Here is a 258,504-nt window from a genome sequence, read left to right as displayed (position 1 = left end):
ATATTTGTGTGGTTTTCTCAGTAATGGGGACGCGTCTGAATTTGTTTTCCTGTCATGCCCCGTACCTTCTTGCCGAGCAGCTTCCCGTTACGGCAGGTGAGCGGGGGCTTGCGGTGGTTTTCTGGGCAGCGCGTGCCGCTGACTCACGGCATCCAGTCGGCGGCCTCTCTCACAGCTGGGTGTCCCGCAGCAAACCGGGTCTCATCTGGAATTCAAATCGAGATCCGCCCCCATGTTCCTCTACAATTATTAATAAGCTGAGCCGCCATATGCAGAATCTACCCAGTGCGTCGCCAGGTTGACCATTTAATTGACGGTATCACATGGGAAAACATTGTGGAGAACAATTACATTTCATTTAACACAGTGCTTCTCAAACTATGGGTCACCAATTATAATTGCATATCCATGAAGTGTAGCATCTGCTATTAGATCAGTGGGTCAGAAACAGTGGGGTTGACCAATGCTTTTTGTGGAGGTCTCTAGGCAAAATGTTTCAGAACCTGTAATTTAGCAGACACTTTTATTCAAAGCAACATACAGTTCAATACAGGGTCCAATTGTCCCAGGATAAATTGGGGGTTAAGGACCTTGCTCAAGGGCCTAACAGTGAAATCAACCTGCCAACTCTATGACACGAATCAGCAACCTTCCATTCAGAGGCACAGCATCAAGGTAAGGAACCTTTGAACAGAACAAGTGTGCCCGCTGTTTAATTTCCACCATGTCTCCGCCTATCCAGCTCTTCCACTCTTCTGTTGGCCTGAAATATTGATTTTATTAACTTTACGAATTTATGTCACTTGCAGTTCAAGTGTTCCAGCCTTTCCCTGGGAATTGTGGAGGCGGAACCCGTGACCTGTCAAGGAGATGGATCCTTTTTCCATGTTGATGAGAACGCAAGAAAGGAATTGTAGGCCTGAACGGATGTTGTGGGAAATTATCATCAGCGTTCGATAAGGAATCAAAGGGCTTTAATGTCTGCCCTAGAATTTTTCACACGAATTTCCTTAATATCAGGCTTTGGCATCACAGTTGGAAATGCGTGTTTTCTGACATTGAAGTCAAATATTTGGTTATAGTCGCTCAATATTTAAATATATTTATGATGAGATATGTGTTCTATCTCCAGAGGATAGATAACTCATTTCCCCACAAGCCACTGTGTTTTATCCTTGGGTACTATTTAAGGTCATGGACCCACATCCGCTGCACCAATGTTATTAAATGTTATTCCTCATCCACCCCGTTATTGGAACAGCACTACAAGGGTCTACGGCGTGTATAGAGCAGCTGAGCTCCTCTACCACGCTCCAGCCTTCCATCACCGCTGCTCCCCTTCCTCTGTCCATAATCATTTATTGTGAGCAGTTTGATAATTCTTCCTCATTCCCCTTTTAGCCAGAAGCTGCCTCGTTCATCTTCAGCGATCGATGAATCTGCTGCTGGTTTCGGGTACGTGTTGTGGAAATGCTGGGTGTAATCAGAACAGTCATTCCAAATGGGGGCGGGGGAAAAGAGGCCTCGCTGCCCCCGTCTCAGTCTGACCGTCAGCCTGTAGTGTGGTCTGGCGTGATAAGTACTGTGCTCTCACACTGCTCTTAGAATCAAACCACGGATATCTGTTCCTGCTATTTAAATGAATGTGTCATGAATTGGTGAGTGACACCCCGAAGAAGGGAAGACTGAGGTAACAAGATGAGGAAATTATGTGTGAGAAAATTCAACAAGCGTGAACGGAAAATTAGCTGGAATGATTAGAATATGGTGACACACTCAGAAGCCTCTTATGGGTAAAAAATGCTTATAAAACCGATGAACGATAATTTTATTTATGCTATATTACTGATTTTCAAAGAGAAGTGTAATGTATTTCTGCATATATAAATTTAGCTTCAGGTATATGTCTACAATAAGTTCAGTGACCCATATTCAGATTTATATAGACTAGACATTAAGAATTTAACACACCATTTAGTCAAAATCGTGGAGAAATTTCTTCCCAGCTACGCTTCCTTCTGTGGTCCTGTATTAGATGTTCATTTAAAGCAAATCAGTTGCATTTACAGTTTATGCAAATGCCGTTTGTGTTTGTTTACAGCTGCCATAATTTACCCTGATCATCTTCTCGCTGTTGTGTGACATAATTTACTTGCAGTTCTCTACCATTCCCCTCTCAAACAACTTATTCTGTCACCTCAGACGAGCCCAGCTGTAACTTTACCAGGTCAAGAGCATCGCTCTTTCTGCCATGTTCTCGGGTGAAATGTGAGTTTGCAGGTGTGCTTTCTCTGGTAGATGGCAGAATACGAGACGCACAAAGAGAGGCTCATCTGCTAGAAAGGGCCTGGGAAATACAGGCCTGACATACTCATGGAAGCTGTTGCTTTCTGTTTCTCCCCAAACTAGAATTCCCTGTGCTCGATAAACTGCCATTTCACTTGCTCCCGTGGCCCTGGAGTGACTGTCACATGAGGACAGCACATCAACTTCGGCTGTCATTCTCTGAAACCCGAGCAGTGAGAATTTCCTCTTTGGTTGGATCCATAAAGCGAGCGGCCTGTCTGATCCCTTGCAGTTTGCTCGGAGAAGACAGATGGAGGTGCATGATGGGAACATCCCTCCAGTGACGGCTGAAGCCCATGTGATACCGTAGGAAAACTTCATGCCACCCAATTTTATCCTGCATGGGCTGGTCGTAGGGTGACTACTCAATTAGATTTCCCTCCAGACTGCTGTTGGTTATCCTCCTTCTAGCCCCATTGTCTTGCTTTCTCCCTCCCTGTTTGCAGTTATTTTTTATACCGTTCTGTTGAGATAATTATCGCGATAGTTATATCGTACCCCCTCCTTTTTTGGACACTGGTGTCCTCCTTTTTAGAGTCATGCGGCCGGTCACTCTAGCAGGGGAGGATGGTAAAAGTCATCGATCAGGGAGGCAGAGTTTTGGCGGTCAGTGGCCCCTTCAAAAGATGCCTTCCTGGGCAATTGCTTGTCTTATCTTGCATCCATCCATCCTGCAGCAGTTTATCTAGTGCAGGGTCATGTAGGCCAGTGTGGGGGAACTGGAGCCTAATCCTACGCAGTATGGGATATGAACCAGGGGCCATTTAGAGATGCCAATTCACATGCAGCACAAAAAGAGTGAAAGAAGAAGCATGCACTGCGTGTCTGTGTGCGCGTGCACTAATGCACGAGTGCATCTGCCCTCCAATGCAGCCTGTAACGAGCATGACTCTGACATAGAATACAGCACCGTCTCGAATTCCATCGACACTCCACGTTGCTCTCACGACCGGGGGCAGGCAGGGGGGCACGTCATCATCATGTCGATATATATGCAAAGCCGAACCTCCAAACCCTGTCGTGCCACTTAATCACATGCTGAGCAGAGTATACAAAAAACATTGCGCCTCCCCCCCCCCCCCCCCCAATGACTAATACACAAACCTGGAAAATCGATGCAAAGCCAACGTCAGAAAACGTACAGAGCCGGACACACTTGTGAAGGGCCAGGTGTCCACAGACTGAGCAGTAAGACCTGCACTTCTCTATCACAAGTTTTTAGAATATTTGGGAATGTTTTTTTTGCATTATGTAAATTATTCCAAAGCTCCGTCATTAGCACTGTAATGTCTGCCCTGGCGTAAATGTTGCACTGTTTGTTCTGGAGGGAAGTTGCAGTTTCACTGTATAATGTACATGGCTAACATCACTGTAAAGCTTTACTTGACTTGATGACCTGACTTTTAAACCAATAATGCAGTGATCACAGTGAAACAAAGCAGTGTTCCCAATGTCCCGTTAACAACATTTACAAATGGATGAATGACTTCTGTTTACATAGCATATGCTGTTACGCAAAGAGACAGAATGCAGCATCAGCCTGTCCCTGGAGCAACTGGAGGTCGAGGGCTCAGTGGTGGCATCATACCACCGGCCACAGTATCTGCTCCAGGGTTCGGCAAATCACGGGCACAGAATCCTAATCCAGTGAGTCACACACTGACTTGGAAATATCACTGCCATTTGTTTTGTTTTTACATGTTAATTTTCCTAACTAGTGTGGGTCACTGGAGTACCACCCATCCATCCATCCATCCATCCTTTATACTCACTTGCCCTGTGCAGGGTCACGAGGAACTGCTGCCTATCCTGGAGACTATGGGTGCAAGATAGGGAACAGCCCAGGATGGGGCGTCAACCTATAGACAACATTCACACAGCGTTGCCTGGGTATGTCTCAGGCAACACTGTGTGAATAGGTATGTCTCTGGAGGGCAGTTGAAAGCAAAAACAAAAGATAAATATAGGCAATATGTTTAAATCCCTCTTCTGACCTGGATTTGAACCGTGGTGGTGTAGAATGCAGTCAAAATGAGGACAGTCAGCATCTTCCATCGCCAGTGTCCTCTACACGGGAAATGATGAGACAAGAGTCAGTGTTTGCTCACCGTTTTGATCACAGCGCTGCAGACAATCCCGACACCTACTCCGGCGGCAGAAAGCGAGCAGGTCGTCTGCCCTTCTCAGCCACTCCTGGCTGAGGGACTCCTTCCCACATCCTTTTATCTCCCCATTACCTTTTGGCAGCACTACAGCGTTCTGCATTATTATCAGCAACTCCGGATAGTTAGGTCCCAATTTTTGTCTCGCCAAGCGTGAGTCACTCCCAGCCGGAATGGAAGGTATCACGCTGTAAATCGGCGAAACCCAGCAAATTGAATTTCATGGGTATTTCATTATTTCAGCCAGTGATTTTGTCCTATCAGTTAAAAAATGGTAGCAAATGCTGAGTATATGTGTTTTGTGTCTGTCTGTGTGTGTGTGGGGGGGGGGGGGAGGTACATTGTATTGTTCAGTCATACTGAAGATGGACTCTATCTGCCAAAATGCTCCACTCGGTGTCGTATTTCTCTAAAAAGTTTTTCAAGTCAATTTCACAGGAGGACAACATCGCTTCCACTTTATTTAATTTGAAAGGGAAGCTGAACTTAAGATCTGTTTGTTTGATGATGGGAAGCCTGGCTTTTTACAGAGAGTGCAGAGGGACGACCTACAGAATAAAGAAACGGAATAAAAAGAATCCGTTTATAAGGGACTACGCATGCAGAGATGCTGCGCTCCCAGGATTTTGCAGGGTTCTTCAGAATATTCCACTGTTTTTCATGTAAGTCCATCTTGGTTCATCTCATGAATCATTTATTTACCAGTCTATTGAGGACCGATTCCCACAATGCACGCAAACGCAGGGAGGAAGGAAAGATGAGCTGGGGAAATTCCATTGGCTCATTATTCGAATCCTTAGTCTCGATAGCTTTTACAAGAGTTGTGATTGGCTAACATCTCTGCAATTGCCTCTGTGATTGGCCTGCGAGTTTATTGCCTTTGAATGCAAACAAGTAGGACAAGAGGGTGGGCTCAGTGTTGGGGAGTTTCCTTTGGGCTTTGACCAGGTAGAGGTGAGAGTATGCAGGGGCTATTGTTTATACTTGAATTGTATCTGTAATATAGGGGTGTGGGGCAGCATGGTTGTGCAGTGGTTAGCACTGTTGCCTCACACCTCTGGGACCCGGGTTCGAGTCTCCGCCTGGGTCACATGTGTGCGGAGTTTGCATGTTCTCCCCATGTAGTCGTGGGGTTTCCTCCGGGTACTCCGGTTTCCCCCCACAGTCCAAAAACATACTGAGGCTAATTGGAGTTGCTAAATTGCCCGTAGGTGTGTATGTGTGAGTGAATGGTGTGTAAATGTGCCCTGTGATGGGCTGGCCCCCCATCCTGGGTTGTTCCCTGCCTCGTGCCCATTGCTTCCGAGATAGGCTCCGGACCCCCCGCGACCCAGTAGGATAAGCAGTTTGGAGGATGGATGGATATAGGGGTGTAACAATACACAAAAATCACGGTTCAGAACATATTTCAGGCTTGAAGTCACGGTTCAGGTTGTTTTCAGTACAGCGGGAGTAAAAGAAACAAAACATAAATGACTTCTTTTTTCGTTATTAAATAGTGGTTTGCTGTCTTAAATAGAAAATCTCTGTTGATACTGCTGCGACCCATAATAAAAAAAGTATAATTACTTAAAAGTAAATTAAAATGTTATCGGCGTGGCTTCATCTGCCCCTTTCCGAATGCTGCTTGAGGGAAACACACGAACACACAAAGGTTCTATATTTGCTGCATTCGTTCGGTACATATGCAAACCAAACTGAAAGACCTGTACTGAAAAAATTTTCGTACGAATACATGTACCATTACGCTCCATCCGTAATGCTACATGAAACTTTGCAGATCAGTCTATTAGAATAATAGCATTGAAATTATGATGTATGCAATACACATAAATTACATAGTGAAACAGTTGCACTATAACTTCTAGCACAACAACCGAGCAGTGAAGATAACAATAACGGGTCAGTAACTTCAGTTTACTTCAATTTGATTGGCAGGATCTGTGGGTGGGGGCTGATAAGCCTCCGGGCCGCTCCCTCATCTGGAAAATAATCCCACACCAGATCTGGATCCATGGAAATTATTTGCCTCCTTCTCCACTGTCGTGTCAAAAGACCACATCGCCCAGGAAGCTATATGTACACACAGCTTTGCATGTCTATCCCAATACAGTATAATGGCCACACAGCACACTTATTTCTGAACCCCAATGCATTTACAATGATATTACAGTTATTTTATTTAAGAAATTGAGCAATGATAAATATTTTCTGTCTGACCATATTCCAGTAACCGCCCATCCAGTGTGGCATTCTGGGAAATATACAGCTTATTGCAGCTCACGAGAGTCAGCCTAGATGGGACGGCAGTGCAGCAGGGCACACACTCATACCTGTATAGCTACTGCCCAGTAAATCCAGGCGTCTCCTTAAGTCCATTATTTCAAGAGTGTGAAAAAACACATTTTCTCAAAAACCACTTCACAAAATAAACCCAAAGAATGTAATGAGACACCCTTAGCACCACAAATAGAAACATATTTTTACACAGCCATCAGCGAACGACTTAATGTTCTAAACGGACTTATCGGCTAGGCCAATATTTCATTGTTACCAAGAAACAAATGAATCTTACTTTATATTCCCAGTTAACAAGGATGTTAGTTAGCTTGTTAGTTGTTAATGTCAAGCTGTTAAATGTTTAATCTGGGTTTCCTCCGGGTACTCCGGTTTCCCCCCACAGTCCAAAAACATGCTGAGGCTAATTGGAGTGGCTAAATTGCCCATAGGTGTGCATGTGTGAGTGAATGGTGTGTGAGTGTGCCCTGCGATGGGCTGGCCCCCCATCCTGGGTTGTTCCCTGCCTCGTGCCCATTGCTTCCGGGATAGGCTCTGGACCCCCCGCGACCCAGTAGGATAAGCGGTTTGGAAAATGGATGGATGGATGGATGTTTAATCTGCAAAAAAAGTAAACCGTACAAATGACCGTCATGAATACAAAAGTTCACTGGCACAAACTGGTACAAACCAGTGAAAAAAACACCTCAGGTTGTCTAGGCAATGAATAAAGCCAGAATCAAAGGCTTTATGGAACAAAACTCTGGGTGGGAGATAGCAGGTAGAAATGGTGGATAACAATGAGCGTTCAATGCTTGATTTTGAGAAGCAGGAATATATGAAATATGTGTGCATGGATAGCAGATCCAGAAAATAATGTAAACTCCTTAGCATAAAAGCATCTAGAAAGTAGGTTTGTATGGACGGGCTAGAACTTTGCAGTTCAGGGTTTCTGCTCTCAAAGCAGTGGCTTGAACCTTTTAACTTGGGCTTTTAATGGCCCAATTCTAGCAGGTTTTACATCACTAGGATGCTTAAATGCAAGACACTTTAGAATGGTTCACTCTCACGAGAAACACCCATATATTACAGCGCGAGACCCCGTCTTTTATAACATAATAATATCCAAAATTACCATAGCAATTTCTCAAATTCATTTTTCATTAATGGGAAAATGTGCCGTGCGCTAGACAAATTTCCGACTTATTCAACATTACGACTCAAAGTTATCATGCATAAGTCATGAGTTTGCTGTCAATGTAGGAAGTTACGGTGAATTTACCGCTAGGCAGAAGTTGTGCAAGAATGATATGAGCGTGTGGGCGCAGCAGAGTGTGTACGTGGGTAAATGGCGTCCTGCTCTGTGAATGAGCCGTCCCTTTATGCCGTGTTGCCGGGCACACGTCTGCAGGAAGTGTGTCAGGATCAGAAAGATTGATTTGGACAGACGCTGCACTATTTGTCATCTGTATTCTCTTAGCTTTGAGGGGCTGGACAGCAACAGTCCACAAATATATCCATTCTCATGCAAAAAAACCTGCCTCTGAGTGGGAGCTCTATGGCCATTTCTAGAAGATGCTTTTGTTTCTATGGAGACACAACAATGCCCCCTGTGATACGCTGTCAGATTCCAGGCAGCCTCCCCAGTAGGGGTGGATTAATGCACAGGCAATCCTAGGCTACATCCTAGGGCCCCAGCGAGCATCAGGAGGCCTGATTGGCAAAACCGGGCTTCTATCAGGAAAATTACAACAGTTAAAGCTGGCAATACCGATAGCCCTGCTTGGCAAAATTTACCGCCAGCGCCCCCCCTTCACCCCTGCCTACTTGAACAACACCCCCTCCCTATCCGCGTCGTGGGGGCCCCCAGATAAGTTCATCTGCCACTGAAGTCACATCCTGATTCTAAAGACACTCGTCCACTGGCAGTAAGAATCTTTTTGATTTTTACTGTGTGCTAATTTCCGCTAGCACACCTGTGAGAATCGCTGTATTACGCTGGTATCGAACGCTAGCGGAATTAGCTTTCTTTCGCGTAAATTTGCACTATGCATGGAATATGCCCTTTTTCCGTCAGATAATCTGTGCTTAAGGATGCAGATCACTGGTTTGTCCGTGCTCTCAGCTAATCAGATACGCAACTAGTTTTGTCCCGCTTTCGGCCCTCTTAGTAAGCAGGACCAGATCAGCGCGGGTACGGCTCAGGTCTTGGTGGCCATAATACTTATGACACCTTGTACTTCACACCTGGTTATTAAAACCTCACTGATAAACAGTAGGACTGTCTTCTCCGTTGGCACCACTAAGGTTAGGATGATCTCACTGGTATGCTTCCAACCGGTGGGATCACATCCATCCTGGACCTTCAGCAGAGTCCAGTCCCCAGGGTAGGATCAGCCAACTGTGCACGGAGTGCGCTCTTGTTTACTCACTACACGCTACACGTCAACCTGTCAGCGCGTCGAAAATGGGGGTTCTGGTGCCGGGGGCGTCTCGAATCCGCGGTGGCCGCTCACCTATCCTTCCCGCCCCATCTCCAAACATCTGCCGCCGCATCTGCTCCTCCCGCAGAGCAGCTCGATGGCGGCGGGATGCCGCGCTGGCAGGGCGCGCGGCGCTGACACGCTCTCGCCGCGCGAGGGGAATTCCCTGGCAGCAGCCTGACGGCGTTCGCCGCTTATTTCTGTCCTCCGTCCTCCGTGGCGGGAAGGAGACTTCAGCCTTAATGTGGCGTCAGCTCTGACGGGAACCTCCAGCGGGCCACAGGTGTGTCTCCGGGGGCTTCCGCATCGCCCGCATAGCGTGGACGACTCTGCAATGTGTCGAATAAATATATTCGGAAAATGAGAAGCCCGTATAGGAAGTTGCCCAGACTACTGTATTTATCTCACTGCACCACTTGAATTTGCACCAACTACTGTACTTATTATACCTTGCACTTACCTCTCACTGTTGTGTATATTGTATTTATTCTCTGTCCGCACTATTCCCCTAATTGTCAGCTGTCTGTTGTCATGGTGTATCCAAGCATGACAAGCTGTGCAGACGAAAATTTCCGCGGGCCTCAGTCGTGTTGTAATAAGGTTTCTGATTCTTATTATTATACAGTCTGGTGTCTGCAGCACGTATTGGGAAATTTCTCATACGCTAGTATATGAGAGGTAGACACATTAGCTGTACAGTTCCCTCTAATATACATGACTGCAGAAAAACATTGCATATAGAAAAACTTCTACTGTATTGTACTTTATTCTAACTCTATTCTACTGTAATTTTATCGTAACATTCTGCTCATATTCTGCTAGCATACCCCCCCTCCCCACCACCACCTCCTACTAGAAGGATAGTCCAGAGGGGGGGCGGGGGGGTTTAGCCAATAAGATTATATGCTGCACGCAAGTACAACAGCTCTTTGTTTAGCAGCCATTCGCAAATATAACAGTAACAATTTTTTTTTTACTAATCAATGCAGGTATTTATGACTAAATTTCGTGTCCCTGAAAACAGTGCACGGCGGAGTGGGGGGAATCTTGTTTAGTAGAATGACCAAACAACATGTTTTTAGAACAAAATGTTGTTAAAAATGTGTCCTTGGATAAAAGAAACTGAGTATGGAAGATTGAAGTAAAGTAGTATGACGCTTGGCTACCGGGATTTTCACTTAACGACCAGGTCATTGGAACGGAAGTCCGTCACTAAACGAGGAGTGGTTGTAGTACAATTAATCAATGGTACATTCAGACACACAGACAAATGTTCAAACTGGAGAAAACTAATTATTCCCTGGTATGCCTGCATGCCATAACACAGAGTGCACCTCCGTGGTTTTTATGGAAGAAACGGAAAGACGGATCTGCATTTTTCAACCTTGTGGTGTTGTTTTGAAGTCTTCTAGTTCAACAGAAGTTTTAAAATTTTATGTCACAAAAAATGCTTGTTCCATTAATCGTATTTATTTTTTCTTTGGCTTGGTGTCACCAGAGGAACAAACCATGACCCTCTATCTGATGTATAGTACAATAGTGGAGCCAGGAATCGTTGCGCGCAGGTACGCCGGCAGAAAATCACGAGGGTCACTTGGTGACAAAATCGCACTAAAGACTCAACTACATGTTTTTTTAGCCTTTTTAAAAGACCGGTGGCATTACTAAGACCAAATGAACAAAGAGAAAGAGAAATGTATTTGCCTGTCAACACCTTATTTCCCCCGACTTATCTAACCACGCACACACATTCAGTACAAGGCAGACGCGATCGTTTTATGTAAGCGGACCACCGAATTCCAGCCATGCTGCCGTGATAAGTATATACGAGGTAGGACATCCAAAAAGAGAAACAACTAGATGTGCAGACGTGGAGGAATGTGAGTCTGCCGTGCGTGATGTATGTGTCCTTTATGGGCGTGTGTTATTTAATGGTGTGATGATCCTTCATGGACTCCACTTGACTGGTGCAGCCACATGCAAATATTCCCTTGACCTCCAGAAAAAATGTTCTTCATTAGAATACAGTTAATTCTGTGATTTGTTTCTACCCTGTGGAATATCGCACTGACATTTCTTCCATTATGAAAGAAAAAGATTATACCTCCTGTGTGGTTTTTTTAGGTATTACCACTCTCCGGTTAAGTGTCCTTCCTACTCAATTTGTACTCTCATTAGCAAAGTCAGCTAATTTTTTTGTAATTACTGTTTTATTGCCTCTACAAAATGCCCTCATTAGCCTGAGAATTTCACTTCAGCATTTTACGCTGCCTATAGAGGGGGGAAACATTTTTTTTCTATTTGAATATGTAAGTTGGGGTTAGAAAGAAACTGGGCTTGAAGTTTGACAGTAATATTCTCTTGTACACACATTCATCTGTGGGGGAAAAACCTTAATGGCTGTATAATTGTTCAGAATATTTAACACTGAATACCAATTAAGTGTAATTATTGTGACTATAAAAACAAAAAAAAAAGCGTGTTTACTGAGATTTTCTGAGGAATCAGCACCCAATCATCACTGCATTTTCAAACTAAAGGGAATGTATTATTATTATTATTAATATTATTATTATTATTATTATTGTCATTATTATTGCAAAGGACTGTCATCCTGCACACGGTGTCCCCTTCCTCGTGTCCTCTGGTGCCTATGAATGTTTCAGCCCCACTACGACTTGTGTTGGAAGATTGATGAGCGGATGTTATGTTGATGATTAGTTTTCTTGTCGTTACTTTTATGGCAGTCAGATCCTACCCAGAATCCTCCAGGTTTGCAGGTACAGCACAGCGTGTTACTTGCGCTGCGAGATGAAACAGATGCAGTAATTTCCGCTTCTCGGACTTATTTGTTATTGCAATGTTTTCCCGTATAACTATACTTCATATACCCTCTAAAAGATTCATGTTGATGCATCTTTTTGAATTTTGTATCTTAAACCAAATTCCTTACTATTTCCTCAAAACAACCATGATAACATAACAACATCCAGAATAATAGCTTTTCCTGCAATTAATAATGAATGATGAGATGTAAATTATACATGCGCATATTTTACATCATTAAAAATAAACAAATCTTAATAGTTCATAATATACTTGCAGGCTGTGTGTCGACTGAATCGCCGTATTTTACATGCATCTGCTACTTGATTCTTTCCGATCATTTTGCTCTGCTTGCTTTTGATTCCCGCATCGCGCTAATGTGCCACAATACTTTTGTCTGCAGGGAAGTTTGATGAATGTGAAAGCTTTCTGGGGGAAAACCGGTAGAATTGCAGTGTTCCTGAGCCGATTTGCGAGTAATTGGAATCTTATTAGTATTGTTGTTGTTGTCGTTGTTATTTCATCGTGAAATCAGTATTTTGATATATGTATATTGAGTTTCCTGTGATGAATAGCTTCACCCCCCACCCATTTTCTGGGCAGAATTAAGTCATTTCTGTCGTCAGTGCCCTTGCAAATGAGTTATTTGAGTCGACAGCTCTGAATTGTCCAGAGAGCTTAAATGTACTTCTGGAGGCGTGTTTGATAACGTGCAGCATGACTGCAATCCGAACGCCAGACACGAGGCAGACTGGGGGCAGATGTTGCGATGGTAACGTGAGTGGTTTTAATTTGAGAAAGCCCAAAGAGTATGCAGTGAAGAAACATTCTACATTATCTGTACGGCCTATTATGTAACACAGTCATAAAAAGTTATTCAAGAGTAGCCTGCTGTGGTAATATACTGTGTGTGTGTTTGGGGAGTTGGGGGGGGGGGGTGTTGATTATATATGTATTACACTGTGGGGACCAGATTTCTACACAGTGTGATAAAAACCAGTAACTTTTTTAATTTTTGGATAACCTAAAATTTATTTAAAAAAAAAAAATATATATATATATATATATATATATATGTGTGTGTGTGTGTGTGTGTGTGTGTGTGTGTGTGTGTGTGTGTGTGTGTGTGTGACCGCAATCAAAAAAGTAAAAATGCCAAAAGTCTGATATTGTACTTGGTTAGTTATGGTTAAGGGTGCTGTGTCTGAGATGCTGGAAGCACCAAGTGATTCCACATTCCAACTTGCTTAGATCAGCCAGCTTGACCACCCGAATGCTTATCCACCCAGGAATAGATCCTCCTGACCCAGTCTGTGTGCTGTATGTATTCAGCTGTGGCGACATGGTTCACTGGTTCGGGGAGTTTTTGTTAACAAACAGGTCTTCCAAAGAAACTGGCCACTGAGTATGTGTGTGACACCGTGGGGTCAGTAAGAAGTAAATTTGTTTCCCAGTGACAGCGTTGCCATGACTTGCTGAGATAACTCTGAGAAATTAGGTGTGTGCCGCATAGGGACTGGCCTCTGTGCCTGTGATCGGAAGGTCACCGGTTTGAATCCCATGCACGGTAGAACAGCCACATCTCTTTTGGGTCTTTGAGCAGGGCCCTTGACCTCTGAAAACTGCACCGCAGGTCCTGGAGAAATGGCAGAGCCTGTGCTGTGAAGTGTGTGTGCGCCTCAAAGGAGAGAAGCCCAGATATGTGAAAAGAAGCGTTCCAGTGTACCTGGTAGGTGAAGCATTATCGTCATTACATGATGTGACAGCAACCTGTCAGAAATACAGGAATACTGCAGGGTGCATCTGTCCATGGTCAGACTTGTTGATTTCAGCAGGGGAGGGGGGGGCTCTTTACATCAGCGTGCTTTCTTTGCATTTCACTACCTTCTATAGGAGACTTCGATTTCTCCTGAGCCCATTCATGCCTGAAGCGGGAATCTGGACTCTGGTTCCCGATTACAGGGGTTTCCATGGTGACCCATCGCTGCAGGTCACATGCTGACTGTTGTTCTGATTAGGCTAAAGGGATACAGCACTGATGGCCGTGTGTGGGAGAGGTGAAGGTTTTGACACTGCAGGGGAACTTTGTTATTTCAAAGTCCACCGAGGCCTTAGTCTCCATGCTGGAAATGCAGAAACTGTGCCCTTATTGTCAATTTCCCCCTTTAAAATAAGCTTGTTATTTCCAGTACAGATCGGACATGTTCTCCCCTTAGACCGGATGTATTTGTCAGTTTGTGGTCTAAACTTTGAATTGAGTTTTTTCTTTCCTTTTAGCTGCAAGCCTCAAAACTTTGTACACGAGAGACACCCAGATCCTTTATGCTATAGAATTTTTTCCAGGTTTTTCTGGAATTTACCTAATTACAGTTATTATAATAATATTTAAGATTATTAAATATATTAGTGCAAAGCAAGCTAATCTGCGAAGTTCATACCAGATCTATAATCATTCATGTTGTTATATCATTAATTATTAAAACAATTAAATATTCACAGCCACTAGGTCAGAATAATTGAGGAACTTAAGGAAACAGTTTAATGAACTTATACGCTGCACAAACATTCTCCACGAATATCTGTGTAATTTTAATATTTCCATCTAAAGTGCTGTAGACCAGTGTTCAGTGTTTTCCAGTCCGGTCCTCGGGGACCCCCAGACAGGTCATGTTTTTGCTCCTTCCCAGCTCCCTGACAGACAGTCCACAGACCTGGGAGGGAGCAAAAACGTGGACTGTCTGGGTCCTAGAGGACCGGATTGGGTAACACTGCAGTAAACTGTGATGGAAGCATTTTACCATTTACTGAGCTGCTGGTTTGAATCTTGGACAAAAGAAATGCCAGCACACCTGTGCTCCCACGGCATTTATGATTATTAGTTGAAATAGGCTCTTCAAAGACGTAGAAACATGAAATAATTTGAACTACAGATAAATGCAAATGTTTCATCTGAGACCTGTAATCGTTGGACACGGGCGACTGCAAAGCTTGCTCTTTATACATGACATCTTTTGCACACTGATCTATGAGCAAAAGAAGTCGATTAATGCGGATCTTTTTTGAATCTTAAATTACCGTGGTCGCGGGGATCGATCGATTTCTGAAGGCAGGGCGAAATGTGTCATTCTGTGTGACATTATTGCTGAGGAGAAGGATAATGAAGATGAGCTTACAAAGAGCCTATGGACCTGCAGATTTTAAGAAGTCGCTCACATCTTGTACAAATAGAGGAATTAGCATCAGAAGGAGGCAGCAAACTCTCGGAAGATTATGCTGTCTGTCAGTGCAGGCTGACGAGTTGAGTTTTTGATCCTAGGACTTTAATGTCTGCATTACCGAGAATCTCCAGAAATACAACAGTAAGTTATTTTGAACGGCCTTAATTGTATCATTCAGTATCATTTCGTAATTCTTTACCGTTCATAACCAAAAGTACAAGAGGTAATCCAGAAGGAGCACTATGACTGACGCAAACAAACACACAAATTTGTACCCTTAGAATGACAGTAAGAAAAGTCAGCATGTTGTCACTAAGAAACATCCATCCATCCAGCCATTTTCCAAACCACTTATCCTACTGGGTCACGGGTGGTCCAGAGCCTATCCCGGAAGCAATGGGCACGAGGCAGGGAACAACGCAGGATGGGGGGCCAGCCCATCGCAGGGCACACTCACACACCATTCACTCACACATGCACACCTACGGGCAATTTAGCAACTCCAATCAGCCTCAGCATGTTTTTGGACTGTGGGGGGAAACCGGAGTGCCCGGAGGAGACCCCACTATGACATGGGGAGAACATGCAAACTCCACACACATGTGACCCAGGCGGAGACTCGAACCCAGGTCCCAGACATGTGAGGGAACAGTGCTGACCACTGCACCACCATGCTAACCACTGCTTTACCATGCTAACCACTGCACCACCATGCCGCCCTTCACTGAAAAGCATCAGATGAAAATTGTTTCAGATGGCATATTGTGTTGTTGCAGTGCCTGGAGAAAGTGCTTTCAAAGCTAGGAATGTCTAGGCGCCTGATTTAGGAGTGAGGAAGTATTACCTCAATTCTCCCAACAGAACGTAAACTACCCAAACTCATATCACACCTTTATTCTGGAAGTACATTTTCACAAAATGGGAGAGTTCAAATCAAGTATGTGATTCAGATAACTTTTTGCTGGAGTTTGGGATTAAATTTTAAAGAACCAGTCGAGAAGGTATTTTCCACTTGTCCACGTTGCTCAACAGAACATTTCGGGCTTTTAAACCGGAATCTTTGGTGTGTCATACCACAAAGACTATTCAGGCGAGCTGAAGAATACCTGTCATCTTTTCCTGTCACATTGCCGCATCTTAGAAACACAGCCGACTCATTCAATGTGTCAGTCACTTGGGTGAAAGTGACCCAGGGAAATTTCCGGAAACTGATATGGAAATATGTTGATTTTCCCGGGACCGATCCCACTGCAATCAGAATCAAGGCATCAGAGCTATTTCTTGTTAACCTTGTGGTGTGACGTTTAGCTCAGAGGTACAGAGAGATTCCCACTGGTGGCTGAATTGCCCTGGAAAAAAATCGATAATGTGGCATGTAAAAATGGACAGTTTTGTGTTTCTCTGTGATTTTGCAGGAAAATCTGTGGGAACTTTAACTCCTATTTGACACCTACAAGCACACAAAACACTGCACTTTCATCATGCAATCAGCGGGGAGCTTTACTGTTCAAAAACGGCATGTCAGCGTATGCTCTTTGAAAACTTTCCCGACATTTTCCTGTCTTTGTGAATCGTTACTTTTGAGCGGCCTTTGTGAAAATCGTACATCCTCACTCCGCACCCTTCACATATGCACTTTGTAAATTCTTTAGCCTCATCGAAATACAGTATTACCCTTCCAGGCCAAGATGCTAAACTATACCATGAATTTTCCAGAGGGCCTCAAAACTGTTTTTAATGTTTCTAATCAGGTTCTGCTAAGCAAATGAACAATGCTTAATTGTGCCCATTAAAGTGATAATGTACATTTTCAGATTCTTCATTTAAATGCCTGTTGTTAAATACTGAAGTGTTAGCTGAATTAGTAATACATTTCCTTTGCATTTTCTTTTTTTCTAATATCAGTATTAGGGCGCTGACAATGTACTGTCCTTTCATAACTCTTATAACACTCAGGGCCCCTGCATGGTTCAGGTCAGGAAAAAGCCTTTCCCCCTAGCAACCTGACATGTTGTATTTAGAAGTTTAATTGCCCACAAAGCGACTTAATATGTAATCACCTTTACATTTATTATATGCTTAAATTGAAATAGCGGTGGAAGGATTGAACATTTACTGAAGCTGTAAGAGGTAGCGAGTTATAACTTACTTTTGTACTGTGGAAATGTTTTGATATAATAATATTATAATTAATATAATAATATTTGTGTAGGGGTCTTCTGTCTAGGGTGTTCTCTGCATCCTGGAATAGGTGCCAAGCTTTCTAGGGCCTTATAGTGGATAAGCAGTGATGGATGGACGGATGGATGGACGAATAAACTCCTGGGCAGAGCACTTGGTATGATTTGTGTTTAAATACCCCGCATATGATTTTACGATGACCTTGATAAAAGCATCAGTAGAGCCTTCTTGTGAATGATTTCCACTGCAGCCCTCTGTAGACCTGCTTGCCGAGCTTTCAGTGTGTCTGCATTTTATGCATTCCAGTGCCGATGGACCTTCCGGTGGAAAAAAAACGCAGGTTCCAAATTGGTTTTCAGTATTATATTTTCCTCTGTGGCGCTTGTAACGTTCCACAGAGCTGCAGCTGATTTCACCAGTGTGTGAGGAGCTCACCGTTCTGATCTAATCACGGGAGAACTTCGGATTCCTTTTGCGATTTTCATGTTTTTACCACAAGATGTTATAAACAATATGTGAATGGAAAGACACGTGGGCTATGAAAATGAGCAGCAGCTGGTCCGTGCAAGAAGACAGCCGATATGAAGGCAGCAGAGTGCAGAGCTTATGAGTAGAACTTAAGGCTTCAGCTAGCAGAAACCGACAGGGTCCTTTGAGGGTTGGCTTAGCTTTGAACGGAATGTTGAGGGATAGGGTAGAGGGTACCACTCTTTTTTTGGGTCAGCTTCTGAACTTTGGATCGGACGTGTCCTGAGTTTCTTCGGTGGCTTTCGAAAGGGCGTAGGTAGATATGAAGTGACATTGACTTCGTCATCTGGGAGCAGGACGAGCGGCCATTTGCGGCTAAGCCTAATTGAGATGGTGCTGGAATACAAAGGTAAAAAAACGATTCCCTTCCATCTGCAGGAGCTCCAGGGCCCTGCTGTCCATGAAGGAGCTGCCTGCAGGCTCTTCCACAGCTTTCTGTATCGACCGTGTCTCTGTGGGCTCTGGAGAGTGGATATCCGAGGGGCACATCGCGTGTTAGTGTCAGGTGGCGTACAGAAGTTCTTACATGGGAGAAGGAGGCTAACAGTGTCCTTTGCAATAGAACAATAGAGCTAACTGAGCATTCGGCACAATTAAAGTATTTTTCTCTATGTGAAGAATTTTCATCAGTGTTTTTTGATGCTTACATATGATTTTGCTTTACCATCCATACAGCTCTGGAAAAAATGAAGAGACCACAACATATATATATATATTTTTTAAATCTGCATTTTTAAATCTTGGTTTAATCCTGGTTCTGCTGGCAGAAGGATGCACTGCAGCAGGTTGCCTCCATGCTCAAAATTTCAATGACAGCAGTAAACAAGAAAGTGAATCAGGAGACAATGACTAGAAATCAGAGAGGTAAAGGGCGGAAACTACATTCTAATTGCAGAGATGACCCTTAATTTATCTGACGGTTTCTCATGAATCGTAGGATGATATCTAATGACAAAAGGGGAATTTTTTAGTGCAGGTGAGAAGTGCACTGCTAGGACAGTTCATACCAGGCTCCTAGAAGCAGGACTGAAGTCCCATAAAGCAAAGGAGAAGCCCTTCATTAGAGGAATCATGGAGAAACAGAGAAGAACCAGTCTGCAGTTTGCAAAAAATATGTGCAGATATATATTATTCACAGACACACACCAATAAATTGAGAAATGAGTGAAACAAAAAATTGTGCTGTGGTCTCTTAATTTTTTCCAGAGCTGTAGTCGTCTCACAATGTAACTCCATAATTCAGGTGAGAAATTCGTCTCTTTATGGTGTTATAATGGGTATCAAGGACATGTGTATTGACACCTAAGGGCTTTGGAAAGGATAAAATTCAAACTATTCAGTTGCTGACAAAACTGTGCATTCTCAAAGCAGACGAACGCTCTGTCCGTCAAACTTCCCTCTTCTCCCACATCTCGTACATCAGGGGAAAAAAATCTCCGGAATCAAACTCCCTTTGATTTCAAGTCTATAACCTCCACATTTGCGTCACGTCACAGCGGATAACGTGAATTGCTGTCTGCCTGCTCCACTTGAGAACACTCATGTCCAGATTTAAACTCTCTCCTCCTCATAAACAAATCTGCACACTTTTTCTTGGAGTGTTTCTCTCCATGGGGAGATGTAAATTAATTCTACTGTAACAACATTTCTCCAGCGTGTTACAGTTCACACATGATCTCCCACGTTCCTCGTGAAAAATAAAATGAGTCAACAAGGGTCCCCAAATACAGAAGATTCTACGCATATTTTTTTTTCATATTTCATCATTGTTTGAACTAGATTACTGCCTCAAATATAAACAGCATTTTGCAGGTGCGATGCCGCTAGGCACCAAACAAACACTACGCAAGGTTTATTTTGGCTTGGTAAATTGTTAACATCGCAGTGATCAGTTTGTCATAATAACCACCAAATCAAAAGACAGCACCTGCACTGACAGGATAAAAGATCTACACATATCTTCAGTCGAGATAAACCATACTGAATTACTACCATGTTGTTCGAAAACTGTTTCTTGACAAAAACTGATGTATCACTGAGCTGTTACGTGCAGGGCAGCAAAATGGATAATATATTGCTGATTCAAAACTTGTGTTAGGAAGTTTTTCAGGGTCAGATACTATGGTGCACATATGCTTTGAATGTATAGATGGGTGCCAGTTTTATTATGTTTGTCGTTAAACAGTGATTGCCCGGCATGATACCACATCCAGCTATGACATCATGACAGTGTTATCGAGCTAAACAATATGTACAATGAAGAATTACACCCAGAGAAAATCCAGCGGGAGATATGCCAACATGGGTTTTCTTATCGATAAGGGTTTTAAGATGTAAAAGCAGTTGCTGATTAGGGAAAGCGGGGCACCGGGGATTATCTCACGTGTATCTTGATTTGGCTTTTGGTTGCCCGTGTCCTTGTATAATTATTTTTTTCCCTAAAGGAAGTGGGACCGAAAGCAGTACATAAATAAAAGCAAGGAAAGGTTGGGAGCGAGAGGTTTGATTAATAATTCAAGATTTATGAGTGGGAAGAGCTATACAAGGAATATGTAATGGTTTGAAATGAAATTCTGACTTCCGTTGAGAAGCATTTACAAGCTGGGATGCCCAAAAGCGCAGAGTGAGCGGTCCTGTTGGAGAAATCGTCGACCGCATCTCGATTCAGGACGGTCCATTCTCGACTCATCTGTTGGCCAAAAATGGACGCTTTCCAAAAACAAACGCAAAAAACAGCATTCCTTTTGCTAACACCATCCCAAGAAGTGGTTCTTCATTTTCCCCATATATTTGTATTGTGTGTTATTATTTCAGGTTGGTTGGCTTCTGTGCAGCTTCTCATTTTCCCCAGCTGTGCTGGATTGTACATTTTTTCCAGTAATGGCCCTTTGAAAATTCAAGTCTTGAACGTTACATATGATGTGTAACAATTTGTCTCTTATCCATCCATGCATCCACCCCCTAATAATCCCTGTACAGCACATTTATATTTATAAGCATAAGTACCACTTAGTAGTAAACACAAAGCAATTACAGTGTATGCTGTGACATTACAATTATTATATTAAAGAAATGAAGCCGAACAATCAGGATACTTTTTAATTGATTGTGTTCCATAACTGCTTATCCAGTACAGCGTTGTTTTCCCATTCTGTTCCTCGGTGGCCCACACAGTCCACGTTTGCGCTCCCTCCAAGTTCCCCGGTTACGTTTTACGCGAGTGATGTCAGTGAACGCAGTTAGCAGAACTGCCCATTAAATGGGTAAAATCGCTAAAGTTTCGCCTGATTACATCCGCTATCGCAACATAACACGTTCTCGTCTCCACCCCGGCTCTACGCGTGTGGAGTTTGCATGTTCACCTTGCGCTATCCAGGGGTTTCCTACAAGTACTCCAGTTCCCCCCTAGAGTTGCCAAATTAAGCATAACTGTAAACAGTTATTCCTTACCTTGTGCCCACAGCTTCCAGTATAGGGTCCAGACCCTGCACAGGAATGTATATAAGTGCGTACGGCAAATAGATGGGTAGATGTAAATAATGAACCAAATTTGTTGTTTACCAATGAAAATGCTGGATAATGGAGTCTCCATGTTTCATACAGGTGGCAGGCATGTTGGGTGCGCATCGGCACAGGCGATAATGCTTCCGTGAGAGTCGTTTCCACTTCAGTGTCTCAGTCCTTTTAAAATTCAGCCACATGAAAAGAGGACAGGCACTCATACGGCAGCAAAGAACATGCAGAGGGCTTAGAGCAGCCGAGAAAGTGGATTTGAAAGGGTGCAGAAGGCAAGGCCAATGAATCAATATCATACACTGATAAATTATAAATGGAGACGGGAGAAAGTGGAACCCAATGAAGACGAGACTGGTCCCAAAAAAAGGGGAGGTTCAAGACTTTATGAAAAAAAAATAAGAGAAACGAAAAAGGAGATACAAACAATAGTGGATACAGAGTAAAAAGTGAGGGAAGATCATAGAGGGAGAGAGGAGAAAAAAAATGGACAAGGAAGTAGTCAGAGAATTGGACGGTGAGGATGTGGGCAGTGGATGGTCTGTATTCCGGAGCAGGGACAGAAGAGGCAGCTGAGAGTAAGGAGAGACAGGCAGGCATCTGAATAGCCGACTCGGAAGGTGTAAACATGGCTTTGAAGTGGAAGCCTTTATGAAGCGAGTAGCAGAGGAGGACATAAAGGCCCAGCGGCCCGAGAGGCACATGCTGGGGAGGGCGGCTGGTGAGATTAAAGGGGTGGGGCTGAGAGAAGAGGCATTAGAGGAACACTTCCGAGAAGGCGTCGGACGATGCTGTTTTATCAGCTGACGTGTTGTTTTTATGGACGCACCGTAGTAACGTTTCTGCAGTCTCACGGCAATGTTATTGATTGTAAGAGCAGACATTTGCTTTTAACTGAAGAGCAAACTTCCGAAGCTCAGTCGGTAAATGGGGTACGATCTTGAAAAAATTTCTCTTGGCAACTTCGTAAATTAAAAAAAATTGAACAAATGTTTTTCGTTGGATTACATGAGGACTGAGTGACTTTCAGTTCCCAGTCCGGTAGCATGAGGAAGCCTGACTTTAGCTCACCGGTGGTCTCGTCTCAAAAACATAAAAATGCTCATAAATTTGCTTTGCAATTGAATTTCATGTGGAATTAGTTACATTTATGTAGCATATGCTTTTATCCAAAGTGGGTTGCTTTTTGAAAAAGCACTCTCATGTTACTGACCTTGGGATTTGAACCAACAACCTTCTAAATATTTACACAGTAGCCTAACCGCCTGAGCCACACACTGTCCCAACCTGCTTGTCCAGTGGCGCCATAAAGAAGGGAAAGTTAGAATGATTCCGAGGGTCCCTGAGTGACAGGGGCCCTAAAAAATTTGGAACATTGGATTGATCTGGGGAGAAGATCCAATATAACATGCTTTCCTGGGCCTCAAAATCTCTAGCGGTGCCCCTGTGCTTATTTATCCATTTATATAGCCCGATCTTTTTCTAGGTTATGACAGAACTACCCTTCAGATCTGAACCAGCGAGCGCCGTTCCCATAACCACTGTGACACCGGCTCAGCGTCCGCTCCCGTGGCGCTCATCTCATGTCCTTTTCTCCGTCAGCAGTGGCTAATAACCCGCTGCTTAGAAGGCAGAGGCGCCGGGGGCTGACGAGGCCCTCTGGGGGCCGAAGGCGGGAAGAGCGGCGGCAAAGTTTCGACTTCAAAAGGAGCTGGATCCCATAAACAACATCTGGTCCCACACGTGCCCCCCCACAGCGTGTCAGCGGAGGCGTGCTCCGGGGGGCGCTGTACTGAACGTAACACGTTTCAGCGGAGATTGTTAGCGGATGTACCACTCTGAGAAGGGTGGGGGGGGGGATAGTACATCACGTACGCTACTTTGATTCTGTTTTCCCGAATCTGAAGGCAGTGTCATCCAGGTTTTACGGCAGTGGGAGAGGACAAGTGATACTACTCACGGTGCTCCTGCTTTATCTCCCCCCATTCCATTTCATCTTCTAGGCAGAAATGCTCTCCACGATGATCTGTGACACAGAGGTGGATGGCAGCCAGGCCCCCCCTTGTGTTCTGGCCCATGTCCAGCTCTGACGCATGGGTGCTTCGCTGTCAATGGCCATTAGCTTAGTACACCGAAGGCCTCGCATTGCCAAAGTGCAGGTCAGCTCTCTGGTCAGCAAAAACTGGGCAAAATTTATCGCAGAGGGCACTCCGCCAACCCCCTCCCCCAACATGACAAAATATCGTTGTTCAATGCCCCTATAGATGGTTGTGACTCTAAAATTGTCGTCGCATGCACGCAGTGCAAGGTCCAGTTAGCTGAAGACTTAGTGCCAACCAGTGAGGATAACCAGAATGGCACAGATGAATTGTAAAACTCATTGAGACACGACAATCAGGCCCAACACGCAAAATTCTTGGTCCAGGGCCAAAATGACTTCATCTGGGCCCTCATGACATACAACCCTTCCCACCTGGGTCCAAACTGGAACAAATTCCCCTGGTATCCATCCACGATGGTGGGCCTGATGATGATGACCTCGATGTGAGATTTGGGGCAGACAGAAGTAACATATCTCCATCATATTTGTGTACATGAATCAATTTTCTTGTTGCCAGCTACCAGGCAACACCTGGTCTCTACAAATTAGCTTCCATCTGCCGAGATACTTATTTGTGCTTCTTAATCACAGCTTGCGTGTGTGGTGTTCATGTCGACGACGTGTGGGACCAGAATCGTGACCGTTTGGGTAGCGTGTCTCAAAGGCGCTGAGGGATTGATGGATTCGAGGTGGGCTTTACCAGCCTTGTCGAGTAACACTCCCATGTCACATTTCACGCTGATCCTCAGTGCCGTCGCGAGTCCCTCCCACCAACTCAGCACCATTTCCACATCTCTCTCCAAATCTCACATGCTGTGAGAGTGTGAATGGATTCACAGGGGCAGGAGATCCACCATAAGCATTTTCTCTTTCTTTTTCTGCCATAAGTTTGGGGGGGGGGGTTTAATGACTCACCACCATTTCCTCGTCTTTTCCACCAATCGGAATTCTGGGAATTCCATATTACACTGGTTCAAGACAAAACCCGCTGAGCTCGGCAACCTTTATGATTTTCTGTTGTCTTTTCTAATAATCCTTCTTGTTTTTGCTTCCTGCTGCCTGTACCTCCTTGCTACGGTGTTCAGCTACCAAGCGGTACTTGAGCTTGGATCTTAAAGGGCTTAAGGTCGTCATGTTGGGATTAGAGTTTTCCACATAGAAATAAATGGAGAATCCCCACAAAGATATAATTACAAACCTGTGTGTGTGTGCAGTGTATAGTATAGCGTAGTACAGTTTACTGGTATAGTCAGTACCACATTCACGAATGTCTGCCATTTTTCTGAAGATCAAATGTAAAACTAATCTTTGATTAGCATAAGAATTTTCTTGTCCAAGATATTACCCATAAAGAGATGTGCGAGCAAGGAGTGTGTCGGATTTTGAGAATGACAGTTTTTATCTTACATTAGGCATTAATTTTTTATCTGAGCAGGAACCGTAGTTTGATCTAATCCATTTCAATATATTTCGCAGCCGGAATTTTTGGTAGCATTTTCACACAGCCACTTAGGTTGTTCCTCGTTTTAGCCTAAGCTAAAGTGCCACACTGGTTAGGGTTAGGCTGCCTCTTTGATTCCTGCTGAGCCGCATCTGTAGTCTGACTCTGTTTTGTTTGAAAGACGGCCCCGTTTTTTTTTTTTTTTTTTAAGAGAGCAACCGAGGTTGTGATTTTCCACTAAGCCCAGAGAAAACAGTGCGCTGATGTAGACGTGACCTTCCTGAAAGGGCCAGACAGGGAAGCAGCTGCGCGTTTCCAGGAGCATCCACGACGAGCCCCAAGTGAGGGTGGTCTGAGGCGGTAGCTGCATCTTGCACTCGAGGACGGCGTGCTGATAGACCAGACAGCTGCCTGCCTCTGAAATAAACCACATCTGACTACAAAGTTGTACCTGCGCGAGGTACCTTCTCTTCGGGGACATTATCTGGAACCAGGTGCTGTGGAAAACATCCCGGTTACAAACGTGTCAGCATTCTAGTAATGTAAAACTTTGCCCGGAAATATGTTCAGACATACAGAGGGCATAAAAAAAAGAGAAGAATGTGGTGAGGATCAGGTTAGATCAGCCAGACAAACCAGACAAAGGACCAGAGATAGAATTACACACACACACACACACACACACACACAGAGGTTTGTAATTATATCTTTGTGGGGATTCTCCATTTATTTCTATGTGGAAAACTGTAATCCCCACATGGCGACCTTAACTCCTACCCATCCGTAACCTTAACCATAAGTAACCAAACAAAATATGAGACTTTGGGCATTTTTGCGTTTTTTTAATTACATTCACAGATCTTTGTGGGGACCTGAAAAATGGTGGCCACAATGTAAAAAAAAACCAGGTTGTTATCAAATTGTGGGGGACATTTGCCCCCCAGAATGTAATATAAATATAATATGAACATGCGCACACAAATTTATATACACATACACATATATATATGAAAGCTATAAAGAGTGATGCTTATCCACACTAGCTGGTCATGTTTAATGTGATGGAGACCCCTGCACTCCAATCTCACACCACAGACAAAATCCCTGCTTATTAGGAACAAATCTCCAGGTTCAGGATGACATACAGTGATCCATCTACGACACAAGAGGTCAGTTAAGTGGAGCCTTCGGCATGCTGAAATAGCTCAGCTTTTTTGGCAATTCGATCCATCTTCTATAGCTGCCTGTATTAAGCAGGGTCATAGGTGTGCAGACCCTGTGGGTGTGGGATGGGAAATGGCCCAGGGTGGGGGGGAGCATGCACATACTTTGCAGTTTGGCAATTCCAATTTGCCTTAACATGTTCTTTTTTGGGGGGGGGGGGGGGGGGGTGGCGGAGGCCCCATGAAGATACAGGGAGAGCATGCAAACTCCACTCATGTAGAACTGAGACTCGAACCTGAGTCCCAGAGGTGTGAGACGAGAGCACTAACCACTACAGCACTGTGCCACCCCCAACCCTGTGCATTAATATAGAAAGACATGCATGTATTATTAAGGGAAAGTAATTCTATACCATGAGTCTTATTTTCTCATAGATATTTCAGAAGGATATTACTACAACCCCAGACATTCCTTTTCTTTTTCACATAGAAAGACATCCATATGCTATTAAGGGACAGTCATCATATTTTGGACAGAACTTCACAGAATGGATGGGTTCGGATCTAACATTTCATGAAGAAGTCTGAGTGACCATGTGTGGTTTTTCAGGATGAGGTACTTTGATGTGTGTGTGTGTGTGTGTGTGTGTGTGTGTGTGTGTGTTGCCAGTTATCCAGCAGGTTTATAAAGCAAATTGAAAAATGTAGCCACTTTTACTCTCTGCGGGCCGCCATTAGCATCCTCTGTACCCGTCGTACAGTTACACTTGCAGCCCTCAACGCCCCACTTTGCCTTCTAATAAAAGCCCTGGCAGGAGCGGGTGACAGACAGGTCCCTTGAGCTGTCTCCGAATGGCCGGGTGACATACCTGCCGCTCCAACATGCTGTTGCCTGGCAACCAATTGTCTTGCAGCAGCTGCCTGCTTCTCCCAGCTGCACTAATCAGCATGTGAGCTCGGGACCATTTTAACCACGGTTGCCCCAAAATCGCAGTTCGACCCCTTTTTCCTGCATCAAAGGAACCACGGAGAGCAGTTCAAAATCCGCATGGGCTTTTGGTATGTTCTTTGTGCAGAACGTCGGGCTCCTGGAGGCTCTTTGTAAGAGGGTAGTTCAGTGATCCTTGGAATGACCATAAATGTTATGCAAAACTTGCAGGTTGGTGGGCCAGTCAGATGCAAAACTCACAGGTGATGGGTCAAACACAAGCAAAACTTACAGGCTGGTAGGCAAGTCAGACACAAAATCCGCAGGCTGGTGGGTCAATCAGACACAAAACTTGCAGGTTTTTGGGCCAATCAGAGAAAAAATTCGCAGGTTGGTGGGCCAATGAGACACCAGACTCGCAGGTTGGTGGACCAATGAGCCAAAACTCACAGGTTGGTGGACCAATCAGACACAAAACTCGCAGGCTACTGGGTCAATCAGAGACAAAACTCACAGGTTGCTGAGCCAATCAGATTCAAAACTTGTAGATTGGTGGGCCAATCAGATGTCCCTCCTTCTGAGGTTCTTTAAGGATAAAATTGGCCCAATGCTTCAAAGAACAAAACGGAACCTTTTTTTATTACTTTCAGCCATCAGACTGAGCTAGGGCAGATTAGCAGCAATTTCTTTTGAAGAGAAGGACGTTTACATTTATTTACAGTCCAATATGTCAGTCAGGCAAGTGCTGTGAGATCCGCAGTCGGAGAATAAGGAATCTTGACTAACAGAGTCAAATCTATTAGTTATTTAATCTAGAAACATGTGTTTCATAAGGATATTGGTGCAATCTCCCCAGTCACCCCCAGAATAGCATCATGCTTTTCGACAGTGGAGGTACCCCCACCCCAGAGAGTCCAACACATTTATCTTCCTAGGCCACGACACAAAGCCAAACTTACGAGGGTCTTCGGACCCCAACAGGACATGTTTTTTATTCGTTCATCCACTGCTCCTGCTAAATAAATCCCAGATGCTGTGTAATAGGATTTTTTTTTTCTTTATTCCTTCCATCTGCTTCATCTATGCGGTGACTCATTGAAAGTTACAGAAGGGAGAAGACCCAAAACTTCCTTTGAAATGTAATCCTGGCAGATTTTAATTACGCGTCATGAACTGGCGAATTACCGAAAGCCTGTCTGTTTACTTTCAACTTTCCAAGGCAGTTTAACGCCGATCTTGCCTGAATAACAACGACATCCATCTTTAAAGAAGTTTGAGTGAATTTGAAACTTTGGAAATTTGGACAGTCCCTGTCACTCTCCAGTGGTTCACCAAAGTCACAAACTTCACCAAACACCAATATATAAAACTAAACGTCCAAGGCTCAGGAGGGTAAGGTTAATGCAGTGAGGTATTCTAATAACATACCAAAAAGCAGTTTTTGCTGTCCAGTGCATTGTGAACATAAGAAGCAAGTGTTCGGTGGCCAGATTGGTGCCCTCAGAGATGTAATAACAGAGGCGGAAAAGACTCCCAAGAAAGGGAGGAGTCTCAAAAGGAAATTTCTAAGGAAAACACCACCTGGATGTAACAGCTGAGAGTAGCATACACACTCCTCGCAGCACCATTTGGGTCTCCTGCGTGAGGCAGTTAATTTGGTTTTCTGAGTAATGACCCATTGGCCAAAGGACCGGAGACACCCCTAGTGCTTCTACCTCAAATCACAGGCTCCACCGCTGCCAGAAATGAGTCTGTCAGTGAATGTATCTTAAAATGACATCCGACGTAAGTGATTTTAGATGGGAGCAGGGTTAGGAAAAAAGTGCATATCTAATTACAGAACGTGTATGTCCATTATCATGTATATGTGCATTGGACACAGCGGCCTAGTCCTGGCGTGCCGAAGTGTTGGTGTTGGTCCGGCCTACCTGCCCTCATTCCTCTTCCTGAAACAGCACAAATGAGCTCACCCTGCCACTTGTGTGGTGTCAGGTCCGGCCAATTTTACGTAATCGCGTCCTGGCATCCGAAAAAAAGAAACAGCAACAAAGGTGTGTGCGGCACGTGGTGAGGAATATCATTCACCATCTTTCAGGATTTTCCGCGGATAGACGAGATGGCCACGGAAATTTGTTGCATCTCTTGAGGCTCTGAAAAGCAAAAACTTCCTGCATCATTTATAATTTCAGTTTTGGTTTGTTGCCCTACTGTAGGCTTGTCTTTCAGATTTGACCTGCGATACTCAAAATGACAAATTGTTGATTCATTTGCTTATTGGGAAAAAAAACAAATAGGTCAGAGCCTAGGAATAGATGGAAAATAAAATGCCCAGAATATCCACCTTTGTCATTTATCGTGAAACCAAAGCCTCTATTGCGCAATGTAGAAAACTGGTACCAGGAATTTGTGCAGGAAGCGCGAAAGATCTGGGTGATGCATGATTTAAGTAGCATGTTGATTTTTTTCAGGTGTTCCCTTTTCACCAGCTACGGAAGGAGGGTGGGGAATGAGATGACAGAAGACCTTCAGGGCAGGAAAATGTAAAATTGTTATTGTGACAGGAAAAAAAAACATTGCATTCCTCAGCACATCCTTGGCTGACTGAAGCCAAAGCAATTTTCGAACATGGTACATGTGCGAAAAAAAAACAAAACTCCAGAGACAAGGGACAGTTGGAGAAAATTGATACGAATAATTCAGGTCAACGGAGTCCCCCACCTGAAATGGACCGCCCCATCCCCTCTACTCATAGACTAGGGAGATGTATGGGATGGATGAGTCCATGAACACAGATTTAGGGGTGCATGGCTATGTGGTTGTTTTACCGCGGGACACTGCTGGCTCAGCAGAAGGATCTGTAAAAGAAGTGGCACTTGTCCTACTTATCGGGGGGGGGGGGGAGATGGGCAGCCACTTCCACTGATCCCCTCCAGCCTGTAATTGATGAGTGGGGTGCATTGGAGGAAGGCAGTAAGGAAATATACAGGGAGGTTGGAGGGGGGCAGGGGGGCGGGCGGGTAGGGATTCCTGCCAGGAATGCGGCTACTGGACAGTTCTAGAGGTGCGGGTGGAGTATAATGGGGGGGGGGGGGGAGTTGGGACACTGCAGTGGAACATAGGAACAAGCTGAAAGTATCTGCAGCCAATACCTAGAGGCCAGTCAGTATTCAGACTCCTACACACCGAGGAAACAGGCTGTTCTGAGGGTGGTGCTTCCTCACACCGAGACCTGAAGCCTTCTCCTAACAGTTGGCCTATTTATCAAGATGGGAACATTAGAGTAATTGGACACACTCTATTAGGTTATTAAAAACACCCATTTTTCCCAGGCTGGGTGTCATTTATCAAGTTCTCAATAAGACTCAGCTGAAAGTCATCAACCAATACAGGCATGTGCTAAGTTAGCATGCAGCTAAAATTTGTTTCTATTATATAGCAACAACCATCTAGCCCCCGCCACACACACACACACACACACACACACACACAAAGGACAGCAGCTGTGGAAAGTTGTTTATTCCACTACCAGCCTTCACAAAGCCCCAAGCACTACCCAGCAAGTACACTACCTGTGGCTAACAGCCCTTCACCTTTCGAGGAGATAGGAGAGTAAACATATCTGCAAATCTTGTCAGATCTCACACAGGATATGACCTGTAAGCCCGAGGAGTCGACTTGGCGTGTTCTGTTTGCTGAAGGTACCGGGGAACCTTGGTCAGCGGTATCAGATTCTGAAAAGTAACCTCTGGTGTCAGCGACGCACGTGACAGGAGAAAAACAAAAGCAAACAACAGACAAAACAACAGACAAACAACAGACAAAAGATGAGACAGCATGACAAGGCAGACAGCCGATCACTGCTGATCAAGTGCAGGAGGATGTGTTTTGCTAAGAAAAGCGGTACACTCTCTCATCATACAATAATGCGTGTTTACATCATGTCTGCACTCCATGCCTGTGGTTACATTTCTACCAAAAGAGGCGACAAGTCAACAGTCAACATTTTGTACTGTTGGAGCTTCGTGCTTTTTGTTGTTGATGCTGTGCTTCTTGTTCTTGTTGTGCTTTGCTTGGAGTTTTCTCAGCACCTTGAGCACAAGTGAGAGTAAAATACCAGCAGCTCCTACCAGGGGTGCCAACTTTGGTCAGCTGGCTGGCGTGAGATTTTACATTCAAGACAATTCAGCTCACACATGCACACACATTTATATGTAGGTGACTTTTATTGCCTCGTAAATAGTCTGTAGGGATTGCAAACTACTCCAAAGCTGTTGATGTAGCTGATTTTAGGTTCATGATGGAATAATATAAATTTGCCATGAGATTGCTTGTGTGAGCAGGAGGGTCTGAAAGCGGAGTGTCATGCCAGATGCGTGAGAGTTCCCAACCATGTCCTACTAGGCCGCAGAAAGAAAGCAAATTCACATGGGCATTATCTTGGTGTTGGTGGTGGTAAATTAGCAGAACTCTTAGCTGGACAAGTAATGAGCTGGTTCTCCTGCTGACCCTCAGTGTCCCAGGACGTCTTTGTCTGAGCCTGGAAGCTGTCAGGTACACCACCAATAGCCTTCGGATGGTTTTTCCAGTGGAAACCTTTGATCGTGTGGTCCAGATAATCAAGAGCTCCTGAAGGGCTTATCAAGTGGGGTTTCAGATCTCAAGTGGCAGAAGTCCTTATTGGCCAGTTTACAAAGGCCCAACTACAAGGTCTGAACAGGTCAAAATGGAGGCATTAGTCACATTGATGGTCCTGTTGCCTAGGAACACCTAAATATATTTCTTATTCTCATTATCTACTAATCCTGTACGATTATTATTCAGGATTGACTACAATGCATATAACTGTACCCATGGTGTTGTGAGTGACAGTTATTTACACCTCTTGGAGTCTCCGGATTTCCCTTTTGTGGGAGATTTCTTGCAGAGAGGCAGTGTCACAGATAACAGGTGTTTCCGCCCTCTGCTGGGCAGCTCAGATTCACCGGATTCATGACACCATCCGCCACTGGAATTCAAAATGCGCCGCCTGACAACAGGCCGGAGGTCTCCGTCGGGAACGCAGCGTCCACCGAGCCGAAGAAACAAAAACAGACATTCAGTCAGAACCCGGGGTCAGCAGTCTCCCTCCCCTAGTCCAAGAGGGAAGGAGGTACACTGATGTTTCGTACGTCTTGTTGTACGTGGTGTTGTAAGGGGAGCATTCATGTTAGCACTGTTAAGCACAATCACATGTTGCTGATGTGTGCCTAAGTCATCAATGTGTTTGTAGATGCTTGAATAGATCTTTTAACCAACAGACACACCACTGCAAGATACCACATACCAGAAACAACAATGAAGGTTACATAACAGTCACTTCCATGTGGATGATTCGACTTCTGAATCACCCTGTATTGTTAACCTCTGGCATTGACTGATGATTATACAGTGCTCTTCTCTGCATGGCATTGTTTTAAGCACGCTCTTCATGGCAGGAATTAAGGGACAACTTTAAGGTCTATAATTAAATATCTGCCAGGCTTACAGCTCCAGGGCCCTCAGGTTCTCTGCTGAGACATGGGAAAATGAGTTAGCTAGCCGTTATGGGGAATTAATTGCCTTATCATGGCATTTCTGTCCTGTGGTGCAATGGAGAATTCTCAGAGACATGCTCCACTTAGTGCATGCCAGTGATTTAATTATCTGTCGGGACTCCCCGAGTCCCGGGTGGTTTTGCAACCTGAAAAGGCCCACTGGTTTACTAATAAATGGAATTCAGAATGTGTCTTGATCCTCTGGTCTTTGACTCGTCTCTGCTACATCAGACTTGGGGTTTTCCAGAGCAAAAAATGAATATGCTAATGGGTGATTTGTGAGTACAGTGTGATATTCTGTATTGTAGCTAAGAATAGTATGCATACCTTTCCACTTCATTAAGCACTTCCATTGATAAATATTTCCCCTCCAATTAATAAAAGCTTTTTTTCTGATTTGCCTGTTGCATAAAGTTTTTTTTTTATGTGATCTTGGCACACAGGGGATTAAGTGGAACTTCAAACCACGAAAAATGTTTTTCAAGTGAAATCATTTTCTTTTCACTTGCAGAATGCTTTTCCCATTCATTCACGTAGCATCAAACTTCATTCCTCTGGGGTGTATTTACATTATTTACATTGTGTCATGAGAAAATGGAAGTTGGTGGCTGGTTATTCTGTCCCATCTATGGGATTCTTTACATGTTTGTCAGTCATGCGGTGAAGCAAAAGCACTAAGAAATAAGAAAATGATTTCCTGCGCTGATGAGTCGACTCCTATTAAGTCTCTCTTTATCTTCTTTCCTCTCCTTTGCTCTCTCTCAGCCTCCCCCTGCCTCAGGTGTTTGTCTGTTCTGCAGGGGATGTTCGCTGAAAATGAATTATATTGCTTTATCATTTCATCCATCATTTTCCCAGTAATGAAATGAAAGATGCTACCCTTTGTTATGGGGCTGCGGAGGAACGATTTCTCATTGCTGGGAATCGCAGGCCTGATGTTTTAACACAAACATGGCCGGTCGTTTCAAAAGCAGCCTGATCAAATAGCTTTCAAAGTTTACAAGAAAGATGTTGAGCCTCCTTGCCTGGAATCAGCTTAAAATTTAAATATTATTACAGGCACAACAGCACAAGGTACATGCTCAAAAATGTACTTCCTTGATTAAACAATAAAATGTATTTTCCGGGGCCTGGCTACAGATCATCCTGTCCCTCCCACCCTCGGTCAACCAACTTTTCCTGTTACCAGGCATCGCCCCTCTGGTCAACAACTTTTACCCAATGGGTTAGCCCCCAAAACATAAGGAACTTTGGCGCCCACCTGACATACCCAAATGGCCACCACAGGATGACATCCGGGTAACGTCACTGGTCAAGAGTAAGTCTCTGAGAAATTGCAGTACCCGGAACATTGGGGTCCAACAGACGGACCTGTTTTCTGAACGGTGCATGCAGCTCCTCCGTAAAATCTCACCTTCACCGATGACGAATGAGCATAATCAGTTTCATCTCCAAAAGAATGCAAGAAAACACCAAGTAAGGCGAGGCAGCATTCGGTATTCCCATCGAACCCTTCTGGGTTTAGCTGCGAAGAGTTTGACATCGTCGATTTGAATAACAAATATGGTGTCACGCTGGAGGGAGTCGTGACATCAGATCATCGGAGATCAAGCTGCCAGAATCTCGCATTTCCCGGCAAGGGCTCCCCACCTCGCAGTCTGTGGGCCGCCTCGTGGTCTCCCCCCACGTTTAAAACACCAAATCTTCAAATTCCGAATGTGTTTTGCTAAAAATACTTTGTTTCCACTAGACAGGCAAGGTGGAGTCAGAGGCGTAATCTTGTACCTGCTTCCTCAATTCACACACGTACCTCTCTGTGTTTCTTTTTTGGATGAACGGGTTATAAAAATCCATTCTCCCTAACATTTATCATTATTTCCAAGAATCTTTATGCAAATATCATGTTAATCGGTGTCAAGATTAATCATACACTTAATTATATACGGGTCACGTTTTATCGTACAAAATATCTCTCTCATGTGCTAAATAGTCCCATTACTAATGCTCTGAGTTTATTATACTTTGCCACGAGGGATAAGAGTCTCTGCCAAAGACAGAATTGTAAATTAGTTGTAATTAACTGGACATTGGCGAGCAAATAGATCAGTTGTCAGATGTATGTAGTTATTAGGCGCATCCTTTGACTTTATGGAATGGTCAAATTTTATTAATTACTCTCTCTTATCTATTACTTCCTGTAAACACAGTATTTCACATGCCCTTGTAAACAGTAGCTCGCTGGTTTGCACTGATTCCTTTCACCTGCAGGGTTGGAGGGGGGGGTTGAATCCCACCCGCTGCTGGCATGTGCAGTTGGCATGTTCTTCCTGTGTCGCGTGGTACTTTGATCTCCCCCCTGGTGTCATACTGTGTGCCCACATACAGCCCCACGATAGGCAGGCATCAGGTTCACTGTGTTCCACTGCCTTGGGCTCCTAGAATAGATCCCGGGCTTCCTATGATCCTGTATTGCAATGTTTCCCAATCCAGTCCTTGGGGACCCACAGATAGTCCACATTTTTGGTCCCTCCCAGCTCCAGTAGGGAGCAAAAATGCGGACTGTCTGGTAGGGAGCTCAGAATGGGCAAAAACGTGGACCGGCTGTGGGTCCCTGAGGATCGGATTGGGAGGCACTGTTGAACGGAATAGATGTTTGGGATATGGAGGTATAACACTTTGCTGATGTCCCCATATCATGCTATTCATTAAACATTTATTTATTATCATGTCTTTTTATTTCTCATATTGTCTTGTCTTGTATTGCACTGCGATTTGTCCTATCACTATCCTGTAGGCATGAGAATTTCACTACATTTTTTGAATACATGCGACGATGAAACTTGCGGATGAAATATGTGGAGCTAAAATCGGCAGAATGCTTTTCTGTATTTAAAAATGAATATGGGCTCCGAACCCAGACACACCGATATAGGCCTAGTGCTGAAACGTTGTATTAAATTCCTGGTGGGGATCTGATGAAATGAATACAGACAATCAGAGCTTGGACCCAATCTTAATTATTTTGATTGCAGTGTCTACAAACTGATGGTATCAGTCACCTGAGTTCATTTACATTTCTTTTTTAGTTTGTCAGATACTTCAATCCAATGGCCTTGCTCAGGGGCCCAATGGTAAAATCACCCGGCCGACCCCGGGATTTGAACCAACAACCTTCCGACTGGTTCAAGGTTCAGGGTACTTTATTGTCATCAGCAGCTTTGTACACATACATAGTGTGATGAGACAACATTAATCCGTAATTGTAAGCACAACATCTGAACCCACGAAGCCACACACTGCTGCAACATTTGTACATTTTTTCCCTGTACAGCATATTTCCAATCACAGCTGTTTGGTGGCTACAGGGCAGCATACAGACACTGGTGACTTAAAAACCCATACCTGTGCCCCCCCCCCGGCCATTGTGCCCATCTCTGCCAGCCCCGGGATATGGCCGCCTGATGTAAACCGGGCCGTAACCACAGAGCGTCCACCATGAGACGTGTCTCTGGGAGTCACTGACATCAGCAGCAACTACTAGAAAACAGCCTCATCAGAGCATGAGTAATGTGTTTTGCGGTGTACTTGACATTTAGTGTTTAGTATTGGTACTGGGGGGGGGGGGGGTCGCTGGAGGGCACAGACATCGGTACACAATGTCTCACCTGCTGTCTGATGCGACGTTCCCAGGATGACATCCTCACTCACAGAAACTCTGCTGCGTTTTGCTTGGACTTCTTCACCTGCCGCGTAGCTATTGGCCACTTAGGCAAACTGCGTGTTATTCTTGCAAATCTTCCCGGACTTCGTTTTTTTTTCGCTTTATTTAAACCTTTTTAACAACCGAGAAATGTTAATATCCCTGTCCCTGCCTGCAGATATACTTATATGTAGTTTTTAAGGTCTTCACTGAATTCTTGATAAGAGGGATAAAAAGCGACATACCGGGGCCCTTAGGCTCTGGTGTGGAACAGGGAGCCACAGAGCACATTTCTATTACGGGTCTTGCTCGGTCAGAAGACACACATGGTGGCAGCAATGTCAGCTCGTGTTTGAATCCCATTTATTTAACAGACACGTTCATCCAAAGCGACATACATTTGGGAAAGGAGGGTCAGCCAGCGCCGGGCAGCATGGCGGTGCTGTTATCTCACCCCTCTGGGACCAGGGTTCGAGTCCCCACCATGGTTCCAGGTGTGTGAAGTTTACATGTTGTTCCTAGGTTGTCGTGGGGTTTCCCCCGCAGTCTGTGAACATGCTGAGGTTGACTGGAGTCTCCAAAAGGCCAGTAGGAGTGAGTGTGCAATGCAATGGGTTGGCACCCCATCCTGGGTTGTCCCTTAACTTGTGTCCAAGGCTGTGGACCCTGATTAGGACAACTGGTTCCAGAAAATGGATGGATCAGTCAATCCTTGGAGCATTTCGCGGTTAAGATTCCTATGGTGAAATCTCTCTGCCAACCCTAAGATTTTAACCAACAACCTACTGATTATAGCTGCAGTGTCTTACTACAATCTTTCATTTGAAGCACCGATGCAGTGCTTGGCATCTTCGATCGTGCCTTTGCTCTCAGTGCATGGAGACATCCCTGCGTCATGCGGGTTTTCCTCCAAGCACTCCAGTTCCAGTGAGTTGTGCAATTGGGATATTAGGCATCTCTGAGCTGCCCGTAGTATGTGGCTGTGTGGGCGCCCTAAGCCCCCTGGAAGACACCCCCCTGGGGAGATAGATAGGTGATACAAGTATGTAGAATATAATGCATTTTGTGTATATCCTGGGAAATAATCCTGTGAAATGTTCTGGTTAGAGCAGCGGTCCACTGGGCCTTTAGCAGTGCTGCTGGTCCACACTGTGACCAGGCCTGGCTCCTGTTTGCGCCACAGCTTGGACAAATGGATGCGTGTGAGATGAAAGCCCTTTAGAGATATCGATTTTTCCTTTTTGCTCATGTTGCAGGATTTTACCCAAGAGCTTTATTAAAGCCCGAGAGGGAGAATTTGCAACTATGTACAAGTGTCACAATTTCTTGACGCACATTCCAGGTCTGCTGTGTGTTCCTACTCAGACTGGATGCTAGAATTTGCTAGGTTAGGTTAATGGCAGAAACAGCTATCATCATTTGGCCCGTATTTCATTCATTCTAATCAATACCTAATTAATAGCATACCTTCAGTGCTGGTGAGAAAGATCTGACAAGTACCCTTGTAATTTATTTAGCAATGTATTATAATCATCAAGGTTTTTAATGAAATGAATAACGGTTATGTCATATTTTAGTTTTATTGACTTATTGACTTTATAGAATTCTCTCACCAACACTAGCCAAATCAGTGTTCTGTTCACTAGTATAATATGTAATAAATTTCTCAGACGATCCTTCTCGGTTTCCACTGGACCATGTTCCATGACAGTAGCCGGGGCGTGGATTGGTCTGGTCGGCGAGTCAGCAGATGCAGGAAATGCTATGTGTGATTAACCTAATGCGGCACTCCTACAAAAAGCCTCCCAGAATGCAATGGGACCTGAGGTCTACCCTGCCATGAATAAAAAAAAAGCATAACCCTCAGCTAATGGCTTTCACCCCATGCTCAATCCCGATATGACTTTGCAGCAGAATCCAAATTGTGATTGCAGACTCCTATATCTGCCTGCCCACCGGGTTTCCCAATGTCCCTTCTTGGGGCATTTTAATAATTGACTTGGACCAGAATCCTCTGTGGCAAACTGGAATTCTTAAAGTTATGCTGAAGCACTGCTTGACTTCCATTCATACTGGGTACGGCAACACGAATGGGTCATTGAAGTATTCACTACGCTTTTACTTTGTGATCACGGTGCGGTAGAAGCATTTAGGAGAACCTATTTTGACTGAGAATTTGTTTTTCTGCAATTACACTTTTGCGCGCACACCCTGACAAAACGCATATGTGCCGGGTATCTAGAAAACAGGCACATAGCCAGGTCCTAAGAGTAGTGGCTTCCCCCCCCCCCCCCCCCCCAGTCAGCAAAATGTATCGAGGGGACCAGCCTCCCTGGCCGACAAAATCTATTGAGGGGATCCTCTCTCCCAAGCTGGGAAATCGTAATTAGGGAAATCTATCTGCCAGACACCCTATGAAATGCATTTCAGGCTATGGGCCTGTTGGCAAAGAGGCATCACAGTGGTACCCCCCCCCCACCCCCCACACACACACACACACACAAACTGGACAGCTCAGGAGGACATTACCTCAACCGGCCTAAATGGCACGCTAGAAAGAGTGAGAGCGTTCTCCTCACATGGACGATCAATTATGAGGCTAAGAGCATATATGGGCAAAGCAATTAATCAAGCTCACGCTGCAGTACGTGAATGGATGGTATTAAGCAATCTGGTGCTGTTTGTCTTACAGACGCAGAGAAGTCCAATTACCAGAGTTTGTTCTCCTGTTTTAGTACCGACGATGTAATTAGATCATCACTATTACTGCAGGACAAAAGCCTGTCTGGTGCTCTCTTTTCAAAAGCAATCATCTAAAAATTGCTCTACCAGACAGAAAATATTAAATTACTCCGCACAAGACCGATCACGCATCAGCATTGCACGTGCCCTTATTCACGTTCTCCTATCACCTTGCTTGCCAGGAGATGCATCATCTTGATCACTGCGAGCCAGAAGCATATGGCTTAAGACAGGGGTAGGGAACCTCATCCATGGAGAGCCGGTGCGGGTTTTTGGGATGGCCTCTCAATCAGCCAATAATAAAGCAGCGATTCTCAACTCTAGTCCTTGGAATCCACTGTTATTGGCTGATTGAGAGGTCATCCCAAAAACCCGCACCCACACCGGCTCTCCATGGATCAGGTTCCCTACCCCTGGCTTAAGCCAATGTTTCCCGTCCTCGGAGACCCCCAGATGGTCCACGTTTTTGCTCCCTCCTAGCTTCTGGTAGGGTCTTGGGGTCCCTGAGGACTGGATTGGAAAGCAGTGGCTTAAGCAACCATATTGTCATGATTAACATTATTAGGGAAACACACCATGCTGGGCTCACATTTTATTCTTGTGCATTAAGCTCACAATGCAAGCTCCTGGTTACACTGGTCAACAAATTTTTACTTTTTTTTGCTACATAAATCAAAGTAGGTGAATCCTACAGTTTTGTTTGTGCTGAATTCAAATATATAATTAGAATATAATTATATAATTGAGGGACATGAAATCTAACCTTACGCTATACGTTTGTTTACAGCATAAGGACATGGTGAAAGCGGCTCATCTTAAAAGTCAGGTAGAAATGCACGAGTTTTGGCTGTACTTGGCCTCAGGACCGTCTGGGGCCCGGGGCCATCCCTCCTAAGGGCCCAGCAGAAGTCAACCAGCATACTGGGACTCCACTCAGCTTGATCATTTTCCATACTGGAAAGAGAGCAGGACCCAGTCTAAATATGTCCAAACTTGTCACAGCCTGTATACTCTGGCAAAACAAACTTGCAGTACTTTTTGTCCTTTAGTAAAGTCATACAAATGCTCAGAAATTTTTCCAAAATCACTCTTAAATATGCCCATACATTCTTAATAAGGAATTATATGACATCAGTACTCCTCCAAGGCTCCGTGTGTGTGGAGATTGCATGTTCTCCCTGTGTTCTCCCTGTGTTGTCATGGGGTTTCCTCCAGGTACTCCGGTGTCCTCCCATAGTCCAAAGACATCCATCCATCCATCCATCCATCCATTTTCCAAACCGCTTATCCTACTGGGTCGCGGGGGTTCCGGAGCCTATCCCGGAAGCAGATTGGCACGAGGCAGGGAACAACCAAGGATGGGGGGGCCAGCCCATCGCAGGGAGTCCAAAGACATGCTGAGGTTAGTTGCCAAATTGCCTGTAGAAGTGAACTGCGTGTGAGTGCGCCCTGCCATGGGTCGGCGCCCCATCCTGGGGGTCTTCTCTGCCTTGTGCCCATAGCCTCCAGGATAGGCTCCAGGACCTGGAACTTGATGAGCAGTTACAGAAAATGGATGGATGGATGGATACTATTAATATAGCCTGAAAATGACCACACTCAAAAACTAAAATTTCTAAATTAGACTACCGGTGTTTTACTCATTTTACAATAATTATAACAAAAGTTGGTTTCTCAAAAACCTTATGCGAGGTAAAAAAAAATAATTAAAAAATTGAAGGTTTTGTGATCAAGGAAATCTAGTTATAACACAAAGCTCATAATAAGCGTCTTTAAAAATCACTTTGTTTTTAATTGTAGATGAGTTTGGGAAAGACTCCACAAAGAATTGCCATAGCATAGCAGCTCAGCAATATCTCTAATTAGTGGCCTAAGTTAGCGGCACCGACTCCAGGCTAAGTCGATTCATGCTACAAAAGTGAAAGCTGTAGTTAACGACAAAGAACAGCACGCTGACCTACAGGTCCAGCATTGCCGGCCGACATGTATCATAAAATGATGCCCACTACATTACTACTACATTTTGTATGAACGTTTCTGATATTGTTTTCATTGGTCATTGTGCAAATATAAACTCATGAAATAAGGCGCATGCCTGGACCGTGTTTTTCATTCAAAAATATTTAACTGATGTAGCTAATTAATGCCGATTGACGTAGATCTCCAGCAAATGAAATGAACACTTTGGTATGAGGGTGGTTCCGTATGCTCTGCTATGGAATACTGAGGTATGAAAGCAGCAGTCATCCGGATTCTGAAGGAGAGGTGACTCCGACAGACTGTTGAGAACTTCCACTTTCTGACATGGGAGAGCAGATCCAAAAGAAATAAGAGGAACACAAAGGCCGTACATTTCCTTCATGGAACCAGAACAAAACATCAACCAGTCCAGACAAAAATTGAGGCAACGATCCAACGACGTATCTGCCAAACCTACAATTCATGAAAATATGTCAGGATTTAAATGTTACACCCAGGGGCGTCACAGAGACATGGATACCCTAACAGATTCAGGGGCCCCAGCACTTTACAGGGGTCACAGTAGGGGCATGGATACCCTGGCAGATTCAGGGGGCCAAGCACTTTACAGGGGCCACAGTAGGGGCATAGATACCCTGGCAGATTCAGGGGGGCAGCACTTTACAGGGGCCACAGTAGGGGCATGGATACCCTGGCAGATTCAGGGGGCCCAGCACTTTACAGGGGCCACAGTAGGGGCATGGATACCCTGGCAGATTCAGGGGGCCCAGCACTTTCTAGCTACGGCCCCAATTACATTACATGCTAAGGTCGCAGAAAGTGCTTCCTCTGTGTTACACCGGTGAAGCAGGAAGAATTGTATTTCACCAAGAAAAACACCACACAATAGACATCTGTAAGCTGAACATTATGTCCTACAGTCTTCAGTACTGTCTTTGTCAACTTCTTATCTGAAACATCCGTGGTTCATTTCATCGACCCGCGATCCCTTTCTCTTGCCATTATTGTTTCTTTTTAATGGACCCTGACTGTGGTTCTCATTACTTGCCATATTTCTAAGCAAGGATGTTACATATCCTGTTTTATTCTTCCGCTGGAGATAACAGAAGCATTAAAACAAAGAAGAGGCTGGACAGAGCAGGTTCATACATACCATAGCTTCTTGCTGAAGGAAGTGTATTCCTGTGTATTACTCTGATAAATGTAATTGAGCAGTCACCCATATTACGCTTTTGTTATTTACCATTTCTTTGAATCAGGTTGTCTTCTGTCAACTGACTTCATGAAACCAAGGTCCCTCGGGCAATAATGGCTTAGTTTCCAAATAATTGAAGGAGGAAGTGCTCTGAAATTTTATTTAAAATCGCCCATGTTTGTCATTTTCCCAAGGCAACACATCTAAATATTTGTAGAATGTTTATCTTCCGCTTCTGAGAAGCTGATCGTGATGGGAACCGCCCCTGTTCATTAGAATACACCTAACTAAGCGCTGGAGAGGTACGGAATATCGAGAAAAAAAAAAAGGCAAATTAGCTCTGATTTTTAATCTGTTATTCTTGGCTCTCTTTGCCTCCTGCCAGCCAATTTCAAACGGTAACTAACCATGGCGATAAAACGGCAGAAGCTATTGATTGCAAGATGAATATCATGTTGAGGCTGCATAGCAGCCAGCTTACTCTGGAGGGGGTCATAATGTATTAAAATGATAAGACAGGTTAAAAAATAACAAAATTTTGTCAATAAAACATAGATCATTTGAAGGTAATATGAGCTGAGAACAAGGACAAGTGGGGGGAGGGGGGACGTGTAACCCCCTCCAGTATTTAATTTGGCTTCATTCATCCCTTTAGTAAATTAAGTTGTGCCCCCCCCCCCCCCACCCAGGTATCACAATCTTACCTGTGCCTTTGGCTGCAAATGCAAAACCAGGCCGATATCTCCAGAACATGAGAATTACCAATGTGTCTCTCACCTCTGCTAATGTATTTTCATCTACCGAATACAAACTGCACTTCACTCGAGAGTCATGTCGGGTTTTTTTTTTTTTTTTTTCCTTTTGCAGCTTTTTGTAACTCTCTGGATTTCAGTTATATTAGTCGTTACATCACTCTGCTGTCCTTGCACTTTATATGCCAGAGAAATGACTTTGAAATCTTGCGTCGTGACTCTGTTGATAAGCCATGGGACCCCTCGCACGGTATCGCGTGGCATTGAGAGCTTTACTAACCATGTATCTTTCAACTACTTATCCAGCGCAGGACCAAAGTGAGCCCAGAGATTTAACACAGAGGGACACAAGGCAGCGGAAACCCTGGATGATTCCCCCCCTCTATCTCAGGGATGTAGAACCAATAACCCCGAATAATAAAAAACTAAAATGCAGGCCATTTTGGTTTATTTCTCACAGAAACACCTGGTGACAAGTGGCTGATCTTTTATTCAGCTCAGCAGGATCCCTTGAACCCAGTGGTAGAATCACAGTTGTATGGCATAACATCTCCCAAGGTCTCAGTTGTACGCAACAGCAGGAAATGTCTTGCGAGGTCGTTTTGTCCATGTGAACAAGGGTCTGAAGAGACGCAGCCTCTCTGCAGCCCACGGCATACAGCCGACCGCACCAGCAAACGCACACTCAACAAGAAATAAATTGTAAAATACGGGGCAGACCAATAAACGCCCAACACTTCCACTCATCACAGAAGCATTGGAGAAGGACAGAAGATATGAGAGATGTACAATAAATCAGGTGAGGGCAATACTGCAAGAGGGTGGCCCATTCTCAGACTAATTTCCTGCAGGTCTGATTTCGCCGCGTTCTCGTCTCTCGGCAGTAATCAGCACCTGTTTTTGTTGCAAAACAGGAGGTCAGGAGCTGAGAATACTGAAATACAATATGTATTTTTCCATATCGTCAACAAATGCAACAAAGCTCGAACCTGAAAATATTACGGTAAGGAGGATGTGCAAATTATAGTGCGTTGCTGCACCCACCACAAGACAAACCACCTAAGGGATGAGGTCATACAGCGGGTGATACCTCAGCACCACACTAGACCAAATGGACCAGTGTGAGGTTTTCTCCCCCAGTGGCTGGAGTGCCAATCCTACCACCAACCCTGTAATTTCCCTGTAAATTGGAGGACCTGCTTGCAGGGCCGGATGTAGATTAACATTATATCCAGGATCAAACAATTGCAACTGAAGGACCCAAGGAAGTAAAATCACTCCTGGCTTTCACAGGATGCGAACCAGCAACCTTCCACAGATCCGGAGCCACCACTCTGCCTGAAATATTAAGGTCACTGCTTTAGTAGCTTTTGCCTGGAATTTAATTTCTTCTCACATTTGTTTGGCGACACTCAATAGGTTTAGATTGTGAATTTTTCTCCCATCCTCACACCGCTGCCCCAGACCTCTATAACAGAGACTTCCAGAGCTTGTCTAAAGTGGCGTTTGTGGTGATTAACTCATAAAAAAAAACCTCAGAATCTAAACGTTTATACCCTCACTGCGTGCATACATACACACACACACACAGACACACAAATTCTGCGATGCAAAGCCTGGCGGTCATTGAGCAGGCCATTGTGAGAAAATACCCAAAAATCTGCCCTGAAAACCAATGAGCTCAAAGTGAGACAAAGTAAAGAGACACGTAAATCCCCCCCCCCCCCCCCCCCGCTCTTCGCCGGACTGCAAACGAGCCAAGATTTACTTTGGAATGCATGGGTTTAGACGTGCGATTTGCATCTGTGGGGCTTTAAGGCAGAGAGGGTCAGGGGAGCTATTGCATTCTAAATACACTCCACTGTGGTGCATCTCTGTGGGCCTTGGGTTAACGCAGACTCATCCCTCAACAGGTGTCAGGAACAGGCAACGTCTATCAATTATTCATGATTGTTATTTATTTGCCTGCATTAGATGCCCTTCTCCAAGGCGACTCCCAAAATGTTCTTTTTCATGATAACCATCCCACAGCAGTATATATGATTACTGGCTATGTAACACATGTTATAACCCAAGTCCCATCCTACTACATTGCTTAGCTGAAACTCATCCGTTTTCTGTAACTGAAGTTTGCTGTAACTGCTTGTCCTATTCAGGGTAATTGGGGGTCCAGAGCCTATGCACACATGGCAGGAAACAACAGGATAGGGCACCAACCCATCACAGGACACGCTCACACCATTCATCCATCCATCCATCCATTTTCCAAACCGCTTATCCTACTGGGTCGCGGGGGGTCCGGAGCCTATCCCGGAAGCAATGGGCACGAGGCAGGGAACAACCCAGGATGGGGGGCCAGCCCATCACAGGACACGCTCACACCATTCATATGTAAGGCAATTTGGTAATTCTGATTAACCTCAGCATGAATTTGGAGGGTGGAGGGAACCCAGAGGACCTTGAGGAACCCGCATGACGACGCTGGGAGAACATTTTGTGTGGCGCAAACTCCACACCCATGGAGCTAGGGTGGAGACTTGAACCCAGGTCCCAGAGGTGTGAGGTAACAGTGCTAACCACCGCACCACCATGCCACCCCCTGACACAGTCATTCATCTTATATACTGCTTTTCTTATGACTGGAATCGATGAATGCATTCCAGAATGGCCCCAACCGTGCAAGACAGCAAATAACCCAGGACAGGGTGCCAACCCAGCCACAGGGCACACGCACACCATTTACACTTACAGACAATTCTAATTCAGCTTAGCGTGTTTTTGGGACTTCAGGGAAACTCCACGACTGCATTAGGAGAAAATGCTCTACACACATAAAGCTGGGGCAGAGGCTCACACACATGCCCCAGTGGTATGTGGGCACTGTGCCACCCACACAGCACCACCGTGTTACCACACTCTTACAGTTTAGGTCAGTGGTGGACAATCTTACCCGGAAAGAACCGGTGTGTATACTGGTTTTCGCTGTAACTCCCTATTAGGTCACTAATTAGAGGACTGATTGGCTGAAGAGTCCTTACACTTGGGTGTAAACAGCTGACCTAAAGGCTTCCCCAAAACCCTGCACACACACCGTCCCTTTGAGGATAAGATTGCCCAGCCATGGTTTAGGCATAATACTCACGCAAAGCCCCAACAAGAACTTGAACCACTTCACCAGATGAAATCTGCACCGCAAACAGTCCTGCCGAGCCCCCCATTGACTAACAGGCCTCCCCTGCATACATGTCTCATGCAGAGGATCTTTTGATCTAAGTGTGCAACCACAATGGAGATCCACTCATGGACCCATGGTGTGAATATCATGTAGTGCAAGCTCATCACAGATGAATAGCTGAAATAAGCAAACAGTTCTTCCATCAAATAACCACCCCATACCCCCAGTGAGAGGTTTTCTAATCTTTTATAATTAAAAATGCTTGTTTCATCGTGGCCTCAGATAGATGCTGAGCTCTGTGCTTTTATCTGATCAGAATGATGTACTGTCATCCTGGCCATATGGAAGTGGTTTAATTAAAACGTCAAGCCCAAAATGTCTATCTTGTTTGGTCTGTACCAAATCACTGTAAAGTAGCAATAAAGAGAAAGAACAAATGAATTAAACAAAAAAAAATTAAATCCAGCATCCAGGGAAAGCTGACCACCCCTTCTCAAGTTGTAAATGTAGTAGTTTTCTTAAACTTGGCAGAAAAGACTAGTCTCTGAGTAACATGTCTGAAGTTGTGAATCAACAATTTGAATCATTTGTCAGTTTACAGACATAAAGTAATTCCCGTTTACATACCACGCTATTCATATGTTTGCAAAATAACCAGACGAGGTTGGGCTATCATTCTCATTGCCCCTCTTTTCCTTCTGCACTTCGGGAACAGTGGAGGAACTGCAGGTGAGTTTTTGCAAAACGGGAACACTTGGTGATCTGTGCTGCAGCTTTCCTTCCAGATTATTCAACTGCCTTTCAGACAATACCTGCTGTCAGGCCAATGGGAAAAGCTCCCTTTTCAAAAGCCACAGCATAACAACAGCCTGAGAGACACAGGATCAGCTCGGCTGACGGTTTTTGGTGGGCAAGCATTGCAGTACTTTTAGCGTCGGACACCGAGGCGCGGGTGGCATCGGTGACTTAAGAGGATTACCTACTGTGTGAGGCTGAAAGCCTGCGAGCTCAGCCACAAATGCCTGTACTGTGTGACTGCCGGGCTTGGTCTGCGATTTAAGAAATTATACCCCCCCTGAAGAATGCCTTTCTGAAAGTAATACCGAATCAAATCGGGGTCTTGTCTGACGTTCATCCCCCGAAAATCTATTTCGTGCATCTCCAGCGAGGAAGATCTCTCGTCAACAGTGGGATGCAAGAGTAATAATACACAAGTTCTACTTTAGTAAGCAAGTAAATTCTATAGTCCTCCGCAATGTTTTACAGTCATTAGGTGACACTCAGATCTTCCTTGTGTATCTACTCCCTGCCATTTGGTGTAGCTAGTTAGACGAAGAGATACTGAAAGCTGGTGTACTAGTATTCTGCTTGGTAAGATGCACAGGAAGTCAGTCTCAAGCTTATGATTCAGAGAGAATTTAATTATCATTCTGAAAAGCTGCTGGAATATCCCTCTAAAAATAAATTTAAAACAGTCCAATACAATTTCGTTCTGGTCACTTCAGTAATTGCAGAGCAGTGGGTGAAGACAGAAAAAAAAGTGAATTACATTGCATTAGCTAAATTATACATCAGTGAAATTACCGGAGGGGGATCTGTCTCTGAAAAGAACGAATCAAGCATTTATTCTCTCCTGCTACTTGGGTTGCAACCTTGTTTATTGTTTTTCCTGACTTCGTTTGAAGACCTCGGGGCTTTTGTGCTAAAAAGCACAGATTCATGCCACAACAGGAACCTTAATTACACACTTTTCGTGCTCATTACGGGATTTTTAAATCTTTTGTATACTTGTGGTCCGTAGCATTTGTGACTGCTTTTTAAAACCTTTTATAAGTGCGGTATCTTTTATTATAATATTCAGTTCATCTCACCTATTCCCCCCTCCCCGACCCCCGTACATGCTAGTACCAAAGACAAGCAAAACGACTACATATTTAGTAACTGCAGGAGAGACCCGTTGTTTCGAAGTTTGAAATCGGGCCCTGGGTATTTTGACTGGACTGTGAAGGATACTATCTTATTAAACCGGAGATCAAACCAAAGCAAATGTGTTTAAACTATATGTGAAGCACTTTCAGTGTTCTCTCTGTACCATAACGCCAAGGCACATGTTGCAAAGGAGTCTCCACTGTTATGATATATACTTCTGTAGCTATAGCAGCACGTTAAATCATATTTACGATGGGTCTTTTTGGTGGTTTAACCTGCCTGTGTCTACCTCTGGCTTCCCGATGCAAATTAACCTCTAATAAGCTTTTCTGTTTGGTTGCACATACATATATGTTGATCAGGGCAATATAATATAATTAAATTAAGAATTTAGGTAAATATGGTGCGCAGATGTTAAATGTAAATCAAGCTCCAACATTATTTCACTATCCATGCAATGCACGCCCGCTAAATGTCTATATTTAAAGTCTTTAGCCTGCTCCTTTTTCCGTCTTAAATTGAATAACAAAAACTTAGTCCTCGATATTGGTATCGCTATACGTCAATCCGAAAATACTTGCGGTATAATACAGAGGCGAAAAAGTAACTGCCAATATGAAGTAAATTCCCATACTGCCACCATTACATGGGGGGGGGGGGTTGGATTACAGAACAGAACCAGCTCGGATATGCTGAACTGATACAAAAATCCATCCAGCTATATTGTGCAGAGAAAGGGGGGGAGCTTTTATCTCAGATGGGAGCCCCGTTCATTTGCTTTCCGTATATCAACGTCACGACTTTTGCTTATATCGAAAACGCACTTCTACGTAATCCAGCGCTTTGTGCTTCTATTTAAATCATTCAAATGACTTAATTATACTTTCTGAGTACTGAAAAGTTCTGAAGGCAATTTTGCCTATTCTGGTTTTGTCGTTTTGTAACGGGTATGACGGACACTATAAAGCATTTTGACCTACCTACTATGATTAAAAAATGTGACAATCTAATATGCTATTGCAGAATTTACAGGTATATGCCTTAGTAACATCAAGGGGTAGCACACATTTTATTCATATTTTAAACGGATGCACTATGTAGGGTAAGCCATACAGTAACAAACCTTGAATGAGATGTAATGTGAATAGAGTGTAAACGCAGATCACAACGTCGCTTCAATATTTACCACGTGTGACTAGGTTTCTCGATCTATTTCATTCCCACTGAAATAAGATCGTTTGGTTGACAGATTTTGGTAAACTAATACACACTGCTGCGGAAAGAAACCACTTTAAAAGTGATGTAAATGTATCTATGCTTTGTTGTTTTTTGGTTATGATTAATAATGGGTTCTAGAATAGATCTTGTGACACAATTGTCCCAACAATTTTATAGCATGACTTAGTCCGGATTGGAAGGGATTGATTGTCACTGCAGGTTTTACATCCCATGTCTAAAGTTTTTTTTCTCTCTCTCTCTCTATCGGAGTGGTTATTTGTTACTCGCTTCTCCGGGAAAAATGTCTTCATATGCTGGCGGTAGTTCGTTTGGAAGAGGGTAAGAAAATGGATAGGACTGGTTTAGTTCTGGATCCATGGGCGAGTATCCCGGGAGTTCGATTGAGGGGTGACCTCCGCATTGTACTTCCACACCCGCCTCGTCGAACACGTGAAATACCCCCAGGTTAATGTAAGAAACCGGCTGTATTTCCGACACGGTGAAGTCTTGCTCCTCATTGAAAAGGATGGCCCCCACGCTCTGCCGCTGCGTTAATCTCCTTCTGTAAAACTGCGCCGCCTGATACCTCTTAATGATCACCAGGTTCAGGAGACCTAGTAGACACTCCAAAGTGTTAAGGATAGTTGATATAACCAGACCTCTCTGATAATCCTTCAGCTGCGCGCAGATGGGATTTAATTCCAGCGACTCCAGGCAATAGTGGGAATATTTGCGATCCACCAGCGACACGGTGTCGCCGTCCACCACGGCACCGGAGAAGGCAGTAAGAACTCCCAGCATGAACACCAGGATACCCACAAGGAAGAAATTCCGAATCCCGGGCTTTCCTTTGCAACAAACCAGGGCGAACCCGAGCAGTACCTGCCCCAGCCCGACAAGTATCCCCGAATAAAAAGCCCCGGCCGCCGTACCCAGGTGGAAATGCACTTTTACTTTGGAGCCCAGCGAGAAGCATTTGAATCCGACGGCAACCGAGCTCATGGCACAGATGAAGAGGAGGCTGTTGGAGACGATGGTACACAGTCCTTTCCCACTCAACTTCATTATATTCCTCCTCTACCTCTCCCGTTCCCTCTCCCTCCTTCATCCTCCTTTGTCCTCCTCATCAGCCCTTCTCGAAGTGCTGTCAGGTTGTGACATGATTCGCCGATGATCGCTCTTCAAAACGAGGATCTCATGAGCCGCACGCTCTCTCCCCCTTTCCCGCTGCTCCAGAACTGGATTAATTATTGATAGGAAAAGCGTGCTCTTTTTGCAGCACCAACTCCCGAAATCAAACCTAAAGGTAACGATTACCCTCATGACCTCCACTCCCCCATCCACGCTGTTATATAAGCATGCATATCGGCGGTTGCAAACGACTTAAGGAAAATTGTCTATTCTCTGAATAAGAGGGTTAATTTGCAATGAAGTAACATAGGATGCAAACTGCGTGGTGCAGAAAAGGGCCTGACTGCTCGTAAAATAACTTATAAAACGCGCATTTAAACTTGTCGAATTCTGCACCAGCGCTAAAGCACTGATCCTGCGTGCAAGTCGCGGATTCAAACTAACTTCTAATTCTTTTCTTTCTCAGGTAAAGTCAGTTAAACTTTAAGATTGTGAAACAACCGTTACGTTTTAATTTCAGAAATATGCAAGGCAGGCAAAAACACAAATTAATGCCCCCCCCCACACACACACACACACACGCACACACACACAAAGCATGAGAAAATTGGTCTACTTGTCATCTGAATGATTCAAATTCAAATATATTTATTAATATATTACAATATCTAAAATATTCTCGTGCACTATTCGGTCTGGTGGAGAAAAATGTTTAAGATTGAATTGCATTTATGTAATATTTAGGAAAACATTATGACATTTATTGAGAATTATTGTCAGACAAAGGCGATTGGGCTAATTACATTAATATCATCTGTGTTGTGTACTTTATATTAAATATATATTTTTTCAGTTTAAATGTATGGCCACGGCATGTGAAAAAGTTGTCTTTTGGTCTAGTTTTTACTTTTTCTGTATTTCCTACGTATATGCTAACTTGGGTCTTACCTATTTTTTATAGGCTTGTGAATCGATAGTTACTTAAAATAGACAAGCGTGATTACATAATGCAAATTACTCTGAGCATAGCTCTTCAGCACTTAAAGGTATTTGTAATCAGTATATTCTATATACCTTTTAAGGTAATCAATAAGGATTTTCATAATTTATGCCGCCCGGATGCCAGGCGTCAGATGGTATTTTAGTGGACGCCCCTGTTATAAACAGTGAATTGAGTGAATCTCTTCAGCTCTTAATGGAATGAAGCTACGTTACTGGTCCATTCGTGAGGGTGGAGCAGAATGAAGACCAGGCTGTACGGACTCGCAGTTTATATGGTCAATGAAATGCAGAGATTCCCAGTTAGTGTACTCTAAATATTTTTAACTACCATAGTTTTACAGGCTCACAAATGTCTGTCGCAAATAGATCACCCCCATGGTTGCAGTTTTGGAATTTGATATATTGCTAGATGTAATTGTATTAAAATACGTATGAATATTTGACTACACCAAATATGTGAGGTCAGTAATTAAAATAAGTTCGTCTTTTATACACATCAATTCAGACAGGCACCGTTTGATAATAGACATTAAGTTTTGTAATCAAGTGTGATACGGGTGTGTGTTTTCTATGCGAACAACCGTTTTGAACAAATAAGTCCGGTTCATATTGTCTGAGCCATTTCTAAGTTTTCCGTCAAAGGTGAAACCTGGGGCAAAATACCACTGTGCCTCGTTAACTCCCACCCCCCTGCAACCCAAACCGGGATCAAGCGGATAGAAGATCGATGGGTTCCTTAAATTACAAGAGTACAAAGATCGAAAGAATGGCGCTGCATTTTTGGAGATCGCTGTTGCCGGTGATCTGAGTGTGGGGTCGAAGCCCCTCGGTCGGCTGCCGTAAGTCCGCTTTATATCGTGCGAGCGAATGTGCGTCTGGTGGCCGCGTTCACCTCGCAGCGCAGAGGCGTCCGCGTGCTGTGTATCTCCGTTCGCGCTCCTCGTGCGTGGATGATTCATCTTGTGCTACCGCTTTCTGAAATGAACGAGTATCCTATTTTGGGGGTCGCTTTTGTGCCTAGCGAAGAGTGATGCCCATGGGTTTGTTGGAAGCAGATCAGGAGCATTTCACAGTCCGGAGCTTAGGCTTTTGCTTAGATGCCTGGACTTGATTTGTACCAAAGATTGTCTTCATTGCACTTCTAAGTGCCAGTGCCTTCCGGTGTCGGCTGATGAAAAACGGTGCATTAGGGCTTATGAGTGTAGCTTCTTTATCTCAGGTGTGTTTTATTGTTTTACAACTACTTGGGCTTCATGCTTGTGAGAAGTGTACAGACGCTCACATCCAGAGGAGTGACATTTTACACATGGTGCTCCCTGTTTAAGTCTGTATATAAGAATAATAATATCTAAAACTCCGATTGTATCAGAATGTCTAATAAAGGGTTTTATCCTATAGGTACAGGTGAGCAAAGTGGCATATTGTTGAAAGTGATTGTCTTTCGTTAATGGACCAAGTAATCCATCCATCTTTTAACCAAGAGGGCAGTCATGGAGCCTATTTCAGAAAGCACTAGGTTGGGTTAGACCCTGGATAGGATACCTAGTCCCTTAAACACAATCACACCTTATTGGTCACATGCATGCATGGGGAGAATATGCATACACCACACGTAGAGCTAAGGTGGGATTCAAACCGCGCGCCCTAGTGGTGGAAAGCAACAGTGCAACCCACAGAGTCACTGTGCCACTGGGTATTAGCCACCGCACTATAAATGTGTCGGTTCCTGTAAGCAAATGGAAAAGCACCATAACAGTGTGATACATAAAACAGTTACAGTCAGTACCACTGGTGTGAAAGAACCATGGAAAGTCTGGCTTCCCATACAGAATTTTAGGTTCCAAGACCCCCTATGACCCTAATCTCAATAAGTGGCTATTAGAAGATGAATGAATGGATGAGTTTTGTCCGACAAACCTCAAGGCATAATGATGGAGCCCATCGTGGTGTAAAAAGGAGGACAGAATAGGAATTGTAGAGTAACAGGTCTAGATGCACCAGAGTGCTCTGGTTCTAGCACTGAGCAGAGTGCTTCACCTGTAGAATACTCCTTGCAGAGCTGTACTTGTTGAGTGCAAATTGAATCGGAACCTGAAATAATCCAGATGTGCAAACGAGTACAAGTTCACACACGGCACACAGCGACCCAGGCTTTGTTCCTGTGTCCAACAAGCAGCTGGCAGCCTGCGTGCATTTTAAATTGCGACACATGACGCAGTGATTTTCACATCAGCCGCGCCTGGGACTGTGCTGTCATGTTAGTGCAGCCCCTGGTGTTCCTCAAAACTTAGAAGTACTCAAGCCAAGAGCTACATGCATGACCCAAATTTCCTTATGCATGATCGACAGTTTTACCATAATGACACTGGGTCATCTACAGTCTCTGCCAGATGATGTAAGCAGATCATTTAAGCAGACAAATGGTCCAGATTGATAGTAGCTGTGGCTAAGCTACTCATGAGAAGGAAGAACATTTCCTTTCTGGAGACAGATGTATGACGACAAATTGAGGCATTTCGTTTCAATAAAACCCCCCTGAATGCATGAAGCACAGAGTTTCCGCAAGTGGAACTAACAATTATCCCCACTGAGCAAATAATCGCAGCAATTAGCTGCTGATCCTCATGTCAGATTGACTTGTTAGTGCCTGCAGTGTGACGTCTCAATTGCCCTGCAGTCAAATCGTCTCTTGCAGACCTTCTTTGATCCTTATCCAACGATACGAACCACATTCTGAGGACATTTCTCGCACTGTTGTTATACCGACCTCTGTCACTGGGATATCGAGAGGGTTGGGGTGGGTTGTAAATGAGAATTTTGTGTGTGTGTGTGTGTGTGTGTTTGTGTTATATATGTATTACATCATGGGGACCAAATGTCCCCTTAATGTGATAAAAAAACGGCCATTTTGAAGTTGAGGGGAAACTCAATTAAAAAATCTTAATGCAATCAAAAAATTAAGAATGCCAAATAATGTCGTGTTTTGTTTGGTTACTTATGGTTAAGGTTAGGGCTGGGTAGGGGTTAAGGTTAGGGCTGGGTAGGGGTTAAGGTCATCATTGTTGGCATTAGAGTTTTTCCCTTAGAAATGATTGGATGGTCCAGACAAAGATATGAATACAAATGTGTGTGTGTGTCTTATCCCAGCCCTTGGGTTTGATCAACTTGAATAACCAAGTTCAGTCTTTCATTGTTCCACAACGTTCCAGGCAGATCAGTCTGTTCCCAGAGACAGCTGGTAAAGAGGAAGTCGTGAGCAGGCTAGAGATCAGAGATGTTCCTCCATCTGCTTTCAAAATGCAAAGACCTCATGCAGGATATGACACAGGTCCAGCAGGAGCCATCAGCATTGGGGCGCTGTGTACAGTTGCTAGATTCCCGCTGCAAAGCCCCAAACTTCAGATCAAAAGCTATCAGCAACAGACCCAACCGAGCTGCTTTAGAATGGCAGGGTATTGTCCTTTGTCTGACCCACAGCTTTTCCATGTGACTCTCTGAAATGGGATTCTGTGCTTTGCCCACGCTGGCATTTTTCTCTTGCTGTTTGTGAGTTTTTTTAAATCTTCTGCCTTACTCATTCCACGATCCCACGCACACTTACATCGTCCAGATCTTTTCAATACTTTGACCATGTGGTCATTTCTTATTATGTTCTCCAGCGGTTTTCTCCAGACTGTTCAGACCAAAAATATCCTCCGTCTTCCATTATATCCTGCATTTTTTTTATCCAGATCTATATTGTCTGATAGACGAAGCTAATGGAACCACGATGGCTGACTTGATAACATCGTGCCTCCTCATCTTCATGGTTGAGGATGTGGGTTGTATGCATCTGCCTTTGGTTACTTACATTCCCTTCACAGACTGTCAGATGGTACCACTTAGTTGCCTTTATTGTACATGTGCCCTGTGATAGACTGACATCCATAGTTTGTCTTGGGATAAACGCCAAGCCTGCTGTCTTTCTGCTTTGGATAAGCAATCATAGCAAATAAATTGATGGATGGATGTTCGGCTGAGAGAACAGTGACAGTTCCCGTTAATGTTTCCTGCAAGGCTTTCTGTAAATTGAACTCAGGCAAAAAAACTTATGTCACATTAATTATATTGCCACTTAAGCTGCCAGCATCTGCGGCCTTGTGGTCTAGCCTGAGCCGTCTGCGACCTCAGAACGTAGACTGCAAATTGCCTCCGACTCGACACAATGTGTGTCGGTGGTAAGGGTAGGAACAATAAAGAGGAACGAGATATGAAGATGTCTGTATTTTTTTCTTTCTTTTTTTTTGAATCCAAGATGGGTTGCCATGGTGGCAGAGTGCAAAAGCAACTTTCTTCCTGTTAAGAGCACAGCTAAAGTCTGTCATATTGCTCGGTGCATATATAAATCACGGCGCCAGCGTGCTCCCAAAATAGGATTCTACCCCAGCATAGAGGAACAGGGATACACCAAGCAGTCAACAACATGGATCCCCTCGCGCAAGGAGCGACTACATTAACAATACAAGACTGTCCACATTTCTGAGGTCTGACAGCATCTCGCCGGCTCCCTCTGTTGCTTTGCTGGTGCTGATTACATGTTCTTCTGGTAACAGTGGACTCTACTCTGTCACTGGCCTGTATGTTCAGTCCCCAATGTTGGAAAGCAAAGGAAGTCGACTGGTGTGTGATCTACAAATACACCTTTAACATGAGTCTCTTTGCAAAGACAAACACATTGCTGTGTTTCTCATAGGCAGCCATAGGATTCGAGAGCAAAGTTAGATCTAGCGCTTCTGGGGAGAGCTGCTAATCCGTTTCTGATTATTTTCCTTCACACTAACCCCCTCTGTCATAATTGTCTTCACCTTGCAGCAATAGATTTATCAGACCGCTCAATAAGAAAAAAAGCAAGGTTAATATTCGTTTAATTGCCTTTGATATTACGGATAATACGCATAAGGTCATTTAACCATGCTGGATATTAAGAGCTCGAGTGGTCTTCTTCGCAGAAATGTGTTCCACATTGTGTTGAGGTGAGCAGGGAGACTCAGAAGGACAATTCGTGGTGATTTCTGGCATCTTCCAGGACGTGCCGCGTCCATGCAGCGCTCTGTCGGGCGACCGTGACCATAAACGCGTGGGGTCAGCGGGTGGGAAATTTGCAGCAGAGCTGGTGTTTAAAATGCAAAGCTGGCATCGCGGAGCAAAAAAAGCACGGTCCGATCCGAGTCAGAACCGCGGTCACCAGCTGGTCATGATCAGAGGTTCCGTAACCATTTTTGGTCACCGGCTGCTCACGATCAGGAGTTCTGTAAACATTTCAGATCACCAGCTGGTCGCGATCAGGTGTTCCGTACCCAGAAGGGCTCATCAGCTGGACAAGATCAGGAGCTTCGCAGCTTCTTGTGAGATGTCGGTTCCCTGGATTTACAAACAAACCCTGTAACCTTCACCCCGTATCCCAGCGTCGCCTGGCTGACAGCTGGACACGCGCACACGGAGGAACATGATCTCTGCCCTCATCTCTGCCTTCAAACAGGCAGTCGCTCCACTAGGATGAGCAGAAGAATTAAGAGATGTTCAAATTAGCATGAGGGCAAAAATACACGTCCTCGCATGCCGGCCGATGGCGCGGTGGTTATTTAACGGTAGATGCACATAGACATCTGAGCAGGTGGCAAAGGAGATACGAGAGTACAAATTAGCTCATAGCCATATACAGGTTCATCATTGGTTAGAAGTTTTTTTTTTTTTTTTTTAAATGAGCCACCCATCTTACGTACGGACAGACTGCTGGGCAAGTCCAGACAGGTTCAGAACCTCAACATAAGTGGATATTTCTGTGTTAATTCTCTATTTTACTCCAGTCAGTCAACAACAGAAGCAGGCTGATATCAGTGAAGACCACCAGTGTGCTCCTTAATTCTAATTTATTTACTGGACCAACAAACCAATTTGCAGAGCGAACGGTACTCTCAAACCTCGGGTGAGAGAGCAGGTTGTGTATCTCGATAAGAGCTGCACAGGAGGAGCCTACACTCTTAGATACAGACGTTGCTGGCTGGAATTGGGCTGTTGAGTTTTTCATAGTAAGTCCGCAGTCAGTAGAGGACATCATAAAAGCGCGTGTGATCACTTTAGCTCCGTTTAGGCAGGGCAGCATCCGGGGATAACAGCGCTGTAATTTATTCCCTTTTAATTATTCAAATAATTCCTGTTTAGTGATTGGGTTGGCTGCTTGCTTTGAGAAGCTTGCTATGCGGCATTTCCTGTTAGCGGTGCAGCCTTCAGAAGATGCTTGTTTACGGCTACGTCTCCATTGTTTCGCGACTTTAATTGGTGGAGAGCAGGTTGTTTTCAGTATACTTAATACCCAGAGGTGTAAAAACTAAATTACTTCTAACGCTGCCTGCCGTTGGAGGTGTCTCGCATCCCGGTGGTGGGTGGACTTCCTGTCGATGTTTAGCTCTGCGACGTAGCGCAGCTATGAAGCCCCGATTATCCATCCGCCAGGCACGAGTGCTGCGATCCCACCGGCCCGGCCGGATCTGGCCTGGGTGCCGATAGATGCCAGCGATGCGACACACTGGTCAGTGACAAAGAGGAGCCTTTGAAAGCGATGACGGCAGCTGGAATCTTCCTGCCCTCCTTCCCCGCATGGTTTAACTCGGTGAGAACCATGAGAGAACTTAACGGCAAAGTAGGCTAAACCCGTCAGCGACTGACAGTGTTAAATAATCCCACCCTCTGTGGGGTTTGGAATTCAGAGGTAATGATTGTTCGTGCTGGTGTCATCTGCAGTACAGTAAGGAAAGGCAGGAAAATACCGCAATGTTGGGGAGCATGTATCAATAACTCTCTTTCTTTTATCCCCGTAGGGAAATTCTCATTTTGTCATCGTGCTCCCAGGTGAGAACAAGCTTGGCAGCAAAAAGCAGCCCCCCATAGCAGCACACAGGGGTTAAGAGCCTTGCTCAAGGACCCACAGACATACCGAGGGGGGGCTTGAACCAGCAACCTTCCGATCACAGGAACGGAGGCTTAGCCCCCCGAACCACACGTTCAGTAACGTAAACAAACCATTGGGCCCGGGTCATATTTGTGATTAATACGGGGCTGTTATGGTCAGTAAAAGATTTTCTTTTCACCATACACCATAATACATAACAGCATACATGGATTTGGCCTGTATTTCAATAGCACCAGTCACTTCTAGACACACATACACCCTTTGCTTTTCTAATCCTTCGGCAATCGCACACCGTAAGAGCACTTACATCCCGAAATGGCGAATGCAGAGTTTAATAAGGCGAGAAGGCATCTCATCTCGGGGCCCCTCGGCCGAGTCCGCCGTTTGATGAAGGTTTACCTGTGTCATGACAAGGTGAAGAGCCAGACGAAAAGTCATTCCGCGGCACTGTCACGCAACACTAATGAGGGACGCGTCAAGTGAGCCTCGCTTCGGGGTCGCTAAGCAACCGTCATCTCACTGAAGTTTAAAGAAGCTGCAAGAGGCTGCCTTTGTGAAGTTTATGAGAATAACAGGGGCTGGTTTCAAACACCTCGCTCTTTCCTCTCCGGTATTACCTTACACTCAGGTAAATAAAACCAAAAGATTAATTACGTGGCTTTATTTGGAAATAACGGCATGAGAATACATGCGGCTCTCATTTTACGTAAAAACCAGCGTATGTAATTCTGACTGATACAAACAAAAAATACCTGAGAGTAAGAATTTCTTCTGCACTCCAGAAAGTTGCCATCATCTAGTTGGATGGCTAGATGGACACAGCTTCAGTTCCCAAACCTCTCCTCAGGGCCACCCCAGCCATTTTGCTAAATCTCACCACCAGCTCACTTAATCAATTAATTTAATTAGTCAAAAAAAAGTCAATGACACATTGATTGGCTGTATGAGGTGTACTAGTGGTCGAGCCAAGAAGCTTGTTGAACGTTTGCTGCAAATATTGGGGTGGGTTTAGCAGAAGTGGCTAAGCTGACAAACCTTGACAGACATAATATCATAGTTTTACGTCTGCATGAAGATTGTTTAAACTTCATTTTCTTTGGCTGCCTAATACTCTACTTTTGCACATTACTATACATAGACTTCACAGGAATAATAATGCAAAAGACGTGCTATAAATATATTTAGGTTTTTTAGTCTTCAGTTATTTAGTGCATGCGCTTTAGTATGCATTGCTAGTAAACTTTTGCCGTGTGTTTTATGTGCTATATGGTGCCCTCAATGGCGTGAGGTAAATTTGACTTACTGTCGTACTAGGCAGAATAGGTGCGCAGAAAAAAAAAGATTGATGTTGTGGACAGGAAACGGGAGCCCAGTGAACACAATTTGGACTTACAGTCCTCTTCGTTCGTATGTCTGAAAGTTCGTAAGTTGAAAGTTCGTAAGTAGAGGAGCGTCTACATTGTTTTTTATAACAATGATGCTTTAATTACATACGCTTCCCACCATATTTTTATTCATTGCTTGGAAAGCTAAGTTTGCAGTCAGGGTGTAAGGGAGGGTTGTGGTATTTCATCTGCTTACGTCCTGACAGCACGGTTCACAGCCCGACCCTCAGCTGAGATATGAGCAGCAGTCACTGCGATATGGACTGATTGGAAAATGCCAAAGGTGCGACTCAGACCGGTAGGACTTTCCGGAAGCTGCTGGGTGGGCTTCTGCCCTCCTCCAGCTCTGTGTCGCGGCTGATTGACACGCAGAATAGACCACGACCACACGACAGAGATTTCCTGAAATGCGCTCGATCACATGACCTGTCGTTCTCACTCCATTACTGGGCAGAGATTGCTCTGGAGCTGGACCCTGATACTCTCATCGCAGCGACAGAAAAGATATCTGTTCCCCTCTCACAGCGGCTTACCGTGACTCAGAGCGCTGCCCGAGGTGGAGGGAACGCCGGCTGACCGGAAAGTGACGCAGCCTGTGCCACCCGTGTCCCACGGGAAGGCTTTTATCATCTCCGTCCCTACGGTTGTCACCGTCCCCAAACACACCATATCTAACATGACACCCTGCTACATCCAGATTAAAGACAAGAACACCAACAAATGCATTTGCTGTCACAGAGTACATACTCACATCTGTTATTACAGTGAGACAAGTGTCATGTTCCATCCATCTTCCAGTCTCCAGAGCACTTGTAGTCTGTCCAGAAGTGAATCAAAACCATGAATTAGCGGCTAGGTTTGTGGGCAGCGCGCCCCGGGGAAAACAGGGACGAGATGTTCAGACAGCAGGTCATGGATGTGACAAGTTAGCTTCAGGTAACTGGAGGTGGAGATGGCCGTGGTTGAAGTACTGGAATACTAGTCAAGCTGCACTGTATCACATCATGATTTGTTCACGACTATTCACCCCATGCGCAATAATCACCAGGGAATCAGATGACGGGCGAAACATTTGGTCTGACGCTGGCTTTTCGGTACTATATGAACATTTACTTACGTCCACAATTTAGCAAGCAGATTAGTAGCATGCTTAAAATGCTAGTATTTTTGTATACATTCCGGTTTGCCTTCTGTTTAATAAACGTGTGGGACTTTAAACAGCGAAAAGTAGCGCCACACCATCTTCTTACCTTGTTCACCCACGATATCTCCTCTTTCAAAAGATGTTGTGGCTGCTGAGCTGCTCCTTTCTTCACCGCCACTTCAGTGCATATCGCTTCCATGATTTACCGAAACAGTAGCATGTGGCGCGCTTAACTAACCGAAGCAGAAGTATACGGCGAATTTATACATATTACTAACTATTGGGCCTCCTAATATGGCTCTCATTAATATTTTACGCATACTACTAATCTGCTTACTAAATCGAGGGTGTATAGTACCGAAAAGCTGGCGTGCGGTTTTCGCCCGGCATCTTAAGCCCTGGCGATTACTGCACATGTGCCGTGTAATCGCGAGGAAATCGCAGTCTGATATCGTGCGACCCTAAATTCTAGTGGAGAGAACGGCATTGTTTCGGTTATAGACCCATGTCTATTCAGTGAGGCAAAGCTTTTTTGTCCCATTAGGGCATTAACATTATAAAACAGACTAGACTAAATAACTGTATAACAGCTGGCACATTACAGAAATGGCATCACCGTGGGTTTTACGCCCTTCGCTATGTCTGACTAGTTTCCTAAGGGACGTTTAAGTATCAGTCACCCAGTGCTGTAACTCACTTCCCACTGGTTATTTTATTGTCCCTAATTGTAAATCCCCAGACACCATGGCTTTCAAAGCCTAATTTTTCCCCCAACTAAATTAAGTTCTGTGTGGCGCCCTCTTGTGGCTGCAGAGCCTGGCACCTCTGCCATCATCAAGCAGCACTGCTACAGTGTCAGGCTTCCCCTCACTCATTTTTGCAGGCCAAGCACCAGCACATAGGTGTCACCTGGAGGACACTGAAGAATAGAAATAAACTCTCTCTATAGTGGAGATACACCAAGGGGGCATGTTCTGCTTCTTGGAAAGCCACACATCATCTCGAAGACATTAAAGAAAGGTAACAGACGAAAACCGTCCCAGTGGTAATGGAAATGCATCTGCATTGCTTGGATCATAAATCGATCCGTATACTCACGGTCAGTAATTCTTGGAACCTATCACTGTTAAAACTATCAGGCCTTGATTTATTTCAGCTCATAAAAAGAAGCTTAGACATTTTGAAATGCTGTGACTTTTAATCTTCATCTCACGTTAAAATATTTAAATGTGTTTTCTTTCAGTTACAAAATGCTTTGCAGTTGTACTCATGCATCGATCTTCCCGTAACCGCTTGTCCTGTTCAGGGTCATGTGGGGTCTGGAGCCTATGGGCACAAGGCATGATGGGATACCAACCCATCGCAGGGAACATTCCCACCTACGGCAATTTGATAACGCCAATTAACCTCAGCATGTTTTCGAACGGGGTGGGGGGAGAACCGGAGTACCCAGAGGAAACCCCATGATGACACTGGGAGAAACTCCACACATACAGAACCACGGCAGAGATTTAAACCCTGGTTCCAGGGGTGTGTGGCGGCACTGCTAACCACTGCACCACCAAACTGCAACTTCAAAATTAGGACCCGCAAGAGCATCGGGACCAACTTCTTCCTACTTCTTATAGCAAAAATATTCAGTTAAGCTGGCACCTGACCCATACCTTCTGTGTTGATTTTACATTGTTTGCCTTTACAAAGTCTTAAACAAGCCTCTGGTTAATTATGAGCAGACTGCGGCATCTGAGTGGAAGCATGCCGAGGGAGGGGCCCTGCAGTCCTGTTACGTGTGTCGCTGGTATTTCCCTCTCTGCTCGGCAGTGCAGTTCTTGGCGGGATCTGACACCTGACAGATCCACTTATATGGCGTGATTTTTGAGCCAAAGATAAAACATACTTCTTTTTTTTTTTTACATGGAAAGGACCAAACTGCCCGGCAGGAAAGCCTATTTTAATCAATAGCGTGCCTTTGAATTTCTCTGGCTTGAAGAGAACCATTTTAATGTCACAGAGTAGAAGATCCTGGAGCTTTCTAGTGCTCTGCCACGGCCAGGAACAATCCAATTAGCTGGTTACAGATTTATGCACCTGAGAACGCTTGAGTTAATGAGACCACGCTCAGGTGCACAGGATCCATGAGACGTTAAAACTCTTTTTTTCTCCCATTTTTTCCCCCCACTCTTTTCATTTAGAAGAATTGATCTACCACATAGCTTCCGGTTAGTGCTAAATAATGGTATAATTATAGAACCAGAAAGGTTTTGTTTGAGGTGAGTAGTCGCTGTCTGAATATGCTCTGCAAAACATTTTGTAGTTTAAAGTCTTCTCTTGTTCTGGGGATTCATGGACGAGCAGAAGCCCTACTGGCCTGTTACTCTTCAGGGGCTGCTCCAACCAATCAGTGTGGACGACTCACGAATACCACATTACGTATAGCTATGCATCATCTCTCTGCAAGAGTGTACCCCTGGGCTTATTTTAAGAATTCCACTTACTAGTATTCCCAGTGACACACCTGGAGCTGCCTGCTTTATTGCCTTACTAAGGGCGTGGGTGGGGGTGGGTATGAGTTCTCAGTTTTGTTTCATTAAAAATACATGCAGTGAGTGGCTGTGAGAGTCTGGCCCTTTCTGATGCTGATTCTAGTGCATCAGCTCCGGCTCCCGTCGGGATGTTGATGCTTTAAGCCAAACCTTTACATCTGCACTCGTCTCCCATTTGTGGGTGTAGAAATCTGCAAACCACATCTTTTTATCTGTACGTATTTCAGGATTGGAGGGCAGATGATGACCCCCCCCCCCCTGCTGCACCCCACCCCCCACTCTGTATTGAATTTCTGCCACGGGCCAGCCATCCACTCCAGGCCGTGGAAACTCGATAACGCGTATGGAGAGAGGCATCCCAAGCGAGGCAGACACCAGACGGACTTCCCGGACATGCTGAGTATCAGACGACTCGGAGTGGCGTCTAGGCCCGTTACACCAGAATGACACGTCTTCTAATGGAGAGCTGGGCTGAATCGCTAAGATCAACCCGTGGCCGTCACTGCCGCCCTTTAACACGAAGGGCCGCTATGCTAAGCTATAACCTGTGCTGAGTAGAGCTCCAGCACACAGACTGACTTACTTTGAGCCCCAGCTAGAGCCTTGTAGTCGTAAGATAATTTTCCTGAAAATTCAGCTGGGAAATACTGCAAGGTTGCGGTTGAAGCTGAGCTACTGTCCTGTTATGACTCTGTCAGCCTTACTGAGCACCCATAGGGGCTCCTCAGCCATTTCATTTCAGCCCTGATACACATGTACTCTACATGTATGTTTGGATAACGCTTTACTTATAGAGGCACATGTAACTTAGGAGCTGAGTCGCTACTCAATTACTAATCATGAACGAATGTAGTACCTGCATGAAATACATGAATAGTAATGATTAATGTTGAACAAACATGGGATCAGTATGTAACTAACACTTATATTCTGGTTAATTGACTTTTAGGGTTTACTACAGTATTATTTGTGACCCCTCGAGTTAAGTGTTACTGTATGTTTATATATAATGTGTGTGTGTGTGTGTGTGTGTGTGTGTGTGTGCCCTGTGAAGGGTTAGCATCCCATCCTAGGTCATTCCCTGCCTTGTGCCTGTAACTTCCTGGATAGACTTTAGACCCCCACGATCCTGCATAGTACCAGCAAGTATACAAAATGGATGGTCCTGTTCCTGTTCTGTTCTGTTGTCTAACACTGTTACTACGTTTCAAGCAGCACAGGGCACAGAGCAGGCGTATACCCTGGACAGGAGGCCAGTCAAATAAAATACCGCTGACTCCAACATGATCTCTATAGATAGTATATAGATAGCATAATTTCACTCTGCGCAGGTATCTGAGAGCCAGTTCCCTCTCTTTCTGTGCTCCTCTGTGAATGACGCGGTTACTTGTCTCTTAGCAGTAGTCGCTATGGAAGGAAGCTCTTAATTAGCCTGGGTGATGCATCCTAAATGGGTGCCACAGCAACTGCATTTCTTTCCATTTGCAGTTGAAAATATTAACTGCAAAAAAAAACCTTTGATGCAAAAAAAAAGAGCCCATTCACTATCTTTAATTCATTACGTAACCCAAGCCTACCTGGCTGAAATTACAGTAATAAAACCCTTAAAATGAGAAGATGGAATGTCTACAATAATCTCCAGGCCATTCAGCATGATGCTTTCCCATCTAGATTAATATTGATCTTGACAGGAAGACCATAAAGCCCTAATCTAAAATCTGTAGACTGACTCTGAGTAGCACATTACAGAACATCCACAGATTTTATGTCCTTCATCAAATGAGAAAAGGAAACATTTAAGTTACATACTATTACCAGGTTTTTTATAGAATTTTCATGTGGGTGCAGAATTTAATAACAGGCTGAGGTGATTTTCCCAAAACGTCTGTGTAGTATGCAACGAACTTTAATGTTGATTTTCATTACCGGTCTCCATGGTATAACAGTAATTGGGTAGACCTGCCACCCTTTGTGACTGACAGATGGGCTGACGCTCTAAGGCTTCGCAACTGGTGCCGAAGGGGACTGCTGTGGTCGATTTGGTGCATAAAAGCAGGCAGTCCATTAGCACTGCACCAGCCAACATCCCTTACCCACACCCTGCCTATTTAGCGCACGACCAGCTAACCATGCACACGAGCAAAACATCATGGCAGATTTCAACATCTCCTAGGAAACCGGAGCAACAGGGAATCACCCTTCTCTGGGGCCACGTGTCTCTAAGGGAACAAACCACATAAAGTCCTACGCAGTATCACTAAGAAGTAGCTGAAAATTAACACGTTCAATCTTCATGTTCATCATCTATCCTAAAACAGGGAAGCATTTTGCAACTTGCAAAATGATTTGTGTGTTTGTTTTGGACTGTGTCAAGGTAATATGGAGGGTCATAAATAAGCACTGGGAAAGTCTTGCTAGTTTAATGGTGTAGATAGAGCTGAGATGCAACAAGATGGTTAATAATGTTCTTCTTGACTGAATCAAGAGCAGCTAAAACCATTAGCATCTGAGACCTGTTTCAAAAAGCAGGGCTTCCTGCTTTGCTGGAAAACTCGTCAGATTTAAGGTAGCCTGGGCTAAATGTTAGTGGATGAAGATAAAGTCTATTTAAACTGGGGTACCTTAAACCCAACAAGTTATCTGCCTAACAAATCCTGCTTTCTGAAATGGACCACCCACAGGGGAGGATTCTGGATAAGATCTTGAGTGAATTCTAAAACCACAAAGTAAAAAAAAAACAGAGGAAGACGGGACTGTAAGTGGAGGTGCTTTTGGACCTGGGGGAGGGGTCAATTTCAAACATCCCACCCTGCTAAAATAGGTGAATTGCTGCAGTCATTTGAGGAGATGAGGAGACACAACGCAGTAAATCCACCCCTGCAGACGTACAGAAGCAGATGCGAACGGACAGCGCTGGAGTGCCTGGCCCCACCCACTAACCCCCATGCAGAGGAGCGGAGGTTGTGTTTTGGAGTGTGAAGTGTTGACTCACCACTTATTCCAACACTGGCATCTTCCCAACAGTTTTCTGTAGCCTGATCCTCCGTTTTCCGCTAGTATAATGAATCCAGAGAATCGGAAAAAAAAGACGAATGCTGTAACCCTTAAGGCTTCTAATGAAATTACTGTAATCAGCTCTGTTGAGATGCTTCACATGATCCTTCTGCAATAACTGCATAAGGAGGTTATTTACACTGGATCGTGATCCTTTAAACCTACTCAAGTTAAAGGAATCAGGTATTCCTGTAATAGTGTTCAAAACAGGGACTTCTAGCATTTGAAAAGCTTCTTGCTATAAAGCTTTTAACCTCACAAGTTAATTTCCTAGATTCAGAGTGGGGCTTGAAATCGGATTGGGAGTCCCCGTGTGTGTGTGTGTGTGTGTGTACACTTGTATGCATGTGATATGATTTAATCTTTTTGAAATCAGACAATGTTTTGCTTTTAAAAACAATAAAATGTGTCATCTAGTACAGCTACCAAAAGCTGTACACCTCCATGGCACTGTATGCGACACAGGGCTGAACTGGCACTCTGGCATGATGCAAGAGCATGATTTTGGCTTGAGCACGGGGGGGGGGGGGGGGGGTTTGAGGGCTGCATCCATTTAAGGGGTCCAGGGGGGGTGCATTGGCTGGTTTGATTACACCCATGGCATAGCGAGCATTTTCCCAGTGGGCCAATGGGTAAGGGGGACCACTAAATTTACCCTGGTTCACCCCTAAGTGCTGGGCCAATTTTTAACCACGATTCAGGCCATTATGAAAATCATAATGCGATTGACACCCCCCTAATTAGATGTATCTGAGATGGTTCTATATGTCGATAAAGAATGAAGCCCCAAAAGCGACAAAAGGGCAGAAAAAAAATACAAGATTAGCTTTGTTTTGTTTGGAACAATTATAATTATTTCTAGCGTACAAAAGACATCACGGTCTAAGCAATGCAGTTCGGTTATACAATGTTTTGGCTCATTTCAGTCAACTGTTAGAGCCACTGTTCCCCTTCCTTGAACAAGACGTTCTCAGATGCCCTCACAACAGGAATTCTCCGCTTCAAGGTTAAGTGCTGTAATCAACCTGACGTCGGGTTGCCAGATCACACACGAGAGCATGTGGACCCTTCCCTGAACTGCACGCAACTTCAGACTTCGACTTACGGTTTTTGTTACTTCTGATAAGCAGATAAGTCAAATTATGGATGCGTTCAACACCCCAGCCTAAAGACATAAGAAGCTTCTTTGACTTAAGTATTTTCATTACACCCCCCCCCCCCGCCCCCACTTCTTCAGGATAGGTAGTATTACCAATGTGGTAACTAGACTGCTGCCAGTTTAAAATCTTTAGCCTCACTGAAGGTCCTCGTTCATTTCCCACTGTGACAGTGGGGCAGGTGACCTGGGGGTTTGGGGGGGGGGGGCTATACCACCCCCCCCTTAGTCATCTTCGGCCTTCTCCTTGGGTTCGGCTGGGGACGGCTCCCCCGCCTCCTCTCTGGCGCCATACTTGCTCTGCAGGGAACAGCCAACGTAACGCCAGTACTCTCTGCGGATGGTGTCCTCCTTTGTGGCCAGGAGCTCGCAGAGCTGTTGGGGGATGGGTAGGAGGGAAGGAGAGAACGAGAGAGAGAGTGAGTAAGGAGGAGGAAAGAGAGAGTGAAAGAGAGAGGAGGAGAGAGAGAGAGAGAGGAAAGAGAGAGCGCGGACAGAATGGGACCAATCAAATCCTGAGGAATCCTATAGCATAGACCATAATTTAAAGGGACAAGCAAAGCACATTAAATTCAACAGACTGTGGACTTCAGTGAGAAAAATCATGTCGATAAGTGACAGACCGTAAATTCAAACTCCAGTCTTAAAACAAGTCAGTTTTCCATAGACGTGTGCTTTATAAAGATGATATTCTCAAAATAAGCGTGTTTGTTTTAACGACGAACTGAAATAACCCCCACAGCCTGAGTTATACACAACTTGTCTGCTGCCTTGATACATTTCTGAGGTTCGGACCTGCCGTCTGACCCACGCTGACAATTACAAGTGCAGACAGGCCCGAGGACGGCGCCGTGACGGAGGAGTCCTCCCACGGAAGCCAATCAAGCCCGGCGCACGCGGCATTCGCCAGGCTTTGCTCTGCCGTTCGAGGAGACGGCCAGCCGACTGCTGCCGGGGAGATATTCAAAACACGCAGGAATGCATGTTTCAGTAAGTGGATGTGAAAGTTCCTTCGAATTCTGGATCTCTTACCAGCATCCTTGGCATTCGGTTTTTGTCAAGGATGCCTCAGAGCTGTGCACACATTATTTCCCTGTTGATAACCTTTTATATATATATTTTTTTTATTTTATTTTTTTTTTAGGTATACATACTTTGTTTTTCCAGTACAAGATTTTTAACCCAGTGGCTGGGAATATTGGTAGACATGCACATTCCTTCACAAATTTTGGGGATCCCACTGTCCTCTTCTAAAAGAATCTTCACTAAATAAGTCTCCAAATAACTGTATGTGACGCAACTGGACCCTAAACTGGGTCACCGTGCAAGAACCACCCCCCCCCCCAGCCCTAACCCCCAAAGCAGCAACGGCACCTCCAGATAAACCAGAGGTCAGAAAAACATCAACGCGTTCTCAGCTGGGCAGTTATTGATGACATTCCTGAGCAGCCGGGCAGGTGATTAATGCAGCTGTTCTCACTGAGGCTCAAATTAGCCCAGCAGAGCTCGACAGAAACCTCCGGTAGAACACAAGATAGCAGGGCCCTCATCTCGACCTTCTACCCCATGGAGGACAAGGCTCGTTAGGGCTTTTCTTTAATAGAACGTGTAGCTAACTGCTTTGTACTTTATGATGACTGGGCCCAGATCTGTCATGATCCTGACCATGACAACCTGTTAGAAGATGGATGGATGGATGGATGGATGATCCCAAATAAACACAAAGACAAAAACATTTCTGCAACATTTTTGTTACGCTGTATTAACAGCTGCACCTGGTTGGATAAATTGTATATTATCCCCTCTAAGGTATCTCCCCCCAGAAAACCATTAACCCTTCCCACCCCCACGAGATTCATCAGCCTCCCCCGCACCTCCAAGGCCTTCTTGAGTGTGTCCTCTTGGCTACCGCTGGCGCTCTCCAGCAAGTCCTCGTAGATGTCCACCAGGAAGGCCGTCATGTAGGGTGAACTGAAGCTACTCTGCATCTCCAGCAGCTGTTCCAGCAGCCCGTTGTACGTGGACAGGCCCCGGTCCTGTAGGATCCTATGCAGGGGGTGGGAAAACCAATCAGCAGGCCGCGCCTTCCAGCACATTTGCATAAAAAAGCCAGCCTCTTTCTGGGTAAGAAATCATATGGTATACTGCCATGCGCACAAACCAAAACACTAAATCACATATAACCCATCACCAAACAACCCTGAATTACACCCGCCACAGGAAATGATTTAAAAGGTTACGTTATACAGAAAACCATGCATTTTTACACGGAGTCTAGACCAGCTAGTAGATCCGAATGCCTTGTACCACTTGCAAAAAACCTGCACTAATGGACAAGTAATGTCTCAATTGTGAATTTCACTTTGATCCCTTACAGAAGCTCTTCAGAAAGGAAAAGTCCCCTAACACGTGCGTTCATCTCTTCAAAAATGCATCCTGACCAAACTGTTCAATCTTCAAAGTATATAAAGACACTAATTCACAAAAGAGGTCATTAAAGCTGAATTTAATTCAGTTCTCTCTGCAATACAAATGAGTCACTGCGTTTAAAATGCTGATTATCAGTCTTCTCTGGGGTATAATTTCGTCCCTCTTAGCAGACTCGCTCGGTGCAGAGCAGATCTTACTTGCGTATGTATGTATTTATTTATTTATTTTAAGCACATGAGGCACCCCATCTTAAAGCTTTGACTGAGATGTATTACATGACATACGTCTGTAAGCAGCTGCCAACGATCGTGATCACTCCACGCAGGTAATCTTGTATTTTTACAGTATATTAAACTATTATCTATATATCTGCCTGTCCGTCAGTCTAAAATAAAATACACACACACCACATACCATGCTCTCCAAAAACACTTTTAATGTTTACTAAAACCTAAACATCGTTGTATAGTAAAGGTTGTGTAGTAGAGAGTAGTAAAATGCTATGCTGTCCAGTTACACTGCGTATTCAGGGTGTGTGAAAAGCGTCACAAGCCTCCAAAGCAATTCCATTTTCAACAAGGCAATTCCATTTTCATATTGAATTTACTGAGTAAGATGAGAACCGAAGGTACCTCCAGCTTACAACAGCAAAGGTGTTCACTTGCAATAAGTTATTGCAGTTTTGGAGATTAAAATATCAAAGAGGTGTTTCTGCCTCATCATACATACTTATATGGTAAAATAAAGTCATTCCGAAATATCGGTAGTTAGCCGTATCAGAGCCGCATATTTAGGCTTACTGAAGCATATTTTACTTGAGGCGCTTCCAAGCAACGATTTCAGCAAAGACGCGGCAATAAGGACAATTGCGACATCTACTGTTCACATATGGAACTACATTACATCTTTGCTCGATTTCTAACATTTCTTTGGTATCATTCATTTATTATTGTTATGAAAAAGTCATTGTCACATACCCTTTTAAGTAGTTCCAGGCACTTTCATTGTGTGGAGCCTTTTTGATCTGTTCTAGGCTGTACCTGCAAAGACATGCAAATTCTGGAACTATTTCCCCCCCAAAAACAAGACAGTAAAACAAGCTTCGTTTGAAAAAGGGCCCTGATGATCTTAGATAAAAACTTAAGTAAGTAAATGCCTCTAAAGAGTCAGTGAAGAGCAAAGCAGACCATGGTCATGCAGCTTATGTATAGTATGATCACTGAGAATGATACAGGAGGCTGGCCACAGCCATTAAAGGCTCATTAATCTACACATAATATCAGAGAGGATGTCAGAACCATACTAGACTAGACACTTGCATTTCTCTTTCATCTGCAGTAGAAACTGGGGAATTCTGGGACATAACCACACTGCTGGGCTTCTTCTCAACATAGTCAAAAATGTGAATTATATCTCGGGACAGAATGTTCTCGCGGAAATCTCTCTCATTTTCTTTTTACATTCATGCCAAATGTGAACGAAATGACTAGCTGCACAGACCCCAATCCAGATTACAGCAGCAACCGGAGCGCTAAGTGGGAATCGCATCAGCCCTGGGCCCCCAAGCCGGGACTCACTGCACTTCTCGGTCCAGCACGGCCGGGTCCGAGTAGCCCGTGGTGTGGGAGATGACAAAATGCCTCTGGTTCCAGGCCGAGTTATTCCTCACGTCCTCTGCCAGCAGCTGCTCCACGTATTCCAACTCGCCGTCCCACAGCTTGTATTCCTGGCCAAACAGAGTGGCGATGAGCCCAGCCCAGCCCCCTAGTAACCAGGCCCGACCACAATACATCGGACTCCCCTCCCACAGGCCGTACTCTCACAAACGCCTGGTTCACAAAAGCCGGCATTCCGACAACCTGCCGTATCAAAACGAATGTCACTGTCAAAAGTGTGGACCTGGCTTAAAGTATTTATCAACTGCTACCCGAACCTCTTACATTTAAACCCCACTGCATCTGTCAGCATACAGCCAGAGGAGATTAAATTTCTAAGCTCATTTACGAAAGACGTGAGAGCGACCTTCTGGAAGAATCCACTGGGCAACTCTGACACAGCTCAGTTATCTGATTGGTCTTCTAAATATTTAAATATCTTTATCATACACTCATTTATTTTTAAACCAAATAACAAAAATACTACAGGGGCAAATTGTAGGTCCACTGAATTATATAATGATGTATACCCATTTATTGAGGGATAATTCCATTTGTATTGGTTTACGGTTTGAACTTCAAACCAAGACACTCAAGCCCAATTGTTCAAGGCACTGGATGGCCGTATTTTATTCATTGTATGACTCTTTGGACGTGGGTCACCATCGTAGTCCAGAGACAAGACTCCTACCTGGATAACCCACTGTCGGTGCTGCCAAGCATGGTAGTTCTTCGCATCTTGGCTGAGGATGTCCGCAATGAAGTTCAGCTCCTTTGAGGGCTCCTGGAGCCACTCGACCACCATGCGTCTGTGGTGCCTGATGCAGGGAGAGACTACAGCTCACATCACATACAAATCTGTTTGCCAGCTACGGTCAAATCGCCAAGGTCAGTCCAGGTTCAACGATGCACCCTTGGGGAGCCTTGTTTCTACTGCCGTATACAATTGATTTTCTGCTCACTGCCACAGAATTTACCAATTCAGTGACCTTTAAATATTGTTCATGTGGAAGAGATGTCTTGTTCATTGAAATGACCTTCGATAAAGGGAGCCCTGTATACCTCTGCGAAGACCCAGGAGTCACAGATATTCAGAGACAAATAAGTCACTTTTGTTCTTCACGAAGGTAAGGAGATGGCGTTTACCAGACTTGGTAGTTCTTGGGCTGGTCTTCAATGATGGCGGTGATGTACCTCAACTCTTCCTGCAGGTCTTTTTTCAGAGCCTGCAGCAAGACTCTGCGGTAATGCCTAAGAGGACCACAGAAGCAAAAATGCATATATAAAGACGAAGTACAACAACTTGTCATGCATTAAATTGTGTAGAAATATATATATATATGTATGTATATACACATACATATTATATATATATTACATACACATATATATATACATATATACATATATATATAAAACTTGGCCTTCGTCTTGCTGTCCCAGTCAACATTAGAATTAGAGTCAGAATGCATTTTACTGTCATTGCAGAAACGTACCACGCAATTAGGCGTGTTCCCTGAAGCAGATTCAACACACCTCCAGCATAGCTCTGCATAATAAGCAATATGAGGTTTCATATACAAGGTGGGAGTATATAAATAGTATTGGGGGGGGGGGGTCTATTTACAATAACTGCAATGAGCCCCCAGGATATTGCACTTTTGTCCCATTGATTCCTTGGCTGATAGTGAAAGACACGACAGCGGGGAGAGGAAGAGAGGGGACACTTAATACTTAGATGTAATTAACAGTTATTTAACGGAGTTCAATGATAAAACAGCAGCAATATGCCTTCAGTAATATGTAGTCAAACATGTATAGAGTGGGGTTTGATTATACTGCCTCAAGTGTGACCATTGAGCCTCAATAGTAAAATTATCTCAGTCTCTCTGGGTATGGGTTGCAATCATACAATTTTAGCCCAATCATGGTACCCTTTCCTAGTCCAGATTTTTGGTTAACCAGCAACGTGCCGGGGAAATAATTCCTTGTACCTTGAGTGCGTTTTTCCATATGTCATTTTTAAAAAAATGAATATTTAGATATCAACTCTACTGCTTTGGTAGAAAACAAACCATGTGTCAACATCAGCCGTAGACTTCAAAGTGAACAGCTGCTCATTGAAACACCTCGTACCCTTGTCATTCTGCTTCAAAAGCAATTTGTGATGCCGCAGCAAATGAATACTGCTACCTACGAAGCTCCGCTGCCTGCACCCTAAACATCAGAGCGTGAAACATTACATCCACTATAAGCTCAGCACCTGTCTACTGTGTACAGTACAAACTTACCATACTGTGTAATTTGCAGCATTCAGATCTATTGCATCAGCGGTCAGTTCAAGAGCCCTTTCGCTTTTCTCGTCATTCTTCAGCAGAGCTCGGAAGTAGTCATACACATCCGAAACTGCAAGGAAAGTTATGCTAGATAAATGAAACTTCAAACCATATCATTAAATGGCATGCAATTAAAAACGTCATTTTCAGTGCCTTTTCCTGTAATTTTTATATTACACAAGTATACCTTATTAAAAATTATTCTGTATGCCTTCCCATTGTGGTGGCCAAATCAAAACTCAAATAATTGTGACGGAAGGAAATTTTATTTAGACACCCCGATATAGTGACTATATGTGTCCGGCTAGGGGCCACCATACATCGGGGCGGGGGGGGGGGGGGGGGCGTTACAAAAACACGTGGTTGCTGTGGGGGTAAAAACACCACCGCCATTACTGTAATACTACAGTGATGGCCGATCGTTCTCAGTAGTCAACATTTGTGCTTAACACTTCGCAAGACCAAGCGAATTAGCTTAAATTATTAAACTTCGGTTTAAAAGAAACACGTTTAGTGTCATAGTATGCGACCTTTATTAGTATAGAATCTCTTACACTTCTCTGAGTATGCAATCTTCACCACAGGATTTGGGCCATCGTCTTGCGGTACTGGTTCAAGATCAGCCCATTCCTTCCGATCTCTGAAATGACATTAGCAGCCACATTCAACGCGTCATCAAGCGCATCCCGTAGTCTAATATTTACAAACGTTACTGCACGAGTATTTCTCAATATGCACACTTGACTGTACTTGTGTTCTGGCGTACCCGTTTTACGTCATCTTCCATTAACGAAAACCAGTTCCAATACTCAAGAACATTAAGTACAGAGGACGGTAAACATCCCCGGATGTTATTCTTGCCCCTACGCAGATATCTAAGATGCATCAGTTGCATCCTCGCCGAACGAGACCAAGCTCGATCTCAGGAGAAAATTAGCAAGACCAGTCTTGCCAAGATCACAAGTACGACCTTAGCGTTCTTGGTATTTAGAAATACCCCATGTTTCAAATGCCACACAGCAGGTACTCAGCTAATTATTTAAAGTCGTTCTTAAGGATTCTTAGGGACCTCTTTGAAACAGTAAAAATCAACACTTCACTTTATGTCGAACTTAAGCTGCTTAGGTGGACGCATTCGATTACCCCATGAATAAGTCACGTAAAACTCCATATTTAAAACTTTATCCACAAAAGTAATTCAGACTATAAACGCTTCACCAGGGTTGTCAGCCTTAGTCAGCGATCTGGCGTGTTTCATTTCGAGACAAGTCTGCACACACATGCTCACGCATTTACAAGCATCACCTTGTAAATAGTCTGTAGTGCTTGCAAACTACCCCAACGCTTTTGATGTAGCTAATTTTAGGTTTATAATGGAATAATGTAGATTTGCTGTAACATTTCCGACGTGAGCGTAGGAGTCTGAAAACGTGTAACGCCAGATGCGTGGGACTTGGCAACCCTGCTTCACCATTAACAATTCATGCAAAACTACTTTTGACTGATCGTTTCTTTTTCATTGCCTCTTTTGAAACGGAAGGGAAATCAAGTCAAAGCCCTTTTACTGAACACGAGTACAGCGTTAATATCAGCAAAAATGACGAGATGTCTCTAAATCGACGTGCACCGCAGAAGATGCCAAGAATGGAGACGGCAACGTCAAACCTGTAAAACACATATCCGCCCTTCGACTGGATGTCTCCGTAATACTCCGTTTCTGGCTCTCCCTCGCTTTCTTCCCTGTCTTGCTCCTGTTCCTGAAATTGAGGAATGTCTTTAACCATCTCTTCCACCGACATCCTGTGCTTTGCTTATTGTATTTTTAACCGATTTGTCTAGTTCTGTTTGTACCGGGATACGGGACTATTATTCTGGCGCAACGAAAGCGTCACTTCCTTCGCTCTCCTCCAATGGAATTAAGGCGGCGTTACACACTTAATGGTCGTATTAGAAACATGCACCAAGAAGCCGTTAGTAATAAAGAATAGTACCAGTTAAATTAATATTTATTCCTAATATTTTGATTTGAAAGTAGTGTTTCATCACAAAATGTAAAATTCCCTTGACTACATTTTAACTACCAAAAAGTCATATTTCCTTGGGAAAAGTTGGCTGTAGTTTCACACTTTATTTCCTTTTTAAACAAGCTTTATAATGATGACCAGTCTGGAGATTATCGGTTGCTCATGTTTATTTATGTATTAGTTTATTTTTCTGGAACTTTACGTGATAGTCTCATTTTTGCCATTAAGTATCATTTTAATGAAATGGAATGTTCTGGTTTGCAATACATGTACACTACTTTTCATGGGAAATGTAGTTGAAAGCTTTGAGACTGTAAGATGTGCTTCTTTAAATAATGTTCTGAATAACCTAAGACTGGGAATCTCCATAGCCACAATGAAAGGATCAATGCATGTATAGTAGTCTGCTAAATGCAATTCAGTTTATTAAGACAGCTATTGCCGGTACAGATTCTCATATCAGGAATGCATAAAGGTGCACAGAGGAAGCAGGTTAATTGCAAAGACACAGTAGCCAATTAAGTGCACTAGACAAAAAAAACAACAATGTATCACTGCTTCCCATTGCCATTGATTGGAAGTTTCTTGTAGTCATCAGAGTCAAGGAAGGCCTTGATATTCGGACGAGCAGCCATCATCGCTGCAAAACGTTTCAAGGCAGGAAAAGAATCCAGACAGGAGGGAGACAGGACCTGGTGATTGAGCAGGACTTCAAAGAGACTGTAATCTGCAAAGGAAATCTAAACAGAAAATGGTAATTAAAAGCTGGGAATGTGTCAGTTGACAAAGTTATAACAAACCTTGATAAGGAAGGAGGAAGCTTATATGACTATATTTGATTAAAATCTCTCCCTCATCACATTACTGATTTACAAATTCACTCAAATTTTACTTCAAATACTTTTAAATTATTTTCAAAACAATTCTTGGCCCTTAGATTCACTTGTACTCAGGGTATTAAACCAATTTCAGTATTAAAACGTAAATGTGGGCAATCGTGCAGAATCAGAAGACTAATCTACTTCATTTAAAGTTGTTTCAAGGGCCGTTTTTAAAGAACCTCTGATGCTTTGCAAGAATGATGTTTAAGACTAACAAGATCATTTACCTTGTCACCGACAAGAAAGCCACTTTTGTTGTTAGCTAGGACAGCATCAAACTTTGACAAGTGTCCAGGCAGGTCTTTGATATACTGGTCTTTACCAGTGTCCTAAACATGGTAAAAAAAATATATATATATTTTTAGCAGATTGAGAAAATTGAATATTCAACATTGTAAAAAAATTAATATTCCTCTACCTGGCTTTTGGCATAGTTACAGCCAAGTTGCTTGACTATAACTATATACTTACATAGTCTTGGTAAATCATTTTAAGGTATTTCAGACGAATGTCTTCAACACCATCATTCATCATGTCGATAAGGGCAGCCTCCTTGTCATTACTGCCATAAGCCCCTGTAGGACAGATACAGTTTCCCTTCCGGAAATATGCCGAGCAATAACAGAGACCACAGAGCTATTGAGAAATTTCTGCAAATGGCCATGCTGTGATTTAAGACAACATGGCACCTAAAAAAAGTGTCATTATTTTATGGGACAGTAGGTGGCGCAGCTGAGTAGAATATGAACAAAGGTAATATAAGGGGTACTGCAAGAATGCCCCTTAGCAAGGAACTTAATCTGAATTGTTCCAGTGAATCATACAGCTGCAAGTAAACATATAAACTAAAAAACATGCGATAAAACTTGTACAACTTTTGACAAAAGCATCTGATATATAAACAAATGTAAAGCCATCAGTTAAATGATAATTAAAATCCGAAATGTTTTGTCAAAATACTTCACTAACTTTGAGCAACTTGTGGTTAAAATTAAATATTGAAATATATAAAGAAATTCTGAAAGGCTCTGAATATGATCGTGCAAGCAACCCAGTAAGGAAGCATTGGGCTTTTCTGCTTCATCAGAATGACAAAGCAACATACCATGTTTGCGGCCCAGGTGACGCAAAACAGCATTGGACTGGAACAGGACAAGATCACCATCTTCGAACTTTGGAAGCTGTCCAAATACCTGAAGAAATCAGAAGTTGAACTATGATGCCCATGGATAAAATGGGACGAATTTCTGAAACAGCCATTGCCACTAATGCATGGCTTTCTAAACGGACGATTTTGAATATGTAAATTTAGACCCAGTGGATATGGGTAATGCTACTACGGTTATCAAAGTCTACAGTTTGCATGGGGTGGAAAAAAGGCCTTCCAAATGTGTAATTACTCCAGAATTTCAGCACAGAATACTTTCATATATTTAGTTGAAACCAGGTTCTTGTTCGTGCGTGCCACTGCACCTCATACTGCGCCATTTCTGCTGATCGTCACCAAACCTCCACTTACACAGGTGGCTTTGAGGTCGCCCTTCATCCACTCGTCAAAGGTCACCGCGTTTTCCTTCCACTTCTGGCCCTGGTCTGCCATCATGATCCTTGTGGCACCACAACGGCCTGCACACACAGGATTATCACAGCCAGGGAGTCTTGGATCCCACAAGTAACAGTACACTGTGAAGTGCACGACGGCCATGTCCAATCATGTCCGTTTTAGAGTTTTCGTTTAGCTCCCTTCCTTTCCAGTAAAATGTTACAGCGATATCTTTCGTATAGCTCATGACCATTTGTATATGTAATATAGGCTACAAATACAAAAACTCTGATTATAAATATAATGACTTTACTAATGGATTGTTGCTAGGATCTTGGGATAACATCTGGGATTTGGTGCCGGTTCTCTAACGGAAAGTACGATTGTAATAACATCTGAACTAAACAAACCATTCGGGGCTCGTTAGGATTCATTTGGGGCTTCAGCCCCCAATGCCCCAGCCTAGAGAGGCCTGAACAGGGCCCCTCACACAATCCACGTGAGCACTTTATTACAAACAACTACAATTAATAATACCAAAGATAAAATATTAATTATTTCGACAAGTTTATACATAGAGATAATCAGTCACTATGTGAGAATATGTATTTTATTAAACACAAAGTCGGGGAAAAAAATGTTAAAGAAAGCGGGGAGATCAAATTTTTTAAAAGGGGGGGCATTGACACATTTTCTTTATCTTGAACATACCTCGGACAGCGAAGTAGGTAATCGTGTAAGGAGGCACTGAAATGAAAAGGAATGAGGGGTTACTGGTGTATCCGGTATTAATGACTCAGCGCAATTCGTCCCAAACAGCCTAATCTTCCCGTCGTTTCCTTTATAACCTAATCGTTTTATCTCCCTCTCCACTGAGATTCAGTATACAATCTGGATGCCTTCTCTGCAAGATAAATGCACCCATTTGAAATTCCATTTCGTGGTCGTATGAAAAACATCTGATATACAAATCATTAATGCAAATTTTTTTAAAAAAAGTTCCAGGTCTAGTCTTCAGCTGACACCGACCAACCTAAGTTAAGCGTGTTGGTACATAGTCCGCGAACACGGACTTTGTGTTTTATCATAGTCTTAAATTCCCCTTCGACTATTTAAAGTGCAGAATCACTTGCACTTTAAAAGAAAAATACTGATATGCTACTTTAAATTAATGATGAATTTTGCAAATCTCGCCGTTCTTGTTAATATTGTGCTGTTACGTAACTCATAAAAATTGTTCGAGTTTCAGCAAAAAAGTTTCAAAAGTGCACGTTTGTTCTACATAAATGAAAAAATAACGGCATGAGACGTACATGAAATAAAACGTACATGTAACACCTGCGTTTAAACATTATTTACTCAGTGCAGCTCCTGCCAATATGGTAAGCTACAGAAGTCGATGCATAGATAAAAACCGCCAAGCCACCCAAAGATTGCATGGATGGTGCAATTTAAGTGTTTGTAAATGTACGTCAAGTCGAATTACTTCAAAAATATGCATTTTTATTATTACTTACAGGAGCAAATGTACTTACTTTCGAAAGCGTGCAGCTACCAGAAGTGTTTGGACACGAAACACGATCGAACGCTTTAAGAGTCAGTGGGCGGCGGTACCGTGATTGTCACGCGCCAGACACGCCCCCCGCCCCCCGCGCGCTCTGTAGGAGGTGCAACCCGAGCTGCGTCTCATGCCTAAGTGCACCCTCACTTCACCATATCACGTTTCATATGGCTTGCTGGACAGGATCGTTTGGAGTAAAACGCCCTGTTTACACCGAACAGTTCATGTAGTTTATGAGTCCCCTTAAAGTTGTGCAATTGATTTATCAGTAGTGACTTTCTCCATATTGTCTAAGTGGAAAACTTGGAAACTGCGGAACAATTGCACAGTCATCAACTTAAGTCAAAAACATAAGTTCAACTGAACAGTTTATTTTAGTAATTAAAATGAAAGATAAAGGAACAGGAACTGATACTTCTCTATGGATATATTGTATAGGACTGCACAAGAGTATAAATGCAGATACTTTTTTTAATGACAAATAACGTTAACGTTCAACTTTTTTTTCTGTCGTGTTTCATTTGCTAAGCTACCGATGTAGCGTGTTGGCAGGAGATCTTGTTTGTCACGACACCAGAGCACGAAAGCTTGACTGCTTTCAGTATGCAAGTCAGCCAGACGAAGGCTGAAAATTAGAACAAAGGGGATCAGGTTGCGTCGGTCTTTTGAGACAGGTGTTTGGGCTATTTTGCGTTACGAACACAAAACGATATACGTTTTATACATTCCATACATCGATTTAGATTACATGAATAAACGTTATCGGTAAGAGTGTTTGGGTAGCTAAGACTTAAAGCTCAGTCAAAATAGATCAAATTGCACTACTTCTTCATGCGAAACTAAGAGAATGAACTCCTCACAGAGAACGGGGAATATACAAAGTAAATAATATTGGAGTGTAAGCAATATTAGGAAGCAAAAACCGGGCTCGTCCGGGATTTGAACCCGGGACCTCTCGCACCCAAAGCGAGAATCATACCCCTAGACCAACGAGCCAGCTTCTAGAAGGTTCCATCTATTGCTTCATAAGCCACCTTAGAATCTTCGTCACTACATTGCATTTCGAACATTCTACAGGTCACTGTGACACTGCCCTCTATAGGCTATACTTTTTCGGAAATTTGGTCTTTATTTGTAATTTCTGCATGGTAATTGTATGAGGGAGGAGTACGTTTGGAAAGAGACACTGAGAAAGATAAGCGGTTGAATGATGGATGAATGGTATTTGGTTGCGGTTTCCCGACATTTGTACCGCATTTTGCATCACAATATTTATATCCGCATTTTTGGCAGTCTTTTTGACCAAAACTTTAAAAATTAATTAGTTGTAAATTAAAAAGTACTTTATGTCAGATTTGCTGTATGAATGCTGCTGCTCTGAACATAATAAATTATTACATCAGATTTCCAGAAACTTACTACAAGTTTACTCAATTTTTAAAGGTATCCTATTGTTTGTCAAAGTATGTTTAATTACCATTAATATCTTACAAAGGACTGTCAAAATGATCCAATGTGAGACATGTGAGTGGAAAACATTGCAAATTAATTGCAACTGTAGATTTTAAATTAGATTTTGTGGTTTATACCAAATGTATTGGATGAATGCTGCTACTTTAAACATAGTAAATTACTACACTGTACTGGCAGTAAATCACTAGAAGTGTACTGATTCTCAGGTATTCCCGTGTTTGTAAAAGTTTGTTATTATCATTAATATTGTATGTGAAAGTTTAGCAGAGGACTTGAGAGGAAAATAGAGAGAAAAAATATTGATGTCTCCCCGTCGGGGAATCGAACCCCGGTCTCCCGCGTGACAGGCGGGGATACTAACCACTATACTAACGAGGAGATGGATATTTCATGCTCTGCAATTTTGTTTCTTCTTACTTTAATTAAACAACAAAGTGCAGCCATGGCTGCAGGGTTGTCCACTATGGGGCTGGAAATGAAATGTTATAAGAAAAAAAAATTCCACGGATTGAGAGAGATCTATTTTTGTTGTAGTAGCAAAACATATTGTGTACAATCTATCATGCAATTTCCTTCATATCAGATGCCAGTAAGATCTAGGCAAAGCTTTACTTAAAAGCTCCCCCCCCCCCCCCCGTTTTTTCTTATACTTCTTTCCTTGTGTCTGAAAGAATGAGCATTAAAACACCTTATTGTCACAATACAACCCTAATTCCTGTACTTGTTTTTGTTAAAACCGAAACAGCTTTTTCCAAGCCAATTGAACAACTCCTCGTTAGTATAGTGGTTAGTATCCCCGCCTGTCACGCGGGAGACCGGGGTTCGATTCCCCGACGGGGAGTTTCCAGTGTTTTTACTGCCCTCTTTACAGCGATTTCTATTTTCCTCTCATTTCTCCTGCTAAACTCTACAACAAGTTCCACTGGAAAACCCGCTTCATCCACCAATGTCAGGAAACAAATATAGTGATCTGAAAGCACAGACATAGGAGACAGTTTGACATGGGGGGGGGGGGGGATGCAACGTAACAATTGAAATACAAGAGTCTGTTTATTTTGGAGAGGAAACATGTTTCTTGTCTTCCCTGGTCCCTAACCCTCCTGTCTAAAAGTTAAACACAATGTGATCAGACACTATAAACTTATTTGCAAGTACATTTAATCAGTCCCTCCCCTTTCCCTTTGACACTGTCAGAATATCAAGCTGACCTGCAAAATGGCAAAATAAGACGCAGCTCTCAAAAATGCCGAGACAAATGATTGCAGTGCACAAAAAATCTACGGCTAAGAGAAGCTTTCCAAGACACTTCAAGATCCAAGACAGGCGCCGCCCCTACCTACACATTTGAACACGTGCTGTGCGTAGGGCCTCAGGATCCATAGGGGGCCCCATTTCCTGCAAGGGGACACATTCTCTGCAAATGCACAAAGGATGCATCATACACAAGCATAAAATGAACAGTACAGCAGAAAACCTACCTGAGCATGAAAGAAAGGGCAAAATTTCACCCGGGGGAATCAGACATCAATCATCATCATCATCATCATGTCTGATATAGCAGATGATACGTATATAAGACACCACCTCCAGTATCGGGATTCTACTAAAGGCCATTCTGGAGAAGAAAGCGATACTTTCGGTGCATAAATTAAAGCTTGGTGATCATTTATCTATCCAGCAAGACAATAATCCCAAGCAAGAGCATTTGGGGGGGCAGAGAGACTTGGCGGATTCAGCGGGCCAAGCACTTTATACCTCGCTCAGCAAAACCTGCTGAGGGGCACAGGGTGACGTTTTGTCAAGGCGCCTAGACTTTCTTGCTGTGCCCCTGAAACCAAGCATACCACTAAGTCAACCACAGCTTGGTTCAAGGATGGGTCCAGGAATATCCTCGAGTGTCCATCTCAGTCCCCCAATCAGAAGTTAAAATTGTCAGTTACTTAGAATAGACTTTATTGGACAACTGCATGTACAAGGAATTTGTTTTGGCAGTTCTGCCGCTTGCATTCACAGATAACACAGAAGAACAAATAAGATGAATTAAGAAAAACGAATAAGTAGAAACAAATTGATAAATTTAAATCCCATTCAAAATTTGGTTCCTGAGATTGCAGTTAAAGTGTCTTTCATTGCAGTAGCTCCCATATTAGGTTCCTGCTGTTGGTAATGTGTTATATATCTAATTCTTGCTACAGTGCAAACTTACTCTTGTTACTACTGATGATTGAGTAGAACTTCAACCTCGCTCACTGATAACAGAACTCGCGTAATGTGCCTTGCGTGTACGTCGGTTTGGACAAAGTGTCCTCCCAAATAAATGTGCAAATGTTAAAAAAATAAAGATCATAGGTGACTATTTTTTGTCTTATGTCCACAAGTTCAACTGTCACTGTATCCTGAAGAAGCCGCGTGAGCTGCATAGCATTAGCATGACATGTACCATCATTAAAAGTTTGTTCAGTTTTTTTACTGTTTCCAATCCATGACAAAAACTGTAACGCTAAACAAAGCTAAAACAGTCTGCTAAGTTTGTAAACAAGAAACCGAGCACCCCAAAGCACCCTATGTCATAGAAGGGGACATTAATCACTGCAACCGAACAGTTTATGAAATGTTAGTAAAATAAAATAAAGGCTACATGCAATAACTGACAAGAAAATGTAGACTTATGGATATCTCTGCTTTGCTACTGGACAAGCTAAAAAACGTTTGTGCTCTGTGTGAAACTCAGGCCAAAATCAGTGGTAAAAGAGGAGTTCACATCAGATGAAGCCGGCGCAGACCTAAGTGTATGCTGACAACTTGTCCCTGCCTTTGTGTCTATTAAAAAAACTGCAAACGTGCCTTCGGGCGAAGAAACATCCTTCCACTTGCCCAGTGACTTCTGTTGTTTTATCGTCCACTATAATGAAGTATCTGGAAAGATTAAGACGGCCAAAAAAGGAAAAGATGCATTGGCCGGGAATCGTACCCCGGCCCCCCGCATCATTTTCTATAGTAGTGCTAAACCACTACGGATGTAATATACTTTTGGCCGCAACTGTGTTCGTGGCGCAACAGCCCGCTTCTGCCAAACCCCCACAAGCGGAAAATTCCCAAGTCCACGTGGTTATTGAGCGGTATTGCGTACATACTATAGAGTGTAGGCCAGGCCTGGTCAACCCTGCCCGGGAGATGCGGAAATGCGAGTCTGCACGCGCATTTACACCCATTTAACAGTTTTATTATCTTGTAAACAGTCTAGGGTTGGAAAAGTACCACAACGCTTCCAATACAGCCAATTTTCGGTTTATAATGGAACAATATAGATTTTCCTTAAGATTTGAGAGTCTGAAAGCGTGAGTTTCATGTAGGATGCGTGAGTTGGCAACCCTGATTTAACACACTCGATAGAAATAATCAAGAATGGTCTTATTGTCTCTATCAGTTCTGTTAAAGCAGGGCTGCATTTAAGCTCTGCATAGTACAACCTACGCTTCTGCATTGCGCCTTCTCCCAACGCGGTTTCTATAAATGGCGTGGTCGGCATAAGAAATTAAATGGGATTTTGCTTCTATTACGTTTATGGAAGTTGTATGAAAAATCATAGACTACACTCGAAGGCCAGCAGGCAGACATACAAAAAGTTTAGATTCCTAAATGCATAAGATACATACAGCGCTGGTTCGGCGCACGCCGAGCGTCTTTATGGCTGCAGCCTGTCACGTGATTCTCACTGATCTTGCATCTCGCGTTTCTCGCGTCTTTTCGGTTCGTTGTTCTTGTCTTTTCTGTTAGTTTCTCTCCACTCACAAGGACAGCACATTTCCTCGGTTTTAAGGTGCTGGGGCCCGTGCACCTCCTAACCCCTGCGATATGGAAGGACCAACCGTAGATCTTCAGGAGCAGGGCTGGCCGATCCGATTGTAGACAATTGTTTGCACTTCTAATTTGAATTTTTGTTGTAGGTTTTTCTATTACTTGCCATTTTTATTCACGTATTTGGAGTGCGAGTCCAGCATTCCAACAAAGCTGAAGTAAGACTCTCTTTTCTGGGGTAAGTGGGTGGATGTCAACCATTGTTTGTTGATGCACCAGTTTATAGATTATTTGATGAACTTGGGGTTAATGTAATCGTAAGTAAACGGCATTAACGTTAATTTGTCAATTCAGGTTCCTGTATTTTGTAAATTCCTCGTGTTTTAACATGTTTTAATACACTTTTTTCTAGATATATATTTTAAAATCTAGGTTGTTCATTTAGAATGGGAATGACAAACAGAATATTGGTTTCAAATAGTATCATTTTTATATTCACGAATGAAACATCACCATAAAGTATCCAAATCCATAGTTGGGAAGGCATTTGAGATACACATGGATCAAGGAATTTACATTCTTGTATTTTCTTACATTTAATATATTTGAAACGCAACAAACGAAGAACTGAGGAGGCGTACTAAGTAGGTCTGCTCTCTTCGGTATGCATTTTCTTACATATTTCAAAGTCCAAAGTCCAGTCAATCAAAATTTGTTAGTTAAAAAAAAAAAAAATCCCTCCCGCCCGACCCACCCCCTCCAAAAAAAAAGGACGAGAACCAATTTTTTTTTAAAGTGGCCTTATCACCAAGACCGGTGTTTGTGTGTTTGCAAGAGCGATCTGTTAATTGCAGCTCGAATTTCATTTTAAGGTTTTTTTTCCTTCATGTTGTGGCTCATTTATACGGTTGTCATGTACCAAACTGACAAGGTTTTTCTTCTCAAAGCAACGGACGATGATGAACTAGAATCAAATGCTAAATGCCTCCTACAGAATTCATAGCTCATCCCAGTGAATTATTGCCGTTATGAATGATTTATACATTCAAATCATCCAAATCAACCACTAAGTCCTTTTGTAGTTCCTAAACATAACTGATCCATAATGGAATGATTTTGTCTGATATAGGACTAGTCTGTGTGTGTGTGTCCTTTGTCCCCACACTATGTGCAGCGAATTGGCCAAAGTAATATATGGATTCATAATGAAAGACAAGATGAAGAATTAAAAGCACATTCCTTATCTGTTGCATATGACAAATATGTTAAATAGCAAAAGGTGCCATTATGAGTGGTGATGGCGAGACCCCAAATACTACAGTTTAATCTTTCTGATAGGGACCAGCCCTAAATAGATTTGTTCATCTATTTCCAATTACCCTGGATGCAGCAGTTTTAAGAAAGTGGGGGCCAGGAGCCGAGTGAAGAGCTACGCTTCTTGTTTTCAAACGCCTCCAGTGTCTCCTCTTAAAGGTCAGTGTGCAATGTGAATGAGTTAACATTTAAATTAGGCAGGAGGTCCATTCCACATGAAATGGTCCTGAATTGAAAAATATAAAATGATTCCTTTTGGGTCGAGAAGTTTTTTTTCTGTTAGCCCTGATGCTCAAAGCTTCAGAAAAAATAGAGTATCACTGTCTGCAGCCTCACTGTGCAGCCTCACTGGCTGCTGAAACTGATTAGCTCTATCATGACGGTTAACTTAAAAAAAACAAAACAAAACAATGAATCTCAATTGAAGTCAATTTATTTTGGCAAAACTTTATCATTTACAGTTATTCTGATAGATGCATGTATAAACTAAAAAAAAAAAACATTTTGAAAGTTTCAAGATTCTGATCTATCAGGAAAATGGAGGGAAAAAAATGTACAAATGTGGTGTGACACACGTAACAAATCTTTTTTTCTGACAGGAGACCACTGAAACCACTCAGTTTGTTCATATCTAGTTTTTAAAGTTAGAATATAGTTAAACAAAGTTTCAAAGAAGCTGATGCCAAAAGCTTCCATCATTCCAAGAAACATCCTTCCACTTGCCCAGTGACTTCTGTTGTTTTATCGTCCACTATAATGAAGTATCTGGAAAGATTAAGACGGCCAAAAAAGGAAAAGATGCATTGGCCGGGAATCGTACCCCGGCCCCCCGCATCATTTTCTATAGTAGCGCTAAACCACTACGGATGTAATATACTTTTGCCCGCAACTGTGTTCGTGGCGCAACAGCCCGCTTCTGCCAAACCCCCACAAGCGGAAAATTCCGAAGTCCACGTGGTTATTGAGCGGTATTGCGTACATACTATAGAGTGTAGGCCAGGCCTGGTCAACCCTGCCCGGGAGATGCGGAAATGCGAGTCTGCACGCGCATTTACACCCATTTAACAGTTTTATTATCTTGTAAACAGTCTAGGGTTGGAAAAGTACCACAACGCTTCCAATACAGCCAATTTTCGGTTTATAATGGAACAATATAGATTTTCCTTAAGATTTAAGAGTCTGAAAGCGTGAGTTTCATGTAGGATGCGTAAGTTGGCAACCCTGATTTAACACACTCGATAGAAATAATCAAGAATGGTCTTATTGTCTCTATCAGTTCTGTTAAAGCAGGGCTGCATTTAAGCTCTGCATAGTACAACCTACGCTTCTGCATTGCGCCTTCTCCCAACGCGGTTTCTATATATGGCGCGGTCGGCATAAGAAATTAAATGGGATTTTGCTTCTATTACGTTTATGGAAGTTGTACGAAAAATCATAGACTACACTCGAAGGCCAGCAGGCTGACATACAAAAAGTTTAGATTCCTAAATGCATAAGATACATACAGCGCTGGTTCGGGGCACGCCGAGCGTCTTTATGGCTGCAGCCTGTCACGTGATTCTCACTGATCTTGCATCTCGCGTTTCTCGCGTCTTTTCGGTTCGTTGCTCTTGTCTTTTCTGTTAGTTTCTCTCCACTCACAAGGACAGCACATTTCCTCGGTTTTAAGGTGCTGGGGCCCGTGCACCTCCTAACCCCTGCGATATGGAAGGACCAACCGTAGATCTTCAGGAGCAGGGCTGGCCGATCCGATTGTAGACAATTGTTTGCACTTCTAATTTGAATTTTTGTTGTAGGTTTTTCTATTACTTGCCATTTTTATTCACGTATTTGGAGTGCGAGTCCAGCATTCCAACAAAGCTGAAGTAAGACTCTCTTTTCTGGGGTAAGTGGGTGGATGTCAACCATTGTTTGTTGATGCACCAGTTTATAGATTATTTGATTAACTTGGGGTTAATATAATCGTAAGTAAACGGCATTAACGTTAATTTGTCAATTCAGGTTCCTGTATTTTGTAAATTCCTCGTGTTTTAACATGTTTTAATACACTTTTTTCTAGATATATATTTTAAAATCTAGGTTGTTCATTTAGAATGGGAATGACAAACAGAATATTGGTTTCAAATAGTATCATTTTTATATTCACGAATGAAACATCACCATAAAGTATCCAAATCCATAGTTGGGAAGGCATTTGAGATACACATGGATCAAGGAATTTACATTCTTGTATTTTCTTACATTTAATATATTTGAAACGCAACAAACGAAGAACTGAGGAGGCGTACTAAGTAGGTCTGCTCTCTTCGGTATGCATTTTCTTACATATTTCAAAGTCCAAACAGTCAATCAAAATTTGTAAAAAAAAAAAAAAAAAAAAAATCCCTCCCGCCCGACCCACCCCCTCCAAATAAAAAGGACGAGAACCAATTTTTTTTTTAAGTGGCCTTATCACCAAGACCGGTGTTTGTGTGTTTGCAAGAGCGATCTGTTAATTGCAGCTCGAATTTCATTTTAAGGTTTTTTTTCCTTCATGTTGTGGCTCATTTATACGGTTGTCATGTACCAAACTGACAAGGTTTTTCTTCTCAAAGCAACGGACGATGATGAACTAGAATCAAATGCTAAATGCCGCCTACAGAATTCATAGCTCATCCCAATGAATTATTGCTGTTATGAATGATTTATACATTCAAATCATCCAAATCAACCACTAAGTCCTTTTGTAGTTCCTAAACATAACTGATCCATAATGGAATGATTTTGTCTGATATAGGACTAGTCTGTGTGTGTGTGTGTCCTTTGTCCCCACACTATGTGCAGCGAATTGGCCGAAGTAATATATGGATTCATAATGAAAGACAAGATGAAGAATTAAAAGCACATTCCTTATCTGTTGCATATGACAAATATGTTAAATAGCAAAAGGTGCCATTATGAGTGGTGATGGCGAGACCCCAAATACTGCAGTTTAATCTTTCTGATAGGGACCAGCCCTAAATAGATTTGTTCATCTTTTTCCAATTACCCTGGATGCAGCAGTTTTAAGAAAGTGGGGGCCAGGAGCCGAGTGAAGAGCTACGCTTCTTGTTTCCTACTACGCCTCCAGTGTCTCCTCTTAAAGGTCAGTGTGCAATGTGAATGAGTTAACATTTAAATTAGGCAGGAGGTCCATTCCACATGAAATGGTCCTGAATTGAAAAATATAAAATGATTCCTTTTGGGTCGAGAAGTTTTTTTTCTGTTAGCCCTGATGCTCAAAGCTTCAGAAAAAATAGAGTATCGCTGTCTGCAGCCTCACCGTGCAGCCTCACTGGCTGCTGAAACTGATTAGCTCTATCATGACGGTTAACTTAAAAAAAACAAAACAAAACAATGAATCTCAATTGAAGTCAATTTATTTTGGCAAAACTTTGTCATTTACAGTTATTCTGATAGATGCATGTATAAACTAAAAAAAAAAACATTTTGAAAGTTTCAAGATTCTGATCTATCAGGAAAATGGAGGGAAAAAAATGTACAAATGTGGTGTGACACACGTAACAAATCTTTTTTTCTGACAGGAGACCACTGAAACCACTCAGTTTGTTCATATCTAGTTTTTAAAGTTAGAATATAGTTAAACAAAGTTTCAAAGAAGCTGATGCCAAAAGCTTCCATCATTCCTAGTATTACATCATTTGAAAACAGACACACGGAACGTTACGTACATCACAGCAAATTGTTTGGGGTGAAAAAGCTGCAAAAGCTTATTTTTTATGGATTCCTTTCATAATTAGATGTAACCTGGGCCACATGACAGATTTGGAATGGTTAACCTAAGCATTTGCCTCACAAATTTGGTGACTTAATGAATTCTGAAACCAAAGTCATACAGAACATTCTCTCCAGCACCAATATGACCAATGGGGCTGTAGCTTGGCTCACCTCCCACGCGTAACCTTAACATTCCCACCTCAGCCAGAGCTGACACTTTTGATCTTCCATCTGTAAAGCACTTCCAGCTTAATCAATTTTTCCTTTGGAAACCTGAGAATGACGACTTAATGGGGAGACTGAAGCAGTGATCTTCTGCCATGTACGCGGAGCTGTGCTCAGCCTCCAGTTTCTTCTGCTGCAGGTGTGGGTAGGCCTCATCTGATTCACGACTGCGCTACAGCGTGTGGAAAACGCTGGTATGCTGACAACCCACAGTGGTTAGAGAAAGGTCAGTCATGGATAGTTGGTATGGATGAACAGCCAATAGAAATGCTTCCTTCACGTTTCACTAACATATTTCCAGCCTTTATCGTGTACAAAAAAAAGCCATCTGCAAAGGAGTAATGGCTGAATTGAGAAGGACTGGGAAGTCACCAAATGATATGGCCAACCAGCTTACAGAAATGCTGCACTTTAAATACGAACGAGCCAACTTTGCGTATCTTCTCAGTGTTCAGAACATCAAGGATGGTGAGGCAGGGCTGTATGGGCAGAGAACAATTACTGGATTTGCCAAGAAATCTGAATTGCCTGCTGCCTTTGGGAAGTATGAAGACACGGATGGCTGGTGTGGTGTCTCTGTCAGTGCACATTACCAGGTGGACAGCCTTATCCAGGAGTGCAGACGTCAAGAATCAGTTCTCAATCAACTGCTGCAGGGGCACATTTGGTCAGGTCATCAGATGTGACCACAGAAGGCAGGCGACCAGGGAAGTGACATTCAGTTCTGGCACCATGTCATCATATGCAGTCATGAATGAGAACTGGATGATTTTGTCCTGGGTGATGTTGCAGTCAGAGTGAGAGTTTTCTCTGGAACCATTATATGAGAGTCTTGCTCGCTGCTACAGTGCTGCTGGTGTCCAGAAAGCAAAGTACCAGTGGGTGGACAGGTATGACTTAAATCTGGGTACTGAAAGTATTAACACATTAAAATGCTGTGATATGTTTTAATACTTATGGTTTGTTTGCTTTCAGTAGATTTAGCACCATTTTTCTGTTTCTAGATTTGGTTAAGTTGGATTTGATTTGCTAAGAAAGTCTGTTCATCCAAATTACATTTTCACTGAAATAATCTTGTAATATCTTCATAGGGATTGCTGTGCTGCCTTAAGTCCTTGATCCTGCTCCACAAGAACATTTGCAGTGTGTTTCATGGAAAACCACAGAGGATATAGTGGAAGAGGTGATTTCTGGGAACGTGGCTAACGTGCTGTTGTTAAACTTCATTTGTTCCACTGCATGAGGCGATTTCTTCGTGAATGTGTTTCGGAGCCTCATCCACTCATTCATTTTCCTTGCCACTGTCGCCTTTGGCTTGCTCACTGGGGGCTTTGGGTGCGGATGCTGTAAAGCGCTTTGAGACAATGTAATGTTGTGATAATGCGCTATATAAAAATAAATTTGTTGTCGTTATGCAGCATGTTCAGCCAGTTTCTCTCTGCAGCTTTCTCTGTGGTTGATCAAGGTGGCTTGGAGAAGTTGAGAGAAGCATACGGATTCTGTGGAATTTTTCCACCTAACCCAACAAAACAGTACATCGGGGAGCACTGTAGGATAAAAATCCCACATCCTTTGGAGCTGTTGCAGAGAATGGAAGATGTCCTGCACCACTTCCACTTGGCCACAGATCCTAACGGTCTGCATCTTTTCAAGCCTTCAATGTTAAAGATATGGAGAATCCAGCGCATCCATATCCTGAGAAGCTGCTTGAGTGATCCTGAGGTGGAGGAGGGTAGTCTCGAGTCGCGAGTCTCTCCTGAGCTGTTCCAGGCACAAGGCATGACCGGAGTGGTGCGCTGGAACTTTCAGAGGCTGGTTGACCTGAAGTTACCAGTTGTGGCTTTACCGTCAGTGTTCGACCCCCTGTTAATAGTGGAATTGAACAAGGCGTCTGTGAAGGTGACTGTAGAGGCCAAATGTCCAGTCCTTCAGACATCTAGCCGAGATACCGGGGAGAGGTTCGGGCTTCAGTATGTAGAGCCAGGCTGCCGTCCAGCCCCTCTCAACTGGAAGAAGCACAAGACTCAAAAAACAGTCCAGACCCCAAAAGCTGTAGAATCCAAGGGGCACTCTCTTTGTCTCGCAGCCCTCAGCCCTGAAGATGTTCCACTATCACGTTTCTTCAGAATAGCCCGTGATGGAGGACACTGAAGCCGGACCATTTGAAGCCAGCCCATTTAGATTTAGATGCCCCAGTGCCACTTGGCCAGCTTCCTCGTAGGGGGGGGTCGCCCACGCTGTTCAGTTCCTGCACTAGTCCCAGTTGTGCCTGCTCCTGTGGGTGATACCGTGAGCAGGTCAGGGTGGGTGATCAGACCTCCTAAGATGTGGGGTTCCCTGCCTCTGTAATTCTGGGGGGGGGGCTGTGTAGTGGTTCCTTAGCTATCAGAATTCTCAGGGAAGATGTGCTCTTGATGTGAAGGCTTGTTTGGCTTCCGGTCAGAGTTTTTGGTATCTGGGCGGCAACCAGATCTACCTCTCCCTCTTGCTGTTGACTAATAAAGTGGTTTCACCCATTTCACGGGCTAAGCAACGGTCTCCTGTCTCTTCTCTCTTGCCACAGTTTAATATAAAAACAAAGGCCTTAAACAGACAAAAATATAAACCACAAAAAAATTAGACTATAACAGTGCTCTCATATAAGCTGCATTATTATTCAAAATGCCTGTATAATAAAAGCTGTTTAACACGAGACCGTTCACAACGACTGACCAAATCCACAAGTCCACTAACTTGATATCTCGGGTGTCGCGGGCACACAGTCGAACCCCGGCGATCGGCAGCTGCTAACTCAATGGATCCGAGTCACGGCACCAGTTTATGTAGCGGAGGTCAGACGGTTGTGAAGGAATCACGGCGACATCAGCTTCGTCTCGGCAAGTGTGGTTTACTGTGACATAAAGCACAGTGAGCGCCCTCCAACACGACGCGTGTGCTCTCCCTCAGCTCAATTCCCAAGCAGCTTCTCTAACATACATATTTTTAAAAAGACAATAAAAAATATATATAAACAGCGCCCAGAATATATTAAAGACAAAATTGTTTAGTATTATATTAACAAAAACACTGGAAAAACACACATTTACCAACTTACTCTTTTACGATAAAACATATGAATCAGGAGCTAAACGTTACAAAAATTACATCCTTATAAAATAAAGCGAAAACACAGTTGTATTTACGAATTAATTTTAAAGCCGAGAGAGCAAAAAAAACACCACACCTCACCAGCTCAGTTCCCACGCAGCTTCTGCCTGGGAATTGGCGCGGTGGTTTAAGGTGTGCTGCTCACTAACGTGCCCCTCCCACAACAATATACAAAAGGAACCTTTCACAATTTGGCAATGAAACAAATGCCCCACAATAAGTAATACTACATATAATAATATAGAAACAAATTATATGCACAAACAGAATTGTTAACTAAAATAATGATAAATGAAAAGGTTTTACAGAAATTCAATAAAATAAAATATTAATTAACTCAGCTGCACTTGCAGTGATCCTGGTGTGTGGCATTTTGATGGCAACACTATTCCGGTATTTTGAAAACCCCGGTGATAAAATTTGGGGGACACACGATATAATCCGCTAAACGGCCGAATCTAGGTTCGTATGTTTTCCTCTGCTTACTTCCGGTTTTCTTTAACCATTCTAATTTTATCCTGATTTTGCCCCAAATCGAAATCCAAAATGTCGTTGTGTCTTTTCTGCGGACGGGTTGCCGCGTCAATACAATCGTGATTCCTGTACTTGTTTTTGTTAAAATCGAAAGAGCTTTTTCCGAACCTCTTGAACAATTCCTCGTTAGTATAGTGGTTAGTATCCCCGCCTGTCACGCGGGAGACCGGGGTTCGATTCCCCGACGGGGAGAGACTACATGTTTTCTTGTGTTTTTCCAAAGTTCCACCGTTTTCTTTAAGCATTCTCTAAACTACGGTCAAAGTTTACATGCAACATTCTGCATTGTCCATGCTGTGGACGGGTTGAGGGGCACAGAGAAAAATGTACCAAGCCTTATAGAAAACATCTTCTCTGATCTTCTCTGTCATCAAAGAACAAACTAAGATATTTATTACTTTGACGTTTACACAACAACATATGCACCACAAGGACAGCACATACCCTTGATTTTAATAGAAAACATCTTCTCTGATCTTCTCTGTCATCAAAGAACAAACTAAGATATTTATTACTTTGACGTTTACACAACAACATATGCAAGTTTACCCATACTCATTGTATGTGTTATTTTCTTTTGTGAATAGTCAAGCTGAACATTTTTGTTGAACACGAATCAAATAACGTAACCTTGAAATAGATTTATTATCCGATCCCATGATTCGTTGAATCATATGGTCAGGCACAAAAAAATACGAAAAAAGTGAATCATAAAATCAGTTTTAGAATCTATTCATTACAACGGACAGTTGCAGTGTTGCAATCACAATCGAATCAGTTAATTGAGCCGAACTTCCCATCACTGCTGAACACACACTCCAATTACGTGAATACAAAAGGCAAGTAACAGAAAAACCTACAGCAAAATTTCAAATTAAAAGTGCAGACAATTGTGTACAATTGTATCGCCCAGCCTTGCTCCTGAAGATCTACGGCGGGCCCGTCGACATCGCAGGGGTTAGGAGGTGCACGGGCCCCGCCACCTTAAAATCAAGGGAATGTGCTGTCCTTGTGAGCGGAGAGTAACGAACCGAAAAGACGCGAGATGCAAGATCAGTGAGAATCACGTGAGAGGCTGCAGCCATAAAGACGCTCGGCGTGCGCCGAACCAGCGCTGTATGTATTTTATGCATTTGGGAATCTAAACTTTTTGTATGTCGGCCTGCTGGCCTTCGAGTGTCGTTTATGATGTTTCGTACAACTTCCATAAACGTAATAGAAACAAAATCCCATTTAATTTCTTATGCCGACCACGCCATATATGGAAACCGCGATGGGAGAAGGCGCAATGCAGAAGCGTAGGTTGTACTATGCAGAGCAGTATGTCAGTATTAGAAATAACCACAGTATATTAAAACTAAGATGGCCGTAATACTGAAATTCCACTGAAAGGCCTGATTATTTCTATCAGGTGTGTTAAATCAAGGTGGGCAACTCACGCATCATACGTGAAACTCACGCTTTCAGACCCATGCAATAAACCTTAAGGCAAATCTATATTGTTCCATTATAAACCTAAAATTGGCTGTATCAGAAGCGTTGGGGTAGTTTGCAAACCCTAGAATATTTACAAGGTAATAAATTACATGCGTGTGCAGACTCGAATTGAAAATGTCAGGCCAGTCAGCTGAGCAAAGTTGGATAGCCTGGTTAAATTAAAGCTGCCTGGCCTACACTCTATAGTATGTACGCAATACCGCTCAATAACCACGTGGACTTCGGAATTTTCCGCTTGTGGGGGTTTGGCAGAAGCGGGCTGTTGCGCCACGAAAAAAGTTGCGGCCGAAAGTATATTACATCCGTAGTGGTTTAGCACTACTATAGAAAATGATGGGGAAACAGTACAGGAATGTTTAGCTAAAAGAATCCCCGATAGGGTTTAGTCCAAGTGAAGTTGTGAGTTATGTTCTTGAAAAGGAGTTTCATTCATTCATTCATTCATCCATCCATCCATCTATCTATCTATCTATGTTCCGTACCTACTTGTCCACATTTTTGGGATTTTTCAGCACTCCCAGTAAATGAAACGTCACTCGGAAAGAAAGAAGTGGGGTTTCTGTCTAAGCATTGGTGGTTCAGTGGTAGAATTCTCGCCTGCCACGCGGGAGGCCCGGGTTCGATTCCCGGCCAATGCATCTTTTCCTTTTTTGGCCGTCTTAATCTTTCCAGATACTTCATTATAGTGGACGATAAAACAACAGAAGTCATTGGGCAAATGGAAGGATGTTTCTTTGCCCGAGGCACGTTTACAGTTGTCTTAAAAGACACAAAGGCAGGGACAAGTTGTCAGCATACACTTAGGTCTGTGCCGACTTCATCAGATGTTAACTCCTCCTTTACCACTGATTTTGGCCTGAGTTTCACACAGTGCACAAACGATTTTTGAGCTCGTCCAGTAGCAAAGCAGATATATCCATAAGTCTACATTTTCTTGTCAGTTATTGCATGTAGCCTTTATTTTATTTTACTAACATTTCACAAACCGTTCGGTTGCAGTGATTAATGTCCCCTTCTATGACATAGGGTGCTTCGGGGTGCTCGGTTTCTTGTTTACAAACTTAGCAGACTGTTTTAACTTTGTTTAGCGTTACAGTTTTTGTCATGGATTGGAAACAGTAAAAAAACTGAACAAGCTTTTAGTGATGGTACATGTCATACTAATGCTATGCAGCTCACGCGGCTTCTTCAGGATACAGTGACAGTTGATCTTGTGGACATAAGACAAAAAATAGTCACCTATGATCTTTATTTTTTGTAACATTTACACATTTATTTGGGAGGACACTTTGTCCTACCAACATACAAGCAAGGCACATTACGCGAGTTCTGCTATCAGTGAGCGAGGTTGAAGTTCTACTCAATCATCAGTAGTAACAAGAGTAAGTTTGCACTGTAGCAAGAGTTAGATATATAACACATTACCAACAGCAGGAACCTAATATGGGAGCTACTCCAATGAAAGACACTTTAACTGCAATCTCAGGAACCAATTTTTGAATGGGATTTAAATTTATAAATTTGTTTCTACTTATCCGTTTTCCTTAATTCATCTTATTTGTTCTTCTGTGTTACCTGTGAATTCAAGCGGCAGAACTGCCAAAACAAATTCCTTGTACATGGAGTTGTCCAATAAAGTGTATTCTAAGTAACGAATAATTTTAACTTCTAATCGGGGGACTGAGATGGACACTTGAGGATATTCCTGGAAATCGAGGAAAATTGAGAGTGCTGAAAAGAGGGTTAAAAATATTGAAATCTCCCCGTCGGGGAATCGAACCCCGGTCTCCCGCGCGGGCGGCGAGAATAGTTTAGCTTAACTTCCCTTAACTTTTCCCATTCATTTTCAATGGTAGTGCTTAACAGTACGGATGTAATATTCTTTCGGCCGCTGGTTGATGTTTTGTCGCTGTTTCGACGCCTCCAATGACGTTTTACCCTTATCGGTACCGACAGTCGACACAACTGGATTTTGGAAAAGAGCAGCTACTGGGAGTAGTATTACAGCAAATTTGGTGATTCACCTAAAAGAGAAACCGCCCGGTCGAACGGAAAGGACGACTTTCCAAGGTAAACTGAACAGCAATCTTATATTTTCTTAAATATTCCGATGTATTTCACATTCCAAAATCGAACTGGATGCTGTAAGTTTTACGGAGCCCCTCGCGAAGCTCTCTGTGTAATGCTGAATTAGTTATTCACTCGCTCCATAGGTAGCATTGCTTTTGAAATATTTAATAATTTTGTAAATAAAATATTTAAATAAAAACATGTTTGACTTTGGAAATTAAGGTGGGTACAATTTATAAGAATTCCACTCATCGTGAGGAATCCAAAAGTATCTTTTTTTAGTATCCCGGTAAATCAGTACATTTATTAAGCTAGATAGTGTCCATTTATGGAAAACGAGTAATTTGCAGTAAAACGAGCATACACTGGTCAAGTAGAATGAGTCTAAGCGGATGAGACAGAATAAACTGGATTACCGTTTATAAACTAACCTTATACTAATGCTGTATGTTCTTATATGCAAGGTACTGTGACGGTAACTTTCCTGTAAGTCATTGATATTTAACTACAACTTTTTTTATGCATATTGTTTGCTGGCATTGCCGTTAACTTAGATATTAAAGAATTCCTCACATAATCGTTAAGTATTAAACCTACTAAAGTTGTTCAAACAAACCTTGTTTCAGTTGTTTTAGGTTAAAGCAAGTCAGTTAGAAGCTATTAGGCTTACTTTGCTACCAAATAGCAAAGGTGTCAGATCACAGAATTCTTGTTTATAATTCCATGCCCTTCTTTGTTTCTTTATGCTAATCACTGAAGATGACAAAGGTTAAGGTCTCCTTCAGAAGAGGACCATCAGGACATCTAAGGCAGGATCCTTCAGATGAAGCTAGGAGGATCAAAGACAACCCCTCCCTACGGGACAAGTCGGCACCTCAGAGAGAGCAGGTGGTGAAAGAGAATGCCTCCTCCATTGTTTTTATGAGAGGGGGGGATATATCTGACAAACAAGAGGTGTTGGGAGAATATGTGCTCCAGTTTGGAAAATACAAAGGCAAATCTTTTCGGTGGCTCCTGGAAAATGATGTTGGCTACACCTTATACCTGATCAGGAAGGTTGAGGATGAGAAGGCTGGACAGTTTAATCCAGAGGGACCCAAGAAGGACAATCTACTGTCTTTTTTAGAGTATGTGAGGGGCTTCCAAGAAATTGTGGACCTCATACACTACCTGGCAGGAAGATCAACACCACCACCTGTCAAAAGTGAGGATGAGAATTTGGTTGGGTTTGGAGTCCGTGCTGGCAAGACCTGGAAGGGTATTTGGGACAGTAGGGATGATGGGTATGCAGCTTTTATCCTCAAACAGCGATGCGTACCAGGCAGCAAAATGTACCGACTACAGCAGTACCTGAGGCTGAAGCACAGCAATCTTCAGATGACACTGGAGGCATCTGCTCCCTCAAGACCAGCACTTCCAGACACTTCTACTAATCCTCCAGGTTGGCTGACAGTTTCATATATGTGGTTCTGTGTATTCATTATGCCTTTTATTCATATCTATTTTGTTTTATAGAAATAGAGGAAGATGAGGAATTGGAGAGGATGATGCTTGATTGGTCCCCTTCCAAAACCGAAGGCCCGATGAGTGAGAATCTCACATGCACACACACACAGTCACTCGTCAGGATTCCATTTTTTATCTGGAAGCCAGAGCATGCTATGATGCACAGATTGAGGAACAACTACATTTTGCCTTGTCTGTACGGCTGCCTTAATCCTCAGGTTACCTCTGCTGGTATCGGACGGCCAAGGGTTATCACAGGCATCAGTGGTCAGTACTACATTTTTGCTTCACGCCTTTGCTGCAAAGTGTGCAAGAAGTATTGGCATGCTGACAAACCACAGTGGCTGGAGAAGTTGCCGGCACGTTTCAATAACATCTTTCCAGCCTTCATCACCTACAAAAAAGCCATCTGCAAAGGAGTAATGGCTGAATTGAGAAGGACTGGGAAGTCGCCAAATGATATGGCCAACCAGCTTACAGAAATGCTGCACTTTAAATACGAACGAGCCAACTTTGCGTATCTTCTCAGTGTTCAGAACATCAAGGATGGTGAGGCAGGGCTGTATGGGCAGAGAACAATTACTGGATTTGCCAAGAAATCTGAATTGCCTGCTGCCTTTGGGAAGTATGAAGACACGGATGGCTGGTGTGGTGTCTCTGTCAGTGCACATTACCAGGTGGACAGCCTTATCCAGGAGTACAGACGGCAAGAATCAGTTCTCAATCAACTGCTGCAGGGGCACATTTGGTCAGGTCATCAGATGTGACCACAGAAGGCAGGCGACCAGGGAAGTGACATTCAGTTCTGGCACCATGTCATCATATGCAGTCATGAATGAGAACTGGATGATTTTGTCCTGGGTGATGTTGCAGTCAGAGTGAGAGTCTTCACTGGAACCATTATATGAGAGTCTTGCTCGCTGCTACAGTGCTGCTGGTGTCCAGAAAGCAAAGTACCAGTGGGTGGACAGGTATGACTTAAATCTGGATACTGAAAGTATTAACACATTAAAATGCTGTGATATGTTTTAATACTTATGGTTTGTTTGCTTTCAGTAGATTTAGCACCATTTTTCTGTTTCTAGATTTGGTTAAGTTGGATTTGATTTGCTAAGAAAGTCTGTTCATCCAAATTTAATTTTCACTGAAATAATCTTGTAATATCTTCATAGGGATTGCTGTGCTGCCTTAAGTCCTTGATCCTGCTCCACAAGAACATTTGCAGTGTGTATCATGGAAAACCACAGAGGATATGGTGGAAGAGGTGATTTCTGGGAACGTGCTGTTGTTAAACTTGATTTGTTCCACTGCATGAGGCGATTTCTTCGTGAATGTGTTTCAGAGCCTCATTCACTCATTCATTTTCCTTGCCACTGTCGCCTTTGGCTTGCTCACTGGGGGCTTTGGGTGAGGATGCTGTAAAGCGCTTTGAGACAATGTAATGTTGTGATAATGCGCTATATAAAAATAAATTTGTTGTTGTTATACAGCATGTTCAGCCAGTTTCTCTCTGCAGCTTTCTCTGTGGTTGATCAAGGTGGCTTGGAGAAGTTGAGAGAAGCATACAGATTCTGTGGAATTTTTCCACCTAACCCAACAAAACGGTACAACGGGGAACACTGTAGGATAAAAATCCCACATCCTTTGGAGCTGTTGCAGAGAATGGAAGATGTCCTGCACCACTTCCACTTGGCCACAGATCCCAAGCCTTCCATGCCTTTTCAAGCCTTCCATGTTAAAGGCATGAAGAATCCAGCACATCCTGAGAAGCTGCTTGAATGACCCCTGAGGTGGAGGAGGGTAGTCTCGAGTCGCGAGTCTCTCCTGAGCTGTTCCAGGCACAAGGCATGACCGGAGTGGTGCGCTGGAACTTTCAGTTGACCTGAAGGCTGGTTGACCTGAAGTTACCAGTTGTGGCTTTACCATCAGTGTTCGACCCCCTGTTAATAGTGGAATTGAACAAGGCTTCTGTGAAGGTGACTGTAGAGGCCAAATGTCCAGTCCTTCAGACATCTAGCCGAGATACCGGGGAGAGGTTCGGGCTTCAGTATGTAGAGCCAGGCTGCCGTCCAGCCCCTCTCAACTGGGAGAAGCACAAGACTCAAAAAACAGTCCAGACCCCAAAAGCTGTAGAATCCGAGGGACACTCTCTTTGTCTCGCAGCCCTCAGCCCTGAAGATGTTCCACTATCATGTTTCTTCAGAATAGCCCGTGATGGAGGACACTGAAGCCGGACCATTTGAAGCCAGCCCATTTAGATTTAGATGCCCCAGTGCCACTTGGCCAGCTTCCTCATAGGGGGGGTCGCCCACGCTGTTCAGTTCCTGCACTAGTCCCAGTTGTGTCTGCTCCTGTGGGTGATACCGTGAGCAGGTCAGGGTGGGTGATCAGACCTCCTAAGATGTGGGGTTCCCTGCCTCTGTAATTCTGGGGGGGCCTGTGTAGTGGTTCCTTGGCTATCAGAATTCTCAGGGAAGATGTGCTCTTGATGTGAAGGCTTGTTTGGCTTCCGGTCAGACTTTTTGGTATCTGGGCGGCAACCAGATCTACCTCTCCCTCTTGCTGTTGACTAATAAAGTGGTTTCACCCATTTCACGGGCTAAGCAACGGTCTCCTGTCTCTTCTCTCTTGCCACAGTTTAATATAAAAACAAAGGCCTTAAACAGACAAAAATATAAACCACAAAAAAAATAGACTATAACAGTGCTCTCATATAAGCTGCATTATTATTCAAAATGCCTGTATAATAAAAGCTGTTTAACACGAGACCGTTCACAACGACTGACCAAATCCACAAGTCCACTAACTTGATATCTCGGGTGTCGCGGGCACACAGTCGAACCCCGGCGATCGGCAGCTGCTAACTCAATGGATCCGAGTCACGGCACCAGTTTATGTAGCGGAGGTCAGACGGTTGTGAAGGAATCACGGCGACATCAGCTTCGTCTCAGCAAGTGTGGTTTACTGTGACATAAAGCACAGTGAGCGCCCTCCAACACGACGCGTGTGCTCTCCCTCAGCTCAATTCCCAAGCAGCTTCTCCAACATACATATTTTTAAAAAGACAAAAAAATATATATAAACAGCGCCCAGAATATATTAAAGACAAAATTGTTTAGTATTATATTAACAAAAAAACTGGAAAAAACACACATTTACCAACTTACTCTTTTACGATAAAACATATGAATCAGGAGCTAAACGTTACAAAAATTACATCCTTATAAAATAAAGCGAAAACACAGTTGTATTTACGAATTAATTTTAAAGCCGAGAGAGCAAAAAAAACAACACACCTCACCAGCTCAGTTCCCACGCAGCTTCTGCCTGGGAATTGGCGCGGTGGTTTAAGGTGTGCTGCTCACTAACGTGCCCCTCCCACAACAATATACAAAAGGAACCTTTCACAATTTGGCAATGAAACAAATGCCCCACAATAAGTAATACTACATATAATAATATAGACACAAATTATATGCACAAACAGAATTGTTAACTAAAATAATGATAAATGAAAAGGTTTTACAGAAATTCAATAAAATAAAATATTAATTAACTCAGCTGCACTTGCAGTGATCCCGGTGTGTGGCATTTTGATGGCAACACTATTCCGGTATTTTGAAAACCCCGGTGATAAAATTTGGGGGACACACGATATAATCCGCTAAACGGCCGAATCTAGGTTCGTATGTTTTCCTCTGCTTACTTCCGGTTTTCTTTAACCATTCTAATTTTATCCTGATTTTGCCCCAAATCGAAATCCAAAATGTCGTTGTGTCTTTTCTGCGGACGGGTTGCCGCGTCAATAGAATCGTGATTCCTGTACTTGTTTTTGTTAAAATCGAAAGAGCTTTTTCCGAACCTCTTGAACATTCCTCGTTAGTATAGTGGTTAGTATCCCCGCCTGTCACGCGGGAGACCGGGGTTCGATTCCCCGACGGGGAGAGACTACATGTTTTCTTGTGTTTTTTCCAAAGTTCCACCGTTTTCTTTAAGCATTCTCTAAACTACGGTCAAAGTTTACATGAAACATTCTGCATTGTCCATGCTGTGGACGGGTTGAGGGGCACAGAGAAAAATGTACCAAGCCTTATAGAAAACATCTTCTCTGATCTTCTCTGTCATCAAAGAACAAACTAAGATATTTATTACTTTGACGTTTACACAACAACATATGCACCACAAGGACAGCACATACCCTTGATTTTAATAGAAAACATCTTCTCTGATCTTCTCTGTCATCAAAGAACAAACTAAGATATTTATTACTTTGACGTTTACACAACAACATATGCAAGTTTACCCATACTCATTGTATGTGTTATTTTTTTTTGTGAATAGTCAAGCTGAACATTTTTGTTGAACACGAATCAAATAACGTAACATTGAAATAGATTTATTATCCGATCCCATGATTCGTTGAATCATATGGTCAGGCACAAAAAAATACGAAAAAAGTGAATCATAAAATCAGTTTTAGAATCTATTCATTACAACGGACAGTTGTAGTGTTGCAATCACAATCGAATCAGTTAATTGAGCCGAACTTCCCATCACTGCTGAACACACACTCCAATTACGTGAATACAAAAGGCAAGTAACAGAAAAACCTACAGCAAAATTTCAAATTAAAAGTGCAGACAATTGTGTACAATTGTATCGCCCAGCCTTGCTCCTGAAGATCTACGGCGGGCCCGTCGACATCGCAGGGGTTAGGAGGTGCACGGGCCCCGCCACCTTAAAATCAAGGGAATGTGCTGTCCTTGTGAGCGGAGAGTAACGAACCGAAAAGACGCGAGATGCAAGATCAGTGAGAATCACGTGAGAGGCTGCAGCCATAAAGACGCTCGGCGTGCGCCGAACCAGCGCTGTATGTATTTTATGCATTTGGGAATCTAAACTTTTTGTATGTCCGCCTGCTGGCCTTCGAGTGTCGTTTATGATGTTTCGTACAACTTCCATAAACGTAATAGAAACAAAATCCCATTTTATTTCTTATGCCGACCACGCCATATATGGAAACCGCGATGGGAGAAGGCGCAATGCAGAAGCGTAGGTTGTACTATGCAGAGCAGTATGTCAGTATTAGAAATAACTACAGTATATTAAAACTAAGATGGCCGTAATACTGAAATTCCACTGAAAGGCCTGATTATTTTTATCAGGTGTGTTAAATCAAGGTGGGCAACTCACGCATCATACGTGAAACTCACGCTTTCAGACCCACGCAATAAACCTTAAGGCAAATCTATATTGTTCCATTATAAACCTAAAATTGGCTGTATCAGAAGCGTTGGGGTAGTTTGCAAACCCTAGAATATTTACAAGGTAATAAATTACATGCGTGTGCAGACTCGAATTGAAAATGTCAGGCCAGTCAGCTGAGCAAAGTTGGATAGCCTGGTTAAATTAAAGCTGCACCTCTGCAGGATGATGGATCTCCGGGGCAGGGTTGACCAGGCCTGGCCTACACTCTATAGTATGTACGCAATACCGCTCAATAACCACGTGGACTTCGGAATTTTCCGCTTGTGGGGGTTTGGCAGAAGCGGGCTGTTGCGCCACGAACACAGTTGCGGCCGAAAGTATATTACATCCGTAGTGGTTTAGCACTACTATAGAAAATGATGGGGAAACAGTACAGGAATGTTTAGCTAAAAGAATCCCCGATAGGGTTTAGTCCAAGTGAAGTTGTGAGTTATGTTCTTGAAAAGGAGTTTCATTCATTCATTCATCCATCCATCTATCTATCTATGTTCCGTACCTACTTGTCCACATTTTTGGGATTTTTCAGCACTCCCAGTAAATGAAACGTCACTCGGAAAGAAAGAAGTGGGGTTTCTGTCTAAGCATTGGTGGTTCAGTGGTAGAATTCTCGCCTGCCACGCGGGAGGCCCGGGTTCGATTCCCGGCCAATGCATCTTTTCCTGTTTTGGCCGTCTTAATCTTTCCAGATACTTCATTATAGTGGACGATAAAACAACAGAAGTCATTGGGCAAATGGAAGGATGTTTCTTTGCCCGAGGCACGTTTACAGTTGTCTTAAAAGACACAAAGGCAGGGACAAGTTGTCAGCATACACTTAGGTCTGTGCCGACTTCATCAGATGTTAACTCTTCCTTTACCACTGATTTTGGCCTGAGTTTCACACAGAGCACAAACGTTTTTGAGCTCGTCCAGTACCAAAGCAGAGATATCCATAAGTCTACATTTTCTTGTCAGTTATTGCATGTAGCCTTTATTTTATTTTACTAACATTTCACAAACCGTACGGTTGCAGTGATTAATGTCCCCTTCTATGACATAGGGTGCTTCGGGGTGCTCGGTTTCTTGTTTACAAACTTAGCAGACTGTTTTAGCTTTGTTTAGCGTTACAGTTTTTGTCATGGATTGGAAACAGTAAAAAAACTGAACAAACTTTTAATGATGGTACATGTCATACTAATGCTATGCAGCTCACGCGGCTTCTTCAGGATACAGTGACAGTTGAACTTGTGGACATAAGACAAAAAATAGTCACCTATGATCTTTATTTTTTTAACATTTACACATTTATTTGGGAGGACACTTTGTCCTACCAACGTACACGCAAGGCACATTTCGCGAGTTCTGCTATCAGTGAGCGAGGTTGAAGTTCTACTCAATCATCAGTAGTAACAAGAGTAAGTTTGCACTGTAGCAAGAGTTAGATATATAACATATTACCAACAGCAGGAACCTAATATGGGAGCTACTCCAATGAAAGACACTTTAACTGCAATCTCAGGAACCAAATTTTGAATGGGATTTAAATTTATAAATTTGTTTCTACTTATCCGTTTTCCTTAATTCATCTTATTTGTTCTTCTGTGTTACCTGTGAATTCAAGCGGCAGAACTGCCAAAACAAATTCCTTGTACATGGAGTTGTCCAATAAAGTGTATTCTAAGTAACGAATAATTTTAACTTCTAATCGGGGGACTGAGATGGACACTTGAGGATATTCCTGGAAATCGAGGAAAATTGAGAGTGCTGAAAAGAGGGTTAAAAATATTGAAATCTCCCCGTCGGGGAATCGAACCCCGGTCTCCCGCGTGACAGGCGGGGATACTAACCACTATACTAACGAGGAGTTGTTTTATCGATTTGGAAAAAGCTTTTTCGGTTTTAACAAAAACCAGTACAGGAATCAGGCTTATGTCTCCATAATGTGTTGAAATGCGCACTCTTTCAGGCACAAGATAAGGAGTATAGAAAATATGGCGTTGGCCACCTCAGGAAGTAAAGTCCTTACGGCGTCATGACGCTCGGTACATTGTTCTCTGTTCACGTCAGCCTGTCCACAGAATAGACACAGGAAAATGTTGGGTTTAAATTTTCAAAACCTCAAGAAAAGACTGATTTACTCCCCGTCGGGGAATCGAACCCCGGTCTCCCGCGTGACAGGCGGGGATACTAACCACTATACTAACGAGGAGACACTGTAAGTAATATTTAATCGTTTTTTTTTCATATGTAACTTCTCTTTGTGTGTGATTGTTTTGCAAGACATTAAAAATGTTTAGTTAAACAATAAAGTACCTTATATTTTTATATTTAAAATGTCACTCCCGGTCCACTGAAACTTAAAACTATTCACGTAGTATGTACGTACTTTTTAACCATTGAGAGGAAAATAGTACTCGTTTTTTTCTAAGCGCTTACGTAAGTCGCTCTGGCGAAGGGCGTCTGCCATATGCCATATATGTAGTTTTGATTGATAAATTCACATTGCTAAAAGTGTCAGTGATATGCCAACTCATTTAGATCATTAGCGACTTTCCTGCATACACTTTATTTATACGTTTAAATATTACTTTGTACTAACTATTTTAAGTGTAATATGAACATGTTAAAACGGAAGGGGATGTAGCTCAGTGGTAGAGCGCATGCTTTGCATGTATGAGGCCCCGGGTTCAATCCCCGGCATCTCCACTTTTCCCAACCGATAACACAGAGAAATGGCTGAGTGAATCATATATATATAATTATATTTTTGTTACAAATGGTCTAAGTATCCACATAATATTAGAAAACATGATATATGTCAATCAAATTATTACCGCTGGCTCTTCAGCAGAGAAGATGAATAACATTTTTTTATTATTAATACAATGTCTGAACAGTGTTCAAGATTGTAGTCTTGCATAACTTTATAAAGAAAAGTGTTCATAAATCAAAGGTAAAATGACTGAAATATGTCTTACGCTGACCAGTTAAACATTTTAAATTTAAATTAAAACCATCAGCAGTCAGTCTCAAAATGTAACTGTTCAACATGAACAAACACCATGAAACAAAAGAACACACGTCGCCAATAGACTGGTGAAAACATTCAGATGGATGCATATTAAAAATGTTTAAACATAGCAGTACAAGAATGAGGTTATATTTAATCTTGTTTTTTTTTTTTAAAGAATAAGTATTTTGGGACTGCCAGTTTCACTAGAATGCCAGTATCATTTGTGCTGGGACCGTGGAAGAAATGAGATGTATTTGATCTAGTCCCCTTCTTACAGGTGAAGTCTTGGTATATGCCCTTGTTGCAGTCACTCACACCTCCTGACGTTGACACTGAGTTTGTCGCTGAGCTTCTGTATCAGCAGGGAGAGCTCCTCAGTCGCTTGGGACTTCTCCTCCAGAAGCTCATACCGAAGACTGGAAATATCCTGCTTGATTTCTTTTAACTCACCTGGGGAAAAAAAAAGTCGAACACTTGCACAGGTGGAACGGAACGCGTGATTTTTTTTTCTCGTGGCTATTAAAGGGACGCCATTTACCTTCGTTTACTTCATCGTTCTCTTTGTCTACTTGTGCTTTCAGTACGTAGCGCTTGATCAGACGTTTCATTATTTGCTGAAATAAAAACTAGGCACAATTACCCATTTCAGCGATGGACCCATTGCAAGGAATCTCGACTGGCAGCAGCCGAGTTGCGGGAAGCAGAGCTCCTTGCCTGATAGCGTGTGGGCTGGTTCGGTACTCTACCAAAACTGTGCGAGTCAGCAATGTGCAGGCTTGACTGGGTCCGACTGAAGAGGTTGAGCTGCAACCCAAAACGTATTTTGTCACAAGTAAACGTTTCTCATTGTCAAGAGAAAATCGGGAGCGTTATGTGCTACAGCTGAAGGAACAGTTTGAAAAGGCCACTTGAATTTTTCCTGCTTAACACGGTCAAATAGTCAGTTGGAGTTCTGATTCTCCGAAACTGATTATCCCTTCTCCTTGGAAACATGTCAAGTAAACTATACTGTAATGACCCTAATTGTGAGTCTTACTTTGGATGTTGCTCTGTAGCCTGTTCCTTAGATGAGAGTATTATGGGTTTGATAAGTCCTGGTGTAGGTGTGGCCTTAGGCTTATCTCTGTATTCTTCCTCCAGAGCTGGAAGTAAACATGCCTGGTTCACGGGCCACGCTTACAGACCTTCAGAGGTATTCATAAAGGTGTGTCCCATTACCCTGGATTTGGAGTGGTCCATTCCCAGCTCCACGTCCTGCCTCATCCTGGGCCGGCGGTGACTGAGCAGGCCAGTCAGCCTCCTGATACTCTGGAAGAGGGTCTTTGGGCTGGGCACAATGCTAAATGGTGGCGGCAGTGTCTTCCCCGTGTCGAAGTAGGACAGCCATAGCTTAGAACGGGCAAATTTCCACTCCACGTCTGCGTCGTCCTGTGAAAGCCCCCAAAACCCCAGCTCAGGTTTTGGGTGGTCTCTGTATTACATGACCACCACTTATTGCTTTGAAAAGACTTATCATGCCTCTTGATAATGTCTGTCACACGTTCACTGAGATTCACATAAACTGACAATCCCCAGTTACTCATTACATTACAAACTGATACCAGAATCGGGTACTGGGCAGATACTGTGCGCAGATAAGATAAGATAATCCTTTGTTAGTCCCACAAGTGGGAAACTGCATCATCACGGCAGGGAGTGGACAGTAAAAGATAAGAGCAGCGAAAATTAAAAACAATAGAATAAAAACTAAGGAAGCTCAGAAATGAGCAGAGCTGTCTTAATAGACTGCCACTCGCTGGAGGCGCCAATTCAAGAATATACTCATACTCGTAATAATTCTCCGATACTAAGAACCAATACCACTTAATTGCAACATTATATTAAAAGTGAGAGCCGCAGCATTTTGTCTTTTATTTTTGCTGCCCAGTCAGATGTTGGTACCTAGCAAGAGATTTGTCAACCATATTGGTCTGGATATGCCAGGTTAGGTCATAGTAATTTTCAATGGTATAAATACTGCCTTAAGTACTCGTATAGGCAAGTACTTCTACTTGGTCTGAAAAAAAATGGTATCGGTGCAACCCTACCGACAACCACTCACCTCTATCTCCTGATAGGAACTGTTGATCATCGCAATGAGCATATTCAGGAGAACAATCACCATGGTGACATTATATATCCCATAAAGGACATAGCCGATGTTCTCTATGAACTTGTGGTCATACTTCAGCACCACTGACGACACCTCGGACAGCCCAAAAATAGACCAGAAGAGAGTCTTGAAACTCTCCTCAACTCTGAATCACAAGAGAGACAGAGGTTACAGAAAGGGGACACGTTTTAAGAGAATACTGCAGTCTGTCTATATTTCCCGCATGATCCATGTTTCCTTTCTGAATAAAAGGCATTGGCACAGGAAATAGGCGTTGGATTCTTGTAGCCTAGGCACCAGATTTTAGTTTTCATTCTTCATTTTACAGACCCTAGAGAAGCATACAATTAAAAGGGTGTCTGCACACACTCACGTGGTAAAGGCAGAGTTGACCTTGGCCCCCAGGTAGTAGGAATAAAGGATGAACATGCCGAACATGAAGGCCAGGAAGACCATGATGAACAGGACCATGAACTTGAAGATGTCCTTGACGGTGCGGCCCAGGGAGATCTGCAGAGGGCCGAAGCTCTCGTTGGCGGGCAGGATGTAGGCGATGCGGGAGAAGCTGAGCACCACCGCGATGGCATATAGCCCCTCCGAGATCAGCTGGGGGTCTGAGGGCACCCACTTGTCCCTTGCTGCAGAAATGAGGTGACATGTGCCTGAGGTATGCTAACTGTGAAAATGGCAGCAGTGCATTGTGGGTATGCGAGTAGAAACTGCCATATTATGACATCATTGGAAATTATATCTTAAACATAAAATTCAGTATTAAATTATGTCTTTATCCATATAGTTCTCTTTTTCAGATGTGAACAGAACACACAAACATGAGGAGTCATAAATAATTGAAAATACATAGTATATTTTTGGAAATTTACCAAGTCCCCCAAAAAGCCCTCAGCGCCGAGAATTAGGAGCCCGTTTTACAGGGTACAAAGGGAACGGCCATATTGAACTGGCAAATTTAGGGTTTGAGGTCTTTGTTTTTAACTGAAAATAGTACACATTCTATTGCTTTTAATGTAAGACTTTTTCTTAAAGTTAAGAGTTATTATATAGTTATAGTGCAATGATCCAGCAATGGCTGGACCCAATGACTGGATTTAATCATGTTCAGTGTTGTTTACAGAGCAGAAGCCAGTGGTAAACACTTTACCATAAGTGAAGTACTCAACATCTGGTGGCAGAGTGACTAGGGAGAGGTCATCAGCGTGGACCTTCTCGTTCACATAACGCTGGGCCCTGCTGGCCTGCAAGAAGGCGAAGAGCCGTGCGGTAAAGGCGGCGATGAAGATGGAGAGCATGCCGAAGTCCAGAACGTTCCACAGCTGCAGGATGTACTCCCTGGGCCCCTCGCTCCACAGCTCCTTGCACTCTGACCACATCATTCCTGCAAAAGCAGCAGTCAGATTGGTGGTCAGAGAGAGGGACCTGCAGCTGGTGTTAGCAGTGAAGCAGAAGCAGTGTCAGCAGTGAAGCAGGAGCAGCAGTCAGATTGGGGGTCAGAGAGAGGGACCTGCAGCTGGTGTTAGCAGTGAAGCAGAAGCAGTGTCAGCAGTGAAGCAGGAGCAGCAGTCAGATTGGGGGTTAGAGAGAGGGACCTGCAGCTGGTGCTAGCAGTGAAGCAGAAGCAGTGTCAGCAGTGAAGCAGGAGCAGCAGGCAGAATGGGGGTCAGAGAGAAGGAACTGCAGCTGGTGTTAGCAGTGAAGCAGAAGCAGTGTCAGCAGTGAAGCAGGAGCAGCAGGCAGATTGGGGGTCAGAGAGAAGGAACTGCAGCTGGTGTTAGCAGTGAAGCAGAAGCAGTGTCAGCAGTGAAGCAGAAGCAGCAGGCAGAATGGGGGTCAGAGAGAAGGAACTGCAGCTGGTGTCAACAGTGAAGCAAAATCAGCAGGTAGAATGGGGGTCAGATGGATCTGTCCATTAATTGTAATCAGGAGTGCTGTAAAGGGGGGGGATAAGGAGGATTCCAAGGGCCACTGAGTCCCAGGGGCCCTTTTAAATCTGGAAGATAATTGGATTGGATTGGTCTGGGTGGGGAAGCTAAAATCTCTAGTGGCACCCCTGCCTGTAATTATTAAAATAAATTATGCAACCTTGTAATCAAGAGCACTGACCAGCTCCTTTTTTAGCTTTAGTAAAGAAACATCCATTTACAGTAATTAACAAAAGGTGCTATTAGACTATTACTATTGTAACAAAATGCTAAAATCTTGATTATTTTTAAATATTTTAACTTTTTAACGGTTGCTAAAACCTCTATGTAAATTTAACACCCAAATTTAAAAAAATTAATGAATTCAGAGACCAGGTCTATTTTGGGCCATGTAGCGATAGGTTAGGAAAGGTCATGGGGGCAGAGTCGGAACCTCACAGCACGCTGTGATCGAGCGAAAGGCAGCTTGAGGACTGCAGTCTGCGGCCCCCGCCCCCCCACCACTCTCTGCACTGCTCTTAAAAGCCTCGAGTGATGATCAGTGTTTGATTTCGCTGTCATGTTAAGTGGATTTACACTCAGCGTGACACCAATGATTATTGCCAAGCTCAGCAATAGCTTCTCCCTGAAGCTGTCAGGACATTAAATATCCTGTTTCTCATCTTCCCCCCGACCTGTTCCTGAGAAATACTGACACCCCCCCCCCCCCCCACCAAACTGGCACTAGTCGTACTTACTTATTTTTATGTATTTTTGCTGCTGTATCAATTGTTTACATATACATCGCACTGCGTATAAAACCACCGGCTTATTTAGCACTGTCTGTTGTTTTTGCATTTTAAATGAAAACCCTCCTCTTGTCATTTCCTGTTTGCATGTCACACCATGGTCCAGAAGAAATAATATTTTGTGCCACTGTGTATAGATGGCAAGACTGTAAAACCCACTTGATGTGACGTATAGCGTTATCCTGTTTAATCCTAAAAAGGATAGAAATGAACACTGATAATTCAAAGGGATTACAACGTTTACAAAGAGCCAAGGTGATCTAGGCTTAATTGCATCACCTGGACTGTCAAAACTGTCTTTCCGGAAGAAATGACCTTGTCGCTGGAGTGTGATGAAGTGCGCTGGCAGCTTCTCTGACAAGATCCTCCGGTCCTGCTAATAAACACCTACGATGGTTGGTCTTTCACCCACAGGGACGCCATACGTCACGTCGCCACGTGCCTGAATTTGCCACAACGTCACACTAGAGCTACACTGCTAAAGTCTCCTGGAGCCTCATGTGTTTCAGTCATTCATTTAAATAAAAAATTCTGATACATTGTCACTCAGTGTCTTCTGTGAACCATTTAAATGGCACTCCCCACTGATAGTTACCCGTTGCCGACTGATTAAAATCTCTGCTACACTAACCCTAAACCCTAAATAGGATAGGATAGTACTTTATTGATCCCACATTGGGGAAATTTGCGTGTTAACGCAGCTCCAGACAGCTAGGAAGAAAGAGTTTACAAGAGTAAAAGAATATAAAAAATACAAGAATAAGAATACAAATAAAAATAATACGAGATTCGGGAAGAAAAACTTAAAACAAACTTAAAAACAAGAAAAAAGAAAGAATCGAGCTGGGAGCTAAATTAGCTAATTAAATGTCTGTGTCACTGTGGAGGTAGGAATAACCAGGTTTGTAATCTTCGCAGTGACATACATCACCTGTCAATTTGTCAGTCTTGTTTAAATAAAAGAATATGACAGGAGCACTCATGAATAAATTAGCTTTTCATTTCCACAGAATAGATCAATGAGAATGAACATAAAGTCAGAAGCCTGAGACCTGAGAGTTTTTTGCAATGGTGAGTGAACCTGAATGAACTTCTGGACCCCTGTAGGCGGAACAAGCCTCCTGCTGCCAGAGGACTAACCCGTATTCATGTACCGTCATCCATAGTTGACTCTAGACTTTTTCTCCCAGGGTGTGTAAGATGAGACAACCAACCATAAATTTGGGGAAAAAAAGTAGTATATACATCTTCAATGAATTATTATTACACATAGCCATATTTTCGAATATAACTTGATGTGAATTGAAATTGATACTGTATGATCAAAGAGTATTTCCATCTGACCAGTAGGGGGTGCAATTGCAACCCCTTACACCCCCCCCCCCCCCCCCCCCCGTTAAATCGCCTATGCCATCATCTATCTGTTTGCTCTTCTTTTTCAGAAAGTACCACAGGTGTTAAAGGCAGATATTGTAATCTGAAAAGTTTCTTATAGTCTCGAGGAGGGCCAGGTATTGAACCCTGGTGCAAACTCAATTAATTAAAATGTATGAGGTTTCTATGGATCGAACTGTGAGTGAAACTGTGTCTTAATGACACATCATGTTCACATTACCCTGACATGTATGTTTAAATGGTCACGACACCTTTAAGACATGTTTGACCTGCAGGAGCATGTTTATTTCCATATTACTGTTTTTTTTTAATGTTATTTTAAAATCAGTTTTTTATGTTATTGTATAAAATTAGCTTTTGAAATCAAATTTGCCAAATGTGAAGGTTCTCAGGTTGCTAAGGAACCTGAACTTTATGGGCCAGCCTCTTGCATCCGATCTAGTTGTGATTGTGTTTCTGCTGGAGGGTCCATGAAAAAAAATTCTCCTTAATGATCCGTCACCCTACGCCGGCGATGCTGCGGATCACAGTGCCAATTTAATACTGACGCTTATTGAGATAAAACGGGCAACAACATGCTTCCTAATGTACAAACAACGAGTGGGTGGAATCAAGCCAGCCTCACGACCTGCTCCAGGATAACTTCCTGTTTACACATTTAGATGAATCATTTTAAAAGCCGTTGCATTACAATAATCTCCTGTGTTTGAATAAAACAGCAGGTCAAGAATGGAAAGCATCCAATTGAGAATATTGAGTTTAAGGCCAAAACCATACATACAAATAATACAAATACTTTCAAGTTAATTTCAATCTTGCTGCACCTAGTTTTCTCAACTCCTGTCATCACAGCAACGAGTGTTTTCCCACCTTATTCTTCCAATTAGTGAGAATATTGGTAATGAAAACATTTTTAATTTTCTTTTAAACCCATTTGATTCTTATAATGAAGTGTATCAGGGGTGGGAAACCTGCTCCATGGAGGGCCAGTGCGGGTTTTTGGGATGGCCTCTCAATCAGCCAATAGCAGTGGGTCCCCAGGACTGGAGATGAGAACCACTGCTGTAGATCAAGAGTGAGGAACTTGATCTATGGAGGGCTGGTGTGGGTGTGGGTTTTTGGGATGACCTCTCAATCAGCCAATAGCAGTGGGTCCCCAGGACTGGAGATGAGAACCACTGCTTCATTATTGGTTGACTGAGAGGTCATCCCAAAAAACCACACCCACGGCAGCCATCTATGGATCAGGTTTAAAATAAGCAAAATGCTGTGAAATCAGAAATAATTACTGCTTTTGTGATAAGATATCTATGGTTCCCAGGATCACAGGGGCCTCTTGCTGATCATAGCACACAGGAGCAAACACAAAACAAGTATCACTGCTTATTTCAAATGATATAACTTCAAGCATTCAACAGAAGGCCTTTGAGTTCTCAAAATGACAAACATTCTTAATAAGTAATATCAGAATATTAATTGCCCTTTATAAAACGAGAATGGTCCCAAATATTAAAACAGTCGGAGAATGATTAAAGTTGTGAGAGTGACAGATTCATACAAATTTATGCTGTTTCTGTTTTTCACTTGGCTTAGAGTGCTATGTTGATTCCTCCAATGCTTCATGATATAACGGAAGCAGCGAGAAATGATTTATGAAACTATAAAGTTCTATTATTAATATCGCATTGACCCCAGGGGGAAGTTCTTAAGAAACGTTACAATTGACCCCAACGTGATTTGAACACGCAACCTTCTGATCTGGAGTCAGACACGCTACCATTGCGCCACGAGGTCACATGCTACGTGAAGCACGATAGAGATATGATACCTGCGACCCACACTATGATGAGCATCTCGGTCCAGCTGAAGCGAGTGGTCTTCACCCTGAAGATCTGCTTGGGGTAGTCGGTGACAGTGATGTTGGGCAGCGTGTTGATTCCCTCGAAGCGGTCGGAGGCGTTGAACACCAGCAGGCACAGGAAGATGATGAAGGAGGCCGCATGAGCCACGAATTTCATGAAGGGGCTGCGGAGGATGCTGCCCAGCTAGGCAATGAGGAATACAAACATGGACAATGACGTCGTATCGTATCATATCATATTGTGTTTAACACTGCTGAACAGAGGAATGATAGATTTCCAGGACATCGTTCATGGGAGTTAGGGAGCTGCTGTCAACTTCCCGGGCACTTCTGGGAAAGAAATAAGCAGGTGGTGTTTGGAGGGGAGAGAACAGGGGCAGGGGACGTCTTACCCTGCTGCATGGCGCAAACCAATAGCCGACGGCAAGTAGAGGCAGCCCTAGGGCCACGACCAGGACCACCAGGCACTTGATGGCAATGGCCTGCTCCCGCAAGCCAGCCAGGTTCTCGTACCAAATGGACAGCAGCTGCTGCTGGCAGTTGGGGTGGGCCACAAACTGTGGGGGGGGGACAACAGTGATCCATCACCCAAGGCCTCCATGCAAGGAGGGGTGACATGCAACTGTATGAAAAGGCCTATGGGCACCGTGCAGTCGGTCAGCCATGTGCCTTCAGCACAGAACCATCACAGGAAACCGAATCCTTTAATTCAGGGGTGTGAAACTCCAAATCTGGGGGGCCGGAGCCCTGTGTAGCTTAGTTCTTTCCCTGTTCCACCACAAATGATTCAGCGCAAGAGTTGTGTGGTAATTAGCACAAGCAGTTGAATCAGGTTTGTTAAATGAGGGGAAACCCAAAAATGTGCTGGACTCCGCCCGCCCCCAGGACTGGAGTCTGACACCTCTAGTCTAATTCATCCCAAAGAACCATGAACAATGACTCAGTGCTTTCATGGTGGATTTAGACATGGTGAGTCAGATAAAGTGTTTCTCAATCAAAGCCATTAATAAAATTCAGAGTCAAGTCTGCCAATCAGGTTTATTAATATGATAATAAGATTTCAAACCTGGAACTGGGTTAAGGGTATAATCAGGGATGCACGTAACCTGTACGCAAGACCACATTCACCTTTAAAAGTGATACATGCAGCAATCGATTGTTGTAACAACGCAAAAGTGTACACGTTTTATGTGCATGTGCGCTGCTATGTCAAGAAATGACCAAGCATTCTAAGCTTTATACCGAAAATGAAGTAGAAATTACGATATAAAGGTTAAAATTTCTTGTCATATCGATGTAAATGCACATAAAATACATACATATTTGCACCATTACAACAATCAATTGCCACGGATATCACTTTTAAAGGTGAATGTGTACTTTTGCATCCCTAAGTATAATTATCCAAGGGGTTAATAGTTATAGAAGTCCATTCTCCCTAATAGAGGTAATCTTTTTTCATAAATACAGATCAGTAAGTATAACTATGCTTAAACATCAACTAATTAACTGGGCCTTCCTGCATAGGCATTTTAACAGAGTATAACGTGCAGCGGAAAAGCTAGCATTTGGTAAACAGTCGGATGGCCACAGTGCTTCTGAAAGGTCATTTGCTAGTCCAAAGGACATCAGCTTGAGGTCCTCCGTTTGAAGCAAACCTTGTGATTCTGCCGCCAAATACAGAGATTAAAGCCAGACACTCTCACTGGGGAGGGCGTGCTGTCAGCCATGCCGTCTGAGAGATGAAATTGACCACCACTGCTGTTCTTGGTTAGCATCTCTGTCGTTATGTCTTAATGCCTAAGAGGCCGCCTACACATTTGCCAGGCCTGCCCATGTTAAGCAAGCAGGTCAGTTTAATTGAGATATATCTGGCTATAGTGGTCTCGAGTCCTTCCTGTATGCAGACCAGCTCCCAGCCTTAATATCTCCATGCCCAGAGGCTTAAGATGAACAGGCACATTTGTAACTGACTCCTCGACTGCCTTAAAGGGTTACCCTCTGTCAGAGGACTATATTTCTGAGACACCCTCCCCTGCAGCTATTTCTGCAGCTTTCAACACCACACAGATCACGGCGTTATTGATTCAATGCTGTCAGGTGTCACTCCATGGCCCAGAGGGACCAGAGATTAAAATACCCACAACGCAATATGACAGTAAAATTTGCTATTGGTGCTTTATCTTAAATTGTCTAGAGGGGGGTGTGGCCTGGCAGGGGTGTTGTGTGGCCCCGCTAGCAATCTTTCTAGGGACGTTTACCAAACATTACGATTAAGATATAGAAACGTTGAAAGTCTGCAGTTTTCCAGATGTTCCCAGAACGTTATCCCAGTACTGCATCCACTAATGCGACTAAGGCTACTACAAACAAACACAGCGGAAGGGCAGTGGGTGGCATCGTCGCATTACACCTCAGCGGCCATGAGTTTGAGGCTGAACAGTGCATCTGTAGAACATTCTTATTGCACTTTTATGAGACAATATTATTAATATTTTTCAACATTAATTGCATTTAAGGGATGTAAAACGTCGGTGTAACTTTCCATTTATGTTACACCATGCCAATTTTCAGAAAGTTCCAGAAACGTTCCCTGTTATCTGGGGGAAGGGCTGAAAAAATTTTTGGAACATAACTCTATTGATCTGGGTTGGGGGGCCAATATGATGTGGTCTAAGATCTCTAACATTGCCCCTGTGGGCTGGCAGACTCGATTGCTTGGTAAAAGTTACTCGGGGAGGCCCCTGCTTGTAAAACTTTACCATAGGGGACCCCAAAGTCCACGACTGATTTTTAATCCCAGTCCAGCCCTGCCTGACACTGAAATCAATACACAAACACAAGTGGAGGAACAAGCAGGCATCATGACTGATGGTGTGGAGGTTGGGGATGTGAGGAGGACCACCACTAACCTTCTTGACCTCATACTTTATGGCCAGCTTGACACGGCTCAGCAGGGCCCGGTGCGTCTGCCCTTCTTCTAGCTCTGCACTTACGTCCCCGTTCAGGATGGCCTCCACCTCCTCCGTGTCCCGGCACAGGTCCAGCACCCCCACCACGAAGTCCTTGCACTGCATGGACAGCTTACCATAGTCATTCTGTGCAGAGGGTGCAGACAGGGTGTGTTAGTGCCTGTAAAACTGACGATCGAGATGCCTTTGGCATTTGAGAACAACCACCAGCAAAGTCCCCTTTTTACGCCGCTTCTGAATTGTTTCGTTTATTGTGTAAGTTGACAGTTTAGGGGTGGTTTTCAACATATACAGAGCCTCTAAAGATCGTAAATTAAATCTGTAACCCCCGGAAAACAATTCAAACAGAATTGTCAGATCTGTGTCTAACTTTCATACCCAACACCTGTAACTGTATACTGTGAAAACAGCATATCTGCCAAACAATGGTGCAAACCAGTTTCAGCAAACTGGATGATGTTTATTCAGAACCAGAATGCATGCATCGACACCAGTAGCTTCTCTATTTGTCTCCTTGTACTCTCTATTCATGTTCCCTACTAATCCTATTTCGGATTAATTGCATTGATTGATCAATGTAACCAATACAGCCTCTTCCTGACAGCTGCAGCAAGAACAGTTGGGGGAAAATCTCACATCAAGTTCCACTGGGGGGGGCTTCTTGTTCATTTCTTGAAAGATTGGAATCTGTTGTCGAACCAATGATCCCTTACTGAAATCTGAGTCAGACTGCTCTCTCCAGCTTGTTATTGCACAAGTGGCCAGCTTCTCTAAATGTGTCCATCAATGAACTTCTGAATGTTGCACCAGTGGAACAGATAGTGCATTGAGTGGTAAAGGTCTTTCTTGGGACAAAATTACAGATACAAATAAGGGAAGGGGAGGGATGGGGTGGGGTGGCATGGGGGCAGCACAGTGGTAGCGCTGCTGCCTCACAGAAAGAAAGTTCTAGGTTCATAGGTTCAGTCTCCAGCTCGGGCGTAAGACCTTCCTGTGGGGAGTTCGCATGCTTTTCCCTGTGTTCACGTGGGTCTCCACTGAGTGCTCCATTCTCTCCCCACTGTCCAAAAGCATGCACGGTAGGTTAACTGGCAATTCTAAGTTGGCTGTGTGAGTGTGTGCACCCTGCAGCCTTTATGGTTCCCGCCCACGGTTGATTCCCAGGATAGGTTGCGCCCCTTGTTCCCAGGATAGGTTCCAGTCCCCCCCCCCCCCGCAACCCCAGTTGGGATTAAGCAGTTACAGTGATGGATGGATGGAGTAGGGGTGGCATGGAAGATGGCATACCAGTTAAAGCCTGAAAAGAAGATCTTTGTACTCTACCCAGTGCTCAGTTGCTTCCTCTTATAATGGGTCATAGAATGTTAACAATATGATAAATATTAAAAAATAATAATTCACAAAATATCTGGGGATATATTATTAATTATATAATGGTCCATTTAAATACATTCAATCTTTGTCTCAATCTCATATTATAATTTGTACACATACCCTCTGAGAAAAACTCATGCACAGCACTTATGAAGCTGTGCGGCTTAAAAATCGATGAAAGGTTTGCAATCACACAACCTGCGAGGACTGCAGTCGCTAACAATGGATTAGCAAGAGGCACAGTCTCCAGCTGTGTGTCCGGAAGGCTGCTAGTTCAAGCAACTCTGCTATAGAATTTATGATGAAATATCCAAATGTATGAATTGATAAAACTTGCTTTGGGTGAATGCAGTCCCAAGGTAACTTAACGGAAATACGCCGAATCTGTAACTTTAAGAGTCCTGCCGCAGTGTCGGTTTACTACACAGACTCAGTCTTTAGCTGTTATGCAGAGAAAAAAGTACATCTGCACTATTACCACCTGCAGGATAAATTCCTTATGGTAATTAAAGAAAAAACACACAATTAACGGTGTTACAGCTTGCAAATGGAAACACTAAAGACACAAGGCAATACAGTATAAAATAAAAGGTGGAATTAGCCTGAGGAGGAAACCTTTAATTATCTGCATGTATCATCTGGGTATTTATTTTTATTGGACCATTTAAAAGCCCTGACTCTTTGTTCCTGATCTCAAAGCACTTTTTTAAATGTAGTGCAACAAAACAAAATTAAACCACCAGAACAACATTTAGAATTTTTGTGAATTCTTTCGCTTTAAGACCAAGGACTGGTCAAGTCAGGCAGAAGGAGAATCTCTCCCATCTACCTCCCGTGACCGGAACAGTCAAAAGAGGCGCTGATGGGGTAACGATGCTGTGATCAGGATCTGTGAAGTGTCTGTTTTATTTGTAGGCATTGACAAAAAATTCTGCGCATGAGTCACCACTCTGAACATCATCTAAATGGTTGCAAAAATGAAGTCAAAAGTGAAACGAGTATGGAAACTCAGTTAATTAAGAGAGTGTGTTTCCAAGGTATTTGGGCTGACTGAAAACTCTTTAATAATTTCCGAATGCAAACACTTAAGCTCCATTTTCTGAGGGAGTTAGTCTCGCTCGGTACTTACAGACTGATAGACACATTTACAAGTCGCAGGCAATGTGCCTTGCAAATTACGTTGGAAGGTTCCATTACCTCTTAAACCAAATCTCCAAGCTATTCCCTTAGCTACATCCTCATACCCAATTCAGAAAACTATAGTGAGAGAACTCAGTAGACCTTGGGTGCTCTGTCCTGCACCCACAATCCCTGTAAGAGAGCAGACCTCATCTTCAACAGAAGAGTGAGGTGAAATTTAACGTCACCATCCCCCGCTGGTCAATCTTGTCATTAGATCAGCGTGGGCCATTGACTGCTGTTCAAACAAGCTGACCATGCCAAAAATAATCTCCCATTCACGACATTTGCAGGGGGGGGGGGGGGGGGGTGGGGACACATACAAGAAACGCTCCGAAAACGAGACTAGAATTGAATGAAGGCGAACAGTATATAAACGACAAGACTGTTGGACTGATGTTCAAGCTCACAGAAAAATAACTGCAGCTTTGTATGTGAATTTTGGTCTCAATATCTGATCAGAGAGTAAGGCCATTGTTATTTTTCACAAATTACTGAAGAATCTGTCTTTTATCAACAGAAAATGACAGAAAATGTTCCCGAAACAGCTGGTAAAAGATCTTAAAAAGCCGCACAAGCTAAAATCTGAAATATTGTTCTTGGTGCTTTACATCGACGGACTGAGCACCTGCCAGTGAATGCAGAAGCCAGCTTCCACTTGTAGTAATAAGATTATTAGTAAGTGTGACGCAGAAGTCTTAATCAATGTTAACGCAATTATGTAATCAACTGTAATTACCAGGCGGAAGCAGCTAAGTTGATTCTCCTGTGGTTCTGTTTGTCCTGGTGGCGACAGAGGTATACATTACGCAATAGTAATTAGGTACCCCGGCCGGTCGGCAAACACCCTAATCAAGAAAGGGTGAAATGGTACTGTCCACAGCAGATGCCGCACCGAGGTCACCGTAGACTGTCGGCTATGAATTAAATCACTGGTTACGTGCCACATCAAGAGAACAACAGTAAATCTGAAGGATGCATCAATTCAATCTGTGAACCTACCTTGAATTCCTTCTCAATGTTGGCCAGCTTGGCGAGCTCATTGCTGAGCTCCAGGGCAGTTAGGATGGGATCCTCGCTTGACAGGGAGAGGTAGGCAGGGCTGGCCAGCCCCCGATAGGCGTTGATGCGGGAGCGTGAGTGGCTGAAAGAGTCCTTGCGCTGCTTCTCGGCGCACTCGGCGCACTTGCAGAAGTAGTCGTGCGGCCGCTCGATGCGAGCACCCTTGGTCAGCAGCATGTGCACCACCTCGTACTTCTGGCAATGGGCGGCAAGGATGACGGGCGTGATGTCGGGCGAGAAGCGGGTGCCGTCCTCGTCATACGAGTAGAAGTCGTCGTCTTGCAGCTCGCAGGGGCTGCGCGTGAGGCGCTCGGCAGCGGCGAACGATGGGTGGTTGAGGATGGCCTCTACGATCCTGACGTAGCCCTTGCTGATGGCCAGCAGGAGGGCGTCACCGATGCGAGCCAAGTTGTCACACTTCAGCAGCAGCTCCGTCACCTCCAGGTGCTCATTGCCCACTGCCAACTGCAGTGCATTCTGGCCCATGTAGTCCACACAGTTCACGTTGAGCACCCGCGTCTCCTCCAGCATCTTGCGCACTACAGGAATGTTTCCGTACTCGGCCGCCTCCAGAAAGCGCTCCTCCCACGTGGTGAGGCTAGACCCTCGGTTGTTGAACATGAAGGCAGGCCCTCGCACCGCCTGCCGCCGTCCTTTCTCCCGCATCATGGTGAGACGACGCTGCGTAGGGGGGTCCAAGCTCATCCTAGGGGAGCCCACAGAACTGGGACTGAAAATAGCCATTGCTATCGGCGTACAGTTGTCAAATCATGTGGCCAAAATTAACTGAAAACCAGGGCCGTTCTATATAGGTGCCATTTGCCATTTCTACCCAGTTACCTGATCTTTATTATTCCGAGTTCAAAAGCAGCCTTCGATGCACTTTTAGGATGCAATGGGACAAGCAAACCAGTTTGCTTTTCAATGCTGCTTTCATACATCTACATCCAGCAACTACTCAAAGCATTCTCAGTTTTTTCTCCCACACAATAGAAAGTTCTTCCTTCCCATCACACGTCAGTTAGGCACGCAGCGAGAGATGGATGCGTAGTGAGGATGCCCTGCGGATAGCATGTACCGGCACGACCTTTAATCGCATTTTAATGAAATGCGACAGATGACACTTCCCTGCTGGAAACTGCAACAATAGAAGGATGATTTCTGCGCCAAGTGCCCAGGTTTACACACTCAGCAAGGTGTATACATTTGCAATAGAGATATCAAACATAAGTGTGGTATCACACACACAAGGCTATCTATAAAGTTACTGTTTACTTCTATGCAGTAGTACTGATAGCAGGTTTCAACATATAATCTATCATGGCAAGTTTCTTACAAGAATTATATATTTGTAGGTCTCCTATATATTTCTCCAGATTTAAGATATTGATTACCTAATTCTTTAACACATGACATACATCTACAATGGGATTTATCTTCCCAAAAGTCCATAAATTAATTTATTGCATTTGCATTACATTGGTCATAATCCAGATATATATTCTTCCATCATCTTCGGTAAAATTAGTAATGAAGAGTTTCTTTAATTAAAAACTTTTATTGTCCTGGATCTACCTGGACATAGATTAAACTGGAGCCATAGATTCAATCAATGAACTTTCACCATAGTTAATGAGTAGCACATTGTCACACCTCAAAGTATAATCACAAGATAAAAGTGTTTCATTAACTAGACTGAAGTAAGCAACTGAAATTCCCCTATCTATTCTCATGGGAAATAACACAATTTACAATCTTCCGGCATCACCGACTTGTCCGCTAGGTTATCAGTACATGGAAGACAAATACATGTAAGTTAATGCAAAAAAAATGGAATGCATCGTATGAAAAAATAAACCCTGGTCTTCAGGATAAGATAGAGAAGATGTTAATTCGTGAAATTCATTAGATTCAGGTATCCAGATATAGATGAGTACCCAAGTGGGCCAAAAAACATGGTGATGCAGAAACAACCGGCTTCAATTGCTTGATATTCACTGCCTCACAGAGTGAGTTGGGGCCACTATCTTAGATTGCTAGGATTTATGCAATATACTGTTACCAAGCGGATGCTGCAGGGTTGCTGATTGTCATACTGAATAATAAAACACAGTCATCTGAACCAGGTCTCATTACAGCAGCTGCTTCTAAGTGATAAGCCAGGCCAGAAAGACGCTTCTTGAAAAATTGCTTTCTCATCATTCATTTTTGTTTTCCAAGGGCAGTGCCATGCATTTCAAAACTGTGCAGACCTAAGTGTTCATTTTCACACTGTTGGCAGTTATTTTGCCTTTTCAACAGACTGTCACGCGTAAACACAACAGTCATATTTACAACCCTAAACGTCCAGGAGGGAATACAACTGGAATTTTGGGTTTACTTTTCGAAATGTTACGATGATCATTATCAACCCTGGTAACATATACACTACAGGGTCATAAAACTCACTGTATGTATTTTGAGACAGATTTATAGGTAACTTTGGTTAAACACATATAAATAACTTATGCACATATATTAATTATCTTGCTTTCACTATTGATGTGGGGCATCTAATTATTTCACAGTCAAGATTGATGGATATGATTTGTATATTTTTCATTTGAAGATCTTAAATTTTACAGTATTTGTAAAATGTAAGTTCTACATTTAGTTGTAGTTTTGGATTAATTAATCAAAGGGAATCCTGTAACGCAATAGTCAACAAATGTCTGGTCCTCCCAAAAAACACGTTTAGACATCTTTATTATCAACCTAAAATTAACTACATCAAAAGTGTTTTGGTTGTTTGCAAACCCAACAGATTATTTACACGGTGATAAAACCGTTACACACATGTAAGTGCGTGTGCATGTGTGTGCAGACTTGTCTTACATTGAAAATCTCATTCCAGGCAGATGAGCAAATATTAGCAAGCCTTCTGAAGGAAGGTGTGCCAAGTGTGGTTTCTCCAGAGGTGGAGATTTCAGGTCCAGAGAGTACAAATCCAGACCAAGATTTTGTTTCAACCAGCGAGTTGGGTTCTCTGTGACTGTGACTCTTTATGCCGAACTGGTTGGTTGAAACAAAATCTTGGTCTGGACCTGAGATCTCCACCTCTGGGGTTCTCTCACTCTAAAATATAACGCTTAAGTTAAGCGTGACACTCTACCGGAAGCGTTAGCATGAAACGACATGAAGACAAAGTCGATTCTTAGCGCTGGTTAGGGCGCCCATTTGCACACACCGTGAAAATATGACAGGTAGAAAAGGCGAGAAATACTTAGTCAATGGTAATTCAAGGCGCTTGTTTTCACACACCCTGAAAGAATGGATAGTACAAAAGGAGAGCAATAGTCAATTCCACGTAGCGGCAGTTAGGACGCTGGTTTTCTACACAGCCTGAAAACGTGGCAGACACTCATTAACAGAGCAATGAGCAAATTAACAGAGACACTGTAGCTGGAAGCAGACGCCACATTGCTGCATATCAAATATAGGCTAGCTTCCCCAAGAAATCACAGTACCCGGTTCCCGCAGTCCACATGTCCATTATACACATACGCCTGCAATTTGCCCACCCAGCACGCAATTTTCCCCAACACGATTACTATCACTGGGTATATCTCTGGCATTTAGAATCAAACAGCGGAAAAATCACTTTGACACTTATTACATACGTGAGAGCCCATCCTCTTCCATGCTGACAGCGTCTTTCTTCAGGCGTAATCCCAAAAGCAGACCGAACGTTTATGTCCTTAAGTGATGGACAGGAAGGCAGTCCCATACCCCGCAAATACTGGCAATATTATTCTGACAAAGGCAAGCTAACATAAACCTATACTTTACATGCAGGTTAATAACATTGTGCTGAGTCTTACAATCACTTTATTCTATTTATTTAAGTTAAAGGTAAGTTACAGGACGGTGTGTTTCGGCAGCGTTTTTTAATGTTGATTGCAAAATCAGATGAACACGACATGTAATGTTCATAATATTCTAGATTCAGGTGACTGCTACTTATCCAATTGATTAATTAATATTCTTTCTCTGCGTTTGATATGTCCCACACAGCAACATGCAATTGGAACCGAAATAATTTGCGATTCGTAAATTTATACGTGCAGGTCTGAAAATTAATTGTGAAGTAAATAAGGATCCGGTATTCTTCGATTTAATTTTATGGCGTTAAATGAGCTAAACTTGTTCACGTAAATATATATATTACTTTGAACGGATTCATCTACGTATTGTGTGACATGCTGACAAAAAGTATAACTGTCCTTCCGTTTGTTAAAAGCAGCTACAGATCTCGTCTGATTTTCATTGTGACCTCGCTAATCGTAGGCGCAGAAAATTTGCTTATTTCACTTCAGCTTTAAGTTACATTTATCCGACGCCTATCATACCTCAATGCAATAAACAAAAATTTCGTTGTTTTAATGAAAGAAACATAAAAACATTTAAAACAAGCGTTTTTGTCTTTAGTGTTAAATAAAACAGGAAAATATTATATTTATATAAATTAATTAATTAATTAATAACCACTCGGTGGCGCTAAAAGCTAAGATAAAGCCGTTAACACGTTATTTCACCTGCTGTTTAACATTTCAGCGTTTTCATTTTCAGATTGTTTATACGATGATCGGTATTGTTTTTCCTTTAAACTAATATTATATATTTAAAAGTATATCTCAAAAAATTACAATGAACTTATGGCAATGTTAATATTAATAAAGTTGTTTAGGTTAAAACAAATATTAGTTTTGCAAGTGTTTGCGAGTATTAGTTAATACTTACATGTGATATTGATAGTATCCTGAGGACTCTCGTGCCGTTTTCACTGACTTCATGTAACGTGCCTCCACTGCCCCGCTGTCGTCTTTGCGCGTTCGTTCATTCTCTTGCTGGGAAAAAGACACGCACTTATGGTACTTTCTGCCTTTCTCTGACATGCAGACAGTCTCTTTCCTGTCGCAGGAGGGTGTCGAATCCTTGCAGAGGCAGAGGGAAGGCTGAGCATCCGCTCAGCAGGTACGATCGGTACTTTCCCTAAGTCAGCTGCAGGGGGATGGAGCATCCTGCCCTGCCCGTCCTCCCCGTAGCGTGAGACTAAACCAGCATCATCCACGAGCAGCAAGACCAGGTCGAGTTCCACCTGCGTTTAAACAAAGAAACGTGGGCTTGTGAAGTAGACATCAGTGTCAGTTTAACATACACAAAAAGCAGCCAAAATATGCAGTTATCAGTAAGTTATCAGTACATCATAAATTAGATCAGGGTCAAAGCTAATTAAATATGGCAGGCTATGACAAGGGTTTAACCATAATGTGTACTCAGATTAAACGATGATGCTTCAAAATACACCATAGGGCAGGACTTTACTGCTAATCAGGTCACAAAAGCACCCTTTTATCTGTTGATATTTCTCAGGTCCTCATGATGAAGGTGTTTTAAAGAACTACAGTATAAGGGCAATCCCCACTGATTCTATTTTGTATGAAAAACCAATAAAGCACTTTTTTGTTTCATGCCGTACAGGGTAACACCAGGACAGGATGTCAGTCAAACATAGGACCCACACCAATGATGTCATAGGAGAGAATTTGATATCGTGTGGGGGGGGGGGGGGGTGAACTAAATAATTTAGAGGCAAGGTTCTATTTATGGGGGACAAATGAAGCCAAATTAAATATTAGGGGTTACATGCCCCCATTACACACTATAGGATAATATTACTCACTCAGACTCCATTTCACCCTATTTCCAAACTACAACTAGCTATACACTAGTGGCCACAATTGTGAAACTCCAATTTTTAGAGAGCACGGAACTTTACCCCACTGTTGCCCCATTTACTAATTTCATCGTCCAATATAATATTATGTTTGTAACATTCATTGATTGTTTTTAAACATTACCTCCAATACTAGCGCAGTCATTTTTAAAGCGTAATGCCAAAAATGCTAAGCCTTTACAACAATTTTGCCCACTAGTGTACAGGCCTGTCTTGAGTCTGTAGAAGCAGTGGAACTGAACATCTTATTAAGCTTTCAAGATTTATATTTAAAACTACCATTATGAATTGTTTGTAGGCTATGAAAGATTAAGTTAAAACATGAGCTCCCCGGTTCTTACCCAACAACAATATTAAAAAAAGTGTTATCTGTCGGATGATTACATAAATTGGGTACTCAAATGAATTATTATAATTGTTCTGTTTACTTGGGAAACACATTCATGGAAATAAATTAATACAGCTCCCTGGACTTCAATGTATAATATTCGAAATCCCTAAGAAACAGAGGTGAGGCCTGGTTAACAGCGTCTCCTAAAGTATAAGGTGTCTGACTTTGGATCAAAAGAATAAGGGTTCGAGTTTCTTTGTGGTCGGTTTATTTGGGGTGGTGTGTGGTGCAGCTACATGTAAATGTAGTGGAAACCAAGATTAAAACATCCTATACACTTTATATTAATAAATAATGCTATATTCCTGATGTGTGAAGTTTATTTCTCAGCTGAGGGACCATTTCCAATATGAAAAATGTCTTAATATACTCATGACTGGATTTTAATCGGTTGGCCACCTGCCAACAGTCCAGTATCAGTTTTCCACCAGTGGGCTTCACAAGACCAAGAATTAGGCCCAGCTTTGGGCACCACATGTCGTGGTTCCAAGATATCTTTAAAAAAATGGATAGTTTAATTATTCCGCTCCCACTTCATGATATTAATCTCCATGATATAGTTTTCTACTCCAGGGAAAATGGGGGAAGTGACTAAAGATATTCTTTCGAGGCTTTCATCACACTAATAAATTTTTAGATTATACTTTCTCCATGCAGATGACTTTTTAAATTTGGGGTATTTCTAATGTGTAACACTAAGATTATATGAAACAGCACAACGAAAGTAATCATAAATCAAAGACTGCTCAGTGTGTGCAAAGGGCTTTTGTTGCTGTCAGGGACTAAACAATTTTATCTGCACAGAACAATTTAAACACATTATACCCCCATCCAGCCACATTAATATTTTATGCATTGCAATGCTGTCTCTGCAAAGATTATTCTGCGTAGTAACATCAGTGACCTGGTGGTACAAAGTCAGCCATTTCACAGCCATTTTTCTTCAGGCAGGTAAATCGCCTGCATAGGCCTGTAACACTAATAACACTCAGGAGTGAACATGTTTAATTGGTAAGTTTAATTATTACGGAAATGCTCTATTGTGGCAATATGACAATTTGATTGTCATCATTTTTATTGACATAAAAAATTATTAGGCAGAAATCAGTGGACTGGTATTCTGCAGGGGTGGCATGGTGGTGCAGTGGTTAACACTGTTGCCTCACACCTCTGGGACCCGGGTTCGAGTCTCTGCCTGAGTCACATGTATGTGGAGTTTGCATGTTCTCCCCATGTTGTCGTGGGGTTTCCGCCGGGTACTCCGGTTTCCCTCCACAGTCCAAAAACATGCTGAGGCTAATTGGAGTTGCTAAATTGCCCGTAGGTGTGCATGTGTGATTTACTGGTGTGTGAGTGTGCCCTGCGATGGGCTGGCCCCCCATCCTGGGTTGTTCCCTGCCTCGTGCCCATTGCTTCCGGGATAGGCTCCGGACCCCCCGCGATCCAGTAGGATAAGTGGTTTGGAAAATGGATGGATGGTATTCTGCATAGGGTGGTCCCCTACGTTTCTCTGGAATAGGCTGCAGACCAGCATCACTATCCTGTGCTTGATAAGCAATCAGAGGTGGAAGGATGGATTACAAACTGACAGATGCTAAATTGAAATGACACCAGGGACTGATGGGACTGCAGTTAACATAAAAAAAATTAATCAGTGTGAAAAGAACAGGAAACAGAATAAATAAAAATTTATGTGGTATTTAAAGGAGAAAGTAAACAGTCCCCAGAGAGAGGGTTCATAAATCAGCTGTGTTGGAAAGAGACAAATATGGATGCGTGTTTTATTTAGGTCCACACACTTGACCACTGAAGCTCAGTTAATCAGGACTCTGGCGCAGAAGCATGTTATTCATTAATCCAACGTTTTTATCCAAAGCAACGCAGAGGGAATGGTCACAGCTCCCTGGGAGTCGAACCCCAAACCCTCGCCTGAGTACAATAGAAATGCACCATAGGAAGGTTATTTTCGGGTGAATCCCACAGATTTGTTTTGCCAGAATTATCATTAAGAGGAATCCGCACGCATAGCTGTCAACTACTGTACGAGAAAGAGAAGCGATTCTTGGTTCAACTCTTCGTGTCAAACCCAACTACGAATGAAACTACGCAAAAACGACATGGAACAAAACCTTCTATAGAGGCAGATAATACTCCATTAGTGTTTTCTTCCGGCCACAGAGATATCCTTACCACAACAAAAACAGATCGACAGCTAACAAAAAAAAATGGAACCGGAAGAGAGTGTCACATTAATCTTACAATTAATAACAGCAGAACACAATTTCACGCACATAATGCATCGAGGCGTATTTCAGCAAATACGACCTTCCTAAAACAGAAGCTATATGAGCACGGCCATTATAACAAACTACATAGATATCGCAAGTGCAGGAAGACATCTGAGGTATTAAATTACACTAAGATTCACGTGGTAATTACTGCTGATAAGTTTAGATTTGGTCACGTGAATACTACAGTTCACAACTCTAAACAAAATTAAATCTAAAACAAAAAAGTACTTTTCTGTAATTTATTCGGCAAAATATACTAATAACCTACTACCAAAAGTTTTCTCACACTCATAAATTCATAAAACCTGTTAGTAAAATATCTACAGTTAGTTGGCAGTACTAACTTCCTCGTCTGTCACGGATAGTTACTACAATTTCAGACAGCTCGCGCTGCGCTTCTGGACGCTCCAGCAAAAATGTTTTCTTTGTCAACACAACAACGATGTGTGATTGGCTATTGGAAAAATAAGCTATTTTTTCATTGGCCGTAACTGAAGTCGATGTCATTCGTTGATGTTGCGTCGTCATCCCGGTCACCGATTGGTCGTTTTTCCGAACCCTCGCGTTTTCCGATTGGTCCGATGCCAATCGGCGCAGCAACTTGCCATTAGATCGGAGAGGTGTAAATAGTAAACGTTCTCGTTAGCGACGTTTGGTTCTTTTGGGGATCGAAATGTCGCCCTCGTGAGTGACAAACGGGCAGCCCCCCGGGACTTCTTCTGGGGGACGATGAGACAGAACAACTTCATTTATGTGAGGAGGTAAGTTTCACACAAGCTTATGGTCGCTGCACCGGCGTTGCGGCTCAGACTGTTGCGAGTGGGGCGAGCAGCCCGGGTGCGGCCTTCGCTTGGTAACTTTTACCACAGTTCGGCGGATCATTACTTTCCTCACCCACTTGCATGCCGGTGAGCGATTATTCCGGCGCTCCTACAAAGACAGTAGTGCTCATTCCAGGAAGTGTTGAGTGTATCCCTGTCCCGACAAACAGAGGAGCTTCGCTGAGCAGTAGGAGCAACTGTAATGCGGGATTAGCTGTCACCTTCGTATTAGGATAAACAGCACACGATTCGTGACTAGTTATTAGAGAACATTAACTTCAGGTTCTTGGTACTTTTGTTTCATTTGAACATGTCAGGTATACGCTGGTGTGCGGTTTAGTGATATTTTGTAAGTGGGGCTGACTTACCACATTATCTCAGCGGTCAGTATTACATTCAGCCCTGCTCTGCTCTCAACTGGGCTGCATTTAAACTTAATTTTCCCATTAAAGTTGCGTTCACATTAAACTGGATGTTTGTTCGCAGTTAACGGTATTGCATTTTCTTCGGCACAGTAGTAATATTTTATTGAGTTAAAAACTTCCAGAATCTAAATGTAGTGTCACACATTGCAGTGTCACAGTTGTTTGGAGAAGTTACTCTTTGCATGTTCAACCGCTGTCTAGGATGCCCTGTCCCAGCAATTGTACAGCTGACTGCCTAGTGATTTTTTTTATACAATACGTAATTATACGGGTCTATACTTGTGAGGAAGCCAAATTTTATGTATGTTAGTTTTTTATTTTAATTCAATTTATTTATTTATTTATTTTAGCTATTTGAGGTTTTGATGTGCCTTCATACTCATTCATCACCTTAATAGCTTTTTTTTTTCACCTGATAGATTAATTTAGTAACGTGCTTGTACAAGTTAAGTTCCTCATATTTGGCTGGGTGTCTGCACATAAATGTATTCCTGTGTGTGTGTTTCCCCTCCCCTCAAGCAGTAGTTTCTCTTCTCAGCTACACCACTTCACAAAAGTGTTGAATTGGTGAAATGCTTCTGGGAAGTGATAAAGTAGCGACTCTGTATATGTTAAATTTCAGTTTCACAGCTGAATAGTCATGTATCTTGATAAATATGTATGTTAGCTTATTCTATAATGAGACAAGTGAGGACAGGTGAATGCCGCAGTGAGTGACATTAACCTTGCAGTTGGCTGTCTGAAGGGCATGTTAGCACTTCAAATGAGCAGAGGAATGGGGGAAGAGAAAATTTATGGACAGACTTGTAACCAAAACTCGCTGGTTAAACTCCCTTGAGCATGCCTGATTTATTTTATTTTTAAAATCCTTGACCAAGGTGTTTGAATGCTTCATTCAAATACCAAAATAAGACTTATTTGTGGTTGACTGTGTTTGTTAAGAATTTTCTGCTATACTTGTGAATTTTGAATATGCACTTTTTTTAAATGCAGGGTACACACCCTATGCACATTTTCTGGACAGTCAGTTTGGCACCTTTTCCTGTTGAGTGAGAAAGCTGGTGGACAAGCGTGAAATGTGTGCAGTAACACTTCAAGTCTGCACATACCCAGCTGGGGATAGATTGGAACCAGCATTCCTGGAAGTTTCTGGAATGGCTACCAGCGAAGCCACCTTTTGAGCCACTGTGCTTCATGACGGCAATAACAGCAATTCCCTAGAAAGAATGCTGCTTGGCTGGTGCCTGATGCTGCTCTTAAATTTTGTCACGGCCAAATTATTTCAGGTAGTACATAGGTAATACAGGCAGTGCTGGAAGTACATGCGATTTGTCATCTTTTATTATATTCCAAATCATTTTCCATAGGTTTTCACTTTACGTTGACCATTGAAAGGCTATTTATGTACTTGTGTTGTTTGTGCGATTGTGGGATGCTGGAAATGGATGAATTCGGAGAGGGAGGTTATAGATTTAATAACTAGCAGCTGAAGCTCAGGTTATAAGATTTGTCCTTTTGAAAATTCCTTTTTTAGGCATTGGTAAAGAATCAAAGGTTTATCTTAGAGTTCTGCTGAAACAACGGACCATTATTTCACAAAATAGACTATTGGTTGTGAGATAGGCCCACCTTTGTGTATAACTGGGTGAACTGCTGTTTAAAGTATTTCTGCTAAACTGGTGTAGCTGTTTAATGGCTGTCCACTAAGTGATCATTTATACCACTGTGCTCTTAAAATGAAACGGAACTAAACGGGATGTCTCTGATTTCAAACCTTGTCCTTTGGCCTTGTTTAATTGTATGGTGTTCAGTATGGTGTTTCTCTTGAACTGTGTAGACGTCTTAGGAAGCCAAAGAAAATGTTTAGATGATGTTTATGTTTGTGTAAAACTATGATGTTATGCCTGTCAAACTGTGTTAGCATAGCTGTTAAAAAACTTCTGCTAAAATCACCCCAGAATTTGCAGCAGCTATCCAGTACAGCCATGTTTTTTGTTTTTTTTTTACTCAAACGCTAGCACACCTCGTATGGCTAATCAATATCTGATTGGCTTTTTAAACTGATTAATTAATTAAATGAGCTGGTGGTGAAATTTACTAAATGCATGGAATGGCTGGGGTGCCCCTGAGGAGAGGTTAGGGAACTGAAGCTGTGTCCATCTAGCCATCCAATTATATATCAGCAGCTTCTAGGAGAACAGAAGATATTCTTACTTGTTTTTTTTTTTATGTTGCTCAGGCAAAAGGGCAGGAGACGAGGCGTGAGGCACAAGTGCTACACACTGATCTGCCGTATATTTACTATTTCTGTCTTTTGGTAAGATTTTAGACTTTCTCGCCTGCTTCATCCTCCTTGGAGTTACAATTTCATTCATATATGTAGCCTTTTCTAACCCTCTAGTTTTCTTCCCAGTCCAAATATATATGGTTCTAATCAGCTGCTGATAACGAGGTATTCTGCAATATTTTAAATTGCTTTTCATAGACGTTAAGCCGAACTGTGATGCTGTAAATCAAGTAAATGTATTGGATTTCATGCAGTCTCTTAGCTTTGTCTCTAATAGTATTTTGAATGAACATGCCAGTTGGGGGAGCTTTCCCTGTGTCTGTCCTCTGCTTCATATATCTGTGATGGACTTTTAAACTGGGTCGCCACCATGTAATGAGAGCATTCAAATGTGGTTTATTGCCTGAAGCTGTTGAGACAGACAGTGGAATGAGCGGTTTTGCCCCTAACTGGGCAGCTACTAACACAATAGGTCACCCAAAGCTTCCTTTCAACCCATTAACCTACATAACCCAGTCTAAGACATTGACATACTGACAACAAAACACAGCTTCTCCAAATGCATGATGGTTAGCTGGCTGTAATAGATCAAACACACAATTGTTTTCCTTTTCAGGGCTGAAATGTGCTATTTTCAGGTCGTTGCGTGGCTCAGCAGGTTAGGATGCTGTATCTGATACGAAGGCCACTGGTTCAAATCTCAGCGTCGGCAGTGTGATTTCACTGTTGGACCCTTGAGCAAAGTGCTCCAGGAACTGTCTAACCCTCTCTTCATAATGATGTCATTGTAGTTACTTTCACAAGACGTCATTTTGGATAAGAGCAATGGATAAATAAAATATAGGGTGCTTTCTGCTTCTCAGCATGGTTTTGTATTACCGTGACCCAATAAGGGATCGTTTGTTTTTCTATGCAACTATGAAATTCTTGATTTTGGAAAGTCACATTCATTTAAACTCAGATACTGTTTGGCTAATTACTTGCAGTTAGGTCCAGTTTGGAAGGAGTAACCCATCAGTGTAGACTGAGATGCTAGGGTATGAACGGTATATGTTTTTGCTGAAGTTTGAGTTTGTTTTTCTCCTGTACAATAAAGGTAGGGGTAGCTGGGGAGAGGGAGGTGTGGGTATCTCTCCTGAAGTTGCTACCTTTGCGACCCGAACCCCCACTAAGCGGATGGTAATGGATGGATGAATGGACAATAAAGTTTTCACTTTTCACACTTGTTCACTTGTCATATACTTGACCTGTGTGTAACATATACAGTTCTCTGTATGCAACTGTGCATATTGGAGACTAAGGTTAGGCACAAGTTAGAGATTTAAAAGAAAACGATTTAAAAATGTTCAGTAAGTAAATACAGTTTCACTTTTCCTCCTAGTACGGACCTTTTTTGTATTTTTGACTTCTTTCTATGTCCTTTGAAAAGCGTTGAAGAGTTGTGTGATTCCTTAACTGCACCAATGCAACACACAGTAGTCTGTCGACCTTTTTAGTGCTCCACTTCATTCTGAGATTTATGGCTTGGTCAGTGCTGTCATATTTACTGAAGGAAGGGCATTGAAGTTGCAATCATCGCACTGCAGCCTTCACAATTCAGACTTTAATGAGTAAAGGACTGTGTAAATAGACTCTTAGTCGTGTTTAGGCTGTTTTGTTTAAACATTGTGACTGGTTTTGGTAATGGTTTATATGGTATAGATTGTACAGTGTCCTGTGCCATTAAACTGTGCTTCTGACAACTTTATTTAGATGAACTGGGGGAGATGGCACTGGGTTGAAATATGTTTTTGTAGAAACTAAATCTGGTTTGTGCTTGTTGTGCATAGATTGCAGTTTAAAGAGCGTAAACTGGCACTGCTGCAGTGCCTTGCCTTGGGAACTGCTACCGAAGTCTGAAGTGAATGTTTTCCTAGCAGGTGCTGGCAATCTGGACGGACCAGCGTGTAACTTCTGTTTTTAGGTTTTGCCCTCCTGTTTCAGTGAGTGAGTTTTTAGAAACCTTTTGAAATAGTAGAACCAATAGGAAGATCTAGTTGTACGTGCTTCTCAAAGTTAAGCTTTGAGTAGCTAAGAGTGCCAGAAAAAGGAGTCAGTTTTCACTATGACCAGTACAGTATATGAACATTGCATATTGTCATAGAAATACATGTGGTAATTTCTTTGTTGCTGCATGCATGAATCTGTTGCACAAACAGTGCCTTATATGGTTAGAAGGAAGCCCATGAACTTTCCTTCATTTTTAGTACCCAAAAGTTTCCCCTTATACCAAAATCATCTGTTAACACTGATTCAAACCACAGCCTGTCCATATGTACATTTTAAGAAATTAGGGTTTTTGATAATTTTATAGAAACATGATTTTTATCACTTGATCTGTCAAATTTTTAAGGGTTTTATTTGTGAATCAATGTAGTAGTGTTTTGACAGTTTTTTTCTGTGTTAAGTAGTGCTAATGATCGGTGCTAAATTTATGGCTAGTAAATTGGTTGGATTATTATCAGCTCATTCTAAATGTGTAATCACACCATCTGGCAAAAGATTTGCTACTTTAAAACTGCTTTTGTCTTGTAAAAAGACTGGGAAAAAAAACAGTAGCTTTGCTTATAATGAAAACCTAAAACGAATGTTATGCACAAAGCATCTCTCCATTTGGTTACCAGAGAAGTGGTGTGCGTGAAGGTGAAGCTACGATATCTGATGCAAGATGATCGGGGAAGCTATAGTTACTGAAGGCTGACCTAGATGCTTGTTAGATCTTGCTATTTCATGAAATGGCAACACCTAACATTGATTCAGAGGATTCAGAGGGCCCACGCTTTTGAAGAAGAGAGCTAATAAACATCGACACACATGCGGTGAACAGCAGTCATCCAAATAGAGAGCGACCTGGTATGTTCTGTAATTATTTAAGCACACTATTCATTTATTTATCAGATGCAAAGCAACATGCATTTGAGAATGCAGGGGCAGCCTGTCCTTGGAGCTATTGAGGTTAAGAGCCTTGCTCAAATCATGCTCCAGACACTTCTAGTACAATGCAGATAAATGGGCTTACTGTTGCGTTACGAAACAGACTGTGGTTTCCTCATCGGGTCCATAGACATGTTGTTGTGCGAAATGGCATCTTTAATTGCCTGTAGTGTTTGTGTGAGAGGATGTTTGTGTCCCGCGATGGAATGGCATCCCATTCAGGGTGAACTCCTGCCTAGTGCCCTAATGCTCCCTGAGATGTTCTCCAGCATCTTCTGATCCACTAGTGGAGTTTTTGTAAGCGGGATGAAAGAAACACTGAAGTTTTAATTTTTATGTTAGTCAGCTATGCTTATTTGAGCCACTGTGCCACATTGAATTTCTTGAAGTTCAATAAGAAAGGCTGTTTTACTGGTAAAATCACCGTCATCCAGTTAAGGCTTTGACATCAGTGTATATAATTAGCTGCTTTAATTTTGTACACTGTACTAAATGAATAGTGAAGAAAAGGGAATAGAAAACGTAGGTTTCAAAAACAGAAGTGGATATCAAAGTGCTGGATAATCCAAATTTACCTGTGATGTTAAAAAAAATGCTTACTACTCTGAACCTTATGTCGACTTTCCATCATTTATAGGGACGTTTCACGAATGATCTTTTCCTTACTGCTGGAAATCCATCACGTTGAAAAGCTCTTCTGAATATAAGTACATCATTGCCCTGAGTAAGGAATGGCAGGCCGCTGTTCGCCATTCTGAGCGTCATTGTAAGCACTTTCTCTAGCCAGGCAGGTTTTGATGGCACTGGAGATTAACCTCTAAACAAATTATGGGATGGATGGCTTTATATTTTTGATTCTGACTTCATATTGCCCAAAGGTCAAGCATTCAAGAAGTTTGCAGCTAAGGTGAAGTGAAAAAGTTAGGAGCTGTTTTTAGAATTCTGCCCTTTACTCCAAAAGTTTGAGACTTCCAAATATAACCCATTAATACAATGCAGAAGGACGTCGCCTTATTTTTTTGGGCTCTGCTGATGTGAGGAAGCAGCTTACACTTGCTTTTATCTGTAAGTTCCTGCTAAGTTCCTGCTAATATTTTTCCTCTGTCAATCATATTAAAAGTAGTCTTGCATCTTCGGACAACTGCTCCTTCTTCTCAAAAGTCATATTCTGAATTTTTTTTTTATGGCGTTTTTCCAGGCTTAGCCTATGTGACGTTAATTGTTGCTTTCCTGAGATTTTACAAGAGCAGCTACTCATGTTGTACAACACAGGAGACTTGGGTCATCTGTATTGAAGCTTCATGAAATTTTGGCGGCCGGCGACTTTGCTGTTGTCGTTGATGTTCTATACCAGGTAAACTGGGGAAGTGGAAAAGGTTTACGTTCTAGTGGTTCTCTGGCAAAAGTAATCTAGTCAGAATGAGTCATTTGCATAGGATGCCTGAGTTTTCCATTTTTCTGAAGCCGCAAGTCTTAGTTTGAGAGCGAGCTACGTTTCTGCTGCTCACTGGCACTCAGGGGTGATGATCGCCGCTTAAGTCACACAGCCACTCACCCATGATGCTTGACACAGCGGCAAACTATCAGCTGCAGCAGTCTGGGCCTCAAGTGGCCATTGAGTGCTCTCATGGCAATCGCAGTGCCTGTTGAGATTCGCTTACATTATAAAGGTGCCTGGCTATTGCGAGGGTCGCTTTGGTCCTCAGCCGTCCCACGGGTCACGTAGCTGTGCTGCCAGGTACGGATTTCACCAGTTAATGAGCGTCAAACCTCCATCCTTTTGGGTTGTGGACCGGCTGCTTCACAGTTAACGGGGCACCATAAGGGACTGATGGGTTCTCTTAAAACTTGTTCTGGATTAGGCCTCTGGTGGTCGGCCGTTTGTATCCTGTGGTTTGGCAGAATAGTCACATTGCCTTTGGGCCCGTTAGTAAGGCCCTTAACCCCTAAACAACTCCAAGGGTGCCAGGTAAATGTCTGACCCCATGCTTGAACCACAAGCTTCACTTTCAACTGTATATGTGTGTGTCTTTTTTTTTTTTAATCGATGAAACCTTTTATTGGGCTGTTGCAATACTCCATGTCACTAGTCACAAGTACCAGTGAAAAAACTGGCCATCAACCCGACCATACATATACACAAACATCACAGTAGGAGGTAGACAGGTCGGGAAGACAGGGGCAAACAGAGAGAAGAAAAGAAACAGAATAACATGAGGAGAGAGGAGGAGAATAAGAAAACAGCCCCCGGACTGTACTCCAGTGGGGAGGACATTGTAGGAACCGAAAAAAACACCTCAGCAACATAAGCACATGGTCACTGCACCTTGCAACATAAAAAGGTACGACTAGCAACAGGTGAGGGAGATGGGGAGGTGGAGGTAGTCCAGCACAGACAAACAGCCATCCGGTCCTGCAGCCACGAGGGAGCTGGTCACAGACTCGCCTGTTCACGCTGGGGGTATGAAGCGGCGAAGGCGTGGGATAGGGGGAGGGTGCGGTACTAGACGAGACTAAACAAGACGAGAGGAGCAAAGCAGGGAAGATAAGGGGAGGGAGAGAAGTGCGTCCGCCTCCGCTGAAAGCTAAGAAAGGCACTTGTGTACAACTGACAAACAGCATCATTTTATTTTATTAAACACCTCTGAAAAGAGGTAATGCCCAAAAATGTCAATGACAGTTTCAGACAGCAAGGTTAGTGAGTGGTTTTCTGGTTGCCGTGGGATTCTAGGACATTTTTGATTTGCGGTTAAGGCTTTTAATTGCGTCTACAGTAGCCTCCTGACCCTAGCCGTTGATGCTCATCGTGGATGACCAAAGCTGCCATATGGGAGGTAGACTGAATTTAAATGTTACTCCTCCGCTTCACAGGCAGCAGTAATTTGATGGGGCAGAGCAAGCACAGGAGGAGCGGACTCTCAGCGGGCCGCCGCATTCATTACACCTGCTGTAGGAGCCTCTTTAGTGCAAACGAGGGTTATTGATCCCTGTGCCCTGGCCAATATCTCTGTGTTTATCAGACTCCTTTGAGTTAAACACAGTGTTGAGTGTCTATGAAGATGCAACTCTACTTCATATACTGAAACAAAAGATTTTAATGTCATGTAGATTTGTAATTTCAACGTTTATGAGCTCTTCAGTCATATTTTTTTCTTGTGATATTTTGGTCTTTGTAGCTATGCTGAGCCTTGATACTATTTTGTTAGTGTTAGGGATGTTAACCCAAACCCTATCTGCTCTCTCTTATTTGCCAGTCCCGGTGCCAGCGAAGGGTAGAGATGGAGACCAAAGGCAATGAGAGCACCTTCCCATACCTGGAAGACTTGGACTCATACCTCTCGGAGCACAACTCCACAGTTGTGTGGCTGGTTGTAGGTCAGTGTTGTGAGTGAACGTGTAGGATGTAAATAACTGGAGATTTTTATCTCCATGTCTCCTGTACTTGGCAGGCAGGGTTGGTGCTGAGGCATCACCTGCCACATGGCTGCACTCAGGTTCTCATCCCTGAGGTGGTTTGTCATGTGGTGGGTGCGGCAACACACTGTACCTCTCTCTCTCCTGTAACAATGCTTACTGTCAAAGTAATGTACTTGATTGTAAAACCTAATTAATTTACTAGTTATGCTGTAATAGCCATCCTGTATAACTATTTATCTGACAGCAGCAGGTCCCTGTATTTCTCAGAGACAGGCTCCTAGACCCTCATCACCCAGGATGTGGTAGTCAGGCAAAACAGCTGTTTGGTTTCACTTTCACTCCTGCTAGATCTTCACAGATGTTTGGTGTGATAAGCTGTCATCAGTTAGTCTTACAGTTAGAGGTGCTGTATATCTACCAAAGCCTGGCATTATGTTGCCGCTGGCATGCATGTGAGTAGATGTCTTGGAAATAGCACCAGAGGATTCTCCACACCTCCCCTCCCTAGCCCCCTTCCCCAGCAATGCTAGCATAGTGGGTGTTGAAAACCTCCTCTTGTGTGCCAGATATCACAAGCAACTTCAGTCTTCTAATGACCATTGTCTTCCAGCAACCATACTGTCCTGTGGGTGGATCATATATCTGACTTACTACAACTCCCGCAACATCGGACTCATTCTGACTCTGATCATCAATCGCCTCTACAAAAATGCATATGTCCACATTGGTAAGTAGGCAGTGACAGGTTTTGGAGATCAGAAAATTGAGCTGAATATGATTAGACATCTAATTCATAATCTGTTACAATGACAAACTAATTTGATGTATGAAAATTTTCTTGTGCTTCATCTCTCGGGATACTAGTGTCTCGTTTTATTTACTTTCAGATAGATATGCGGATGACGTGTAATCCTTGATGTCTTTTCATACATTGTTTCAGTCTTTTTATCATGGCCTCATTCCCATATGTACAGGGATTGACATAGCTGGTACGCAAGTACACATTCACCTTTAAAAGCGATAAGTGCAGATTGTTGTAACAGCGTGAACGAAGTACGAATTAGCATATAAAGGTTTTTGTTAAAGATAATTTCTTGTCCTATCGGCGCAAATGCACATAAAATACATACGCATTCACGCTGTTACAACAATCGATTGTTGCACGTATCGCTTTTAGATGCGTGAATGCGTACTTGCGTACCAGTGATGTCCATTCCTGCATATATACCTATTTACAGACACATAACATATGATATGATAATTTAACGTTTAGATTCTTTTTGAAAGCTACAGTTTATGGATAAGTGAATTTTCATGGTGTGTGCAGGTTTTTTTTTATAAAGATGACCTTTTCTACTTTGCAACAGGATCTTTCTCCTTCTCGGTGCTGTCAGGGAAGGTCATGTTCCGTGACGTGTACTACATTAACGCGGACATGTCCGTCCGGTGAGTGCCACTAGGCCTGATCCGGATGGATCGTGCTCGGGTCTGGTGATGGTCTGAAAGCCTGGCTTTTGTGATTTCTATGATACGACGTGACTGTGGCAGCAAAAAGGCTAAACAGTTTCAGGAGGAACAGTCTGCTTCACTGAAAACTGCTTGGCTTTTCTGTGTAATTTATACTGTAAACAAGTAAGAGATTCCTGTGTAAGGTGAAGCACTCATAATATTTCAAAGGGGCAGACTCACTCAGGCTATATATAAATTAACAAATAAGTCAATAGTTTGTGCAATAAAGGATCTAGGAATTAAACCGAAATCAGGAACACAGTCATAGTGTTGTCCTAACACATTTCTCATGCTCCTCTGGTTATCAAAGAATAATTTGACAATAAAAATTTTTAGTTTCTGACAGCCAGTCAGAGGGTTTATTGTCTGCAAATTAGCCTGTTTTTGCATCAGTAAATCGGAAAACCCCTGCTATCTGTCGCAGGATTCAGGATGGGTTACTTATATTCCGGTGGTGGAAAATGTACAGCCCCAAACAGAAGCAGAATGGTAAGTGTGAACACTGTCTGTACTTTATTTTATGGCCAATATAATAGCATTTCACAATTTTCATTTGTCGTCCAGTTTTGATCATTCTAACCCTTACTTATTTAGGCTGTATTGCTACTTTAATATTGAGCAAAATGAGGCAGCACAGCAGTGTTTTCGTTATGACTAGTGATCAGTTCAGTAATTAATTCCATGTCTGTAGTGAACGGGTGTGATTATCGGATAATGACAGCTATTAGCAGGGATTCATGTAACTGATACGCAAGTACACATTCGCTTTTTAAAAGTGATATGTGCGGCAGCTGATTGTTGTCAGCTCGAATGCGTACGTATTTTATGTGCATTTGCACTGCTATGGCAAGAAATTATCGTGCATTTGAACCTTGATACCGCAAATGTTACAACAATCGATTGCCGCATGTATGGCTTTTAACGGCGAATGCGTACTTGCTTTCCAGTTTTGTGCATCCCTGGTTATTAGCAGCTCAAACAAGATTGTTATACATGCTGCCTAGCTCTCACACCTACCCTAGGGTCAAATTTGACCCCAGAGGTACATGTCAGGTGACTTCTCATAATCAGATAATTAAGTGACACCTAGTGGAACCCTAACACAAAATGAACCTCGGCATTGAGTGATCAATTGATTAATAAAGAGTTCATGCTTAGCTTACTTGTCTTCCACACTGCATTACTATGTCATTGCTGATTGTATTTAAAGTGGGTTATCAGGTTAGGCCTCTGTGCCTGTGAACGGAAGGTTGGTGGTTTGTGTCCCATGGTTAGCAGAACAGTCACATCGCCATTGAGCCCTTCAGTAAGGCCCTTATCCCCCAACAAAATGCAACAGGGGTGCCAGGTAAATGGCTGACCTTGTGCTCAGATCCCAAAAGTCACTCTCAGTTGTGTGTGTGTGTGTGTGTGTGTGTGTGTGTGTGTGTGTGTGTGTGTGTGTGTGTGTGTGTGTCAAAAAAACGATAAGATGGAATATACATAAACCCAAGAATTTCTGTGTACCTGTACTTGTGCAAATGGCAGAAAAAGCATCACTTCATTACATTGTACTGATACATTGTACTGATACATTGTACGATTTTGTTTCTATACATTAACAGTAATGGAAGAAGCAGCTTCGAAAAACAATGTTTAGTTAATCCCAGAGAGTAAAGTGTCAGAGTAAAAACCGCTGTATTGCAGAGCGTTTTCTAATGTGCTGATGAACTGAGTTAATGTCTCATCATATAGATCCCCGTGCTGAAACCCGATTACACATCACTCTCAACGGGTTCGAGTTTCACGCGTACAACCGCACGGCCCTTTACGCCCGGCTACAGGAGACTTTTGGACTGGAAGCGACGCTCGTTCCTTCTAGGGGTGATGAGGACGAAAGGAGAGATGGCAGGGAAAACACCCTGAACAGGTAGGACCATTAGGGATGCACGATAACGGAATGACGTCAGTAACAGCCAATAAAAGCTTTAAAAGTTTATCTTATCGGCAGATATGAAAATCTCTGATGATGGAACTGGCCCATTAGGTGACATGTTAACTATGCTCATGTGATGATGCGGACTTCAGAATGTCGACTATTTGAACGTATTTTGAAGTATCGATAACAGGGTAACTATTTGCAGTGCTTGTAAAGCCGGGAAAGGGGGCTGTATACAGGAAGGGGGAAAATCTACAGTTGCTTAATACTACAGATTTAATTGCACATTCTGTGAGCCACCAACCAAAACAGCACGAAGACTTTCTGAAAAGGTTTGTTAGTTTGGTTGTTACTATTTTGCTTAAATAAAATCTGGCACTGGTATATAATTTGCATCTAGTCCAAGTTGAAATAATTTTTTTCTTTTTCATGAGTGAATGTCTACATTTGTAAAATGAAACATTTAGGGTAGAATTAAATGTGGCTTGTCTTGGTTTATGTCTGTATTTACAACAAGTACAGTGTTTCCCCTAGGTTTATAGTGTTGGGGGGGGGGGGTCAATATAACAACTGAACTAAACATCAGAACAATTCTCTTTATGACAATTGTCCACAAAGTGTGCAGCTTTTGTCATTGCAGTGTATCTTTCTGGAAGAACATTCCAGAGCCTCTTGATATGGGAAGTCAGAGACGTCTGGTCCATTTATTGAGATCCACATGCAGGCTGCAAGATGGTCTCCTTGCAGCTTATTGCGCATGTTTGTCTTGACCTGAAAATACATGAACTGTTAGGCTTTAAAAATGATAGCTGATAGCTTAAAATAGTGAACGTTTAAAGCAGAAAATCCCATTGTTTAACATTGTTTAACAATATTTATCACCCTGGGAGCATTTAAAAAACATTCATATTTTTTTGTCTGCTTTTCACGTGGTCGACACGACACATTTTCCGACGCGCGCTCTCTGTCCGCTTGTGTGAGTGCGCTCACCTGTGTGTGCGCGCAGGTGTCTGTGAACGGGCATCGGAATGCGTGATACGGAGAGCAGAGGAGAATTGTAAATGCGCGACTGTGTAGAAACAAAAATGACAAGCTGTAGTGTAAATAAAATAAATAACAGAAGGCCCTTTTATTTTGTTTAATAAAAGGACAATGTATAGAGCTGTTCTATAGGATAGGTAAGCTTAGATGACTTCTGTTGTGATCTGGCGCTATATAGAAAATAAAATTAAATTAATTTGATCTTCAGGGGGGGCGGGAGGTGCCGTTGGAAGGGCGGGACCGGGTGCCCCCCTAATATAATGGTAGGGGAAACACTGAAGTAGGCATAACAATGAGAGTAACAGGTGATTTAGTACAAGATAGACTTGGTATTCTTTTCTGCAACAAAATAAAAAAAAAAAAAAAGATTTGTATATATCGGCATTGGACAAAATTGAGTTTCACAATCCCAACATGTCAGATATCGACATAAATCTAATACCGTGCATGTCTGAGGACAGTATTTCTTAATTCGGCCCTCGGGAACCAGACAGTCCAGGTTTTTGAGCTGGGAGGGAGCAAAAATGTGGATGGCCTAGCAGTCCCAGTGGACCCCGCTGAGATATTAAGGCAGGAGGTTGAAACCTCTGTGTTACCACAGACAGGATTTTTACCCATGCGCAAATCAAGGAGATAAACGTGACCCGAAAGCCCATAACTAAACACCCAATTAGGAAACACACAAAATTTGTTTATTTGATTTTCTGCTACTGTTTTTTCAGGGTTAATATTAACACTGAATCGCAGGACCCTGCATCGTCTTGGAGATCCCTCATCCCTGTCATTAAAGTTAATATCAGTACTGTGAGTAACACCCCGCCTCCCCCCACACAACCATCTAAAACAGGGGTCACCAACCTTTTTGAAACTGAGAGCTTTTTCACGGGTACTGAGCCATACGAAGGGCTACCAGTTTGATACACTCTTCTTAAATCATGTATAATACACATGCATTAAATGCTTATTTTTTATAGATATTGCCATTTTCAAATCTATATAAATGCAAATGTGATTAAAGAAGAATTTTAGAATACTTCGGTCAACAAATCGATTCCCCTCCCATGCACGTGTACTTTGACAAGGACAGCAGTCCGATTAAATGGTGTAGTCGAGCTTTAACCTTGGCTAGACTTAGCTGTGCATGTAAGCGCACTGTGCGATAAAGCTGTTTCCTTCCCCTGAAGTCTTCGTAGTGATCGCGTCAACATTTTCTGCCCACCTTCCTGGTTTCGTAATTCCTTCCCTGACTTCTCTGTTCCAATTTTCCAGTGAGTGAGTTTTCATAGCCCCTGCACCATGATTAACGTTACCTTTCCCGGCTTGCTTGACGTACAGTTCTTCGTTAAAATCCATGGCTTATGAAGCATGACCTTCCCCGCCGTGGTTTCCGTTTCTGTCAGGGCCGTGTGGCTTTCGGGAACCACTACCTACCTCAGACCCTCTGCCTAAGCTTTGACGATGCGTTCCTGACTTACGCCACCAAGCCACCATCCAGCCGTCTGGACAAGTTCATGCACATGTTGAAGGGGACCCTGGAGAACGTTCGGGTGATGCTGGTGCCCAGCCCCAGATATACAGGACTCCAGAATGATGAGTAAGCCCCCTCCTCCACCACTCCCTCAGTGCATGATGGGATATGTTGTTTTCTCTCAGAAAGGATAGAAGGTAGGAGTTCCTCTCATGCTATGGAGTGAGAGTGTAATAATAAGGGTAAACGTGGTTTCTCGTTATAGCTGCGGGCACTGGGACCTCCTGCCAAACTAGTTTTACTGTGTTTACCTGTGTGCATATTGTGCATACACAATCTCCTATTGTTACACATAGCTGACGTCAGCAGAATCCAGGAAACTTGCATCATGTAAAACCACTTTGATGACCCTACTCTCCAAAGCCACTTCCCTCTTCTGGAGCAGAAGCTCAAGAGAATAAATCTATGTCTGATCTCTGTCCCAGCTCCTGTCCTCTGCCACTGTTCCTACAAATGCAAATGACAGTAATTCTACTCAGAACCCACCTTCAGCTCAAGGAATTTTGATTAACGTCTGAAGAAGGACTGTAAAATATGCTTGGAGGAGTAAGATTCCTCAGTGAAAGATGTCTTTTAAAAGTACGGCGGTGTTAATGTTGTGAATTATCCTTATGAAAAGTGTTTTTTATCGATCCGCTTAGAATTCACTGTAAGATTTATAAAGGATGTCAAGCTTTCTTATGCGCTTTATTCGTTTTACAATATCCCCAGGAAAAGAATTCATTTGGAATAAAGATGGATGTTTTGTTGCGTTTCATTGCTTGTGTTTGGAAGCTGTGGACCAGACCATGATATGAGTTTAATGTGTTTCCTTCAGGCCTCCAAGGTTGATGGGGGAAGGCTTTGTGGTCATGCAGTCAAACGATGTCGACATCTACTACTACACGGATGAAGCAGGTGCTGTAACGCTACTTTATTCACTGCTCTGACCACCCTGGGTAAGCAGGTATCTCATTGTGTGTGTGTGTGTGTGTGTGTAGGCCTGGTCCCAGAGGAGGAAGGAAACAGAGCCACAGGGGAGAGTGATGAAGAGGAACTCCAGGACCTGCCCCCTTGCTGGGGTTTGGACGTCGTCTGCGGAAAAGGCACCAGCTTCAATTACGGGCCCTGGGTCGACCGCCAGAGGTGCGTGGGAGTTTACGTGGGAGGGCGGGGTCTCCGTTTCTGAACCAATGGCAAGCCACCAGACTTCAGTGTGATATTCTCAGACCGTGAAGATGATCAACTTAGCAGATAGATATTGATTTTCAGCATCACGAGATCTTGAGCTCTCAGCATCACTGAGAGCTGTGAGCTTTAATACCCGTGAGAATGGGAATGTGTCAAACTTCAGTAAGGAAATCCCTCATCGTTTAAGGCCAAGGTTTAAATTAAGTTGGAGACCGGTTACTGCATTAGAGTCTTAGGCAGTGATTGATTTTTGGTACACGATAAATGATGAGCATTTTATATCCTCTGCACTGCATTGGTAGGGTTAATAGTGAAAAGAAAACAACCTAAAATCCCTGAGGGATTTTATTCCAATTTTTTCAGTTCTTACTGTATTTCAGGATTATATGTCATCTGATCTTTAACGTCCTCTTACTTTATTCCCTGTAACTTCCATTCAAAACCCATCATTGGTAGCTTGACTTTTGCCTGTTCAAAGCTACGGTAGTAGTGTGTCAAGAATTGGAAAAAAAAAACATTGTCCAGGGTTGTGTCCAGTTTTTCTGGGCGCTAGAAGGGGTAGAGAAGAGCAACACAGACATCATGCAAGTGATTGCCAGCCATCTGAGTGGAACGCAATGATCCTGATCGCAGGGATTGCCTTTGGAAGTTCTTCTTCCCGCCGGACTATCAGTCCATGAAGGTGAACGAGCCGACTCCTCCCGGACAGCTGCGGCAGATCCTGGCCTTCGAGCTGCGCATGAACATCATCGCCGATGCCACCGTCGATCTGCTCTTCAGCAAAAACAAGGTGGGTGTAAGGTCCGTTATAGAGTTCGCCGAAGACGGGTCTAACAACTGCAGTAGGCTGTAGTCCTCGGAATTAATGCGTCAGAAGCATTATGGGCCGTCTAGCACTGATTGATCTGTGATGACACCTGTAAATGTTTTAATTCTAGCGTGGAAAGTTGCCCTGACCGATGCAAATTCTGCGGGTTGTGTCACAGGAGACCAGCGTTGTCCACGTGAACGTGGGGGCGGGGTCCTACCTGGAAGTCAACGTGCCCATGGTTGTGGGGGAGAATGGCAAGTGTTCTCAAGACAGGCCACGTAGCCAGCCTGGCTAAGCTTTAGGAACATGAGGCATCATGTTCTCCACTTATCACTACGGTGCATGCTTTCCCTTCCTTGTTGGCTAATGGCATTATGGTTGCAAACTGTCTTGCTCTCTGTGGTCTTGCTCGCACGTTTTGGTCTGAATTTGACACTGATCGGTGTCTGCACCCCCCCAAATGCCCCCCCAGGCTTTTCCACCTCCATCAAGGGCCAGCTTCTTCATGTGGACACTACAAGCAGCATGCAGTACCGTACCCTGCTGGAGACGGAGATGCTGGCTGTGAGTATGACTGTCGTCCACCACTGCCTTCTGGTTTTTCCTGTTGATTACGGTTTAATAGCATCCATTCTGCTATCGCGTCCTTTTGCCATGATGTCATACTTTCAAGTCGTTTTTATCGTCAGATGAGGCTTAATGTTAGTGAGGTTGTCTGGGTCACCTTGGGGTGATATCGGACCCCTTAAACCCTCACCATTTATAGCTGTTCTTTGTTCACAATGATCTGTGTAGGCAGTAATGGAGAAACAGTCTGTGATGCTTGACTTCTGATTACCCTAATTTATAGTCAGGCTATATACTGCTGAATTAATAGTAATCGGTGTGCTCATGTTGCTGGAGTCCTAACCTTGCTGTTAGCGGTGGGAATATGCAGACCCATCTCAGAGCCCCAGATATACACACAACCCAGCCCAGTCCCCCGGTCCATATTCGTATACGCTTGTTTGTGAAATTCGATCCTGACGTACTCGTGTCCCTTCTTGTTGACTGGCCCTGGTCATGGGTGATCAATGATACACTCCTCTGTAGGTAAATTGAGTCTTTTGTCTTGGAGATCAGACTTTAATCAGAAAGTGTTTTTTTTTTTTATAATAATAAATAGGTATGTCTAACCTGCGCCGGAGAAAAAGTGATTGAGGAAATGAAATTGCCAGCATTGTCCTGTTTCCAGTGAAGGAGGGTCACTTCCAGGCTAAGGAGCCTGAGCTTCAACTCAAAGCCTCGTGGTGCGCATCCAGGAATGTTAACTGGAAGTGCCTCGGAGCTGGGGAGGTGTCGCATTGCACACGGAGGGTGGGAGGCTGAATTGTGACACTCCACACTTGAGTCGTGAACTGTTATGTCTTGCCATTCTTCCTTATATTGCTCTTGCATCAAAAGCTCTAGATGTGATGATCAGAGTACCTGAACAACCGTGTGGTCTGCAACAATTAGTCTGTGCTTCCTGTTAACTTTTTTTTTTTTTTTTTGACAAGTGGTCCTTTTCTGAAAGCTTACCTCACTGCTGTGTAATTGCAGTCAGATAATCAATCATGAATCGATCCCCTTACTTCACGTGCGTGAATTATCTATTTGAGCAGGTGGGATTTTCTGCAAAAGAATATATAATCACTCGCACGAAGATTCGGTTTCTCACCAGTGTTCTTGTTTTCAGTTTCACATCAATGCCTGTTACCCCCGGGTGTGGAACATGCCCCAGTGGTGGGAATGTGAAGTTGAGGTGTACAAAACCACCTACCACTTCATCTACGCCCAAAAGAACTTCTTTACAGGTGAGCTTGGAGCTTTCTGTTCTGGACGCCCCTTGGCCGTCCTGACGACACGAGATGTGCTCAAAAAAAGGGACACGCCTTAATTTGTTGGAGCTATAAACCGATTTCAAAATAAAGTACATTTAATTGAAAATGACTGAGGAAAACGGGGCAGTGTTGCTGAAAGGAGTGTGGGTGTTTATGGGCTGTCGTTTTGGGATCTTGAACATTCGATGAAAATGGCAAATGAGGGAGGTTCACCCTGGAGGAAGTGACGCACTGAAGAAAATAAAGTTGCAGAACCTGAAAAAGCACTTGTGTTTACTCATTTGCTACAATCCCTTAATAGTGCCATGGAATATTTTTAATAAGTTTATTGAACTGTGGGTTGCTATGTTGACTACAATTCAATGGTAATTGATCTGCATTGTTTGTGGGCCAGCCAACTTACTGTTGTGTAGTTTTAAATAGGACCTCTCTTCTCCTCTGGTTACCCTTAGATCTGATCCAGGACTGGGCGAGTGACAGTGTTCCTGATATCTACTCCTTTGTCCCTTACACCTGGCAGTTCAAGTTGCACTTCCACCAGTTTGAGATGATCTGGGCCGCAAATCAGCACAACTGGATTGACTGCTCTACCAAACAACAAGAAAATGGTCAGAACGTTACGCACGTTTTTATCTTGGATTCCTGTATATAGGTCCGGAAATTATGGAAGTGACCATCCATCCATCCATCTATCCATAGTCTTATATTGGCAAACAAAATGCCTTGGAGCATGGAGAAGATTAGTATAAATTAGTCAGTTTGCATGTCTTCCTGTAACATCTTGGGTTGAGTATAGACCAATTCTCAAAATGTACAGGCTAGAAATGCATAACACTTTATCTGCATTATGGATGTGACGTCAAACAGACCTTTGCATGAAATTGCCCACCTGTTCCTTCACCCATGAGAGGTCCTTGCGTGACATCATTTGTATGGCCAGTTCTTGAGCCCGTTGCAAGAAATGAAACTGATTTCTCCAGTTTTGTTTATGTCAGAATCTGACATTGCATGAGGGAATTAAAGAGCATAACTGGAAATTTTATATTGCAGTGAATATCAGGGTATCAACATTTTCAGTCCATTTCCAGGGTGAACCTTTCCTCCCCATCTGAGCAGCCTGTGATTCCGGTAGCTGACAGCAATACAAAAACGTGTCCCTGAAACCCCTTAACAGCTCCCCTCTTCTTGCCCTGCAGTATACCTTGCCGCTTGCGGACAAACCCTTGACATCAGCTTCATGTTGCCCTTCACCGACTTCGTCCCAGCCACTTGTGACTTGAAGTTTTCCTTGAAAGTAAGTGTATCTCCTTAGAACTCCACCCTCCCTTAGAGTACAATGTAGGAGGGCACGCCAGTGACGGCCTCTCTGTCCCGACAGGCTGACGACCTGGACCTCCGGCTCTGCCTGCCCGATTGCCACCCCAGCAGGTTCCCCTTCCTCACCCTGGCCCAGGACTGCCAGGCTTGGCGATTGCCCCCAGACGGCCAAGTGGGATCCGCCAAGCCCGGAAAGCCCCACTGGAGGAACATGGCCCAGCCCGAGTGAGTGTCACCCCCTCTGACAGGACGCCGTGGACAGAAGTGTAGCTGAGCCAGCACCGTTTGATTAAAACCCATACCGACATTTGTAAGATTTAACTTTTAATATGGCAGGAATTAACCACTGGCCTATGTTTTAGTCATTTTATTGACTGTATACATAAGTATGTGATAACACCCAAATCTGAATAACTGTCCCAGAAGAATTACTTCAGGAGCATCAGTTCCTGCCTCGTTCTGTAAAGGTACTTCCCAGGTATTAAATATGAGGTGTCTGTTAATAGTGTTGGCACTGACCACCACAGCCCTTCACCCTGACGTTAATCTTCCTTACAACTGCTCGCTCTGTGCTCGTGCCCTGCAGAGACAACTGGGTGGACTGCTGGAACGTTCCAGGCTTCTTGCTCACCTTCAACTATATCTGGCACCCCATCTACCAGCAGAAGACCCAGCTGAAGCCATCTTATGAGTGTCGTACCCTGCCTTTGCGATTTCTCCTACCTGGTATGTTGGCATTTTCCAACACCAGCCTTTAACCCTCTGGGGTCTAGGGGTAGGAAACACACTTTCACTGACTGAGGCGTGGTCACACATTTCTTCAAATATCATAAATTAAATTCATGGCAAATAAATTATTTCTTATACATGTGTTTTGGCATTAAACTCATCTTAAGCTTAGTGTACTTTGTAAATATGTCAGATTTATGTGAAGTTTGTAATTTGACATCAAAGTATTGACATTGCATAATGCAGTTTGGAACACTTGCAGAAACATTATAAAAGTACATAGTAAGCAGTGGTGGCAGTTTGTTTGATCCCAGATATCTGATCACCAAAGTCTTATTTACATGAAGGTGACTAAATGGTGTAGTTGCAACATTCAGTTGGATAAATAAATAAGAAAAAGCTAACTAGTGTCACTATTTCTGGGCTACTTCCATTGAATATTTAGGAGCTCTTGTGTGTATGCATGAGCCATTCACACCTGGCCACACCCCCCCCCCCTTTATCGCGCTGATGGGGATGTATCTGGATCGCGTTTCACTGTTGCGTTGTTCATCTAATTACCATCTGAATGCAATTTGAATACGCAGAAATGCGGCTATTTAGAATGCGAATAGTGATCTTCAGGTGAGGGTGATACTACACGCCCCCAATGCAGGTAAAACAAAGAAAGGTGACATGGTTTACGAGTGACATGGCCGCACGAGTCAAGTCATCTATTGACTGCATTGCCCAGGCACTGCTGATGCTAAATCTTTGCTAGTATTTTGAGAAGGAGCCCAAGGTGGCCTGGCTGGGGTGGGGGAGGGTTTAATTTAAGGTTCGCTGGGTACAGCTAAGCAAGTCTCATGTTGGGCACACAGCCGGTGTGACGCGGGTGCTTTAGGGTGAAAGATCTGTTACGCCTAAGCATTATTGTTTTACATCCCTTACGGTGACATCAGATGCCAGTCAGACCAATGGCGCAGGAAGGCGTTGGCCTATCGGCAAAGCCGTCGATCTTGGTCCCCATCCATCTTACAGTGGACTCCCTGCAAACGTCACCGTCCTGCTAATTTGATAACCCAGATGCTGCCCTGCAAAGAGACTAATCTAGAGATGGCAAACTCATTTAATGTCTTATTGATCTTTATTAAGGCTCTGCTTTGGTTATTTAGTACTCTGTAGTAATATAAGGCACTTATTTTTTGTGCTATTATTATAGTTGTTGATATTTTTTGTTGTTTGTTGTCGTTTCTGTATGCTGACTAAGGGTAGTCATGCACTGTATTGTGCTCCCAGCAGCGTGGTAATTGGAAAATAAGAGTGTTGAAATATCATTCCCAATATATGAATCAGGGGTATAAGTCGACTTCACTGAAAAAAATTCAGGGACTATCATTATGGGAGGGGGGTTACTGGCAATGAAATTTTGCAGAGCTGTCCGACGCAGATCGGTGGAACATAGATTTTTCCACAGAATAAAAAAATCTGTGGGCCAGACTTGATAACGAGTAATAAACATTTTGAGGGACTGTACAGCGAGACCTCTTACGAGTCAGTAATGAGGTGAAAAAAATCCCTCATCCCCCACTACAGAAGACGGCTGAGCGTACAATGCAGTCTTTGTTTCCATTTCAGTAATTTTGTCTTTAGCTCTGTTGCTGCTAATTTTGCATATTGGTAAAGTATAAATATTGCTCAACAATATCAGCCAAAACTGACACATCAGACCAGTGCTGATTATCGTTTTAACAGATGTCAGCAAATACAGACATGTTAACCAATATATTGTTCATCTCTGAGGCTAAGATTGCTTTTTATTTAACAAGCTACTTGGCTACCTGGTCTTCTAACTGTTTTTGCTAGCTACATTAGCAGTGTTCAAGAGAGAAGCGTTTCTCAAAAGCATCAGACTATCTTAGAGTGCTCTATACTGCAAAAAATAAATATCAGTGTAGCACAAAGATCTACCTACAGCTCATGAATGCGAGAGCACCATTACATGGATGTAGGAGTACCTTTATTTCGCCGCCAAAAATCAATTCAGTTAGACTGATGCAACTGAATCGTCACCTGAATAATCGATTCATTACAATAGATTGATACATCTTTACACCACTACAATGAATGAATTCTGAGTTCTTACCAGTTTTGGTCTGAAAATCCTTTTTCATAGCTTTGAACAGCACTTGGTGTTTTGAGGAGGTTGCGTGTCGTTGGTGGTAATTTCATGCATGTTTTTCAGGGGAGCGGGTTACCTAACAGTCTCTCACCTTTATACATCCAGGGCCCGAGATGGGGGACTGCACAGTGCCCCCTACAGTAGACCCCACAGAGCTGCCCCCTGACTGCCTGCATGTGGAGATAGAGCTGTCACCCGGCTCCCAGCTGACTTTCTACGGGCCTCTGCTCAGGGCATTCTATGCCATCAAGGTGCTACCACACAGCCATTCATAAAGCGTCGTTAGTCCGTTAGCGTTTCTATCGCGGTGGCACTAATGGCATCGGAATCAGTGGTAGATGGTGATTGGGTGATGAGTAGGGTTGGAAAGTTTCCCATGTAATTCCCATGTAATGGAAAGTTTCTGGAAAGTTTACCACTCCTTCGGGCCCCCTAGTGATGAGTTTGGAGCTACACAGGCTCAGTCACCCCCCACTGACAGACAGCCCTATGTATCTGAGCTGTCACTCTGGTGTGTTTGTTTTGTTGGAATTCCTGAGCATTTCCTTCTACCCTCCATAACTAGCAGCCGTATTGGCTGCATCTGGCCTGTCATTGTTTTGCCCTGCAGTAAAGTACAGGATTAACTGGAAGGCTTTTGTTTTGCGATTGTGTCTGAGGTTAATGTGTACGAGTCTGGCTGTTTCACTGGTAATCATTTTTCCACTTGTAGCCAGTGGATCACTTTTCTCTGTGGTTTTACTGTTTTATGTAGCTGTTTTAAAAGACTAAAAGACTTGCTTCTTGATGTTCTTCACGATAAGGCCATACCTGTCCTGGTTTCATCATCTTTCTCTCTCCCGTCTACTCTGCTGTGATTTGTAATGCAAGCGACATCTGGGCTGGTTCAACTTTTTTTTATTATTGTTTTCGTGTGGTTCAGGAGAACTACTTTGGGGAGGATGACATGTACACGGATTTTAAGGAGGCCACGCCCGACCCCGCGCTTTCCCGCTCGCCCTCCTCCAGCTCAGGCTGGACGGCGCCGGGCTCACACGACCCAGAATGCGGGGGCCGCCACGGCCGCAGCCCTCTCAACCCCCTGGCTCTGAGGCCCTGGGACATCACTGTGCTCGTCAACATGTACAAAGTGCACGGCCGGCTGCCCGTGGTGAGCACTGGTGCTGCGTGCATGTGTGCGTGCGTGTGTCAGATTGTATTTACCATATTGTGGAGACCAAATGTCCCTACAAGAGAGTTAAACCTGTTACTTTTTAGTCTGTGGGGACATTTTTCAGGTCCCCACAATATAAACCTCAATTTTATGATAAGCTAGGAACTCAATCAAAAAACTAAAATAGTCAAAAGCTGCCTCCACAATCAGCTGCTCCCTACAATCAGCTGCTACTCTGCCAAGCTTGAATTATAATTACCGCATGTACCTGAGGTGTAGGCGGGTGTGAGCTTCCCCTGATTACAAATTGCCATTCACGGGAGGGCTAACAACCTGTCATGTGTCCTTGCTCTCTTCCGTCCACGCAGAGCCAGGGGTTCGGAGGCTGTAAATGAGGGGTATTACATGGTCTGGGGCCTGTTGAGTGGGTGAGAGGAGATGGATGGTTCAGCCAGGTTAACGGCCGGTCCACATGCATCATTACGCCGTGTTTGTCCAGGGGAGACTAATTGATGCCTGAGTGGAATTATTTTTTATTCCTAACATGGTTACTGTTGCTATAGTGTAGTGCTTAGTTGTTAGGGAAGCTGGTGCTCCTAAGAGTCTCATGATGGAAACCATTATTTCAAAGGAAAATGACGGGACATTTAGCACAAGGAAGCTGTTTAATAAGTGTGAAAAGAATTTCAAATCCTGTGTTTACTACTTTATTGTAATTGAGAATTTCCTAGGGCATAAACATAACAGCTGTAGAAAGTTGTTGTTCCTGCCCTGTTGGCGCTGTGGAGGGGCCATCTGCCGGTGCAGTCTGAGCACGCGGTCAGTCTGTGTCCCTGACCGCGATCTCCCACCTGCCTCGTACCTGCAGCACTGCGACGCCGAGCGGCTCGAGTGTCCGCAGGGGTACATGGAGCGCTTCTGCTTTGAGATGAAGAAGAGCTACAGGGAGACGCTGCTGCAGTTGATTCTCTCTCCCATCCACGTCTTCGTCAGCGAAGGCTATCAGGTGAGCGAGCATTTTAAGCTTTAATGCCGGCTTTAAGTTTAGCCCTGTGGTTTAACATTGCTCTCAGGCTACCTGTTATGAATTTAATCAAGATCTTCTTGTACACCAAAAATCATTTAACACATTCGCCTACGGTAACACAAAATAGTCAGACCTCAGTTTCTGTTCATCTTTAAGAGACAAAGTCAATAAGGCCATTTCAATACAGACAGTCCCTGGGTTGCTGTACTTACAAACAGATCGCCGTAATGCCTATTGTGTAAAAAAATTTGAGTTAAATACAATGGATTATAATAACAAACGCATTCACTGTTTAGTGATGCTCATGAAAACATTGGCTCAAGGTACAATACACTTGTTACTTTTACTACCGTATAATTATTTACCGAGTTATTTTTCAGACTAACCTACAAATTCAACAAATCTTCAACGAGACAAACTCAGGGAATGGATCTCGTTCGTAACGTGGGGATTGTCACTATATTACACATCTCCTAGACTAGGGCAGCAAGTTTATGAAGCTGGGCGAAAATGGGACCTGAGTAATTGCGTCCAATTACTCTTTGACTTCCAAATACTTTTGTTTACTGTCATTAGAAAGTTAAACTCCGTAAGCCTTTAACTTTAGACTAATAGGGTTTGTATTGCACTCGGAATGCTTGGCATCTCGGGTCCTATGACAGCTGGGTGTCAGCTTCCCTTCTCTGCTGGGAAACAGTTTTCCATTCAGACTCTCCTATCATTGTCATTTCTACCATGGCAGGAAAAAGCTTTTGAGTCATTATCTGTCGTTAGTTTTTAGTCCAGGCTTGGCAGTTCTGTGAGGCGCCAGTTCGGTACCCGTAATGTCTTTCCTGTTTCCTTTGGCGTTTTTGTACTTTCGTAGCGTAGGATGTGGGACATGCTTGTGCAGAATCTCCCCTTGTGTGTGATCGCCCTCTATGGCCCGTCCTCTGTCCCTACAGCGGACCGCTGCCGACAGCCCCCTACGGGACGGCCACATCAGCCTGTCTGGTCTACAGATGCGTGCCCACGCCATGTTTTCAGCGGAGGGCCTGCCACCAGGCAGTGACACGTTAGAGTATGCATGGTTGCTGGACTTCCAGGTGGGGGCGCTCACGGGCAGTGTCACTGTACCACAGGTAAATCATGCTCCAGCCCTAAGTCATCATCTATTTTAGCTAACTTTGAAACACAACATTTCAGGATCACCTATTGAATAGAACTGGAATAATTGATGTTTAACTCCAGTAAAGCTTATTGCGGTTGTGTAATTATTTTTTTATTGTTTGCAACAGTCAGCTTCCAGGTCTCAATCTGTCTGATATATAAAACTGTGTCTCTCTTGGGAAAGAGAGCTGCGTGAATTTGAACCAGTAGATACTTAACTTCGTAAAATGTCCTCTGAAGGCAAAAATTGGTGGGGGGAATGAGTGCCCCTCCCGCATATCAGCTTTCTGTAGTGCACATTCATCATTTTGTGTGAACGAGATTTATACCTTTGGTTTATTAAACCACCCCCCCCCCCGTCTCCCTCAGTTGGCCACCTTGGCGGAGTGGGGCGAGACCTTCGTTTTCCACCTGATGTCCCGCGAATTCCAGCTGGAGAAGCCAAGGCAGGAAGTCAAGTGTCAGCACGGGTTGGACCGGCAGCTCTGCACCTCCACGGTGACGCCCCAGTTTTCCGCTCTCTGTAGCATATTGCGGCCCCCAGACCCACACACGCTGATACCACTGGCCACAGTAACTGATATGTACCGGCAGAGTATGCAGAGAAGCAGAATGAAATTAATCAAGACTGTAAATTGTGCTGCTATTTTTGCCCTTGGGGGTCATGTACAGTGCATCCGGAAAGTATTCACAGCACATCGGTTTTCCACATTTTATTGTGTTAACCCATGATGACAACGTGAAAAAAATCTACTTGAGATTTTTGCTAATTTATTAAGAATAAAAAAAAAAGAGAAATCACATGTACATAAGTATTCACAGCCTTTGCGCGATACTTTGTTGATGCACCTTTGGCAGCAATTACAGCCTCAAGTCTTTATGATTATGGTGCCACAAGCTTGGCACACCTCTCCTTGGGCAGTTTCACCCATTCCCTGCACCTCTCAAGCTCCATCAGGTTGGATGGGACGCGTCGGTGCACAGCCATTTGAAGATCTCTCCAGAGATGTCCAATCGGATTCGAGTCTGGGCTCTGGCTGGCCCACACTAGGACATTCACAGAGTTGTCCTGAAGCCACTCCTCTGATATCTTGGCTGTGTGCTTCGGGTCGTCATCCTGCTGAAAGACCGTCGTGCCAGTCTGACTGAAGTTCCGGCCGACTACAGTGAAGCATGGTGGTGGCAGGATCATGCTGTGGGGATGTTTTTCAGCGACAGGAACAGGGAAACTAGTCAAGATAAAGGGAAAGATGACTGCAGCAATGTGCAGAGACATCCTGGATGGAAACCTGCCCCGAGCACTTTTTTCATTATGAGGTGTTGTGTGTAAAATTTTGAGGAGAAAAATTAATTTACTCCATTTTGGAATTAGTAACATAACAAAATGCGGAGAAAGTGATGCTCTGTGAATACTTTCCGGATGAACTGTATCAGGGAAGGAAGCCTTATTTTCAGTGTAGCTGGAGGTTGATTTGTGGAGTTTTGTGGTTTTCCTCCAACTCCTCCGTGTGAGTGGGGTGTCCTGACATCCTCCACTGCCCCCCCCCCCCCCCCCCAGATGTACTTACTGCCAGGCCCCTGCCGTACCTCAGAGGAGCTGAAGTACACCATGATTCGTCTGTCTGTGGATGGGGTGGATCTCTTTGTCGTCGAGCAGGGCTGTGCCGCAAATGTAAAGGTACGACACCCGCGGCCGCCTGCTTCCGACTCTCTGAACGGCCATGGTGTCGTCATAGCGATGCGGTCCCAGCCCAACCGGGATGCAGATTGACGCCGTTAATCTGGCTTTAATGCACTTAACGGCAGTCTGCACTGTTGTGCCCCATGGCGCACTACTGCAGTCACCATAAATGCGACAGTCGCATTTCACCCTGAATCTAATAGTCCTTTCCGTAATAAGTGTATCCTTATGGTTTATATCTCAGTATTGGTGATGTTTTTTTTTTTTATTATTTATCAGACTGGTGCCATCCGTCTGGCTAATTGCAACCTGCACAGCCAGACTGTGGGTGAGGGCGTGAGCTTGGTGGTGCAGGACATCCAGGTGCGCCAGTACATCGAGCAGCAGGACACCGGCCGTCACAGCGTGCAGCTCCCCCAGCTGCGGCGCCCCCTCTGGTTGGAGGCGGGCTCCATGGTCTTCGCGCTCCTGACGGCCGATGTCGCCCTGGTCGCCGACCACCCAGCCACGCATGAGGTGCAGAGGTGCTTCCTGGAGCGGCATGATGCTCGCACAAAGCGGTGAGGCCCGGTTCCACGCCATCCATTGGTTGCGGAGGTGTCACCGTTTCACACACTGAACAACTTTAGTTTACTGCTTCAAAACAAGTTTTGTAGGTGCACATTAAATCCAGCAAATCAATTGGTTGTTAGTAATACATGACACGCCCCTCTCTTGGGCTCCGCCCCCCCCCCCCCCCCCAGGCTGTGGTTCCTGTGGCTGCAGGAGGCGTCGCAACGTCGTTGCCAGGGCCGCTGTGGCTGCCTGGGCGGCTGCCGCTTCTTTGGGACGGGGGGCCTGGCTTCCAGCTTTTTCCGGCCGGCTGAGACACCGTCCTCGAGCTCCTCTGCCCGCTCCGACGTCACCAGCGAGTCGGACGCCTGCTACGGGCAGTCGCTGCTGCGGCCCGGCGAGCGCATCGCCACCAAGGAGGTCCCCGGCCTTTCGGAAGGTGCGCCCCCACCTGGCCTGTGCAGCGCAGCGCAATTCACACAACCCCAGGCACAGAAATACCCAGAAAATATGTCCTCCGGGGCTTGGGGGCACTTAATAATCAGCAAGATTTGTGAGGTGATTTTCTGAATATGCAAAACATTTAAATACCCCCCCCCCAGCCCCTCACTTAGTCAGTTTTGTCCTGGGGAATGTTTGTTTATGGAATTTGGAAGTGTTAAGCAGAAGTGCATGAAGGGCTGGGACTGGCCCCATTTGGATTTCGATTGGACCCCTCCTCTGTCGCTCAGTCATTTAAAATGTATCATTGGCTAACTAAAGTGTGGCGCCCCCCAAATATGTCGTAGAATTCTCCTGAATCAAAGGCTGCGTTTGTATATTTGGTTTTCGAGCCCATGGTGCCCTGAGAGAGACTAATGTGACCCTGTGCTGCCCCCTGTCCTGCCAGGGAGGTGTTACATGCCGAAGAAGGACAGCCAGGAGAAAAGGAGCCAGCAGTTGAGCTTGATGCTGCCTGAGTGCCCCCATAGCTCTGCTTCCTCTTTGGAGGAGAACAGCTCATCCAGTGCTGCGCTGCCCCTGCTGGCCAGCGAGGGGGAGAGCAGTTCGTCCAGCACTGAGGACGGTCCGGCGACCCAGCATAACAGCAGAAGAGTGTGAGTCCCTCCTGTTTTGCAGATATCCCTGAAGGCGGTGCAGCACTTCATCCGCTATGTGTATCTGCCCCAATCGTTCATTAAAAATTCTCTTGTTTCTCTCTGATCTCCTGACAGAAAGCCGGTGTCTCGCAGTAAGAGCCAGGAGCAAGCTGGGCCGCGCTCTTCGCTGGGCTCCCCACTGCGGTCTCCTCTACGCTCGTCCCTCATGCGGAAGTTTTCAGCCTCCTCCACCCTCCTGGGCAGCATAGGCAGCCTCTCCGCTGCTCCCAGCCTGGGTGCCTTCCGCCTGGACCAGCACGCCTCGGATTCGCCCCAGCACCGCAGCATCGGCTCCTTGCCCGTAATGCCGTCGGCGGATTCCGGAACCTTCCGTCAGAACCGCTTTGCGGAGTCCAGCGTGTCCGTGGCGGACAGCGAGGCCTACTACTCTGCGGCGGAGGAGTTTGAGCACGCCAGCGGTGACGAGTGCCCCGGGACGTTCCCCAGGAGGAAGAAGAAGCGTAGGCTGCAAGCCCATCAGGTGGCCTATAGCCGAGGCTCCATCTACCACAGCATGGAGGGCCCCCTGGCCTCCGCGATTGGCAGTGACGCGACGGAGCTCCGCCTCCAACCCCAAAGCGTCCCCGTCCCCCGGCGCGCCTCCCGCACCTCCTTCGTCTCCACCCTGGCCGCCGAGGACGTGGGCTCCAGCGAGGTGGCGAAGGCTCTACAATCTGGCCGTCACACCGCCGAGCCCCAAGTGATGGCGTGCTACCACAGCTACCTGGCACACTATCAGGTCTTCAACTGGTCAACGAAGCAACCCGTCAACAAGAGGATGTCCCGATCCTCCCTGCAGCGCCCCCTAGACCTGGACATGCCCGCCAGTGAGGAGAGCTCCTTCTCCTCATCCACCTACTCCTTTGATCATCTCTCCATCCCCATATTTAAGGTCTGTGTTGTAGGTGTAGGTTCAGGGGGGACAAAGGGGCATGTACAGGGGGCGGGGCCACAGGGACCCCAGCCCCCATTGAAAGCTGATTGGCCCCAAGAGTGACCCCGCCCCTTTTCACTCACCCATTCAAAACACATCATTTGCTAATAATAAAGTTTGCCCCTCTGTGTGAATTATTTGCAATTGCCTCTGGGGGATACCCCACAGAATGTTACTAAATGTGTGTGCGGTGTAGAGGTGATTGCAGCTGTCACTCCAATACTACAGCATGCTCCCATATATTTATAATGGTGTTTCCCAGTCCAGTCCCCTGGGATGGTCTACATATTTGCAGACCCCTGCCAGGGGTGGGGCTGAATTCGAACCCTTCACCCATGGGGCTTCTGTGTTTTTTTTTTGGTAGGATGTTTATTTTTTGGTTTCCTAAAGAGTGTTGCTGTTCTTTCTAGGCAGTGAAGCAAGGTCTCTCTGCCAGCTCCTTGCTGGACAGAAGCATCCATCTCACGGGAGACTCAGATGGGTAAGACCGACCGGCCCCCATCTCACTGAGGACTGAGGTCCGACACGTGAGATGCAACTTTATAACCTGACCCCCCCCCCCTTTCTGTGCTCAGCATACCCTACACCCCCCTGGAGTCGAGTGGGGCGGACTCCACGGATGATGACACCACAGCGGACTGGAGCCCGGAGCAGCCGTCCTCCCAGCCTGGGACCACCGCCTTCGTGGAGGTGAAGGGGGCCGTCGACGTGGTGCTGACCCCCCTGGTGGCCGAGGCGCTTGACAGGTACGCGGTGGGTGGTTTTTAAGCGTTCTGCTGCAGGGCATTCTGGGAAACCGTCCCCTCGGCTCGCCTGAAACGAGCACCACGGTAAAGATGCCGGCGTTTGGTCCCAGGTACATCAAGGCACTGGCTCGCTTTGCCAGCATCCGCCATCCTGCTTCCATGCTGGACGGGCTGCACGCCAAAGTGCTGAGCGAGGCCTATCAGATCAGCAAGTCTACGGTGTCAGACTCCGTAAGTGGCAGCACCGAACAGTGACGTGTGCAAAGCGACGACGAAGCGTCAGTATGCATGTTAGACTGGGTGCTTTGTCCTGTCTTCCTGAAGCACTCCCTGAGAAGCGAGCACAAGACGTCCAGGTCCGAAAGCTCCTCCACTAAAGCCCCTGACCAGGCTGACGTCTCGGCCAAATCGGACAGCGTGAAGATCAAGGGCCTGCAGGCCAACGTGACCATCCCTAAGGTAGCTCTTCATCAGGAAATCATCCTGAGACCTCGGGGTTACAAATGGTTCTAACAGGGTTCTAAATATATCAAATTTGTTAGACCAAATTGTGTATTTTGGTGTCATTTACATAAGTGTTCAGAACCTCTTGGGAGTCTTTAAAAGTTGAGTCTTTCCGCTTTATCTTAAAGTTTAATTTAGCTGATTAAAGTCAGGACTCTTTTTAAATGATGCCTCTAAGTGTGATGCATATGTTGTTTTGCTAAAGCACACATTATCATGCTGAATGGTTGGGTGCATCTGTAATGTGAATTTAAATACTGTGTCGTTTCTGATTACTAGCTGAATGGATTTTCTTTTAATCTCTGCATTCAGGGTAAATTTCTGACCACTGTTAACTGGGCTACAGTATCTCTTCAAAAAGCCAGCAAATTCAGAGACCTCTACTGCTAATTGTGCACTATTTGTCTTTGTTTATGATTGTTTAATGTTTTGTTTCCTTATACGTCTTGCATCTCTTGTGTTTTTCCACTGTCTTGCAATGAGGTAAACAAGCATTTTGCTCCTCCGTGTATAACTGCATATATGACACATTTTAAACGTTTAATTTTAATTTGTATAAACAGAGCAGTTTATGGCAGAACATGAGAGCTGAATGCCAACAAAACCGTAAATCGTCCTGTAATGACAGTTCACCAAGTATAAAAGCACCCAGTGACAAATATGTGGGACAGGTGCCATTGCTTAAATAACGTGTAAACATTTATTAGCAGTCACACCCAGCTTGCAGGTTAGAGCATTTTCCTGAATTTAAGAACAAGATATTTTCAAGCGAGAGGAGGCCATTCGTCCCATAAAGCTTGTTTGGGGAGAACTCAACTAGTAGCTCAGACTTGTTAAAATCTTATCTTGCTCTGATTTAAAGGAACCCAGGGTTTTACCTTGCACTATACTAACAGGAAGACTATTCCATACTCTATCTACACGCTGTGTAAATAAGTGCTTTCTTAAATACAGTTTAAAATGTTTTTTTTCCGCTAATTTCCATCTATGGCCACGAGTTCTAGTATTTGAACTAGTTCCTTCTATATTTTCTGTTTGAACAGCATCCAGACCTGTTAGAATCTTATATACCTGGATCATGTCCCCCCCTTAGTCTCCTTTGCTTGAGGCCGAACAGATTCAGCTCAGCCAACCTCCTCATAAGACATTCCTCTTAAGACCAGGAATAATTCTTATAGCCCTACGTTGAACCCTTTCTAAGGCAAGCTGCTCCTTTGGTGCTCTGCTTCTCGCAGGTGAACCTGTGTCTGCTCCAGGCCTCTGTGGCGGAGGCCTGCCCATCCAGCAGCAGCAAGAGGGTCACACAAGTGTCTCTGGTGGCCCTCTGCTTTGACCGCATTGCCACGCAGCTTCGCATGAACCGGTACGCTCGCCTCGGCCACGTACTGATGTCGCCCTCCCACGTACCTCTTACTGACTCTGTCCCTTCCTCCCCCCCCCAGGGGCATCGTGGAGGAAGGGGCCACTGGGACGGAACACGGCCGTCCCTCTGTTGGATTTAACCGCTATGCCTCGGCCGCCAACATGCAGCCGCAGACGTCGGGGTCACTGCGCTCCAACGCCAGTGTGGAAAAGGGCAAGGAGATGGCGGCCAGGCTGAGTGTGCATCGCATACACGGGCAGTTGCGTGGCCTTGATTCCCCAGGTCAGACAGCCTCACCTAAGTGTCGTCATGGTTACAGCAGACCAATGGGCTACTTCGGTTCAGACTGGGATGGTCTTTACAGACATAGAGCCCAGACACGCGTATATACAGTGCAGAACAAAGACTATACCAGGGGTGAAATGAGAAGCAGCCAGGAATTTGCTGTCAAGGCACCCAGATTAGATATTGTCCTGCTGACTGGGTGGGGGGATGGGGGGTGGGTGGGGGGTTTGGTATTTTTCATGATCATGATCGATAGGTTGGGCACCTTGGGTTCATAAGCTATATAATGCGGGTGATGGGGATGATTTCCAATGGCTAGTTCACGCCTGGACAGTGCAAGCAAGTGAACATGATGCGCTCAAATTAAGAGGGACATGGCGCACAAGGATAATATCCTGAAACACCAAATAAATGAATTCTTAATAATGATGAATTAGCAATGGCATTTGTCCAGTGAAAAAACAGCACTGGACTTTTGCTATTTGCAAAGGTGAGTTGCTGTGTAATACTGTGTGTCGTGTATATGAGTGCGTCCGTGGCTTGTCAGTAACCAGGACTTGCCGTTTTCGCCAGACCCGGGCGCCTGCACCATCACGGCCATCCCCTTCGAGAAGTCCAAGGTGCTCTTCAGCCTGGAGGAGCCGGACGAGTTCAGCTTTATAGACGAGACGGAACACCCGGGCTCCGCCGACACGACCCGCTGCGCCTCCAGCCCGGAGAAGTGGGGTTGGATCATGTTCGAGTGCGGCATGGAGAACCTCACCGTCAAGGGTGAGAGTGGGATGCAGCAGTCCCGCCCCCTGGATGGCGTCGTAGCACGTCGCCGCCTAGGGCAAACACTCAGTTTTTAAAACGCACGTTCCGTAATGTTGGTGATTTAAAATCCTCCATTCTTTGAATGGATTTGCTGAGCGACGTCTGTGACACACAGTGATGACGGGCCGCTCCCATGCTCCACGCTCATGTGAATCGTTGACAAGCTTGCGATACTCAGTCAGTTGATGTTTGCTTGTAATTTTTTTGGAAAATTCAGAATGATGACAGAAGGGAAACAAGATTTCCTTTCAAAGTAAAGTTGCACTAGCTTGTTGAACATCAATAACGTATGGGGGGGGGGGGGGGGAATCTAAGCTATGCAGGAAGATTTACTGTATCGTTTCGAATAACTGACCTCATTCAAATACTGTTCCCTGTCTTCCTAATTCTGGAAGCTCTCTCTATTGAATATGTTTTCCTTTGCCTTGGAGATGGAGTTTTGTAGGACTAGAGGAGGACTTTTTATCCCAGTGTCTGTCCCACAGTGTTCAGTGCTGGCTTCACACAGGCCTTGGTGGATGCAGGCACTTGACACCTTGGCCCTTGGCCTTGGCCACAAGGTCTCTCTTGTGGAGATATTATTGAACACGTTCTGCGGTGGAGGAGCTCTGCAGCAGAATGACTGTACAGAAACGATTCATTCCGCGCGCATGATCCGGATTGTCCATGACGTCACGTGAATTTATCTTGGCTTTTGGCTTGTTCACCTCATTCAGTGTTGAGGCTTGGCACTAACAGCCTCCCGTGTCCACGTGCAGGCGGGCGGCAGTCCGGTGCCATGCTCTTCAGCTCCCTGGGCGTGATGGTTAATGAGGACGGGGGCACAGGCCTCAAGTCCAACGGCTCCTCCGGCTCGCAGCCGGGCAGCGGCTACAGCACTGACGTGTCGGAAGACCACCTGGGCCAAGATCCCGCGGCCGGCTCCAGCTTCAGCTCCGAGTCCAACTCGGATGAACAGGTGAGAGGGTCACCTGAACGATTTCCCGACGTATTTCCATATTGTTGTTCATTTGTTGACAACGTCATGAACAACAACAGTACATATACAGCGTCCTCCACAATTATTGGCACCCCTTGCAAAAATTTGTAAAAAGGCCTTTCAGTGAATAGCTTTTTTTTCATACTCATTCCCTGACTTATGAAGATCAACACACTTCTCCCTCATTTGGTCTGTGTCTCTTATCTTTGCCATGTTGATGGATGACTAAGAGTTTGGGATCTGTGTCACCTCATGTTTGTACCCCAGTTAGTCAAAGTCATGGATGACACCTTGAAGGTTCCTCTTCACTCCAATACGCTCAAAGATGTACAAGTTACAGGGGAAACATACTTCAGTTACATTGTGTTCACTATAATTCCCAGGGGTGCCAATAATCGTGGCTCATTTGTTTTTATTGAAAATAATTATTTCTTGATGAAGGATTTGTTTTTCTTTGAATAAATTTATTTCAAAGAGGTTTAGATTTTTTTCAGTGTGAGTTGAAGCTACTTCACTTTTTTTTTTTGCCAATAATTGTGGAGGGTGGTGTGTGTGTGTGAGTGTGTGTGTATTTTTATTTGTAATGTGCATTTATGCAACACAGTAAAAAAAAAAGTTAAACGTAAAGAAGACGGAAATTAGACTAAAAGACTAAAATTGCAATTAGATCAATCAGGCAGTAAAACAATTAAAAAATAGTGAAGGAATAAAGTAGGAGCCAGGGGCAATGAAAAACAGGCATTAAGGCTTAGCGATTGCGTCTCTAAATTAGTGCATATGAAGATTTTTCTTTAAATTGTTTGTTTGCCTGGGCAGTTATTGATCGCCTGTGCGTATGACAGTTTATCGTGCTTCTGGCATATCGCCGCTGTCACTCTCTGGCCTGTGCTATTTACACATTTCTGCTTTGGATAAAAATGCATATCTGACCCTGTGCACCCCTCATCCGCAGGACGAAGGGGTGGAGTCTGATAATCTGAAGAACCTCCCGCTGGTGCCCCCACCTCCTGATTCCAGCAGCATGAAGCTCACCATCAAGGAGGTCTGGTTCAGCTTCGCTGCGCCCACCAACGTGCGCTCTCCCGCCCAGGCCGCGTGCAAGTGCGTCTGTGCGCCGGAGCCGTGGGCAATTACTGGTATCTCTTTGCATCTTTTCGGGCCTTGGTTTCTCGTCGGAGGGGATTAATCGTGTTCATCTCGCCACCAGGCAGCTGAATCTCTTGAGCACAGCGACTCCGGCCATCGGCGCCTGGCTGGTCCCCATGGACCAGCTGAAATCCTCTCTGAGCTCCCTGGACACGGTGGAGACCCTGCGTGTCTGTGCTGTCATGGCCTGCATCATGAGCGAGGCCCTGGAGGTCAGAGGCCCATTGGCTGACCGCGTGGGCTCATTGCAGACCCCGGCCTGTGATTGGTCCCTTCCGCCTTTGCATTATGTTTGTCCATGCTTGTGCTGTGGTCCCCGTCACAATATGCATAGTGGTGCAGTGGTTAGCACTGTTGCCTCACACCTCTGGGACCCGGGTTCGAGTTTCCGCCTGGGTCACATGTGTGTTGAGTTTGCATGTTCTCCCCATGTCGTCGTGGGGTTTCTTCCGGGTACTCCGGTTTCCCCCCACAGTCCAAAAACATGCTGAGTATAATTGGAGTTGCTAAATTGCCCATAGGAGTGCATGTGTGAGTGAATGGTGTGTGAGTGTGCCCTGCGATGGGCTGCCCCCCCATCCTGGGTTGTTCCCTGCCTCGTGCCCATTGCTTCCGGGATAGGCTCCGGACCCCCCGCGACCCAGTAGGATAAGCGGTTTGGAAAATGGATGGATGGACCAAAACGGGTCGCTTTAAGGTTATTTCCTGGAGCAAATAATGCAAGAAAGCGTTAATGATATAAATAGATTAGACACAATCAGTGTGTTATGCTCTTGCCCTTTGATTAAATCAAGGCACCGATCAAGGCTTTGCTTCATCACGTACCCCTTAGAGTTCACTTTCAGGTCGAGCAGAGTAATATTTGTCCAGGGTAGCGAGGAAAACAAGCTTTCAATCCAAATGAATCCAGAGCTTGTTAGAAAGGCAGGTCGTATTAAAATAATACCGCTGCCTTAGTGTTCCATATTTCCCACTTATGGTTTTTTGTTTAATAATATCCCACATTATTGTTCTCTAGAGTAGAGGGTTTGGGGGTCCTCCAGCGTAAATGTTCACTCTCCATTCTTTCTGTCTGTCTGTCTGTCTGTCTGTCTGTCTGTCTGTCTGTCTGTCTGTCTGTCTGTCTGTCTGTCTGTCTGTCTGTCTGTCTATCTTTCTTTCTGTCTTTCTTCCTGTCTTCCTTTGTCTGTCTTTGTCTTTTTCTTTCGGGATCTTTCTTTTGTCTTTCTGTCTTTTTAATTGTCTTTCTTTCTGTCCATCTGTCTGTCTTTGTTTCTCTGCTTTTGCCTTTGCCTGTCTTTCATATTCTCTCTCTCTATTTTATCTTTGTCTTTTTTTTCTTTGTTTTTTTTGTTCTCTCTCTCTCTTTTTTTACTTTGTATCTGACTCTTTCTTTCCATCTTATATTCTTCTCTCTGCAGAAGAAGTCCATCCACATCCCGTTCCGCAGCAAGTTCACCCGGGTGACCAGGCGATCGCGCTACCTGCACGACGACCCGTCCTGCCTCCTCTGCAGCATCCTCCACCGCTACCTGCAGCAGGCCGACTACGGCGCCATCGAGGACGCCATCACGGTGAGGATCTGCTGGGCCTGTTCATTTTTCAGCTGTGGTCAGTTAGTTAGGTACCCTTAATGAAGAAAGCCAGGTAATTATGCCTTTAGCTTCATGGCTAAAGTCGGGATTTTCTTTGTGACCCTCTACGCCCCCCTACTGGCAGAGTGAGGAACGGCCTGCCCTGGTAACGCTGAAGAAGGGCCTGGTGGCTTTGGCTCGGCAGTGGATGAAGTTCATCGTAGTGACACAGGGCTTCAAGGCCATCCGTGTGATGCGTTCCACGCACGTGCCTGAGAAGGCCTCGGAGGAAGCTGCCCACCAGGCCCCGGACCCAGGCGGTGGAGCCCGCCCACAAAGTGATACCAGCGCCGACGGTGCCGACTTGGAATTTGATGCAGGTTGGAAGCCAGTATCTTGTATTGTCAGCTGCATTGTTAGTGGTTGGTCATTGTAAAAATGAGTAATAAGTAAATATAATGTAGCTGAGACACATAAGCATAATATAGACATCAGATGTTAAGACATTTAGATATGGGTACAGTAAACCACCAAATTGGTGGGGAAGGATTCTGCAGACCTGATATGGAAGTTTGATATGGAAGCAACCTGTATAATAAATGAATAACTTTGGATGCAGACTTACAGTATGTGCCCAGAGTTATTAGGCTGGGGAGGGGGCAGACAGTTCAGCGGTGGGATTGTGTGCATGAAGAAGCTGTTTGGAAGCCTTACTGGCTTGACCTGGAGGCTGCAGAACCTCCTGCCAGTCTGCAGCAATGTGTGGGTTAATAGCTTTAATCGTTGTGCTGTAGGCTGTCGTATGCTGTGCATGGCGTGCTGAGCTCTCTGCCTCCGCTGCTCCTTTCCCCACCCCCTACCTCCCTCTCTCTCTCACTTTTAGCCCCCACGGGCGAGCACATCATGTTGCTGGAGACCACACGTCCTCGCCCCTCCCAGGCGGCGGGCGCCTCTGCTCACGTCAGCGGCTCGGAGTTCATGAAGAAGATCTCCAGGACACACCGCCATACTGCTCTCAAGTTGAGGGTGTGTGTGTTTTTTTTTTTTGGGGGGGGGGGGGGGGCGCACGCAGGGAGTGTGGGACCTTCACCTGTACGAAAACACCATTACTCTAAAGAATATCAAGCTCAGATCCAGCCACATTACTCACTCTGACCAATCATTCAGCTCTGATCCTTCCAATGGTTCTGCAGTTCATCGAGATGTATTTATTTAGATGTTTGTATCTAATAATGTAAAGCACCCTGTAGGTTCTCTGGGCCTGGTAAGTGTGAGACCTGAAGATGAGCATGGCGTTCATGGACCCCTTTGTCACTGTGACCCCTAAATGGTTACGTAATCCTGGCCTCTCTGCAGGGGTCCCACCCCTACCAGTCCCTGAACTACACCAGTGGGGACACGGTGGCCGAATCGCCGGCCCACACCAGCCAGGCGGGGGCGCCGGCAGCAGGCAGCGAGAGTCCCCGCAAGGAGGGCCTGTTCAGCTACATAACAGACAGCTTACCCAGCATGCACAGCCTGCTGGAGGGTGTGCCACAGCGCGGGGGTGCAGCCGCAGGCGAGAACAGCTCACTGTCACGCACAGGTATGCAGAAGGGTGGGTGTGTACATGTTTTGTGTCCATTATCATTTAGAAAAAACAATTCTTTTATTTTTATATATATTTTTACAGAACAGTGGAATGGATGTTGTGTCATATAGAAGATCCCAAGCGGTCTCGGTAGTACAGTGAAAAAGTTAGGAGAGTGAAAAAAATATATATTGACAAAAATCGTGATTTTCAGGTCATGGTCTGACTTCCATGTCTGGTGGAACAACCCATGGAAAACCATGAAAATACTGTGATATGATAAAACTTTATTTGTTTTTAGAATTGTAGGTACAAAATTGAGACCAAAGACAAAAATTTGTGCAGATGTCCAAGCGGATGTCTGTTTAATAAGCTGGAAAAGGTAGGGGGTGTAACTGCGGTTATTGTTGCTATTAATCCTAAATTCAAAATGCAGATGGGAATGAACAATGTCTGACACATTGTAGTCACTTAAAAATTAACGATTGTTTAGTAGCATTGTTTATTGAATACCAATTATTCGGCGATCTCTACATTCAGAACAGAATAACGCGATGTACTGTACCACAGAACTTTAATCTCTAGGATGGCAGCAATCTGTTTAGCGTGTAATTAAACTGGGCCATTTGAGACGGAAAGTACTGCTTGGATATTCAACTATAACAGCGGTTTCAAACTGAAAATGTGAAGTGGGACCTGACCCCTTGTGTAATTTATTTCTTACATTCTTTGAATACTGAAATGCCAAAGCCAATTTAGAGCTCGTTATACAAACTGTGTACACATGTACTGTGTTCATGGAGAAATTTATGAGCACATTCAGAATTGCTTTGTGATGTTCTGTGCATCCATTATTAAATGCTACTAATCACAGAGGCAAATAATGTGTAAAGCAAAGTCCCATGGGAGATCACAGAAGCAGGCGCCACACCTGAGAAATGCTGAATAATTGTGAGACCAGCTGGCCCCTATTTAACGTGAGCGAGTCTGAATGTAAGCTGACAATATTGTGTGACAGTTTCACAGACCTGTGAAAATACTGTCAGAGCTATTTTCTTTTGCTTTCATTCACAGTAATACCTGGCCCATTCTATATTGTAGCTTTTAGCTTTAGCGTTGGGCATTTTTTATATTAAAAAAGGCATGTTTTCTGCGAGCGAGCTTTTCCATATGAAGGTTACCCCACAGGCAACAGCCTGGGCTTGGACACGCTGACGGAGAACCCCGTGCTGTCAGAGCCCTCTTCTGTCAGTTTCTACGACTGGATGTCCAGCGCCGTGGGAAACCGGGGGGCTGCCCCAGTACAGGACCCCACTATGAACCAGCCCCAGCACGGCAGCCTGCAAAGAGGTGAGCATAAGCGTCAGGGGTGTATACCGGGGGGCGGGACCACAGGGGTACTCGCCCCAGCTGAAAGCTGATTGGCCCTCAAAGTGCTCCCTCCTCTGTCAATCATCAATTTAAACCATATTATTGGCTAATAAGCTTGAGCCCTCTGCATAAATAGTGGATCCTCTTATGCCCCCTCCCTCATCTTAAAAGAATTGACCCTGGTGGGTGGGTCTGCGTTGGAGGAATGAAGGTAGTTACTGATATGAATGCCCTGCCTGTCAGGTAAATTCACTGTGTGAGTTTTCATCTCGACTGATTTTAGATTAGTGTAGAAGTTGCTGGATTGCAGTTCTTGACTAGGTCATTTTTCTAATTGCTTCAACCCAGACATTACATTACTTAAACTTAGTACCAGTCTAGTTCTAATTGTTCTGCTTGGTACCTACAGATAGCCTACACACAAAAATAAAAAATAATCCGATAAAACCCCTTAATTAAACCATTCTACTGCTGCCCAGGAGCGGCGCAGAACCTCCAGACCATCCCGTCAGTGTCGGACGTCAACGCCGTGCTCTCCAGTGACACGCTGGACAGCAACCCGTCGCTGCAGAGCTGCAGTCAGGAGGACCTGACGGACGTGGAGGAGACCCAGCAGTGCCCAGTGGCCGTGCAGCTGGCTGATGCCCAGGTGGGCCCTGCTTCCCGGCGGTTCCTCGCACAGCTCTCTCTCTTGTCTAATGGATGAGAGAGCGTCTTTGCTCTGCTTTGGTTATGGTGTTCCTTTAATATATAGCCCCTCTGGTCCATGGGGCTGAAACTTGAGGAAGGACTTAAGGTCATCAGGTGCTTAAGGCTTTGGCCTACCTTCGTTGCATAGCAGTCCTGCTGGAGAATCAGTATTTCCTGCGCTTGGTCTTGCTGTATTGGTAATATCGCAGTTTTCTCCTCAGGTTGTTTTCAAGCCTTTATTGAGCCACACTGGCATCCAGCCTCACGACACGACCCCTCTAAGCTACAGAATGTACTTCGGCGAGCACCTGTCCCTCTCGGGGACCCTGGAGCGGCTGCGAGCCGACATCGTGAACTCCGACACTTCTAAAGAGCGCAAGAACAAGAAACTGAGAAGGTGGGATTCTCCCGTGGCTCATGAATCAGCCCCCATATCCCTGTCAGCATGACTTTAGAGTCGGTCACTAACCATGTTGCAGTTTTATGTGCTTGAGAGTGAAGCCAAGATGTTATGCAAGATATAATTAATAAGAGTTTGATTTTCAGGCAGAGTACAGTGCAGCATCCATCTCTGGAGCTCAAGCCTGCCCTGAAGATCGAGACCTTCAGCCTAGACGCTGTGGTTATGGAGAAGTGCGTGATGACGCCCCAGAGCTCCGCCAACGCCCTGTCCTTCCACGACCTCAACCGGCGTCACTCCAACACGTTCCATTGCAACTTCACCATTTCCTGCCAGTCCATCAGCCAGCACGTGGACATGGCCCTGGTGCGCCTGGTGCACCAGTTCAGTACTATGATCGACGACGTCAAGGCCACACACACCGACATCAAGCTGAACCGCTACACGGCTGGCTCGGCGTCGCCCACGCCCACCTACAAGCCCAACGGCGGCGCTGCCAGCTTCCGCAGCAGTCGGGGCTCCCGTAGCAGCGCCAGTGGACCGCGCCGCACCAACAGCCAACGAGGGAAGCGGGCCTCGGGCTTGGACACCCTCCCATCCAGGAAGGAAGTTCGGAGCAAGGGTCTGCCAGGCCGGACTGACCGTAGGACCAGGCACTCGCAAAAGGGCTCTCGAGACGGCACTGACCACACCACCATCCAGGTGGACGATTCGGACTCGGAACAGAGTGAGCCATCCGCCAAGTGCTGGCAAGACATGTACAAGCTACTCAACTTCTACTCCCTAATCTCGGATCCCAGAGGAATCCTGGAGAGATCCTGTCTTGGGAATGACCTCGCAGGTAGGACCTTCACCTGTCCTCTGCTGGGTTCCTCCGAGGCTCCTGTTGGTTTTTCCCGGTTTTTTTTTTTGTTTTTTTTTTTTTTGTGAGACTTGCCCCATTTCACATGGTCGTCTTCATGGGTTGCATAATGAACCGGCTCTTTTGCATCCTTCTGCAGAAGGTGGCTGGAGCACATCTGAACACGCATGTCGGGTGGTCTTTGAGAACGAGAAGGAGGCCCCAGCAGCTCCCCGACTGAGCCGCAGCCGTAGCCTGGGCAGCACGGATGCACAGCACGTGACTTTCGTCTTGTTCGGCGTGGGCATGGTGAACCGCGTCCATCTGGAGGCCGACATCGGCGGCCTCACGATGCAGACAGAGCTCAAGAAGGTTCATGGCAGCTTCATGCTGAAGGAGAAGATGAAGGGTGAGTTCCGCACCTTCTACCCTGAATAGAGAACACCGTCACAGCCTGATCTGTCCATGAAAATGGTTCTCATTTGAAGAACCCACATTATTCTTCGTTCATTCTCATCTACACCCTGTATTGGTTCACAGCTTACAATTGGTATTATCTGGCCCTTAAGGCATGCTGTGTGTGATTGTCGTCCTATCCCATCATACATCCTGTTAGCCTTTGGATCAATTAGATAATTTCCTGAAGATTGAATTGACATGTCCTTTTTCACAAAGGGAGTATAGCATACCCCGAATATGTAAGGCATCCACCCACGCATAAACCCCACTTCGCTAAGTGTGGTGTCTGTCTTTGTGCAGACATGCTGCACCAGAAGATGACTGAGACCTCTGCCACAGCCCACATAGGGGGAGTTAACATAGTCCTGCTGGAGGGGATCACCCCCAATGTTCAGTGAGTACTTCGTTGACTTTCTTCACTGTGCTTCCTTCACATGGATTTTTGGTTTCTGTGCTGTCATGCTTTCAATTACCTTTTTTGCCATGTATTGCATATTACTATAATAGTATAGTATAATATAATTATTTGCAAGTCCAAATTGCCCAGTTAACAAAGCCAAATTGTGAACAGTATATAATGAGCATTGTAAATTATATAATGAGTTGAGCACGTGACTTATTCTTAAAAAGAAACTTGATATTTATAAACAATTTGCATATTTGTATCTTAAAAGTCGACCGGAAAACGTGATTGACCGGTAGACGTCATGTGATGCCCCAGTATCGCTGCTCAGTCCTCACTTTTACTCTCTTTTACTGTGTTTAACTCCCTCCCTCTTCCTGGCTTTCCTCTGCCATCTGGCGGGATAGACTGGAGGATTTCTCCGCGCCTCCCGCGTGCACAGGCAAACAGGAATCCCTGTATGTGCGCACTCCTCACGACCGCGCTGTCACGTCACGGCATGTTTAAACGTTTGCGTACGCCGGCGTGCTGTGGTTCACTATGCATCCATCCCATCACCATTAACCTTCGTAACGTACCTGACATTACGTGTCTTCCTGTACTAGCTTCTGATCATGGAGTCACCATAATAGCATAATTAATCTTAATCTGTTGTCTGTTAGTCTTCTGAAGAAACTTCTTTGCGGTGTTCAGGGGTCAGCAGAAACTTTGTTCAGTGACTTACCCCATATGCCATTTGCTGAGGCGCATTCCTTAAAGGTTCTCCTATTTTAAACCGTCCCAGTGTGACTTGCTTCATCAGCTTCCTTATCACCACATGATGCTTTAGGACCCAGGGAACATTCACTGCTTGTTTTGTACTTTTCTGCCACATGATTGTTCTGTGTGAATGTCGGCAGCATCGGACTTGGTCTGTGGTTCGGCAGTTATGTTTATTGCTAACCAGCTTGCTTAGCAGACTGTCAGAGTAACACGGAGTTGCCGAGGCTCAGCGCTGCGCCCCCTGCAGGTATTGGTGGCCTCTCGTATTTGACGCCTCTCTCCCCTCTCCCAGAATGGTGGTTAAATGCAACATCGCCAAGTCGCAGGCGCTGTACAGCGCCCAGCGCGGCCTGAAGACCAACAATGCAGCCGTCTGGCGCGTGGGCGCCATATTCATCGACATCCCGCAGCACCCCGCCACTCTGCACAGCATGATGGTCCGCAGCTCTCATCAGCTCTCCAAGCAGATCTCTGACCTGATTCGCCAGCCCTCTACAGCGTGAGTCCGAGGGACAGGAAGTGGGACCGTTTTGCTGTTAGCAGCTAGCAGGAAATGACAATAATACACTTGAATCAGTCTATGTTTTGCCTTACGCTGTTTCGGGTATAACTTGTCATATCTGGCATAACCTATGCTAATAGTTTTTGAAGCATTTGAGCATCAAGCTTTGTACTGCTTATTAATCAAGCAATTAAGTAATCAATTAAGTAATTCCGTTTTATGCCAGAAGGCCTTCACCCAGCCGGGAGGACACCTCCACCCCGCAGGCCTCCGAAAAGACGTCCTCGAGTGCCAGCCAGACCCCAGTGGAGGCCACTGAGTTCCCCCAGCTGCCCGAAGGGCTGGAGAAAAAGCCCATCGTGCTCAAGTTCAGTGCCACCTTGGACGGCCTCAGTATCGGGGCCGCGCTGTTGCCGTCGCTCAAGGCCGAGTACAAGATGGGACCCATGAAGAGCCATGGAATGACTGGTAGGTTCTTGCGGGTGTCTCTTGGAGTCTCTCATCAAGATCCACAGTTTATGTATCTAAGTGCAACTCCACAGCTCTCTAATGTTGAGAGACAGGCTTTATGTAAGTGTGTTGGTAAAGTCGGGCTTCTTCTATTGTCTGATTTTGATGTCAACGTCATGTTATCCCTCTGGGGTCTGGGGTAGGGAACTCACCTTCACTGACTGGGGTGTGGTCACACATTTCATTCAGTATCATAAACTTAATTCATGGCAAATAAATTATTTCTTATATATCTGATTTGGCATTAAAGTCATCTTAATCTTAGTGTACTTTGTAAATATGTCAGATTTATGTGAAGTTTCTAATTTGACATCAAAGTATTGACGTTGCAAAATATGGTTTGGAACACTTGCAGAAATATTATAAAAGTACATAGTAAACAGTGGTGGCAGTTTGTTTGATCCCAGATATCTGATCACCAAAGTCTTGGCTGCATGAAGATGAGTAAATGGTGTAGTTGCAACATTCAGTTGGATAAATAAGAAAAACCAAACTCGTGTCACTTTTTCTGGGCTCCTTCCATTGAATATGTACCAACTTTCACGTGTGTGCATGAGCCGTTCACACCTGCCCCCCATTTATGGCGCTGATGGGGATGTATCTGGAAAGTGTTTCACCGTTGCGTTATCAAATTACCATGCAAATGCAATTTGAATACATGGAAATGCTGCTATTTATCTGCGAATAGCGATCTTCAGGTTAGGGCGGCGCTACACGCCCCCGATGCAGGCAAAACAAAGAAAAGTCACATGGTTTATTTTTTGCCGATTTAACCTAATTTTAAAAACTTTTATACTTCCGACAATTGACGTTTTGAAAAGAAGACAGATTACGGATTTAGTCAGCGTTTTTTTTTTCTTTCCATGTTTCTACAATACAATTTCAGCGAGTTATGAATAGAATTACAAGGGAAAGATGGGCGGCATCGCCAACGATGCCATCGACTCTGGAGGGTTAATCCCATTGGTAGGTCAACGTGATGCCCAACTTTTCTTTCCCTTCTTTAATCTCAACAGGAGCTCAGACGAGGTTCACTTTTGAACTGCCCAACCACAAGCTACATTTCACGTCCAAGGTGTCCCCTGTGGATATGTCCACGGCACCCCCCAGTGCCACCCTGGCCTTGCCCCCCATCACCATGTCTGGCGAGTACATCATGGAGGAGCCTGATGGCCATCCGGACCAGGCTTGGGCGTCTGACGATATCCCCAGCAAGCAGGGATACCTTCAGGGCAACTATCTCTGCTGCATTGCAGAGGTACACCAGGCACACCGCTGTTCGTGTTCTCGTGTGTCCCCTGTGTCTCGGTGCGAGTTAATTGGACGCTTTCCATTTGCAGATCGGCTCCTTTGAGCACAGCCTGACCACAGATCTGCTGAACCACCTGGTGTTCCTCCAGAAAGTCTTCATGAAGGAAGTGAACGAAGTCATCCAGAAAGTCTCAGGTTCAGATTGGAGCAGATGAATGAAGTTGTCGTGTGTTCTTTGTCTGGGGGGGGAGGAGTTCCTGGTGTGTGAAGCTGACTTGTGTCTGGTCCCTCAGGTGGAGAGCAGCCTATTCCCCTCTGGAATGAGCCTGACATCCCAACAGATGGCGACAAACCCAAGATTCTGCTCTATTCTGTCAACCTTAAGTTTAAGGTACTCATTTTACTAATTTCTGTATATGGCAATACTACTGATATCGTGGGTCTACCGACAGTCACAATACTGGTATATGGACGTTGGTGTATGTCCTGCTGTTTATATTTTATTTTAACTTAGCTGTATATTTTTTCTATCTTGTGTACAAAAATAATCACTAGGTGCTGCCCTAGGTCTGATACATACCTGATACATCCCTGTGGAACCACTTTTTCCCAGATACCTACAGCTTGTGTATGTACAGTCTAAATCCACCTAGGTAACAGTAAAATTTGGTCTCAGAAGAAAATCACAATGGGGTCTAGGTGTGTTTGACATTGCATGGTAGTTAGTTACATACCAATGGTGTGTCTGTCGCAGTTCTCATCTCTACGTCACGGAAAATGTCGGTCATTGCACAAATGAGAAAATAAGAGAATGTGATTAGATTAATTTCGATTCAGTGATTCTATAGGGAAATTATTGACAAGTATTGAAATGGATAAATATTTAGAGAAATATTCAGACATAGGGAAGTATTTTGACATAAAGCATATATGTAATATAATTTATATTTTAAGACATGAACATTGACATACACAACAAAATAGTCATCTACCAAATTGTTTGTGATTTCTTGGCCAGTATCAACCCCCACTATCTCTGCCAGCACCTCCAGATTTTAATTTTGAGCAGGTTGACTCATTTACATGGAAGTACAAGGTGACTTTCTCTTTTTCCCTAATGGCTCCTGTTTTGAAATGAGTATCATGATGGCCTAAAAGTTCCCGTCTTTATGAGTCAGTAACGACACTGTCTGCATGATGCGAGCCTTAGAATGCCTCACCTGAAAGTCACTGGCTGCTGACCTGGCCCTGCCTGGCTGTACGTGACTCTTCGCTAGTTTGACCCAGGCTTTATGTTCTTCTAGCAAAACTCTCTCCATTTATTAGATGATGTTTTCCATTGAGCAATGCAAATACCCTCAGTCAGTACTACGTTGCTTTCCTGTTCCCACTTTTCATTTATCTATATTGTGAATTAAGTCCTGTGTGCCAGAAAAGCGTTACAGAATTTACATTTTTTTGTATATCTGTGACTAATGTGCTGAATATAATGACTCAAAAATACAGCTTAATTTCTGTCGAATCTATGTCTATCGAATGTATTTCCATCTATTTATGTCAATTCTGTTTTTTCTTGTTCCCTACCTCAGACATCTTGAATTTTTTTCCCCACTTGATAAATTTTGTAACAGTAGTTTTAAAATATAGTTTTAAATGTAGGCTTTGTGTATATGCATGTCATTCTGCTGTTAACTATCAGTTATTGCCAACTCTCTCCCTTTCAGTAACTGTTGCCTTATACATTTGCATTCCATGTTTCTCTGTTCTGAAATGGACTTCACTAATAGCCAATGAAAATTGGGTATGCGGTGACCCAGGGGTTCTCACTGTTAGTCCTCTAGCAGGATTGGGTGGTCACGTTCAACATTCTGTCCTATTAACACAGGGCATCCAGGTGACAGCGACCACGCCGTCCATGCAGGCCGTGCGACTGGAGACAGGCCTGATTGAGCTGAGGCTCTCCAATCGGATTCAGACCAAGGCCAAGCCTGGAAGCAGCAGCTATCTTAAGCTTTTTGGGAAGTGCCAGGTGGAGCTGAATCTGGCCTTGGGCCAAATTGTCAAGCATCAGGTGAGCATAGAAATTCTGCATAGTATAGATCAATCCCAATGAATGGGGTGAGAATGGGGTAAGTTCAGATGAGAATTTGTGACTAGATTAGGTGTGTTGGCTGTGTTCTATATTTCTGTTGATCAGTAGACTTTTTGTAGTCTTTGTCAGTGGTGGGCAGAAAGAGGTAGGTCTTGTTGCAAAATTTTCTTTGGGATCAACCAAGCCATCCATCCATCTATGCTGTGTGTGTGCATGTGTAGGTATACGAGGAGGCCGGCTCGGACTTTCACCAGGTGGCATACTTCCGGACACGCATCGGCCTTCGGAACGCCCTGCAGGAAGAAATTAGCGGTTCTGTGGACAAAGAGGCTGTACTCATAACTCTCAACCGGCCCACTGTGTTCGCGCAGCCAGTCGCCTTCGACCGAGGTCAGCCTTATTCCGCCCCACTTTTTACAGTTCATAGGAAATGTTCTCCTGACCTCCAGAGTTTGAAAAATTTCAATGTGCAGTTGGCTATTAGATGATGCATGAAATCACTGTGTTGTTTTCCTTGGGCAATAGGAATGGCCGCAGTAAGACTTGGCCCCATTTGACCTCAGGCCCGTAATGGTTAACTGAAGAATCGTAATCACGGTCTATGACTGGTCTGTTCGCAGCCGTGCTCTTCTGGCTGAACTACAAGGCCGCGTATGACAACTGGAATGAGCAGCGGTTGGCGCTGAACAAGGACATCCACATGGCCACCAGGGAGGTGGTGGACAAGCTGCCCGGCATCCAGCAGACCTCTGCCCAGGCCTTTAGCACTCTGTTTCTGCAGCTTACCGTCAATGACCTGGGGATATGCCTGCCTATTACCAGCACCCTCCAGGTACTGTGCAGAGGCCAGATTCACTGTTATGGCTATCAGTGATAATCCTGTAAACCTCTTTATCCAGAGAATGATACTGTTCATGTGGGTTCAAATCCCAGGCAGCGCAGAGAAATTGTAGCCCTTTGGATTAAAGCGTCAGGTGAATGAGTAACCGTGACTAGATTTCTTGTCCGTTCTGCTTCCCATAGGCCAGTCCCGACGTGGATTCCGACATCGGCTCTTCGCTGGTGCTGACCATCGACAGCACGCTCATCACCGCCTGCTCCTCCGAGTCCCTGGTCAGCAAGGGCCACTTTAAGAACTTCTGCCTCCGCTTTGCCGAGGGCTTTGAGATAACCTTGGACGACTGGAAGCCGCAGGACAGGGGGGATGTCGTCATTAATGCCTGTGAGCACTTCTCTGAAGCTTCGTCATGGACTGGTACTTGCTAGTTTTGACTGTGCAGTGACTGAATTTCATCTTGACTCCCTCTTAGGCGTTGTCCCAGATGGTACATATGAAGTATGTTCCAGGACCACAGGCCAAGCATCAGCAGGTGAGTAGAGCAAAGGTGGAGTAATCAGAGGTTAAAATACACCCACTGGTTGCATTGTCAGTAAATCATGAATTAGCAAAGTAACCTAACTGTCTTACCCAGGCTTTCTATTTTTAAGATAAGGGCCTTTAGAAGAGAATAATGCTTATGTATTTAATCTGGAGTGATGTAATGAAAGTGGGAGGAGCCTTATGATGTACAGTAGTGTTGAAAAGTCTTAGGCGATCAAAGGAAATATTTAAACCTATTTATCTGGGTACTGATTCTTCTGTTATCCAAAAAGCGATATCTTACCGATGACCTCCACTTCAGTTCCCAATCCTCCTCAGGTTTGTACCAACATGAACACGAATAGGCACCCTGTCCTGAGATTTACACCCCAGAGGAGCCCGCTACTGTGCTACTTCCCAGTGGTGCATTAAGAGCCGCTTGCAGGTGGATTAGATTTAAGATCTGGGATTTAGGCGGGGGCAGCTTGGAAAGCCACCTCTGTGGATTGGGTCCTTGAGTCAGGAAGGGAAAGTGCCTGGAACAAGGGAAATTCTGTCCCGGCAACAAACAAGACAGCTATTGTGTACCGGGGGCCATGGGCAGCGCCAAGGTGGCCCATGAAGGAATCCCAATGTATACTCTGAAACGGACCCAGTCATCGATGTCGGCTAGCCCTCGTGAAAGAGCCGACATCAATCTCCCCACCAGTGAGGAGATTGTTCGCCCATCCGGAAAGACCACTTCCGGTTACAAACATGTTGAAATAATGACCTCCTCCATGGGAGGGGGGGGAATTGTTTAGAAATGGGAATTGTCCAGAAACCTGAGTTAAGTGCTGTTTGTTTGAGCAGCAGCTTGTGAGAGTGGAATCATCCCGAACTCTGGTTCTTGGGAAGTGTCCAGTCAAGGGTTGAGCTGTCGTATAACCGTTTGGAAGCATGGTAGTGTAGGGATGGTAAACTCTCACACATTATAACTTCATGGAAAGAACAAGAATTTTATTTGTTCTCCAAAAAGTTACGGATATCTTGTTAGACTTTAGGGGGAGGTGTTGAAATTGCTGAGCTGACACATTTAGACTTAACATTGCAGATTTACCTCTACGTGAAGATCACTTAAAAATAATTAAGCGCATTAAGAGCCGCTTGCAGGTGGATTAGATGCAAGTTCTGGGATCTAGGTGGGGGCAGCTTGGAAAGCCACCGCTCTGGATTGGGTCCTCGAGTCAAGAAGGGAAAGTGCCTGGAACAAGGGAAATTCTGTCCCGGCAACAAACAAGACAGCTATTGTGTACCGGGGGCCATGGGCAGCGCCAAGGCGGCCCATGAAGGAATCCCAATGTATACTCTGAAATGGACCCAGTCATCGATGTCGGCTAGCCCTCGTGAAAGAGCCGACATCAATCTCCCCACCAGTGAGGAGATTGTTCGCCCATCCGGAAAGACCACTTCCGGTTACAAACATGTTGAAATAATGACCTCCTCCATGGGAGGGGGGGGGGAATTGTTTAGAAATGGGAATTGTCCAGAAACCTGAGTTAGATGCTGTTTGTTTGAGCAGCAGCTTGTGAGAGTGGAATCATCCCGAACTCTGGTTCTTGGGAAGTGTCCAGTCAAGGGTTGAGCTGTCGTATAACCGTTTGGAAGCATGGTAGTGTAGGGATGGTAAACTCTCACACATTATAGCTTCATGGAACGAACAAGAATTTTATTTGTTCTCCAAAAAGTTACGGATATTTCTTGGAATGCCAAAGACTTCCACACTGTACTGCCGAATCCATGATTCTGTGATTAGAAGACCGATCTGTGATCCCAGCGTTTCGCATGCAGAGAGCAGCAGCGCGGGGACCTGGACGTTGAACGTGCTCTGGAAGATGTGTGGCATCGACGTCCACATGGATCCCAATATCGGGAAGCGGCTTAGCGCTTTGGGCAGCACACTCACTTCGTTCACCGGCGAGGAGGATGTTGATGATGCTGCCGATTCCAGCAACGTCAATGCGGCTGACCTGTCTGATGAGGATGAGGTGGACACCATCCTGAAGGTCAGGCTCCACAGTTTCTGTTGTTAGAAAATCTGCTATCACTTCTATTTTATTCTGCACAAAGGCCAACAAGTACTTTTTTTCAATATTTTTTTTGCATTGGTTTCTCTACATTCCAGAATAAGTCTACACATGTTTCAAATGGGAAGTGATGTAATAACAGTGGATGGCATGTTGTTGTTTTAACCAATACCAGCATAGTTTGCTTCACAAAATATCTGCTTTATTTTTTGACAGCAGCTCTTATATGGGAATATGCCAGCTCTTCTGGCCTTTGAAGGAATGCTTCCTGCTTCCATTCATTTAGTGTTGTGTTTAATATACTTCAACATAATTTGTTGAGTTGATAGATATACAGTTGTGTCTACTGTGAGCCATGTGGAAGTAGCGAGGTTAGCTGAGCTTCATCTCTGCCATCCGCTGTTCGCAGCACGCAGACGGAGTGGCCAGCTGTAAGCCCACGTTCAAGAAACGCCTCGTAAACCACCTTCTGGGACTGACCCCTAATTCCCAGAGTTGCTCAGCCCATGGGGAATATCTGAGCTCGTCAGCTGTTCCCGAGCGCGTCTCGCTTAGAGCCTGCCAGGACAGGCTCCCGCGGCCTCTCTCATGGGGATGCGTACGTACAGGGCTGACCCTCGGGATCTTGTTTAAATGGTCTTCCCCTGGCGCTTACCTGGTGTTTTCTTCCCTTTGGGCTTGGAACCTTCCGTGGGGCTAGGTCATCTTGCATCGATCGGTTTTTCGGCCAACGTTTTGATCTTTGGAATTGCTAGCCAGGAGATTTCTTTTTCAGGTTGCTTTCTAATCATTTGACAGCACCGTAATCACTCTTTAAGAATCACATTGGTGTACTGGGGAAAATGAATGGGTTTGAACTCTGGTTTTTGATTTTAAATCACGGCCTTTTTAGATTTCGGTGGGCAGCGGTTATTTTTGAGAAAAATCGGTCATTGAAAATTGCTTTCCCTCCCTTTTAAAGACATTGTGGACTAGTTGGAATGCAACACTGACTTTTCTAATAACTCTACACAGGAGTCCATTGACTACAAACGTCAAATAGTGGCTGGGAACTTGATTAGTGATGGACGAGGTCGCAAGTTCTCCAAGAGAATAGTGGACATCAGAGAGCTGAACGAACAAGCCAAACTCATTGATGATCTCAAGTATGTCTTGATTGACTTGATGATATCATCTTCAATAAAATCTTTAAAAAGCTAATAGCTATGCTAACAGAATGACCATATGCGAAAGTGAGAATATGTTACCCAAACCATCCTTGAAATTATGATACCAAATTTATGCGGTCTTGCTGCATCTTTTCTAGGAAACTGGGTGCAAGTGAAGGGACGATAAACCAGGAGATCCAGCGTTTCCAGCAGCTGGAGTCCTTCGCTGTGAATGATGTGAGGCGAGATGTCAGGAAGAAGCTCAGGAGGTCCAGCATGAGGGTGTGTAGCTTGTGCACATGCTCGAAAAATGTAAATATTTCAGGCATTTGTTGACAAACAGGCGGTGGTCATTCACTGCTCTCCCAACAGGCTGCGTCTTTAAAAGACAAGTGGGGTCTGAGTTACAAACCCAGCAATAGCCGACCTAAGAGCATATCAGTTCCCGGGAGGACTCCTTTGCTGAGGATGGAGCGATTGAGGTACTCATCCACCTTGCTGTCCTTCTCTTAACATGTTGGGTTGCAACATCTCCAAATTCCTTGTGGGGACGATGAGTCATTCATTCTTCAAATAGACCCTGCAGTCGAGCAATGCTTTGAAGTAAAATACCAGACTTCTGTTTGATTTTAATATGGGTGTGTTTGTCTATGTGTATGTGGTCTGTTTTAGTAAGATTAATTCAGGGAGTTTTGTAAAGGTCAATACAGAATTTTTTAATCTTTTTTTTTTTTTGCTTTTTGACTGTAGGCCAGGGGATGGAGATGACCTTCCTGAAATTCGGGTAGATGCAGTCTCCCCAGGACCACATGATATGGTACAGTTTTCCAATCACTGCCTTATCAAGAACTTTCTCCACGATGGTGGCCTCTGTGACAGCCTACAGTCACATATGTAGCTTCCATTCATTACATGGCCTTCATGGTTTGAAGAAGACTTCGGGTCTTGGTCAAACCCTAAAGCTGTCGTGTATTGGTTTTCCTGGACCGTGGGCTTGTTTATCTAGAGTTGAAGAGTGCTTGATTGTTTCCGATGGGCTCACGGTTAGAAGGTGAGACAGCACACTTTCAAGCACTTGTTTGCCCAAGCAGTACAGTTAAGGACAAAATTATTAGCCCCCCTATGAAAATCTCATTGTTTTAAAGGTATTTCCCAAGTGCTGTTAAATAGAGCAAATAATATTCAACATGGATTTTTTATTTTGTATACTTACATAATTTTATTTTTCACACAGAAATTTAAATATTCCACAGAAACCAAAATCTACCATGGTCAAAATTATTAGCCCTCCAAATATTGATAGTCAGTTGTGTATCCTTTTTGTTGGATAACAGCCTGAAATCGTTTGGTGTAGTTTTCAATAAGCCTCTGACAGGTCATCTGAGGAATCCCAGCCCATTCAAATCCCTCAAGCTCCTCCAGGTTTGATGGCCTCCTGGGGTGGACCTTCTTCTTTAATTCACCCCTCAGATTTTCTATTGGATTTAAGTCAGAGCTTTGTGCAGGCCACTCCATCACATTCACTTTGGTCTTCTGGAGATAGTTCTTCGCCAGGAGAAACGTATGTTTGGGATCATTGTCGTGTTGGAAGACGAAGCGACGAACCAGTTTTGCTGCTGACTGATTAAGGTTTTATTTTAAGATCTCTCCATATATTTCTTTCTTCATAATTCCTTCCACCATGACAGGATTTCCAGTTCCTGATGCAGTGAAGCATCCCTACAGCATAATGCTCCCACCAGTGTTTCACTGTGGGGACAATGTTCTTTGGGTTATACGCCTCTCCCTACCTTCTCTAAACATAGTGTCTTTATGGCCAAAGAGCTCTAGTTTAGTCTCACCTGACCATAGGACATGCTTCCAGTATGCATCATCTTTCTCCATGTTGTCCTGAGAATACTTTAGTCTGGCTTGAAGGTGTCTCTTCTGCAAAAGTGGAGTCCTCCTTGGTCTGCAACCTCGAAGTCCATTCCTGTGCACAGCTCTAGTGATTGTCTTCTTTGAGACCACAATTCCGGACTTGGCCAAGTCATTCTTTAGTGTCTTGGCGGCTGACCCTTACTGAGGCTTTTACACTCAGTTTTATATCTTCAGTTTTAACTTAATTGTCATGTTAAACCACCTATGAGGTTAAAGCACATCGTTATACATAAGTGGCTTGTGCAACAGCTCAATAAATTGTCATTTCTTAAAGGGGGCTAATAATATTGTCCCTGGTCAGTTTTATTTTTTCTGAAATAATTCTGCTATTGTGTGCGAATATAAATAGTTTTCTTTAGAAGGAATGAATTAATATGTTCAGAAATGTTATGTTGAAAATTCCTTGCTCTGTTAAAAATGCACTTTGGAAAATCTTGAAGAAACTTCGAATTTCATAGGGGGGGGCTAATAATTTTGTCCTCAACTGTATATTGAAATTAGTGAACCATAGTGTAGCCATTAATATTCACATTGATAAGTATTGTTGTTTTATCCCTCAGCTACATACAATGTAAAACACAATAACTAATATTAGGATGAATGCTCTGACTAAAGGGAGGAACATACCTACTGATGTTTTGATTACTGACGTTTTTGTTCTGGTTTCGGTCTGTTTTTGTTACTCACCAAACACAACGACAGATTAGTAATCGGGATGTTCCTGATCACCCTGTGAGCTCAGGAGACTTGTTTTTCCAGGTATCTATGATGCTGACTGGGAAACTGAACTGGTTCTAACACTTTTTCCTTACTCTGTGGCCATCTGACTTATTCTGGGAGCAATATGCAAATTCAAGACACATTACGTCTGTGCTCATCTGGGAAAAAAACTACAAATAATCATATTCATAATTTTATATACATATACACAAAAAGAACACGCATATATGTGTTCTTTTTGTTATTAACACTTTTGATTGGTTCTGCAAATTTATAACTTACAGAAGTTTCTGGTAGCTAAGAGTTATTGGATTTGCATTTCTGCCCTGACCCAAGACTCTTGTCCTTACTGCAAATGCATCTTTTTACGGCTGTCTGTCCTCTATGGGGTCCTCCAGGGGTGGCAGCCTTTGCCAGCAGCTGATCTTCGTGTGTCAGTGCAGCAGAAACGATGACAGTGTCCTGGTGTTGCCTGCTTTAGGTGGAAAACCTGATATCTTCCTTAGCAAAGTAACATTCTCTTTTCTGGTGAGGTGCATTCTGGATTGAGAATGTGAGCGGAGAGGAGTTCTTGTTTAGAAAATATATTGTGTATATGTGTACAATCATTAAGGAGTCAATAATGCAGAATGATTGAGCTGGTGCCTGATTTTCCTGGGGTCTTTCCAGTTGGGTCGAGTGGATTTGCTCCTTCTATTTCTTCATGCTGCAACAAAATGCATGACCCTGACTGTTTAAAGAGTGACATGCTGTCTGGCACATATCAGCCAAGGCCCTAGCTAGACAATATGCGTTTTTTTTGTTTAAAAAAAAACAAAAGAATAACAATGATCAGGGAATCTACGATAAATAGTATTTATTAAATATCGGTCTTTGGCAGAATGGTACAGTCCTAGCTTGACAACTGTGTGTAAACGGAATAAAATGTATTCGCATCACATCCAAGCTTAATGAATTTTGCAAATTATTCGCAAAGGTTAGAGGTGGAAAACTCTCACGAATTTGAAAATAGGCACCCCTAACCTCACAACAGTCTGATAGGCTGAACAGGATAACCTAGAAAAATCAATTTTTTCTCGATTTCTAAACGCATAGTACGGTACACTTTACATGTTAAATAGCTTCGCCATTCCCAGTCAAGACCTTTTGTTGTCTTACCCTAACAAATTTTGTGTATTACATATATATTACGCCCTGTATGATCCAAATCCTTTTCGGCATCGTTTTTGGAGTACATGTTTTTTGCAAGTTTCTGCGATCTTTCGGGAAGCTCCAAAAATATTCTTATTTAATTGGTCACTTGTGAGTAACCAGTGAGTATCAGTTGCACGAATGAGTAGGGGTTACTTTATACATGTGATACATGTGCTTTTTTTTTTTTCTTTTTAGACCTATGATGTGGCCTGACTGGTATGTACTAGACAGTCAGTTACTCTCCACTGTTCATTCTCTAATGCTACCTTCTCTCATCTTCCCATCCCACCATCAGTTCCCAGAAGGGACCAAAATGGACCAGCTGAACATGGTCGCCGATGAAGCTTTCCCCCAAGTTCGTTTCCCATTCGTTAGCGACAGCCCAAATTCCGTGTTTAGTGCTCCCACCACCCCTGCTGTCTACCCACCCGGCCCTGGGGTCGGCCAGGAGGCCGACAGTTCCTCCTCATCCTCCGCCGACTCGGACAGGGAGGAGGAGTACAGCCAGAAGAAGCAGCCCCCATGCATCGCAAGGCCTGTGTGAGTGCTGCCACTTCTTCGGTATCCATAGGTGGGCAGGGCAAGGATGAGAGACACCTGGAGTTGAAGGCAGGGCCTGACTCTGCATCAAGGGAAATTTATTGGCTGTTAGGAGTTTCCATATTGTTGATCGTAGCCAAAGCAACCAGGGGAAATATTGTTAGGTTAGGAGTAACCATTTTATGGCCACGGACAGCCAAGAAATGTTACCCTGTTTATTTACAGTATGAAAGTACTAATTATGATTATGCGATTATACTTATGATTTAGGCCTAAATGTAAGGAAAAAGCGGTAATGCCACAAGGAGAAATATTCCAGATATTTGGCGGTCATCATAGTTGATATCTGAATAGCTTTTGATATTGATGAAGACGTCGCCTCCCATCTTCAGCTCGGAATCCCGGACAAAATCGACCGGCCTGTCCGCAGTGAGCCAGCTGTTGGGCAACAGCTGGGCAGGCGCATCGGCTGCTCGGGGAGCGGCGGGCTCCAGTGAGCGGAACATCGACTTCGAGTTGGACATCCGCGTGGAGATTGACAGCGGCAAGTGCATGCTGCACCCCACCATACAGACGGAGCAGGACGATGCTCCCTTCAGGAGGTGAGCTACCTGACACCCTGGGCCGCCGAGCATCCGGGGTCTCGCCGAGCATCCGGGGTCTCGCCGAGCATCTGGGGCGCTCAGTCACCTATCTTAAGGATCCCTTCTTAACCTGAAAAGACTAAAACTGAATTAACCACCCCCCCCCATCTGACCATGCTTCAGTCCTACATTTTAAATAGTTTTTGGTGATGTTTTCTTGTGTAGGAGTTATGAACACATCCTGAAGAATGTGCATCAGGAGTCTCTAGAAAACAAACCACAGAGGCCCTCAGTCTTGCAAACTTCATACCCACTGGGCGGCAAGAAAGTCCCATCGTCTCTTCAGACCAAACCTAGCGACTCTGAGACCACAATTTTCTACATTCCCGGGGTGGATGTGAAGGTCTGTTTATATCTCACTTCAGTGAAGTGTTTTCCCTACGGAGGAATACTATTGAGTAGTCCTATTGATTTCCAAAGATTTTTGTGAAACCTCAAAGCTTTTGAAATTGCTAGTTAGCGTTATCCATACTGACCTGCAGATATAATAGATACTGGGTTTTCGGGGCAACTAATCGCTGATTGTGTAGAATGACTGAGTTTCACCGTCTCCCAGCTACATTACAACTCTAAGACCCTGAAGTCGGAGTCACCAAGCACATCCCGTGGCTCCTCTCTTTCCCGAATTCTGTCCAAGGAGTACAAGCTGTTTGACATGAACGATGCCGACTCTGCCCTTCTGCCGAACCCAGGCCAAAACAAAACCGACACGCTTCTCTCTTCCACTCCTATACCTGTCCAATCAGGTACTGCCAATTTTTAATCCCCTTTTCATTCACTGGTTTTAACATGCCACTTCCTGATTCTGGGACTCTAGAGCCAGAACTTCCAGCAGGGGTTTAATTGGTGGTTAGTCATTTGAAAAATCCCAGCGTGGCGATTTTTCTTTTACAAACCAGGTGGATTTGTAAAACTTATTCAAGGTCCCTTGGTGGATAGCGACATGAGTGTCTTGTCACCTTGCAGCCAAAGGGAGGTGCACCGGGGGTGTGAAGATGGCCAAGCTTTACGCCTGGGTGGCCCTGCAGACATTGCCTGAGGAGATGGTGATCAGCCCCTGCTTGCTGGACTTCCTGGAGAAGGCTCTTGAGACTATTCCCCTCACACCAGTGGAAAGGACGTGTCCAGGTAGGGGTCTGGCCGCCATCTAGTGATTGGCCGTAATGCAGAACGGATGCTTTGTTCTTTCTCCTACCAGTTGCATTTATTGGGGTCAATAGCCTTTCTCCCTACATGTGCTTGTATGGTTCAATAACCTGGGATGCAAATCCGACTTCGACTCCTTGACCACTGCACCACCTGTTTGTCATCACAGCCCCCAGCTCCCTGGACAACGACCTGGGCCAGTTTGAGCCAGTGGAGCCGTTTGAGGAGTCCACCATGTCACTGGTGTCTTCCTCGGGCTCTCCCTATACCTCCTTCCCGGTAGACGTGGTGGTCTACGTCAGAGTGCAGGTATATATCTCCTTTAAACAAGATCCGAAAAGTTGATGCTCTTTGGATATGTCTTTTCTCATTTGGTGTTGAAAATGATGGCATTCCCTTGAGTAAAAATACTCAAGTCTTTGTAATGAAGTGCCGTCTTTCTTTGCATTTGCATTAAGTTAGCAGATGCTTTTTGCCCAAAGTGACATACCATATTCCCACCATGATCATTCGTCGTTTGTGCTTTTTTTTTCCCCTCAATCGTCATTGATCCGTCATCCCTTGATACATATTTTTTTCTATTGCTCTATCATCTCTTGAGAATTAAGCTAAAGCAGCAGAATCCCTTTTATTGTACAATAATGTACAATGTGCTTTATTACTTTAGTATTGGTAATTATTATTATATTAAAGTACAAGAATTCATTCTGCGGATGGTTTGCTGTCATTTGGCGTTCCGTGGTACGTTTTGGAGTGTATTCCTGTAGCACTTTCCTGTAGTAACTCTTTGTTGCACTAAGGAAGCATGGAGGGGTATCAGGTTAGTAGAGGTATTCCTGCAATCGATGGGGTTTTGCAGCGCTTCTTTAAGATGAAAGGGGAGTCTGATATCCGAATGTGACTTGGCGGCTCGTTACACCATCGGGGAACTACACTTCAGAGATGTCACTGGCTTTTTCTGACCTAAATGTTGTTAAGGAAGAGTTGGGCGTGTCTGATGTCTCTCTGATACCAAGTGCTTCTTGTGACCCCCATTGTCATTCTGTGTCCGGTCAGCCGTCTCAGATCCGGTTTAGCTGCCTGCCCGTGTCCCGGGTAGAGTGCATGCTGAAGCTCCCCTCTCTGGACCTGGTCTTCTCCTCAAACCGTGGCGAGTTGGACCCGCCCCTTCCCGGTGCCTCTTCCAGCCACTCCACACTAAAGAACAGTACCAGCAAAGGTACTGCAGGCATTCCTAGTGGCTTTAATCATGCTCTTCCATCTTCTCATTTTTTATATAAATACATTTCTTCTTATGTTAAATCAGCACAGAGGATATTATAGTTTTTCCAAGGCCTTTTGGATTCGGTCCGATTTGATGTAATTTTGGAAGGAAATGCCGCTTGCAAGTGTCCCAGGTGCTGCAGGTAACCCTGATGTCATCAATCCCACCCTTCTCCCCCCTCCCCCCAGGCTGTTCCCCGGGGCATGGCAGCCCCCCAATCAGAAGCAGGCACAGCAGTAGTCTGTCCGATCTCACGGCACCGCCCTCCACAAACTCTTCCGGCCTTAGTTTCACGGCCTGCATGTCTGACTTCTCGCTTTACGTCTTCCACCCGTATGGTGCTGGGAAGCAGAAAGCGGCCAGCGGTGGACTTCCCCCGGGTAAGGCGTGGAGCTCTGCGCCACTGGGTCTGTAAATAACCCTGGGTCTGTACCTGTTTAACGCTCTGGGGTCTAGGGGTAGGGAACACACTTTCACTGACTGGAGCATGGTCACGCATTTCATTCAATGTCATGATTTATTTGCCATGAGTTAAGTTTATTTCTTATATATTTGTTTTGGCTTTGCACTCACCTTTATTTTAATGTACTTTGTAAATATGTCAGATTTAGGTGAAGTTTGTAATTTGACATCAAAGTATAGGCATTGCAAAATGCAGTTTGGAACACTTGCAGAAACATTATGAAAGTACATAGTAAGCAGTGGTGGACGTTTGTTTTGATCCCAGATATCTGATCACCAAAGTCTTGGCTGCATGAAGATGACTAAATGGTGTAGTTGCAACATTCAGTTGGATAAATAAGAAAAACCAAACTCGTGTCACTTTTTCTGGGCTCCTTCCATTGAATATGTACCAACTTTCACGTGTGTGCATGAGCCGTTCACACCTGCCCCCCATTTATGGCGCTGATGGGGATGTATCTGGACCGCGTTTCACCGTTGCATTATCAAATTACCATGCAAATGCAATTTGAATACATGGAAATGCTGCTATTTATCTGCGAATAGCGATCTTCAGGTGAGGGCGACGCTACATGCCCCCCATGCAGGCAAAACAAAGAAAAGTGACATGGTTTATTTTTTGCTGACTTAACCTAATTTTAAAAACTTCCGACAATTGACGTTTTGAAAAGAAGACAGATTACGGATTTAATCAGCGTTTTTTTTTTTTTCTTCATGTTTCTACAATAAGATTTCGGCGAGTTATGAATAGAATTACAAGGGAAAGATACGCAGCATCGCCGACGTTGCCATCGACACCAGAGGGTTAAGCTGATGTATTAACTGCTGCTAATGACCGATGATTAGACAAGAGGGCTGGAAAACCACTGAGGGATTACCATGTACTGTATAACATTTAACCAGTGGGAAGTGGGTGAAAACTAACCCTAACCTTTACTCCCATCTACTCTTGTGGGTTTGGAACAGCTGGGTTTGTCTCCTTCCTAATTACTTCTAGCTTTTTTTGTGGGTGATTAATCACCATTTGTGCTTATTTGTCACGCTCCGCCACGTGACGGTGATCATACGACATGGTGAGGCCGATGACCCGGCAGTGAAACTAGGTCATAGAGCCACATCTCTGCGGTGACACCCAGTCTTGTGCTTCAGGCTCGGATGAGGAGCCCTGCTCGGTGACAGGCCGGAAGGATTCCCTCAGCATCAACCTGGAGTTTGTGAAGGTCAGCCTGTCCAGGATGCGGCGCACCGGCGTACCGTCCCTTTTCGACTCCTTCGTCACCACCAAGGGCTGCAAGATGGCCACCACCCTGATCAACATTTCAGGTTGGGTCTGTACAGGAAACATGCACACACAGGGCTTGCTGGATGAAAGCCAAACTGAATTGGACGTTAAAGGATGTCTTGACCCTTTGGTGCTTTAATACAATGGAGATGGTAGTGTCACTGAATAAGTAAATATCTGTTTAAAAACAGAAAAAAAACTATACAAAATGTTCCTAAAATCTAATTGAGATGCTTACACTTGCGATCGCTGCAGAGACTGGAACTTGCCTGGGTGGATACTGCCATGGCCTAGTATCCGTAGATAATATCGTACGGCATATTGCTAGCCCTGGAGCGGATCAGAAATCAAATGTGACTACCGAATGAATGTGCATCGCTATCGCACTCTTGTTAACTTGAAATACCGTGAGCCGAACCATCGCAAAGCGAGGCGCGTCAGCATGCGTGCTGTATTTTAATTCACGCGTGGTCTATGATTAATTCTCAGGACTTTAAATACGACGATTTTAAAGTCCTGAATGGATAATTCATGTTCCGTGCTTCACAAATAACATCACTTTGCGTGGCAAGGAGGGTCCGACGTGACTGACCCCACGTACCTTCTGTCCAGCTGTGTGTGACATCGGCTCGGCCTCATTCCGCTACGACATGCGTAGGCTGAGCGAGATCCTGGCCTTTCCCCGCGCTTGGTACCGTCGCAGCATCGCCCGGCGCCTCTTCCTCGGAGACAACACCATCAACTTGCCAAGTACGGGTCCGCCGGGTCAACACGCCCCTCCTTTGGCGCGAGCAGACTCGATTCAGATTAGCCTGATTTACCTATGTGTATTTCTGACATCTATTATACTTGGTACACTAAAAAATTTAAAGGTAAAAAGAGGATGACATCACAGGAATAATGTCTTTAGCTATTCTAAACAGCTACCAAACTTAGGTCTCTACCACTGCGTCCAGCCCCTAGCCCTGGAACTCCAGAGTCTTCGGAGGGCATGAACCAGCACCTCTCTCCAGAGGCCCAACGGAGGGTGCACTGGAAGCAGGCCTCTCTGCAGCCCCCCTCGAGGTTTGGGGAGCACTCTGGCAGCAGCATCCTGGCACACCTTAAATCTCCCACTCGCTCCAAAGCAGCGTCCGACTCCTCTTCGGCCCATAGGATAGGTAGGCTGCCCGTACAGTTCCTGAATAGTCCATCTGCTTTCTTGTCATGCTCTTTAAGCCGGCATTGTGCTGATATATTGATATACAGACTGTGCTGCATAGAGTTTTGGTGGGTTTGAAAGCTTTATCTATAGAGCTTTATATACAGTACTGTGCCATTTTATTTTTGCAAAGGATCTGATTTTTAATTCTTTTTTTTGCCCCATTTGCCCTCCCCCCGCCCTTTGTAAGAGTCACAGAATGGTACGTTCCCATTGTGAACGGAAACTTTTTTTTTTTTTCCCTTCCAGATTCCGTTACCAGGACAACCACCCCATCAGTAAGTAGGAGTACCAAAGTGGGTGGCCAGCAGGGGGCACCGTGGGAGACGCTGGTGGTTTTCGCCATCAACCTCAAACAGCTGAATGTTCAGATGAACATGAGCAACGTCATGGGCAACAACACGTAAGGCTGAACTCTCGCAAGCCCAGTCAGCGTCAACGTGGCAGTGGTCATGTGACCTTATAGTACACCTGTGGGTTTTTACCAACCACATGTAAATGCCCATACAAATGCTGTGTTAAGCTATTTCACACACGATGCTTCTTTTGCACCAGCTCCTCCTTTTTTTTATTTATTTATTTTTTGATGTTCTGCTTTGGGAAATTCCACTGATAGCTCTATCAAAATGAGCTATACTGACCTTCAGTAGTAGTAGTAGTACAGGTTCTGATATTTGTCATATAACCATAAAAAAACAACATTGGGAGGGTGGGCAGCTGGTAACAATGGTAGAGTAAGCATTTCCAAAGATTGGGGATTTTTGTTTGTCTCCCCTCTCCTCATGCTTCAATAATGTCAAGTCTGACCTTTCTTGACCCTGTAAATGAACAGCTTTGGGAAATGCAGTTCATAATCAATCAAAGGTCATTAAATGTCAGGTTTGCTTGAAGGGCAGTAGGGAGTATAGTTTTTAAGGATGGTGAGAAGTAGCTGACAAGGTTTGTGTCCAAAAATGGGATTTACCGTTATGGTAAATGGACTGCATTTATATAGTGCTTTTCTACTCCTACGAGTACTCAAAGCGCTTTACATTTTATGCCTCACATTCACCCGTTCATACACTCATTCATACACCGGTGGCAGAGGCAGCCATGCAAGGTGCCAACCTGCTCACCGGGAGCAATTTGGGTTTCAGTGTCTTGCTCAAGGACACTTTGATGGGGTCAGGAGGAACCAGGGCCCTTGTAGGTGTTTCCTTGAGAACCGAATTGATTATTACGTGTCAAAGCTACCGTTCTATGAACGAATGTTAGTAGACATGATGAATTCCGCGGTGATGTGTCTGATCAGGTGGACTACCAGCGGACTGAAGAGTCAGGGCCGGCTCTCCGTGGGCAGCAATCGCGACCGGGAGATCAGCATGTCCGTGGGGCTGGGCAGGTCACAGCTGGACTCCAAGGGCGGCGTGGTAGGGGGGACCATCGACGTTAATACGCTGGAGATGGTCTGTAAGTGCCCCTCGCATTCAGATCCTCTGTTTAATTGTACTTTGTCCCCATTTACTTTTTCAGTCAAAGTTTTACCAATTTGATTCCTTCACTGAATACTGCTTCTTCCTCTCTGATTCCACTGAAGCAGGTGCCATATTCTATGATTCTGTTATATGGTAATTCTATAAATTTACACATCACTCCAATTGCACATTTTGCTGACTTATGACTAATATGGGTGTAGGGGATCTTCCTGTAGTTCATGTTTCAAAACAAATGGTCAAACATCACTTTTCTTATTTTAAGTGAAGCTGTGCTTAGTCACATGTGGTCTTTAGTCATATGTAATCTTTAGTCAGACATGTTTGCATTCAGGTATCCAGGATCTTAAATTGTCTAATTTCTTGAAATGACTAGTTGTGTTATAAGTAGCACTGTTCTCGTATATCAGTGATTTGCGGGGGTTGAGTTCCCGGCATTCTCTATCGCTCGTGGGTGTTTGTTCCAACTTCCGGACCCTAGGCAATGGGGTTAATCCTTCCCAGTTGATGGAAAATGTACTCATTCAGTTTGTCAGTCAGGTGTTACACCTCTTCAGTGTCCCACGGTTGGTGCCACTCGCACAGACACCAAAGCGACCAAGTCTGCAAGCCCCTACCTGTCTCTTTGCAGCCCACATCTCTGAGCATCCTTGCCAGCAACCCCAACACAAGATCCAGGTCACCATGGGTTCCACAGAGGTCCGGGTGGACTACATGGGCTCCAGCATCCTCATGGGCGTCTTCAGCAATGCCGACCTGCGGTTGCAGGATGAGTGGAAAGTTAGCCTCTGTGAGACGGCGGACCCCAGCCTGTCTGAGAAAAGGTTCTCGCCATCAGCCCAACTGTTTGCCACCTCCTCATACTAAAATTTAGATTACAACTAATACAATGCAACAGTTATATATATATATACTAGGGCTGTAACGGTACACATATGCGTCATGCATTGTTCGGTTGCATCATTTTTTTGGCATACACAATGAAATAAATGCATTTATTTACATGGAGGGAACCTAAATTCACAAGTAGCTGTTCAACACTGAAAACATTGTACTAATTGTCAGTTTGAGCTGGGTACGGCTAGTGCCGGTTAATCAGTCCTAAAGGCAAAAATAGAGCTCAAAGACCCTCCTGTGTCACTTAAATCCATAGTTTGGCAACATTTTTGGTTTCCTAGTAAGTAACACCCTTATCAAAGAGAGTAGTTGATGAGACCAAGACTGTCCATTGGCTGTTATACCGAACTTGGATTTGTTGCTGGAAGGTCCACGTCCTCTTATATGACATCATTGGAGTGTTTGTAACAACAAGGCAGAAACAACCTCTGTAGGTTAGTTTTCCTCTGGAATTTAAGGCGCTTTTGCCAGGAAATTTCAGACCACGCTAAAAAAATAACTAAGGCTATAGGGATGTGTGTTGCTATTTATGAGTATACAACCATATTTGGTAGTAGAGAATACAGGATTTAGTTCGTTGTCCATTGTACTGAAACTGCACTGAAACGTGAGCTCAAAGCCAAGATTTGTACTGAACTGCATGTACCGCTGCACCGTTAATATATACAGTGCTCCTAATAGTGAGATCAGTTATTTAGTTATAATATTAGCTACAATAAAACAATTGGAACAAAACTTATTTAATGATCAGTTTACTCATTGATTTAATTTATTGGTAGTGGTAATATTTTATTACTGGTAAATCTTATTAATGAACTAACCTCGCTTGCGTAATTCAGCTAAGAATATCTCCCTAGGGCATTGTATTGCAATAAACAAAGCTGCTTCTTTCAAACGAAGATGACTGACGGTGCTTGCTGGTTCTCCCCGCCTATCCAGTGTGATCTTTGTCCAAGGCGACCTGCAGTGGGACATCTTCCAGGTGATCATCTCTCGTTCCACCACGCCCGACCTCATCAAGATTGGCATGAAGCTGCAGGAGTTCTTCACCCAGCAGTTCGACACCAGCAAGCGGGTCCTGTCCACCTGGGGCCAGGGTTCATACGTGCTGCCAAGGACGCCGGTCCCGAGTGCCGAGAAAGCCACAGCTGAGCTCCGTAGGCGCTTCTTAAAAATCGTTCTTTATTATAATATTTGAAGTGCTACCTTCAGGGCTGCCTGACCTCCTTGTTCAGGTCTTTGCGACTTTCCTCTCACTGCGTGTCCCTGTTCTGACTTTCAGACACTGGCACAGACCATCACCGCCACTGGCCCAGCGTCCTGAAGGCCATCGCTGGCTGCCACATCTCCCTGTTCCCCAAACCTCTGCCCGAGGATGCCGTGCAGCTGGGCGGCTCCATGAGTCTCCACGGCAACCACATGACCCTAGCCTGCTTCCACGGGCCGAACTTCCGCTCCAAGTCCTGGGCCATGTTTCACCTGGAGGAACCCAACATCACATTCTTGACTGAGGCCCAGAAGATCGCAGAGGAAGATGGTAAACACCCAGCTAGGGAAAAAAACATTGCATGATGTGTTAACATTTTTTAAATAAAAATAACTGTATTCTTTTTTTTTTTTTTTTTTTAAATAAGGTCATATTTATATAAAGATTTCTTTTTTTGTAGTATTATTAGTGTGTTTATGAGAAAATTACGAGATGTTATCAAAGCCTTTGTAGGATTTCACTTGAACCACTTTTTAACGCAGGGTCTTTTGATGACTCAACGTACGTCGTTCAAACACTGGATTTTAATCTGGGTCACAACACCATCGTGACCAGGCCCTGTGGTGCACTGGAGAGCCCCATGGCGACCATCACCAAGATAACTCGGCGACGGCACGAGAACCCCCCCCACGGACTCGCCTCCGTGAAAGAGTGGTTCAGCTATGTGACTGCTATGAGGAATGAAGGTTGTATATTTATGTGTGACTTAAGTACCACAACTGTCCTGATTTTACTTCAGCAAACTGTTTCAGGTAGATTTGACTTTAACTATAACTATAGATATGACTGATGCTTATTGTAAAAACTCATTGTTGTCCAGTGGTCTGACTAAGATGACTGCACAAATAATTTTATATAGGACATGCACTTTAAGTTCAGTGATTTAAAGAATACAGACCATTCCTCCTTTGATTCAGTGGCACTGGAGTCCTATTCTCAGAGACATAAACGCAGCCTTCTGTCCAAATCGTAGTTGTCTTGATGTGACGCTGGTTTTTCAGAGCTGAACAAACTCCGGGAAGTGGAATCCGATACCAGTGATCCCGAAAGCGGAGTGGAGTCCAAGGTCTCCAGCGAGAGGAATGCCTTCAAAGGGTCCTCCAGCTATAACCATGAGACAGAGACCATCTTCGCTCTGCCAAGAATGCAACTGAACTTCAAGTCCACCCAAGTGCAGGACCCCAAGGAGCCCTCTGTTACAGGTAATGAGTTGTGTAGAAAGTTCCAGAAAAGCAAAGCAGGGCTAAGAGTATGAGAGACGACAAGTTTGGGTGTTTATTTTGGGTGGGTGTGGTCAGCGGGCAAACTTTGAATCAAGATCATTTATTAATTGGCAAGTACTTTTACATAAAAAGAAAAACAATCAAGAACAATCAGCATAATAAATAAATTTTATACATAAAAATATGCATGTATGTTACACTTATACAGTGATTTTCAAGACATCCAAAGCTCTTGACAGAACCAATGGGGGGCCACTTCAACCCCCACCACTGCTTAGCTCCCACCTGGATGATGCAACGGCAGCCATTGTGTGCCAGTACGCTCACCACACAGTGCCTAAAGTGGTGAAGGAGCAGGAGAGAATTCAGTTAAGGTAGTTAATTTTAGCCAGGATATCGGAGTATTACTTCAGAGTCTGGACTTTGGTTTTACATCTGAGGGATGGCACCATTTTTACAGCATACTGTCCCCGTCACTGCAGTGGGGCACTGGGATCCACACAGACCACTGGATGGGCTAACTTGTTACCCACAGTGTCCCTGTCACTGCAGTGGGGCACTGGGATCCACACAGACCACTGGATGGGCTAACCTGTTACCCACAGTGTCCCTGTCACTGCAGTGGGGCACTGGGATCCACACAGATCACTGGATGGGCTAACCTGTTACCCACAATATCCCTATCACTGCACTGTGGCATTGGGATTCACACAGACCACTAGATGGACTAACCTGCTGCCCACAGTGTCCCTATCACTGCACTGGGGCATTAGGATGCACACAGACCACAGGTTGGCCACAAAATTTAAAAAGTGATGTGCATAGCACAGTTAATGTGCAAGTGCAGTGTAGCAACAGGTGGTTTTGGGTAGGGGCGGGGCAGGGAGGGCAGACAGAATGATTGGCTGTCGATGGGGTCTACAGCTGTAGAAAAACAACTGTTTAGGCACGTGGTCTTGATCTTGGCAGACTTTCAGTTATTTGGCCAAAATGGGCTGTTGCTCAGGGCCCTTACGCCCCCAGCACTTCCCGGTTGCTGAGTGTAGCTGACAGAGGGATCCAGTCTGCCTGTCCCAGGTTTGACAGGAAAACGGGTGTTTTACATCATTTGGTTTGCCTGGGGTACCCATAAATTTCCTGCTCCTTCCCCTCCAGATTCCCCCATTCTGTGGTTTTGTCGGTCAACCAGAAGGTGCCTCTTCCCCCAGCCCATGTGGAACTAATTTGCCTGTGGTTTTACTCTGCGGGCTTTTTTTTCCAGCCTCCAGCAGCAAGCCGAGAGTGGAGTGCAGTGTGGTGACAGAGTTCACCGACCACATATGCGTCACCATGGATGCTGAGCTTATAATGTTCCTGCATGACCTGGTATCTGCTTACCTGAAGGAGAAGGAGAATGGTAAGAACATCTGGTGGTCCTCTGATATCACCATGTTGGGCCAGTTTCTTCTGAGAAAGAAGTGTCCCAGGATGGAACCTCACAGCTATCGCAGCAGTTTCAATAAGGTCACTGCTGAAAGTCCACATATTTTCCAAGCTACATTGTAACCTGCCTATGTTTCCTGTCCACAGCTCTTCATTGCCCCCGGTCCACTGCAGGGCGGGCAGGACAGAAGACTGCCAGTACCATACCTGAGAACATCTCCAGTGAAGAGGAGAAGCAGGATGGAGTGAACTACACCGCTGTGGATTGGAGGGAGTTTCTGTGCAACACCTGGCACCTGGAACCTACCGTAAGGTAAGACCACCAGTCAGGCAGCGGCCATGCAAAACGAGCCCCCACTTAACACCCTGTACAACAAACATTCCGCTTCAGACCTAATGGTTCAGCAATGTTTTGAACGTCACTCTACTGGAAAACTTTACATCAACCACAATTTATTACTTCCCGCCGTCCATATTTCTTCCAACCGATTTTCCCGTGCAGGGTTGTGGCAGCCGGGAGGTTCTCCATGAATAGTATGGGCTTACTCAGCCCACCACAGGGAACACACACCCAATCACACACTGTGGATGATTTAAAGACACCACTTCTCTACCGTGTCTTTGAGCTGTAGTGATACTTAGAGAAATAGCAGGAGAACTCCACATGCAGAGCAGTGATGTTAGGCAACCCACCAAGCCACTGTGGCACCCATAATATCAGAATACTGCTTAAATGCATATAGCAGAGGTGGTAGATCCAGGTTTGGAAAGTATGAATCCAGACCAAAGGTTTGTTTCAACCAACCAGTTGAGTATTCTATGACTCAACTGATGGTTTAAACAAAACCTTGGTCTGGATTTTTACTTTCTGGACCTGAACCTTCCATTTCAAGCAAATGGAATATATTTGTTAGTTACCTGATGTGGATAACCTCAGCACAGGTTTATAAATAAACTTGAATAACTTTGCCTACCCTTCTCAGTCACACTACTGCATTAGCACAGCATTGGTAGAATACCACTGTCGCCATCCAAGGAAGAAATGTCGAAATGGTACAATGTCTTGGTGTCTGAAGTGGTGACCGATCAGGCCACAATGATGAAAGTGCCGTGTAGGTTCTGTTTCTTGAGACTGAAGGCTTTTTCCGTGTGTAGCAAACTGCTACACGTGTTAGCCTGTGTGATGTCATTCACTCCTACTGTATTTATTAAGCGGTTTTTGGAAATTTAAGGCAGGTAGAGTATGCTGAAGTCCAGTCTCTTAAGTTAATCGTGAGATAGGATTGTTGTCAGAACTTCCATCAGAATTCTTCCATCCTATCTTTCCTTCCAGATTAATTGACTGGACGGGACGGAAAATCGACCCAGTCTGTGTGGACTACATTCTGCAGAAACTGGGATTTCACCATGCAAGGACTACTATACCAAAGTGGCTTCAGAGAGGGGTGATGGATCCTCTTGACAAAGTCCTTTCTGTCCTGATAAAGAAACTGGGTACTTCACTACAGGATGGAAAGGAGAGGAAAGGAACAAGCAAAGAGGAACATTAACTTTTTGGGTCTCTTCCCCATCTGTCACTTTATGAAAGCCTAACAATGTGAAAATCTTATTGTATAGATTTTTTTTTTAAAACGTGTAAAGTGTATTTTATAATAGGCCTGCACAATGCTACTGCTGAGGTTCTGCATTGATGTTTACTACAGTGCATGTTGCCACTAAACTTTTAGTCAGTGTAGCAATCTGCTGCATTCTGTATATTTTGATCAAACTGGGATAAAGCATTTAAATTTATGCTTAAGCATAATTTTTTTATAATGTGCAATAGACTAATGTGTATAAATTGCTATATTCCATCAAATGTGAATTTACTAAGTATGTTGATTTCTTAACGTAATTAAAATTGAAATCAATTATTTTTGTCCTAATGGTGACTTTACAGTACAGCTTTTACATTTGGAGAAAAGAATTGTTTGAATCTAACCAGGATTGGGATGGAAAAACCCAAAATGCCTGTATTAGGAAAAATTAGGTTTGAAAATATAATTTAGTAGCATAACGAGGAGGATCATACAACTAAGGGAAAAACCACAACGAATTGTGAAATTATATGAAAATAATCAACTACAATTTGTATTATGTGGTTCAACGTGAAGTGGAGGGTCACTAACTAATAACTTGTATAGGTCTCTTCGGGCTGGAGTAGTGGGTGTGTCTAAAAGTTTGTGGGTGTGTCACAGTGGGCATATCAACAGGAACAGAGTGGTGAAGTGGGTGGAGCCACACACAATTTCCTTGGCCCTTTCTGGTTTGGCGGTAAAGTCGTTGCCTGACTTGTATGTCGAGACATGAGTTTCTGCAGGATGGATCAGCGGGCGTATGGAAAGGTGGGCATGTTATTTACAACAACTAACATTAACACTACACATGACATTATGTATGGCACAATAACAACATAATACATGATAAATACACAGAGCTATTTACACTACCAATGCTGGCACTGGTCCACCATGCTACCTTGCTGTCCGATAGGTACCTCCAGCACTATATTGCCTCCCTCCTAGGAGGCTACCTGAGTTCTCTGTGACCGCAGGGCCCCAGGTTCCTCATCGTCCTCCTTAGTTCCAGCTGCCAGTGTTCTCCATGTAGGGCAGTCTGAAGTCGCCAAGGTCTCCGGGTTGAAGACTGAGATCGCCTCCCCTTCCCTCATCCTTGACAGCACTGAGTTGCTGCTCTGTTCTACGCCAAGCTGCTGGCGACTGAGGTCCTGGTGGGCCTGGTTTCCCAGCACTGTGTAGGTGGTGGCTGAGAGCTGGTCTTGCTCCTCCATTTGGCAGCAATTCCAGCAGCTCACAGCGCAGCATGGCTGATGAGATGGGGACAACGCTGGACCTCAAATTCGAACTCCGCTAGCATCTCCAACCAGTGGGGCAGCTGTCCCTCTGGGTTGCAAAAATTCAGAAACTACTCAAGGTATTCGTGTTTCATCTGCAACCAGAACTGACAGGAACGGAGGTATGGCAGGAAGTTCTTACAGACCTGCACCACAACTAGCAGTTCCTGTTGGGTCACGCAGTAATTATGCGTCTGCTTATTTAGCATTCAGCTGAAATACACAGCTGTGTACTTGGATTCTGCCTGCAACACATCGCGCCTAGTCCCTCAATGCTAGCGTCCATGTCTAGAATGAATTGGAGATGGAGGTCTGGTTATGCTAGCATCTAAGCACCGCACAGAGCTGATTAAGTCACACCACAGGCATCCAGCCACGCAAAAACACTTGCCCTCTCTGTAAGATGGTTCAGCAGTTTTGCTATGCTGGGGAAGTCCTTCAGAAACCGTTAGGAATACAATGCCAGCCCCAGGAAGCTGCACAGATCCGTTACAGTCCGTGGAGGGGGCCAGGTTCACACAGCTGCCGTCTTTCCAAGTCGGTGGACGCACCCTCCCCATGACATGTCCTTGGAAGTGCATCCTGCGTTTGGTGGAGGGAGCACTCCCGCAGGTTCAGCTACAACCCTGCCAAGTGGATTGCCACAAGCACTGTCTTTAGGTCCCACAATGCCCTGGCAAAATCATCGGCATGGACCGGCAGATCGTCAAGGTAGACGACGCACTGGGCCCAGGGGATCCTTCTGCCAGATCCGCAAACTATCTGATGGCTCTGATTTCCACCAATGCTATCTCCTGGATCTGCTGCTCTGCCACTGGTCGCATTGCAGGAGCATTTGGTGCAGACAGACAGTTAGGTGGGGAGTCTTATGTATCAGTGTAATGCTACACCAGGGAAGTAGGTCAACAGTCCACAGTCCTGCAATTTTCCGACCTCCTTTACAAGGACGCGGTACCTGAACTGGGACACAGCCAGCGACTTCCCAAGCAGACGCAATGACAAAATATGTAAACAGTACATACATGATGTACACAATATATAATTACATACAAATATGTATAATAATTAAAGGTTCTCAAATTATTAAATAAAGTGTAGTGAGACAGACTATAAACATGATGAAGTGCAGGAGTGACAATGAGCGTTCATCAAACAACATACTAAATGGAAAAAATTAAAATCGAATTGACGAACGTTAGTTTGAGAAAGATTATAAGCATAAACTAGCTGCAGAGACCTACCCATCATCCACAGGTTGGTATAAAAAAAGGTTGCCCGTAGGGAGCTGGGCGTGTCACACGTTAACACGCTGTTGATCTGCTTCCTCGTAGTTGTCCACTAGGTACGACACGTTTCCCACCTGTTTTCGTAACTCCTTGCTTAACTTCAGGTAATTATCAAATCAGCACATCGCTAAATGCTTCTCTACACGGGCGTGTTGCCTTTTAAATGATGGTTTTCATAAGGGGGTGACTGTTGTAATTTGGCAGTGCACATGCATGCTTTATCCAGATTTGCAATCTAGGCCCGTCGGCTTTAGTTTTAGTGGGTTCCGGGCCGCAAAACACGCAATGAGTAAACAGAGCTATAAAATGCGTACAGATGCAGAGCTTCTAAAAATTGTTCGTGTTCCCTAGTTCGCTACGATGGACCGAGGGGGATCTTTGCGGGGCTTCAGGGGGGCCAGTCTTGCCCCGATTCTCAGTCGCAACTTTGTGGCCCCGTACGGATTTAACAGCCGGTCTCTATCGCCCAGCTACTCGGTGGTTCCCAGCAGCAAACGGGAGCTCGTAGGCTGCCCAGCTCGGAAAACGGACACAGGTAAATGGGTATTAATGCAATAAAGTAAAGTTACGGCTATGGGTAGGGATGCACGTAAGTGGTACCCAAGTCGTACATTTTAACCTTTATATCGAAAATGAAGTACGATTTAGCATATATATGGCTGTTTTGTGCATCCCTGACTGTGGCGGTTATCCAACGCAGAAGCGCAAAACCATAGCGGCAATACAGTACCTGTTTCTGCTGCGTGTCCACCAAGCTGCCGTCATATGCCCGTCATATGATATTTTAGTTGTTTCCTTCTGATAATATTTAAATTACGTTAAGCAGCCATCCATAATTACCGTATATCCTGTGTAGGGTCACAGTAGTATTTGTTTTGCGTAGTAAGGACAATTATCATTCATTAATAATTTTGTTTTAGATGCATTTGTCCATAGTGGTTTATAACGTAGTCTGTAATAGGTATTCAGCAGGTGAAGCTTCATCGTGTAATTTTGTGGCCATCCGTAACTTTTTCCAAAATGTAATGCGGTCTTTATTTTTTTTTCTTTTTGCAGAGCCCAAACCTAGGGTTATACCTGTGCAGTTAATCGAAACGTACAAACATGGAGGAATCCATGCCGTTTCAGCCCTGTACCAACTCTGCCAGGCCCTGCAGTTCCATCTGCAGCTCAAGGAAACTGTAACACCAGGTGGGGGGTTGGTAGGGGGGCACCTCACTGGACCAGTGGAAGATCTGTAACTGCATCGTATAATCGTTGTCTAACCATCCATCCATCCATTTTCCAAACCACTTATCCTACTGGGTTGCGGGGGGTTTGGAGCCTATCCTAGCAGCAATGGGCACGAGGCAGGGAACAACCCAGGATGGGGGGCCAACCCATCGCAGGGTACACTCATACACGCAATCCTACAGGCAATTTAGCAAGTCCAATTAGCCTCAGCATGTTTTTGGATTGTGGGGGGAAACCGGAGTACCCGGAGGAAACCCCACGACGACATGGGGAGAACATGCAAACTCCACACACATGTGACCCAGGCGGAGACTCAAACCCGGGTCCCAGAGGTGTGAGGCAACAGTGCTAACCACTGCACCACCCTCGTTGTCTAACCACATATCGAAAGTGTTTTTTTGCAGTAGTCTTCCCCATGTGTCTAAAGCAGGGGTAGGGAACCTAATCCATTGAGAGCCGGTGTGGGTTTTTTGGATGGCCTCTCAATCAGCCAATAATAAAGAAGCGATTCTCAACTCCAGTCCACTGTTATTGGCTGACTGAGAGGCCATACCAAAAACCCACACCGGCTCTCCATGGATCAGGTTCCCTACCCCTGGTCTAAAGGGTTAAAAATACCTGCCTCAGTTCTCTGTGTGAATGCTAGTTATTTTCAAAGTGCTTTATGAGCCAGTGTTTTAGTTAGTACCGCTCTCGTTCAGTAGAGTGGTTAACGATTACATGAGCATTTCCTTCCACGGATTTGAACACCTTTCAGCGTTTTTTAAAATTTTTTTTGGTTGTGGGGTCCATACCCTGCCTTTACGCTCGCCTGATTTGAGTGACCGCGATCAACACGGCCTTCAGCTCTCTTGCTCCCCCAGGAAACGTGCAGGGGCTTTATTTCGCCTTCTGCGCTGTGATTGACGGCATGGAGTACCGGACCGGAGTGGGCCACACAAAGAAGGAGGCGCGCTCCCAGGCTGCCAGGTTAGCTCTGGGAGACCTGCTGCCTATGCTGGAGCCCCCGTCGGATTGCCCCCAGTCCCCTGCTGTGGATGAGGCTGGGGCTAGTGACCCCGTTTTGTACGGCAAGTACAGACTTCTTAAATGCTTTATAGGGTCACATGGGAGGTCTGGAGTCTGTCCCAGGCCACAAATGGCTGGAAAGGTGGGGGTGCATCCTGCACTGCTGACCATTTAAGCCTTTTATGGAAATAATGCAAATTTAGAGTGTATGATAAGTTGGATCCCTTTACATCAGGTTTGTCAGACACCAGTCCTGGGAGTCCAGAGCCCTGCACATTTTTGGGTTTCCCCTCATTTAACAAACCTGATTCAACTGTTTGTGCTAATTACCACACAGCTCTTGAGATGAATCTTTTGTGGTGGAAGAGGGAAAGAACTAAGCTACACAGGGCTCCAGCCTACCAGGACTGGAGCTTCACACCTCTGCTTTAGAATAAAACTTTTAATTGCTTAACATGGATTATTTTACTTGGAGGGGAATTTCACTTCGTGTGTGTGGCCCATGTGTACCGAACAGTGTAACCAAAATCTTAGCTGCCCCCCCACACACACACACCACTCCATACAATATTATGCTATATTGAAAGTGTGTGTGTATAATCTTTAGACTACTCACTTTTTGGCACTAGCTTTAATGAAGTGGTTAAATATTTTTTTGTAGCGTACTAGTTATTGGGGGGAGAGAGACCTTGATTTGTCTCATGCCAGTACTTAGCTGATTCATTTATGTTGGTGTTTGGCTATATAGCTGCTGAGTGAAAAAGACTCACGCCTACAAAAAATCAGGTGCTGACATTATCTGAACAAGACATGTACCCTTTGAACTCGTTACCGCTTATATACGCATCCTTTTGAACGTATCGGTGTCTATAAATAGCTGCATGATGTCATCCTACACTTTCGCTTACGTGCTTGCAGGCCTTAATCGTGCTACTTTTACATTTCGCAATTGAAGTCTTGGTCACAGTCGAAGTCTTAATATTTGCGCAATGGCAAACAAAATCAGATATTTTGTACGAAACGGAAGGCAATTCTCTTTCACTGTTCGCCTTGTAAGGAAGCAGCAAAATATTTACACCAGACGAATTTGCAGTGGACTCTGCTAGCCAAAGCGCCAACTCCCTTCACCTAAATACCTTTTTCTGTTTGGTTCATCTGTTCTAGGATAACTTCTGGTTTGGATCGAACTTGATGTTGCTGCTTGGTGATTCCACCTATGTCTAGTGTGTTATTTTACAAAGTATTCAGTGCCTATGTGATAGTAAATTAACTTCATTTGCAACGTTTGTCTGAAGCATCTGACTTGGACTTTCCTCTGATCTGGATTTTTGGAGACGAGTTCGGCTTTTTTCAGCCAGCGTGTGGCCTAAGTTTATGGGATGACTTGGTAGACTGCCAGTCATTTGTAATACTCGCTGTTGAGGTCAGACACCCTTACTTCCTGTTGTCGCAAAAACATTTTTTAGTTTAACTGGGGGTTCTTGGAGATGAGTTTCAGCATGTGGGCTGGGTGTGTTGGGATGGCTGGCTCCAGTGATGCTTCTCTGATAGTTCTGTGTGTGGGGATGTTGACTCGTTTTCACAGATTGATGCAACTGATTTGATTTGTCATGGTTCTGCTCCATCCGGACCTCCACTTATAATATAGGGGACTGTGGCTCATTTTTTAAATGGATGTTCATTGAATGAAATATAGTAGTAGAATTCTGGTGTAGTTTGTTATGCATGGTTTTGCTTTGCTCTGTCTGTGGGTAGTTTTTTTTTTTTTATTGCGATTTGTGGCAGAAAAGGGGCAGGCAAATCACAGAATATATTTCGCAAATACAAATAAAGTTAACTTGTATCACTTTCTGGGCTCCTTCCATTGAACATGTACCAACTTTCATGTGTGTGCATGAGCCATTCACACCTGTTCATCAAATTGCCATGCAAATGCGATTTGAATACACGGAAATGCAGCTATTTATAATGCGAATAGCGATCTTCAGGTGAGGCCGGCGCTACATGCCACCAATGCAGGTAAAACAAACAAAGGTAACATGGGTTTACTTTCTTTCTGATTTTAGCCTAATTTTAAGAACTTTAATACTTCCATCAACGGATGTTTTCACAAGACAGATTATGGATTTAGTCATGATTCTACACACAGATTTCAATGAGAGAGACACTGAAATGGACACGAAAAATTCGCTGCATCACCGACAATGCACTCAACCCAAGAAGGTAAAAACTCGAAACCAAGAGAAATCTGTAAGGGGGGGGGATACTTCGATATTCCAACTGTACGATGGCTAAATGTTTTTCCACTTTTTCAGTTCGTTATTCAAGTACGTGATATTCAATCCCTTTTTCTTTTTTAATAATATGTTAATTTTTTGCCCAACTGTGCTAAGCATGTTTAAGGCAGGCTAAGCTATGATGTTTGTTAGGTGTACTGGTTTAAAATGCATTTTTACCTTACGATGCTTATCAGAACAACCTCGTCGTCACCTGGGGAGCATCTGTACAGAAAAACAACTTCAGTACAGTTGGCTACTATGAAAAATAGGAAAATGCCTGAGTTCTCCATGCTCTGCTCGTCAGACCCAGAGGACAGTTTTCCTGCTTTATCTGGGCCAAGATTAAGCTGTGGGACTCATTTCTCAACTAACTGGTTTATCCCTTAAAATGCTAGAAAAGGCCCAATTCAGAATACGACGTGTTGCTGTTCTAGCTCACTGTGTAACCGAGGGGCTTTTGTCTGTCACACAAAGCAGCAAAATACACATGCGAGCACAGTGGAGATCAGGAGGCGGGTCCTCCCCAATTCCCAGTTGGCAAACTGGCTTCTCTGGGTGCTATGTTTGGGTTCTGTGTCATCCGACGATTTCAAGTGAATGAAACTTTTTGTTTTTATGGGGGTTTATTATGTCAGAAAAGGAAGCTGATGTTGCAAAATGCCATAAAAGGCTAATCGGTTCAGTTCTGTGCTGCAGTGTAGGAATGAGTCATGATTTTGTTTTTTTTTTTAACCAGCTTGATGCAGCGTGGGAGCCGTAACGTACGCCAGTGGACCCGCACTGGGTAACTTTCGATCTGCTTGCTTTCCTCTTTCAGCACTTCCAGCGTCTCCTCCACCCCTTCCTGAGATCGAGATGAGCTTCTCTTTGCAGAACGTTCAACCACGGATGAAGTTCTACGGTAGGGCTGACTGACTGACGGTGGGATGCAGTTTAAACTTTAAACAGGATTTCTTCTTTTTCCCTGCCATTTGTATGCGGTAACAGTCTTGCTGTTGCCGCACTCGTTAATGCTGACCGATCGTGACCCTTTTTTCCACACATTGGTATGTTACATTTTACCCCCTTTATCAAAGAAATCCTCATACATGGTGAAGAATGAAAGGGTTCTGGTGCATCTTAATAACTGAGGACTTTTAAAACAGTCCTTTCTCCCCGCCGCCCCCCCCACATCAAATGTGACATTCTTTAAAAATCAATTTGTAAATCAGTTTGTGAGCCATGTTGCTCATCAAAAACCTCGTGTTCACACAACCGGTCGTGGCTGCGGACTGATCAATTCTGAAAGGTGGCCCTACGGAAAACTCCTGCCAACACTGTGAAAAACCTGTGTGTGGTTTCCCCCCAAAAGCGAGGAATCCCGTCGACGAGCGGATTCCGGAAGCCGTGAAGCAGCGCTTCGAGAAGCTCATGGAAAATTACCCACAGTTCTCCTGCGGAAGCAGCCTAGCGGCTTTCGTCGTTCAGTCATGTGAGTCATCCGCCAAACTGCTGTCATGGGTATGTTGTGGTCTGGCTGTCCTTATTTCAATAGATTTGATGGATAAATAACCTTTCATTGAAAAGTATGTCTTCAGCCAGCGGCAATGAAGTACCTTATTCACTGTTAGTCGCAGGATGCGATTTAAATTTTTTATTTTTTTTTGCTACTCGCCTTCCCCTAGGTCACGTACCTGGTGACGTAAGGAAAGAGTGACGCTAGCAGAGACTAACAGCAGTGTTTCCACCCGTCCAGGTTCAGGATTTGAGGTGGTGGCCATAGGAACAGGAGATTTTAACACGCAAGAGACCGTCACCGCTGATGGCCGCCTCCTCCATGATGCCCATGCGGTCGTCGCGGCCCGGAGATCTCTGTTGCGGTATGTAGATGAGGCACTTCGCAGATGGATTTTCCTGCGGTTTGGCTTGTAATTTTACATTTTAGCAGCAGATTTTAAAGGGTTTGCTCATTCTTCTTGGATCCCTTGTACCCGCAGGTATCTATACAGACAGCTTTTAATGTTTTTCTGTAAGAACGGCATCCTGAGGGAGGAGTCGATATTTAAGCGTGACGAGACCACGAAGCTGGTAAACCTCAAAGACAACACCTCTGTTCATCTTTACCTGAACCAACTGCCCAAAGGAGCTGCCCAGATTCCCTCCCACCTGTAAGATGACCCCCCCCCCCCCCCCCCCACCTGTAAGGTGCCCTTCATGGTGCAGATGAGGCCCCAGACTTCCCACTGTCCCATATTCTCTCCCCCCAGGCGTCTGAATCCCCACTCCATCTCGGCATGGGAGGTGAACAACCAAATCGGCCTCCACGTGACGATCGAGGGGAAGGTCTTCTCGGTCTTCTCCTCCACTATGGAGGAGGCCTCCCCTCGGGTGGTCAGCATGTCGGCCAGCGACAAGCTGACCCAGTGGCAGGTGCTTGGTGTCCAGGGTGCCCTGCTCAGTCACTTCATAGAGCCCATCTACATCGACAGCATCCTCATAGGCAGGTTGTCCCGCCCCTGTCTTGTTTGATTGGCTGTTTTGCATCACATGTGACTTATGGCTGTGAGTTTATAACCACAAATGCCAAGAGCAGCCCCAGGGCCTGTATTGTAACACGAGATTTGTCTGTTAGCTTGTCGGATTTAAGGTTGTTTAACTTGTCTTCATTCACTTGCATTTATTCCAGACTAACTTAAATCCGAATAGTTGTCTGGCTAAGCAAGAAACCCTGCTTTATAGTACTAGCCCCAGATCTTGGTTTAAGACCAGCTTGCGTTGTGTTCGGTCAATATTTAGCTGTATAAATGGGTGTAGTGTTTGCTAACTCGACTAATCATCCTGTTGCTGCTGTTGAGCAGATGTCTTAATCAAGTGACCTGCATATCTAATGCTCTATCAGTTTTTATGGCTTCATATTCAGATGGAGAAGTCTGTTGAACGTTGTCGAAATATTCAGTAGCTGTTTATAAGGCTTGTGTGCATCTGTGCTAAATTAGCGAATGTTGACCTTGCTTCACTTGTTAATAGGCTAATGGAGAAATGCTCTTCCCAGGAGCATTACTAAAGACTTGATGTGGGGGGGGGGGTCATCTAATTTTTAATTAAAATGAATGAAAACACAATTTAAAAGGAATTAATGTATGTTTCTTTAGAAGGGCTAAAGCATTTGGTTGCTGAGCTTGGAGTGGAAAGGCATTCAAGTTGCGGTTTGTGTGTTTATTGTCAAAGGGGGTTTGGTTTTGGGAGACGCACCTCCCGTATAACGCCGGGTTTGTGCGTGTCCCCCCGCCAGGGGATACCACCTGCAGCAGCGTGAGAGGATTGGAAATAGCGGTGAACCAGCGTGTGGACGGCATCACCGGCAAGCTGCCCACGTACTACTGCGTGAACCGGGCCCGCGTGGGCCTGGCGCCGGCCATCTCGCCAGAGGGCCTCGTGGGGTACCGTGCGCTCGGCATCAACTGGGCACAGGGCGATACGTCTCTGGAGGTCGTGGACGGGCTGGAAGGACGAACCACTGAAGAGTAAGTGAAGTTCCGGCTGGGTATAAGTCTGGGTGCTTCTATCTGCCAAGGGCGGGGTGCGCTGAGGTGACCCCCCCCCCCCCCCCCCCCCCACTGCCAGCCACAGTTACTTTGTAACAAAGTTCTCTTATCGTGAAAAATAAGACATTCCTTAACACTTGATGGGGCACAAATACTAAGAAACTGCTAGTGAAGTACAAATTATAAAGAAACATAGTTGCTACATAAGAAGATGCATCATTCATTGAGAACGAGCTAACACAAGATCGGTATTTGACTTGTTCCTTCGGTAGGTTTTTTTTCGATAGTTCCCTATCGTTTACAGAATTAACAAATTATAGTAACTTCTTGGAATGAAAGATGCACCATAATTCGTTAATGATGAACAAATTTGAGATCCGTATGCAACCAAGACTCTGTGGTTAATACATAATAGTGTGTATGCATAGTAGTACTGTATTTACCCCCCATCAAGTGAAGTGTTACCCATTCCTTTTAGACATGGCTTGTACATGACTCCACTCCATTCGTCACAAGTGATTTAAAAACCACCAATAAAAATCACAAAGCTCAAGTTATGCAGTGTTTCAAATGCTAATGGTTAAAGGAATAAATGAGATGTATATTTTAGTCTTTCTGGCAGAGGAACTGTGCTAAGTTGTCCTGATGACAGTAATTGTGGGTCTGATTCCGACACAGATTCAGTACAACAGCTCTTTTTGCTTTATTTTCATTATACTTTATAACGCACACACACACACACACACACAGGGGGCGGCATGGTGGTGCAGTGGTTAGCACTGTTGCCTCGCACCTCTGGGACCCGGGTTCGAGTCTCTGCCTGGGTCACATGTGTGTGGAGTTTGCATGTTCTCCCCATGTCGTCGTGGGGTTTCCTCCGGGTACTCCGGTTTCCCCCCACAGTCCAAAAACATGCTGAGGCTAATTGGAGTTGCTAAATTGCCCGTAGGTGTGCATGTGTGAGTGAATGGTGTGTGAGTGTGCCCTGTGATGGGCTGGCCCCCCATCCTGGGTTGTTCCCTGTTTGTGCCCTGCGATAGGCTCCCGAACCCCGCGACCCAGTAGGATAAGCAGTTTGGAAAATGGATGGATATATACACACACGTTCATGTTTTTTTTAACTAGTAAATGGAAATGAGCGGGGGGAGGATGTATTCCAAAAAATCTTTAATTAGGCTACTAGAAACGCCTCATTTGTACATCTTTTTTTAAGCGTTTCTGGGGTATCTGAAGTTCAGTTTGAATATCTTCCAAGTGAGTATATGCAAGTGGACGATGCTAAAAATACCACACAATTTTTCTCCCCCTGGCAACTGCGACACTCGCACTTTGTTGCGACAGCAGCCCCCCCCGTATCACAAGCTGTAGCAAGGATGCAAAACGGCCCAAGCTACCGACTCCCAAATCGTTCTTTTGCTGTCCCCCCCCCCCCCCCCATATTACTCACGCTGTCTCTCACAACACGACGAACTTTTAGTGGGATTCGCCAATAAACCCTACTTCCACCTCAACTATTTTGTCTTTACGAAGATCGCAAATGTGCTACCCGTTGATTTGCAAGCGTTTTTACGCTTTTAACGTCACCCTCTTATCTGATGTTCTTCTGCTTCTCCTGCTACAAAGGGTTTGCGCATGATGTCGCAACAGGTGGTGTCCCTGCACTCGCCCCCACTGAGGGGCAACGTTAGTGTTCAGCTTGGGTGCTGCAAGAAACGGCTAAAATAGAAAAGGGCTGTCATTCAGTTGATCGTACAAAGAAATAGGAGCTATCGTTTTTCGTTAACTTGTCAGATTTAAGAATATGTATCTGGCTGAACTAAAGATTCTGCTTTGTGGAACACCCCCTCCCAGGTCTTGAAATAGCCAAAAGACACAGATCTTCAGAAATCTTTCTTTGGGTTACTGACCTTTTTAATGAGGTGTTTTCTTTAGCCTATAGGGTGTGTTGTCTCATTTTGAAATCTCGGGTGATTGGCTCCTTTTAGCTCACCTTTCAAGAGTGGCCCCGCCCTGGCGAGTCGGCTCTGCAAAGCAGCCATGCTGAGTCGCTTCAACCTGGTGGTGAAGGAGGCCCAGCGGGCGGATCTGTGTGCGAGAGTCTCGTACAGGGATGCTAAGGTAGCTGCCATGCCGGCCTAAATTCAGCCCCCTTTGGAAATCTATCTATTGTTGTTTAGGGCCTGTACAACAACTTTTATAAAAAAATAATTTAAAAGTCCACATTTATATGAAAGTTGAGTCGGTGTCAATTAATTGCTGATATCATCATTGAAAAAAAACACAGGAGATACGAATGCCTTGCGACAAATTCTGTATTCACAAAACTTAACTGCATATGCCGACGACATCTTTTACACATAACACAAAGAAGCAACGGGTTGCAAATCGACAGCAAAACGTTGTGCAATAATAACACTCGTACTCTACAACTTCCCTTTAAGTGTGAGAAAAGAGAGACTGTTGAAATAACACCTGGGGAGGAAAAAACTAGTTCCAGCCTCTACTCTTACTCTTACTCTTTATTCACCGACTGTTCAGGAACCAAGTTCTTGGTTATGAGTGCCTGGGCCACATTGGACTAAAGGGATATCTGTTAGATTTGAATTTTCCGAGATGATATATGAAAAGATATTCATTAATGCATTTCATAAATTCCACCTGCTCAATTTTTGCTCCAGTACTTCTCTCTTCACCGCACTTCTGCGTAACTGTTGGCCTCTGAGACATTCATGTTAGTGTCATAATCATGTCATCAGCGACTAGTTGACATCAAGCTTGGTCATCGCCGAGAGCAGTAACGTCAACTAGTATGGGCAACCCCCAGTGGCCGTCCTCGCATGGCTAACAGCGATGCTTTACTCATCCCTGTGGGGCAGTACTCGTTTAACATACCCGATTTTAATCTCCATGACACACAGATGAGCAGAAGTTTTGGGGTCACAGCACAGGGTCAGCCATCGCCCACTAGAGCAGTTGAAGTTTTAAGAGCCTTGCTCAAATCCCCAATATTGGAACCCCTCTTCCAGTCGTGGATTGTGAACTAATGACCTTCTGATCAGGGGCTTGGAGCCCTAATTTGCAGAATCACACATTGCCCCAGTAGAAGATTTAACACTTAACACCTGTGAATGTTTACCTGTTCCAATTGGAGAAAATTGCTAGTAATTTTGGCTAATCATGCAGAACAATCTGAAAGTCATGTTTTGTTTGACTGACTGACTTTTCTCTTTTTCATAAAGATGATGTCAAAGTCTTACCAAGAGGCAAAAAACGTGTTGAAGTCCTACCTTTCTCAGAAGGGCTATGGGTTCTGGGTGGTGAAGTCTCCCATCAGCGACTCATTTAATATTTGAGACTCGGTAGTAGGATTCTGGAACTAAAAAGGTTGTAAAATATCTGCACAAGAAAGAGGACCACCACGCGAGCAAGACAGGATCATGCCATTACGAAGAATCTTTGATTCCTCTCCGATGACTTTGTTTTATGGGCCTAGGGTCCATGTTGTGTGTTTGCATCTAAGAATTAAATTCACTTGTGACAGTTTGAAAATTGGTTAGACATTGTGGGTTAATCTCCTTTAAGTAAATCACATTGTTAAGGCTTGGTTACATTACTAGTCTTAAAACTTTTGGTATTAGGCTGCGATTAAGAAAGTGTTTTGCCTGGATTTTTTTTTTTCTTTCTTCAAATGTAATAGTTTCATTTTCAGAATTATCTAGACAATAAAAGATAAGATCATAGTGCGGTTTCTAGATGCTTTCTAACAGGGATTTGGGCAATACCATGAAAAGCTTTTTAGTTGGCATAGAACCAAAGAGCTTCTACGAATGGTGGCAAGTCATCTGTTGGACTGTTGCCTTGATTTAACATGCGTTGCACGATGCAAGCAAGTCCTGAAGTCTAGTTTGCTATTTTCGCTCCTCCAAAAATTGTTTATCATGAGTGTCTGTATAAACTGGTCGTCTTGTGGCTTGGTTGCGTCTAATGAAAGCACACAGGAAGCGTGTTGGTTTCCTGTGTAAGTTTACTCTGTTTATGGTGCTTGCGTTTACTTCTGCGTACCTGCAGTGCTTTTCAGTATCAGCCCTTAACTCATCATAGCAGATGTTTGCTAATTTCCAGTACGAGAGACGCGGATCAAACAGAAATGCCCTGATATATGCACTGCATGATGTGTGGGTTTTGTGTTTTTGTTTATTTTTGCATCTGGATATAGACATTTGTTCCTGAATTTCCTTCTTTTTTTTGTGTCTGTCTTTTTTCAGATTTCATAGGTTTGTGCTTGTCGCGGCTCTTTCACCTCTTTCCTCCCAACACCCTATTTTGCTGGAAGCTTCGCAGCCGGATATAGTTTTAAGAGTAATTTCAGTGATAACGTGCGGTCAGAGGTACATGCCCTTCCTGGAGGACGACACGCCCCCAGCAGGTACTTGAAAACTTGGTGAAAATCCGCTTATCAGAGCAAACCCCGGACGGTCCCACGTGACAGCCAAGCAGCGGTGGAAATGGGGGGGTGGCTGGCGAAGAGTGTGTCAGGGTTAAAGTTGTCATAACATAAAAGTTTTGCTCATAATATGGGCAAAAAAATGCCACATTATATACAGCGTTTCAATTGTTTCCCTGAACTGGTTCTTACAAATCCACGAATGCATGCAAAAATAATTTGTACTCACCGCATTTTCGGTGGCTTAGGATTTTTGTCCTTTTGTTGTGTTAGTGAATGTGACCATATATACGTAATTGCACCAAAGGCAATGCAATCAAATGCGCAGATTATCTAGAAATAGAGAACTAATTGGCTCATATATTAGAATAATTCCACCCCGGAAGCCCGTCGTATCCTATGATTATTTTTTGTCTTTATCAATAATTAGTAATTTTATAACAGAATGAAAGTTTGTGCTAACTGCCACAGCGCACACTGTGGCTTCTGAGGGTAGTTGTGTACCCCTGGGTCCTAAAATTTTAATAGAGTACTGTTGGACTGTGACCTTGTGAATCAGAATTGAATCGATTGAGCAAATCAGAGGATATGGCCGCCCTTAACTATGATATATGCATGTTTAATTCTATAAGCTCATTCAATTAAAAAAAAGAATCTTTTTGAATGATTCTTCCCGATTTTATTGGTTCCCTACTCTTCTCAAGTGATATCTGCGCTATAATGTTATAGTGTAAGATTACCAGCAACAGGGGAATATCCTCAGCCTTTGCTCTGCAGGGTTTCTGACATTCAGCAATGGACTTTTTTTTTCGACCCAAAAACATAGACCATCTGCGGTCTTGTTCTGGTTCTGAAGGTCTGTAGGGAAAATAGTGGGCTGGGACGTCTCTGAAAGACGGGAGAATATATATTATATTCCTAAAACTGACTCCGAGATGGGTTAATTGGGTTTGGCAGGGTGGGTAACATGGTCATTGCACTGGCATCTTCTGAATGGGATTGTCCAATAAAATGACCTCTTTAATCCTGCAGGAAAAAATATGGCACCAGTGACATTGAGCGTTAACTATAGTTACCTAGGTGCTTGGCATGCTGGGAATGTTTTTGTTGGCTGTTTATTTTCGCGTAGAACACTTCCAGCTCATGTTTTCCTACAGCACATCACAAGCGTTTGTCAGGTAGTAGCTTTCTGTTTATATATTAAAGTAGACATTTCGTCACTGCATGTAAAGTGTATTTGCAGCGATGAGTCAAAGCATTGTCCACTCTCACTTGAAGCGAATGATGTCAACTATCTCGTAAAAATAACGCATGTCATGGTCTTGGATACATTAAACGGTGAGCTAATATTTGGTACTCTGTCACTGAGTGACTTATGCCGTTGACATGCAGCGTTTTTACGATATCGTTGACCTTATCCGTTCCACGTTGTAGTGGTTAAAATGTCTTGCCTCATTGTGATGTTTATGAAACCAGAGTAAAACCATATTGAATTACCACATTTTCAAAACCCATTTTGCCAAAGCGATTTATAATAACTCCAGTAGAAATAGCATGTTAACGAAGAGGATACAATAACTAATCTGCTGGTGGTTAAAATGAATTTGTCTTTGGAAATCTTTCCCTTTGCCTGGCCTGTTATCAGTTTACCGTGGAAATGCAGTTACGATAAATACCCGAAAATACACACACACACACACAAATCATGATTGTGAATTTACCTCTTAGTAATAATCTATTTCTGGTCCTGTTCACGTTGGTGACAGGTATGTGAAACCAAACATACGCCGTTAAAATTGGCCCTAATAAACGGGCTGCTGCTCTAAGTTAACGTCACTCCAATCTGGCGTTTGAAGTGGTTTTTGACTTTGTGTTACTGGAAGGCAGCCTGGTGCGTTGTTTTGCTGCAGCGTGCATCGATGGAAGGCTCGATGAACTTTCATACCTGGTAGTTCAGTCTTCCTGCGGTATGTTCAGCAACACGATGCATGCTGCAGAATTAGATTTTATTTAGATTTAGTAGCCGCAGAAAACGCATGTGTGAAAGGCAGGCTTTTGGTCCGTATAGAACGTGTAACGTTTAACACAAAACAATTGCATTTCATGCTATTGAGATTTCTGGGGTGTCTGAAAATGAAACCAAAATTAGTTTGCTCTAGGTCAAAGTGGTCAGAGCAGCTCTTTTTCATCTAAAATGAAAGCCGTCTTTGACAGGAGACAACGCTTTGGCGCAAAACGAAAATACTCCTGTGAGTAACAGCTTCATTTTTCCACTCATCATAAGCCGCTGAATTAAAGCCCGGTCTTATCGCGCCAGGACGGGGATGCCCCTCGTTAGCACACGAGGCTGTCATCCTAACACCAGTGGATATTTGGGCTCTCGTGGCCTCGCTTGACCAGCAGTTCTGTTGCACACTACTGGCAGCAGCCGCAAGATCTGCGCGGTTTTGCTACAGTTCAGTATTCGGCTGATTTGGACAGATATTGAGAATTTCAGATATTGATCAGACAATTTACAGAAAAACGGCACTAGTACAACATACAACACCTTAGTGGCAAGTTTTCATTAGCAGAAGTAAATACTACCACTGGGAGTCACATTTGCAAATACCTTCAGTGCAATTGTTTATTTGAACAAAATAATTATTACAGTTGTATAAATACGTTTTTAAATAAATAGAATTAAATAAATAAATACATTAAATTTTAGTAAGATGTTTTAGAGCTTATGACATACATTCAAGTAAAACCCTGAGAACTGTCTCGTATTTCACATCAGCAGTAGAAAATTCAACACGTTTACGCACACATGTTAATTCACAATACAAAATAAATAAAGTCCATAATGTTCTTAACCATACAAGGCACAGTGTAAACCTTATAAAAAGTACAAAAATAAATTGAAGGCACGAGCGATTATTATTATCGTTATCATTATGCAACCAATGATAAAGTAAAGCTGTATTTTCTGGTACAGCAAACTAAATAAAGAGGGCGGTGCAGTTATCGAGAGACGTAATCAAAATTCATTTTTGACTGTTGTATTTCTGCAAGAGTTCCATCAATTTGTGGAGAAAGGACGAGTAATTCACAGGCTCGGTATCAAAGATGCACTTTTCATCCTTCTGGACCTAAAGTAAGAGATAAAAGTAATTTCGTGTTTGTCGCGTGATTGTTGGATAACAAATGAATATTCATTGCGTTATAGTGATCTAACAGCCGGTCACGTAGCCTCTCAGCGATTTACGTGTACTATGCAGAATTAGTAGTACTATTAATAATTAGTAACAGTACTTACCATCCTTTTCAAAGTTGAGATGGCGTGACCAAGCATGACTTTTTCGTTGCATTTGGTCTTCATTGTTTCAAATTCATCCATAAAGCACTTCGCAGCCACGGAATAATTCTACGACAAAAAAAAAAATCATAATTATGATTTAGTATTTTTCGATGATAGCGATGGCCTTCAGCGTGACTCCAGGGCAGATTTAGTGGAGATAAAGTGGCCGCAGGTGACAGATGCAGCGGTGCGGTCTGTTCTTGGCTTTAGCTGCTCACACAAATGAGAAGCGAAGCTCTGCCTGCGAGCCGTTTGTTGTCATGCAGCGCTGAGGTCACGTAAGACGCCATGCATTACTGTGCATGAAGCTTTTCGCACTGAGGACGCTATCCCCGCTATATGCAAGCATCATATTCAGAGCAATATTTTGTGAAATACAATTAATCACGCTTACCTCGTCTTTTATAAGTGGGACGAATAACTTAACGTTATTGTCCTAAAACGAAAAAAAAGATTTGGTACATTAGGAGAGTCTGAAAAGAAATGTAGTGCATTGACAGGTTATATCAGTTATCATGAATAAAAAACAGTTACTTACACATTTCACCGTTATATTCAGATGGTGTACTATTCCAGTATGAATTACGGGCTTCGGCATAGAAAGTTCACAAGTCAGAAGGAGTAGCACTCCTGAGATGGTCAAGAGAAAGCTGTTCATGTTGTCTCAGAAAGCTGTAGATACTTCTCTAAAGTCAAAGACGGGCAAAGCAAGATGCTCTGATCCTGGATGTACATGGTATTTATACTCTTCTACGTGGAAAATCACAGGGTGGGCAGAGGTAAAGGTTTAGATATTACAAATGCAGAGAGAGAGACGGTTGCCTTCTTTTTTTTTTCTTTGATGACTCTTTGGAATTTTTAAGAGTGCTAGAGATGGGTAAAATCCCTCTGGTGACCCACACCTGGGTTTGTATGTGAGGTTTCACTTTGTTCCACCTGACACTAACCAGCCCTGTTCCTGGTGAAAACCAAGTGAGAGTACTTTTTTGGTTTCTATACTCTTATTTTTTAAACACGTGCCTAATATTTATTACATAATGCATTATTTCCTAAAATGAAAACAGTACCGATGAGTCCTCTTTCAGGCACTTTTGTGAGCCAGGATGTGGTCACTAAAGGATGAAAAGTAATTAAAAATGACAAACAAGCAAGTAAACGAGCAAATATATTTGTTGGAAGAAATTCTTCAGTGTTAAGTAATGTATCCTTGCCCCACTGGGCTAGATGACTTTTTCATACATTACTGTCACTGTATTCCATCTATTCTTAGTAACTGCTTCTCAAGTTAAGTTTGTGATGATCCAGAGCCCATGTCAGGAGGAACTTGAGCGTGACATCATTTTAGTTGAGACATAGTCGTTTGCAGGAAAGAATTATCAGGGAAGAGATGATCAGAAGACTAGACTGATTTTAGGGTGTATTACAGAAGCAAATAATAATTGATACTTCATTTATCCCCATGGAGAAATTCAAGAAAACTTGTTCTCTGTAGATGAGAGCAAGTTGGCTGCGAAGAGCAGCTGCCCAAAGTGGACCCAGTGGCCTTGCTCCAGGACATGCAGATGAGTCAAGGTCAAGACTGAATTAGCAACCTTCTGACCACAGGTACAGAGGCTTAGCTCACTGAGCCACAAGCTGCCTCCTAAAGGATGTCCCCACAATGTGATAAAAACCAGTTATCTTGCTGTTGTGGGGAGCGCTTTATTCAGCCCCCACAAGGCGAAACTCAGATTTATAAAAAAAATCTGTGATTGCAATCAAAAAACTAAAAATGGCAAAAGTCTTATTTCATTTGGTTACCTATGGTTAACTTTAGGGCTGGGTAGGGGTTAGGGTCGTCATTGTTGGGGAATTAATGGACGGTCCCCACAATGACGTAAATACAAATGTGTGTGTGTGCGCGTTCTTCGATGTAGCATCCCATCCAGGGTGTGCCCCAAACTAACTACTATTTGTCTATACCACTAAAGTATGTTTTGAAGTCTAACTTGGACATCCCTGTTTGATATCTATGTCTTCAGTTAGAAAATGCTTTTGTTCAAAGTAATACACCAATCCGCCGTCATCCTGGGCCCGGATGAGCAGTTTGGTGGAGGGATGGGTGTTTTTTGTTGTTTTACTACTGGGTAACCCATCGTTATTGCGGCTTACAATGATCTTGCACTGAATAAGTAGTTGAGGGAAAAGGATGGATGGATGCAACACCATAGCCATGAAGTCAATACTGGGGGGTACCAAGACCGTGATTATTATGCAGTACATATTGGGGGGGGGGCAAAATTGTGAGCTCATATGAATATTGGTGGGGGTATATCCATTATAATTACAGCCTTGGATGGATGGTTGGATAGATGGAGGGATGGATGGATGGTTGGATAGATGGAGGCATGGATGGTTGCATACTGGGATGGATGGGTGGATTTTTTTCTGCTTTTATTAAAAAGTACATTATGTACATTGTAAATTTTGCACAAGAAAATGGGTTCTGATTCACAGATGATGTGCTTTGAGATGGAAAAAGTTGCTGTGGCTGTATCTGTGTTTATATATTTTGTATAGTTGTCTGTAAAGAGGCCTGTGATTATCGCTATTCCTTTAGTTCGTTAAGTATTGATACAATAACTATGCAGCAGTCTGATGACAGGTTGATGTAATGCTGGGGGAATCCTTTCCAGGTAGCATCAGGTCTTGATTGGGTATATGCAAATTTCCATGCTGTGCCATTTCATAAAAAGCTATGAGTCCTGGACAGATTGACTCATTTAACTTAATGTAAAGAACATCGATGTCATACATGATTGTCCAGTTTGGGAAAATCCCAGGCTGAAGTGTCATATTCACCCTGAATAATGTCTTTTCTGAAAAAGGGGATTTATTTATTAATTGGCTATTTTTAACTTCAATTTTTTTTCCCTACAAATTAAATCAGAAGTTAATTGTATCTGAATATGCCACTATAATACATTATGATTAAAACTACTTGGGTCAGGAGGTCTAGCTTGGGCATCATTATTTGATGTCCGTTCATTTATTTAGCAAATTATTTGTCCAAAGTAATATGCAAGTGAGGAAAACTTGGGGATGGAGAGCAGGGTCAGCCAGTGTTTGTGGCGCAATTCAGGTTAAGGTCCAGCCCCAGGATTTGAACCAACAACCTCCTGAACAGGAGCAGAGGTCCCAAAGCCACTGAGTCACATCCTGCCCCATTTCCGAGGTCATAATAAATTTGAGGTTTCAAGTAATGTGCAACATTTAATGCATCCCCATCCCACCTTAGTTTCTTGTATATATCTACATTGGAAAAATGACCCAGTGACTCTCAGCAGAGGGGCTTTTGGTAACACTCCCCCCCTCAACATTTTCATCTCCTTTTGATTTTCAGGGGGTAGCCCTCTGCTGCAAACTGGTCAACCTTGTGAGGAACAGCATAGGAAACATTACATCCTCCGCCTACAACCTGCGCAGAAAATGTTAATGTGATCTATGCTGAAGCAAAAAATGAAAAAGAAAGTGTATTGGTCACTCTCTTTGATCGTGGTAAAAGTGTGTAAGCAGACAGTGGTGTCATGAGACGGCGATGTTTCTTGTAAGTTCCACATTTTTGTTCTCACTTTTATGATGAAAGCTTGTGGTTTATTTTACCCCCACAAGAGTCACCCGAGACCATCTGCACTAAACTCTATTAACTCTAAGCTCTATTAAAACCATCAAGTTCATCTAGTCATTTTCCCCATCACTTCCAGCAGTGAATCAATGGTCCAAGGATATTGTGCTAATGACCACATGCTCTGTTTATGCATTTATTCATTTAGTAGACACTTTCACCCAAAGCAGCAAACAATTCAGTAAGGAGGGTCAGACAGTGCCTGGAGAAATTGGGGGTTTAAGGACCTTCTTCAATGGCCCAGTGGTGATATCCAGAGATGGGTAGTTCAAGTCAAGAGAGTAAAAGTCCAGACCATGATTTTGTTTCAACCATCCTGTTGCTTATTAAGACAGACACTCACAGAGTATTCAACTGGTTGGTTGAAACAAAATCCTGGTCTGGATTTTTGTTCGCTGTCCCTGAATGACCCATCTCTGGTGATATCGCTCTGCCAACACTGGGACTGGAACCTGTACCTTCCACTAACAGACACAGTTTTAAAATAATTTTAACTGACAATTTATTCATCTATTTCCATGGGCGGAGGATTCCCCCCCCCCCCCCCCCCCCAGTAATCAAAACCAGGCAATACAACCCCCTGAACCCCGATAAATGGGTAGAGACCTCAACACCCCCCCCCGCCCTCCCAATGCTGAACCCAAAGTTTTGCTCTTGTGTAGTTCTGAAAGAACTGAATGGACAATGGACTGAATGGACAATGGACTGAATGGAATACATATGGAAATGAGTTCATTGTCAATGTAATGACATGTAATACAGAAGTATCAACCTCCAAGACATTTGTACATTTTGTAGTAGAACTTCATTTTCCTTAAGATGTGGTTTGCAAAATGTAAAGAGGCTTCATGACTGAAGGAGCAACACGCGTCACACTTTTACTTTGAGCCATGAAAGGGATTTCCCCTTCTCACCTGCTCTTACTCAGAGATGACACAAACATGACGATCGGTCACGCTTTGCTCTTGCCGTACTTGGTAAGTAAGTTGGCTCCCGTGGGCTGGCTATACTGTTTATGTATATCTCTTTGAAGAGTGTGTGATTTTTATTTCACGTCAGGTACAAATGGGCACCGTAACGCCAAACTAGTTTCCGCAGCAACGATGGCATGAAATATACAGACGCTGACGTAAGATGCTTATCTCTTCTGGCTTTTCCATGCCATCCATGTAGGTGGAGAGGAACATGGCGGTATCCTGGGAAACCCCCCTCTCCTCTCCTCTCCCCTCCCCCCCCCCCCCCCTTCCCTTCCATATCACCGCTGTTACCACAACCGTACCCCAGTGAAACAACGAAACATCCGGCTGTTTGGACGAGATAGTTCACACGGTACTGGGGCTTTAGATAATAACCACCTCATTTGGTGATTCCCTGAAAGAACCAATCAAAGCTAAAACATCCACCACAGTCTTACACCAAGTATTATGTAGGAGTGCATCAAGGAGGCACAATGATATTTGACATCAATCCATCCATGTGTCTTGAAACCCTTAATCCTGAGTAAAGTGTGATGGTTCCTAGAGCACCCCAAAATAGTACCAGAGACTCAAAACCCATTTTTCCAGCAGAGGGGACCACTAGGTAGAGTTTTCTGATCGTGGGGGTGCCCCAGTTTATGGTTACAATGGAACGCTTTCAATTTTTTAGGATGGGTCACGATCCTTCACTTTGGAATCTGTCGAATAAAACACAAGGACACCTGGGATAGCATTCTGGTTGGCTAACAGATGGTTTTTATAAAATCTTTTATTTAGAATTTTTATTAATAGCCTTCATTATGGACATAGAATTTGGTCTTATTAAAGAACTGCTAAACTAACAACTAACAATTCCTTCGCTAAAGACTGGTTCAGTAGCCCAAATACAGTTAGTGTGGTATGGGAGCCCTGAACCCAGGTCCCAGTGGTGTGGGGCAACAGTGCTAATCACTGCACCGCCATACCTTCCCACACTAGCAATCATCTTCAAAAAAAGCTACAAAACCATTTCATCTACAATAGCTTTGTGCACTAGCTGTCTGATCAGACATCATCATTACCTGTCTGAGCGCCACTGATGTTCCAGTGCGCTTGAAAGCTGCCATCATCCCCGTACCAAAAAAGTCTCCAGTATCCTGCCTGAATGACCTTCCCACTGCGCCTCATCCCCCCTCATCATGAGGTACATAAAATCACAGCTGCTCCCTTCACTGGAACCCCTGCAATTTGCGTATCATCCTAACCTCTCAACGGATGATGCCATCACCACCACCCTTCACCTGATTCTCACCTACCTGGACGAAAAGGACACTTACGAGAGAATGCTGGTCACAGATTCCAGTTCAGCATTCAATACAATCATTCCTTGAGCTGAGACTTCTGGGCCTGAACACCTCCCTGACCTCAGTCAGTCAGGATCAGCAGGAACATCTCCAGTAGCACCACGCTGAGCACTGCACCCCCCAGGGCTGTGTGCTCAGCCCTCTGCTGTTCACACTGATGACCCACGACTGTGCACAATGCACAGCTCAAACTACTTCATCAGGTTTGCTTATAATACAACCGTGGTGGGTTTGATCAGTGGGAACGACGAGTGCGACGGCTAACGGATCGGTGTGGAACCAGCAACCTGTCTCTGAATGGGAACAAAACGAAGGAGGTGACAGTTCACTACAGCAGAGCACACTGTGACCACTCTCTGCTGAACATCAATGAGCATCAATGAACATTGAAGTTCCTTGGTGTTCACATCGCAGAGAACCGCACGTGGACCTTCAACACCAGCTACATCCCCAAGAAAGCCCAGCAGCATCTCTATTCCTATTTCCAGTGCACCCCCCCCCCGCCCCCCCTGCCAGTCCTCACCATGTTCTACAGAGGGAAGAGGGACTATACAGAATACCCTGTGTAGCTGCATCACAGCCTGGTATGGAAATTGCTCCGCCTCAGACTGCAAAACCCTACAGAGGATAGTGAGGACAGTGGAAAAAATCATCTGCATCTCTCTCCTCTCTGTCTCAGACATTTACACGCCACGCTGCATCAGCAAAGCCACCGGCATTGTGGATAATCCCACACACCCCTCCCACATCCTCCTTTCCCTCCATCTGTCTGTCAGAAGGTTCCGTAGCGTACGGGCCTTCACTGCCGGGTTGGGAAACAGTTTCTTCCCTCAGGCCATCAGACTTCTGAGTCACAACTGAGTCACAAACTATATTTTGTACACCATTTATTATTATATATTGCATTATTGAAATGTCTGTTCAAACCAGCATGGAACCTTCTCCATTGACTGCACTGTATGTTGCCTTGTCCTCACGAACATTTTGCCCAGGGGCCCACACAACCCATAATCCGTCCCAGTGCACCTGTTTAGTCTTGTGTTGTTTCTGTCCTTTTGTTTTAAGACTCCGAGGAATATCCCTAAGGTACAAACAACATTAATGTACCCCAATGGTACAAAAGTGTTCCTCATACTCAATTTCTGTATCTTAAATTTTCAGTTTATCAAATAATTCATAAATATTTAGCATACATACACTGTAAAAAAAAAGGTATTAATTTGTACCTTTGCTGTCATGGGGTTGTACCCTCAAAAGTCAATATACATCTCAAGATACAGAAATGGACTATGGAGTATCAGAGTCCATTTCTGTGCCTTTAAAGGTACAATGACCTACAGCTATAGGGTACAATTGGCAGACCTTTGAGGGTACAGCCCCAGTGACAAGCTAAGGTACTAATTGGTACTATTTTTTCTGACAGTGTTAGTTACAACCTGGAATTGTTTGACTGGTCTCCTGGGGTGTTTATCAATATGTGTACTTGGCCATTCTTGTGTTGTGGCATAGCTCTTTAACATCACCTTCCACTGCTGAAGTACAGTTCCAGTGCTCAAACACAGAAGTACGGAGGACGGTAAAAGTCGCTGGATATCGCTCTTCCCCCACCCCGAATATCAAGGGTGCAGCAGTTGCATTCTGGCCAGCAAGAGCCATCCGATGATTCTTTGTGTCCCAAGTTGATTCTTGGGAGGCAAGTTAGCAAGACCGCTCCTGATGAGAACATACTTTGAGTTCCTGGTATTAATTCACACCCCTGGTCAGCCTGCACAGGGGTAACCAGATTGATCCTGAAGGAAATACAGGAAACTACAGGGAAATAGCAAGGGATTGAACCTGGGATTGCACTCTACCGCTGAGCTGCATTCCCTACAATGCAGGATTACAGTGCCAGTTTCCCAGCATGGCAGATATAGAAGAGCTGCTTTCAACATCACTGTCACCATCGATGACTCTCACTACCAGCGTGTTACACACTGCTGCATATTTGCAAAAAGAAACCTGAGGGTTACTGTCGATGCGTGCATGCCCAATGTAGGCTAATTGTTAAGTAATGTATGTTTTTGCTCATTTCAGCGTGGATTGAAATACTTTTTGTGTGAAAACGCCTGTGTGGATGGAGATCAGTTTTGTTTGATGACTTGTAGCAAAATGTAGCAAAGTGGATGCAGCCATTAACCTGTGTCTCTAAATTGCTGTCAAGCCCACACGGGCGGGGCAGGACAACCGCAGGGAATTCCCCGCTCATCGCTCCGCTTCGTAAAGCAGATGTGACTTCGCTGTCATTGCGAAGTACTGTTACCATGATCAGGAACTCACCTGAGCATTTCTCTGTGTTTTGTCTTGTTTGTCTGTGTTTTGTATACCTCGCTTGTCCTGCCTGCTGCGTCCTGCCCTGCCTGTCACACCTACCCCACTGACCTGTCTTCTTCTTCCGGTCCTGTCTGCCTGCCCCATCCTGCCCTGCTGTCTCGCCTGCCCTGCCTGTCACACCTACCCCACTGACCTGTCTTCTTCTGCCGGTCCTGTCTGCCTGCCCCATCCTGCCCTGCTGTCTCGCCTGCCCTGCCTGTCACACCTACCCCACTGACCTGTCTTCTTCTGCCGGTCCTGTCTGCCTGCCCCATCCTGCCCTGCTGTCTCGCCTGCCCTGCCTGTCACACCTACCCCACTGACCTGTCTTCTTCTTCCGGTCCTGTCTGCCTGGCCCATCCTGCCCTGCTGTCTCGCCTGCCCTGCCTGTCACACCTACCCCACCGACCTGTCTTCTTCTTCCGGTCCTGTCTACCTGCCCCATCCTGCCCTGCTGTCTCGCCTGCCCTGCCTGTCACACCTGTCCTGCCTACCTGCCCGTTCCTGCACTCCTGACCCATCGACCCATATCGGCTTTTTTTACACCCTCCATTCTCAATAAAATCCTGTGCTCCCACACTATAAGGTCTGCCTTCTCTCTGCTCGCTTATCATCACAATTGCGTATAAAGTGTATGTATGTGATAAACTGGTATTTCCCTGCCTTGTCCTCAGTGCTGCCTGGGATGGGGTCTCTGTCCCCTGCCTGGGATGGGGTCTCGGTCCCCTGTGACACTAACTAGGACATGTGGTTGAAAAATGGATGGATGGGGGGAAAAAAATCAGCTGCGTGGGGGTGATTCACTTCACATTGTCAAAATTGAAGGCAGCACTTTGGGAAATTCAATGAATTTCTGGGATTGCGGTTAAAAAAAAAAAATGAACAGCCTAACCGTTTGCTTAACAGTGAAACTCATTTGTGGCTCATACTCCTGCCTGTGACGTGCTTATCATAGCATTAGTAGCGAATGGGCAGGTTTCCAATCCTGAAGAGTCTGTTGGTGAGTAATCTGTACCAATGACACCCACCGCATGAAAAATGCCAATTCTGTCCGATCACAAAAAGAGATCAACATTATTTTCCACTGTCAAATTTCTGTCTTACCACAATACTAGAGAGCGTGTGTCTTTCGCAGAAGAGCATTCTTCAATTTTTTTTCTTTCTTTTTTGTTTACAGTGTGTCAATTGAAGTAGCTCTGCTCAGTTCTACGTGACACCCTGTGCCTCACGCCGAACTGTGGTTTGTCGAAAATGGCAAAACGTGGTTTGTCCCCCTCCTCTCCTCTGGGCCACGTAAACAGGGGCGGGGGCGGAGTGGAACATCCCTTGCTACTTTTGGGCACGTCGATGTTCGATAACAGAAAGCCACACTTTATCATCATCACGTGACTAGTATGGAGTAATTTGCATCCGTACGGAACCACATCCTACAGATATGAGAATAGTTCAACCCCTTGTACAACGTGCTCCTTAATCACAGACAGACTTCAACAATCATCATGAGAAGAACTGTCTTGAGAACATTTTTTTTTCTAAAATAGCTTTGACCAAAGAGTTAGAGCAGTATAGACCTGCTAGAAGAGGCAATTCTAGGGAATCCAGGGGCCCTACGTACAAAAACCATGGATCCCTTCAACTGATCCTCTCCCAAGTGTTATTTTAGCGTCAAATCTAAAATAATAATATTGCTAAAGTGAATTTAATAAACACCTTTATTTTCTTTTTGGCGAAAAACAAAATGCACTAATAAAGCATATTTGTTGTTGCAATGTCCTACGTAATCGGTCGCCCTCGTGAGCCCCCTCCCAGCTCGTGGGCCCCCTCCCAGCTGCCATGCCTGTCCCGTCGTTACACCTCTGACTGGAAGTAAATCTGCATGCGACTTGCTAATTTTTTCCATTTAAGATGTGAAAAGAATACAGTGAAACAAAAGCTGAGGTGAAAAACAAGTTATTATGGGAACAGCAGAATGAATCTTTTATCAATGTTATCAATGTTGGTAGTTCAGTACAAAAGGTGAAGTGAGGTCAGCAGGTCATTCTGATCGCATCTGGGTTCTGATCAGTGGCTAATGTCCAGTTGCAGGCTACGTGCCATGAAGCACATGGTCCTTTAAAAATTTAACTATACATATTCAACTATTTCGTTTTTTAATGTGAAATTCCACAATATGACTAGGACAACAGGTCAAAAAAAGTGTGTGTGTGTGTGTGGGGGGGCTTCAGAAAATAAAAAAAACACAATACATAGACATGTAAGCCTTTAACAGGGGCCACGTCGACCCTTAAAAAAAACTTAACTTAATCTTACTACTGGGATACCAGAGGACACTCATCTGTCCTTCTCTGTGAAAATGGACAATAAATTCGAAATCACTGATGCTTACTTTTAGTAACTGAAGAAAAGTGTATTTAAAGTACCTAAATACTACATTTTTAATTAATCTTACTCTTGCTTTTTTCTCCGCAATGGATATGCTGCTCTGGAAAAACCGACCCACTGATTTTATGCCGCTTTGACCAGCCTACTAAAAGCCAACCGAAAACCACATATCGTGAAATGTGGAGCTTTACACACAAACTGACTGTATTTAACAGTTATTAATAGGATGAACTCTGGGGAGCAAGTGGAAAATATTTGTTTGAGAGTCAAGATTAGTTTCAGGAAAAGCACACCTTGAATAGATTTCCCAACTTCAGTGGGTGTTTTAAAAGGTTACGATTTCTTTGTTTTCAGTATGATCTGGGGAGAGGAGTGTGTAAAAATTTCTACTGGTTTTCCTTGCTTGTTCACCATATAAACGGAAAAGGGACTTTATTTTACACATCATTTGAGTAATTTTTTTTTTATAGTTTTGAAAAAAATGCAATATATGGTAGTATACGGTATATCCCGACTTTTAGAAATTTTGATTAAAGTGCATAAATACTATTACATTAAAATTCATTTAATTAGTGCTTCATGACTTTTTAAATTGTGCATCGCCTTATGAAATGTGCACTAACCCCCAGTCCATGATGCTGACTAGGGTAAGTGGTTAGAAGATTCAAGGATGGATAACCTATTTTTAACACGTGAATTTATTCGGTGTCAGGCATTCTGATTATGCTAAGAAAATCATGCTGATTTTTTTTTTACCACTTTTTAAAGTACTGTACCAATGCCACAGGACCAGCATCGTTAACCACAGTGGGAATTCAGCACATGGGTATGAGGGAAATCCCTCAGACCTGACACTGCTAGCAAGACCACACACGAACACCAAAACACAGACACCTGCCACAGAATTGCTGATTAATTAGGTCAGTGTGCACAGTTTGGCAAGATAATATTGTCAAAGGAACTGCAAACACAAGCCTGTACTTTCAAAGATCCTGACATGTCTGGATTGTCAAAAGGCAGCCGAGCACCCCTCCCCCCCCCAGTGCGTTTCCTGCACCTGTACGTTGAGTTTTAAAACGGCAGACATACGATGTTTAAATATAGATAAATCATCCGGCTGTCTTCCAGCAGCTTATCCCGGTCAAGGTGCTGCCTCATTTCTCACAGCTGTCTCCAAAGTCCATTGCGTCACCCGTGTTCCTCACCACAAGTGACGTGACAAGTAGTGAGCCACTTGTGAAAGCTGATTTGGGGGCTCATTCATGGAATCAGAGAGTGTGAATACTTAGGTAGAATTTATTAAAAATGGAAACGTGTAATTTATTGTGCATGTTTCATTTAAATCAGTCTCTGGTTTGCATCAATGATATTAATGGCCTTGTATAGTTTACAGGCTCACACAACACTTAACTGGCAAAAAAGTCTGAATTTCACTGAGCAACAAAATATATGTACTGTATTTGCTTAGAAAAATGCGCTTACATTGCTAGTAAATTTGCTGAGTGTGAGTACTTTGAGGCAGCTCCCTGGAAAGCAAAGCCCTCTTTGAATATGTGTACAACTTGCATGGTTTCCCCCCATAGTTCTCCTCCAAATAGCCCATTATTCTCCTACATAAAACAAACATGTAATTCACTAATGTTTTTCATTACGTGAAGTGTTTCTTTTTGCCTTGCGTGATACAGTTTTCTCCTTTATCATATTATTAGTTTAGATTTAGACTGTGGAAGACCATCAACAACATGCCAGTCCATTACAGGCCATGTAATTACGTGAGATGATGTCTCTTAATTGTTAACAACGTGCATGATTATTTGGATTGTCATCATGTCCAGGGTCCAGGTTCAGTGCTTGGAGACCCTGGTCTGTCACTTTGCGTGATTTTAAACACTGTGGGGTAATGGGTCTGAATGAAACACCTGAATTCAGTGATTGAGAGGTGCGTCCCAATGTTTTCGCCCATATAGTGTATATCGCCTAATGGGTTGAGCGACATTGCATAGCACTGTATTAAACAAGTAGTTATGGAACATGAATATGAAAAATATCCTGATTTTTATACATCAAAAATTAAAAAAATCTCCCCTCTTCGTTTTTATAATTCTGTTAAGACACACACTGCATGTGCTTTCTCATCTCACTTCTGTTGCTTTAATATAGTTCAAAACACCTAGATTTATTGTAATGAATTGTAGTAATACATTTTGGGAGTTGTAATTTTATTATTAGGTCAGTTTTAATGGTACTATACTAGACGTGCAAAATGTTCGGGTCACAAAGTGTAAGTCGAGGCAGACTATTTTTTATACACCTGTTTTATTAAGCGGAATAGCGTCCTCCTTAATAGTAAATATCCAAAGAAATTGCAATATCTATATGGTTGTGTATCCAACGTTCAAGTTAATTCAGTTCTGTAATAGTGACTTTGCTTGTATGGCTATTTCAGATCGCTTCGCTAATAACAAAAAAAAGATAAAATATACAGCCTATTTTTGTGAAAGCATATTGTAGTTTCAGTAAACTCGTACATGTAATATATATATGAAATAGTTGTGCATTTAAAGCAGTAGTGATTTCATCCACTGCACATTTCAAAGCGCAAGCCGCCGCACGGACAACGCGCGCGGACCTAATCAGCAGCTGCAGCGCAGGTGTCTGCGGTTCACCGTTCACACGCGGCTTTGGCACGGGCTCTCAAGGTAGGGAAACCCCTCCGTCTCGCGCAGAATTCCCGCTGCGGTTCGCCGTGTTGTAGTTCGCTGTGTTGCAGTTCGCGCTTCTCCGTGCTGGCCCTTCCACCTGTGCACCTATAGACTCGTGCGCGTGTGTGTTTTCGTTTTGTGAAGCTTTCGTTAGTTTCAGATACCGGGCTGGTACGGGGTTTCTCTTCCGTCTTTAATGCTGTAGCTGATTGTTTGGCCTTTTTTGTGCAGCTAGGTGGCCTGCCACAACGTGACTTTTTTTCTGAGTTCCAGCATGTCCTGGCGAACAATTGTAAACATTCGTTTGAGTTAGAAGTTACATTTCTGGTTGGAATGTGGAGGTCTTAGTCATCTTGGGCCAGGCAAATGTGAAATTCGTAGTACTTCTCAGGTATGCAAACATAAATGAACCCTGAAATGCTGCCTTTTTTTTGGTAATCGTGTATGATTCGTGGGTGTTTAACCTGTGAAACACCTACTTGAGATTGAAACCGTGATTTGGATTGGAGTGGGGGAGATGTGTTGGGCAAACAACAATTTTAATGAATTTGGAGGGCTTGAGGCAACCTACTTGTATAACTAAGTACCTACAGTCTTAAGTACTGTGCATATTTCGGGTGTGTGGTTTCAAGCTTTGTGCGCCTGTTGTCGCGCCCCCCCCCCCCTTTGTCTGGCGTTTGAAATGTTCTCTGTTTTGAAGGTTTAGGTGGTGAAAGAGTCAACAACCTTAAATGCCTCTGTCTGATTTTTAAGAGGCTTTTTCCTGTGTTTTCCCCAGTGTGGTTTGAGAGTAAACCAAGTTGTTATAACCTAAATGATCTCACAGTAGATTTATCTTTTTTTTTTTTTTTTTTTATGGACTGGATGCGAACACATGATTAAAAGTTACGATGATATGTGTTAGTTTCATCCCGCAAAACACATGGTAATGAGAACACAATTGCAGTTTCTTTGGAAGCCCCTTTGTAGCTATAATAGCTGCCACTCTTCTGGGTGTTTCTGTGGGAATTTTTGCCCATTCATCCGGAAGTGCATTTCTGAGGTCAGACACTGATGTTGGACATGAAGGCCTGCGTCAAATTCTTTGTTCTGGTTTATCCTAAAGGTGTTCGAAGGGGTTGAGGGGAGGGCTTTGTGTGGGCCAGTCAAGTTCTTCCACATCAAGCTCACCTAACCATGTCTTTGTGGACCTTGCTTTGTGTCCTGGGGCACAGTAATGCTGGACAGAAAAGGTCCTTTCCCAAAAGGATGGAAGCACAGAATTGTCCAAAATTTCTTAGTATGCTGAAGTATTAAGAGTTCTCTTCACTGGAACTAAGAGACCTTCCCCAACCCCTGAAAAACAACTTCATACCATTGTACTTTACACCAATGCATCTGTAGCTTGGCATTGCGCTGGGTGGGGTGGGTGGGGGGGTTGTATGCAGCTGCCCAATGATGGAATTTTAAGAACTGACTTATTGAAAAGCTGTCGTCCTATGACTGTAGCATGCTTGAATTCACTGAGCTCTTCAGAATGTTTGTAAACCTGACTGCATGGCTAGGTTCTTGATTTTATAACCTGTGACAGTGGGTCTGAATGAAACACCTGAATTCAATGATTGAGGTGTGTCCCAGTACTTCTGTCCATATAGTATTCTGTAAATGTAACTCTATATACTCAGCTGCTTGGGTGAAACAAAATCTTGGTCTGGATTTTTATTCTTTGAATAAGAACTTTCCACCTGTAGTTAGTGATGAATCCCACAGTTAAGGTGTCATCAGCAGAAGGTGATGAGCTAAGAAGTTGTGGGTTAACGGCGTGTTTAGCAGGAGACCTTTGACTTACCCTTGGGAGGCACCAGTGTTGAGGATGATGGGGATTAATGCTTGTGGGTTCTGACTTACTGGGGTCCGGTATCCAGTTGCCGAAAGTAGTTTTGAGTCCAAGATGTGACAGCTTGGCTGCTAGCATTTGAGGGGTGATGGTATCAAACGTGGGTGCGGCATGGAGGTGCAGTGGTTAGTACTGTTGCCTCACACCTCTGGGACCCGGGTTCGAGTCTCCGCCTGGGTTACATGTGTGTGGAGTTTGCATGTTCTCCCCATGTCGTCGTGGGGTTTCCTCCAGGTACTCCGGTTTCCCCCCACAGTCCAAAAACATGCTGAGGCTAATTGGAGTTGCTAAATTGCCCGTAGGTGTGCATGTGTGAGTGAATGGTGTGTGAGCGTGCCTTGTGATGGGCTGGCCCCCCATCCTGGGTTGTTCCCTGCCTCATGCCCATTGCTTCCGGGATAGGCTCCGGACCCCCCCCGCGACCCAGTTGGATAAGCGGTTTAGGAAAATGGATGGATGGATGGTATCAAACGTTAAAATAAAGTCAGGAAGAGGTTGTCTGACGTAAATATCTTTGGATATTTCCGGGCATGTCAGAGCCAAATGCATGACAGATGATGGCATCTGTAGTTGATGTAGTTATGCGGGCCAATTGACATGGGAATAGAATCTTTGCTTTTTCTCGTGACAATCCTTTCGAAGCACGTCATGACTTTTGGGGGTGATTTAGAATAGTCATTAAGAGATGCCATAGTGAAGAGTTTCGATACTGCTCATTTGTTTTTTAAAAAAAACATGTGCGGATGCCAGGATAAGTACGTGAGTTATGATGTATTGACAGACATCTTTATTAAGCTCATGAACACAATCCCTGAGGTTCCCTGTGACATTACTGATGCCTTGCGAGGGTCAGTACACTGCCAGATTCTGCTGACATCCACTGCTGTCACAGAGGTTGTTATGCTGAAGGAGCAGGGAATTCGGTGACCAGTGTGGTGTTGGTGACCTTAAAACATGCATAGAAGAGTGTGTGGTCTCTGGGGCAATCCATGTCCACCAGAGAAGCAGAAAAATGCAGAAAAAAGGCATACTGGAGGAATAGTTATATGAAGCAGGGTTTTCCAACCTGGTGCTCAGGGACCCACAAACAGTCCGCGTTTTTGCTCCCTTCCCGCTATCAGCACCATATGTGGGTCCCAGAGGACTGGTTTGGGAAACACTGATGTAAAGGTATTGTCCATCAGCTTTGGGTCTGTGTGAAACATATTATCATTGTGGTCACAATTTTAAGTATGAAGCAGGATGTCTTGCTTCACTAGATAACTTTGAGCTTAGTTAGAGCTAACTCTAGATTTTTTGATATCACGACATCGGTTTACTACTTAGTGGGAGCTGGTTAGCTGGATCAGCACTTGGACCAGTCAGAGGTACTTGTAAGAAGTTGGTATGTTCCCAGACATATATTCTGATGGTTTGTACATGAGAATCCTGCAGTATAGGGTGCACCAATAGTGAGACACACACTAGACACTTTTTTCGGATTCTGACCCCAAGCCGTGGGGTTACCACCATGCCTACATCCAATATTCTTCTATATTTTTGTTAATTGAGGAAGATACTGTAAGCAGATGCAAATTCATTCTAAATAACCATTTATTTGAGATATTGCCATCTGAAAATGGTCACAGGTGAGAAACTTATTTTTAATTTTGCCAGATTCTGAAAGAGCAGGGAGAAGTAGGCCAGGAGAGCAGTTTTCAGCTCTCTAGCATGCTTAGAAGCGAAGATATGGTCTCCTGAAAACCCTTACAAATTATATGCGCGATTCGTGAGTGCAAAGAAAGGGCGTGGCACCCAGATTTGAAAGGGCTATAACTTTGGACTGCATCAGAATTTTTCAATAAAACTTGGGGAATTTTCAGTGTTCTCTATAAGGATCAAAATGCCAAGTTTTCATCAAAATCAAAACTCTGCCCGTTTGGAAGCAATTTTCAACGAATGCTGACAGACTACCAAGCGCATTGTATGAGTAAAAAAAATTAAGTTTCACAATGTATTTGCATTATCTAAATTATTTATTATACAGAACTATACTTAAATGTGTAAATTTTTGAAGTATAAATTCTGCAAAATTTATTAATTCCTCCTCCACCCCCCTCCCCCCCCAAAGCTAGCAAATATTATCAAGTGCCCCTTTTTATAACAGATGATCGCAAGAGATTTGCAGAAATTTACCGAGAACCTCCCCTCCCCAGGGTGACAAATATTACCGAGCTCTCTTCCCAGCCCCCTGCTGTGAGACCTCTCCCCTGCTCCTGTCCCCCCACAGTAAGAGGCTGTTTCCACCACGGTTCACCACTGGATGGTTTCACACAGGTGATGAGCAGTGTGTCACTTCCTTCAGACGTGAAGTTTGGAATTGAGGCCACACTGTAATCTTGGTTTCATCAAACCAGAGAATCATGCTTCTCACAGCCTGGGAGTCTTTTTGGTGGCTTGTTGCAGATGCTAAGTGGGTTTTCTGAAGCGTTTGCTAAGCCCAAATCGGTTGCTTTGACGGATGGTCTTCTGGAGGCTTCTCTCATCTTTATACGGCATCTCTGGACCTCAGCCAGTGTGACCATGGGGTGGATGGTCACCTCTGTTATGTGGCAGTGGCCCGAGGATCCTAGCTGGAGTGCTTAGTGGGGAACACTCACTCGCACACAAGGGTAGGTGCACACAATTGGTGTTTGCTTACATAATGTGAAAAGAAGACAAACCAAATCAGATTTGCATGACAGTCTTTCTCCAGCCCTGATTTCTTCTCTCCTCTGAGGTACACTTACATGCAGCAGGTGGCACCAGAGGGTGAAGCAGGACAGTGGGAACAACCTCCAGAATGACAGGTAGCAGAGCAGGAATGGATGGTACCACAGAAATGGATTCTGGGGCACCAGACTTTGATATCTACTGATACTGATACGAATGTGATAAAGGTTTATTTTATTATTTTTTTAACTACAACAACAACACATGATACCTTGGAAAAAGATGGATGCATTTTGCATACCTTAATCCTCAAATATAAAAAGCTTAATTCTAAAGCTCTAAAACAAATATTATCCTCGTAATAAGAGACATTGCACCCAAACCACAACTCGTTTCAGCCACACTGCTTCTTTTCATTTAAACCTTTTCACTTTTAGCAGTATTTGACTGGTTCGGCACCATCCAGGCATTCTTCCTGAAATCATAAGTACAACATTATGCAAAACCTTAAAGCTTAGTCTCTAAAGAAACTTTCAAAATCAGATTCAAAGTGTAACTTTATGCAGTTCAGAAACTCTTTGGTTTATAAAAACCAAGGAACTGCAATATCGGCAAGAAATACTGTGTATATTTAAAAACTTAAAAAAAAAATAAAACAAAAGTTGTAGAATACTTATATACAGTGGAAAGAAGTGCAACATATTGGGAACTTGACTTCTCTTAGTATTCATACATTAGTATGAATATTATTCCCGTATCAAAGGATGAATAGACCATTAACTAAAACATTTGGTTTAAGTTGTCCTCTAAGAAGACAGCAGTAGCTGCCTGACCCTGAACAACAGTCAACAAATTTGAGGATCTTCTCTGTTATCAGCTTAGCTATGTTTCTTTCTGGAGGGAGTTTCTCAAGCTTCTGAATGGCCTCCAGCAGTGCGTGTTGATGTGAGACTTTTCTTCTGGGCACTTGTGACGCGGAAAATTCCGTGTACTCCTTTCCATGGAATTTCTGCGAGTGTTTAATCGGGTTTGTGGTATTAAAGATTTTCATCGCCGCTACCGCCCCGTAAAACACTTGTGTGGCACGAGTTAGATTTGGCGCCCTTGACTTTTTCTTCCACGAGTTTGAAGTGACTCCGCACTGCTGCCGTGCCAGTAGGTCTCACACACAACGGAAGCTCTTATGGCATGAAGCAAACTGCGCCTATGTGAGAAAGTCATCCATCTGCCTACGGTATGTTGCAAGTAGGCAGCAGGCATTTCAATGATTTTTAATGGATCGGATTTTATATATATATTTTTTTTTTTATCTGTTCCCGATATCTGATCTAGTCATTTACACTGGGATCAGACAGATACCAATACTGGATATCGGATCAGCGCATCCCTACACCAGATGACACAGGAAGGCCAGGCAGAGATGTGGGAACAGCCACCTGGACAGCCAGTGGCATTTTAGAGGGTCAAGCAACACAACGGGGACGTCTTCTAAGTCTAAGGCAGGAGGTGGTGCCACAGGGCCAGGGACTGCAACAAGGGCAGGTTCTGGGGCAGCAGGCAGCACTGGAAGAACAGCTGGTGCAACAGGAACATCCTCCGGCCCAGGAATAGGTGCTGGATGGCAGAAGGTGCTGCAGAACCTTCTGAAGAACAAGAAGAAACGGAGCCAACTTAGACTGCTCCTCTACTCTGTGTAGTTCATATTGCGTTTACTCTGTGCACCCTGGGGTGCATTTCAAAAGGTTCCTGTTGTTTTCTAACACACTTAGTTTCGCTGTCTAGTTTTTCATACCATTCAGGCATTTATACTGCAGGATATGACATTTTGATAGTATTTTCGAACAATACAGTAACCCAAGCCAAAAAACGGTATTGCAAACGATTCCGAACACACAAATTCCTGTAACACATAAATATAGTGATACATAATAATTGTTAGTGTAGTATTCCCAGAAATCTCCTAAGGAGAGAGAGCCGTGGCTTAGTTGGTTAAAGCACCTGTCTAGTAAACAGGAGATCCTGGATTCCTTAAGCATTTTTGTGAGCAGTAGTGGCCTAATGGTTATGGAATTCGCATTTGTAATTGAAAGATTGCTCGAATTCCCGACCAGCAAGGTACCACTGAGGTACCCTGGCAACATACTGCTCCCCGGGTACTGAATTAGCTGTCCCATGCTATGTCATATATGGGTTAAATGCAGAGAACGCATTTTGTTGTTATGCAGTCTGTGCTGTGGTGTGTCAACACTGATCAACAAATTCTAATTCTAGCCCTTGCGAATGTGAAGGGCTGAATATGTTTATTTGTTGTTAACATATAGCCTTTAGGTTGGCAGAAAAAGATAGAATCAAACAATTAAACACAAGCATGGCACTTTTTATAATTTTTTTTTTTTTTTGCTGTTTTCACGACTGGGTAAATTGCAGGTGCCGTGGGAAAAGCTGGTGATGGGGGGGGGGGGGGGGGGGGGTGAGGAGTTCTTGTAAGTAATGGGGGGGCATGTCTCATTATTGCTTAGCAACAACCTGGGCTGTCGGTCTGCCACGCGCATCCACATCCAAGGTCTTACCGTGACTTTACGGTAGTTGCTAACCAGAGGAAATGTTAGTTTAAAAGGGGTAAAAAAAGGAAACTTATTTATATTGTCGATTTTGTGAAATGAGGGGAGAGACGGACGAGGAGCACGACAAAACAAAATAGGACGAGCCATCAGAATCAAAGGAAGAAACGATTTACAATGTACAACTCGGACTGGGCAAAAATCGAACTTCTCTGAAAGGGTAAGGCCCGCCCATGGAGGCTCATTCTCTGCCACCCGTGTCTGGAGTCCAACGAAAATATGAAGGAAACCGGCGCAGCAAAATCGTGCGTAAACAAAGAAGCATCAGAGTTTCTGTATTAAGCTAGCGCGAACATGTTCCCCTTGGTATTTTTAGTCAAAGCAGAACGTCAACTTAGATTAAACTAAGAATTTTCATGCTGGGAATTTAAAGCATCCTTTGAGACAGCAGCGACTTTTGCGGGCAGCAAAATGGGATGAGAAATATATTGAAAAAGAGGTAAACATCAGTGTTAGCTTGGCTGCCTAACTTAATTTCGTTAAAATGTCGTTCAGGGCTCCAGACTGGTACTACCAAAACTAGGCGGTTGCATATGCCACCTTTTATTGAGAGTGTGCGGTTTTTAATTTCACTTGGTCGCATCTGTGCCAGATAATCGTTAGGATGTTTTTCCCGCGTTCCTACTCCGTCGACGAGTTGTGGTTAAAGTTCTTTTTTTTTCTTCCCATGTTCTGTGTTTTTTCTGTGCTTAATTGATCTCTCGTTACCTGCACGTGGGAATTGGGCATATATGAACGCGGGTGATAAAACGCGAGAAACCGGTAGCAGCAGAGCTACCACTGGAAAAGTTAGTCTGGAGCCCTGTTGTTTATAATGTATTATAATTAATGTTTGTCATTCTTATGATTGTTTCTGTGTCCTCCCCCCTCCCCTTTTTTTGTGTAATCACGGTACTAGGGCGGGTGAGTTCGGAAATTGAATATCTTTACACTGTAACTTTAAATAAAAAATAAATTGTCCTCCAAAATAGTTGTCCTCCAAAGAGGAGAAGAAGAAGGAAGGAAAGAGGGGAAAAAAGAAAAGAAATATATAATGCATTATAATACATCTAGTAATGTTTTCATTGCTAAAGGGAGTATACCTCGGACATAATAGGATTAGGTTTTATAGTATATTATAAATTTTAGACATATGTTCACTAGTTAAAGTAAAAAATTAGTCTTTCACATAGAAATGGACAGAAGCAGACAAAGGAGTATCAGGACAAATATAGATGAGAGTGGCAATAATGAATGCAGCATCTGTTAACATAGTATATTTGCAAATATAGTTTAATAACCCCCCCCCCCCCCAAAAAAAAATAGTTTTCCATAGTTGTAGTTTCCCAATCTTTCAGTTTTCTTCAATTTAGCCAAAAAAAGATTGAACATGGAAGTGTTTCTCCCTTGCAGTCTGACATTCAACTCGTTGAGACTTTGAACACATCAGCCAGGTCGGCTACCAGTGCAGTTCACCTGTCTTCTGAAATATTACTGGCTAGTGGGCCGTTCCTCTCAAATATCAATGTTTTTACCTCATCCCAAAGCTTATAAAGGTGATTCAGCACCTCGCCTCCTAATGGCTGATTTATACTTCTGCATAGAAGAATCTTAGGAGGTGCACGTCAGGCTACGAGGTACAGCGCAAGGGGGTGTGGCCTATGACGTAGAAGTACGCAGAAGTACAAATCAACCTTTACTCCACTGATAGAGAATCTTGAAAAGTTGTGCGCTTGTTTCCATGGATTTAACTGTATAAGCGGCATAATTTATTACTTGTTTAAGTTCTGGGGGCATTTTATTAGCAGCGCGGGCTTCTCTATGAATCATATGTACTGTAGTAAAACAATAAGAACACACACCAGGTGAGATACAGCCAGATGAGAGGAAAACATGGGCTTTATTTAATGGTTAGGCACTCAAACTGGAAGACAAAGGACCATGAGGGATCTAATTACAGCTCAGAGAGCAACTCGGGGAAACAGGCACACATCCAGAATACCAACTCTGACAACTACAATGTCTGAGCCGTGGGGAACACAGTGAGGGCAAGTACACATATGCACAACTAACAAAAGGCAGGTGTGGGATATTATCACATCAGACTGAGAACGATTAAGTAATTATGGGATGAGCAGCAACCCCTGCTGGCCAAATGGAGTCATAACAGAGGTGGATCATGCCAATTTAAGTTCTCTGTTCCTTTCTGCTTGGGTTGGGTATACAGGCACTACAGACAACGTAGTTAATGCTTTGCTGGGAGGGGATTCGTCCTGCAGTTATGACCTAGCTGCTTGTTTCATTCGTGACCTTAGTTTCAGTTCTTCTTTCATATATTGGTTACCAAGGAATTCTACCTCTATTTTCCCTTTTCTAATAGATTTATTGTTGCCTCTGTTACTTTTTGATTGATTCTAGAGAGACTTCTGGAATGCAAAAACAAGGGTGTGTCTCTTAAGACCTACCAGACTATTTAATACAATGGCTATTCACTTTATAATGTAGTACAGTGGTTGGACAAAGAATCTGAAACCCTGGCTAATATAGGGTTTGAGATTTCATGCCTATATATATATATATATATATATATATATATATATATATATATATATATATATATATATATATATATACATACGCGGTCTGATGGCCAGTCTTCATTGATGGCACATTTCATCAGTAAGAGCAGAGTGTGAAGGTTGAAATATTGAAATAGTACAGCAATAGCACAACTGTATGTAAAATTTTACAATCGACCCAACATAATGGGAGACGTATCCAAGTTAAAAAGAGGAAAAACTGTTGGTACACATCTCGTTGGTACACATCTCGCTGGCACATCTAAGACTAGGACAGCAAGTCTTCGTGGTCGAGAGCCATGGTATGCAGGATAATGTTGGCATAATGAAGGATGGACTGCATCCAAGAGGAGTAACTGTAGATGCAAGAGGAAACTGAGACAGATGCCCGAACCACCTCAACTAACTCTGTTTGATGCGGAGGAGCAGTGGCTTCGAGCCCCTCCTGAATGTGCAGGATCTTCACCATATCGCTAAGGCTGAGCCCAGCCACCCTGCGGAAGAAGCTCATTTTGGCCGCTTATGTCTGTAATCTCATTTGTAGGATCACACATGCACATATCACAAAGCTTAAATTCCAGGTGGCATGAGACAAGGCCTACCCTGGTACGAGAAGGCACACATAGGCCTCGGCCTCAAAGGGGGGTTCGTGACCCCACACACACCGATAACAAGGGAGGCCAGCACTCCAACTTTTATTGCTCAAAGTTTTAACGACCTACAGATAGCAGAGTGGATCCCCAGGGACAGGGGCCCCTCGACTTGGCACACAACCCCATCACCCGACATCCTTGCCTTACATACCACTCTCCCAACACCCCACAGAAAGTTTCTTTTAAGTTTGGTTTCTGTATACTCTGTATAGTATGTTGCTTATGATCGCCAGTCTCAATATACAGGTCATGTTTGTGTGTGTGTCCTTAGACAGTCTTAGTTTTGTGTGCCACCCTTATAACCATGTTCACAGCGTGTCTATTATTTTACCCCTCACACCTAAAGACTTGTATAAATTTGAATATATAAATAGGTATAGCTACCACTGCATATATGTTATACCAGAATAATCTTGGAAATTGAATAGTCTAACCAGGGACCTTAGTGTGCCCTAACTTTCGAAGATTCTTTTTCTTTGTCTGACTAACCTTCCCCCCCCTTTTCTTTTCCACATTCCTCAGCAGCCCTTATCTGATCTTTGTATTCTACCATGCCTATCTAAGGGTAAGATGTGCTTATGACATGAGAATATGTCATATAATGTCTGTATAAAGGGTAATATCTGTTGAGGTACAACCTAAACCACCTGTACCATATACTGGTGTGAGTAATGGAACATAACATAATGACATAATAATTAATCATTACAGATGGTATTCGGTGTGAACCGCTAGGCTGGTATGGCATGTTTGGTATGAAACCGAAGGAAAATCACTCCAGTTTCCAAATCTGGTCAGTGGTTACCACGAACGTGGATGTATCAAAAGTTACACCAGCCTAATGAAAATCATCATTACCAGAGAAGTCAGTCTGGTCATAAATCCCAAAAGGACTGATACAGACCCCCTTCCGAAAGCCCGCCAAATGGATGGTCAGCCATTGGTCCAGGAGTCGAATTCCTGGTCACTCCTATTCACGAACTTTACACTATAAAACCTGGCACCTCAGAACAAAGCCAGGAGAGCGTAGGAGAGGAGAGGAGAAACAGGGGAGAAGAAACAAAGACCATCAGTCCGGAGAAGAGAAGCCCACAAGCAGCCCTCCTGAAGCCTATCAGTGAAGACCCAGCTGGACAAAGAACTGAAACTCAGCCCAAGCTTCACCAGGAGAGAGAATCAGAGGGCTCCACTTCAACAACCGCTGCAAACACCGCGCCTCCCTGAGTGCCATCACCCATCAGCTCATCAGCCACTGCAACCAACTGCAAAGACCCCCCCCCCCTTTCCTGCATCCAAGTAAACCAACTTCCTTTCATTTCTAACAACCTAAACTGTCCTATTCACCTGCTATGTTCCTTTAGGGTCGTATTTCCACAAACTGCTTGCTTTGCAGAACAGTTTTTCCCTTTTTAGGTTACTCATTTTAAATCTGGTCATTGCATTTTCATGATTGTGTCTATTTCGCTACTTCGTGTCTATTGTTTGTCTTAGGTGTAATGTCTGTCTTATGTTAGTTGTAGGAATAAATGCATGTTTTTTACACAACTTCAGCCTCCGTTCATTGAGTGCTCACAATAGTCCCTGCCTCTGTGCGATCTGGCTACTACGCTCTGAAACCTCAAACTCGTCTGAAATATCGCGAGAGTCTCTCTCATCGGCTGTGAGGGGAGCTTCGCTACCGATCATTTACATTACCTGCTGACGCAGCTCGCTGGACGAGCCTTCTAACCCAGGTTATTAAGCGATACTGGTTATTAATGAATCCCATTTAAGTCTCACATTAACAGACTCACGGGGATTCGCAATTGAGTTTGGAGGAGCCGACCATTCGGCATAACAATTGGTTAATAATCAGCATTAAATAATAATTAATTAAAAGTTAATTAATTTCAAAACATATTGGTGGAGATATTAAAATTTACCTGAGCTAATAATTCCTACACATTCTTTCGGTCACTGCCTAGAGCTTATGACCATAGGTGAGGGTAAGAACCTAGATTAACTGGTGAATTAAGAGTTTTGCCATCTGGTTCAGCTTCCTCTTTATCAAGACAGAATGACACAGCGTCCACATTACTATGACCAGGATGGAATCCACATTGTTCCTTCTGGATCTGAGGTTCAAGCAACAGACGGACCCTCCTCTCCAGAACCCCAGCATAGACCTTCCCAGGGAGGCTGAGGAGTGCGATCTCCCTAAACATCCTCTGGTCCCCTTTCTTAAAGATTGGCACCAATAGCCTAGTCTTCCAATCCAAAAGCACTGTCTCTGATGTCCATGTAATGTTGAAGAGGCGTGTCAGGTAAGACAGCCCAACAACATCAAGAGCTATCAAGAACTCGGGGCGAATCTCATCCACCCCCCAGAACCCTACCACCGAGTAGTTGATTGACTGCTTCAGTGACCTCAGCCTCAGAGATTCCCTCTGAATCTTCTCGCTCTACTTCCTCCGAGGAAGGTGTATCAGCGGTACCTTAGATATCCTCGAAATATTCCTTCCATCGCCCGACTATATCCCCAGTTGAGGTCAACAGCTGTCCATTCCTGTTATAAATAACATTGGTGAAGTTCTGTTTCCCCTGCCTGAGTCACCTGAAGGATTGACAGAACCTTTTGTCAGCTGGCCGAAAGTACTTCTCCATAGCCTCACCAAACTCCTCCCACGCATGAATGTTTGCTTCAGCAACTGCTAGAGCCACTTCCTGCTTGGCCTGCTGGTGCCTGTCCGCTGATTTTGGAGTTCCACAAGCTGGCCGAGCTTGCAGGTGTGCACCACTGGGTTTGGGGGCTGCCGCCACGACTGACGCCAACAACTTTACGGCCACAATTCCGCACCAACACCTCAGCAACGGAGTCCCGGAACATGGCCCATTCAGTCTCCATGTCCTCCTGACTTCCTCGGGAGAGAAGTTCTGCTGGAGGTGTGAGTTGAAGATCTCCCGGACGGGGTCCTCCACCAGATGTTCTCGGCACATCCTCACTATGCGTCTGGGTCTACCAGGTCTATCCGGCATCTTCCTCTGTCACTGGATTCAACTCACCACCAGGTGGTGATCAGTTGACAGCTCAGCTCCTCTCTTCACCTGTGTGTCCAAAACATATGGATGTAGATCCGACGATATGATTACAAAATCAATCATCAAACTGAAGCACTGGATGCTCTGGTGCTAATTGCACTTATGAACACCCTTATCCACCCTTATGGAATGTGATGTTCATTATGGACAATGCGTGATTAGCACAAAAGTCCAAGAATACATCACCCCTTGGATTACAATCAGGTAGGCTATTCCACCCAGTCACACCCAGGATTCACTGTCATTACCCACATGAGCATTAAAATTCCTCAGCAGAATAATGGAGTCTCCAGATGGGGTGTCTTCCAGCACCCCCTTCAAGGTCTCCAAGTAGGCCGGATACTCCGAACTGGTGTTTGGTGTGCATCAAAGTCCATCCTCGAACATGAGGTCGAAGGGAGATGACCCTCTCTTCCACTGGGGTAAATTCCAATGAACTGGCACCGAACTGGGGGGCTATAAGTAGCCACACCCCTGCCAGCCACCATTCACCATGGGCAAATACAGAGTGTAATAGAGTCCAGCCCCTCTCCTGGAGTTTGGTTCCAGAATTTGAGCTGTGCGTCAAGGTGAGCGCAGCTATATTTAGTCTGTATCTCTCTACCTCCCATGCCAGCTCAGGCTCCTTTCCCACCAGAGAGGTTCCATGTACCTAAAGCTAGTTTTGGTAGTGAAAGATTGGTCCACCGAGGTTCATGTCTTCTACTGCCATCCGATCTACATTGCAACCGACCTCCATGCATCCCTCAGGTTATTTTTTTGGGGTATGCCTGGCTAGGCCCCGTACTATAAGCGCTTGCCCTTGAGCTCCCACCGCAGGCCTGGCTCCAGGGCAAGGCCCTGGTCCCCCCAGTCCAGGCGGGGAAATACAGTCCTTTTATATTAACCCTTATGGGAGTCTGTTTGAACCTCACTTAGCCTGACCTAGGACCAAATTCCCTTGGAAGACCCAACCAGGGGCAGTGATCCCCACAACATAACTCCTAGGATCATAGAGGCACACAAACGCCTCCACCACGATAAGGTGGCGATTCATAGAGGGGCACGCTTCCATTTTGCAATAATACCACTTGCAGTTGACCATGGAATATCTAACATAGAAGAAATTTCACAAAGTGATTATTACAAAGGCAGCATCCTATGACAGTAACGTGCTTAATGTCACTGAGCTCTTCAGAACAAGCCATTCTATCACAGATGTTTGTAAACCTGACTGCATGGCTAGGTGCTTGAATCTATACACCTGTGGCAATGGGTATGAATGAAACACATGAATTTAATGATTGACAGTTGTGCCCCTATACTCTTGTCCATATAGTGTATATAAATTATATAATACATATTCAGAAACGTATGGCAGTGTGCAGTTGATGCTCATCTACCATGCGCAGTGAACAGGGTGCCTCCACTGTTACTTCAGTGCCAATGGTTAAGTTAACTTTCCTCTGTTTCTACGCTGGAATACTGCTCTCTGTCTGCATTGGACTGCTTTGGCAAAAACCTGACATTTCTGCATGGCCTGCAAAAACTCATCAGTAAAATCTGTAACAGTCTTAAAAGTGACCTGATCGTAAGTAGCTTTGCCGCTTTAAACTGGCCAGACATCTGCGCATGCTATGCTAATTGTGGTCGGTCACGCCGCCTTGACGCATCGTTTCAGGTTCAAGCTGTCAGTTCCAGGTGCAGTAAAGATTTGAATGTGAGCCACTGTAGATCTCCCCTCTAGATATTTCATATACTACTTCAATTTGTGTTACAAAAAAATAAAATGTTGTTTTTAACACACTAACAAGGCATTTTCAGGTGTGAACAGAAGGCACAAATGTGAGGGTTTGTAAAGGATTGAAAATATATCTTTTCTTTTTGGAAAATCCCAGGTGTTTTGTGGCCCGCTGGAATATTGGTCAGTTTATATTGTACAGCCTTACACTTTCAGAAAAAATAGTACCTTTGCTTGTCATTGGGGCTGCACCCTGAAGGGTCTGCCAATTATACCCTACAGCTGTAGGTTAATGTACTTTTTAAGGTACAGAAATGGACTCTGAGTAACATCCCCAAGGTACAAACAACATCACTGTATCCCCAATGGTACAAAAATGTTCCTCATACTCTGTATCTTAAAAGGTATATTGACCCTTGTGGGTACAGCCCCGTGACAGCAAAGGTACAAATTAATAGCCTTTTTTGGTGGTGTATGAATGCTAAATAATTTTGGATTATGGCATAAACTGAGTTTCATTCCAAAGAACAAACCAAGTAAAAACAGCCAACTGTAGTGTTTCGTAGCACTCAAACCAGACATCCGTTTGGGTACGTGAGGTTTTGGTGCCCCCTGTTGTTCACAAAGAATCACTACACTGGTGGGAGAATTTTCAGTGGGGCCCGAAAAACAAGCTACACTGAGGACAGAAACACCCTTTGCACACACACAACTTTCTCTTCTGACAAAGATTCTCAAATCAGAATTTTTAAATGTCAACACAAGACACAGTTCCAAATTTTAGAGCGATTTATTAATAAATTATAAAATATATTATTTCATATTTTTGTATAATGATACAAACAACATATCTCAGTATGAGACATTTTTCAATAAATAACTCTTGAGAAACTGTTTTGAAGCACATACTTGTCAAAAGAAAACAGTTCCACGACAATAAATAACTTAATACTGTAAGTAAAATGACACGCGTTAAGGCGGAAGTGGTAGGCCACTGGTCTAGGCTGTGCAAAGGAGCACAGTGACCTGTAGATGGCACTAAAGCATCTTATAGCAAAATGAGCTCAGGAATCCAGACAATAAATGATGCTGAAGCTATACAACGATGTAACTTATTTGCAGAGCTGATCATTTCTGTATCTATAAAAGTTAAATGGACTTTTAAATGTAAACGTTTATCCGTAATTTGCGTCTTTTATTATTTTACTATGCATGCACTTCCTTCAATACGTGAATGTATTGAACTGTTGTGAATACAGCCTTTCGTCGACTTCTGTTCTTATTTGTGACCTAGATCACCGGATTCATATCAATTTGGGCAATTTCAGCAATCTCGATATTATAGCTGTCCATCACGAATACATTAATGTACGCATGCTGAATTACAAGTTAGATATGGAGAGTTAGCCGTTACAGTATCCGGCTGGCAATGCTGCCCGTTCTCCCGCACCTGTTACTCTAAGCAGCACACCCGCTAACGTCCTACTGGATCAGGCGTAATTCGACGTAAGACCGTATTATCTTTGAGACCAATTGAAGAATCTTTCCTTATCGTCTGCCCTAGAAACATTATTTTAAATTGCAACTTAGCTTAAAAACGACTATATATGCCTTTTATAAATAAATAATAAATAAATAGCACTGGAGATGACAACTGTGTCCAGGGGTCTCGTGGTAGTGTCAGACATCATCCTTCTTAGACGGTTCAGGATGTCTCCATCAACCGGGAATTTGCCTGAGAATGATTTCCATAATTAAATATTTGCCAAGAACAGTTTGCTTTAAAAAGGGCACACAAGCACGTTCTACGTCACATGGTTTATATAAGTGCAGCGTGTTACGTGGAGTGTGTAAAATGACGACGTTTTCTGATCAAACAAAAAGAATGAAAACGAGCTTGCTCTGTACCACACACTGCATTATACTGTTCTGTCCCGAATCTGTGTCGTTCTTTTTCTCTCATACTGTCATACTAATTGTTTACAATTATCACGATCAACGCCCTTGTGAATTAAATGAGTATATAGGCCTATATGATTCATTACTATGGCACACACACATTCATTTTCCATTCAGTTATCAAGAAATAAAATTAATTTAGCTGCAATAACACACTACTGCTTTCCTCTCACTTTATAGTAAACTGACAGTACATGAGAGCGAACGGTAGGTATACACTAATCTACATTACTATAAAGACCTATACTATATATGTAGTAATTACCTATATGGTAATGTAGATTTGTATATACCTACCATTCCCTCTTTACCTGAGAATGATTTCCACAATGAAATATTTGCCAAGAACAGTTTGCTTTAAAAGGGCAAACATGCACGTTCTACATTACATGGTTTACCGTACAAGTGCAGCATGTTATGTGGAGTTTGTCAAATGACATTTTCAGATAAAACAAAAAGAATGAAAAACTTATTCTGTACCACACACTGCATTATACTGTTCTGTCCCGTATCTTTATCTTTCTTTTTCGCTCATACTATCATGCTAATTGTTTAGAATTATCACGATTGGTACATACTAGGTAGGTATATACCTACCATCTGTCTATCTGTCTGTCTATCTGTCTGTCTGTCTCTCTAAAATATGCTGTAGACATGTTAGCAATACATACTTTTTGCAGCACTGATCCAAGCTCTTCTAGAAACTTCTTGCTGTCATTCTTTGGGTAAGAGCCACAGGCCAGGCAATTAGCAACCTAGAGGATGAACAAAAATTGGATGAATTGATTTTGAAAATTTCAGTTGAACTTTCAGCAGCTACGAGCGCAATGTCTGCAGCGTAAAACGAGAAAATGGAAACTTTTAATTAAAAATAACGTTTCTTTTTCCCCTGTCACAAATAGTATTACAAGAAGTAGCATATGAAATATCTATAGATCTATAATTGCTCACCTTCCCATCTTTTTTGTGCCTGGAATTGACAGCCTTCACCTGAAACGGTACGTAAGGACGGTGTGAGCAGACCGACCACAATGTGCACAGCATGCAAAGGTGTCTGGGTGGTTTAAGGTAGCCAAGCGACTTACGATCAGTTTACTCTTAAGGCTGGTACTGATTTTACTGATGAGTGTTTGTGAGCCTTGCAGAAGTGTCAGGTTCTTCCCGAAGCAGTCCAATGCAGACAGAGAGCAGTTTTCCTGTGTGGAAAGAGAAGAAGGTTAATTTAACCGCCAGCAATGCAGTAAGACAGTGGAGGCATCCTGTTTTCAGGATGTGGTTGCTTAGTGTCAACTCTGGTCGAGAAGTAAGAGTGAGTGTAGCTATGTCTGAAGACACTACACTGCCATACGTTTGTGAAAATGTATCTAACATAGCTGTCCATCCATCCATCCTCTATCAGGGTCGATGGTATATATACCCACGTATAATTTAAATACCTTTTTGTCTTGTTTTTATTTTTCAAACATTGAAGCTCTTGTTGAAGCACTATAATTTATTGCAAATGTAGCCAGCTTTAGGGCAAAGAAATCCAGAAAAGGTCCTTGTGTACCAAACTTGTGCAACTTCTGTGCGCCCCCTGCGATTATAAAATAAGTTGTAACCCTTCCCTCTTCTGTAAGTTGCTTTGGATAAAAGCTCCCGACAAATAAATAAAATGTATATACGTCTTACACACATCCTGATAAAAAAAATAGATGGCTGGTTAACTGAGGTTGTAGAAAAATAAGCTGGTTTTTTTTTGCAGGGGGAGGGGAGGAGCAAAGAAAGTAACTGAGTTTGCTTAAGTCGCATCAAATTACTTTAGATGACCCCAGCAGTGAGGCGAATGCATAAAATAACCACAATAAACATAAGATTTTAGATTTAAAATGGCTGCTTTTGGACCAGGCCAAAGAAGAGAACCAATGTAAGCTCAAGTCCATCCATTCATTTTCTAAACCGCTTATCCTACTGGGTCGCGGGGGGTCCGGAGCCTATCCCGGAAGCAATGGGCACGAGGCAGTAAGCTCAAGTCGAAGCTGTTTAATTACTCATCAAGTTTCTGGAATCAGAACGTGGCCCCCAGTACTATCTGAGGTTTGCATTGTTTCCTTTTCAGTTTGACACATTGGAAGAGGTTCCTGAGATACAATAGCATGTATGATCCATTTACTGTAACTGCCTTAACTTATTTAGACATAAATGAGTTGTTTTCAAATGTCAGGCTGCATTTTTTGAGTCACTATCTGAGTAGTTGTACCTATACCGTTATGGTTATTGATGGAAATTGCAACAAAACAGTATTTTTGCTCAGACTACATATCATTGTAAATATCCCGAATGGCCTAGATATGTTTGCCAACAATCAGATGATATTTTGTAACAATTTAATATTATGTGCATCATTGCATGTTTTATTTAAAAAAAAAAAAAAAGACTAAAGTTTAAAATGTCGGAATGGAAACATTTATACTACATCGCAAAGCCATTTAAACTATATCTTAATAACCAATACAGTAATTTGCATTCTTGTAGTGTATGTGGGCACATAACAAACTATGAGTCATTGACTTTCTAAGACTGCACCAGTAACATTCAACACATTTTAGTCTTACACGTGCACATATTTAAATGCAGGCAAGGCTGCTATATATGTCACATAATGAGCAATATAACTAGGTGTATATTTAAGAGTAATAAAAAACTTACTTCATAATCACTTGGAATGTTCAGCATCAAACTTGTGTCCTACAGTGACAGAGAATAAAAACAGTTATTTTTTTTTAATCGCAATCAAATAATAATAAAAAAGTCACAATCGTACTATTTAAAAAGGATTTGAAAATGCACCAAATAGCCTAACTTAAATGTCCAGACACAAAACCTACCTGTTGTACCTTCTTCAACCGGTTGAGATCCTTAAGAACTTCGTCTACTTTGAACCTCATTAATTTGTTCTCCATTGAGGCGCAGGTCACTGCATTAAACACAGCGGCAATCAGGCAACAGACAAACAACTTCATTTTCAAGCCTGGACTTTGAAGTGATATTTGCAGGAAACGCCTTTCAAATGCTTTACTGGTACTTTTCATAGGTAAGTAACTCGCTTATATACATAGGTATCCACCTGGACACAGGAAAAACACTCCTGCGACATTGGAAAACGGCGTAAAATGTAAATGAGTAATTCATGTTTCTTTCCAGTGGCCGACTCACCGTAATTTTTTGGGCGTGGGGTGCGCCCGAGCGAAACAAACTTTCTGCACACCGGGCAGGAAAAGCATGAAAAGCTGCAAGTTCCCTTTTCAGTTTTAATCAACTATTTCCTGATTCAAGAAGGTACCGTACCTGAAGTTTATCTAAACATTTTTTTTTTTACTCCGCGTCCTCCCACATAGCCCAGCTCCTACCTGATGTAACATAAACATCGTGTAATCATCTGAGGACTACCGCAATGAGTCAGAAAGTCGTCCAGGACTTTCTCGCCGCTGCAATTTTATTTTGTACGTGATCTATATTCCATTCCTACAGAGATTAGGTGTCATTCCATATAGAAAAGGCCCCTGTTACGTTGCGCAGTATTTTAAAATAAATATATTGATTACAATATAATCAATGTAGGTCCAATTAAAAACATACACACACACACCCTGAAATAAATTAAAATTACGTAAATATGCAGACAAAATATGGAAATTACCCATGGTTTCCCTTATACATGCATAATTGTGCATTCATTTATTTGAATAAGAACCATTGAAAATATATTTGTGACCCATTACCACGAAATGAGTCTTATGGGTGTATTTCTACCAGTGCGACTTAAGACTCATTTCGTGGTGATGGGTCACATTTTTGTATGAAAATGAGGCGAAAGCACTCTTAGGCTTTGCCGAAGGCAAAAGATATAGAGAGGAACTTTGTGGTGCAGTAGGTTATACAGCAGGGTGTTAAGTCCGCTGGAGATGTGCCGTACAGTACGAGAGTGGCACTGTGGCCTAACTTTGTTGCGCTCTGGTCGAAGTGTGGGAGGTGCCAAATGGCTGCTGGCTGAACCTCTGTACTTTGTGCAGCAGAGTACACTGTCAGGTGCTATGTCTTGGTGCATCTGGACGCAGGTGCATGTTGCCTCGTTGTACAGGTAAATTTCTGAAATTATTGCGCGAGTCAATACAACCATACTACTGCCAGGACTTCACGTATTAGCTATGCTCTGCTAGAGGTAAGACAGGAAGAAACAATCCATGGATAACTTGATGTTTTCATGTTTTTTTTTTTTACACAGATATTACAAATTAATATGCAAGAATATTACTTGTACTGGTAGGCTATTATTTTGATGCATTTTAAGGTTTCATTTACAAGTTATGTTTCATGTTATGCAAACCCCCCCCGACAGGGCTCTCCTAAATCCCAAACACAACAAATTCCATAAAATCACACATCTATATAAGATTATTCCCAGCCTGTTTGTTTATTCAAGACACCAAAATGCAAACGTATTAAGTACAATAAGACCAAAAAGAGCCAAATCTGTTGAACAACAACATGTCATTTTTAGGAGGGTAGAGATGAACGGATAGAGGGATAGAGTCTTTACTGGAGGGAGGTTGATGGACATTTATTGGGGGTGGGTAAAAAACAAAAAAAGCCCTTGGCTATTTTTATTAAAAATACAATGTGTATTAAAAATGGAAGGATCATTCTCTCCCAGGGCTTGTAGTGAAGAATGTTAAGCGGTGAAATCACATTTTTGTCTTACTGCTCCATACATTTTTCTACATATATCGACTTTTATGTGAATACAATGCATACTGAACTTACGAACTTCACAATATAGAGTAGCAAAAAACTAATTTTGTCAAATATTGTGTAAATTTATACTAAGTACATACATAGCACATGACGTCTGGCTGCTAACTAGCTAGCTAGCGTATGTTTCGCAAAAAAGGTAGTGAAATTTTTTAAATAGTTAGCCAGGTTCTTTTAATTTTAAAATAGCTGCAATAACATTTTTATTTTTGGCATTTTTGTTCCCATTGCCACAGATTGTGTTGGCCATTTAATCTTCGACGAGTTTAATGATTGAAGAGCGATGCATTATTTTGACATTAATAGCTGCTGCAGGTGGTTGTGCTGTCAATAGATATCGATATTTTGACAATGTAAATAACTGTAATGTGTAATGTGGAAAACCACATGTATTTCTTCTGATTTTTCATTCGCTCTTTTGCGCCCTCTAATCAAATGGAGCTCTAGGTGACCGCCTATGTCTCCTATAGGGCTTTTGCAAAGTATTGGATTTATTTAATCTGTATGTATGTACAAAAATTGGCAACCATTTTTAAGTCAAGTCTGTGGATAATAAATATGTTTGCCTGTTTCCAACAATAGAACTGGGGGCTATTCCACTGAGCAGGATTTCCCAGTTAGCTGGATAACATAAATTAAACGTGAAAACTGAAGAAGAGTGGTAGGTGACATTCCTATTGGATAAAACTTACATTTGGCTTAAGTTATCTGGCTAATGAAGAAATTCTACTTTGTGGAACACCCCTCAGATATATTAATTAGCATAAGTAATTAAATTAATTAGACCTAGCTTAGTATGCTGGGGTTGCTGATATCTAGATCACGCTAAGTATGTGTGCTGTAGCCAGCCTCTTCAGAGAGGAACATTGTGTGAAAATCTGGCTCCCCCTTTTCTCTTATTTTTTTCCTGCAGTGTCATGCTTTGTTGGGGAATTTTGGCAGCGCTTTTTGTGGGGGAAATGTAAAAGTTAGATTAATACACAAAGCTGCAGCAGTCAAATGGAAAACAGAGAGTATTGCCCATCTGGCTGATAAGTGCACTTTTTGTTTT

At 43.8% G+C, this 258,504-nt stretch overlaps 8 protein-coding genes, 3 long non-coding RNA genes and 11 other non-coding genes across 33 annotated transcripts in view; 11 read left to right on the top strand and 11 right to left on the bottom strand.

Annotated features, from left to right (window-relative positions):
* Nucleotides 1–48,146: 48,146 nt before the first annotated feature.
* LOC125726322 (transmembrane protein 271-like) lies at nt 48,147–50,815 on the bottom strand. Its single transcript, XM_049002618.1, has one exon. The coding sequence runs from the start codon at nt 50,494–50,496 to the stop codon at nt 49,705–49,707; it is 792 nt and encodes a 263-aa protein (XP_048858575.1). The 5' UTR covers nt 50,497–50,815; the 3' UTR covers nt 48,147–49,704.
* Nucleotides 50,816–67,466: 16,651 nt separating this feature from the next.
* On the bottom strand, nt 67,467–76,232 carry fnta (farnesyltransferase, CAAX box, alpha). The gene is made up of 9 exons (XM_049002617.1): nt 75,882–76,232; nt 74,771–74,856; nt 74,172–74,286; nt 73,027–73,131; nt 72,572–72,698; nt 71,803–71,951; nt 71,203–71,265; nt 69,670–69,841; nt 67,467–68,170 (listed from the first exon to the last, which is right to left on the bottom strand). The coding sequence occupies exons 1-9, from the start codon at nt 76,013–76,015 to the stop codon at nt 68,021–68,023; spliced, it is 1,101 nt and encodes a 366-aa protein (XP_048858574.1). The 5' UTR covers nt 76,016–76,232; the 3' UTR covers nt 67,467–68,020.
* Nucleotides 76,233–76,637: 405 nt separating this feature from the next.
* On the bottom strand, nt 76,638–80,320 carry gstp1.2 (glutathione S-transferase pi 1.2). Its single transcript, XM_049002619.1, has 7 exons — nt 80,200–80,320; nt 79,376–79,411; nt 78,641–78,747; nt 78,227–78,314; nt 77,593–77,696; nt 77,349–77,450; nt 76,638–76,980 (listed from the first exon to the last, which is right to left on the bottom strand). Coding segments are annotated over exons 1-7 (627 nt in total). The 5' UTR covers nt 80,201–80,320; the 3' UTR covers nt 76,638–76,791.
* An 829-nt stretch (nt 80,321–81,149) lies between these two features.
* On the bottom strand, nt 81,150–81,221 carry trnap-ugg (transfer RNA proline (anticodon UGG)). The gene has a single exon. It is a non-coding gene; the product is annotated as a tRNA-Pro (tRNA).
* Nucleotides 81,222–82,004: 783 nt separating this feature from the next.
* trnad-guc (transfer RNA aspartic acid (anticodon GUC)) lies at nt 82,005–82,076 on the bottom strand. Its single transcript has one exon. It is a non-coding gene; the product is annotated as a tRNA-Asp (tRNA).
* A 391-nt stretch (nt 82,077–82,467) lies between these two features.
* Nucleotides 82,468–82,539, top strand: trnad-guc (transfer RNA aspartic acid (anticodon GUC)). The gene has a single exon. It is a non-coding gene; the product is annotated as a tRNA-Asp (tRNA).
* A 4,047-nt stretch (nt 82,540–86,586) lies between these two features.
* On the top strand, nt 86,587–91,343 carry LOC125726329 (uncharacterized). The gene is made up of 3 exons (XR_007388158.1): nt 86,587–86,969; nt 90,931–91,017; nt 91,240–91,343. It is a non-coding gene; the product is annotated as an uncharacterized LOC125726329 (long non-coding RNA).
* LOC125726327 (uncharacterized) lies at nt 90,260–103,339 on the bottom strand. Of its 5 annotated transcripts, XR_007388153.1 has the most exons (5): nt 103,252–103,339; nt 102,842–102,946; nt 102,353–102,509; nt 101,444–102,202; nt 90,260–92,612 (listed from the first exon to the last, which is right to left on the bottom strand). It is a non-coding gene; the product is annotated as an uncharacterized LOC125726327 (long non-coding RNA). The 5 variants fall into 5 exon arrangements; XR_007388152.1 differs by lacking the exon at nt 101,444–102,202 and having other exon boundaries at nt 90,260–93,374; XR_007388156.1 differs by lacking the exons at nt 101,444–102,202; nt 102,353–102,509; nt 102,842–102,946 and adding exons at nt 93,525–93,681; nt 94,015–94,119 and having other exon boundaries at nt 91,400–93,374.
* On the top strand, nt 94,593–94,664 carry trnad-guc (transfer RNA aspartic acid (anticodon GUC)). The gene has a single exon. It is a non-coding gene; the product is annotated as a tRNA-Asp (tRNA).
* On the top strand, nt 96,537–96,607 carry trnag-gcc (transfer RNA glycine (anticodon GCC)). The gene has a single exon. It is a non-coding gene; the product is annotated as a tRNA-Gly (tRNA).
* Nucleotides 97,945–101,033, top strand: LOC125726320 (uncharacterized). Its single transcript, XM_049002616.1, has 4 exons — nt 97,945–98,039; nt 98,799–99,480; nt 99,555–100,516; nt 100,718–101,033. The coding sequence occupies exons 2-3, from the start codon at nt 98,799–98,801 to the stop codon at nt 100,310–100,312; spliced, it is 1,440 nt and encodes a 479-aa protein (XP_048858573.1). The 5' UTR covers nt 97,945–98,039; the 3' UTR covers nt 100,313–100,516; nt 100,718–101,033.
* A 79-nt stretch (nt 103,340–103,418) lies between the features above and the next one.
* trnad-guc (transfer RNA aspartic acid (anticodon GUC)) lies at nt 103,419–103,490 on the top strand. The gene has a single exon. It is a non-coding gene; the product is annotated as a tRNA-Asp (tRNA).
* Nucleotides 103,491–105,394: 1,904 nt separating this feature from the next.
* trnag-gcc (transfer RNA glycine (anticodon GCC)) lies at nt 105,395–105,465 on the top strand. The gene has a single exon. It is a non-coding gene; the product is annotated as a tRNA-Gly (tRNA).
* A 1,119-nt stretch (nt 105,466–106,584) lies between these two features.
* On the bottom strand, nt 106,585–106,656 carry trnad-guc (transfer RNA aspartic acid (anticodon GUC)). The gene has a single exon. It is a non-coding gene; the product is annotated as a tRNA-Asp (tRNA).
* Nucleotides 106,589–113,227, top strand: LOC125726325 (uncharacterized). Of its 2 annotated transcripts, none has more exons than XR_007388151.1 (2): nt 106,589–107,007; nt 108,946–113,227. It is a non-coding gene; the product is annotated as an uncharacterized LOC125726325 (long non-coding RNA). The 2 variants fall into 2 exon arrangements; XR_007388150.1 differs by having other exon boundaries at nt 108,083–113,227.
* Nucleotides 106,930–107,001, bottom strand: trnad-guc (transfer RNA aspartic acid (anticodon GUC)). The gene has a single exon. It is a non-coding gene; the product is annotated as a tRNA-Asp (tRNA).
* Nucleotides 107,427–107,498, top strand: trnaa-ugc (transfer RNA alanine (anticodon UGC)). The gene has a single exon. It is a non-coding gene; the product is annotated as a tRNA-Ala (tRNA).
* On the bottom strand, nt 108,113–127,555 carry trpc3 (transient receptor potential cation channel, subfamily C, member 3). 3 transcript variants are annotated; one of them, XM_049002608.1, is made up of 12 exons: nt 127,305–127,555; nt 122,466–123,231; nt 118,851–119,036; nt 116,331–116,495; nt 115,906–116,122; nt 111,117–111,350; nt 110,331–110,595; nt 109,907–110,102; nt 109,024–109,233; nt 108,520–108,609; nt 108,344–108,419; nt 108,113–108,255 (listed from the first exon to the last, which is right to left on the bottom strand). In XM_049002608.1, the coding sequence occupies exons 1-12, from the start codon at nt 127,457–127,459 to the stop codon at nt 108,113–108,115; spliced, it is 2,703 nt and encodes a 900-aa protein (XP_048858565.1). In that variant the 5' UTR covers nt 127,460–127,555. The 3 variants fall into 3 exon arrangements, with proteins under 3 accessions (XP_048858565.1, XP_048858566.1, XP_048858567.1); XM_049002609.1 differs by lacking the exon at nt 127,305–127,555 and adding an exon at nt 126,185–126,620; XM_049002610.1 differs by lacking the exons at nt 108,113–108,255; nt 108,344–108,419; nt 108,520–108,609 and adding an exon at nt 108,882–108,947.
* On the bottom strand, nt 115,800–115,871 carry trnaw-cca (transfer RNA tryptophan (anticodon CCA)). The gene has a single exon. It is a non-coding gene; the product is annotated as a tRNA-Trp (tRNA).
* A 4,012-nt stretch (nt 127,556–131,567) lies between the features above and the next one.
* On the top strand, nt 131,568–203,992 carry LOC125726313 (transmembrane protein KIAA1109 homolog). Of its 3 annotated transcripts, XM_049002602.1 has the most exons (87): nt 131,568–131,744; nt 140,744–140,864; nt 141,517–141,633; nt 142,274–142,352; nt 142,840–142,904; nt 144,150–144,324; nt 146,097–146,178; nt 146,775–146,968; nt 147,720–147,799; nt 147,883–148,027; nt 148,706–148,862; nt 149,059–149,137; nt 149,356–149,447; nt 150,601–150,718; nt 151,198–151,353; nt 151,942–152,039; nt 152,124–152,287; nt 152,649–152,788; nt 155,058–155,203; nt 155,875–156,102; nt 156,974–157,111; nt 158,077–158,253; nt 158,651–158,779; nt 159,840–159,959; nt 160,242–160,522; nt 160,706–160,953; nt 161,404–161,611; nt 161,729–162,545; nt 162,998–163,068; nt 163,163–163,333; nt 163,444–163,564; nt 163,658–163,792; nt 165,073–165,200; nt 165,280–165,482; nt 166,059–166,256; nt 167,060–167,259; nt 168,233–168,381; nt 168,488–168,638; nt 169,848–170,000; nt 170,146–170,380; nt 170,884–171,026; nt 171,357–171,585; nt 172,759–172,920; nt 173,421–173,590; nt 173,853–174,028; nt 174,178–174,872; nt 175,033–175,281; nt 175,632–175,725; nt 176,142–176,192; nt 176,789–176,995; nt 177,228–177,466; nt 178,525–178,766; nt 178,849–178,954; nt 179,053–179,150; nt 180,645–180,830; nt 181,073–181,241; nt 181,472–181,683; nt 181,875–182,073; nt 182,162–182,221; nt 184,042–184,256; nt 184,687–184,875; nt 185,292–185,422; nt 185,584–185,707; nt 185,798–185,907; nt 186,176–186,242; nt 188,048–188,104; nt 189,555–189,799; nt 190,192–190,401; nt 190,609–190,786; nt 191,000–191,189; nt 191,410–191,571; nt 191,759–191,898; nt 192,646–192,808; nt 193,042–193,233; nt 194,465–194,638; nt 195,210–195,347; nt 195,554–195,757; nt 196,048–196,201; nt 197,090–197,247; nt 197,902–198,094; nt 199,107–199,324; nt 199,450–199,704; nt 199,917–200,120; nt 200,436–200,636; nt 201,919–202,053; nt 202,227–202,392; nt 203,413–203,992. In XM_049002602.1, exons 2-87 carry the CDS (start codon nt 140,768–140,770, stop codon nt 203,627–203,629), a joined length of 14,922 nt encoding a protein of 4,973 aa, XP_048858559.1. In that variant the 5' UTR covers nt 131,568–131,744; nt 140,744–140,767; the 3' UTR covers nt 203,630–203,992. The 3 variants fall into 3 exon arrangements, with proteins under 3 accessions (XP_048858559.1, XP_048858560.1, XP_048858561.1); XM_049002603.1 differs by lacking the exon at nt 176,142–176,192 and having other exon boundaries at nt 177,225–177,466; XM_049002604.1 differs by lacking the exon at nt 184,687–184,875 and having other exon boundaries at nt 177,225–177,466.
* Nucleotides 203,993–206,470: 2,478 nt separating this feature from the next.
* On the top strand, nt 206,471–218,659 carry adad1 (adenosine deaminase domain containing 1 (testis-specific)). Its single transcript, XM_049002605.1, has 11 exons — nt 206,471–206,793; nt 207,315–207,449; nt 208,355–208,565; nt 211,549–211,679; nt 212,130–212,249; nt 212,514–212,637; nt 212,755–212,925; nt 213,025–213,257; nt 214,050–214,281; nt 216,288–216,420; nt 217,542–218,659. The coding sequence occupies exons 1-11, from the start codon at nt 206,619–206,621 to the stop codon at nt 217,653–217,655; spliced, it is 1,779 nt and encodes a 592-aa protein (XP_048858562.1). The 5' UTR covers nt 206,471–206,618; the 3' UTR covers nt 217,656–218,659.
* Nucleotides 218,660–251,537: 32,878 nt separating this feature from the next.
* Nucleotides 251,538–258,504, bottom strand: part of LOC125726332 (interleukin-21-like) — a 13,071-nt gene continuing 6,104 nt past the window's right edge. Inside the window, exons 1-7 of one of the 3 annotated variants that reach the window (XM_049002626.1) lie at nt 255,858–256,076; nt 255,530–255,618; nt 255,351–255,389; nt 253,748–253,858; nt 253,614–253,652; nt 253,334–253,417; nt 251,538–252,438 (exon numbers count right to left, since the gene is read on the bottom strand). In XM_049002626.1, the coding sequence (XP_048858583.1) occupies nt 252,409–252,438; nt 253,334–253,417; nt 253,614–253,652; nt 253,748–253,858; nt 255,351–255,389; nt 255,530–255,604 (378 nt within the window). In that variant the 5' untranslated portion in view covers nt 255,605–255,618; nt 255,858–256,076 and the 3' untranslated portion in view covers nt 251,538–252,408. Of the gene's footprint in view, nt 252,439–253,333; nt 253,418–253,613; nt 253,653–253,747; nt 253,859–255,350; nt 255,390–255,529; nt 255,826–255,857; nt 256,077–258,504 lie in introns of those variants that run through there. The other 2 variants (XM_049002627.1, XM_049002625.1) reach the window with 2 other exon arrangements.

This window comes from Brienomyrus brachyistius, unplaced genomic scaffold (genome assembly GCF_023856365.1).
Source record: "Brienomyrus brachyistius isolate T26 unplaced genomic scaffold, BBRACH_0.4 scaffold70, whole genome shotgun sequence".
Lineage (NCBI taxonomy): Eukaryota > Metazoa > Chordata > Actinopteri > Osteoglossiformes > Mormyridae > Brienomyrus > Brienomyrus brachyistius.
Note: the sequence above shows the minus strand (reverse complement) of the source record. Positions and strands in the feature narration are given on the sequence as shown.

Excerpts from the sequence above, each read along its gene's own strand:
- LOC125726322 (XM_049002618.1), bottom strand. The coding sequence starts at position 50,496 with ATGAAGTTGAGTGGGAAAGGACTGTGTACCATCGTCTCCAACAGCCTC.
- fnta (XM_049002617.1), bottom strand. The coding sequence starts at position 76,015 with ATGTCGGTGGAAGAGATGGTTAAAGACATTCCTCAATTTCAGGAACAG. Across the intron at positions 74,857-75,881 it reads GGCGGATATGTGTTTTACAG|AGATCGGAAGGAATGGGCTG; the intron begins GTTTGACGTTGC and ends ATGTCATTTCAG. Across the intron at positions 72,699-73,026 it reads CCCAAGAACTACCAAGTCTG|GCACCACAGACGCATGGTGG; the intron begins GTAAACGCCATC and ends TCCCTGCATCAG.
- gstp1.2 (XM_049002619.1), bottom strand. Across the intron at positions 78,315-78,640 it reads GCGACCTCAAAGCCACCTGT|GTATTTGGACAGCTTCCAAA; the intron begins GTAAGTGGAGGT and ends TGATTTCTTCAG. Across the intron at positions 77,697-78,226 it reads TCACCTGGGCCGCAAACATG|GGGCTTATGGCAGTAATGAC; the intron begins GTATGTTGCTTT and ends TCTGTCCTACAG.
- LOC125726320 (XM_049002616.1), top strand. The coding sequence starts at position 98,799 with ATGACAAAGGTTAAGGTCTCCTTCAGAAGAGGACCATCAGGACATCTA. Across the intron at positions 99,481-99,554 it reads CACTTCTACTAATCCTCCAG|AAATAGAGGAAGATGAGGAA; the intron begins GTTGGCTGACAG and ends TTTGTTTTATAG.
- trpc3 (XM_049002608.1), bottom strand. The coding sequence starts at position 127,459 with ATGTCAGAGAAAGGCAGAAAGTACCATAAGTGCGTGTCTTTTTCCCAG. Across the intron at positions 119,037-122,465 it reads ACATTGAGAAGGAATTCAAG|AATGACTATGGTAAGCTGTC; the intron begins GTAGGTTCACAG and ends CCCTCTGCACAG. Across the intron at positions 116,123-116,330 it reads GGTTTGCGCCATGCAGCAGG|CTGGGCAGCATCCTCCGCAG; the intron begins GTAAGACGTCCC and ends CTCATTGCCTAG.
- LOC125726313 (XM_049002602.1), top strand. The coding sequence starts at position 140,768 with ATGGAGACCAAAGGCAATGAGAGCACCTTCCCATACCTGGAAGACTTG. Across the intron at positions 156,103-156,973 it reads TGCACGGCCGGCTGCCCGTG|CACTGCGACGCCGAGCGGCT; the intron begins GTGAGCACTGGT and ends TCGTACCTGCAG. Across the intron at positions 158,254-158,650 it reads GCAGTGTCACTGTACCACAG|TTGGCCACCTTGGCGGAGTG; the intron begins GTAAATCATGCT and ends CGTCTCCCTCAG.
- adad1 (XM_049002605.1), top strand. The coding sequence starts at position 206,619 with ATGGACCGAGGGGGATCTTTGCGGGGCTTCAGGGGGGCCAGTCTTGCC. Across the intron at positions 214,282-216,287 it reads GAAGGACGAACCACTGAAGA|CTCACCTTTCAAGAGTGGCC; the intron begins GTAAGTGAAGTT and ends GGCTCCTTTTAG. Across the intron at positions 216,421-217,541 it reads TCTCGTACAGGGATGCTAAG|ATGATGTCAAAGTCTTACCA; the intron begins GTAGCTGCCATG and ends TTTTTCATAAAG.